A 271,624-nucleotide genomic window follows, 5' to 3' on the forward strand; every position below is an offset into this window, starting at 1 on the left:
GCTCCAACCATCAAGTCGCTCAGAAAGAATGGGGTGGGATAAGGAAGTGGGCCTTACCTCCTACTTGCTTCAGCTCATGGTTAAGTAACTCCAATGGAATTTCCATTCCAGTGCTTTGCCTTACACGTGATTGGCCATTCCTCTGCAAGGGAGCCTAAGAAATGGAATTTTTTGGCTGGGAGTATTACTGTTATCAAGGAGGAAGGAGGAATACGTACCGTAAGAAGCCAGCGGCCATCTCTGCCAGACCACAGTAGCAGCTATCACTCTTGAAGAGAAGCTTAGAGGTTTCTCATGTGGTTGCAAAATCCCAATAGAAAAAGCAGTGTGACAATTTAGTTACTGTCAGTTGATTGTGTTTGGGCCCATGAAGCCCTTTCATACTCCACCCTGCTCTATCTAATGAGCCACTTAGCTTCTGTCTGTTCTCTATCTCTTCTCCTCAACATTTGACCTGCCCTTCCTGCCTCTCCAATCTGACACCTCTTTCCATCTCTTCTTTCTTGGTCCTTTTTATCTTTTGCTTCTGGTCTTCTGCTTTTGTCTCTTTTCCACACGTGGAGACTCAAAAAGCATAGCACAGGAAACTGTCATCCTACTCATGCCACACCTTCTTTGTCCATTTGCCCTTCCTCATCCTTCATCTCTGCTACTTTGTGGAAAATCTTTTGTCCTTCTGAAAACTATCCTTCTTGACATGCAGTCCCACTTAGATGATTGTAGCTGCAATTGAAGACTTACTTTAAGGTTGTTGGTAGGCAGTCTCCACACTGTTCCATGAATCTGCCTCCTCTGTTCTCACTCATTTATTCATTCTTTATTTCCACGTTTATTGAACATCTACTATATGCCAGGCCCGTTGTTAGGCCCAGCAGGTTCTCCATGGGATAAAACAGACATGGTTCCTTCCTTGTAGTGCTATCTGGGAGAGGAGCCACATTCAAATCATAGAACCATCACTCATCCATAGCTGCAGATTTTGGTAGGAGCTGTGAGGGAAGGGGTATTATGGAACATAAAACAGGAGCAATCTTGGAGGAGCCAGTGAAGGCCTCCCAAGGTAGTGACATTTAAGATGAAAGCAGAGGGATGAATGGGAGTTAGCCATGCAAAGATGAAGAGTGTTTGAGCAGAGGGAAGAGCATATACAAACAATCTCATCTGAAAAATCTGCCAGTGGAGAGCGATTTTCTACTCTGTGCTGATCACTATTCTTGAGTATGAGTAGAGACGAAGATTCTGCCTTGAAGGGACTTATATTTGAGCAAAATGTTTAGAGAATAAATACAAAAAAAAAAGATACTTTCTGGTACTGATCAATTTTATGGAGGAAAAAAATATCTAGTTGGAGGAGAGGGTGTGTTTGAATGATGGGGAGTGGTCATGGTTGCTGGACTGTAGTGAACAAGGGGCAGAATGGAGGAAGATGCATTTGGAAAGGTAGCTAGTGGCCAGGTCACCTGAGTTTCATGAGTGATAGTAAGGTTTTGTGGAGGCACAAGGAAGCCTTTGGGATGTTTCAAGTATGAAGATGATATAACATGATTCGTACTTAGAAAGATCACTGAGATCCTGAGAGTAAACTATGTATAAATGGAATGCAAATCCTTGGACCAGATGGAATCCCTAGGGAGTGAAGGCCAGGTGCCCAGCCAGGAGCTCAGAGAGTACGCCAGCTTTACTTTGTGACCTGGGCAAGTTACTTCCTCTAAGTCTCACCATCAAATGGAGGTTATGATAATGGCTCACAGGATCATGATAACAATCTGATGAGATAATATTTTACAGCAACCTCGTCCAATATCTTGCACGTGGTTTACACATCCAACCCCATCTCCCCTTCAATGTGCTTGTCACTCCCCTCTGACAGATCACACACAGTCTCAGGGGGGAATGTTTTGATCATGAGACACGAAATTTAAATGGGAACCTAATAGATTATATGACACTTCAGAGCTCAGCAATTTTACAAAGTCTTGAATCATTCTTAAAAGAGAGGAACATGCTGGCTCTCAGTTTGCATTTTGATGTTTCAGAATGTTTTGCAAACAATTCAAAGCACTTCAGAAGCCTCAGAAGCCAGCCCCCCACCCTGCCCCCCGGCCCCCATCTCCACAGGTATTTGAAAGGAAGGGTTGATTGAACTGGAGTCACTGACTGTGGTGGATGACAGTGAGATAAAGAATTTCTTCAGAAAGAAGTTCATAAAGTAAGTTTCCTTCTTATTCCTCTAATATCTCAGCTAAATCTGGTCCGTCAACGTGGGCTTGACCATTGGCCCAGTTCCCCATCTTTACTCTCTGGCCCCTATTATTTTGTCTTGCTTGGGATTCTTGTTTCTGTCTGCAACAGTCTCCTGCCTTGAACACATATAAAACCCAGTGAGCAACCAGCGTGAGAGAAACAATCCCTGTGCATAAACGCTGTGTATCCTTCACTTGGCTGAAATGCATTTTGTAAACATCTGAAAGAAATAAAAAAGAATCACTCCCTATCTGAGAAAATCAATTGATTCTAAGGGATCAAAATATGTTATAAAAACTGCTGGGATCATGTTCCCATGAATGGAGTGATAATGAGACATTCTTCAATAAAGGAGGGATGATTAGAAGATTATGGTGACATAAAAACTCATGGTCAAGGCAACTTTTTTCTCAATTGGAGCACAACTATCCTCGAGTTTTGTTTTTGTTTTTTCTTTTTCCTGCTAAACCCCAAAGAACATTCTATAACCCAATGTTTTTACATGAAATTACATTCTTTCCATGGGGCAGAAACAAAGTAAAACATTGCAAGCAGGAAAGAAAGGTGTTTTACTTCACAAAAGAAAAGTTGCTCAACCTGAAACTAGCACAACATTGTAAATCAACTGTACTCCAATAAAAATTAATTTAAAAAAAGAACCAGGATATGATTTAACATGTAACCTTTTCCAAGTAATCATGAAAGAATCTGTCCAAATGGAACCTCAATCAGAGATCCTGCCGATTATTTGTGGACACACAGCATGAGTGAGAGTTAAACCTTTGTTTTGTTAAGCCACTGAGATTTGGGCATTCTTTGTTACTGAAGCATATTCTAGCCTGATCAGTAATAAATGGATTGGTTACACACACACACACACACACACACACACACACACACAAGGGGGCTCATCTGCATTGCTAGAAAGATTTCTTGTCTTGGATGTGTTGTGCAAGGTCAACTTGAGAAACAGTGAATCTCATGGAAGAGAGGAACTTCTACGATATAAAACATTGCTCAAGGGACTAGGCTAGGCTGGCATGGATAGATTGGTCTGCCCTCTGCCTAGGGAAGTAGAAGTTGTTTAGCACACAAAGACTGGATCCTATGAAGAATGAACGAGATAATGCAAGAATCAAAGCTAGATTAAGCTATGATTGATGATAATTGAAGTTTAGTATATGGAAAAACTATCAGCCTGTACCTAAGTGTTCATATTTCTATAAATCTTGCTCTAAATTGTGATGTATCATCTATATATTCTAGTAATGAACAGACAAATAATTTATATCGCTCCTTTAATACAAATATGTATTTTGTAGGAGCACAATCAGAGATTTACTTGTGTGCTCATCTCGGTAACTTTGTCCTGCTCGGTCTCACCTTTGAGCTTAGGAAGTTTGACTGAAAACACAATTCATCTGCTGGAAGTTTTACAGCTTGTGTCTTGGGAAAATATGTGTGTTTTTTTTTCCAGATAGGTCATGTAAACCTGAAACCTATTAACCGTTATAGCCAGCTTGAATTGTAGAAAGAAGTATATTAGAGCAGGGCTCTATAGTCTGTGGACCGATGCTGATGAGAAAAGTACAGAAATTGAAAGTAAGCACTTAGAGACTTTCCTAGCAATTTGATGTCGCCATAATATCTAAACTAGTCACACGAAATGGGACCATGTATCATCTGGGATGGTTTGAAAATTTAAAAACAAAACAAATAAACAAGCAAACAAATAAAACAACTGGTTCTTCATCACAAGAATACATGAAACACCAAACCGGTTTGCAAGGCAGAACTAGAGACACAGATGTAGAGAACAAACGTGCCTGAGTTAGAGTCATTTGACCTCCACTTGAGGACCTGCTCTAGACTCAAAACAGTCCTCTTCCCAAGAATGTGGAAAGGGATGGAAATTTAAGAAACCAGGTTTAACGCTTATCTTTTTAATAGCTATTTATTGATTAGCTATATGCCAGCTACTGTGGTTTCTAGGGCTATAAATACAAATAAGAAACTCCTTGAATCAGAAGGCTTAAAGGCCATTTGGAAAGACGTAAACAAATGATTATAACATAATTTAAGTCAATAAACCTTTGTCTCTCTTTCCTTCCCTCCTTTCCTGTCTTCCAGAAATACTTATTGCTCCCCATTTTACTCTATTTTAACTTTTTTGTTTGTTTAAGATTGAATGTAATTTGAAAAAATTTTTTATTGAAGTATAGTTGATTTACAATGCTGTGTTAGTTTTAGATATACAGCAAAGTATTTCATATATATATATATTCTTTTTGAGATTATTTTCCATTATACGTTATTACAAGATATTGAATATAGTTCCCTGTGCTATACTGTAGGTCCTTGTTTATCTATTTTATATATAGTAGTGTGTATCTGTTAATTCCAAACTCCTAATTTATCCCTCCTCCCCTTTCCCCTTTGGTAACCATAAGTTTGTTTTCTATGTCTGAGTCTCTTTCTGTTTTGTAAATAAGTTCATTTGTATTGCTCCCTATTTTAAACACCATGCGTTACTTTGACGATATGGTGCTGAATAAGGATGCTGCTCTCTTTCTCACATGAGGATTTCAGCTTTGTCCAAAAGACAGCCATAAGCTAGATAACCACAGTTTAATTAATTGATTAATTAATCCAATGAGCAGTCATTACTGTAAATTAAAATAAAAAGAGCCGTGAAAACGTAGAGAGACCTAAACTTGATTCAACGTATGGTGAAGGAGGGTGAGTCAAGTGGAGAAGGTGTCCCTGAGGGTGGAATATTTGAGCTGAGCTCTAAAAGATAAGTGAGAGATATCCCAGTGAAGAGGCGGACAAAGAATGTCTGAGGCAGAGAGAGCAGCATGTATAAAGGTCCTGTGGCAGGAAGGAAGCCAATGTGGCTAAGGGGCTATGGGAGAGGTGGTTGTCTTGCAAACCTAAGACTTTTGTTGTCTACATCCTACTTAAACCTGTTAGTCTGGCTATCACTTAATTTTTTTCCTTCTCCATAAACCAAGAACAAATAATTGTATTCATGCCTTTTCCCTTATATGGAGGACGCTGTATTGTAATCCCTTGCTTTCACAAGTGGTGGCCCTTACTTTTTCTGGGAACTCTCCTTTTCCCAATTGATGGTTATGATCATAGCGATGAATTTTATTACCTCATTCTTGATCATTGGACTAAGTTCACCCATTCAGAAAGGCACCACATCCTCTGCTCTATCCTTCCTTTGCTTTGGCTACACAACGTTCTTGGTCAGTTGTCTCAAATACTAACTAACGCTGACTACTCACCTAGGCTTTCATCTCTTATATTACCAAATGCTATAAATAGAACACTGGACTGCTGAAAGAAGACTTCCTCTTATTGCTGGAAATGCAGTCCACCTCCTCAGCTTTTTCCTCAACTCATAAGTTTATTTAAAGCAAAAGGACCTTTTCTGGCCTTCTCTTTCACCTTTCAGTCATCACTTCTCTGTTCAAATCTTGCCCCTATTTGTGGCATGCCCTCATAAAATATGGTGCAGTGAAAAGAGAGTAGACTTTGGGGCCAAACCAACCGGGGTTCAAATCCAACTCTGATAATTGCCACCTGTGTGACTCTGGGAAATTAAATCACCCTCTCTGAGCTTCAGTGTCTTGGTTAGCACAGAGAGTTGTTGTGACCGTTAATTGAGTCATTGTGTTTAAAACATCTAATTCTCACAGAATGATTCTTTTTTAGCTATCTGGCTAGTGTTTTAAAGCCTATTTGATCATGACAAAAACAACTCAGATAGAAAGGACACTGCAGCCTCACCTCAGACAAATGAGTAGAAACTCACATTGTCAATTACGATCTCAGTCCTCCTCACTGAGGCATCTGACACAGACACACGTTGTGTTTTTATTAATATTTTATTTAGCCAACATACTATTACAGAAGCCAATCTATTCTCCATGAACTTCTCTTTAACTTTTTTTTTTTTTTTTTTTTGCGGTACGCGGGCCTCTCACTGTTGTGGCCTCTCCCGTTGCGGAGCACAGGCTCCGGACGCACAGGCTCAGCGGCCATGGCTCACGGAGGCCCAGCCGCTCCGCGGCATGTGGGATCTACCCGGACCGGAGCACGAACCCGCGTCCCCTGCATCGGCAGGCGGACTCTCAACCACTGTGCCACCAGGGAAGCTCTCTTTAACTTTTTTAATTAGCTTATTAATGGGATTGGGGAGATGGATATCATTTAATGGGACATTTCTCCCTCCCTCTGAAGAGCATGACATTCATAAATCAAAGAGGTCTTACATTTGCATCCAGCCAAGGGACTGGCTCTGGTAAGATGATTTGTACTCCTAAATTCTGGACTTCTGTGAAGTCTGAGAAGTAAAGGAGAGAGGAAGATTGAACAGAGGTGGGACAAGGAGACAGACAGGTGAGGGTCTGTGGATGAGAAAGCAGAAGCAAAGCTGACCCTAAAATAGATTAATTAAACATAACTTGATAATGTGAGCCTGGGTCATGGGGGAGGAGGGCTGGGAGATGGGACAGACAGAGTTACAGCCAGGTCTCTGGATCAGGGCCCTTCCAGTCTGACAGGCAGGGCGGAGAGTTTCCTGTGAGCTGGAGGAAATAGAGTGCCTGCCTCCTGAATGTTTGTCACTGTGTGAGGGTACAGAGCTTCAAAAGGCACAGTCCTTCACCTAGAAGAACCAATGATCTATCGAAGGAGAAGGACTTTCGGTACAATATTATCAGAACAGTGTTAAATGCTATGCTAAATGCCATAATGGAAATATGTTCTATCAGCATTGATGCTGAAAATATAAAGTCTTTCTGGGGAGGTAAGGAACGGCATCGCAGAGGAAGAGCCTGGCTTAAGTCCGTTCACTAGAAGCACAGCCTGAGATGGGGATTAATTTAGGGTGTGCTCTTAGAGGAGCCAAGTAGTAAGGGAAGTAGGATAGGACAGGGCAAGGACCTATGCAAAGATGCACTTTCAAATTGCACCACAGAGGTTGTCCTATCTAACGCAAGGGGCCTGAGTTTTTATTTCTCTTCATCAGTCAGTCATTTGCCCTGAGTGGGTGTGTGTCTGTGTGGTCACATCCTGGACATCTCTAGGAAAGACAAGGGCAATCTTTCTAGGGAAGGGAGCTATGAGTGGTCAGCTTTAGCATCCAGTGCCTGCAGCCCCTGACAGATGAGTGTACCCAGTGCTGTACATGGACACTGGGCCAGAGGCTCACAGCATCTGCTAGAGTGACATTTGAGGTGGCTCCCTTGCTGTGATGGGTTGGAGGATGTTCCAGAATTCCATGGAGAAGCAAAAGTATGTGCAATGGCCTGAAAAATTTGCGGGATCAGTTTTCCTTAGAGGGGCCAGTAGTCAGGTGTGCATGAGATGGGAGTGTGGGAGAGGTGATCAGAGACGAGGCTGAGAGAATGATGGTTAACAGCCTGGGTTTGGGAGTGAAACAAATCAGGGTTTGAATTCTGGCTGTTGCTTATTGCCTGTGCGACCTTAAGCAAGATACATTACTTTTCCTAGCCTCAGTGTCCTCATCTGATAAATGGGTATGATAAGACTACCTTTCAGGATTGTTGTAAGAATGAAATGAGATAATGAAAGTAAACCATTGAGCACAGGGCCTGTGACGTATTAACTTTCAATAAACGGTAGTTATCTTAATTATTATAAAGCTGGAAACAGTGGCTGATTTTGAAGATCTTGAATTGTATTTAAAGGAGTTTGGATTTTATCCGGAAATGATAATCATCATGATGATGATGATGATGGTGATTCTAATGGCAATAATAGTAACAACAGTAGCAGCGGCAATAAAAGCTAAGAGGTGAAGCGGGGAGCCAGTGAGCATCTTTTAAAAAGTAGGGAATTTGCAGGTCTGTGCTTGAGAAAGATATTTTGGTCAGCCCTGTGGAGAACGGATTGGTGATAGGAAGAGAAAACAGGTAGGAGAACCAGCTATGGGGCTCTCTCAATAGTCTAGGCAAGAGGGTTTGAATTTGGTCAAAAGTGGGGGCCAGGAAGGGACTGAGCCAAGACCAGAGTGAAGCCAATGAAATCCTGTAGCAACTGAGCTCAAATTGCATGCTTGGGACTCTGCCACCACTCAGATGAACCACTTCTACTACACATAGTACAAATGCAGTAGAGCGTAGTATCCTGCTCTGGGTATGGTCTTTTATTAATGGAAAATTGGCTTTGTGATATGCAGGTTGCCCCTGGTAAGGATGATTTCAATGATGCTCATGAGCCTTCTCTGTCACTTTTATTGAGTTTCTGTGGACTCAAATTCATTAATAAAGGAACAAAAGGGGAACCTGGGCGTATTTTACTCTCATCATTATCTGGAAGAGTCTTTCGATGAAACTCATTGAGCATGATGACATCACTGTTTCTGCTGAAAGCCCATCTCTATATAGATTGACCTTGTTTATAATCCTTGATGAAAATGGGGAAACATGCTGTATTAAGTTGGTCTCATAAAAGCCCTCTATGGAGGAAATCAATAGATAAATGCAAATAAAAAAACTCGCAGTCAACTTGGTTGAGTTTCCGCCTTGTCTTCAGAAGCAAGATGGTTAGAAGAGAACGTCATACCTCTAGATTATACTGAGCTAGGTTTGATGGCATGTCATATTTTTTCCAGCTCTAACGTTCTGACTCTATGACTTCCCAAATTATACCTATAATAAGAGAAGTTAATAGCGCTACCATTTATTGAATCATCATTCTGTGGCAGGCACTGTGTTAACCGCTTTACTTAGATTTCATGGTAACCATATGCAGTAGCTACTATTGCAATTTCCATTTTACAGATGGGGATACTGAGGATCGATGAAGTCAAACAAAGTGGGGCAGGGGCTGGGATTGAGAGGAAGAGTCCAATGTAGCTGGTTCCAATCTCTGTGAGCTCTGATTTCTGCCCCTTGCCTCTTCTTTTTGCTCATTTTTAAGGACACTAATCTTTTGACATTCAGAACTAATTCCCCATCAGGTCATTTAACAGGTAACCATTAAAAGCCCTGTATGTTTTCTAACCTCTCTGGTTGTCAATGGACTATCACAATGCATGCTCTTCCCATGGACCATAGGGACATGATCTCACATTGTCCTGTGCAGGTATCTGTTTATTGAATGGGTGGGATTCATTGCCTCCCAATCACACTTTGGGGGAAATGCCATCCCCTGTTATGCCCATCATGATTTTTTAGCTCATGCTGATCACTTCTTGTCTGAACTGAACCCCTAAATATCTGTCTCTATTCCATGTTACAGCATTTGTTAATATAGACCATTGTCCTGCTTCATACTTGAAACTATATTTACCCAGCCAGATTGTAGGCTTCCTGAGGGCCAGAACCAATATTATTTTTTTCCTAGAACCTTCTTCTTCCTTCCCTATACACCTTCTCCATAATATAAGGCATGGAGAAGCATAGTAATTACAGATTTATTAGAGATTCTTTCCTTTTGTAGAAATAAGATAGTGAAGAGAGAGTGAGAGAAACTATTTCCTGGAAAAGAAGATATCCTATTTCCTGTGCCAAGTAGTTTTCTTGTTAATAGTATTCCACTCTCAAATCTCCCTGTTCAAGGATGGAGAACCTATTACAACCATCTGCATAAATAATATATGCTAAAAGCCTTCTCTGTGCCACAAATATTGACCTTGTTTAATAATTGATGATGAACTCCATACTACCCTGGAACCATGCTGACACAGTTTTGTGTCCTTGCTACAAACTCATATTTATAGCTTTTGTTTCCTTAAGCCTGAAATTTACCTAAATTTCTTTATGGAAGGGTATTTTCCCCCTGGGGCTCTAATATGATACTAGAAACTGAATTCAGTAAGGCAAGTATAGTGGAAATGAAAGGGAGGAATCTCACTCCATCATTGTGAAGAAAGTCAAGCTTTCTCCTTTAAATCATGTTCCTGATAGGTGGCTCTTTTTGTCATAATATTTCACAACTTGACTTTTGCCAAATAATAATACAAAACAGCTAAGATTTAGTGAACATTTACTAAGTACCAGGTTCCCTTGAAAGCACTTAACTTGTATTGTCTGATTTAATCCTTAAAAGACCTCCAGGAGAGAAGAACTGTGATTATTTCTATCCTACAGATGAGAAAACTGGGTTATGGGAGGTTAGGTAATGTTTTAAACACACAGAGGAAGTGGCAGGGTTATGATTCCAATATCAACAGTCTGAATCAAAACCTTATGCTCTAAAACACTATGACAAACTGACTTCCTGCTTGTATATCCCATGTAGTGGAAAACGGCTGAGTTTGCTTTCTAATCATCACTTCTTATGGGAACAGCCCTTCACTTTTCCCTTAGAAACCATTACTGCTAAGCTTTCGGTTCACACCTGGTTCATAGAAACTAATTTAATGATAGGACTCTGACCTAAGTCCAGTATGAGATTGATTGTAAAAATGATCTCAATTTTTCACCTTCCCTGTATCCATGCCCTTGCAATGTGACTTTAAACCTCTTCCCAGTTCCTCCCAGTCCTTTCAATATGGACTGGCTTTGTGACTTAACAGGACAAATACATTGCAGCAGAAGTAATGTACTAATTCTAAGTATTGACTTCAATTTGACTTGTGTATTTCCACCCTCTCTCTTAGAACCATGCAACTGCCATGAGAAAAGTCTGGGCTAAGTTTTTGGAGGGTGAGAGACACAGGAGGAGAGCCTGGTTGTTCTAGCTAACGTTACTCTAGAACAACCAGTCTGCCGTTGCCCAAACAAGTTGAGAGCCCAGACGAGATCAGCAGCCAGCTGTCCCACAGCTGACTTCAGATGCACCAATGAGCCCCACTGAGACTATCAGAACCACTAGTCCCACCTGCAGACTCATGAGCAATAATGAAATATCATTGTCCTAAATGATGAGTTTTAGGGTGATTGGTTAGGAAGCAATAGGTTAACTAGTACATCTGACTAGCAGAAACCTTTTGAAATTTTTCTGTAGCTATTAGGAAAGAATTGATATCAATTTATTTATATTGTTAAGCTATTAGGATTTAAGATGAAATTATTGGTGGTCATTTTTGCCTGAAGAAAAGATTACTTGAAAAAATGCCAACACAAAAGAAACAGTATGAAAGATTAAAGAAAAATATTTCTGATAACATTCTTTGATCACCTGGATGCACCAATGCCTGAAGCCAAAGCTTGAATTTTCTTGTAAGATGAGGTAATAAATTTCCTTTTTGGCTTAAAACACTGTCCCTTATTAACACAAGAGTTCTGATTAATGTGATGACTATAGACTTTACAATAGCTTTTAATGAACATCATCAAATTCCTTACCTTTCTCCACCCCTTTTCTCATACATGTCCTCATCCTGGAATGTCCTCTTCTCATATCTTTACCCATACTGTTATCATTTGAAGTCCAAGCCTTGCTTCAAAATCTTATGAAAGTAAAAGGTGGAAGATTTATATGATTTGAAGAGAAGCCAGAGAAATTATTTGCAAATCATATATTTGATAAGGGATTAATATTCAACATACACAAAGAATTCATACAACTCAGTAGCACCCCCCACCCCACCAATCCATCTGATTAAAAATGGGCAAAGGAACTGAATAGACATTTTTCCAAAGAAGACACACAAATGGCCGATAGATACACAAAAAGGTGCTCATTACCACTAATCATCATGGAAATGCAAGTCAAAACTGCAATGAGCTATCACCTCACAGGTGTTATAATGGCTGTCATCAAAAAGACAAAAGATAGCAAGTGTTGGCAAGGATTCAGAGAACAAAGAACTTTTGTGCATTCTTGGTGGGAATGTAAATTGGTGCAGCTATGATGGAAAACAGTATGAAGCGTCCTCAAAAACTTAAAAATAGAATCACCACGTGATCAAGCAATTCCACTTCTGGGTATATATCCAAAAGTATTGAAAGCTAGATATTGAAGAGGTATCTGCACTACCATGTTCATTGCATCATTATTCATGGTAGCCAAGATATGGAAACAACCTAAGTACCCATGAATGAGTAAATGAATAAAGATGTTTTATATATACATATATGAATACTATTCAGCCTTCAGAGAAAGAAGGAAATCTTGCCATTTGCAACAACATGGATGGACCTTGAGGGCATTATGCATAAGTGAAATAAGCTAGACAGAGAAAAGACAGATACTGCATGGTATCACTTATATGTGGAATTAAAAAAATACAAAGTGAAACTCAAAGAAACAGAGAATAGAAGAATGGTTGCCAGGGGCTGGAGGATCAGAGAAATAGGGAGAGTTTGGTAAAAGGTACAAACTTTCAGTTACAAGATGAATAAGGTCTGAGGATCTAATGTATTGAATATAATATGGTGACTATTGTTGATAATACTGTACTGTGTGATTGAAATTGCTAACAGAGTAGAACTTAAACGTTCTCACCCAAAATGTAAAAAAGATAAATATGTAAGGTGATGGATATGATAATTAACTAGATGGGAGAAATCCTTTCACATGTGTATGTATATTAAATCATCATGATGTATACTTTAAATATATTATAATTTTATTTGTCAATTATACCTCAATAAGACTGAAAAACTCTTATGAAAGTAAGGTCAAAGATCCAAAATGAGGTTAATTAGCAGGAATGGGAATGGAAGATACTAAGGATGGAGTAGGAGAAATACTACACCTTGGAGCAGTTATGAGCAAAAGTCAGAATCATTGATTCATTCACTGAACAAATAGTTGTTGAGTAAGTCTATATATCCATGCTAGGTTTTGGAATATAGAGAAGGCAGATAATTTTCCTGCCCCTAGGAAACTTAATTTTTAGAGGAAGAGACAGATACACACAATAAGTGCACAATTTCAGACAAAGATAAATGTTTAACTTCAATGACTGAGGCAGTAGGAAGGCAGTGACTCACATGGAACTGGCATGGATGGGTGGTCCTGGAAACCTCTCTGAGAAGTGATATTGATTAGAGGCTTAGAGAATGAGAAGCAGCCAGCTTGAAATAATCTGAAGGAAAAGCACTTCAGGCAGGGGGAAATCAGTACAAAGGTGTGAGAGAAACCTAAGATCTTGTGTTTTGAGGACAAGGGAAAAAGTACAATAAAGTGAGGTGAAAGTGGGAGGGCAAGAGATGAAGTTGGGGGATTTGTCCAGAGTCTTTAGGCGATAGTTTATAAGGAGTTTGGATTTTATTCTGAGTGTGAAGGTAAGCTGTTGAGGGTTTTTTGTTTGTTTGTTTTCTGTTTGTTTTTATTATTTTTTGTGGTACACGGGCCTCTCACTGCTGTGGCCTCTCCCGTTGCGGAGCACAGGCTCCGGACGCGCAGGCTCAGCGGCCATGGCTCACAGGCCCAGCCGCTCCACGGCATGTGGGATCCTCCCGGTCCGGGGCAAGAACCCGTGTCCCCTGCATCGGCAGGCGGACCCTCAACCACTGTGCCACCAGGGAAGCCCCAAAATGAGTGTCTTTTATACCTTTTTTTTACTTTTGCATTTCAAGACAAAATAAACTTATGATAAATAGCCAAGACATATTCGAACTCACATATACATATATGTTAACTTTATAAAATTAGAGTCATCATGCTCTGTATCTAAGTTTATCTGCATTTTCACTTGACACTAAATTATTCATTCAGCAAATAGCTATTGAATAGGAACTCTCTTCCAAGTAATTTTCTAGGAAATGGGGGTTAAAACAAGGGGCGAAAGAGACAAAAATATTACGGCCCTCATGAAGCATACATCCCAGGTTGGAGAGACAAAAATAAACACGATTAGCAGAATGTATAGATTTCAGGTGGTAATAGGAGCTAAAGGGAAATGCAAGAGAGTATTGGGAGGGGCTGACATTTTTAGAGATGAAACTTATGGCATACTTCTATTATCTTAAATAATTAACCAAACATTTTAATGACTCCTCAATATTCATTATGTTAACTAAACCTTAAAACCCCTATTTTTAATGACAGCATATATTCCTTGTATTTAATATTCCTATTGAACTTGGACATTTTGATTTCTTTTAATTTTCTCTATTATATGTAATTATATATAATTCTCTGCAGACACCAAGGTTTCTTGTATTTCCTTCAGCATGTGCTTACTTAAGGCTCTCGAAACCTGTACCAAACTACCTTCTACAAAGGAGTTATAATTTGTATTCCAGACATCAGTGTTTGAGAATGCCTTACAGCTGAACACTTACTTGGGGCTCTTCCTTCATGAGATACAGAGGCAAGAAAACATTGTCAACTCTAAAAAGACTTACAACACATTTATTTTTGAACTAGGAAAGTTTACAAGATCCACTGAGCCCGTTAGCAGCATGTAAAAGAGGGAAAATTGAGAAACAGAAGAAAGAAGTGACTTGGCTAGATCATTGGAGAATTAGTGACAACATCTGGACTATATCCCAGATTATTTAATTCTCAGTCCAAGGTTCTTTTCACTCCTTCATTCAATCATTCCCATCAAGTGGACAAACAAGGTGTTCAGTGGAAATTTCTGTATGAGCAACAATATTAATTTTAATGTATCACCTCAAGGTCTATGTACCATGTTGCTCCTTACCCTTTTCTGTGGGAATCTTATTTATATTGGAGAGATCCAGGCAGCTATACAGGGTTCAGCACCAAGGAGAGCTCCAGCAAGCCTGTGGCCCTTGATGTTCTACAAACTTTGAAGCTTATATCATGAATAATTTAGTATTGTCTGTCTTTGGGGAAGAACTTTCTAAGCTTTAGGAGATCTGGCATATTAACATGGGTCCTGATCTCTTAGCATAGAGTCATAGATTTCTCCACAGAGCCTACTAGCTGTTCACCCACATCAGGTCAGCCACGGAACTGGCTTCTAGCTAATGGAATATGAGCAGAAATGATGTGTTCCACCTCCAGGTCTGGACATAAAACCTCCTATGCAAATTCTTCTAAGATCTTTTCTACTGAGATGGTGACACAGAGCAAACTTGGAAGTCACATGTTGAACATGACAAAGCCATTGCAAACCTAGGTTTTTAAGTGGCTGAGTAGGGAAGAGCCACAGATAACCTGGATACCCCACCCTAGGCATAAGAAAGAAATAGACATCTTGTTCTGTAAGCCAATGAATTCTCTGGGTTCTTTTTGTTACAGTAATTTACAATAATTACCTCATCCTGCCCTAATATGGTTCATTATTCTATGAACACAAAAGCTTTCTGCATTTGATTGAAATCTGTGCCCCCACAAGAGTTGCTATTCACAATTGATTGTGTATCCCACAAATCACCTCTCCTTACTTACACCTCCTTTTCTTCTTGCACATTTATCTCACCTGTTAATGTATATAAAATTGTAAAGTCACATATTTTGGATTTTTTCATCTCTTTTCCACAACGCTCATCATCATACCTATCTTAAAATTTTTTATCGTTTCTTTCCTTCTTCTGCTGGAAAAGATACTCTTATACTTTCAATTCTATCTCCTCTCATCACCCCCTTGAGAACTTGATATAACAGTTATCAGCTATTTTCCTTAGAGCACCAATCTCTCTATGTTGCAGCCAACCCTTCTGCCTACCACGATGGTTTGCTTTTCATTAGCAGATCAATCCCCTTACCTCTCTTTTTCTTCTTCCTCTTTGCACTTCTATCTTTACTTCCATCCTATCTCCATTCACCACCAAACTATAAGAAAGGTCAATTCACACCTACTACATTGACTTTCAATACAGTTTCTTCCTTTCCCTTGAGATCTGATGTTCTCCATGTTTTTTGAGGCTGGAATTGCTCTTGCTATCACATTATCGGTGGTTTCTCAGTTCTACTATCTTGACCACTGTGTACATTTTGACCTTGTTCAGCACTTTTTCCTCTCCTTCTTTTGTCTTTAAGCTAATGGAAATCTCCAACTTTTCTACATGTTTCTGTTTCTTCTTTGTTGATTCTTCTCCCTCTGGCTTTACACCACATGCATATTTTTTCTTAGGCTTTTACTTCAGCATCCATGAGCTGTTCTCTCTTTCCAATACTATTTCCCTGTGGCTCTGGTTGTATCGAAGTAATTCCTGGGCTTCAAATTTACACAGTTCCTGTCACATTGCTCTTGCTATTTCCTCTTGCATTCATTTTCCAAATATTCGTTACAGTTATATCCCTTCTTCTAGTTACCAATCAAACATTATACCCTCTATGAAGCTTTCTCTGAATCTCCCAGATGAAAATTCTATTGCTGTCTAAAATCATTTTACACTTTATTTATACCTCTACCATGAAATATTTTGTAATGTGATTATTTGAATAGAGCCAGACACATAGTTGGCCGTCACCAGTAACTCCTTCCTAAGAGGAAGAAGAATGAAGAGATTGAAAGGTACTTTTTGCCTGGATTATTTTGTGCATCTGCACCCAAATAGCACATGCACTGTCTGTGACCGTCAGGATCTTGAATCTAAATTGCAGTTAACCTCCACGAAACCTCATGCATCAAGCTCTGGGTGTGTTCTGTGCCATTTTCCCCTTTCTTTTTGGAGGATGATGAATCAGACTCATCATGGTATTCAATTAATTCCACAGAGCTGACTCCTGAGGGAGTTTGTACCCAGTGTCCTCTAACTGATGATCAATCATGCTCTTGTTGTTGGTACCCAAGGCAGCAGGCAGCAGGCCTGTGACATGCTCCAGGTTGTCGAACAGAATGTGTCCCCATCCAAGCAGGAAAGGTTCTGGTGACCTTTGATGGCATTTGAGAGAAGTCATTTGCTCTGGCTTTTCTGAGGCCATATTGATCTCTGCCCAGGATTCAATTTTAGACAAACAGGCAACATAATTTATGTAAACTGGGCAGGTAATTAAACTCTCCTCCGAGGCAAAAAGGTCAGAGCAGAATATTTAAAGTTTTATTTCTAAGTAGAAGCGGTTAGCTAAAAAAAGAGAGAGAAATCTCACTGGGGTTGTCATGTTGCCAACTGTTACCCTATAAATTATATGACCCAGATTATCTTCCTAAGAATGGATCTGAGTTCTTTTTGCTGAAGGAGCTAAAAAAGGCAAAAATACTCATTAAAGACAAAGTTTGCATATTCAAAATGACTGAGGGGTAGTAGACTTAGTGCTAGATTGTGATGAAATCTTCCAATAACTTTTTCAGAGTGATTTCCAGACAATAACAAGTTTAAATAAAACTTGGAAGTACAGCATAAAGAATTTCCCTTCCCCCCCACCCCGAAACCATTTGAGAGTAATTTGCCAACATGATGTCCCATCACCCTCAAATCATTCAATATTTATTTTCTGTACATAAGAACATTCTTCTCTATGATCACAAAATAGCTGTCAAAATCAGAAGGTAATATTGATACATTACTGCTATCTAATCCTCAAGCCCCAACTAAGTTTCTCCAAGTGTTCTACAATAGTTGTTTTTAGATAGCATGTCTCTAGTTTATTTCAGCTTGGAACAGTTTCTCAGTCTTCCTTGCACTTTAATGACCTTGATATTTTTGAATGTTACCAGCCAGTTATTTTGTAGTACGTCCCTTATATGGGTTGGTCTGCCGTTTCTTTGTCAGTAGATTCATGATATGCACCTTTGGTAGGAAGACCATCGAACTGGTGCTGTGTCCTTCTTCTTGCTTCCTGTCAGGTCACACATCATTTCCACTTGTCCTGTTACTAGGGATATTAACATTGACCACTTGATTAAGTGGACTCTATCGGTCTTCTCCACTGTAAAATTATTCCTCTTTCCTTTGTGGTTAATGAGTGTTTTGAAGGGAGGTATTATGTATGAAACTATGTAAATATCCCATTATTCATCAACCTTTCAATTTATTCATTGATATACTTACATCAGTGTAGACACTTGGATTCTTCTTTTATTCAATAGGTCATAGTCCATTACTCTTATTATTTCTTGATGCTCTAATTATCTGTGATTTGACAAATGGGAGCCCTTCTAGGTTGGCACATGTGTCCTCTTGATATGTTCCCATCCATCTTTGCATACTTCTTTATACTGGCCAAAAAAAGGTGCTCCAGGCTCATTCTGTACTGTCCCTGTCTCAGCCCTAGATTCAGCCATTTCTCCAAGTAACTCTGACTCCTTTTACTGGCAAACAGTACTATTTAGAAACCAAGATGCAACTGCTATGTTTGATCATTGCTACTGGGATGACTCAGCTCTTAGGTCCTTTCTGTGGACAGAGATAGGGAATATATGCACATACTCTAGATATACACACATACACGTTTACATCATCCTCATTGCTGTGTTCATCTATTTATATATTAAAAACCATGAGATTATATCAGCACCTCCAATTCCAATTTGACACTCCAGGGTTCATTCTGGTTTCCTCTCTTTTTATATTTAGAACTCTCTTTCTATTATTAATAGTGAGAATCTCGAATCCATTACCCTTAATGCATTTACTTATTTGATCATTCTCTCTGCATGTAAACCATCCCTTGCCACAAGGGCCGCCCTTCACTTTTGCAAAGATCATCTGTTCACCCTGCTTGGGCTCTCATACCCTCCAGTGGACCCCTGTCACAGCCAAGCCCCAATCCCTCCTGGGGACCCTCCTCACCTGCCCAGGTTATGACACACCTCTCTGCCTACATTTCTATTCCTCTCTCTGCTGCATAGATGCCTTCCTCTCCTCGCTTGAGCTCAAATCTCCCAGGCTGGGCTGCTGCTGCCATTCCCCTGTATGGATACCTTCTTCCCCCTGCCCAGGCTCTGGTGCCTTGCATTGGGCCAACCTCTTCCTCCACGTAGAAACCCTCCCCTGCCTTCTCAGGCTCTGACACTGTGCTGGGATGCCCTCAACATCAATGTTTCCTCACTCTTCCTGGACTGTGACATCCTGTACCTGATTGCCCATACCACCATCCCCCTACGTGTAGGTTCCTCTTACCCTGTTCAGGCTCCAGTAACCCCACAGGGTAACACTCCCACACAAATGCCTTCCAGAGGCCAGTCAGACTCTGACATCCTTGGCAGGCTGCCCCTCCCCTGGGGTGCCCTCCAACACCTGATTGGGCTCCCATCCTCTGTGCTGGGCAGCCCTGCCAGGCAGATACTCTGCTTACTCTGCTCAGACTCTAACTCCTGTGCTGGGCTACCTTAATCTGCCTCTTCCACCCACAGACACCTGCCTTACTCAGCCCCACCGAATCATTTTGCATTAAATTATTTGGGAAGGAAACAGGAAAAGAAACCTATTTTAAAAGAAATTATTATTTTTTTAACTTTGAATTTGAAAATGAATATGACTTTTATTTTTTTTAGTTAAAAAGTTCTGTCATATTTGTCAGAATTCGGTCTGACAAAGAAACTAGGATATTTCAGTACGCATTTCTATTTTCCAAAACAATTCTAACCTCTTTGCTATCTCGTGGTCTAAGAAAAGCCTTTGGTTTCTATCATCTTCCTAGGTAGGTGTGATCTTCTGACATTATGATATTAACATCTGTAAAAGCAGCATTCCCAGCAGAAAACAGATGGTATGTGGAAATTAGGATAATGTATGTAGAGTCTAGTAAAGTTACTACTTATAAAGTTGTGGGTAAACTATATATCCACAAGGGATCATGCTGGACCTTGGAGGTAGTAACTATAGAGAGACAACACCATCTCTGGGCCTTGTGTCTTTGGATCTCTACTTACAATCCTGAGGTTCAGTCACTGCACCCAGTCCTGGCGTGGGTGGATTGTCCTAACTCCCTTCTTAGAGAGCCAGGGAGCATCTGGTCTCATTCATTCTCAATTTTTCCAAGTTACTTTGTGTAATCAGGAGAACATTTCTTCTCCTTTTAAAGTGTGGCTTCCCCCACGTCTTGTCCTTTATTCTCCCCTCTCTGTGATTTCCATACAGTGACTCCTCCAAGTTCCAGGTCCTTACATATTAAAGACATAAATAAGAGAGAGAAAAAAGCAAGAAAAAAAAAAAACTGTGGGAGTTCTGAGACACCGTTTTCTTTTTCTTGAATCAGTCTGGGTTTCAAGGTTATTATCTCCCTGTAGACTTAAGCAAACAGCACTTTATTTCGGAACTCAGAGCTTGACAGTGATGTCTTCCTTCCAAGCATCGTTAGGTAGAAAATGGCTGCAGAACAGTCAGGAACAACCAGGGGTCCTTAGGAATCAACACATCATAGAGATTCTTCCACTATACGCACAGGCCGTGAGATGTGTATTATTAACTCTATTTTACAGGTGAGGAAAACTAGGGTTCAAACAAACTATGTAATTTTTCCTGAGGACATATAGCCTTTCATGGCAGGTTTGGGATTCAAACCTAGCTTTGACTGTAAATACGTTCCTTCTCCACTATTGCCTGTTGTGGCCCTGTCTCTCTCCACTATGTGATATGATAAGCTGTAATTTATTCACACAATAAACATTCTCATGATTGCTTATGCAGGTCTCAAAATAACAGCTTGTTGTGAAAACTAAGATCATTTTGTGTCTGTGCATATGAACAAATGACATTTGGTGGTCATAGTTCTTTTTTTTTTTTGACGCCTTAACTAATTTCAGCTGTTTAAAATGTGGAGTAGTTGAGGTTGCTTAACCTGTCTTGTGGGTTATTGATAGATTTAGAGTCAAATTTCCAGTCATTGTGAAGCATAACCATCCTTATGCTAACTCAGTGATCACTAGAGAGAAGGTGGCGCTATAGCAAGTCTTTGAGAATCGGTGGCCACCACTGAGGTGCAGGGCTGAGACAGCTCTTCAGTCAAGAACTTGCTGTTTATTTGTGGGGAGTGACGTCAGATGACACACTCTAGCTATAGAACCCTTGGATTGGCCAGGGCATTTGAGCAAGGTTGTACTCCTGGGGCATTAGGACCTAACTATTTTTGCCCAGTGGTGGCTTGTGGAGGGATGTCCGTGCTCTAACAGGTAGTGTTTGCTCTGGTGCTCTCTGAGGGGTTGGCTGAGACTTTGTCAGATCTGCATTGCAGTCCGAGGCTCTCCCTGCCCTGTCCTACTTCCTCCCCTTGTTACCATTCACAGGCTTCTTCCCACCACCCACTCCATAAGCCTCTTGCACTTGTAACTCTGTCTCAACATCCACTCCTGGAAGGCTCATTTGATGCAGAACTACTAAAGAGAGGTTTTTTTTAAAGCGATTTTTATTTATTTATTTATTTATGGCTGCTTTGGGCCTTCGTTTCTGTGCACGGACTTTCTCATCCTGGACCAGGGCTTGAACCTGTGTGCCCTGCACTGGCAAGCGGATTCTTAACCACTGTGCCACCGGGGAAGTCCGAGAACTACTAAAGAGAGGTTTACTCTTTTGGCTCGAGGGTCTATCGGTAGTGACATGAACAAAAGTCAAGCCCAAGGCTATCAGGCTCAATTCATCACATCGCCTCATTGTATCTGAGGAAGTGAGAAGAGTCGGTAGATAGTAGTGTGTCAGGAATTTAGAGAGCTCAGCAAAACTGGGTTGGAAGCAGTGGGGTGTACTGAAAATTAGAATAAGTGAGACGTTTAGTCCAAGTAGTCTATTTAGGCGGCAAACTATGACTCATCCTGAAAGAAAGTCAAGGCCGGCCAAGCCTGTTTATTTCCTGTGCCGCCAAACTGTTCCCTTCTCCATGTTCCCATCTTTCTCTGTTCCTATGTCGGTCAACGCACTTATCAGATATTGATTTAAAAAACACGTCTTTCTTTAACATAATCGCATGCATGCTAGAGCAGCCATATCCACACCTCAGGGCTTTCCAGAACTCACCACAGCGCAGCACGGTGTCAGTGCTTCCTAGCTGCTCAAACAATGTTTACTGAGTAAACGTATGAATAATTACATATAAAAGTCCCTGCTATATCAGTTTCTAATTATGTGTTCTAATCACATCAGATTATTTCTTTAGATTTCACTGGACTGACATTAAGGCCCTACAAGAGAGAACAGTCAACCTTCTCTGTTTTAGCTGGAGACAGAGTTTGCCTGCAAATCCGCTATGGCACAGTGAAGTCTCCATAGAAGAGAGACCTCGACTGGCTTGGCTGACAGGAAGTTAGTCAGAATGGATTTGCCACTGGGAGAGTCAGCAACAGCTATATCATCTTGGTATTAGTCAAATTAGTAACAATATAGCTACTGCTTTCAATAACCATCCTCTCTTCACTAAACACCTCACTGACCACTTTTTCTGTTCATCTAACCTTTTCATCAGAAATGTGCTTCAGATATTTGGTTATAGCATACCTTTGAATGTTCAGTCCTAAATCTACCTAAATTCATACTATTCTGTTCTGTAAAGTTCTTATTTGCATTGGTATAATTATTGGACATTATTCCATTCCCAACACTAGTATTATTAAATGACCTGACTTCATTTAATTTGTTTTTGCTTACTTTATCTTAAACATATGTGTTTATAGCATCATTTTGGGGGGTCTAAAGTTGTAATCTTAGAAACAGGAATGATAATCACATTCATGTGTAGAAGACTCTATATTTTACAAAGAACTATCACATATATCAGCTCCTGGGTGTAAGGACAGTTGTAGTACAAATCCATGTGCATTAAGAGATTTGCATGAGTTCATTACCAAGGTTCCTTGGTCTGTTTAAGGATGGGTAATTACGATATACTTTGATGATAGTGATTATGAGGCCTTTTTGAACATTCTCAATATGCTAAGGGATGTGAAAAATGTATTCCTGATGAAACACATTCCTGAAAATAACTTTTTTCTATAGCAGTATAGTGTATACACCACCTTCCCAGTCATCCCTGGAAGGTGGAGGTTACAGGAATTTGGACAGAGCATTTGATGCCAATTTCCTCCCACTCCACTGAATGCAAGTTCTTTGATTCTCCTTCTGAACTAGCTTCATGGTTGGCGTACAGTGTAGATGAACAGCACTACAGATGACACTGCTTTCTAGCTCTCTCTGTCCCAAAGAGAGTGGACACCTGGGACCTGACTTTCTCAGGCTTAGTAAGATATGCTGCTTCCCATATAGGCTATCACTTCACTGTGTCTCAGAAGACAACAGTGAACATTAACTTTAAGACACAGGGGCTTTGTTTCAAATTCTGGCCCTGTCATTCATTAGAGGTATGATATCATGTAAGTCACTTAGCTTCTCTGAGCCTCTGTTTCCTCTGGGTAAAACGAAGACAGTGTCCATCTGTAATGGATATTTATTGATATTCCTGCATTGCATCCATTCTTTCCCTCCATTCCACTGTTACGGCAACAATATCACAATTTTGTTTTGATGGTACGATTCCACCCCACTCTTGGTTCTTGGGCTTTGAATGAATTTGTCTCTGTCTTTCCCCTCCAGGGTACAAACAGGTGACCTAGGTTAAGGCTAAGCCAATCAGTACAATCTAGAGCATCATCCCTCAGGCTTTGATGATTGGCTTAGAGCTGGTCACATGATCTAAGTCTGGCCAATCGAAACCAGGAAAATTGAATTCTGGTAGATATTTTCTGAGCTGATGGAACGAATAGATTCTCTTGTCTGCTGGATTGAGTGCTATATTTGTGAGTTTGAGCTAAGTGCTATCATTCACCACAAGGACTCTGAGAACAGAGTCTATCTAGAAGATGAAGATGGAGAAAAAGATCCCAGGGATATCATTTGAGACTTGGTTGAGCCATGTCTATGGCTCTTGAATTCTGCCCTGAATTTGCAGGCAAGTTAATAAATTTTCTTTCTTGTTTGAGCCAGTCTGAGCTGGGTTTTCTGTCACTTGGAAGTATGAGTTTAAATTGATAAAATTATCTAAAGGGTTGTTGCAAGGATAAAATGAATAATTATGAAAAGCACTAATCCAGAGGAGACTCTCAATAAATAGAAGCAATTATTGTGGTTTCATCTTCAGGTTTTTTCTAAATGCTACACTCTTTCCATAATAACGATTGGAGTAGTCTCAAAACCTGAAAGCTCTCCAGGGATCTGGGCAGAACCAGGTGATGCAGGTTTGTGTGTATTTTCAAAAGTTCAAAGCATCAAGCCAAAATACCAGTTACTCTGATGCAGGCTGAGTATTCATCCTCAGAAGTACATATGCAGCAAACACACACACACACACACACACGTACAGAACTCTATAAACATTCATTCCCATATCCAATGACTATGTAAGTCTCCCTAGGGTAACAAGGAAAGAACAAAACTTGGCATAACCTATCAGATTAATTCAATGGAGTGTCCAAAGTAGATTATGTTAATTCCAAGAGTAATTTTTAGTATTTGTAATGTAATGTATTACTTGATAAGATTGTGAAACCTTCTGACAGCTTATTAGCCAGTGCCATTAAAACCAAACGTCAACTTTATCAACTGCTGTCAGCGAAATTAGCAATGAAACAGTCTCCAGGGGATGGACGTTCAATTTGTGTTGGATAATGGTATGAATAATCACTTGGATTTATATAGCAACTTTTCTCTGAAGGGTTTAAAGAGTTTACAAACATTTATTCTCACAGTATCCCTGAATAGAAAGAAGGGGCCAACTTTATTGCCCCTATGTGGTTTGTGGTCACTTTACAGCTTTGAGATTGTGGAGCCAGTGCTCACAATAGGGTTTACATCACCCCTAGCTACTTTTCTTGCAGTTAGGATATAATGCCACTGGGTGTGGAAAAATGCCTATATAGAAGAGACTAATAACAGAAAAAAGAGAATGAAATGGTTTTCCATTTTATTATACTGAAACATTAAACTGTAGCTATTATTAAGTACAGTTAATCACAAAGAGTGACTAATTATCATGTTTGTAAAAATTAACGTACAATTTTGAAGAAATGAAAAGCAGAGACATAAAAAAAGTTAGAAGAGACCTTATAGAAAACAAAGTTCAGTGCCCTTATTTAAGCATTATGCATTTTGGTGACCATTTTTGCATTTTCTCCCAAGCGTCCATTCATCTTCTTGGTTATGACATTCCAATTTTCCTCTGGGAGTCATGTTTTCCCATACTCTGTCCATGCAGTTTGGGTGGGGATGAAACTAATCCTGAGTCTTGGAGTAGTGACCTGATCCAAACTTGGCTAATGAGAGGACTGTATCCTTCTGGCTACCCCTGCTTTAGAGATAAGCATGTGATCCCAACAGGGCAGTGAGAGAAATACCTGCAACTTTTCCTATAACTATCAGGAAAGAGATTTTCCTTTTTCACTGAAGTTGCTAATCTGGTAAAGTATGAGCCTAAAGCCATCTTGCCCTCCAAATTAGAAGAGCCTTCCTGGGAATAAAAGCACTATAGGAGGCAGAAGAGCTATAAAGGGAAAAAGAAAGAATATGATTCTCAGTGACCCCACTCTAGCTCCTGGGTCCAGCTGTGTGTGAACCCTATCCTCTTATATGAGCCAAATTGAATGGGCTTTGAGCATTTGCTAATCAAAGAGATCTTATGCATGTGATGCTTACTAAACCATACATGTCATGGATTGCTAATTAGCCTAAAGTTGCTTTCCTTTTGGGTAGATGTGCAGTCAGGATGGGCTAAGGTTTGCTGTGGTAACAAACACTGCTGAAATCTTAGTAGTTTACAACTACAATTTGTTTTTGTTTTTGTTTTTCCAGCTGAAATACAAGTCTATAGAGGGTGGGCTAGAGGCCCTTTGCCTTCTTGGTAAAGGTTACACCTGTCAGAATGGCTGTAGTCAAAAAGACCACACATAACAAATGTTAACAAGTATATGGAGAAAAAGGAACCCTGTAGCCATAGTGGAAAACAGTATGGATGTTCCTCAAAAAACTCAAAATAGAACTACCATATGGGTATATATCTATGTGACTACTTTTTGAATGATGGCATGTGAACAGAAGTGGTGAACACCATTTGGGAAGGAACCATAAAACTTTCTGACTAATCACCCATTCTATGGTAACGGTGGAAGTCATATACTGAAAACAGTGACATCATAAGTTATGAAGAGCTAGGCTCACTGAATCATTGTTTAAAGGAGAGCTACCCAGGAGAGCCAGAGATCTCCATAGGCCCATGCAGTAAGTAAGGAATAAGCTATGTGCTAATCCACTAAGTGTTTATTTATCCTTTCTTTAAATTTTATAGCTAATGTGGATTTTCCCTCTAATATATCAGAACATATAGAAATGATCTCAACCATTTCTTAGCAATTGCTACCTTGGATTGCAATGACATAGGAGTACCAAAAGGAGCATTTAAATCTAAGTAGTCAGAAAAGTCTTTCTAGAGAGTTGAGTAAAATACAAATTTGATGTACCTCCACTGAATAAACGTGATTTTCATCCTGTGCATCTCAGTACACAAACTAGCACATGGAAAGAAAAAAATGTCAGGGGTATGAAATCCTTCCACAAAGTGGTCTTCTTTCACCTCAGAAACACTGAGTAGAGTCTCTGTCTTTGTCTCTAATTCTTGAGACAAATTCTTTCCTGTCTAGCAGTATTCCTCCTTCCTACACTCTTTCCAAGTCGAGCCTTTTTTTTTCATATAGCAACAGTGAGTTCATGTCTTTCAACAGGTTAGAGTCTAAAGTCAGTGTTTAAAATGAGATTGTGTATATAATTAAAATTACGCTGGGAAGTGCTACAGGAACAAGAGAGATTCTGTCTGTCTTCCAATCCCTGATATTGACTCAGGTTGCTCACTCTATTCATAGTTAGCCATCCATGTAGACTTTACCCATCTCCCAGAAAATGACATTTCCCTCCTGAGCACCCAAATGCTTTGTGTCATAGCCCCAGGGACTAACTCAGGGACTAGTCTTGCTTATTGCACCCTAGCCAGCATCAGTTCACTTAGTTTTCCCTATTTTCTAAAAATATCCTCCACATGTCTTCATTCTTGTCCTCGTGATTCATGTTCAACAAAAAAAAAATGCCTTCTTCTCATAAACACTAGATATCAGAAGACTAATTCACAGGAAGAAGTTGCGATTGCCTCCAGAAAGTTTTATTTATGTTAAATTCAATCTTTGAAGGTGTCCGTGTTTAAATGTGCCACTGTTTCAAAACACAGTAATCCTTGTAGGCGTAAGCAGAGTGCATTTGGCTATCTTGGGCCATCAGGAAGGAATGGAGAATAAAAGTGAGATAGCAAGTGTCTTGCTGCAGAGCACAAATAGAAAATATAGTGGGAATAAGACAGGTTTAAATTTGGGGCATTTTTAATTAGACTTAATCTTGTTCAATGGTAATTTTTGTGTATGGGACTCTTCTAAGCTGGAGACTTTATTCCAAGAAAAACACACATATGCACATAATTTAATATGTTGCCTATGATCCTAGGAGAACTATAATTTTTGAGGTCCATGCATGGATTCGTTAAGAACTTTTGATCTAATCTACCTTAACACCTAGGATGGGATTTGTTTGAGAATTCCAAGTTGCAATCTATAAAAATACTTTTCTAAGACTCCAAGATTTATGAGTATTAAATTCTGAGAATATAGGACTGTTACATGACAATTCAACCAAAAATACAATCCAAATACCTTTTCACTTGAATAATGCTTTGGAAAAAATTCTGGTAAAGTGTCTTCTGATGTCCCCATGGATGACGTTTTGACAAGTTTTGCCCAGGATGACATTATTGGCAGATGACTTGTGGAATAAGTTTGAGTGGCTATACTTGAAGAATATTAATAGTGGCTCAGTGTCACAGGGGAGAAGCGTCTCAAGCAGAGAATGAGGACTAAAAACTATTTAATAGTTTTGTCTGTTATTTAGGAGATGCCATAGAAGGGAGAAATATGAAATATAAAGATTATACAGGGCTTCCCTGGTGGCGCAGTGGTTGAGAGTCCGCCTGCCGATGCAGGGGACACGGGTTCGTGCCCCGGTCCGGGAAGATCCCACATGCCGCGGAGCGGCTGGGCCCGTGAGCCATGGCCGCTGAGCCTGTGCGTCCGGAGCCTGTGCTCCGCAACGGGAGAGGCCACAACAGTGAGAGGCCCACGTACCGCAAAAAAAAAAAAAAAAAAAAAAAGATTATACAATTCAAAATTTCCTTAAAAATTAAAATTTTGGAAGAAACCAAAGAGGTGAATTAGAAAATTAAAGTCCAACATTTAGGATGATGCCATGAATTCCATTAATGGAAATATATTGAATAGATGGCCATCTTACACATCTTCCCACCACAACTGAGGATACTGTTGGCAATTCTGCCTAAGAGACATCAATGAATTTGAGCAAGCGCAAGTGTGAGCATCCAGTATGGTAGGTGGTGTGGGGTAAGAGTAGACCTGGTCTAGAAATCATAAAGATTGGCTTTAAGAAATGAGGGACCTTTTTCAAGAGTAAAGAAGACCACAGAGAAAGAGAAATCTGCTCTCAAATATTGGGTTGTCCAAAACATTCATTCGGGTCTTTCTGTAAGATGTTGTAGAGAATCTGTGTTCTGAGTGGCTCCTGGTGGCGAGTCTCCAGTTTGTATATGGAAGTCATAGGAGGTACTTTTCATCTGTTCTGAGGGAATAAAAGTCTACCTTCAGTTCCTTATCATGTAATAATTGGTCTGGGTGTCTGTTGGGCTCTCAGTATGGTTTTGCATGTAATTACAGGATTATCATTGACCAAGTTTACTAAAGAAATAGTGCTAACATTCTGTGGGTGGTTAGATTGAGGATCCCTAAGATTCTTAGGTCTTCACAACTCTAATACTTTATATCTGTGATTTATTGTAAGCCTTAAAGCCATAGTCAAGTGAGAAGGACTGCAATTTAATGGTGAGCATTGGCAATAAAATGATAAGGAAATAAGGATTCATACATTTCAGTAATTACTGTTCTGTGGTCTCGATATAGAACATATTAGATTTATTTAGAACCAGGTGTTTGATAAGTATTTCTAATTAAATAACTATTATTTGTTGAATGCCTATATGCTAGATGTGTATATAACACCTATGAGGTAGATGTGGCATTATTTCCTATGTGTAGAATTTAAATAAAAGGGTCAATGATGTCCAACGAGTACGTGGCAGGGCTAAGATTCAAAGTCCAGGTGCTTAACCCGTCTGCCATTTTGACACCTCAGTTTTGGGGGAACTCAAATTTTCTGGGGCTATAACATGTTGGGCTTAGCATACATAGTCTTTAGGAGTCTCTATCTTGGTCCATTTATTGTGGGTCATTTTCTCTGCTTGAATCCTTTAAACACTAATAGGACCAATACAAATGTCTGAACTTGACAAACATTTGAAAAGCGAACATCAAGGAGAAACATATAAAACGCTTTAGTGGGCTCTCAGGAGTTTTCTTAAATGAATCAGAGGAAGCTGAGAGGGGAACATCTAGCTGACCATTAGCACACGCTTGAAGAGTCACAGATGTGATGCTTTTTAAAGTAGATTTGCATTTGTTAAAGGTCACTCTCCACTGAGTATTTGCACTTAAGTCTAAGACATAAGAAGGCCACTTTACCTCCTTCCTCCAATTTGTCTGTTCCATGATCAATATCAGAGTCTAGACTAGGAGGACTACAGAATCTTACTGCTGGTTAATTTCCCAGAAGATTAACTGGATTTCCTGAAATATCTGGGGTGGGAAGCACAGAGAAGTGCACCGGAGTGACAAATGTCCTTATGCCACACTAAGATGCACCATTAACAGAGCTGGATGCTTCCTGTCATCTTTATACACAACCTTACTGAGATCTTCCAGCAAAATGTTTATGTATGAAATAAAGAAAATACAAGACTGAGTCACAGAGCCCTGCATCTGAAGAAAAGTCAAAGATGTACATGGCATTTCACACTCTGTCTAGCAATGGTCTGAAGGTGTGCTCCTCCCACCAGGCTTCTTCTCTCTGGTGGAGCTTCTTGTCGTCAATCAGAAGGCTCTGCTCAGTCTCAGGCTCAAGCACCAAAGTTATCTTTTTTATATATATAAAGTTATTTATTTTATTTATGGCTGTGTTGGGTCTTCATTGCTGCGTGCAGGCTTTCTCTGGTTGTGCCGAGCGGGGGCTAATCTTCGTTGTGGTGCGTGGGCTTCTCATTGCGGTGGCTTTTCTTGTTGCGGAGCTCGGGCTCTAGGTATGCGGGCTTCAGTAGTTGTGGCATTCGGGCTCAGTAGTTGTGGTGCACGGGCTTAGTTGCTCCGCAGCATGTGGGATCTTCCCAGACCAGGGATCAAACCCATGTCCCCTGCATTGGCAGGCGGATTCATAACCACTGTGCCACCAGGGAAGTCCCCAAAGTTATCTTTATTCATGGGGCTTAAAATAGGTTCACAGGAGTCCCTCTCAGGATACAGCCCTGAGTTCTTCTTCCGCTTAGTCCTGTCCTACCTAAGGTCTTCAGTTCCAGTGACTGGACCTCTGCCTTGCCTGAGATAATGTTCTAATTTATATATATATAGGTTTTAGGTATTTACTTCTCTTTTTTTTCCCCTGTGTCTGCATCCCTGTGTCTTTGAAGACTAGATCCTTGGGGCCCCAGCTCTAACTACATGTGGATACTTCTTCCATTTAACAAAAATGTATTGAATACCTACTATGTGCTGGAAAACACAGGGATGAACAAGATAGAGACATTTTCTGCTCTCATGGAGCTTATAGTCCAGGAGAAGGAGATGACAATAAACATATCAATTAAATAAACAAGATAGACAAGATGGCTAAGAGGAGGCCACGGCTGAGCAGATACTCAGTGAGCTAAGGGAGTAAAAGTACAAACACGTGGGAGAAGCTATTCAAGGTGGAAGGCAGTGAAAACAAAGTGAATCGGGAAGCCTATGCTTGGTGTGTTTGAGAAAAGTTATAAGGCCAGCAGAACATAAAAAGGGGCAGAGTGGGCGTGAATGAGGCTGGAGGTGTAGCCCAGGGTTCTGACCTGATTCAGTAAGTCTTGGGTTGATTTCAGGTTTTGCGTTTTTTAAAACACAGGCTGGAGGACAACTGATGGAGAACCCTGGAGGCCACAGTACAGATGTTTTCTTAACTCCGTCAGTGATAGAAGCCTCTTGAGAATTTTGAGCAGTAAAAGAATGGCCTGAGCTGAATTGCATGTTAAATGCATCACTCAGCGGTAGGAAGAATGAGGTGTGGAGAGACAGAAAGTGGAAGCAGGAAGACAAGTTATAAAGTTCTTGCTACCACCTAGGAAACGGAGGGCAGTCACTTGACTGGGTCCCCAGCAGTGCAATTGGTGAGAAATTGTTGGATTAAGGATACATTTTCTAGCAAAGCCAGCGGGACTCCCTGATGAAATAGATGTGGGATGCGAGAGGAAGAAAGAGATCAAGAATGATTCCAAGAATTTTGGCCTGAACAAATGGATAGAGATTAGGGCTATTCCTGAGATGGGAGGAAACACTGGGAGAGAAGAAAATTTCAGTAAGACGTAGAAGTCAAGAGCTCTGGTTTAGACAGATTAAGTTTGAGCTGCCCATTAGCGTGCATGTGGAGATGTCAGGTAGGTATCTGGATCTATATACCTGGAACTCAGAGAAAATATCAGGGGAGAGACTTAAATTTGAGAGTCATCAATGTATAGAAAAGTACTTCCTAATCTTTTTCACAACATGGCACATTAAAAATTAAATATTATTTTGCTCATATTGAAGTAAATGAAGAAACTGTTTATGATTAGAGGTGGTAAGCTTGGAGACTCCAGATGTCCTAGAAATAATCAATATTTCATTATATGTCTTACCCACATGAGAGCTACCTAGGTATTTAATAGGAGCTAACATTTTTTTAAAAAATGAAATTGGTTTCTTATTTTCTGGCCACGCCGCGAGGCTCATGGGATCTTAATTCCCCGGCCAGGGATTGAACCCAGGCCACAGTAGTGAAAGCGCCGGGTCCTAACTGCAGAGTCCCTAGACACCAAGGAACTCCCAGGAGCTAACATTTTTTAAAGCTTTCACTATGTGCCAGGTACCATGCTGTCTGCTCCCAGATCTATTCTTCACCCAGATCCATCCTTCTCTGTACTACTGAGAAGTAAGTTTGGCTAATAGTAGGTGCTAGTGGGAAAAGTCAGTGTATTTTGACCACCCTTTAGGGATTGGCAACAGCGGACAGCCCCTTCCTTTAAGCTCCCATTTCTCACTGTACAATCCCCATCATTCTGGCTGCCATCTGTAGCCCTGGCTTCTGTGCTTTGGTAAGTTTCACAGTGTCCCTTCACTCTTAGCAGTGGTACTGGCTTCCTACTGCTGTGCATCTCTGAGGTGTCTCATTGTCCCATATTTCACTTCTCTGACTTCTCATCACTGATGTAGCTAATACCAAGTGTTAAATTCTCTTTATTGAAATATCTAAAGTGATGCCTGTGTCCTGGCTAGGCACTGCCAGACTCATATGTTACGTTCTTTACATAAATTATCTTGTTCAATTCTTGACCTGATCAGTGGGTGAATTGGGTGGGTAGGAACTATCATAATTATTACCATTTTTCAGCTGAGAACATTCCATTGAAAGGATGTGTGTTACTCATCGAACAACTAGTAAATGGTGAAGTCAAAGTTTGAATCCCAGAAATTCAACTCCAGAAACCATACCACCTGACTTTTATGCTGTATTGTCTCCTTTGAACAAGTACCTGGATTCCGCCTTTCTCCTATGCATTTGACCTATAGTTTGCTTTCCTGAAGCTTGCATCCCTTACTTTTATTCTAGCTTCTAACAGTAACTTTGATTATAAGATTAGCCTCTTCTGGGTCTGGCATCTAATGGATATCTTCCCTCCTCCCAACCCTGATAGCCTGTTCCCAGCATGTCATCCATTTTTTAAAGGCTGAGTTGATAAAACTCAAGGTTATACAACTAGGAAACAGGAAAAGCCACTTTCAAATCCAGGTTAATTTGAGTTTCAATCCAGTTCCATCATTTCAAATAGTGTTGCCTAGAGTAACTTCTTTGCCTTTGTTAGTATGAAATAGAAATATATCATTGGCTACTGAGAAGAGTAAGTGAGTTCACATATGCTAACTGTAACAGTTCTTTGCACATAGATGGTACTCGACTGTTAGCTGTAATTAATCAAAATATACCAGGTTTACCTGCTTGTTCAATGGCTTATTTGACATCTTTATTTGGTCTTGTATCTTAAACTCAACTTACTATCTTCTCTCTCCTCTCGTATCTGTTTTTTATCCATTATTTTCTATCTCAATAAGTGGCACAACCGTCCATTCAATGATCCAAGGTGACCCAATCCTCCTCCTAAATTTCTCTACCTAGTCAGTCATGAAGCTCTTATGTGTCTGTCTAGGGTGACAAATTCATCTATATTTGCCCAGAATTGTCTCAGTTTCAACACTGAAAGTCTGTTCTAGGAAAACTGGGAAGTTTGACCATTCTATGTCTATTTCTTAAACATTTCCCAAATAATTTTACTTCTCCCTACTCCTAATCTAATCTGTCATTTTGTTCTCAGTTGGATTACCTTAATGGTTTTCCAACTGTTCTCCAAACTTCCCATTTTACGATGGCCAGATTGATCCTTTAAAAGACCAAAATCTGACCATACCATTCACTTCACTTAAAATGCTTCAGTGGCTTCCTATTGCCCTTGTGATAAAGCCCCAGGCCTTTAACTGGTCTGTATTTCTCTGCATGATTTGTTTCCTGTTTTCCCATCAAAACTTATACCTCATGATTATCAGGTCTTCTTGTCTTCGCCCTATCTACTGGACTCCAGACACTCTGGAGTAAATTCGTAAATTCGCGGTCAGGGCTGTTGCTTATGGTTTGCCAGTTGTGTATTATTCAACCCCAGGAGCAACCCTACATCCTGTAGCCATTGTTGAATTGTATGATTTTTATGTCAATTCTTTCAGCGGATAAGAAGTAAACTACCTTGAGGAAGGAGTCCTCTATCTGTAAGGATAGGCTAGGATAGGCTGCAGTAACAAACAACACCTAAATCTCAGTGGCTTCACCAAAAGTTTATTTCCTGCTCACATGTAATATACTGCAAGTCCAGGGTGACTGTCTTTAGTAGCAGTCCTTCAGTCTTTGTGATCCCAGGATGCTTTGATTTTTGCTGCTGCCATTTCAGTATGAACCTACCTCCACAACTGCTGAGTCAGAGGAATAATATGCTGGAGAGTCTTGTATTAAACTTTAACTAGGGTGATCTGGAAGGCACACATAGCACTTCTCTTCAGAACCATGGACCAGAGTCATCACATAGCCCTGCTGACTATAAAAAGGGGTTGGTGGGAAAGTGTAATCTTTCCATGCTCATAGAAAGAGGGGAAAACTGGGTATGACTGAGCATTAAATATTTCTACCATGAATGTTTTAACCTAATGTGTACAAATTTTCCCTTAGGCCTAGTGGGATAGATTGCTGAATATTTAAGCCATTGCTTTGTCTATGTGATAATTTTCTTGGGTTTGGGGAAGGCATCTGGTACTTTAAACCTAGAACAGGCATGTGGGGATGTATCTTCCTAGAAAATGGGTACCCAGGGTGATACCAGGTTGGAGAAAACCCTAAAGGGAATAAATAACATTTCACCAGACAGTGGTTGGCTAGAGGGTGTTTTGCAGGAGGCTGGTCTAGGGCTTTTCTATGTTAAGTTAAGGTGTGGCATACTTGGTCAAAAGTTCTCTGGACTTGATATTGCTTGGACTATAACAAAAGTTCAAGTCCACTGACTGATTGTGGGGTTTCAGTTGTTTAATATTCCTGAATTTGTTTCTACATCTGTCAAAAAACAATTATAACTGCCCTGTCTTCCTTCACCGGCTCATTTGGAGAATCGCAGGAGATGAAGTATTTTTTGTAAAGAGTGGACTCTTGGTTGTATTAAGTTGAATTAGGTGTGAAAGCACTATGGAAACTCTAAAGCACTCTATAAAATATATCATGGCATTATTATTGCAATAATTATCAGGGAAAATTAAAGTGAAACCAGAGTAGGAGGATCATAGCGATTCCTTTCTGAGTATTCACCTGAGTGTATCTCCCTTGATTTGTATTTCTAGAAGGACGAATGTGAAGACCTATGTGTTTAATCCATGTTGACTCCATTTCACATTTACATGTTATGGATTGCCATTAGCATGCATTGAGTGAAAATCTTTAGGAAAAAAATGGTGCTGTTGCAGCAGGCTGTACTATGGCAGCTTTAGTCATTCTTCTCTGAGGATTTCAGCCTTTTAGCCATGAGATAAGAAAAGTAAATAGTTCAAGTAAATAGCTTAAGATTACCATATTAAAACAACAACAAAAAGTGCAATGCATGGATCTTGTTTATTCCTGATGCACCTAAGTCAATTGTAAAAAGACATCTTCTACATAATTAGAGAAATCTGAATATGAAATTAAGTGATTTCATATTTAATTTGAATATGAAATTAAGATGCAATTAAGTGACTGTTGTTAGTTTTATTAGATGCATTACTGTCATGGTGTTAGGGAAACCATACAAACAAAACATGACCTTATCATTCAGGAATTCATACTGAAGCATTTACACATGAAATGACACGGCATCTGGGATTTGCTTTAAACCAATCCAGCGAGCGAAGAAATAAACAAAATTAGAGGAGGCACTCATAGGTGATAGGTGACACTGGCAAAATCATGATTATTGTTGAAACTGAGTGCCTTGATAGGAAGGGGTCCATTCAAGTTTTTTTTTTTTTTATGTTAGAAAATTTCTATAATAAAAGAACTTCAAAAATTTCCATGTAAAAGAATGAAGTCATCCTGGGGGTGTGGAGGAGCTTCTAGAAAAGCCTTTATGAACAATGAGTACTTTTGGAAACATCACAAGCGCCTCATGCCAAGAAGAGGATTGTTGTGCTTCATTCTGGAACCCATTCCTTTTCTAAGTGTGACTGAGAGATAAAATCCAAACGTGTGATCACAGCAGAATAACATAGTTCTATTTCATAGAAGGGGGAGTGGGGAAAAGTGACGAGAAACAGACAGCTGGTCTTCAGTCACCAAAAATAATTTGAAAGTCAAGCTTTTCTCTGGTCTGTCCTGTTTCTCTGTTACACGGGCCCCCACCAATGACTCTTGAATGTTCTGACATCTATTTATCTAAATATGTGTAAGTATTGATATATTTACATGCATGCTGAATTCCTTTGTCAGGAGGATGCAGACAAATCGTTCATCCAAAGCTGTGGAAACAGCTAAGGTTTCCAGAAATGGCAAACAGAGCTGAAAAGGATACTAATGATAATTGACTCTTTCATTTATTGGGTCATTCATCCATTTAACCAAGTTTGAGCGCTTATATGTGCCAGGCACTGTGCTAGGCACTGGGACTCAAATGGTGAACCACTCATGGAGGTTACAGTGTAATGACCCAGGGATTCCACATCTTGTTATTAACGAGGCATAGAAGACCAAAGAAGGTAAATCATGACTGTGCGTGTGTATGAAATCACACACTAGGAAAAACAGATATTCATACACTATCAGTAAAAATACAAGTATTTTTAGCTTCATCTCTTATATCTGACTTCCCCTGTTCTCTCTCTCACCAATCATGGTCCTCATACTGCATCCTACTTTACAACTAGACCAAGCCATTTTTCTGTTCCCTAAACTTGTCACCTTACTGAATGTCTCCACATCTATTTTCCTGCCTGATTTGGTTTCCCTCCTCCATCCTCAAGAGGATCATTCTTCAAAACCTAGAGCGCATGTCACCACCTCTCAGCCTGTCAGTGATACTCCCTTTCTTGCTCCCCAGAGGAATTACATACTCCCTCATCTCTTTTCTCATAGCACTCTGTTCAGACATGTGCTGTAGCACTTAAGACCCATATTGTCATTTTGTTGTTTGTTTATACATCCAGCTTTCATGCTGAACTCTGAAACTCTCAAGGCAGAGTCTATACAAGCATCCCTGTAACATCAATGCCTAGGACCATGCCTGATTCATAGTAGATGGTCAATAGGTGTATATTAAATAAATGAATCATATAAATGAGCCTTTTTAAAATAAAGGTTTAGTTCCCTAAGAGCAGTATACAACAGTTCTTTCAGCCAAAGTCATAGGATTTCAAAGTTGGAAAAGATCTTAGAGATTATCTATTCCAAACACATAATTTAGCTTTCGAGTACATATGATGATGGACTGGACTTTCCTGGTTGGCACAGAATGAATTGCCTTGTTATGCTTTGATTATTCCAATGATTCTGTGTTAACAGATTCAGAAAGAAAATAGAAAAGCCAGGACATATGAGAGGGAGGGGCAGGGAGAAGCCAACGCAGAGTTAAACATTTACAAAGGGGCTTATCTGCCTCTGGAAAATGGTCACATACTGTCCTAAAGATCTCCCTGTTTAATACTGTGGGCCCCTCCCCCAACTCCTGAGTCCCTTACCCTGCTCTACTCTTTAAGTTTTCCTGTGACTAACTTTTAACATGCAATTATCACTTATTTATTGATCACACCCATTGTTTAATATCTACTGGTTCCTAATGTGGCACTCCTTTCACTGTATACATTCATACCTCACAGGTTTATTACTTTCACAGCAAGCAGTGAGGTTTTGGGGGCCATAGAACGTAATGCTTTAGAACAGTGGGTATCAAACCATCTCTGGTGAAGGACTTGTTTCTAAATTTCCAGTCGCTCATGGATCTATGTGTGGTTCTACTGTGCGTAACCAGCATGCAGCCTACATCACAGTTACATTACCATGTGAATTCAACAACACCAGAACTGCTTGATACCTTGTTCACTCATATGAATTTGCTGATCACACCTTGGAGGTCTGGTGAGTGGCAGGTGGCTATAAAATTTCCCAATGCTCACTCTCAATTTTTCTACTCATCTCATCACACGTTGGAAACATGTCAGGGACTGGGAGCAGTCCCCAGACCATATTTTGGCTTCAGAGTCCATTGACCTGGGTTGAATTCTAGCTCTACTCTCTCCCAGTGAGCCTTTCCTTGTCTCAATTTCCTCCTCTGCAAAGTGTGGATAATTATAGTGGCCCCCATAAAGGGCTGCTATATAAGTGACACGAGTTTATGCATGTGAATGGCTGAGAACAGTGCCTGGCGTGTTCTCAGTATTCAATAAAGGTCAGCTCTTGTTACCACTTGACTTTTTCTCAATCAGGAACACTCCCTTTGTCTCGTGGTTACTGAATTTCACAGCCAAGAGTGTCCTGGGGGTGCAAGAGAAGGTGGCTATGGGGGTTTTGGGGAATGGCAGCGGGACAGCTAGCCAGAGACTGAGAGAGTCTCCCTTTCCTTCCCCTTTCCCACTAAACAGCAGAGGTGGTCATTCTGTGCCTCCAGTAGGGGAAGTAAGGAGGACTCATTGTCCTAGATTTGAATGGCTAAATATAAAAAGAGGTGTTTTTCTTGGCATAGAGATTCCTGGTGATCCTCTCCATTCTGCAGTGAAGTGTTCACTTCTGGGTAAAATTAGCTTGTCCCAGAAGAGGTGAGAATGTGAGTAAGGTGAGCACTTGTATTGCTTTCCAAAGAGTTCAGAATCCCAGCTTTCATTCTAATTTCATGGGCATTGCCTGGTTTGAGTTAGCACCTCTTTGGGGAGACATTTTTTTGAGTGATTAGTAATGTCCTGAGAGCAGTGATGCAAATGTCCTGGAGGATGGCTTCTCCATCCCAGATAAACATCTATTTGTTGAACAGATTTGTATATATAAACCTAGCCCATTTTCTAAAGAATACTGAATAAACATACCACTATGACATATTGAATATTTAAAACAGATAAAACAGAACAATCAAGTAATAAATGAGGAAGAAATAAATTCTGTTTACTAAGATGGTTCACTTAATTTAACCAATATTTCAGGGATGACTCAACTAAAATTATACACATATACATACTTATACTATAAACTCTTGCATAGCACTTAGTATATTCTAAAGCACTGTTCTAAGATTTTTGTATTTTAAGTAATTTAATCCCCTGATACCAAGATTATCTCTATTTAGAGATGAAGAAACTGAGACGCAAATAGTTTAAGTGTTTTCCCTAAGGTTAAGCGTAGTAAGTGGCAAAGCTGGGAATTGAACTCACAGTCTGGAGCTAACACCCTGGTTCTTAACCACCATGCCATACAGGATGGTTAGAGCTCCATTTAAGGCAAGGTACATAAAAAGAAATATAACGATTTAAGCATCAGGTAAAAAGGTGGACCGTTTTGTATGTGCAATGCGTGGCTCTGGATGAGTTACTGCCTTTGAACCTTAGTTTGCCAATCTTGTAAACGGAATGATTTGATAAGACACTTCTTGGGGGCTCTTCTAGTCACCACACTCCAGGCTTTTCTGCCTCTAATCACCACCACTGTTTCCTTCTCAGTGGCTCTGCTTTGTTTCCCATTTCTCCTTTACCTAGCATCTCCTACCTTTCCTGATTACCCTCATTTATTTCCCTACTTCTGCTGCAACAGGCTGGAAGGAATGTTCCACGCTGTTTCTGCATAAAGGACAATAAATCCACCAGGCACAATCTTGGAAGAGGTCAAAATGTGTAAGGATTCACAAATGGTGCAAAATTAAGGGCCACCTACCTCTTCATTATGTCAACCCTTCCTTCCCCCATCCCCAGTACAGATGTCATAGAAAAGTCCAGGATCAGAGAACAATGGAAAAATGCCTTTAAAAAAACCCTAAATTATAGGATCCTCCAAAAAACTGAGACTCTGTTTATTTGATTCACTGATACATCCTCAATACTCAGCATAGTACCAGCTACACCCTAAACACTCAATACATATTTGTAGCATAAAGGTCACCTAGCTTCACTCTTGTCCTGTGCATAATTCCACCTTTATAATAACTGTCAATATCTGTAGAGCTATGTAGAGTTTAAAACCCCCTGCATATCCATTATCTCATATATTTGCAATTATCTCACTTAATTCTTCCTTGGCTCCAATGCACCAAGATAAACTCAGCTCACTTCCTATTTTTTAAGAGGACTTCCCCCTGCAACAGTGAAAACCTCTTTTCCCTGAAGCACGTCAGGATTCAATTCAAGAAACTCTCTTCTGAGAGCCTAGTGGATATTAGGCACTCAACCTGGGCACTAAAACGCACAGGAAAATAGAACAGCCAACAACCACAGTAGGTAACGGCCACTTGAACGGCACGGAAAAGAAGATCCCACAAGAATGTCCTTCTTTTTCTTAGTCAGTGAAGCACTCAGAGCATTTGCAGAAATAGACATGACTCACGTGTGGACTGACCACACCGTTGAATGAAATCCACAAGATGGTCTGCCTTGGTATTGACGGTAGGGGAGAAGGAACTTTGGATAATTCCTGTTTCACAAATTGGAAATAAATAATTTGATTTATTCAGGAAAATACTAGCCGTGTCCTCCTTTCCACTAACAATGACTGACAGTGGACATTGATGGATGCTGATGGTTTGAGGCTTCTATTTAATCATTTTCTGTAATTAGTTTTGAGGACTGACTCATTAAAAGCTTTGCTTTGGAATGACTTGCCTGCCCTGAAGTATGTGAAGCTCTGGTTTTTTAGAAATATGAGTTAAATAATCTCTAAGAATTGTAAACTCGTCTTTTTATTTATGTTTTATTTTTTTAATTTTATTTTTTACATCTTTATTGGAGTATAATTGCTTTACAATGGTGTGTTAGTTTCTGCTCTATAACAAAATGAATCAGTTATACATATACATATGTTCCCATATCTCTTCCCTCTTGCATCTCCCTCCCTCCCACCCTCCCTATCCCACCCCTCCAGGCGGTCACAAATAAACTCGTCTTTTTAAACCAGAGATTGGGATTGGAGATTTTAGTAGACAGCCACAGGCTTAATTCAGTCTGAGCCTTTTTGGGAAGTGGAGAGTGGATATAGTGCTATTCAGCGGTGCATCATACTGAATCAAGACCCTGAAAAGATGGAAGGTCGGGGTTGGAATTATTTTTTCAAAGGATCATCCCAGTTCTGCCTGGTTAATCAAGTGGATGGAAGATAGGTCTTCGTTACTCCAAGTGGATTGTCCCGCCGTGATGAAATTCAACTACAAACAAGTCATCTCCTAGGTTTGGGTTGCTCGGGGTCCAGTTTTACAAGGGATATCCCCTCATGACGTGTTGATAAAGAAAAGAGGAACATTCATTTTTCTGATGCCTACTATGAACTAGGGGTTGTATGGATATAAGCTTACTTAATGTTTACAATTCTTTTGTAAATGATGAAACAGGTGTTCAAAGTGATTCTGTAACTTTGAATCAGGGCCAAGCAGCTAACAACATGTGATGGAGTTAGCATTTGAACCCTAGGCCTTTTCATAATACCACGCTGCATCCCCAGTACCTCCATCTGTATGTTTCTTTATCTTGTAGATGTGCTCAGCTAAATAAAGACATTGGATACTCAGTGAGAGTAGGGATGAAAAGAAGAGAAGCAGAAGATATTCCGTTCTTCTGCCTTCCCACCCAGCGAAGTATCAGCCTTGGAACCAAGTAACGATCTGTCTTCTCAGCTACGAAACCTGGGGAAATGAGTCCCACCAACCCAAATCCGGCTGAGCCTCCATGCTCTATATCAGTCTTTTGGGCAGCTCTTTCCCATTTCCCTCAATGACTCCTTCAAAATTTTAACACCCTCTCCAAGCACTTTATCAACCTCTTCTCAGCAAATAACCTTATTACTGAGACCATGAGACATGAAAACTTTCAATGCTCTGGATGTTCTTTGGTCATTCAAATACAGTGCATCCACTATTGACCTAGAATCCTAAGCTATTATCCTCATAGACAATGAAGTAGTTCTTGTCTTCTTCCCTCAATTACCTGCCCAAATCCAATCATCAAATCAAATTTTTACTTTCTAAGTATTTCTTGAATCTCTCCCTTCCTCTGTATCTCTACTATTCTTGCCCCAAATCTGAACTTCTTACTCTTTGGCTTCAATATACTAGCTGCCTCTCTATTGGTGTCTCAGTTTTCAGTTTCTCCCTCTTTTCATTCTTACCATATATAACACTGTGATTTAGGTAAAATTAAAAGCCAGCCCTTCCACTTAATTTTTCAGTGGCTTCTCATCTTTCTTACAAGTCAAACTTGAAGCTGTTTTGTAGGGCGTATAACATCCTACACAATCTGTTCTAGATGACTTGTAACTTGGAAAGTGTTTAGAACGGTGTGTGGCACAGAGTAAGCTTTCAATTTTGTTAGTAACTTGGAAAGTGTTTAGAACGCTGTGTGGCACAGAGTAAGCTTTCAATTTTGTTGGTTTCTTTGATGATGATAATGTTGATGACAGGGAGGATGAGGATGTTGATGATGATAACGATGGTGTAATACTTCTACCTACCGCCTCAGCTTCATTTCTGCCATTCATTCTCAAGTAACTCCAAATGGCTTATACTTTTCTCAAAACAATACGCTAATATTTTGCTTCTGTTCTTTTTATCTTCATAATCTCTAGTACCTGATATGCCCTTCTCCCTGAACTCCTTCTCCTCTGGCTAAATCACGCTCTTTTATTTCTCTTGCAGGTGTAAAGTTCACCTTGAAGTCTTCTCCCAAACACTCCAGGATGGGAGAGGCACCCTTCTCAATGCCTTCCTCGCCCCTTGTGAATACTGCATATTGCGATGGGCTCTTTAGTTAAGTCGGTCTGCCCACTAGATGGTGGGCTTGAAGGATGAGATGCTCTTGTTCTGTGATTGACCCCAGGCTCTGGCATAGCGCCTGGCACAGAGTAGGTGCCTCATGTGTCAGTTAAACAAATGAATGAACAGCAGGATATAAAATCCAGGGATGAGGATAGAGACTGGAAAAGTGACAGGACGCTGGAAACAAGAGGCAAGATCTGCCTTGGACCCCCCTACAGGTGTACGAAGACCTGGCTTTCTGATTTGAATCTACCGCACTATCTTCCAGTTTAGTGTCCTTGGTGTCCGCTTCAAGGACATACTTTATTGAAACCTACTTTATTCAAGCTTCATTTTTTAGTTTGGGTTTTCCATGTAGTAGGAATCAAATACCTCTAGGGGCATACATTCTAAATTATCTTGAGTCACAAACATCTGAAGAGAAATAGAACGAAAGGAATTGAAGGCTAGTTTTGATGGAGGTAGGAGCAGATACTATGAGACCTGTAGTCATCTGGGAAGGGGTGTGGCTGGAGGGGATATCTCCAAGGGGGTCAGCTGCTTCCTTCCACTCCGGAGCCAGTGCAAAAGCACCTTCCTCATAATTTTGCCGAGGATTGGCCTTGACACCGCCTATGTCTTAAATTACCCTCAAATTGAGGGGAGATAGCAAATCTCTGGGCGTGATTAAGAACCTTTTAAAGGGGCAAAGTTCAGAGGGAACGAAAACGGTCTGCACAAAACCATAAACAGTTATGGTCCTTCGGCCTTTTTCTTCATGATTGTTAATCAGCTCCTTGCCCGAGGATGGAAGGTGTGATATTTGTGCACATGCTAATCAAACTGTGCCAAACGTCAGGCTCACATGAGACTTATCCTTCCACAAAGTAAACACGGGGCCGTTACTGGTTATCATCTCAACTGCAAAGAGTTCTAAGCCGGGTACTATTGATCCAAGCAAAACAGATAAAACCTGAAGGACTTAGCACGCATGTACTTTTGCTTGGGGCAACTTCCTTCGGTCTCTCCAGTTTCACATTTCACAGCATCGCAAGGAGAACTGTGCAATGGCCCACATGAACATAGCTGCCGCTGACATTGCCAATAATAACAGCTCCTGCGAGGCTGAGGGTGAGAAGTAGGTACACTATTGGCATTGTAAGAGGAACATGTACCGTAGGGCCAGACAGGTCTAGTTCTGCAAATATTCTTACAGTGTTATTGCCTCTTTTCCACTCTGGTTCCTGTCCACTGCCACGATCTTTGTATATTTTGCAGCTCTTCTGTTAGGTGTACACAAAGTTAGGATTGTTATGTCTTCTTGTTGAACTGAATCTTTGATCATTATAAAATCTCTCTTTTAAAAAGAAATCTCTAATGATACTTCTTGCCTTAAAGTCAACTTGTTTCTGTCTGAAATGAATGCGGCCCCATCAGCTTGCTTTCGGTGTTCTTGTGGTATAGCTTTTCCTGTCTTTTTCCTTCCAACTTCTAACTTCCTTTTAACTTTAAGTGTGTTTCATAAACAACATATCACTGGATTTTTTTTCCTTAAGTCTAGGCTGACGCTTTTGTTCTTGAATTGGAAGGAAGCACCAATTTACATTGAATATTAGTTACTAATAAAATCGGGCTTTACCTTTACATCTTACTAGTTGTTTCCTACTTGTCCTGTTTCTTTGCCCTTTACTCTTCTTCCCCTGCCTTCTTCTGGATTAACCAAGTATTTAAAAAAAATGATTCCATTTGTTTTTTTTTAGAAGATGTTGGGGGTAGGAGTTTATTAATTAATTTATTTATTTTGGCTGTGTTGGGTCCTCATTTCTGTGCGAGGGCTTTCTCTAGTTGTGACGAGCGGGGGCCACTCTTCATCGCGGTGCGTGGGGCCCTCACTATCGCAGCCTCTCCCGTTGCGGAGCACAGGCTCCAGACGCTCAGGCTCAGCAGTTGTGGCTCACGGGCCTAGTTGCTCCGCGGCATGTGGGATCTTCCCAGACCAGGGCCCGAACCCATGTCCCCTGCATCGGCAGGCAGATTCCCAACCACTGCGCCACCAAGGAAGCCCGGTGATTCCATTTTATCTCCCCTTTTTCGGGGGAAGTTACCGCTGTACCCCAGAAGTTTATCCCTTTAGCCTCTTGCTCCAGAGACAGCATTAAAATACGGCAAATGTCTGGAGGGGACAACCTGTAGGATTCTTTTGCTTGTTGCAGCCTTGTTTTTTTTTTTTTTTTTTTAATCGGGACTTTGTGCCTGACAGTCTCCTTGTGAAACCACAAGGACATTTCACTCTGCCTTTTCAGGCCAGTCTCAGCCTCCACGCCTCCCCAACACTCAGCTTAGGTTTCAGCATGCTTTACCTGCCCCTGTGGCTGTCAAACCCCACAGGTTTCTCTTTCCCCTGCTGAGGGCTGTTGGGTTAGGCCAAGTCCAATCCTCTGCCTGTGTCCAGAATTGGCAAACACCCTCAAGGGGAGAAAATGTTAGGCCATCTCAGTTCACCTGAGAAAGACTCCTTTCTAAGCGCTAGCTCGTCCAACCCTCTTTGCACCCCCAGCTTGCCAATGTAATTAAAATTATGATTTTGAGGGAGGGGAGTGACTTATCGTTTTAATTTTTTCTAGCCTTTTTAGTAGAAGCAAGGCCTATGATTACTTCCTTAGAAATGGAAGTCACCATCATCACTGAAATTACACATGTGAGATGCAGAGGTACGTATCAGAGGCAAAGTGGGCAAGGCTGGAGTCAGATTGCTTGGTTTGAATTCCTGTTCTGCATGCAGCCTTTGTTGGGCCCTGGACATGGGATTTCACCACTGGGCTTCTATTTCTTCTCTTGTAAATTGAGAATAATGATGGAACTCATCTCACAGGATCACTGTGACAGTCTGATAACATAATGAATGTCAACTATTTCACATGATGACTTGTCCAAAATAATCAAACCATTAGCTATTATTAGCTATTATTGATTATATTAATTAGGAACCCAGAAATCACTGGTTTTGAATCAGATACCACTTAGGAACAGTGCTACTTTGAATGACTTAATCTCTTTATGGCTTCACTGGCTCATTGTGAAATATTGGATTAGTAATAATTTCTCATAAGGGCTTAATTTCTTTTTTTTAACATCTTTATTGGAGTATAATTGCTTTACAATGATGTGTTAGCTTCTGCTTTATAACAAAGTGAATCAGCTATACGTATACATACATCCCCATATCTCCTCCCTCTTGCGTCTCCCTCCCTCCCACCCTCCCTCTCCCACCCCTCTAGGCGGTCACAAAGCATGGAGCCGATCTCCCTGTGCTATGCGGCTGCTTCCCACTAGCTATCTATTTTATATTTGGTAGTATATATATGTCCATGCCACTCTCTCACTTCATCCCAGTTTACCCTTCCCCCTCCCCGTGTCCTCAAGCCCATTCTCTACATCTGCATCTTTATTCCTGTCCTTCCCCTAGCTTCTTCAGAACCATTTTTTACTTTCTTTTAGATTCCATATATAAGGGGCTTAATTTCTAATTTTATTGAGCTGGGAACATCACGGTCTGTAAATCAGAGTTGTTCATGACCAAGACCCATGTCATGGGTCTGAAGCTGAGTTAAGGTCTCAGATAAAATTCTAACTTAACTGAAGGAATAGCATTCAGGGCATTGTTCTCATTCTCATGACATGAAAATAGACTTCTAACAATGGTGTTCCAGATCAAGTTGCATATTCTCGTTCTACTTTATGCGAGCATGTTGAATACAGATGTCCAAATTTTAAACAAGCATCAAAAATTGCATATTCTTTTCAATACTATCATCTATCGATGTATATTGGGATTTTTCTGTATTTTCATATATTTGTGTTGGTTAACCAACTGTACTGCCTTGGGAAAGACTTTCTTTTATTCTGAGATTCTGGCTTTCAAATTTTTTTATTAAAGTGATTCTTGTTTTAAAAATGATGCCAAATAGTAGAGTAGGTGTATTTTATTTTAAGTGATTTTATTTTGTTAAAATAAAATCCTGGAAAACTTAGTCTCCTACTTAAAAAAACAAGCAAACAAAACTTCTTGCTCATCCATGAAAGCTGAAAGTCTGAGAACAACTCACTTGGGTACCACATGGTACCAATGGTACTTGGAACCATTCACTCACTGAATCATAATTCAGGTTCCTCCCAAGCTTTGTTTTTCTCTTCTCAACTTCATATATATTGTAACACTTGCCAAGTATCTACAAGTCGTAGATTTCAATTTTTCATTTATACTTCATTGCATTTTATGGAAGAAATTATATGAGTGGTACTCAAAATTTCAGGAATTCTCAAAAATCATAGAAGTACTAAACTTGAGTTCCAAGGATTTTTTCACACATGTATATCAGGTATCACATTGTTGACGTTTTAATTCCCTTTGTTGCAAAAGGAAAAAACTGAGTCACAGAGAGTTTGGATGAGGTGCTTGAAATCTCATGATCAAGGTTGGAATCTGGAAAAAAAAAATCCACCCGATTCTATGAATTCTTAATCTTTTCCAGGCAAGTGGAAAACATGTCTGCTTTCTTTTCTGGTCTCCAGTCAGGGGAAATGTAAAAGAAGGTAATAATCTCTTCCCCTTCCCTGCATATTTCTCCCTTTTGCCCCAGAAGCTGTATCACAAAATTGCCCTGTTCCTTATTGACTCCTGAATCCAAACCACCTCCTGCTCCATTGCTCGGCCTGGAGGAGACTGGCCACTATTCTGCCTCTCTGGAGCCACCAATCAAAGATGTGGATTCTAGCACCTAGTTCTTACCCATGTTTCCAAGAGGTACACAAAAGACATTTTGTCAGGCTTGCCCTGCACCTCAATGCCCTTCTATTTTTTTCTGTCATCAGCACAGACTGTTCATCTGGTTTGTGCATACTTTGTGGTTTTTTTCTCCTGTAGAACTTGGAGCCATGGTAATAAAGTCAGTTTTCAAGGAAGCGGTGGATTGAATGTGACTCTTTCAATGAAGCTCAGAATCACAGCCCTTACTTGTCTCTCAATGTTGACAGTCGCATTTTTCTGAAAGGACTCTGGCTTGCCCGTGTTGTAGTTATGTGGGCCTCACACGATGACATAGTTCTGATCATTGAGAAGTCAACTACCACATACTAGGTCCTAGAAGTTTCCCTTCTCAGCACTGTAGAATTGTTGATTTTTTAACAGGAGTGTCAACATGCACTTGGTTCAATTCCTTGTCATTGAGCTATTATTAACCCTGTTTGGTGGATGAGCCAACTGAGGTTAACCAAGATAAAATTTCCCCAAAAGATTCAAATAGGTATAGGTGAGAGGGAAAAAGGAAGTGAAGCTCCCTTGTTTTTAAATTCTTTAAGCAATGAATCCTTTTCTCGAAGTGTTATGGAGAAACCCAGTTTTTAAACCCATTAAAGCCATTGGCATGCCATTGTTTCAGAAGTTCTATTTTTTTTTTTTGCGGTACGCAGGCCTCTCACTGTTGTGGCCTCTCCCGTTGCGGAGCACAGGCTTCGGATGCGCAGGCTCAGCGGCCATGGCTCACGGGCCCAGCCGCTCCGCGGCATATGGGATCTTCCCGGACCGGGGCACGAACCCGTGTCCCCTGCATCGGCAGGCGGACTCTCAACCACTGCGCCACCAGGGAAGCCCCCAGAAGTTCTATTTTTTTTACGTTTATTTTACTATCAATAAATGAAAAAATCTTCAGGCAGTTTTGACGAAATAAATAAGTGGATTTCAGATCTGAGATGATAATTATTTCACTCCATTGACTTTAGTTTTTTGTTTCTTGTTTGGGTTTTGCAGTCTTATGTAAGCCTCCACTCACATGGGAACAGAGATGTAAAAGTTATAGTAAGAGAAGGACTTGTGTGTACATTCTCTTGTTAAATTGACTAAGGAGCTTCGAAGAGCATTGAGTCTTTTCTACTCTAAGTTGAATCACTAACAACATCTAACTACTGCCCATGTTCCTTATAAACACAAGTGTTAGAGGATCCAAAACCTACAAGTGCTAAAATCAAAAAGGCGATGCTCTGGTGTTTCATGTAACTTTTTATTGGACCACCTACACCACACTGTGTGTTGAAAGTATGCTCTGAGCACCTAGAGTCCTGCCTAGCATTTAACTGAGTGCAGTGTATGTGTGCTCATTTGTGCTTCTTTATGCAAGAAGATGTGTACAGGGCTGAATTCCAAGAAGAAGAAATTCCAAGTAAAAAGCTTTCTAAATAATGATATAATTCCATGAAGTTTAGCCGTATGCGCAGAAATGGGAAAAGAAGCTCTAAGTTCTGCACAAAACCTAGTTAACTTAGCCCAAGATATCATATTAGCGGGTCTCTGAGATTTTAAAATTTAACATGTTTGAGTGTGCTTACTGTGATAGTTTTTTAAAAATAGTATATATGTTATGGATATTTGAGTTGAATATTGTAAAACTTCTAAAACACCCCAGAGAGAGAATTCTTTCCTATGGTCTACACCTCTCTACATGTTCTGGTTCTTGTCTGCTACCCCACCTACACCTTCTACAATCATCCCCTCTCTGTATCTTCAGCAGAGCAATCCTTTCCCGTTGGAAGTTCTTTGTATTAGCTATTGTTTTCTCTACACTCCTTGACATCTATGACTACTTCCATCTTAATCTTTAAGAGCTCCACTCAAATACCACTTCTTCAGTGGGAGAAGACTTCCACTAAGGGATTATCCCTTCCAAAGTAGCTCTCCTTCCTTCAGCTACTTCCCATCACATCACCCTGTTATAGCCTAAGACATATCACATACCTTTACTTTTTACTTTTTTATTCCCTGCCTTCCTCAACTAGAAAGAACACACTGTAAGGACAGAGGCTCTGCCTGGTTGACTACATAACCTTAATTTATTTGGATAATCCTGGTGTATGCCTGTTGTTCTGACTCTTATAATTGCCCCTTCCATTCTCTAAAGTATGTCATTTTGGACAATAAATTATACATTCACTTGAGTCAGGTCTGTCTTATTTAAAGTCCTCTAATCCTGGGCTTCCCTGGTGGCACAGTGGTTGAGAGTTCGCCTGCCGATGCAGGGGACACGGGTTCGTGCCCCGGTCTGGGAAGATCCCACGTGCCGTGGAGCGGCTGGGCCCGTGAGCCATGGCCGCTGAGCCTGCGCGTCCGGAGCCTGTGCTCCACAACAGGAGAGGCCACAGCAGTGAGAGGCCCGGGTACCGCAAAAAAAAAAAAAAAAAAAAAAGTCCTCTAATCCTAATCTAGTACAAGGTACAGGATAAATGCTTAGTGAGCTTTTGTCGATATTCACATGTCCTGGATTGGAAATTGTGAGTCCTGGGTTCCAGTTCCAGGTCCAATCAAGTAGCATGCCTAATACCCCTAAAAGATTAGTAAATCAGGTACAAGTTTTAGCAGGCAACATCCTCAAGTAATTTCCATTATCTTGCTTTCTATCCTATCAGGAAGATAACAGAGTACTTTCAGGCAAAGTGGTTCTATTTCTAGAGATTTACGTAGAAGTTCCAAGTTAATTCATGGTCCAAAGCATACACTGACACAGGGGCAGTTGAACTTATAATAAGGAAGAATTATCAGAGCCAAGGAGACCTCGTGAGGCAGTGAGAACCCGCTGCTGGAAATGCTCAGTGAACTCCCCAGGGAAGTGTATTCCTGTGGAAAGAATGCTGGGCTGCATATTCTAATCCTGGCCTGTCAATTAATAGCTGTGACACTCAATCTCCCTGAGACCAAGACTTCTCATGTGTAAAATGTAGAATATGATTTTGATTCTTCCTATCAGATCCTCCTTATTTTCTCTGTTAAGTTTGCTGTTAATTAAAAGAGTTGATACATTATTTTATTGTAAAGTGTAGGTGACAAAACTGTTTGTTGGCAGCCCAGTGTAATACAATTCACCCCCGATGGTTGCCTGGATTTCCAGTGCAGGGACTGAGGGGCTGGGTAAGGGAGGGAGCTGAGATGAATGGTTCAAGAACCCCTTAGACAGAGACAATTCTGTTCCTGCCTCGTATGTCTCAACTTTGGACTTTGTAAAATGGGTGTGATGGGAGTTGTTTTGCTTCCACTCCAAGATCAAAAGAGCATTCTACTTGAGACTGCTGCTTGCGGGTGAGGAAGCACTATATAAATATGAAAGTTTTGAGGTGTTGCACAAAATCCAGGTGGGGGCTTTCACATGTCCAGGTGGGAGCCCTGCAAGACACATTCAGGGGTGAATGAATTTCCCTTCCTTCAGTGTGACAAAGTTGAAAGCACAGTTGTTCCTGTAGACACAAGAGCCTTGAAAGGTGAGCGTGTAAGAATGAGCATAGGTATCCTTGATGGGAATAAAGGCAGAGTGGAAAGAAAAGTGATCATCTCAGCACTTACTCGGCTCCACGTTGTCTTGCATAGGTGATCTCATTTATCTTAAGCTTCATACAAAGCCAACGAGGGAGATGTTATTATTTTTATGCTACAAGTGGAGAAACTAAGGCTCAGAGAGCTTGAATAACTTGCCCTAGATATTGTAGGTCATAGGCAGCCTGCTGGAGTCCCAGCAAAGTGAGAATTAGATAGAAAGTGTGTGAATTATGGTACCACAAAGACCAAGCCTTGAATGTTGGTCTGTCCCTCCTCCAACTTAGTGATATAAACAACAGCAAGCCCTCCCTTTTCCTACTCCTCTGACATAATGACCTTCCCATTCCCACCTCCCACGGGACCACTTCAGTCCCACTTGCACGGACAACAAGAGAAGCACAAAGAATTGTGTCCTTTCATCAGTATCCTTGTCTTGTGTTCCATCTACAAAGCTTGTTTACTGGTTTAGTGATGGAAGTAACCTTAAACTTAGTCCCAGTCAACATTCTCAGAAATCTTGGGTCCCAATCCAGCCCTCTGTGGTTTTGCTTAGGCATAAGGGCACACAGGCTGTAACTGGCAAGACCAGAACTCTAAGTCATTTCTTTCTAACTCATGCTCTAGATGTTCCACCGTTCAGCTCCCTCGGTTATGTGCAAAAGGATAAGCTCTACTTTGTAGAAGATTCTTTATTTAGATCATACAAGGATAGTTATGGGGAATTCCAATTCATTAAAATTCATTGAAAGCTACAGAAATTCAGGTCATATTAGTAGATAGAGTATTTTCAGATCAGGTTCCAAAGAATTGAGTCTAAATTAAATACAAATGATGACTGTTCTATAAATATTGTCTTTCTTCGTTGGCAAAGGGAATGGAATTGATGACTACCTGGTTCTTTTATCATCGGGGTCTATTATTTTTTTCATGATGACCTCAGAGTAGCCACGGCATCTATGATCTTATTCATCTGGGCTCCCTGCCCAGAAACACAGGGGAATGAATCTTTCCCTAAAATGAATAATTCAGATGACTTTCAAGCACCTCACTGCCCCCTGAAACAGTTTAAACTTTTTATTGTTATTAATAAAGATACCTTTTATGTACATCTATGTTTCATTTATTCTGTGCCACTGAAGAACCTCACAAAGAGTTTCTTCCCATGGCGTCTCTGAGAGTGAAAAAAAAATGGTTTTCAAAGTGCTTCTGGAATTATCACGGTGGTGTGGTGGGAAGGGCATGCATTTGAGGAGGCAACAGACCCGGGGTTAAAGCTCACACTTGAAGTTCCAACCAACTGTGTGTCCTTGGGCATATATCTTAACCTTTCAGGACTTTGGTGGCCTCATCTATAAAATACATATCTTTATGCCCACCTGTCTGCGTGAAGGAAGCAGTGTGATGCTGCCTGTCTTTTGTGAGGGCTCAGCAAATCTTACCTCCATTCCCTTACACCTTCACAGGCTTCTAAGTGATATGTGGCACATTTTCCTATATTGGGAGGCTTCACTGTGACTATGTCAAATATTTATTTAGCTAAATGAAATTTATTTAAAATTAATTTTTAAATACAATTTTATTTGTATTGTACAATAATATATCTTCATTTTAAAGAATATTCAGGGCTTCCCTGGTGGCGCAGTGGTTGAGAGTCTGCCTGCCGATGCAGGGGACACGGGTTCGTGCCCCGGTCCGGGAAGATCCCACATGCCGCGGAGCGGCTGGGCCCGTGAGCCATGGCCGCTGAGCCTGCACGTCCAGAGCCTGTGCTCCACAACGGAAGAGGCCACAACAGTGAGAGGCCCGCGTACCGCAAAAAAAAAAAAGGAATATTCAGACTGCACAGGGGTGCGTATGGTGAAAAGTAAATCCTTCTTCATCTACCCTGAATACCTATGTGCCACTTCTTAAAAGTAACCACAGGTAACGATTTCATATAGAACTTTCAAGAAAATTGCAATGTATATATGTGTATAAATATGGATATATTATTTTAAAATCATTTACTATGGCATTTCTCCATTTTTTCACTTAATTTACCTGAGTTATTTACTATATTAGCATAAATTTTAATAGGCTCATAATATCCCATCATATAATCAATTCTTTACTGAATAACATTTTTAAACATAAATTAGCAACAATGTTTAATATTTATTTTTGAGGCAAGTGTGCTGGTTTTGGAAATAAATTTGGGTTCAAGTTCTGCATCTGCCTCCAACATAGTAAACTTGGACTTTCTAAGCCTCTATGTTCTCATCGGGACAAGACTAACTGCCTCAAAGAATCATAAGAATTACATTAGGTAATGCCAAAGAGAACCTAGCATATCACCAACTTATACAGATTTCCCATATATGTTAACGGTAATAATGATAACCTCCTAACTTCTGATCGAAGGGCACATATTCCTCATGAGTTGATGACTTTGTGAAAAATAACACGTAGCAGGACATCGCAGGACATTGTGATTGTCACTGTTGATGCTTTTTGGTGACCAGTAGGATGAGGCTGGGAAAATAAACCACAGGTCTTGACCACTCCAAGGAAACCTGCAGGCAACAATATTTTGAGGCCACATCTCACACTGTATTTTTCACTGCATGCAACTAACTTGCTCCCTTGCTAGCTGTGAGCTCCTAAGGATAAAAAGAGAGGTGTTTCTTTTCATATACCTTGCACCTTACAGGGAGTGTGAAATATTGTATTAGAGATACGGGCTTGATTATGGTGGTGGTAGAGGAAGAAGAAATCTTAGTAGAAGAAGGTAATATTTACTGAAAACTTACTCTGTGTTTAGGGTTTTACCTGCATTATCTGATTTAAGATCTACACTTTGAGGTAGACAGTATAATTTTCAGCACACTACCTAACTTTCGGGTGTCTGTTTCCACGTGCGTAAAATAGGGATCATTGCGGTACTATCTCAGAGCTTAGGTGTAAGGTCTTGTTGAGATCATACATGCAAAGTGTTTAGAGCAGGGCTCAGTGCGTGGTGAGCACCCAAAGAGCAACCTGAGGCTTAGCAGTGTTGAGAGGCACATGCAAGGGAACCTGTGGCGTAGACGCAGCCATCGGATTTCAGAGTCACCACTCCTCACCACTGAGCCTTACTGCTTTTCTATGCTTGTCATGAATGTGAGTTAAATGACTCACTGGCAAGCCCCGCCTTTATAGGGAAAGGAAATAAGGTTTAGGAAAGTAGAATGACCCAACTGTACCTGACATTAGGACATTTCAGTATCCTCCCAAGTTCTACGATGGGAATGCTCTCCACTACAATAAGCAATGCAGTTCTTGGATTCTGACTTAGACGCACACTTGTACTTTCCACTTTTCCTCAGAGGATTGGGAGGCCAGAGAGTGTAGGAATCAGGAGCTAAAGTTCCAGTGTTCACCTGGTGTTACTTTGGACCAGTCAATTACCATCTCTGCCTCAGTTTCCTCATCTATAAAATTTAGAATTCATTTTTGTAATCTCTTAATTCCCTGCCAGGTTTACTCAGCTTTGTTTCATGCGTCACCTGTTTCTTACCTCCTATGCAGTGAGAGCTAAAAACCTATAAACACATCTCCCACTGCTCACTTGCCAGTGATCTTCAGTGGTCAATGAGATGATGTGTGTGTTCAGGTTAACCTGAAAAAAGGTATACTGGGGGTTAGCTGGAATTCCTTCTCCCATGGGCCTGCGATTGAAACGTGTCTTGGAATTGTTTCTTGAGTATCCAGTTTCTTGACTCAGGATCTGAGGAAGAGGCCAAGCCCTCTTGTAATGAGTTGTCTCTGAGCAGTCTGTCCCAGTGACATCAACCTCGTTTTTTTTGATACTATGATGCAGCCATCTTTAAATGGCTCACACCTGTTGTTACCATATGTGTGGCTAAGGCTCGGATGCTTTGACATCAAAACAAGAATGGTTGCTGGGAGACAGAACAAAGATGTAGAATTCATGGACACTTGTGTCAGTACTGCAGAATGCTCAGCAGCATGTCAATTCAAATAGTCGATAGACACGTTGGGGAGACAGTCGAAAGAAATACAGACATCAAAATGCATCTAAATAGAGAGTCTTAGACTCCTACAGTCAAAGGAGACTGAAATAATGTTCAGCCACTTCAACTGCCATATGCAATGAGTCGCTTTACCATATTCTAGCCCAGGTTTGTCAAGCTCCTATTGAAACATCCCCTGGGATGGAAACCTCACTTCCCCACGAGATTCTGCTAAAGTCTAGACAATTCTATGAACATGTGCTCTTATACCAAACTGAAGTCTTGATGACCTCATACAACAATGCCAGTTGCATCTCCATTGACACAGAGCCCAAATTCAATCATTGTTCCATATGGCAGCTCTCAATTCTTTCCAACTGCCTTCTTTACCCTAAGACATTTTCCCCCTGATCTAAACGTATCCTTCTATCATTTCTCATAGGACATGATTTCAAATTCTGTTCTAGTTAGGACAGAGACCATAATTGATTAGGAAGGTTAAATCCTATACACTTGTTCATTAATTCAGCTGGTCATTAAACATAAATATCTTATGTGCCTGCTAAAAGCAAGGCATTCTGAAGGATACAGAGACAGATCATATCTTATCCCTTTCTGCAAGATGTCTCAACTTTGTCAACCTTTGCTCGCTGTGTGACTTTGGGTGAGCTGTTTAACCTTTCTGAATCTCAGCTTTCCCCTCTCTAAAATGTGGATCAATTGAGCAACCTCACATGATTGATGTAAGAATCAAATACAAAAATGTATGCAACACTGTGAGCAAACTGTGATGCACCGTAAGAACATAGGGCATCCTGATCAGAGGAGAAAGATCACAAACTAACTGTCTATGGTAGACAGAAAGGAATCCACATCACAAAAGACTTATTAACAATACACTAAGATTGAAAGACTGAATGTTACGGGCACATTAAATACCAAGAAAAGGAGGACTTCCTAAGCCCAAATCCAAGTTAAGAATTGTTATGTCAACTTCCAAGCAGACAGAATTAACCCACAATAGGAGTAGCAATGACTCTCAGGGAGAAAGACAGAAATTTTTGCTGTACAAGAATCCAAGTGGAGAAATGACCACGTTCAGAATTCTTTCCATAAGGCAAATGAAAGAAAAATACTTTGGAAGTTGGCTTAAAAACACACGTGTGAGCATATATCTGTCCACATGCACCTGCATGCACATGTGCCTTTTTGGTGGCATTCATGCTACATGCTCCCCCCTCCCCACAACATGTACAATATAACAGCCAGTGGCATGGCAAGAGCTCCATAGACTATTCTGGGCAATTGGTGATCTCCTCATTGGAATGCCCCTGGCTCCGAGGTAAAATCCTAGCCAGGGGGTCTCTGATTGAATTTGTATCCATGGCAGGAGCCAGAGCTTTCTCCAGGGAGACAGAAGGTTATGGGCAGATGATTAGATCATATGTTTTCTAAAATGGGACACTTTTTTAAAAACTTTTTATTTTATATTGCAGTAGAGTTGATTAACAACGTTGTGTTAGTTTCAGGTATACAGCAAAGTGATTCAGTTATACGTAGACATGTATCTATTCTTTTTAAAATGGGACACTTTTGAGAGTACAAATAAAATGATTTTAATAATTGTTCCAGGACAATAGATGGACACTAAGACTGTCCCAGACAAACTGGGATATGTGGTTTAAAGAATGAGGTTTAGGGTCAGTATAGACCAGGTTTCTCTTTCATCTTTAAACCCAATGAGCTATGTCACTTTGGGCAAATCACAGAACTTCTCTAAGACTCTTTCCCTATTTGCAAAACAGAGTCAGTAATATCCATTTCAAAGTAGTATAAAAAGAACTGAATAACATGCTGTGTATAGAAGTGCCCTGCTCAGTCACGACACCTTGAAAGCTTGTGAAATATGTTGGTGTTCTTCCTTTCTCAAGTCTCTCCCTTCTCTTCCTTCCTTCCTGCCAGCCTGCCCTTCTCAAGTCTTGAGGTAGCAAAGCTAAGGACAAGAGTGGGTAGACCCACCCATTCTGAATCCATCAGAGCCATCATTATGATGATTATGACCTACAGGCTCAGGTGTAGACTGCGGGCAGGAAAGAAGGAAGATTTTGTAGGAAGAAAGTCAGCTATAGGTCAGGACACTTTACTCATTGGCACGTGGACATTTGTATAACATAGATAATGAAAAAGGAGAAGGAATATATAAATATAGAAAGTTGGAACTTATTCAGTCATCCACCCATTCATTCAAAAATATTGAGTGCCTACTGAGTCTTTGACCCTGTGTTACGCATGGCAAACATGGTGGTGGGAACATAAGACAGAGATTCTTCGTTCATGAAATTAGTAATCTAGACATTCAAGAATCTTGAGAAACCCTAAAGTGTTCTATGAATCTCAACAAGGGAGAAAACAGTGATACTTTAATAAGTGTTCTTGAAGTATTTTCTTATTGCTGAATCTTTACATTTACTGACAAAATTATAGATGCATATGTACATCTGAAACTAATATCATATTGTAAGTCAATTGTACTTTAATAAAAAAATCACAGATGCATGTATATCAGCATCTCACTCTGTTCTCTGGAATAGAGATTCCAAAACAAAAACTTGGTATTGTTAAATATCATCAGCTAAAGTCACAATCTCTAATCCAGGAGTTGGCAAATACAGTGTTTTTGTAAATAAAGTTTTATTGGAACACAGCCACAACAGTTTGTGTATGTATGGTCTGTGGCTGCTCTTGTGCAGCAGAATTGAATTGGGACAGAGATCCTCAGACCCATAAGCCTAAAATATTCACTCTCTGGCTGTCTAAGAGAAAGTTTCCTGACCCCTACTCAGATGACCTTTGGGAAAAGTCCACAAACACATTTGTATACTAAAAGCTCTGAGAAGTATTGTACTCAAGAAATATTTTAATGTTGTTTAACCCAGAATTTCTGGGCTCAACAGTTCCTAAAATGGTCTTCAATGATTCCTATTCCCTGGTATTCCCACCCTTGTATAATCTTCTCCCTTTGAGTATAAACTAGACTTTGATTTGCTTTTAATGATGATGTGCTTTTACTGACGAGATGTCATTTCTGAGATTAGGTCATAAAAAGCCCATGTTTTTTGTCTCGGACACTCTCTGGTTCTCTCTTGCTTTAGGATCACAGGTTGCCATGTCATGAATACACTTGGGAAGGCTCTGGTGAAACCCAGGTGGTGGGAATCCAAGACCTACAAAAAACCACGCGAGAACACTTGAGAATACACCTTCTGAGGCTGCCAACAGCCATGCGAGTGAGCTTGGAAATAAATTTGTTTTCCATCTTCATTTGAGCCTTGAGATCATTGTAGGCACAACTGATAGTCCCATGGCCACCTCATGTCGGGGGGGAGACTCTGAGCCAGAGGCATCCTGCTAAGCTGAGACCAGATTCCTGACCCCCCAAAATGATGAGGCAATAAGTGTTTGTGGTCTTAAGTTGATAAGCATTGGAGTAGTTTGTTATACAACAAAAGATAATTGCTACAACTTCCTAAAGTATTTGGCCATTGAAAACATTCTATTTTCTCCCTTTTCAACTCTTTCCCATAGATCATTCATTGCCTCCTATCAGGATGCCAGCCGTCCAGAGAATCCAGTTTGGGAAATGATAGTATAAGATACTAAATAATGGAATCTTACAAATATTCTAAACTAAAGAAGAATAAAGATAAATTTTGTTTCCATCCTAGACTTGGATTAAAACCCCAAAGAGTTTGGTTTTACTGTCTTTTATCTGATATAGTATTAACATGTAATCTTTACACAAAAGGTTATTATTCAGATCAGTGTTCCCACACCACTGTAAAAAAGAAATACAATTATGGAAAATCAACAGAAATAACAACTGCTTCAGAAAATAGTCTATCATCTGCTGCCCTCTGAACTCTGTGTTTTCCACGTTACATGAAAAAATAGAGATGCTGTGCTATAGAGACATATTTTGCTAAGCACTAATATCTTCCCTGCATACTCACCGGAAGACACAGAACCATGCATCATTATTGTTTATGAGCTCTGGGAAATGTCTTGGTTGTCCTGGAACCTGCTTTGCTTTCTGATTTAGCCCACAGCTGACTCACTGTTTCATGACGTCTGTTTTGCTGACTTGTTAATCACATGGGTTAGTGAAGTATTTTTCCCTCATAAATGACCATAAAGCCTTTTCAACTGAGCTGGATCAGCAACAGAAGAGACAAGGGCTCAGAATACATGATACTGGAGAGCTTAAATATTCAATCGATCTTTCAATGACAGTAGAAGTTGAACAAAATGCTCATCAATGTAATGATATCTTTATAATAAACTTGCTTTTAGTATCTATTTTGTGTTCAGGGCTGGGGATGAACGAGAACCTGCATTTCTATCAGTGAAGGATGTTAGCTCCTTCCTAAGTGGGCCCCAAGGCAACTCAAAAGAATGTACACTTTGGAATTAGACAAGAGGGAGTTTGAATTCTAATTTCACCGTTTGCTAGTTGTTTGAGCTTGGGCAAGAGGCTCAGTAACTCAAGGCTCTGTTTCTCGATCTAAAAAGGTGTAAAATCATGGTGTTGAGAATTATGAAATATATAAAATATATATGAAACATAACCAAATATAAAAATTCAGTTAACTTTTCTTTAAAAGACCATATAGTAAATATATTAAACTTTGTGGTCATTTGCTCTCTGTCACAACTACTTAAATTGGCAATTGTAGCATGCAAGCAGCCATGGACAATGCCCCAGTGGCTGGATCATGATAAACACTTAAAAATGATTATTTTTTTCCTTGCTTTACTCCTTTTCTAGACTTACTTTTCATAGCAAAGCACTATGAGGTCCTTTTCTACACTGCACCCTGGATGAGCTGAGCTACTGCTCTGCTTGTGTGTTGGTAGCCACTTATCTTGTCATCTTTTGGATCCTTATGTGTCACTTCTTTTTGCCTCTAATTGACATGTGCTTTCTTTGACATGAAGGTTAGGAAACTTCAGCATTTTCCATAAATGACTACGATGCTCAGCAGTTAATAAACATCCTAACTTTGAGAATTTTAACTAGTTAAGAGATTACTGGAAGCAATATAGATCTAAAGCAGGGTCAGTAAACTACCGCCCTTGGACCAAATCTGGTCCATTGCCAGTTTCTAGAAGTAAAGCTTTATTGGAACCCAGCCATTCATTTGTTTACATATTGTCTACGGCTGCTTTCCCAATACAATGGCAGAGTTGAGTACTTGTGACAGAGACCATATGGCCCACAAAGCCTAAAGTATTTACTACCTGGCTTTTTACAGAAAAATTTGATGACCTCTAATCTAAAGAGCTGATCTCTGGAGACAAATTTAGGGGTTAGACTCCTGAAGGTCTGAACTGATAAATATTATTGTGGAAGTAAATTAGACTTGAGAAAACAATAAACATCAGAACAAGGGAAAAAATAGCCTGGAAGATCTAGAACTAAGATGCATTTCAGTGAAATTAGCTAAGGTGGTGGGGAGCAGATAGGCATGAATTGAGACATTTGGGGTCAAAAGACATAAATTCCTTTCACAGCTCCATCACTTTCAAGCCTGTGACCTTGAACAAATGGCCTTGGTCTTGAAGAATTGGTTCCTTAACCTGTGAAATAAGGATGGCAGTACCACCTTCATCAGAGAATTTTTTTAAGAGCCAATGAGATAGAGTACTCTGCTTTATACCAATGTTATTTTTATATAGTTATGACTCATAATAGGCATTGGAAATATGTTTGCTGAATGAATTAAATTAATTCATTAATTGAATTGAAGTACATCTCTAAGGTTGTTGGCAAATTTCCAGGATTGTACATCACAGTATATGTTATTTTAACAGTCAAGTATGGGTTAAATTCATCCTTGCCCAAAGTTCCAATTATATTTTCTTTTTAACTCAAATGATATTTTAGGCTTTTAAATTTAAGATGAACTTCCAATCTAGCCACTTTCAGATCCCCGTAGATGACGTGCCATGTGTAAATTGATAAAAGTCATGAAATGCCATTGGACTCACTCCATACTGATCAATGGCAGGAGGTTTAAGCATCCTTGACTCTCGTGCAGGGATTATTCCATCACTGGGCCTGGAACGACCAGTCTGTCTCAGAACCATTAGAGCCATATGGGATAAAAAAACCTTCTCTATTCTTCCTTCGGCCTAGGGGCATGATAATATGCTGGCAGCTTGGGTAAAACTCATGTTCCTACCCCCTGAGTCTTCCGGCCTTGAAGCAGATACACAATGTTCATTGATTTGTAGGCATGTACAAATAATATCTTTGGGAAGGTGCAGGAAGGATCTAGTTGCTCCTACAACAGGGAAGAGAGGGGAGGAAGAGTTAGGCAGTTAAGACGATGATGATAGAGAAGGAGGTCTGCCTTGAGGGGGGAAAAATGGGGTGAATTTAAATGAAAACTTCTTATTCTGGGAAGACGCTGGCAGGATTCCCAGATTTCCGTTTGTGTGAATGGCATTTGGTTCAATTAGGTTTCCAGCCTGTGATGTGCTCCAGCTGTGATTTGTGCCTGCCATGTCAGTGATTTACTCTCTGCCACTTTTAATCCACACATTTTCAGGGCTGGTGACAACACGTACTGGCACCTAATTTGCAGTGACTGGTGTCATTCTGACATCAGAATGTCATAAAATAGAAAGTACCTATAGGGAAAATTTCTTGTGATTGTGGGGCATGGAGGAGTTAGGGTGCCCAGAGAAAGAGCCTTCGGAAGACCTGTGCCCAGATTCCAAGGCAAGCTCATTCTCTCCTCTTTGCTTCACCTACATTTATCTCAAATACTGTGTATAAGTAAATATTCTAACCATTTTACAGATGAAGGAACCAAGACTGAGATAAGGGACTTGTGCACAGTCATTCAGGTAGCAAGTATTAACTAAATAGAGAACACAGGTTAGTTTGTCCACATTCTTTTCATTCTAAAGGGCTGTTCTTATAAGCCCTGGCTGGATCTTTTAGTATCAGGAGTGTCTTTTGTGACATTCTCTTCCTATTTCCTTCCTTCCTTCCTTCCATTTCAGAACTTAGAATTGTTGGAGTTCCATCAGACAATCAGCCCATGCCAACAAAGTAATTTTAATTTGGTGGTGTCAGAATTTGGAGTGTTTGTGAATAAAAGCACGGTGGCCCACTCACCACCAAATCCAGTGCCAAGCCAACTCCATCAGAGTTGTTCAACTAATTTATACATATTAGTTAATTTTTAAATGAGAGTGGTTAACTTTTTCTGTAAGGGCCAGATGGTAAACATATTAGACTTAGTGGTCATTTGGTCTCTGTCACAGCTCTGCAGTTCTAGCGTAAAAGCAGCCACAGACAACCTGTAAACAAATGAGCAGGGCTATGTTCCAATAAATCTTATTTACAAATATAAGCGGCAGGCCAGATTTTGTCTGTGGGCCATGACTTGCTGACCTGTGTCCTCGACTGCCTTTAGCTTTAAGTGGCTGAGCTGGGATTTCTCTGCAGTCTATGGCAGATAGACAAGATAAAAACAGAGACTGCCTGGGGAAACATCTGATTGGCTTTAGTGCCTCCCAAGAGTTCCAGCTTCCCTGGTTTTTGTGTGATGAGGTGAAAAGAGCGATCACTGGTGACCATAACAGACAGACACAAGAGCAACTGCTCCTGTGAGGCTAAATATGGAGAGGTCAACTGGTGGACCTCAGTACTCAGGGACAGAACCGGGCTTGAACTTGAATACTTCTAGAGACACTGAAGAGAAGATAAAATAAGAGGCTGTCCGTGGTGGTGCTGCTGGTGGTAGAGGGATTTAGGGACCAGTGTAGGGACAGAAGTCATGCCATTTCAACCATCTGCTCTGACATCAAAGTCAAACTTACTTTGAAAGATGGAGAACAGTATGGAGGTTCCTTAGAAAACTAAAAATACAACTACCATATGAGCCAGCAATCCCACTACTGGCCATACACCCTGAGAAAACCGTAATTCAAAAAGACACATGCACCCCAACGCTCATTGCAGCACTATTTACAATAGCCAGGACAAGGAAGCAACCTAAATGGCATGCATTTCTTTTACCCTGTGTTCTAAGCAGCCAGGACACTTTCGTTCATCTATCCAGCCATCTGCTCCCTCACTGACTCATTCATTTACGCATTCACACTAATCGTGTTAACTATTTACTATGTGTCAAAGACTTGCATTGCAGGTCTCTGCCCTTGAGAAGCTTAGAATCTAACGGCCTGGGCCTGGCAAGTGACTAACAAATGCAGTGACATCTTGTGGGTGCCATGATAGGAGTTTATATAAGGTACACAAAAGAGGCACAGATTCGTGAGTGAGGATCGGTCTCAGGTCAGAATACAGGCATACCTCACTTTATTGAGCTTCGCAGATATTACATTTTTTACACCTGGAAGGTTTGTGGCAACCCTGCGTCCAGCACATCTATTGGTGCCATTTTCCCAACAGCATTTGCTCACTCTGTGTCTCTGTACCACATTTTGGTATTTATCACATTTCAAATTTTTCCTTATCGTTATATTTGTTATCGTGATCTGTGATCACTGATCTTTGATGTTATTATTGCAAAAAGATTATGACCTCCTGAAGTTTCAAACGATGGTTAGCCGATTTTAGCAATAAATGATTTTTTATTTAAGGTATGTACATTGTTCTTTTAGACATAATGCTGTTGCGCACTCAATAGACTACAGTATAGCGTGAACATAACTTTTATATGCACAGGGAAACCAAAGAAATTGTGTGACGGTATTGCAATATTCGCTTTATTCTGGTGTCTGGAACTGAACCCACAGTATCTCTGAATTGTGCTGATACAGGGCTGACCCACACTCAAAAAGTGCGGAGAAGGATGATGACTCAAACTTAGCTTAAGTTGTTTGCTGTTGAAGTTGATGCTTAAACCATTTAATAAACAAGGTAAATGCCTCCTGAGCTCCCATGGAGGTGTGGAAACGCTTAGGGATCAACACCTGCAAAGAATAAGTGCCCCACCAGGTTGGAAAAGCAAAGAAACTGAGGTCTTGCTGCCTTTTGTATCACCAGACTCGGGGAGATGGCCACGCCATTCAGGTTTTCATGGATTCTGTTTCTATGGCATCCTAGGGCTATCATCACACATGGTCACACTCTCCCATATTATTCCATAATTTGTCATGAGGAATGAATATGGAAAATTCATTCTGATGCTTTCGCTAGATACAACTCAGTAAGCATCAGCACATGTTGTTATCAGTGTTAACATTAATTATCCAGACAGCTAGTGTTTATACAGGGCTTTAGCATTTGAAGAAAATGTTCATACTTATCTTCTCTTTTTTTCTGATCCTACAGCAATCTTATAAGACTGGATGAAGAAATGGAGGTTCAGAGACATGAAATGGCTTAGCCAAGTTCTCACAGTTGATTAGTGGCTGGAGCTGAATCTTAAGCCTGGTTCCCTAATTCTAACTTCTGGCTCAGAATTCTTTAAAATCCACCATGCCAATTTCACCTCTGTTGTCTCCCTCTGCTGCAAATATTCAATGAGCATCATGAAATAGTATTTTTTAAGATAACACAGAAGGGCAGGGAGGATAGAGTACTGTGAGCTTAAAGTTGGGAGGGAAATCAATTGCCGGGGATTTGTTCTATCAGCTTCTGCCCTCCAAATGGGCAGGGTGTATTCATGGTCATAAATGTAAGCTAATCCTCTCTTAGACTCTGGGAGGTCATAAAAGGAAGGCTTAACATGGTAGGGAGATTTTGAAATCTCTAAGGAGAGAGAATGAATCCAGTGATTTCACTGTTTTGGGCTGGAGATAAGCATGAGCATTATGAAGAAGGAATGTCAAGTAAGGATTTCTAAGTATACTTAGTCTTGCATTCTGTGTAAGGATCAGAAAAAAAAGGGAGTGGGTATAAAAAAAAGGATTTTCAATCTTTCTTACAGTCTAACAAGTATTTTCTCATTGGTTATCTCATTGAATCCTCCCAAACATTTTGGAAGTATCATTATTATTTTTAAGTAGTGTTATCACCACCCTCATAGAGTAGAGGGGAAAACAGACTTAGTGAGATGAAAAACATGTTCATATTCACTCAGTATGTGACAGAGCTGAGAGCTGCCTCTTTCCTAGTTCTATGTGAGGTCCAGGCTCTTCTTGGCTTATTTTTCTCTCTACTGAAAATCTTATCTGTATTTTATCCAGATGGAAGGAGATCTCTATCCTTTTTGGCCCCTTGCCATTTTCACTGCTAGAGGATAGGGCAGCACACTAGTTCATCGTCACACACAATCTGACACATACACAGAGAAGATGCTGACACATACACAGAGATGTTCAGGACATGTTTGTCATGGGAGAGTGAGGAACTGATTCATGGATTAATGGGTAGAAGCCACCATGGATGTGTCGTTGACCGAGATCACAGTACCTCATGGACTATGGACATATACTCCCAGGGACCATCTTTATACTCCCAGGGACCATCTTTTAAATCCTTAAATGTCAGAGCTGGAAGAGGTCTGAGGTCATCTAGTCCAATCTCCTGATATTGCAGACAAGGAAAATGAAGTCACACTGGAGAACTATCTTGCCTAAGGCTACACAACTTTGCTCAGCTCTGTAGCCATGGATCACCACTTTGTAGCTATGCACAAAGGTACAAATGGTCATGAGGTTGGCCCGTTCAGCAGGGAAAACTATGCATGGTGCTGAAACATGCACTAGGCCTAATAATGCATGGAAAGATGGAACAAATGAATAAATCCATTTTCATTCCTGGAAAATGATGCTAAATGCAGGCCTTACTGAGAGTGAGTCATTCTGTCCTTATTGCCAGGAAAGGCAAGATGTGTCTGGGTGTCCACTCCAAAAAGAGATAGTCTTAGAGCCCATTCACTTCTAACTTTTAAGGACTCATTTACTTCTGGGTCCAGAAAACCCTGACTGACAGGTACAAGTCTCCTCTACCTTTCCAGAGCCACCTCATTTAGCAAGATGTTAAAAATCTCTTGTCTCTTTATTCAGAGAAATCGAAGTTGATTCTACTGTCCTCTTCTGCTTTTTGGTCTCTGCAGAATTCTTGAGGATCCAGCTTCCCCTTTCAAGAAATAATCTGCTATCTCATAGATAAATGCAATCACAATGGCCATTCACGTTTCTGAGGAACTTATCTGGAACAAAGGTATCTCTGTGTAAGGCTAAGGAAATAAGGAAAACCTCCTTTTTTCTTATTTTTTTCCTGGACCTTTTAATGCTACTGGGGTAAAATTGAGTTTCTACAATGCTGAAACTGCAACAAGAGCAATTAACAGAAATATGGATCAAGGTCAAGCCAAAGACTCCCTTCTCTGAAGGCTTTCGAAGAACCTACCTGAACAAGTGAAATGAATTTGTATGTCCTTTTAATTGAGGATGCACCTGCTCTGGAAATCAAACATTGAATTTTTATAAATAATGGGTAATTTGTGTCCAAAAGTATAGCTAAACAAGGAGGACATCAACTCAGAGTTTGGCAGTGCGGGTTCTGCTCTATCACCATCATTTGCAATTTGTGTGACCTCAGGAAGGCAGGTCCCTTACAGTCTCCCTAAGACTCAGTTTCCTTATTTGTAAAATGGAGATAATCAAACTTATCCTAAGAGGTTAACTGTGAAAAGAACTAGCACAGTCTGAGGCATCTAGTTGGTCCATGGTTTGATTTCAACTTGGGTGTGAAATTTTGGAAACTAGGTTTCAATGGAATGAACCCTGGGCAAGTATGACATTGGGCAAGTGACCACTCCACTGGACCTCAGTTCCCACACCTGTTTTCTGAGTGTAGATGGGATGATTTCTGAGAGTTTTTCAAGCAGTAGTAATTATATGCAAATTATATTATATGAAAAGTACTTTATACATGTATGCGTATGTATATACATGTGATATATGTCCGTGTGTGTGTGTATATATACACACACACACAAACACACACACACACAAACACCCTGGAGTTAAATAATATCATCACTTGAAAGAAGAAGGAGGGAAGGTTGGGAGAGAGCAAGTAAATATCCAAGGTCACAACACCAAAAAGTGGAAATACTGGGATGTAAACCAGATCCTGAAGACAGTCAAGACCCCACACGGCTCTGCCATGTGATACTGTCATCTCAGAGATGGTGCCACGTTGGAATATATAGGAATGTTGGGGGCAATCCTAAGACACCTTGATTCCCATGCCAGCCCCTCAATGATTCCAACACTGTCTTCTTAGGTCAAGTCTCCTTGAACTTAGACAAAATTAGACAAAAATTAAATAATCTACAATCTTTTCCTTCTTATTTAGACCAATAACCAGCAAACTGGCTATGAGCCCCCATCTAGGGTGGATGATGTCACTCCCCTTCGAATTCCCTGTACCCTCTGGACACATGGCAGGGGCTCAATGCCTGCTTCCTTGAATTGAGCTTACCGTGTACTTTGTCCATCTCTGTTTCCTGCTCTTGTCTTTGCAGCACTTTTATTGAATTAAAGCCTGTTTTTAAAACAATTATCAGAATCTTAAAGTAGAATAGATGAAGGAGCATTTATTTTAATGCTTTCTTGTTTTAGGAAGGAGACTGAATTCACAAAGTGAGCTGATGGTAGAGGAAGTTCTTTCTTCAGTGCAGGATTCTTCTCACCCCACTCCCACTGCCTCAATCAAACCCCACTGCAGCTCCTATTCCTACAGCTGCGCTAAGTGGCAAAAAGCATCTTGGCCCTACAATGTTAGAATGGATTGTGGTATTTCTGCATTATATCAGGTGGGCTAGGAAGATTCTGGGCCAGGGACTCCGGACTGCTATTTACAAGTATACATGACTGACTTTATTCTGAAAGCTTACTGTGATGTTGTGATTTATAGTAAGAAATAAATATTTGGTCTTGGACCTCGTTCCTGGCCCAGAGCTCCTAAAACTCTTGGAATTTCCTAAGTCATGAGCGAAATCAAGGTGTTTTATTTAGGTTAATGAGGTGACTTTTGGAAGCCCCTAGGTAACCTAAGGATGGGGGTTGGTTGCCAGGAGAACCAACCATAAAATTAGAGGGTTGGAACCTTCAGTCCTGGTGGAAATCCCCAGTCAGTCTCCCCTACCCACCCACCTCCAGGGAGGGGAGAGGGGCTGGGGGTTGAGTCAATCGCCAATGGCCTATGATTTAATCAATCATGCCTGTGTAATGAAACCTCCATAGAAACACAAAAGGATGCGGTTCAGAGAGCTTCTGGGTTGTTGAACAGCTGGGGATTTGGGGAGAATGGGACACCTAGAGAGGGCATGGAAGCTTTGCCCTTTCCTGTACCTCGCGCTATTCATCTCTTCTATCTGGCTGTTTCCCAGTTATATCCCTTGATAGTAAACTGGTGAAATAGTAAGTAAAATGTTTCTCTGAGTCCTGTGAGCTGCTCTAGCAACTTAGTGGAACTCAGGGAGGGAGTTGTAGAAACCTCTGATTTATAGCCTGTTGGTCAGAAGCACAGTTGACAACCTGGGCTTGGGATTAGAATCTGTAGTTGGGCTGGGGGCAGCCTTGTAGAACTGAACCCTTAGCCTATGGAATTTGCCTCTAACCCTAGGTACATAGTGTCAGAATTGAGTGGAATTGTAAGACACCCATTTAGTATTGGAGTATTGCTTAGATGTTTGGGGAACCCTCCCCACTGAAACTGGGTGCAGAACTCTTACCTCCCAGCTAAATGCAGCAATAACAAAAATCAATCAAGTGAGATGCTACCCAAAGAATAGGAGGGCCTTGGGGGAAAAGGAAGAAGAAGAATCAGCAGGAGGAAAAATGTGTGGGCTAATATTTTATTCATTTATCCCCTGTGAAAACCCTCAGTGGGCTATGCCATTTTACAGCAAGACAGATTTGTCTCTGAGATATCTGTCACTAGAAAAAAAAAAAAAGGTGTCTTCAGTCTTGTCAAAATTGGGCTTGGGCCAATGAAGTCTGTGCATCTGGGGTCTCTGAGAGGGATGTGCGGACAAAATCTAATTGTAGCTTACTGAGGAGTTAGTCAAAGACACTAGAAATGAAACCAGATTGGGAGGAAGAAAGGAAGAGAATGTTTATTGATTACCTACCATGCTCCCAGTCAAGACAGTGCAGAGGCTTTAACTCACAAACCTACAAACCCAGATTCCCAACTCTCCAGTTATATAACCTAGCAATTTATTTAATCTTCCAGTACATTATAAAGTTTTTATGAGCAATAAATTAGATCAGTCAAATAAAGTTCTTAGAACGCTCCCTAGCTTGTGGTACAACTTGATAAGTTTCATCTCTTATTATGATGGAGTTTTTGCAATGTGTGTTGGGGTGGGAGAAGGGGCAGGGAGCAGGGGGTGCTTTCAGTTGCCTCAGTGACCATGGGTATTACTAATATTCAGAGCTCAGCTTCCAGAAATGTTTACTGTCTTACAATGTATGCAACAGACTTGCACAAAAGGGGGTTTTCCCCACCCCAAATGTCAATAGTCCTTTTGTTGGGAAACACAGAGCTAGGACCTATAATGTGGGTTGCATAATTTTTAATCATTACCAAATACTATAAGGTCAGTTATTATTACCCCTAATTCACAGATGAGGTAACTAAGATTTTCAGGAACTTGCTCAAGGTCTAAAAGCTATTAATTAGCATTGCTTGGTTTTGAATTCACACACTTCTCTCTCTAAAATGAATGTGCTTTTTGCTACACTCTGCTTTCTTGATTACAGGGATCCAGATATTGGTGTTTGAGTCCTTCAGAAAAATGGAAAATTGGGGGTGAATCCATGTATTCCTATCGTAATTTGAATAGGAATATCCTAATTGGGTGGGAAAAAATAGCTAATTTACAGGGCGACTGTTGAAGTTCAGCAGCTTCAGCTGTGTGAGAAGCTGCTCATTAGCCAGGAGGGAGCTTGTCTTACTAATAACCGATCTCTCCTCCATCAGGAGCCTCTACTGTCACAGATGGTGTGATCACACCACGGAGATGCCCTGGGCATCCACAGTGGCTGCCAGAACACCCCATAAGCTTCCCACACAGGTGTTCTGAGCTAATGTGTGGAGGTATCTGGTAATTAAAGGAAGGGTCAAACACATCAACATTATACAGTTGAGGGCACTAGAGGAAAGCACCTCTGCGAAATATATATTTTTCTCCGATTTAAAAAATGAATCAGGAAAGCAGCCTCCAAAGGATTCCTGCATCTACTTCCCAGTGTCCATAAAATCCCTTGGATGGGGTGGAATGCACCGTTACTCAGCATCTGATTTAGTCTGTGTCTACATTCACTTATTCATTTAACAACTATTTCTTGACTCCTTTCAAGGACAAGCCATTGTGCTAAGAAAACTGTGGATACAGAGATGAATGTAAGAGGACCTTCAAGACGGCGGAGGAATAAGACGTGGAGATCACCTTCTTCCCGACAAATACATCAAAAAAACATCTACATGTGGAACAACTCCTACAGCACACCTACTGAACGCTGGCAGAAGACCTCTGACTTCCCCAAAAGCAAGAAACTCCCTACGTATCTGGGTAGGGCAAAAGAAAAAAGAATAAACAGAGACAGAAGAATAGGGATGGGACCTGCACCAGTGGGAGGGAGCCGTGAAGGAGGAAAGGTTTCCACACACGAGGAGCCCATTCGCGGGCGGAGACTGCGGGTGGCAGAGGCGGGGAGCTTCGGAGGCACGGAGGAGAGCACAGCAACAGGGGTGCAGAGGGCAAAGCGGAGAGATTCCTGCACAGAGAGGATCGGTGCCGACCGGTGCTCACCAGCCCAAGGGGCTTGTCTGCTCACCGCCGGGGCGGGCGGGGCTGGGAGCTGAGGCTCGGGCTTCGGTCGGAGCGCAGGGAGAAGACTGGGGTTGGCGGCGTGAACACAGCCTGAAGGGGCTAGTGCACCACGGCTGGCCGGGAGGGAGTCCGGGGAAAAGTCTGCAGCTGCCAAAGAGGCAAGAGACAATTGTTTCGGGGTGTGCCAGGAGAGGGGATTCAGAGCTCTGCCTAAATGAGCTCCAGAGACGGGTGCAAGCTGCGTCTATCAGCGTGGACACCAGAAACGGGCATGAAATGCTAAGGCTGCTGCTGCACCCACCAAAAAGCCTGTGTGCGAGCACAGGTCGCTCTCCACACCTCCCTTCCAGGGAGCCTGTGCAGCCCGCCACTGCCAGGGTCCCGGGATCCAGGGACAACTTCCCAGGGAGAACACACGGCACGCCTCAGGCTGGTGCAACGTCACGTTGGCCTCAGCCGCCGCAGCCTCGCCCCACACTCTGTACCTCTCCCTCCCCATGGCCTGAGTGACCCAGAGCCCCCTAACCAGCCGCTCCTTTAACCCTATCCTGTCTGGGTGAAGAAGAGATGCCAGAGGGCAACCTACACGCAGAGGCGGGGCCAAATCCAAAGCTGAACCCCAGGAGCTGTGCGAACAAAGACGAGAAAGGGAAATCTCCCAGCAGCCTCAGGAGTGGTGGATTAAATCCCCACAGTCAATGTGAGGTACCCTGCATCTGTGGAATACCTGAATAGACAATGAATCATCCCAAATTGAGGAGGTGGACGTTGGGAGCAACTGTAGACTTAGGGTTTGCTTTCTGTGTCTAATTTGTATCTACTTTTATGTTTATCTTAGTTTAGTATTTAAAGCTTATTATCATTGGTAGATTTGTTTATTGATTTGGTTGCTCGCTTCCTTTTTTTTAATATATATATTTATTTTTTTCTTTTTCTGGTTGTGTATGTGTATGCTTCTGTGTGTGATTTTGTCCGTATAGCTTTGCTTTTGCCATTTGTCCTAAGGCTTCTGTGTGTCCGTTTTTCTTTTACTATAGTTCCTAGTGCTTGTTGTCACTGGTGGATTTGTTTATTGGTTTGGTTGCTCTCTTCTTTTTCTTTTAAATTACTTTTTAATTTTTTTATTTTAATAATTTATTTTTATTATTTATTTGTTTATTTTTCCATAAATTTATTTATTTATTTTTGGCTACACTGGGTCTTCGTTGCTGCTCGCAGGCTTATTCTAGTTGCAGCAAGAGGAGGCCACTCTTCATAGTGGTGCATGGGCTTCTCATTGTGGTGGCTTCCCTTGCTGCAGAACATGAGCTCTAGGAGTGTGGACTTCAGTAGTTGTAGCACACAGGCTCAGTAGTTGCAGCTCACAGGATCCAGAGCACAGGCTCAGCAGCTGTGGCGTATGGGCCCAGCTGCTCCACAGCAACTTCCTGGACCAGGGCTCGAACCCGCATCCCCTGCACTGGCAGGTGGGCTCTCAACCACTGCACCACCAGGGAAGCCCTATTTTTTATTTTAATAACTTTATTTATTTTTTCCTTCTTTCTTTTTTCTTTTCTCCCTTTTCCTCTGGGCTGTGTGGCTGACAGGGTCTTGGTGCTTCAGCCAGGTGTCAGGCCTGAGCCTCTGAGTTGGGAGAGCCAAATTCAGGACATTGGTCCACCAGAGACCTCCTTGCCCCTCGTAATATCAATTGACGAGAGCTCTCCCAGAGATCTCCATCTCAATGCTAAGACCCAACTCCACTCAGCGACTAGCAAGCTCCAGTGCTGGATACCTCATACCAAACAACTAGCAAGACAGGAACGCAACCCCACCCATTAGCAGACAGGCTGCCTAAAATCACAATAAGTTCACAGACACACCAAAACACACCACCAGGTGTGGTCCTGCCCACCAGAAAGACAAGATCCAACCTCATCCACCAGAACACAGGTACCAGTCCTCTCCACCAGGAAGCCTACAACCCACTGAACCAACCTTACCCACTGGCGGCAGACACCAAAAACAAAGGGACCGACAAACTTGCAGCCTGTTGAAAGGAAACCCCAAACACAGTAAGTTAAGCAAAATGAGAAGACAGAGAAACACACAGCAGGTGAAGGAGCAAGGTAAAAACCCAACAGATCAAACAAATGAAGAGGAAATAGGCAGTCTACCTGAAAAAGAATTCAGAGTAATGATAGTAAAGATGATCCAAAATCTTGGAAATAGAATGGAGAAAATACAAGAAATGTTTAGCAAGGAACTAGAAGAACTAAAGAGCAAACAAACAATGATGAACAATGCAATAAATGAAATTAAAAATTCTCTAGAAGGGATCAATAGCAGAATAACTGAGGCAGAAGAACGGATAAGTGACCTGGAAGATAAAATAGTGGAAATAACTACTGCAGAGCAGAATAAATAAAAAAGAATGAAAAGAATTGAGGACAGTCTCAGAGACCTCTGGGACAACATTAAACACACCAACATTCGACTTATAGAGGTCCCAGAAGAAGAGTAAAAGAAAGGGACTGAGGAAATAGTTGAAGAGATTATAGTTGAAAACTTCCTTAATATGGGAAAGGAAATAGTCATTCAAGTCCAGGAAGCACAGAGAGTCCCATACAGGATAAATCCAAGGAGAAACACGCCAAGACACATATTAATCGAACTAACAAAAATTAAATACAAAGAAAAATATTAAACGCAGCAAAGGAAAAGCAACAATTAACACACAAGGGAATCCCCATAATATTAACAGCTGATCTTTCAGCAGAAACTGTGCAAGCTAGAAGGGTGTGGCTGGACATTTAAAGTGATGAAAGGGAAAAGCCTACAACCAAGATTATTCTACCCAGCAAGGATCTCAGTCAGATTTGATGGAGAAATTAAAAACTTTACAGACAAGCAAAAGCTAAGAGAATTCAGCACCACAAAACCAGCTTTACAACAAATGCTAAAGGAGCTTCTCTAGGCAGGAAACACAAGAGAGGGAAAAGACCTACAATAACAAACCCAAGAAAATTAAGAAAATGAACATACCTATCAATAATTACCTTAAATGTAAATGGATTAAATGCTCCAACCAAAAGACACAGACTGGCTGAGTGGATATAAAAACAAGACCTGTATATATGCTGTCTACAAGAGACCCACCTCAGACCTAGGGACACATACAGACTGAAAGTGAGGGGATGGAAAAAGATATTCCATGCAAATGGAAATCAAAAGAAAGCTGGAGTAGCAATTCTCATATCAGACAAAATAGACTTTAAAATAAAGACTATTAAAAGAGACAAAGAAGGGTACTACATAATGATCAAGGGATCGATCCAAGAATAAGATATAACAATTGTAAATATTTATGCACGCAACATAGGAGCGCACCTCAATACATAAGGCAAATGCTAACAGCCATAAAAGGGGAAATTGACAGTAACACAATCAAAGTAGGGGACTTTAACACCCCACTTTCACCAATGGACAGATCATCCAAAATGAAAATAAATAAGGAAACACAAGTTTTAAATGATGCATTAAAATAGATGGACTTAATTGATATTTATAGGACATTCCATCCAAACACAATAGAATGCATTTTCTTCTCAAGTGCTCATGGAATATTCTCCAGTGTAGATCATACCTTGGGTTACAAATCAAGCCTTGGTAAATTTAAGAAAATTGAAATCCTATCAAGTATCTTTTCTGACCACAAAGCTGTAAGACTAGATATCAATTACAGGGGAAAAAATTACAAACACATGGAGGCTAAACAATACATTACTAAATAACCAAGAGATCACTGAAGAAATCAAAGAGGAAATCAAAAAATACCTAGAAACATATGACAATGAAACACGACCCAAAACCTATGGGATGCAGCAAAAGCAGTTCTAAGAGGGAAGTTTATAGCAATACAATCCTACCTCAAGAAACAAGAAAAATCTCAAATAAACAATCTAACCTTACACCTAAAGCAATTAGAGAAAGAATAACAAAATAACCCAAAGTTAGCAGAAGGAAAGAAATCATAAAGATCAGATCAGACATAAATGAAAAAGAAATGAAGGAAATGATAGCAAAGATCAATAAAACTAAAAGATGGTTCTTTGAGAAGATAAACAAAATTGATAAACCATTAGCCAGACTCATCAAGAAAAAAAACAGAAAAGACTCAAATCAGTGGAATTAGAAATGAAAAAGGAGAAGTAACAACTGACTCTACAGAAATACGAAGGATCATGAGAGATTACTACAAACAACTATACACCAAAAAAATGGACAGCCTGGAGGAAATGGACAAATTCTTAGAAAAACACAACCTTCTGAGACTGAACCAGGAAAAAATAGAAAATATAAACAGACCAATCACAGGCACTGAAATTGAAACTGTGATTAAAAATCTTCCAACAAACAAAAGCCCAGGACCAGATGGCTTCACAGGCAAATTCTGTCAAACATTTAGAAAAGGGCTAACACCTATCCTTCTCAAACTCTTCCAATATATAGCGGAGGGAGGAACACTCCCAAACTCATTCTACGAGGCCACCATCACCCTGAAACCAAAATCAGACAAAGATGTCACAAAAAAAGAAAACTACAGGACAATATCACTGATGAATATAGATGCAAAAATCCTCAACACAATACTAGCAAACAGAATCTGACACCACATTAAGAGGATCATACACCACAATCAAGTGGGGTTTATCCCAGGAATGCAAGGATTCTTCAATGTATGCAAATCAACGTGATACACTATATTAACAAATTGAGGATAAAAACCATATGCTCATCTCAATAGATGCAGAAAAAGCTTTTGACAAAATTCAACACCCATTTATGTTAAAAACCCTCCAGAAAGTAGGCATAGAGGAAACTTACCTCAACTAATAAAGGCCATATATGACAAACCCACAGCCAACATTGTTCTCAATGGTGAAAAACTGAAACCTTTTCCTCTAAGATCAGGAACAAGACAAGGTTTTCCACTCTCACCACTATTATTCAACATAGTTTTGGAACTTTTAGCCACAGCAATCAGAGACAGAAAAGAAATAAAAGGAATCCAAATTGGAAAAGAAGAAGTAAAGCTGTCACTGTTTGCAGATGACATGACATTATACACAGAGAATCCTAAAGATACTACAAGAAAACTACTAGAGCTAATCAATGAATCTGGTAAAGTAGCAGGATACAAAATTAATGCACAGAAATCTCTGGCATTCCTATACACTAGTGATCCAAAATCTGAAAGTGAAATCAAGAAAACACTCCCATTTACCATTGCAACTAAAACAATAAAATACCTAGGAATAAACCTAACTAAGGAGACAAAAGACCTGTATGCAGAAAACTATAAGACACTGATGAAAGAAATTATAGATGATACAAACAAATGGAGAGATATACCATTTTCTTGGATTGGAAGAATCAACATTGTGAAAATGACTATATTACCCAAAGCAATCTACAGATTCAATGTAATCGTTATCAAACTACCACTGGCATTTTTCACAGAACTAGAACAAAAAATTTCACAATTTGTATGGAAACACAAAGGACCCCAAATAGCCAAAGCAATCTTGAGAACGAAAAATGGAGCTGGAAGAATCAGGCTCTCTGACTTCAGACTATACTACAAAGCTGCAGTAATCAAGACAGTATGGTACTGGCACAAAAAGAGAAATATCCATCAATGGAACAGAGATAAACCCATGCACATATGGTCGCAAGAATATACAATGGAGAAAAGACAGCCTCTTCAATAAGTGGTGCTGGGAAAACTGGACAGCTACATGTAAAAGAATGAAATTAGAACACTCCCTAACACTATACACAAAAATAAACTCAAAATGGATTAAAGACCTAAATGTAAGGCCAGACACTATAAAACTCTTAGAGGAAAACATAGGCAGAGCACTCTATGACATAAATCACATCAAGATCCATTTTGACCCACCTCCTAGAGAAATGGAAATAAAAACAAAAATAAACAAATGGGACTTAATGAAACTTAAAAGCTTTTGCACAGCACAGGAAACCATAAACAAGATGAAAAGACAACCTTCAGAATGCAAGAAAATATTTGCAAACAAAGCAACTGACAAAGGTTTAATCTCCAAAGTTTAAGCTTTAACAAAGTAAAGAGTTAAAGGTCCCAGACAACAGTACCAGGAGGTAAGAATTTGAATGTGGGTATGGAAGTGGGTTTCTTAATAAAGTTTTTGAAATGGAAGAATACTGTTATAGGTTGAATGGTATCTTGTTAAAATTCATACATTGAAGTCCTATTCCCTAGTACCTCAGAATGTGGTCTTGTTTGAAACTAGGGTCACGGTACATATTAGATATAATTAGTTAAGAGAAGGTCATATTGGAATAGGGTGGGCCTCTAATACAATATGACTGGTGTCCATATAAAAAGGGGAAATTTGGACAAAGAGACATGCATAGAGGAGAGACAGAGGAGACACAGGGAGAAGCCAGCCATCTACAAGCCAAGGAAAGAACCCTGGAACAGATCCTTCCTTCACAGCCCTCAGAAGAAACCAATCCTGCCAACTCTTGGATTTTGAACTTCCGGCCTCCAGAATTGTGAGGCAATACATTTCTGTTGTTTAAGCTGCTCAGTTTGTGGTACTTTGTTATGGCAGCCCTAGAAAACCAATATGATGTCAAGGAATTATGAGGTTAGGTTTTGGATGGTTGATCCATGAGACTGCCTCTAGTGGATACCATTGGTACTTCACTCTTATTCCCTTGGATGCCTTCTACTGTTTCACCAAGCTCTGCCCCACTTCCTCCCCACTTTATTGGGCTTTATCTTCCTTCTGGAGGATAGCCCTCAGGCTACAGGAGCAGCTTTGCCCTCACCTGCAGACTGTGGGAGTTTAGAATCTCCATCCCTATACCCAGTGGTCCTAGACCGATGGCTGAAGGGTGAGGGTAGAGGAACAGCCAGCTTTCTGGGCTCTGAGGTGGAATCTCCACTACAGAGGTCTCCAGCAGGATAAGGATGAAGCTCCCTTCCACAGGACTTCATCTGACATCTCCCTCTTGGACTGCTTCCCCATTTTTTTTTTTCCACCAGATTCTCCTGGAAGTACTTCTTTCATAAATCACTTGCATCTGAATCCTCATCTCAGGATCCGCTTCAGAGGACCCCAGCCTAGGATAATGTTGACTCTTCACCCAGCACCTAAAATGACTAAAGTTGGGGTAGGTAGTAAGGCTGTGATTTCTCCACGAATACAGGAAATGAGATTAGTAAATGCCAGCTAGGGTGACAGTTGAAAGGCAGTATGGACAGATAGCATGTTCCTTAGAAGACAGTATTGGCACAGGGATGAAATAAATAACATGAGGAGGTCACAAAAGGGACCTAGGAAAATGTCAACACAACATCTATATCCTTGGCACACAGGCAGTCACATGTTATTAAGAATAACACGAGCATACTTATAATTATGATGCAACATAAGTCACAGCAGATAGACTGAATAGTTCACACACCTTGATTCTTAGCATGTTGTTTTACATCTTCTCGTTGTGCTCCAAGAGTTAAGGCAACATGTGTAACTTGTATCAAGGAAGTGACTTTTTCACCTGCAGAATTTGGCTCTGTGTTAGTGAAATGTTTTGGAATTTAAAGTGAAATTTTCCCTTTCTTTAAAATGTCTAAATGCTGTGTTGATAAATGTCACAGACAATAACGAATGTGCTGGAATGTGCTGAGGATAATGGGAGTTACTTTCTCGTTCACCTGAACCATGACTTCTGCATTTAGCAAGAATAATGAATGTAATTTAATACAGCACCTTTGTACGGAAGTGACTCAAAACACTTTTCAAAGAGAATATTAAAATGCTGAATTATGCAATAAAGACATAGATTTAAGCAGATAATAATAGATCACCTAGTTACAAAAGCACACAATGTAGCAGAGGGTACATTTATTTAAATATGCATTATATTGTTATTAGGTAGAAGAATGATCATAGAAAGAGAAGTCGATATGGAATAAGGAAAAAAAACGTCATATAGAGATTAAACAGCAATTTTAATGAATAGAGCCAGCACTACATACTGCAAAGGGCATGAAATCTAGACTCAGATGGAACATAATTTGATCTACCATGGGTGATCTTGGTGGCTTCAAACAGTCAGTTAACCTATTTGAGATTTAATCTCCCTACATATGTAAAATGAACTAATATTACCTGCTTTTTAGGGTTTTTAATGGGGAATTAATGAGATAATACATATTTTAGCAGGTGCTCAATAAAAGATAGCTTTTTAACATATTATCCTTATTATCAATGAGATGTAATAACTATAGCCACCTTTTACTTATTCATAAGGTCCTGCTACACACTTTAACATATATCAGTGACATGCCACTATACGTTAGGTTTTGAACGGTTGATCCATGAGACTGCCTCTAGTGGATATTACTGGTACTTCACTCTTATTCCCTTAGGCGCCTTCTACTGTTTCATCAAGCTCTGCCCCACTTCCTCCCCACTTTATTGGGCTTTGTCTTCCTTCTGGAGGATAGCCCTCAGGCTACAGGAGCAGCTTTGCCCTCACCTGCAGACTGTGGGAGTTTAGAATCTCCATCCCTATACCCAGTGGCAATCCTTAACTATCCCATCGCTCTCTATTTCAAGGAATATAGTCATAAATCATATATAGCACTTGAAGAAAAAAATTGAAATTCATCTACTTTAACCACTTTATTTAATACATAAAGGAATTGAGGCTCAATGAGGTGAAATGATTTGTTTGTAATCATACCTAATTGTAGCTACTACTTTGTTCCAGGGACTCTGCCCTGCACTTTATATGCATTACTATATCAGATTCTTATGACAAGTTTATGAAGGAGGTGTTCTTATTTATCCCTGAAGAAAGTGAGACACAGAAAGAGGAAGTCATTTGCCTAAAATTACACAGCTGTCCAGATGGCATAGCTGGTTTTCAACCTAGGTCCAGCTGACTCCTCAGCAGGTGTTTTCTGAGTCCCTACTTTCCTTCCACCTCCCCACCTGTGTATTCCTACTGAGCTTGCATGGAGCCAGGAAGCAGCTCAGGCCTTACTTTACTGGTAGTTATGCAAACAGGTTGCTGCTAACTACTGTCATTTCTCCTTTGCTAGAGATTTTCTGTGTCCCTGTGGGAAAACAAAAAAACTACTATATATTGTTGATTTTGTTTTTAACATCAAACAAAAGGTGAGACTTAAAATGCATTTTCAGATAATCCATATTTTATGAGAAGTGTTTGCTGGTCCACTGGCCATAGGACACAAATTCACACAAAAAAAGATTACTCTGTTGAATTTTTATAAGTCCTTGTGGCTACATAGTTTTTGGTTTTGTTTTGTTTTGTTTGGCTATGCAGTTTTTTGAATACAGGACAAAGGTAAACTATCAGCTACTTTGTTTTTATTCATCTTATTGAAGTAGAGTTGATTTACAATATTGTATTAATTTCAATTGTACTACAAAGTGATTTGGTTTTATATATATATATATATATATATATATATATATATATATATATATATATATATATATAATCTTTTTTTGGATTCTTTTCCACTCTGGGTTATTACAAGATATTGAATCTAGTTCCTTGTGCTATATACGACATCCTTGTTTTTCAAATATCAGTTACTTTGAAATGACGACTAAGGAAATGATGGTTGAGAACACAGAACTTTCACATCAGGACGCCAGCATGACTTTCTAAGCCTGCAAGATCCTTGGCAGTAGCCTTGTCTAGTAAATCAGCGTGTCAAAAGCAACAGTAACCCTTCCCACGGAACAGGAATAAAACCACTGAACTCTCCAAGGTGGACTTGGAACAGAAGTCTCCAAGACAACCTTGATACCCCTCATTCCTTTCTCACTCATTGAGGGCAAGTACAAGGGGTGATGGAATTCCTTTAACCTAATCAAGAGGCTCACTAATCCAGAACGACCCTAGAGGACCCAGATAAGAGAGTGAATTAATTGCCCATTGTAAATATCAGTATCCTTTGGCCAAGCCACCAACCGTTATTCTCTGATGTAACATGAAAAATTTTTACTTGGACTGGAACCCAGGAAGCAAATTAAAAAAATGTAATAGTTCATTTTAGCTTCCTGACAACAATCAGGGTAGGAGGATTTGCCACCAGAAATCCAAGGGAAACCAGATCAACGGTGGGATGTTTTCGATTTCATAGATTTCAGAGATGAAAGGCAACTTATACATCAGCCTGTCCAACTACCTTGTTTTACCCAGGAGAAAACATGGACCCAAGAGGCAAGACAACTTGTTCAAGGGCACACAGCTAGTTATATTGCAGAATTGGGTCTAGTGGCTGGTCTCCTTGTTCTTTTTCATTCCTTTTTCCATAATATAACATGGCCTCTCTAATCATGAACTGTGGTCTGGCAGTCCATCATCCATCATGTGTGTATTGAGCACTTACTATGTGCTTATCTATGTTTCCAGGACCAACTGTAGGGAAAAAACTGAATTAAGTAAATGATAAAGAGCATTATTAGTGTATGCTGTCTCATTTAATCCTCACAGTGGCACTGAGACCCTACTATCAGTGAGGAAACCAAAACTTGTTTACATTCACACAGCTAAGAGCAAAGATGTGATTCAAATTGAAGCTGTTTGACCGTATATTCTAGGCTTATGACCCTCTATCATTTTGCCTTTCACATTCCAGATGTTTTCCTCTTCAACTCGTGTACCCCCTGACTTATTTCCACGGGGCCTTTTTCTAATCCAGTTGTCAGGGATGAACCATGATCTGGGAGCTTACAAAACCCCTGACCTCAAGAAGCTGACATTCTTGGGGGCCATAGACCAAAGACCATAAATAAATACATGTGCAATATTTATCAATTTGGGATAAGGGCTAAGAAAGAAAATGAAGAAGTGAAAAGAAGAATCAGACTGACAAGAGGGGTGCTATTTGAGATATGGTAGTCAGGGAAGGCCCCTCTGAGGAGGGAGCTTCTGAGCAGTAGCTGAAAACGGCAAAGTGCAGGGGTGGATATGGTCACACAGGGAGATTTTGAGGAGACAACATAGTGTGTCAGTTAAGGGCACACACTCTTACACTGACGATCTACTGAACTGTTTATTGGCTACATGACTCAACTAAGTTCACTCAAATTCTCTGAACATCCTCTCTAAAATAGTACTAATAATAGTACTCACTTCTAGGGCCATGTGAAAATTAATTGAAAACAATGTCTGATACACAATAAATATCAACTTTCTTTCTCTCTCTCGAGTCTCTCTCTCTCTCTCTCTCTGGCTGTAAATGATATGCCCATCATAACTTCATATCATTGCCCTAGATGCTGTTTCCACGCTTTAAAAAAAAAGCAGACTTTTTTTTAACCTTTTATCACTTCAATAAAATATTATGGGGAAGGCCAATAAAATAAAATAGATAAGAGGGAAGCTGTTCTGGTTGACCCGGGGAGCAGAAGGCGGGCAAAACCTACTCAGCTCCACCCTTACATAACCCACCCCACGTGGTCCCGAGAAGGCCCTGGGCTTCAGAGAACACAGTTAATAACATTCCCATTTGACAGAGCTCCTAACACAATGACTGGCACGAAATAGGGGCTGAACGTGTAATTGTTAAAATAGTGGTGAAAACTGCAAGGCCTAGCCTCTCGGCTCTTTGACTTGTCTGAGTCAGGAGATTACTAGGCCATACTGCACATAGCCATCCTCCTGGAGGAGGGTTCTGGGGTTGTTTATTTAGCTCAGGTTCAGTCACAAGTGTAGAACATTCTGTGGGTGTTACCGGAACTCGGTATCATGGTTCATCCCGACTCAGATCACTCCAGCTAAGGCTGCCAGTGACCTCCCCTGGGGGGATGGCTGGGATTCCCAGGCTCTAAGAGAGCAAATGGGCCTCCTGCTTCTCCTTCAGCCTAAGGGACAGCCCCTGTGGCGTCCTCATCCCCAAGAGCTGGAAGGGGCCCCGGCAGGTGCGTCTAGTGCCCCGTGAGGGAGACCACTCTGTGTTGTGGAGCCTGCTACTTTAGATTTCTAGAAATCTCTCCATCACCTGGAGGCCAAGTTATGTTTTTATCACTTTTGTGTGTCTTGCTTGTAGGCTGCTGTGAATTTGGGTGTGGTTAGCCCAAATATGGGTCTGTTGTTGAGGGTTTAGTGGTCTCTTGCCTGTTCACTTCACTTCACCGCAGCACTTTACTGAGCCCTCTTTTCTTCAGTTCCTGAACCTCACTTTCTTCAAGGAAAGAGACTCCTGTTTGTTGAAGACCCTCCTAGGTGGCAGCCAGAGGATAGGCATGTCCAACTTCAGAAACTTGTTTAACCCTCTCAACAGTCCTATGAGGAAGAACTTATCCTCTCTCTTTAGAAGAGAGTTCAGGGAGTGAGTGAATAAGAGAGAGTCATTTCAAACCCAAATCGGGCAGACTCAAAAGGGTCTTTTTTCCACTGTGCTGTGCTCTAATGATAAAATCCATCTAATTAAAAAACAAAAGTCTGGTGTACAGTTTCATCCTCTATGAAACAGTCACATTTTTAAGACCTGAGGTTTACTTATCCAAATGTATTTTTAGATGGAATAATTTCAGGGACAGTGTATAGGTATATGTGTATCTGTGTGTGGCAGAGAAGGTAAACAGAATATGTGGGAAATTAAGGATGGTGTTTTCCTAATCCTTTGAAGGACAGTGGTTTTCCTAATCCTTTGAAGGACAGTGGTTAAGAACATGGGTTGCAGACTAAGACAGACAGGTTTGGGGTGCCAACCAGGACTCTTTGTTGTATGGCTTTGGGCAGAAAACTATCTTGATAAGTCTCAGTTTCTTTCAAAGAAATTGAAATTCTTTGTACTTTAGAGGGGGTGTTGTGAGGACTAAATAAGATGTTTATAAATTATTTAGCATATGCCTGGCACAAGTGTTCAATAAATGTTAACCTCTAATAGTCTCTAAGTACATATACCTCATTTTAATCCTGTGAGGCTTCTATAAAGTAGCTATTATTGCCCATTGTATGTGTGAACAGATTGAGTCTAAGGGAATTTGAAATCAATTGATCATGGTAACAGAGCTAATAAGTGGCAGAGTTGGGAAATGAACCCAGGCTTACCTAGCTACAAAACCTGCTTATTTCAATTAAATCACAGTGCCTTCTATGTTGAGTGAAATTCTGCTTTCCAGCAACTGGGAAGCAACATACTATAGTTTTCAAGGACATGACATAATGCTGCAAAAATTACTTGCAGTACTGAAAAACTTAGGTGAGATAATAAAAATAAAACACCTTGCATATAGTATTCACTTGTACTAAATTTCCACTGGTATTTCCATCGCCAGGACAGACCCTGGTACAGAGCAGGTGTTCAGTAAGTGATGGCTTAGTAACTGATGGCATACACTTTGAGCTTTGGAGGCATCACAGGTAAACTCTACCTCTACTCAAGCACTGTACAGATAGAAAAGGGTATTTATAACATCTTTTTCCAGTCTCTTCTCAAGGCTACCTATTGCCAGTTCCCTCCCCTTCCTTCTGGCCATTTCTCACGTCTTTGAATGTAGGCCCCATAGAATGGCTGCCTGGGTCACTGTGGGAAAGCCCAAAGGAGAAAGTCACAGGTTTGACTCCCTCCTCCGCCCCCGGCCCGGGTCACCTAGCCTCATTTCCGTTTCCCAAACAAGACACACTTTATGAGACACTACTCTGATTTTCCCTTCTACTCTTAAGAAGAGAAAACTTTAAAGCACGGTTGAGGGAATTTAACCTGGGTGAATTGAAGCCCACTGGGTGGAAATATTTGATGAGCTTGTAACACTTAGATTAGAACCTGAGCACCACACATTTGCAATGGGAAGTGGTTTTTTAGATCTCCCCAGAAGAGCTGCCTCATTGAAATCTTTGTTCTTAAAATGGTATTAACCTGCTTTTACTCTTCACCTCTAGTTCTCTTCTCTACCTGTTAACCCACAGTGTTCTTTCTCTTCTAATGTTAGAAAATATGACATTGTGAATACGTGCAAGTGGCAAATCACATGAGGGTAACAAATTTCCCGAAGGAGGTGGGGCACTTTTACCCACACAATTTTAGCTCACCTGACAAGTGGTGGGGTGGCAGAGAGCTGGTACTCTACAAAGGTGTGGAGGGAAGCCCGGAAATGTTACCTGATTCCCTAGGACAGACAATTTGACTTGGATGTTCTCTAGGGCCTGGATCCCAGAGGAATCCAACATGCCCTTGATTATAGACTAAAATTCGTGGTTTCCATATCGAGAAAACTCTACTTTCTGGAATCTGGGATGAACAGCCCTCAGTGAGTAAATTGCTAAGGTCCTTTCATTTATTCACATACTCATTTAGCAAATTTCCTGGTGATACCAATTAGCATTTATGGAGGATATCTTCCCTCTGCTTTTGTTTGCTGTTTGTTTTTCTTACACATCCAATGTTGTGCTGGTGTATTTTATTTTTTAATGAATTATTTTAATTCATCTACATGACCCTTCTAAGAGGTGAGATTGGTATCATCATTTTTAGATGAGGAAACTGGAGCACAGAATATTTATTACTTACTAGTACTCTTAATTGTGGGATTGTTGGAACTTACCAATATTCGTGTTCATTACCAAATTAATAAAAGAGCTAAAATCCAAGCCCATAAGGAACTCACAGCCTCCTGGATGACATAGCTAGCTAGCTAAATTAAAATAAGAGAGATGTACTTTGAGACTTAACTTTTAATAACATGAAAATCAAAGTAAAACAGTATAACCTCACACCAAGTATATATAAATAAGCTTTTTAAAAGGTACATAGGCAAAAGCTCAAAAGAAAGATAAATTTTTAATACTATAAATTGAGAAGAAACTCAGATTATCACAGTGGGAAATATCTGAGCTGACATTATGGCAACGTGAGAATGGATAATGGATACAGAATAGACTTGTATGGTTGATGGTTAAGGTTTGAAGGTCCCCTATGTGATTAGGAAGATCAAAGCTTGAGCCTGAGTCCAGTACAGAGGTGAAACTTATATCTTGCAGATATAGGATCCTATAAGGGTTTTCACTTGTATTAACAGGGCCCTGAGTGTACAACAAATGTCTCTCGTAAGAAATCAAAACTTAAGGCTATACCACTTGAGGTTATAAGATCTGAGTTTACAGTTCCCATGTGGCATAGTAATCTCAGAGTTACCGATATAAAAATTAGTTCTAGATCCACAAACACACTGGATGTCACTCTTGAAGACAGTATAAAGCATCCACAACTTGGCCTGTGAGATCCCAACTGAGAAAGAATCCACCACCACTGAAGATGAACTCACAAACACCAATCATAAACCATTTGAGAAAAGATATATCACAAGGGCAAGACAGCAAACACAACCACTGGGGAGACAGCATACCAAGAATTCAATATAATAGAATAACCTGAGGACTATAAAATTTTTTAAAATTGAATATAATAAAGATAAGTTAAAAAGGAATTATGACCAAAGTGAAAGAAAGGTGTACTATGAACAAAAGGGCAGGTGCATTTTATAAAACACACACACACAACCATGCATATACACACAAAGAGAACTTCTCAATATGAACAATTATGGCTGTAGGGAAAAATTCAGTGGAAGGGTTAAACAGCAAATTAGATACAAAAGATGAAAGAATTAGTGAATATAGATCTGAAGAAATTACATTAAATGAGCTTCCACAAAAATAAAGAAATAGAAAATATGAAACAAGAGCTATTCTATGGAGTATAGAATAAGTTTGTCCAACATGCATCTAGAAAGTTATCCCAAAAAAAGAGAGTAAAGAGGAGAGGGGAAAGTAATATTTTATAGAAGTATCCCAACTAAAGAAAACTTTGAATCTTCAGAAAAAAGAAACACATTAAATTTTGAGGATATTAAAAAACTACAAACTTCAGTTAGACACATAGTGGAGAAATACAGAATACCAAACATAGAGGAATGATTTTAAAAGCAAGTAGGGAGTAAAGACAGTTACCTATGAATATCCAACAATTAGACTGGCACTAGCAATGGATGTTGGAAACCAGTGAAATCATATTTGCAAAGTGTTACAAGGATGAATAAGAGGAATGCAAAGAGCAATAATGAGCAAATGAATTGAGAATTATGTAGATGAATGTAAATGAGGCTTGACTGTAGAAAACAGAAAGATGATTACTAATTGAGGTGTTGCAAAAAGGATAGGATTAAAATATTAGTTATCAATACCATGAAAGATAAAAAGTGGTGCTAAAGAAATGCTTGTCGTTTGGGAGGGATAGGCAAATGTAAACTCTGACATTGCTAAATCAAAGTTAAGTGCGACGATGTTAAGGATAATCTCTAAAGAACTGCACAGATGTGAGAACTTTTAAGTCGGTGGAGCATGAATAGAAGTAGGAGTCAAGACAATCCCGCCTAGTTGAAAGAAGACAGGGAAGAAGGAAAAAGAAGAAAAAAGAAGGGAAGTTAGAAAGCACAAAGTAGTATGAATGGATGAAATACAGAGGCCAGGATTAGACTCATTCATAAATGGAGACTAGTCCATGAAAAATCAGCAGTAACGAATGGACCAGCCAATATATAGTATTAGAAAAATTGATCCTCCAAATTGCAATAAATAAGTACGTAAGTAAGTTAGGTTCTTACCTCACACCAACCACAAAAACAAATGCCAGGTGAACTAAGGGCCTAAAGGTGAGCAACAACGCTTTAAAACTTGTAAAAGAAAATATGAGGTTACTTTTTACTGTACTGGGTAGAAAAGGAGTTTTGTATTTTAAAAATAAGGCACAAAAAGACCAAACCACAAAGGAAAAGATTGATTAACTTTGAACACCTTGAAATTCAAAGCCTCTGCATAACAAATGGACCAACATTGAAATGGAATGACACAGACAGGTAAAAATTATTAGCAAAACATGTTGTTGGTATAAAAAACAAATACAGAGAGGAAAAACAACCTATTTATAGAATAGGCATTTTTTTTTAAACTGGCAACTTATGAAAAAGGGGACAAGAATGGCCCATCAACAATTATATTCCCTTCTTCATTTTTTTAACATTAATATAAACAAGTTTTAGGAAATATCAAGTGTCTGTGAGGATGTGGAGAAATGGCAGCTGTTGTTTGCTGCTGGCTGGAGTTAGATCAGAAGCCATTTGTAAAGCAGTTTGGCAATAACCATAGATCTGAAGAGTGCACGCAATGCTTATCAGGTTTCTCCTCCCTTAGGCAGATTGTATATTTTAGGAGAACCACCCCTGGGTCTAGGGGTAGGGCATGTGGCTCAGTACTAAATTCTATGTATAGAAATGCATAGGTAGAAATTCTTCTATCTGCCCATAGAGCAGCTATAGGACTTAAGGGGATCCCATTATACCAAAGTCAGCACTTTTATTCAATGTATTCCTCCTTGCTTTCTGTAAACTAGGAAGCAGGAATCCTGGGCAGACAATGGCAATCATTTTGGGACCACTAGGGGAAGAGCTTGCCAATGAGAGAGGCAATGCTGAGCAGCTGGTGCTGAGAAATGGAGAGAAAGCGATTCTTGGTCTTATCTTGTCACTATACGTAGCTTCCCCCAAAATTAGTTGTCTCTAGACTTCCATCATATGAACCAAAAACACTGTCCTTTGCTATTTAAGTCATTTTGAGTTTTTATTTGTCCTTGTAACTACAACCAACAGCACCCTAAAACAAGCAGGATTTAACTAGACACAAGGAAAAAAGGTCATTAACCCAGACCAGTGGGTTAAGAGGAATATTGTGTTATGCATGTATTTGCTCTGCTTTGAGTATGTTCTTCCATACCACCCTGTACTTTCCAAGTTTATCCATTTTCACACTTAATTGTTACTGCTCCTTTCCTACGTAAAATGTAGGTGCCATGTCTATCTTGGCCACCATTGTATACAGAGAGCCCAGTCCAGTGCCAGGCACATGGTAGGGACTTTATAAAAACTTGCTGAATCAGAGTTGAACGAAAAGCACAAAGCAGAGCTGGTAGGCAGGATCCAAACCAATAGCTGGCATAATCCACATAGAGCAGAATTTACTGGGCATCATGTTTAGTTCACAGGCCAAGAGGCAGGTTGTGAGGAAAGTACCAAGTGCAAAGTACCAAGAGGAAAACCACAGCTTAAGAATGCCATAGGAGAAAAGAGCTTGCAAGTTCATTCACGCATTCATTTATTCCAAAAGAAATGGAGATCAGGACTTACGTACGATGGCTCACGTACTAGGTGCCAGGATCTATCCTAAAGACTTTTTTGCTTCTTTTCATCCTCATGACGTGATGTGATGGAAACCATCACCTAGTAAGTGCTTAATTTATTGAGTAATAGTAGCTGGATACCTTAGTAAATCCAAATCCTGTATTCTTTTTACCTATCAAGTTACTTCCCATGAAGACTGATTGGATGCCTCCCATGAGACAGCAAAGCCAAGAGCAATTGCCGAAGCAACGAGAATAATCCTGGCAGATGGTGCTCCATGGATTCGGAACACCTTTTTTCAACCCTGGATGTGCAGGATGCTTTAAAAGTCCCAGTGAACAAAGTTTACTCCTAACAAAGTTTAAATTAGGGAGAGAATGGTAAATCCAACGTATGTGGACAAAAGGAGACTTCTGCCTTGATTAATACAAAGAGTAAAGTTTTGCAAGATGGTAACAACAGACAAGGTCAGGACAGATGATGGACTCAATTAGAATATAAACTATTTATCTAATAGGAGCTAATAAATTTAATTTAAAAGGGGACTAGATATACCCAAAGAAGGAGGCTGTTCCACAGTCAGCTGCTTGAGAGTCTGTTCTGTGGCAGGAATGAGCAAGGAACCAATACAGCCTTAGGAGACTATGGAAGGAATGTACTAGAGTTAGCGACATTGCCACAGGCAAGAGAACTTAATGGATAAGTGCGTGGATGGTAGAGTTAGACTTCTAGGTTATGATCCCGTCTCCTCTACTCAGAGCAGCAGTGTAAATTTTGCAGAAGACAACACAGAGGTCGGAACCGTAGCCATTGCTGTGAACAGTCTTTTCTACGACAAGAGAAGCACAGGCATGTGGACTGGAATTTGGGAGGAAGAGAGAAAGGGGCCAGTATTGAGAGCAAATAGGCCAAGGGATAGAACAATGGAGAAGAACAAAGGAAAGGACAATGTCTGAGAACAGAGGGAAGACGGCGTTTCTACAACAGGGAGCCAACAGAATCTAGCGTTACTGCGAGGTCCAAGGAATTGAGGCTTGAGGCAGGATCTGGGGTAACACAGAGGCGGTTCAGGTACCGTGATGGGGGCAGAGATCCAACTATAGATGGTTAGAGCTGGCCAATTTAAGCCAGGTGTGGTATTTTCCCCTTTGCCTGTGAATGACCCAATAATGGTCATAGATCAGTGAGACACAGAGAAAAGCCTTCTGGGAAATTTTTCTCATTCTTAAATAAGAACTCAAAAAGCGACATTTATTCCCCTTTTCTAATTTTGCACATTGTTCCATGAGGATGTGATGTCTGGAATTACAATAATCACCTGTGCTCATTAAGAGAAAAATACAAAAGCAAAAACTGAGACGCTGGAGATGGCAGGATCTCAAGGCTGGGGGGGTGGTCAATCCTGGAAGCATCCTACTGCCAGAAGTGCTTTAGGTAAGACAATGACATTTTCTTTTATTTATTTCATTGTTGATTGGTTCTTGGGCTACCTATGTCAAACATATACTAACCAGTATTTTGGTTAGGACTAAATCAGTGAAGACGTAAGGATTGCAGGCCACGTAGTAGGTGATCAAGAATGTTATCATCGTCATAACCACTATCATCATCATCGTGGAATCATGGATCTACTGACCCCAGACCAGTACTTTCTACTTCATTGCCTCCCTGATCTCAACAGAAAATTAAAATCTCCTTTCAGACTATGACACGATGTGTTCCGAGGAGTGGGATGATAGCCTGAGAAGGACAACAAGAGTCTTGTCTCTTTTAGAAATTGAGGCTGTGACAGAGATTTGATTATTGATGGCACTGGGTTGTGTCTTTTAGATAATGAGATATTTGCAGGGTAAAGTGAAACCTTTGGATAACAGGTGCCCTATACAAATACGGGTGTTACTAAGTGGATAATATTTAACAAACACTCCCTCCTTATCACAAGTAATTCAAAGCAATAGCATAGGATATTACAGTCCCTGGCAAGCAGTGGGGAGAGTGTGGAATCCTTACATTATTTCTAGTAATCGATAAATAGGGAGAGGTGCAGAGCCTCTCACCATCCTGCTTCCTGCTTTCATTCAGGTTGTTCAGAAAGATGAATGTTGCTTTAAGAAAGATAATGCCAATGTAAAGACTGTCTTCATCCTCCTAGAACCCAATAAAGAGAATCAAATCAGGTACGTGTGATGAAGACCTAGATGAAATGAGAGGCTATTTACTTGCCGTTGAATGACAACTAGAATGATAATAATAATAGCATCATGAAGAAGACGGAGTAGAAGAACAGGAACTTTTATTCCTCTGGTTTCCTCTTTATCTGTACGTTTCATATGTAATCTCTCTCTCTTTTTTAAATATATACTTTATTTATTTATTTATTTTGGCTGTGCTGCACAGCTTGTGGGATCTTCGTTCCCCGACCAGGGATCGAACCTGTGCCCCCTGCAGTGGAAGTGTGGAGCCCTAACCACTGGACCACCAGGGAATTCCCTATAATCTCTCTTTAAGTTTGATGTTCCAACAAGCCAGTGAAGTAGCCTCATTATCCACATTTAACAGATGAGGAAACTGCTGCTCAGAGAAGTTGACTTATATATCTGGGATCACAACCAAAAAGTACAGATGAAGGACTTAAAATCATGTCCCTGAGTCCAAACACCATGTTGCTTTTGCTTAACCACATTGCCTTTCATTTCTTTCTCTCAAGGATGAGACTCTTGGGTGGTCAGAACTTAAGACTCGCAAATGACCTTCCTCCTACCCTTGGACATGTAAGCAGGTGCCTCTGTGAAGAGCTATGTTGTGTAGGATCCCAGAAGACCTGGCTCAGAGTTCTGACTAAATACTGTAAGTGCTTTGTGATCTAGGGAAAGCGTCTCTCTCTTAGCTTCTCTTTCTTTAGTTTTAAAAGCAAAGAGCCCTTACTAGATTGTCTCAGATTTATATTATAGTGTAATGATTTTCTTCTCTTCTGTTTTGTTTTATACCAATTGACCTCTATTTAAAAAAAAAAAGAAAGAAAGAAACTAACATGGAAAAACACTCCTGCTCACCTGTGCTATTTATACTCACCCTACATAGGTGTTTTCTTAATGTGCATAAATAAACAAAGGTACTTGTGAATGTCACTTTTGATACATACGTTGCCAGTTCTAATAGTACAGAATTGAACATTTTAGTCATAGGGACTTCTCTGAGTCACAAAGTGAGCATCACGTAAAAGCTGGCCAACAAACGCTCACACAAATCAAACTCATTCCAGAACCAAGTTGTTGGCTGACTGGATGCTATCCCACTCACTCTGTTCCAGACTCTCCTGGCTGTACAGCTCTTCTGGACAATGAAAGTGTGAGGATCATTCCTCTTGCCTCAGACTAGAAATCCAACTAGACTTCTGACATCATTCCTTAAGACGAACTGGATTTCCTCCTGGCTTTGTGGCCCCAGAGTTCCTTCTTCCAAAAACATTTAACCCCAGACACTCAAGATCAATGTAGAACTTCTTCCTCCTCCTTAAATGGCCCTTTTTTTTTTTTTGGAATCTGGACAGCATCCATTCGTGTTACAAACCACACCTACTACTTTGTAGGCGCATGGGTTTCTCATTTATTCTTCAGAACAATCATGTCATGCCAGGAAGGACAGTCCCATTTCATAGAAAGGGAAATCGAGTGATTTGATCGCTTGTCAAAGCTGATGGTACTCCTGAGAGGTTAACCTAATGTCCCAGCCTACACGTCTCTGCTCTAACCCATCTCTACAAATTGTCTCAATGCACTCTTACCTTTGATGGCAACGTGATTTCTATGAAGGTTTGGATAAACTCACTTCTTTTCATGATCCATTAATGTTCTCTGCCTCAGTTTTCCCATCTATTAAAAAGACAAAAAGTAATAAGGTTGAGTTACCTTTGTTTGGTCTGTGGAAGTACTTTGAATTCTTCTGAATCAGCATGAATGCAAATTGCCTTGTTATTTCACTGTTTAATGGTATCTGCTTGGAAATGCAACTATTAGTACACAATACACGATAAGGCTTATAATTATGGATGACAGAAATTGCTTTTGTTTTGTTTTGTTTTGCCCTTACCACCTTCATCCCAGTTTACCTTCCTGAGTTATAGCTGCCTCTGTAGGGGTTAGCAAAACATATTTTAAAAATCTAAACAATAGGCTCCTTTCCCAAGGGTTTGGAAATTGATGAATCATCTTACTCTGCTTGCAGCATTCAAGCTGTGTGTTTGACACATGGGAGGAAAAGTGGGCTCTTTGAAATGCGAGCTGAGTAGAGATCATGTCACCTGCCTGGCGCGTGACCTGTTCCACTCACCACCTGACCCCCTGTGCCCGACGTCACCTGGAGCCTGAAATCTGGAAGCGGAAAGTCCTTGACTGGAGTCAGCGCAGAGAAAATCATCACCTGCTTGGGCACAAACATGCCTGGTGACTGCGTCACTGTTTGTTGAGTGGGATCAGCTAATAGTTGCACAGCGGGCCTTCAAAGCCCTATGGTGGGGCTGATGAAGTTTCTATAAATGCACTCCCTGTGTGAAGGCCTTGGACTTTGAATCTCAAGTACACTGGGAGCATTTTGAGCTTGCCGACAGGCTCTCTGGCGCACTCTATTTGGTTAAACTGCAGTGGAAAAGAACTGACTTCATTGCCACCACCCATTACCTGGATCCAGCCACACTCCTGCCTGAGGGCTTTTGCATGTGCTGTTCTCTCTGCCTGGGCAGGCTTCCCTCCTGGGTGCCAGCATGACTTGCTCCTGTGTTTCACTTAGTTATCTCCTTACAAATCACCTCCACAGCGACTTTTCCAATTGCTCTCTTTCTCCTTACCCTGCTTTGTACTTCTTCATAACGCCTGATTCTATTTTACATATTGATTGGATTAGTCGTCTGTGGTGTGGTTTGTTTCGCTGCAGAAGCCACGTTTTTGTCCACTGCTCTGTCCCCAGTGTCTGTAGTATACCTGATCCAGAGTAGGCCCTCAAGAAATATTTCTTGAATAAATGAATGAGTGAAGGAACTATTTTCCCTCATTTTGCAAGTAGAAAAACTGAAAAATAGAGGGAGGGAATAAACAAGTCGAGTTCGACAGCCACTTAGTGGCAGAGTTAGTATTAACACTTTGATAGCCTAACACACAATCCCGTTTTTTCTCTTCCATTTAACACTGTTCTCCAAATATTTGGCAACTAAGACATCCTTGAGTCACCATTTGTTTACCAGTCTTGAACCATTTTATGTCTATGGAGATAACTAGAACTTTATGAGGGATAAGTGCTTATTAACTCGGTTCTTACTGAATTTATCTGTCTTATAACTTTTCAAAGGCAAAGTTGACTGAAAGTTTCTTAAGCTACCTGCTAAATTTTAAAAACATTTTTTAATATAAATGATTATGAGCATTTATCATGTAAATGTGGATACACATAAGTAAAATAAGTATTGTGATCCCATATGGAAGGCATCTTTTAGGTATCATGTGTATTTAATACCCGAAATCATGCTGTATGCAAAGTTTTCTAACCTGTGTTTTGACATGTTATATCTCAGACATGTTCTGATGTCACAAAATCTAACACCGGCTGAGGGGCTGCATATATTCTGATATCTGGGTGCGCCATCATTTTACTTAACCTTTTTCCTATTATGTATCATTAAAGTTACTTCCATTTCTTATGTATTGGATTTGTAGGTTTTAGTCCTTTTTTTTAGCTATTGTATTAACATTTCCATACTTGTCAAAACCATGCAGAGAATAAGCTGCCCAAGTTCTTACTAAAAATGCCACAAATGATCTAAAAAATCCTGGGCTGAAAGCTCAAAACTCCTCTTCGAATCAATAAACACTGAAGATTTCACTCACATGCGCTTCCGGGCTCTGAGGCTTGATGTGGACCGTGGGAGCATGGGGGCAGTGGGGCTGGACACACTGGCCAGTCTGAGAGCAAATAGAGGCTCGGGGAGTGTATTTATGTTTCCGCCCTATGTGTGCAACTCTGGCCTTTGTAGCAAAGGAGACAAAAAGCCAGACTCTGCACCTTGATGACCTGGAACAAGTTGTACTGGGTCCGAGTCAGCATGACTCAGCCCAGAGTGAGACTCAGTAGTTCTGCAAAGTCTTGGCTTTGTCCTACCTCCCGTGACAGTGGGGAAGGGAAGGGCCCCTAAGGGTCTGTCTATCTGAGAAAGCACCCTGTGCTCAAACAGATTGTGGCCAAACCTGGTGGGTTATTTCAGCCATAATTCTGGTTGATGATGGCCTAGCTGCGTACCTCCCATGCTTGGAAAGCTCCAGTCAATGCCACCTCTCCCTGTAGCCTTGCCTCAGTAGTAACTGCCACCGTTGACTGACTGTCTCCTCTGTGCCAGCGTGTTATGCCAGGTGCTTTCAATACGCTGTCCTTTTTCATCCTCAAAGAAGTCCTGAAGGCAAGTATTATTGACTGCACTTTCCAGATAAAGACACAAGTTCAGAGAGGTGAAGGGAGCTGCCCAGAGTCACACAGAGCTGGGATTTACAGCTGGACTGTTGGACTTGAAGGCTCTTGCCTTATGCACACCTCTGGTTCTGCAGAGTAGAAATCATTCTTTATACTCAGTTCCCATGACTCTTAGGACAGATGTCATGAGATACACTGCATTAGATGTATCCATTCAACAATAATCCCATTTAATGGCCACTTAGTGTGCATTTACTTTGTACCAGGATCTCTGATAGTTTCCACTGAGAGAGTTGAATAAAAGACTTTCTCTGTCCTAAAATGGAGGAAGGTAAACACAAAGGACAAGATTTTGGACTATTTAAGCCTCCATCCTTAGGACCTAGAATACTATATTCACCACAGGAACTAGCTCATCATGGAAACTCAATAAATATTTGTGGAAGTAAAGGAGGAATGCAGGATGGGTGATACATCATAAAGCACTTAACACCTGGTCCGAAGATTTTACTTGGTATTTGTTGTGCAACCTTCGGGAGCTATGAGCCTGCCTCCTTATTTGTAAAAGCGGGGATAATTATCCTTGCCTGATTCCACTCAGTACTACTGTGGATCCAAGGGACCAGAGGCTCAGCTATGGGTGCTGGAGATACTAAAAAATGTATCTCATCATCTTCAAAAGTATCAGGAACTATGATCCTGCAATCCCACTCCTGGGTATATATCCAGAGAAAACCATAATTTGAAAGGATACATGCACCGCAATGTTCACTGCAGCCTTATTTACAATAGCCAAGACATGGGAGCAACCTACATGTCCATCAACAGATGAATGGTTACAGATGTGGTACATATATGCAATGGAATATTACTCAGCCATAAAAAAGAATGAAATAATGCTATTTGCAGCAACATGGATGGACCTAGAGATTATCATACTAAGTGAAGTACGTCAGACAGAGAAAGACAAATACCATATGATATCACTTATATGTGGAATCAAAAAAATGATACAACTGAACTTATATACAAAACAGAAATAGACCCACAGCCATGGAAAACAAACTTATGGTTACCAAAGGGGAAAGGGGGGAAGAGAAAATTAGGAGCTTGAGATTAACATATACACACTATTATATATAAAATGGATAACCAGGGCTTCCCTGGTGGTGCAGTGGTTGAGAGTCCACCTGCCGATGCAGGGGACACGGGTTCGTGCCCCGGACCGGGAAGATCCCACATGCCGCGGAGCGGCTGGGCCCGTGAGCCATGGCTGCTGAGCCTGCGCGTCCGGAGCCTGTGCTCCACAACGGGAGAGGCCACAACAGTGAGAGGCCCGTGTACCGCAAAAAAAAAAAAAAAAAAAAAAGGATAACCAACAAGAATCTGCTGTATAGTACAAGGAACTCTACTCAATATTTTGTAATAACCTATAAGGGAAAAGAATCTGAAAAAAATAGATATATATGTATGTATAACTGAATCACTTTGCTGTACACCTGAAACTAGCACAGCACAGTAAATCAACTGTACTTCAATAAAAATAAATTTAAATAAACAACAAAGTATCAGGAACTATAATAATTGTTGGTCAATTAACCTACCAACATTTATTGTGTGCCATATGTCAGGTGTTGGACTAAGGGCTTTACAATCGCTGTACATGTGTCCTTTCAATAACAACACTGGATTGATGTAAACAGTTCAGGTGGTATGCCTGAGACGGTACAGCGAGCCATGGCAGAAGTAGGGTCAGACCCCCAGCTGCCCAATGCTAATGTCCTGGCTCTCACGCCTGCTCAGTCATTGGTCACAGTGGCTTCACGAGAAAGTCGTCCCACCAGAAACATTTCTCTAAGAAGAGAAATAAGCACTGGTTCTGACAACTACCCACTGAGTTAGAATCAGCCACAGGAAGTCAATTCACTCACCAGAAGTCAACCCCAGAATGCAGAGCTTTGCAAACCCAGGAGTCTTTGTTACCCTCAGATCTTCATCTTCCAAGTCCTCTCAGTTCAGGATCCAAAGCCATCTTGCTTCAGCTCTGTCTGCTCTGTCTATGCCTCTTCATATTTGCTGGGGAGTAGGCGAGGAGGGAAGGATGTATGCATAATGTGTATGAAATTCAACTGAGGTGCCCAGGGCATTTGGGGAGAGTGGTGGAATCCTGAGGTTTTTGTATAGAAGCGACTTCCTGCCTCAGCTCTTTTCAGGCGCCCGTCCTTTCTTCTTAAACCTTTGCAGTTCCCTCTTGTGTCTCTGCTCCTGTGTCTCTCTGCTTTGGCTCACACTTCACATCGCTGCTCGAGTGGCCTTTGTTGGACCAGTTGAGCCTCTTTACCTTCCTTTATATTGTGGCCTTTATAATACAAGGGGGAGTCTCTGAGCTCCCAGATTTCATCTCATGCTCTTAAACTCACCCTCCCCCCAGCTCATTCCTGCATGCCGAAGCCTCATGATGGTCCTTGAAATTTCCACCGCCGTTTGCAGGTCCCTCTGTGCATCCTGTTATCCGGGTCTGGACTCCACTTTTTTCCCCTATTTTTCTTGGCGATCTGCTATTTCTTCAGGGCCAAGCTCAGGCAACAGGCTTTTGTGTAGGGCATTCTAAGTGGTATTACCTTGCTTCCTCTTCTGTGCTCTTGTGGTACAAGGTACCTAAGTCAATTCTGACACGTCTCCCATTTTGCTATTGCTATTTCTGTATGTCCCTGTTCTTCCTGCTGGGCCATGAACTCTGTAAGGACAGGGATGATGTCACATTCATTTTTATATACTTGTTACCTAGCACATAGCTTGGCACATAGCAGTTGCTCAACACACACCTACCAAGTTTAATTGAATGGAGAGCCTCAGGCATGAAGAGTAACTGGCAAAAATTGTATAAAACTTGGGAAAGAATTTGAAGAGTCTCCAGTGCTTATTAAAGAGTAAAGAATAATATTTTAAAAAATTATAGTCTTCATGTTGGCTTTTAAAAGATAAAGTTTGGGGTACTGAAATACTCAAAACAAAACAAACAACCAAAAAAATGCACATGAAAATTTTTATTTTTAGGCTCCCTCTAGGACTTTCCGAGAAGTCAGGTTCTATTTATGTATTTAATTAACCTCTGTCCCCAGTGGTTTCTTATGATGACTTTCTGTTTGAAGAGTTTATAACAGTGAATAGTCCTGAAACTGACTGATGTTGGCTTAGTTAGATTGATTTCCCAGTTCTCCAGGTTTACCATTAAGGTTGTATTTCTTCATTAGGTTTCCTGCCATCACCTCCTCAGTTCCTCTGCTTCCAGGTCCAGCCACCTTCTTGGCTCCTTGTCACACCACCAAAAAGATAAGGAAAGGAAAGGGAAGAGGTAGTGGAAAAGAAGAAAAAAGAGAAGGAAGAAGGGTTGTGATACTTCTGAATCGCCTTTACAATTCACAACAACCTGTTTTTTATTGTCGATATCCGTTGCTTGCTTGACCTGGCACTAGGTGACATAAATGAGGTAGGGGTACCTAGGTCATGCAAACCTTCATGCATGTGGAGATTTTGGAGGGATGAGATGAATAATGTATGCAACATTCTTTGGTTATGAAAGAACCATACTTAAGAACGCACCCATTTTTTCCCTGTAAGGTCCATTTACCTGGTTATGGTAATGGACCTACACTGTTGGCAAACTTGGAGCATAATTTCCATCTTGGGCCACACAGCCCCTATAGAATTTTTAGGTTTTATTGGCTCTTTTATATTATTCCCTGCAGACCCACAGACTTAGAGAACGAACTTATGGTTACCGGGGGCACGGGTGGGGGGAAGGGATAGTTAGGGAGTTTGGGACCGACGTGTACACACTGCTATATTTAAAAAGGATAACCAACAAGGACCTACTGTACAGCACAGGGAACTCTGCACAATGTTATGTGGCAGCCTGGATGGGAGGGGAGTCTGGGAGCAGAATGGATACATGGATATGTATGGCTGAGTCGCTCTGCTGTGCACCTGAAACTATCACAACATTGTGAATTGGCTATACTCCAACATAAAATAAAGAGTTTAAAAAAATTTTTTCATTTTCAAGCTTTACTCAAGAGCTTAAAAAAAATCTTCATTAGCAATCTATTAAACTTTTCATCTGTAATCATTTTTCCTGTTTTGCTTTTCCTCCTGCACTCCCCACATACATATTAAGTCTGATATGATGACCTGACCATTACTCCTTCTGGGAGCTGATGCATGATCACGAAGACTCTTCAGCCTGATGTCTTATCTCCTCAACTGCCTTCCTTTTCTCACAGGTTTGCTGTTCGTATCCCCAAAGAAACAGAGGGACATTTTCTACACTTTGCTGTCATTTTTCTTCTTGCATCTTATCACGAGCTTATCATGGCCAACATGCATCTTGGAAAAGTGGTCCTCTGTAGAAAGGGTGACACTTCATGATTGAATGGAATCTACCCTGAGAGATGGTGCTAATCAGACTAATCCTTTTGCAGTCTTTTTTTTTTTTAATTTCATGCCATTCTTTTTCCATGTCCCTACTCACTCCACCTCTGGCCTCTTCTTGGTCATTTCAAAACAATCTTCTAAAAATCAACTCTGAGCCTTATTAAGAGAAGGGTCCCCTCTTATTCATCTCTGAACCTACAGATCAGAGATTGCTTCCCATTAACTGAATTTGCTTTGGTTTAGTCTATCTTCTCCTTTGTCACCTGGACCATAAATGTGCCACAGTTGGGTTGCCAGGGATCAGGTTTTGGAATCAGAGTAGGGCATAAACAATAGGTTCCTCCTTCCGAGGCAAGTTATTTGTACATAGTGAAGTCAGAAAAATCAGTGCTTGAAGGATATGTAGAGATGCTTTTATCCAAGATCTATTGATATAAAATTATATACAATTAGGTGTAGACAAGTATGGTAAATGTGATCAGGTAGGCATGAGACCCCAGAATCCGGCAGGATCAGATCTAAGGTGAGTACAAGCATAAGAAAAGTGGGACAGGAGGAAAAACAGACAGAAATCTCCTTATTCCATAATAACTGAGACAATTTCACAAGTGGCCCCAAAGCGTATACATCTCATCATCCATCCATTCCACTCATCCTTCCTTACATCTACCCATTCAATTAGTATTGATTGGGAGCCCATTACAAGCCATCAATGAAGCCATGTGCTGTAGCTATCAAAATGTAGAATATAGATGTTGTTCCTGACCTCGGTGAGTTTATAATTTGCTCAGAAGTGAAAGGATATAGACAAGTTCAGCAATACTCAATTCCAAAAAAGTCCATTAATTCTGCCCCGCCCCCACCAAAAGACAAGTAGGTACATTTGGATATTCAATGAAGTCAGATATTTGGTAAAAACAACAAAAGAAACAAAAGAGGGGGGTAGTGAACAATGAAAATTTCTGGCTGATTCATTGGGATGGATTAAGGTATGGTGAAGTTCCTCGGATTTCTTTCTTTGTAAATCTGCCCCCTTGCTCTGATTTTTAGCAAAGGAAAACAAAAGTTCCAGGATGAAGTTTAACAGCCGAATGGGTGGAATCAAGCACTACTGGGAGTCTGACTTTTCCCAAAACCTAGAATTTTAAGTAGCTGAACAAGAAACCCCACCGCGTTACAGTATTTTCCCTTTCTCCGAAGGACATTTCATGACTGTTGCTTGGTTCTGAATTCTTTGGATTAAACATTTCTGGATCTCACCATGGTTGTTGAAAATAGGCAAACACGTAGCTTACGATTTTAAATTCCATTTCAAAGATTCCCCTGGCAGGCTTTTGACAACCCATAAAATGCAGTGTTGCAAATGTGTTACCTCTCTTTTAGACCAAAAACACTTATATGGTACATTTCATCTAATGAGGCATATTAAGGAGAAATATATGCCTTCTATAGGAGGGTGAAGGGAAAAAATGAAAGAAAAAAGAGGGAGTGTTAGAAGGAAGTTAGAAAACATTAATCATTTTACAGCTGAAAGCTTGTACCATGTTGCCAACCTCTCCCTATCGCCCTATAATAGAGTGTTTTTATATATATATATATATATATATGTATATATATAATCCATTTATTTTATCCATTCATCCATTGGCACTTAGGTTGTTTTCATATCTTGGCTATTGTGAATAATGCTGCAATGAGCTTGGGAATGCAGATATCTCTGTGCGATCCTATTTTTGTTTCTTTAATAAACCTTCAAGGTGATTCTGACGGTTCAGACTAGCATCGTCAATAGAAATATGTGAGACGTAAATGTTTAATAGCTATATTTTAAAAAATAAAAACAGGTGAAATTAATTTTAATAGTCTACTTTAACCCATATATCCAAAACGTTATCATTTCAACACAGAATTAATACAAACAATTACTAATGAATATTTTACATTTTGTACTCAATCTTTGAAATCTGGCATGCATTTAATGCTTACAGCACAGCTAAAGTGAAATACAGTCCTACCAAAACAATAAAGTTCTGTATAGTGGCAAAAATATTTTACACTGCCTTAGTTTTTAAATTTAAATGAGTTAAAAATAAACACATTTTAGTTTATCACTTACACTAACTGCATTGCAAGTGCTCAGTGGTCACAGGTGGCACGTGGCGACCATACTGCACGGCAGGTGCAGACACTCGTTGCCCACAAGTTCCAAACTCATTAGTTTTGGGGAATTCCCTGGCAGTCCAATGGTTAGGACTCGGCCTTTTCACTGCTGTGGGCCTGGGTTCGACCCCTGGTGGGGGAACTAAGATCCCGCAAGTCTCAAGGTGTGGCCCAAAACAAAACAAACTCATTAGTTTTTTACTTTTGATTGTTTCTCAGGCAACTAAGTCGGAAATTATCACAAGGGGCTGCCCTTTCAACCCCAGGCATTTACCTGGCAAGCTATCCTAATTCTGCACAACCCAGATCAGTGATGTTTTATTTCCTTGACCACCATCCCAGAATCTGCGCCCTCCTCTCCGTAACAGGTATGAATACTTTGCTTGGGGCTACCTTTACACCTGACTTACACTGACGTGATTATAACAGATGCTAATATATGTCAACTAGTTATGAGCCCCTTTGAAGCTGCCAGGGCTGAACCTCATTCGTCTTTGCACCTTAGTGCTCAATAATTTTGTATCAAATTGAATGAAATCAGTCATTTTTCAGTGTTCTGAAAGATATCTTTGAATAATGGTTTTAGATAGAATGGCCTTGTGTTGCCTTCACACTTGTATCCTGACCCCATTAGAGATTTCATTCATTCATTTCTTTTATCCAAAAATTATATGCTGGGTGTGTGTCAAGCGCTAAGCTCACATGCCATGGCAGTAAGGGCAGGCTAGGTTATAACACATGTAACCTAAAAACAAAGTGGATTAAAATGATGGGACTTATTTATTGCATACTGTATAGATCCACTGGGGCTTAGCTGGGACCCTGATCTATGTTATGTGCCCACCTGGACCCAGGCTAATGAAGCCACCATTGGGAGCACTGCCAATCATTGGCAAAAGGAAAGGAAACAGTAAGATGTGCATTGTCCGTGTGACATGAAATGGTGCCTGTCAGTTCCATTTTCCTGTCATTAACTAAAGCAAGTTACATAGCCTCGTCTAACTCATAGAGGGCAGGAAGTGCAACCCTATCTTGTGCCTGGAAGGTGGAGAGTCCTAATATCAGTGAGTAGCTTTAATACCTACCATGATGAGCAGACACAGAGAATTCCCACCTTCATAGATTACATTGTCTAATGGGAGAGCCATTAATCAAAGCACTGTGCTTAAGTATTGAGTGATGATCATGAGAAGTATTGCAAAGCAGAGGTATGTGTTGCCTGTGAGAACATAGAAGAAACAGATTTGGGAACTGAGAGATTATAGGAATTGACTAGGTGAGGATGGAAAGAGAGTAGGCAACAGAACAGCATGTGCAACAGAACAAGCAACTGAACAGCAACAGAAACAGCATGTGCAAAGGCCCTGAGGTTGGAGGGAATCTGGTATATTTCAGTGTGGGAAAGCCCACTGTGACCGAAGGGCTAAAAGAAGAGACAGATAATGCTGGAAGTGTAAGCTATGACTTTCTTATAAATTCAGTGGGAAACCCTTCAAGTGTTTTAGGCTTGAAATGGCAGCCTTGTTTTTCGAAGTTGAAGAGAGTTATTTCAGTAGAGTGGAGGGGCTGGAAGATATTGGTTGAGCACTTAATCAAGGGGATAGTTGTTAGCTGGAGAGAAAAGGTAAGGCTAGGAAGAGAATAGCAGTGGCCTTTTGTGGAAAGACTTTCTTTAGATGTGATCTGTGACTAGAAGAAAATGTAAATTTTAGAAGGCAAAGAGACGAGAGGGTGTTTCTATAGGGGTCTTAGTTTATTCACCCATTGTGATCAAGGAATTAACACAACCAAGATGTTTATGTATATCTTTTATATCCCACATAATCCTTACATGACCAGGAGGCTCAGGGAAATTATTTATACAAGCTCCACGGCAGCCCATGGTAGAGCTGAGATTCCAGTGTGAGACCCTTTAGTGCATCTTGAATCTTGGGTAAATAAAGGATGTGGGGTTGTTGGAGTAGATGGTCTTTAAGGTGCATTTCAGCCTTTTTAAAAGATACATACTCCCCAGAGATAGGTCTGGTGGCAAAAATTGCATCAGTTCTTTTCTTTATTTCTGTAATTCACTAAATCTCTGTCAAGCTTCTTTCATTATGCTGACTTTTTACCAAGGAAATTTCAAGACTTTTTTTTTCCTCAATGGACCTATTAAAGTCCACAGGGTGTGTGCGTTATCAAAGTCAAGAACCTGACCTACTTTTTGCGTTTTTATGCTTCTATTCATCTTCTCTTGTCTTTGACCTCTTACTTTAATTAATTTCCAAAGAGCATTACCAGAAATTGCCTACCCACTGTATCATTTGCTTACTACCATTCAGATGTTAGAAGCTGATTCATTAGCTGGTCCCACCCAATCAGCAAAAGGCTAGAATACAGCTGCTGCTCCAGTAAATGAACGGGTGTAGGAAGATTTGCAGTTAGCTTTGTCTGTCTCCTTTGCTAATCAATGTCAGAGCAGATTCACGTGTCTAAGCAAAAAGATGACAGAATGATATTTTGGAGAAATTTTCTTCTTTTCTTGGAGCTTGCTAATGGAGTTTAATTCACTGGTTATTTTTTAGAGAATGATTAAGAGCAATGATTAATTTCCTAGAGAAGATGTTAAATTTTAATTATAGCTTTTAAAATAACTTGTTCTGTAAGAGATATGGGCTAAAAGATCTTTCCAGTAGTTTTCTTAGTAACATTAATAGACATTTGCAGCTTTCTTTAGTAGCCATTCCCTGTGATAAAACTAGTATATATACTTGTTTGTACAGCGTAATAGTTAAATCACAGGCTTCAGAGTTGCACTGCCTTGGTTTAATTCCTCACTGCAGTACTTAATGATTATTTTAAAATTAAGCAAATTACTTAAGCCTTCTGAGCCTCAGTTTTCTCATCTGTAAAATGCAGATTATGATAATTCGTATCTTATTGAGTTCTGTAATATTTAAATAAGTACATAAAGTTTCCCTAATAATGCTAGCTATTGTTGCTACTTATATCATATGAACACACACATGCACGCACACACACACAGATAGGTAAGGACAAAGGAATATGTATCTGGAGACTACTTTCCAAGTCATTGTACTATCCAGGACATACGTAGGAAAATGAAAGTCAGCCTAGAAAAAGCTTCTTGTTTCAGTAATTGATGATTTAATGAAGACCTACTGTGTGACAGTCTATGATCTTACTATTGAATAAATCATAACTGGTACCCTCAAGGAGTTTAAATTCTAGCAGAAAAGACAAGCCACGACACTCTGCAATAAGAAGTAGGCGGAGGAGAAATAAAAGAAGAGCGGGGTGGGAGGGGGGGCTTCCCTGGTGGCGCAGTGGTTGGGGGTCCACCTGCCGATGCAGAGGACGCGGGTTCGTGCCCCGGTCCGGGAGGATCCCACATGCAGCGGAGCGGCTGGGCCCGTGAGCCGTGGCTGCTGAGCGTGCGCGTCCGGAGCCTGTGCTCTGCAGCGGGAGGGGCCCCAACAATGAGAGGCCCGCGTACCCCCCCCCAAAAAAAGAAGAGCAGGCGGATGGGAAAAAATAAGGGGGAGGGAGAAAAGGGATAAAAAGATGGGGAGGGTGGTTGAGGAAAGGAAGGAGAAGGAAAAGAATCAACCTCTGGAGTTTGCTTTGCATTAGGAGAAAACACATTTTCTGCTTATATGAAAAGTCGTGATTCTAGACTAAAATTTTGACCTGAGTTGAACTGAATAAACTATGATTTTAAAACTTCTGCCTGTTCATTATGTCAATAATAACAAAAACACAAACGACAACCTACATTTATTGAGTTTTGCTAAGTTCCAGGCACTGTGCTAAGGTCTTTATATGTAGTAACTCATTTAGATTTCATGACACCAAGAGAAAGGTCCCATTTTGCTCCTTTTACAGATGAGAATACTGAGACTTTAATATATTAAGCATCTCTGTGAAGGAAAGCAGTTTGGTGAGGACAGCAAATATGTAAGGTTGTATGATGTTTGGGAATTGAGAATCCAAGGAAAAGATGTTCAGGGTGAGCTGAGACAAGTAGATGTAATACCCTCCCCCGACCTTCTCAGTATCGTTGAAAATATTGGGAAGGCCTGGAATTTCTCTAGAAATTGGAACAGTTATTCATGGCATTTTAGTTCTATGTTAATGGAGTCATTCAGGTTGTGCAAACCATTATAACACAGAGCAACATATGTAATGACGGTGGCAGACCCAGGGACCTGGACAGACACAAATGAGGGGGGCTCAGCCCAGCCTGGACAGTTCGAGAAGACATCCTTGGAGAAAATGGCCTTGGATGAGATTTAAAGGATGTGTGGGAAAGAGAATTAGTGATGGCAGTGAGGAGATTACAGGTGGAGCAAACAGCATAAGCAAAGGCATGATGAGAAGTAGCTTGGTGTGCTAGAAACCATAATTAGGCAGGTTAAAATGAATACTATTAAATTAATTTTTTAAAGCTGTACTATACATCCATGGGAGAACCCAGAAAGCCTCATTTACATTCTAATTACTTGTTCTTTTCTAGAAAATTCAGGCAACTGAATTATCTGCTTTCCTATGTCTCAGCAAATGGTAGGTGAGGAAGAGAAATTGATGTTAGAGACACGTACTCTCAAAAGCAGTGGGAAGAAGGCAACAATTATAAAGTCAGACATAAACATTTTAAATAAGAGCTCACTGTAACCATGTATTGATACTACATGGACAGACTCACAAAGTTTGACAGAACCACAGTTTCAGCTAACTATATCATCATAGTATGCTCTAGCCCAGGGTTAGGGACTGAATGTTTAGGCAGAGATTAGATCAGGAAGGTAAGGCCCCCCATTAAGGGATGAATGTCCTTCAGGAAGAGAAAGAGAGATGACTCGCCCTGTGAAGATTCAGCAGGAAAGCAGCCATCTGCAAACCAGGAAGAGGGCTCTCCCCAACCCTAATCTTGGACTTCCCAGCTGCCAGAACCATGAGAAATTGGTGTCTGTTGTTTGAGCAACTCATGTAGTGATATTTTGTTATAGCAGCCACAGCTGACTAAGACACTTAATCCCCCATCCAGTGCATGAATGGTTTCTGGACTGTTCCTGGAGAACAGTGGAACATTCACATCTTGATGTGTGTCCGTGATGGGTAACATCACTTCAGCATGTTTGGAAACTGAGGAAGAAGAGGCTAAGATACCTCTTAGGTTTCTGATTTGGGGGTGGCTGGAGGGCGCTGCTATAAATGGAACATTGTATCACATTAGGGAGAGCTTCTGGTTTAAGTTTGGATACCTACAATATAACCAGAGTGAGATATCCAGCAGACGTTGGAACACCTGAAGCTCAGGGAGAGGTCTGGGAGAGCAATTTAGGCTTGGGAAATCAGTGGTTGAGTGTAAGTCACTGGGACAATGAGAGTGGAGAATTTTGCATATGAGGCTATGATTATCCAATGACAAGGGGCAAGACTCCCAAAGAATGCCAACATCAGAAGGTTGAGAAAACTCACCAGGACAATAAAATGGCCTCTCAGCGGTTAGCCCTTTCCTCTGATACCCTGCAGCTTTTGTAGGTGCCTCTTCCATGCTGGTGTCCTGAAATAGATAGAAATTTTAGGTCTAGAACAGAGCTGAACTTTCACTGGTCTTATTTAACATCTGTAGTTCTACAAAGGTAGTGTCTGTATTAACATTTTGTCAGCCATATTCCACTGTTGGCTGTTTTTGAATTTTTAGTCAAACTAAAGCCTCTGTGTTATGTTCTCATTAACAGTTACAAAGCCAAGTTTCTATAACTTGGGCAGTTGATTTTTGACCTTAAATATGTCTCGTCTACATTAATTTTTTTAATCCTTTGTTTGTTGGTTACCTAAGTAATCAAGAGAGCAATGAGATTATGTTTCATTACTTCAATGAAAGAAGCCAGGTAAATGATTAATAAAAATTATTATCAAAAATATTTCAATTAAAAACTGTGGTTGACTGGGTCAGGCTTCAATACCCTGGGTGGTCATAAAATATTTATCATTCTTTTTTAAATTAATTCTATAAATACATTCTAAAAGTCTGCTATTTACCAGGCACTGAACTAGGGGCTGGGTGTTCAGGAATGTAAACAGTCCAGTTTCTTCCCTCATGGGTTTGATTCTCAAGTGAGGGAAAGAAACATTAAGCAAATAAATAGAAATATAAAATCATTATATACCATGAAGGTAAAATACAGGTTCCCATGAGAAAGGATAACAGAGGGATCTATGTTAAGTGTTGAGTTAGAGCAGTCTCTTCTGAAGAAGTGGCCTCAAGCTAAATTTGGAAGCGTGAGCCCCAGCTAAGTGAAGATGAAGTGGATGGGGCGACGCTTCAAGACAGATCGGGGCAAATAAAAGATCCTGAGGACCCAAAAGGAGGTTGACGTGATTGGATGGCAGCACAGAGGTGACCTCTCATGGGACTAGTAAGCGAGGAAGAAGCCAAGTCATCCGAGCCTGGTGCACTATGTTAAAGATTTGAGTGTGTATGCCTGCGTGTGTGTGTTTGCCAAATACAACGGGAAGCTATTGAAAGATTTTCAGCAAGATAGCACATTTTTGTTTGAGAAAGATGATTCTGGGAAGTTAGTTAGAAGGTCAGTGCTAAAGTTCAGGCAAGTGATGTTGGCGGCTTGCGCTAGGAGGGGGGCAGTCAGGATGGGGAGATTCAGGATAGGCTTTGGAATGATGTGTGGAGGAAAGTAAAGCTAATGATGGCCAGGTCTTTGGCCAGTTCAGCTGGATGAATGGAGGCTAACATTTACCAACATAAGAAGTACAAGGGTAGTAACAGATTTACAAGGGCAGGTCGAGATTTCCAACATGGACATGTTTCGTCTGAAAGCCTGTTGGTTGTTATAACAATTGTGAATATAAGAAATCACACTTCAGGCTAGAGATATAAATCTTAGAGGCCTTGACATAGAGATGAAATTTAAAGCCAAGCGATAAAGTTGTGTAGGAGAGATTATAGATCAAGCACTGGCTTGAGATCAATTCCTTAAAAACTCTAACATTTAGAAATTGTGTAAAAGGACTTAGTTGGCCAAAGCAATTGAGAAGGAAGAGGTGAAAAAGAGAAGGAATTCCTATACTGTAGTTTCTTAGAACATAAGAGAAATGAGTTTCAATAAGGAGGGTGTGATTAAATGTTACTAAAAGGTCAAGTAAATATTGTTGCATTAAGCACTTCTATCATAGATAGGAAATCCTTGTGGATAGACATGACTTTATTTACTCTTGGGCCCCTAGACCTTGCCTAGTGTTCTCTCATAGTAGAGTCATAATATATTTTTGTAAAATCAGTGAATGAATAAGATAGTAAAATTTTATTGTTTGCCACTATTTGCATAATATTTTTAATGCATAATTAAAACTATTACAATCACATAGTAAGGTAGTTTTTATCAGCCCCACTGTCCAAATGAAGAATTGGCCTCCTGGAGAAGTTTAAGTGTCTTGCCAAAGCTCAAATGTCTAGCTGTAAAATAGGGCCAGGACAATTCTATTGTTCTATACCAACATCCCAGTTCACTCAGGATGATGGATAAATGGCATCATAAAGCTAGGTATCAACACAGATGAACATGTGTCATGTTAACACATGTTAAGACATACATCTTGGAATGTATTTGCATATGGCTCTCTGTGTGTGTATGTGTATCTATATTTCCCAAAACTTGAAATACGATCAAAGACAAAAACCTTGGGTTTGGCAGTCAGCTCATAGCAGTGGTGGCCACATTCCCTAGTGTAAAGGGGGGATGTGATCCTAAATAGAGCACGCTGGGTGTTGAGGGGATTGACAGAAGGAAAGAGGCTGAGAGTGTGAGATACCAAGAATTCTAGCCACATTCACACACAGCAAACAAGTGCAGCTGCAGTGACATCTTCAGAGAGTACAATAACCTAGAGGGAGGGAATTAGTCATTCTTCCCCTGCTTTGTCTCACATTGTCATTAGCTGTTAACAACGGTTAACGGATGAAAGGATTACCCCTCCCCCATCACTTCCAGTTCCCATCATCCCTGCAAATACACATTAACCAGCCCAAAATGTGGGATGTGGGATGTAGTATGTGCAGGACATCTAGGATTCAGGGAGTTCAATGGATTTTATCCTGATTTCAACTTTGGAAACTGCATCTTCCGCAATCTCCCTTCTTTTGATTCCTTCTTAGCTGATTTGGGAGCAAATGAGCTCATAAAGAATTTCTTCTTCAGACACACATTTTAAAAGAGAAGATCCTTGTGATCTTTTGTCCTCATGAGGACAGGAGCTTATTATTTCCCAGAATTTTGATTCCTATAAAGTTCTAGCAGAGAATCACAAAATGGAGCATAAAAAGTCCCTTTGTGGCTCTTGGAACCAATGGTCTTAGAAGATATAAACTGTAGCTCACTACATTAGGTATTTTCCAAATTCATGATTTTAGGTAAAGGATTCTAATAATGCTTTTGGATAAGCAGCAGTGCTTGAAGTAAACGCAGCAGGATCTATACTCTGGGGGCTCTTAATGGCTTCATGTTATGGGTCACGTTTTTCCCAGCTATATCTTTAATGACTTGAACAGCAGGTCAGGCGATGAACCAAAAGGAGTCTGCCGTTCTTGCAGATATTATTAAAAGCTCAGAAATTAGCACACAATGCTAGGCTCATAAAGCTGTCATACAACATTTTCCAGCAAGTGTTGAGTCCTATGAGTGGCTCTTTCTAGAAAGGGTTAGACTGGTAAAATGTTCAGGTCATAATTCAACCATAGGCTCTTCTTGGGTAATACAAAAATCTCGTTCTTGGTACTAAGAAAATTTTATATCTAAGAAACCAGTTAACTTTGCTTTATCCTATGCTCTTCAAATTTCCTTAATTATAGAACTTTTGGGTTGTTTTTGGTTTCTTTCTACAATAGGAGTGTGTTTTATTGAACAGAGATGTGGCAAAGTATAACTAATGCCAAACTTGGGAAGACTTGGGTTCAAATTCTGGCTCTGTCATTTTCTAGGTTACTGCTCTAGCCACTTAGAGCGGAGTGAGCTTGGACAAGTCCTTTTAACTTCTGAAACTCATGGGAATAGTAACACTTGCCCCAACAATCGTTGCAAGGATTAAATGAGGTAACAGGTAAAGTACCAATCACAGTGTTTTGCACGCAGTAAAAGCCTACAAACATTAGCTAAATCTGAATCTGAATCACTGCACAGAGGGAATCAAAATAAAAAAGGAACAAACAAAAGGCACTTCCCATCACAGTGAAGACGCCTGTGGCAGGCTTTGCAATGCATGCAATAGCACACACACTGAGATCACAGACCACCCTTTACCGTCTAATTCTTTGCAGCAGGCTTATGCAGGAGAAATGCTTAAGTAACTCAGTACATGTCCTTGGATGCTTTCAGTCCTATTGTAAAGCTAGATTAGTAAGGTAGACTGAAAGCCAGACTTTTGCATTGAACTTCCTTGAGGAAAATCATCCCGGAACTGGAGTGCTAGAAAAGCTATTCAAATACTTTCCTGGGAGATGCAAATTACTTTCTGAATACTGAATAGAAACATTATGACACTCCATTACAACATTAATGTTGGGTCTGGTCAGGATGCCGAGCATTTATTTTACGCTGTGCAATTGAAAAAAAAAAAAACATTTTGTTAAGGAAGCTCTTGTGGCCTCACAGGTTCAAGTTTAAAAGGAAGTTTGACTTCCGGCTCTCTTTCACTTTTTAAAATAAGTGAATGCGCTATTTTTTCAGCCAGCAAGGAATTGGTTGCATCCATTGACTTCTTTCTATACAGAATCTCCTTATACTAGGGAAGTCCAAGTCAACTCTGTATTTGAAAATTAGCATACGTTTACCAGACTTCCGACCAGAATGGAAATCCCTAACTGATCTTTCAACTGCACAGTACAATTCTGTCTTTGCAAAAAAGTGAACCAGCTTTCTGGGAAGGTTTATCTTGTCCTAGCCTGAAACTGGAACACATTAGTCACCACCATAACTTATTAAAATCTAGCAAAACAGTGGGTAAAATAAAGTCTCTGATTGGTATGCTGAATTTGACTAGAAATTGTCAGTTAGCTTCCTGAGAACAGTCTGAATCAGGAGGAGAAGATGGATCCAATGGGTGAGAAACTTAATAACAACTTACACCTTCAGGCATTTCCAATAAAAAGGGGGCGATATTTTTCCAGACAGGTCTGGAGTCCGGAGGAGATGAGTCAGATTCACAAACTATCTCAGACTCTTGATTTTCAGGCCATGAAGGTGAAATGTGAGATTCGGTGTCATTCCAATCAACAAAGAGCCATGTTAGATATATGAAATGCACCTGACCATGAAGCTGAACCAAGTTTGAAAGACAGTCTCCTCCACTGATGCAGGGTGAAGCTACTTTGTGATGAAAATCTGTCCAATCTATGCAAAAGTCTAAGCATGTAAAATAGGGACTCATGAATTGATTTTAGGGACAAATGGTCTTCACCTAAAACATAACTGAGAAATGTCATTGCTCAAGTCTCCAATTTAGACAAATTATGAAGTATGACATCAAAGTCTGAGGAAGAGAAAAGAAGGTGGGGAGAACGTTGATATTTATTTAGCACCTTCTTTTTTCCTTAGAGGCACCGTGTGAGTTAATGTGCATACGTGTTTTCATTAGTCTCTATTACAACAGTCTGAGGTGGGCATCCTCGCCGTTTTAGAGAGGCAGAGAGAGAATAGACAACCTGCTCAAGATCGCACAGGGAAAAATTCCAATTCAGGTCTTCTGATTATAAAACGAGGGCTTTTTCCTTCTCCTCTCAATTCTCTCCAGCATGTGTCTTATACATCAGCACTTTGGGTGTTATTCAGTAGGATAGCATTCTTGCCAATTTTCTCGAGTCACTTTAACATGTAGATCTTCATTCCTCTAAGTTAAACTAGCTAATATTCTTGAATGACAGAAACCGAGCCAGGAACTTTACAGGTAGAATCTTCTTTAATCACTGTAAAAAGCCTATGACAAGTTCTGGCTCTCATTTTACAGATGGGAAAACAAAATCTTTCAGCACACTTTGCCCAGTATCACTCAGTTCAGAAGTGGCAAGACCAGTTTTGCGCCCAGGTAGTCTGATTCTAGACTTGTTCCTTCAGATACTACGCTAGGTTAAATATACATGCGTACACCGTGCATTTGCTTTACAAAACTGTGATGACCTGGTTTATTCCTTCAGAAATACAATAGTACCATCAATGGAACGAATACGGAAACCCATTCTGTGTCCACACACATGCTATGGCTATCTACTTCCCAAATGATGTGGTTTGATCCTGGGAATGTTGTTGCTTTGCAGCTGAGTATCTCATTTTAGTTGATGGACTGTCATTAAGATGATAAACCTACCAGTCAAAGCTAGTGGCCTGCAACTGATGTATCTATATTGGCAGATCAATTATCAAAAATTTTTGAGAATTGCTTGCCATAAAAGTAAGAAGCCAGTGGACTGCAATGGGTGGCTTGGACGCACATTCTGATATACTAGACCCTAACCACAGGTGTGATTACCTATAGTAAGGGTGCCTTTTTTAGGACTTTCTTTACAACAAAAAACTTTATCAACATAACATGAAGTATATAAGCTTCAAATTCAATTTAAAAGAAAACAATCTCTCATTATCCATTTGGATTTATCATCTCTCTTAAATATTGTCAAAAACAGTTAAAGTGTTACTATAATCTTATTAAAATATGTCAACTCAATTCATTTGGAGACATCATGTAGACTTTGTCCCTAGAGCTTGTGTAAGATCAAGGGAGGCCTACCCTTTCTTCAAGAGATGTTACCACTAATCCTCCACCAAGGGACAAAGAGAACATACAGTTGCTCAAGTCACACTGATTTGTGTCCTCACACTGATAGTAAAACCTATGCCTTAGTCATATGTGGAGTGATTTTTCAATGCTTTAGTTGAACAGAGAGGAAATATTCTTTCCAAAATGACTCTAGTTAATAGAAGTTCTGTTATATGTTTCTTACAGTTTAATTTAAAGTGTTTCATCTTTTAATATCTGGGTTTGCCTCCAGAAGAAGCCTGTAGCTCTTCTAACTCATTTTCTTTTTTCAAAGATTCTCAGACTTTCTCCAAATGACCACAGTGTTTTCATCCAAATTTCCCTTCGTGGCCAGTGAAGATCCCACAGTCATGGCCTGGGTCGGGCACTCAGAAGGCAGGGCTAAGCATGCCAGGGCAGGGCTGGCCTCTGTTTATGAGGTGCAGAGCTAAGGAGAACATGATATCTGGGTTTGGAGGGAAGGTAGGCCCAGGAAGCTTGGGGTTGTGGGGGGCGGTTCTAAATATCTGTTCCATAGGGACAATGTTGAAGAAAGAAGTAAATGCACATCGAGGGATCTACGGCAAGGACTAGTTAAGACTTGGGTCTCAGAGCCTGATCAGATGCCCTGAGCAATGGTAAGTGGCAAAATTAAGGCTGTTCCAATTGGGCCAACATATTTACTAAGACTTGCAGTTTGGCTACAACTTGTTTAGACGCACCCGAACGTGAACCCTTCCAAACATAACTGAACAGAAATTAGACAAGATTTTTTGCTGACGTAAGCAACCTCTGTCACAAGTTGAATCTTCACTCAGCGATTCTCCATTTAACCAGTGCCCTCTCCACATTTTCAGTGTTAAGATGCACAGCCCTTCCTTCAGAAGCTCAACTTCATGTTTCTGGTCCTCCGCAGAACACCAACACAAAGGGCTCAATAGTGAACAGGGTGACTCAGTCAATCATTATGTGGCATTATAAACGTCCTAGAGATTGTGAGGGAGTTTTTTTTCTTAAATATAACAGTTTATTTTGGTGAAATTATTATAATTTTAAATCTCTTTTACTGCAATCCAAAATCTGAGCAATTCTTTTAATTAACATAATTATTTTTGTTTTTCAGTTACATGTATGTGTTTCATAAGTAACATGGCCATTTTCTCTGCATAGATCCAAGCCCCAAGTAGACATGAATGAGTGTGCAGCTAATTCTAATCCACTTCCCCTGCATGTAGCATTAGTCACTGTGTGAGAACAACTCAGTGGCTCAACCTAATAGAACACAAAGATTCTCAGAAAAATGAAAGCCACAGATTATAGCAGAACTCTTTTGCAGCTCACATTTTAGCTCCTTTTCCAAGACCTCATACTTTTAACTCTTGTCCAGGGGCTTTAGGGATTCAGAAAAAAAAAAAAAAAAAGATCAGCCTTAAGTTTCTCTACTGAAATAATATGGGGAAATAGTTGTAACTGGCATCAGAAATTCTAGGCTCAGAATTCATTTTTCCTAGTTACTGACTGCGTAAACATGGAGAGGTCACATTATCTCTCTGGATCTTCACTTCCTAACTAATCAAATCCTTTCTTTGTCTTCACTGTCTCACAATATTACCCCTTAGATCAACTAAAATATTATAAAATAGCTCAGTACATTGGAAAGCATAAAGAAAATATAAGTAATGCTTATTGTATTTTCTCCTCTTGCTACTTTGTCAGAAAAGATAAACTCAACCATGTCCTCAAATAGCCAAAAAGTAGTTGGTGGTTTGGTATAAGGGCTGCCACATACAGTTGTGCAGTCTGTACACTGCAAAACTAGGGCTGTCAGGATCTGGCGGAGAGGGCTTGCAGTATAACTTGAGGTCTACTGACAGAGCCATGTACCCTGGCATAGGTCTGCTTTATTATTTATTTTTGCCAATTAGCACAAAAAGACTATTTGTGTTAACAGAAGCCTGAATAGTACAAGAGAAATCAGGACTCTGTGGAATCAGTCTTGAATATTAAATTAAATATATTTATAGTATCATTCAATTATGTACATCTCAAAAGAAGGGATTTACAATTAGGAAACCTAGATTCTAGCCCTGGCTTTGCTGGAAATCAGCAACTTTAAACAATTTCCCTATAGCTACCTGGGGTTTCTCATTGCTCACTTGTAAAGTGGTTATATCTTCCATCTAATCTTGGTTACATTCAATGCAAGTGTATTTCTATAGTACTCTGAAAATGTAGATACGTTCCTCATTCAGTGGACTGACCGCATCTTATCCAATTATCTGCCTTATTTAAAAATTCCTGACAATCTATTAATTGGTTCCTAAGAACAATAAGCTCCATATTTAAAATGTAGAAAACTCACATCGTCAGCCACCGCCTGGTGCAAATGAGGCCCGATGTTCTTCACCCATGGCAGAAGACCCACACCCTCTCTCTATCTCCTTTCTCCATCACGTCTGGTCTCCAAATTCCCTTACTCATCTCACTCAAAAATCGCTTGGTGGCTATTATGTAAAAGATAATTGATTTAATTACTTTAGCTTAAACAAACAAGTCCAAACATCGCATGATGGGACTTGCCACCGGCATCTCCAAGGCCTTAAGTTCTAAGGCACCCAGTTTAAACAGTAGGGCCACAGAGTCATGAAGAGTGTGGGGGAAAGGACCTTATGGAGCATCAAGTTCAGCTTCCTTGTTTTGTAGAGAAGATGTTGAGGCTCTGTGTAGAGCAGGCACTGGCCCCGAATCACGCCATCATGAGTGGCACACCTGACTCAGAAACCAGGACGTCTGACTTTAGGTGCATTACTTTTCTGATGACATCATGGTTTGGCTATGCCAGCTACATCTCCTGTCATTCTCCCACTTGCTCATTAAACTCAAGGCCCTCCCACGGCTGCATCTGGTGCCTTTGGGTAGCTTGGGAACAGGTAACCCTTCCTCTGGGAGACCATGTACCAGGGCACATAGCTTTGTGACGAGACCATGAGCTGGTTTGCCAGAATTTCCTCATTTAGACCAGATTGGTTTCCACCTCAGGGCCTTTTGAATGGCTGTTTCCTCTTCTTGGACGATGCTTCTCCCTGTAGATTCCCCTAGAAGGCTCCCTCTTTTCCTTCAAATTGTTCCTCAAATGACACCTCTTAAGAGAAGCACTGTCTCCTACTCTATCTGAAATCCTTGACCTTGTCATTATTCTCTATACCATGACTGTGCTTTAATATTTTTCATAACCCTTATCAGTCTTCAGTATTATATTTGTATCATTTATTTATTCTTATACTTGATAATTATCTTTTGTCTCCACTTGAATATGAGTTAAAAAGAAAACTTTTTTCTTGTATGTACCACCTTATCCTCTGTCCGGCACCTAGTAGGTGCTCAATGCATATCGTTGAATGGACGAATGAATGATTGAGCTTATGAGTGAACTATTCTTCTTAGTTTACAGAGTGTTTTGTCTTTTTACTCTCTTTTAGTAATGAAGCTTGTTGATTTGGGTGCTTCTAAGAAATTAGATTAGTATAATTCAACCTCAGTTTGATACTCTTTAAATGTCATCTCCATGTTTTCTATCACTGAGTCATTCTTACTCTTTTTTTTCTCATCCTACAGAGAAGTACAGTGTAAGTAGCAGTAGACTCCCACAGTTTTCCTCTTGAAACACGATGGATTCAGAGGTCAACATGCTGTTTGTGCTTTATATCTGCTTCAAATTGATTGACTTTAAAAAGGAACCTCAGAGAAACCTCACACCTTGTCTTTATTAAGATACTAGTTGTTGACACTTGTTTCATATTGCTCTCCTGACCAGGATGCTCTGAAGCCAGAACTGTGCTTTTTCATGTGCATAGAGGTCTCAGCAAATGGTGTCACATGCTAATTACATTGTCTACTTTAAGCCCAAAATAATGATGGATTGTGGGCTAAGGGTCCCAGTGTTAAAATACTGGCAGTACTTCTTACCTATTATGACATTTTTATTTAGCTCAGTCTTTATTTTCCAATCTACTTGTTTTAGAATCACTTCATTTAAGGGGTTATTATTGATAGTAAGAATATTTTTTTTTCCTGTGGCAGAGAAAAGAGTGTAGAGATTACAGTTGATGCAAGGGCAAATTCAGAAGCAATCCAAGCCAGACTTTGGCCTCTGTGCAGAGCCAAATCCTTCAAACAGAAGAGATGAGACAGACTAGTACAGCCTTTAATTAGCTCTTACCCACAAAGTGGTTTTCAACAGGGAAGGGAATACTTGGGTCCTCATACTAGTGTCTTCTTGTCTCTGAGGGACTTCCTGTAGGCTTGAGGGAAAAGTTCTTTACAGATTAGGTATTTCCTTGTTTTAATTTAAGTCTATATATATAATTTACTTAGCCATTCACAAGGTTGGACTGTAAAGTTCTCAAAGGGCACAAAGTACATTTAATCAATATTCAGAGTTTATACACACACAACCTAGAGTCATTTCAGGTACATAATAGAGTTTGTGAATGAATGAATGAATCAATCAATGCATGAATGAGCAAATAAAGTAGATCAGTGAATTCATTCTTCCTACCTGATTACGTATAATGAGGAATAAACAAAAGAATTCTATTCGTGTAGTTATCTGGATATATCCCAGCCTCCTGCCTCAATCTGGGACAATTTCAGAGCTCCTTGTAGAATCAATTGAGGCCTCTATTGTGACTGCATCAATCTCTTCTGTCGAGTCCCACTCCATTCAATCTCTTCCTTATATGCGTGGTTCCCATATGTACTTCCCAATAAACCTCTTGCTTGCAAACCTCTGCTGCTGAGTCTGTCTCCAGGAAAGCCAACCTAAAATCCTAACCTAAGGAATAGAAAAGAAATGTTATAGTTGGCTGTCAGTGAATGTTAATTTCTTTTCCTCTTTTCCTTACAACCTGGGCCATGTTTTAAGTGTTTTGCTGCCACAAAATTAGTGATAGGCACATACCTGCAGCATGAATGAAAAGTGCAAATGTCCCCACATGTCCTTTTTTTAGTCTGTAGAGTGATAACACAGGTAAAGGCCAAGATGCTGAAATACCAGCCCATCTCATGTGGACTCTATAAATGAAATTTCAAAGTTCAACTTTGGTAAAGTTTGCTTCTAATAACTTTGAGTTCCTCCCTTTATTAAAAGTAAAGAAAAGCCCAACGATTTACACTAGGCTATTTTTATCTCTTAGAGAGAATTGTTTTCCTCCCTTTTCTGGGCACAGAACAGCTTCCATTAACAAAGAAACTAAGTCAGTTACCTGCCTCAGAAGTAGTCATGAAGGTTCTCCTAAGAATTATTTGGTTCTCTTTTTACCTACATTCTCAAGCCTGGCATTTAGACCTGCCTCAAAGGAAAGATCACTTGGGTCTAAGCAGGAGCCCAGCCATCCCTTTCCATCTTCTCACTTCTGATTCTCCTTTGAGGTAAAACTGCAATGTTTATTGAGCTTCCACTGCATGTTAGGCAGGTTTTGACAGATGGCATTTGACCCTGTATGTCTTATATATTTAAGTGGATTTTAGGCCCCATGGTGAATCTGTTTGCCTAGGTTTCCTCTCCTGTAATGTGGAGGAAGACACCCTCTGGTAATGGAATAGTTTGTTTAGTATGGTGTAGACACAGACTCACTTAAATGTACATTCCATTTTTAATGGTACATTTTTTTTTTGTTTTTTTTTTTTTTGGCGGTACGCGGGCCTCTCACTGTTGCGGCCTCTCCCGTTGCAGAGCACAGGCTCCGGACGTGCAGGCTCAGGGGTCATGGCTCACGGGCCCAGCCGCTCCGCGGCATGTGGGGATCTTCCCGGACCGGGGCACGAACCCGTGTCCCCTGCACCGGCAGGTGGACTCTCAACCACTGCGCCACCAGGGAAGCCCCTTAATGGATTCTTGATGTTAGGAGACGAGTAAGAACAGTTCTATCTACATTTATTGAGCATCTTTCATGTGCTGGGACCACATATTTGTTGACTATTGTTGCAATGATGTTACACAAAAGAAAACCAACACAAACAAAAGGCTTCTGAACAACAAGCATTTGTTTTCACAGTCAGTCATGGGATTTGGCTACTACCATTTGGCTGATGGAGGCTGGGCTTGGTAGAGTGGGTCTGCTTTAGTCTAATGGATCTACTGGGCTTGGCTCCAAGAGGTGAATTCAGTTCATATCTGCTTTCTGTGTATTTGTTCTGGAGCCTGGGATAAAGGGGTCATGCTTCCTGAAGAAACCCACCCCCAAGAGTGAAATACAACCCCCGTACTGTTATTGTGTATTGTTATCTGCTATTCTCCATCATAATCTATAATTATATAACAGTTGCCTATTTACCTGAGCTTTTGAGGGGCAATAGGTCTTAGTCATTTCTAGATCTTGGAAACTGGCACACAAAAGGCACTCAGTAAGTGTTTTTGAGCTAACAGATGCATAAGTGAATAAAATCTGCATAAATCTATACCAATTCATTCTAAAAGGATTGTGCTAAAATGACGAATGGTTGAGTTACAATCCGTAATTGGGACAAACTTGACCTGCTTGGGTACTTGCTGAGTCCTTTGAAGTCGACATTATGGAACACAAACGACAAATGATTCTCTCCTGTCAGCATTAGTGCCATATACTGGGTGGAATGGACCACTGACTTGACCTACTATGCTTTGTATTCATTCATGAGAACATGATTAAGCAACTGAGAGATTTCAGCAAACGTCCACACATAGCTCTGAGTTCTTCAAAACATTGCCTTTGGAATTATTAGGAGAAAATTATTTATTATCTACAGAGTATTAAACAAGAACTAGTCCAGTAACACACTTGACTACCTCCTGGAGAGCAGTTCAAAAACAATTCCATCAAGGCAAACAGAAAGCATTCATGGAGAGTCTTCAACATCAGAGATCCAACAGCCCGTTTTCAGAAGCTCAGCTTCACTGGGAGGTGTTTAGAAGTGGCCACAGGAGCTATGAGGACTTAGGTTTGCCCTCCTCCTTCAACTTTTAGAAATGCATGATGCTGGGGAAGTCATTTAACTTCTCTGAGTTTCAATTTTCTCATTTGCAAAGGGGACATCATAATACCTACAGGTAGGTTAATTGTGAAGATTAACTGGGACAAGGTATGCTCAGTACTCGGTGATTGCTTCTTCAATGTTTTTGATGCAAAGCCCTTTTCTCTTTATATTTTGCAAGTAGTTTTTTTTGTGGAATATTGATGGAACTGTCATTCTTTTCATTTAACTTTTCTTTTGCTTTTATCTTGCTTTGCTCTAGAAGTATAAAATTATTTTAGCATTTATCTATCTAAAATCTATTATCAGTATTACATGGGTAAGTACCATGAACTTGTCTATTAGGTGATTGGAATTCTGATGCATTTGTGAACATTTTCTGTGGCTCAGTTATTTAGCCTTTCTGAGCCTCTGTATAAATTCTTCATCTCCCTATCTATCTACTCATCACTATTTTCTTATTTATGTGTGCATCCATCCATAAGTCCATCAAAAACACTCTTCATGAAAGAATATGAAAAAGAATATATATATTTGTATAACTGAGTCACTTTGCTGTACAGCAGAAATGAACACATTGTAAATCAACTATACTTCAATAAAATTAAACAAAACATTTTTCATGCCATTCACAAAATGACATTTTTATAGTAAATGAATCTTCATATTAACTTGAGGTTATAGGTAAACAACTAAAATTAACCAAAACATTGCTGAAACTGATGCAATGAGGATAAGTACTATTATTGTGGGTGAGAAATGTCTATACATTATTATATACTAAAGTATATCATTTGACCAAATAAAATTGAATTGGTGGGTGGCAAAAGGGTACAAAACATGCTTTGAGCTAACCCCAAATATGGAAATTCAAGTTAAGTAAGCACATATGTTAGAGGGTTATTATCTATAATCAGTCAGGATAGGAGTATTTTAAATAACAAGCTCTTCTGACATATTCAAATGTGATTTACTTTATGAGAATCTAATTTCCATAGAGTATTGTTTTCAAGAACACATACATCCCATGTATTAAGCTAAGGTGGTCTTTTTTTTTTTTTTTTTTTTTTTTTTTTTTTTTTTTTACCATTTCCACTAAATATGAGCCTCTATTTGGTTTTAAACTTTAGTCTTAGGTCTTAGTTAATCCTACTCTGAATTCAGCCTCTACGAAAGATTTTTCTCCAGCTCCCTCTTCCATTTCCACTGTTCCTGCCATTGCCTTAGTCCGAACCCTTAGGAATTCTCTCCTGGTGGTTACAACAGCTTCCTAGCTGATCTCCCTGCTTTCAGAGTCATCCTTTTCCAATTCAATTCATCAGCCAATCTGGCGATCTTTAAAGATATAAAGTTGATTCTAAAAATCCACTCAACTATTTTGCATTTCTCTTAGGCTCAAGAGCAAACCCCTCTGCAGAACACACATCACTGTTCTGGCCCCATTTATCCTCATTTCTCACAACCCTATACCACCTACCCCAAGATGGTGGTGAATTGATCTTCATACTGTTCCCTGAGCTTTCTTATGCTTCTGTGCCCTTTCCATACATCTTTGCCCTGGAGAAAACAGCTTTTCCCTATTAACACATCTGAATCCTATTTAATCCTCTGATCAAATGCCTCCTCCTCCAGGAAGCCACCTCTGACCTCATCGTGCATCTACCCTTCCCCCAACAAGTCTATTATAATGCTTCCCTTTCTTGTTTCAAAGGTACTCTTGCTTACTTTTCTTGATGACTAACCCACTGTAATTATCTGAAAAAAATGTTTCCATCGCCCCCAGTACACGGTGACCAGTTGAGTGCAAAGGTCCATGAATCTAACATAGTGCTTGGCATGTGTTAGGCATTTGGTAAACATTTGTAAAATGAACAAAGTGAACGAACTTTTTAAAGCAGCGGCAATTTGGTCGTCACATCCAAAATTTCAAATGAGAAAGAAAATTACCATACAAGATGATTTGTCTGAGTGCTTTGTTTCCTTGTCATATTATGTCAGGGATCAAAGGATAGCATTTTTTCCTCTTCAAATTGAAAATAGCTTTGTTTTTACTGCCTTTTCGTCCCTTATATTAAAGGGAGCTTTCATCATAGACTTTAATATGACTTGATTGTCTCTGTATTCATATCCCTTGATATCCTGCTTTTTACTGTAAGTCAGCAAGATCAAAATCTTCTAATTATCTTCACTACCTGCTGAAATATCTGCTGCTGGGAATGCGTCAGTTGCTCCAACAATTATGCTGGTGGTAACGGCACACGTTCCCGTGAGGCAGGGTGGTGATGCCTGGACTTCAAAAGGCCTGTGTCAAGGGGTGATGTACACGGTACTTCAATTAAAGCATAATTAAGGTGGCATGCTATATTCTGACTTCTGCTCGTGTCAAAGAGAATCCATTCCAATAGTGCACACCGCCACTTTCATGGAGGCTCCAGCGTTACACAAGGGATGGCAGAGCATTGCTCTCTCACTCCTCCAGGGCCCTTGCACAGGAAGATGGCACTGGATGGTCAGTGGGATCAGTTTATTCCAGCATCCGTGTAATGAGCTGAAGCTTTGTGCCAGGCCCAAAGGTAGTGTGATGTACAATATTTCACCAACTCCTGGTGTCAAATGTTATTATTCTCATTTTTCCCGAGGGGTTAGCTAAAGCTCAGAAAGGTTCTATGCCATGCCCAAAGCCATGAGATCTGTCATTCACTAAATCCATAACCTTAAGCAAGTTCCCTAACCTCTGAGATCCAGCATTCTCATCTGAACAGGAATCAATGCCTTCATTACTGGTCTGTATGTAATTTGCCATAAAACATGCATACACACAGCTGTGTTTGTATATCTGCATCTATCCATCCTCTATCTATCTATCTGTATCTATCACCTATCATCCATCTATGTCAAGTTGTGACCAACAAAATAGGTACTCTGTAAGTTTTAAAAAATGTTTGCCTTTTTGTTTGTTTTCAAAGACCTCCAGAGCAGGTGACTCATCCAGCCTCCCAGTTTTCTTACGCCTAATGGCACTCTGACTGTCATGAACTCTCTACCCATTCTATCAAGGAGCAAGTGGAAACAATGCTAATATTTGGTAGGTCTCTAAGTTGACTGAAGAAGACTACATAGATACTCAGTTCCTCATATTTGTCTTATTCTCGAAGTAACAGCTCAGAGGACCATAGATTTTGGTGAGGGTGGTACTTACGAGGAGGTCGCTGATGCTACTTTGGGCAGCTGATTTTCTGATGTCCCACTGGTGGTTTGGTAAAAGACACTGAGCTGGTCTATTGCGGTTAAGAACATAGAATCAGGAGCTAGAAAAGTATGAGTTTATTTTCAGGCTCTGTGAGTTAATAGATGTGTAAATATAAGCAAGCTACATAACTTATCTAAGCCTCAGTTTTATCATCTATAAAATGGGAATGACAATAGCACTTGCCTCATAGGGCTGTTGGAAGGATTAAATAAGATAATGCATATAGAGCCCTTGGCATTATGTCTGTCAGATTCTCAGCATCCAATAAATAAACATTAGTAGTAGTAGTAGTAGTATTACTACTGCTACTGCTCTTCCTCTGTCTCCTTGTAATTTCATCTCTTGTCACACATGCACACGCTCTTCCAACCTCAAGCTCACCTCAGATTTTCAAATATTCTTGAAGGTACTATCATGAAGTGAAACAAGTGAGTGAAAGTACAGGCTTATACAAATTACCTCTGGAATTCATTCCAACCTCCATCTTTGCATTTCAAACAGATCCGCATCTCAAAGGCCTGAGCCTTGTCTGACAATTCTCCTGGCAATAGCCACAATGAAAACTAGAACATAGTCACTGAGCTATCTTAAAAGCTAATTCTCATAATTAACTGGACTTCAGGGTAGACAATATCAGTGAGCTGTATCAAACGTTCAGAATCATCCAATCATGGGTTGGATGGGACAGTGCTCTGCATATGACTCTATCATTTCCTGTCTCAGAGCTAATCAGTGATACCAGAGTGGTTCCTGTCTCAGTGTTCCAGTGTAACAGTATGACAACAGACTCACAGTGTAGAATTGTACTAATGTTTCAACTTGCAAGACAAGATTTAGTGGAGAGTAAACCTGCTTAAATCTTGACATGCAAATGTAAACACAGTTAGGGGGCAAAAGACCAAGTAATGGAGGATAAAAGGGAAATAAGGAGGAAGTGAGGGAGGAGAAACAGACTGAGATGGATGTTGTCATGTAAATACCTGGTATTGCAAGACTATTTCCTAAGTATTTGCTATCTGCTAAGAACTTGCATTTTCCCCTGATATCCACTATACCCTTTCAGCAAAGGATTTTTTTTTTAAATTCCAAACACTCAATGAATTCTCATAAGTATTAAAGTTGAGAAACAAAGATTCTTAGTTTTTAAAGAATTATAGTAGGCAGTTAGAAATCTGAATAGTTGGCAAGTTTTCAAATATCCAAATTTACAGTAAAACCCCCAGTTTTCTAGAAATAAGTGATTCTATGGGGCGAAAACTAGTTAATGGTTTTGATTCATTTTTTTCAAGTGCTAAAGTTATATTTTATTATTAGATGTGCGTTCCCCCCTAATATATCTTGCATAGTTCCTGGCCTGATGAAGCCATGATGTACAACTCCATCAAGTAAACTGATTCTTGTCTTCACATATGAACATGCTTGTTAACACCATCAATTACACCATAGACTGACTTCAGGGTCAACATAGGTAGTTAATTTGCCCTACACTGACCGGCCTCAGACTGCTGTATGTTAGGAATTCTTATGCTTGTTTTTTATGGATTACTGTCCCATTTGTGTTTGCAGTTACACATTGTTTTGGACAATGCATCTGCCTGGAAAAGAACATTCTACTGAATCCCATCTGCAATAGCAAAAAACAAACAAACAAAAACAACAAAAAAACAAACAGCAACAATAAGATCATCAAATCTTAATTGATTTTCTTTTGAAAAAAGAAGTAAATATCTACTCCAGGCCAAGTATGTGCTAAGAGTTGGGGCTACAGACATGCTAAACCCAAATAGCTCATAGGTTAGTGAAGAGGACAGGCATTTGTAAAATTATCCATATGGCAAGAAAAGTGAAGTACTCTGACAGGGACCCTAAACTGCTAACAGAAACTGACTAGATAAGATGAATTAGGCACATTGGCTGCTGAAACACTAGAGGGAACAGTCCAATGGGAGAGTCTATGGCCATTTAAGCTGGTACTTATTTCTAATCCATTTTTGTCACACCAAATGGGAAGCAAGAGGTGGAGAAAGGGGGAATCGCATTCTATAGACTTAGCGCGATCTGATGTACAATAAATCTTATTCATTCATATGTCTGTTTCTTTTCTCCTTCCTCCAGGGTGAGGACTTGAGACACTCACTACGTAAGTATTGACTACATTTGAAAAATCTCAGAGAAAGATAATAGCATTTCATATGTAATACAGATGTAAAAATGTATCATAGGTTTGACCTTGCTTCCTTCCTCCCTTTTCTCTAAGTATTGAGAATAATTTGAATACTTATTCAAAGTATTATTTGAACACTAATTTCAATACTTATTGAAATAAGTATTGAGAGTCTATTTTGTGCCAGACACTGATCTAGGTGCAGGGAATACAGCAGTGAAGCAAGTAGGCAAAATCCCTGTTCTCATGACACTTACAATGTAGTTGGGAAGATGTGGACAATAAACAAAAAAGTATATTTATTATGAGTATATACTTATACAATGAGTATATAATTGTTCAATATATACTTATGTATATACTTTATTGTCTGCATCATCCCAACTAGAATGTAAGCATTCTATACATATGTAACTGTGTTTACATATATATGTATATATGTATACATATACAGATGCTTACATATACAGATGTATATTCATATACATATGCTTTGTAAGGGTATACACATTACCCTTTATTATTATATTTAAATATATATACATAGATATATAATAATTGCTATGGCTAAAAGTAGAGAAAGGATAGCTTGTGCTAGGACAGCTGTGGGAGATACTATTCTTTTTTTAATCATTTTTTGTTTTTCTTAATTAATGGAATATAGTTGATTTACAATGTTGTGTTAGTTTCTGCTGTACAGCAAAGTGAATCTGTTATATATATACATATATCCACTCTTTTTTAGATTCTTTTCCCATATAGGTCATTACAGAGTATTGAGTAGAGTTCCCTGTGCTATACAGTAGGTCCTTATTAGTTACCTATTTTATATATAGTAGTGTGTATATGTCAATCCCAATCTTCCATTTTATCCATCCCTCCCCCGCTTCCCCCTTGGTAACCATAAATTTGTTTTCTACATCTGTGACTCTATTTCTGTTTTGTAAATAAGTTCATTTGTACCATATTTTTAGATTCCACATATAAGCGATATCATATGGAAGACACTATTCTTAAAGATGTGAGGTCAGGGAGAGTCTCAGTGAGGATCCGCAATATGAAGGGCATATGTATTTCTAAGTACGTCTGATAATAAAACATATCTTTAGCACTTGAAAAGCTAAATACAAAGTTATTAGCTAGATTTGGCCCCATGGAATCACTTTTGAAGTGAGATGCACTAATATAGTGTGTATTTTTCACAAGCCATTTCAGCAGCCCAGAGTACAGATATAGAATTGACAGTCTGATTTAATGAAACTTTGGGGTTTTGCCAGGTGAGTACAAGAAGAGAGGCGTAAAGGATTTGAGATGTACATGAGAGTATGATCTCGATGATATACCTTGGAATCTAAGCTTTCCTCTTTTCTTACACAGGTGATGCTTTGTGCTGAATTTGGGGGAATGGGGAGATGAAAAGACGTGGCCTTTGCTCTAAGAGAAGGAACTTATAGTGTAGTGAAATTTCCCAAATTTCAGTCATTCAAATGGCCCATTGTGTTTTTGTCGTATCTTTGTGCTCCCCACATTACTTAATGTTTTCTTTAATTACATATACTTCTAGACCTTAAAAGATTTTATTTGAAAAAAAAAGTTTGTGTCTCAGCTTAATGGAAAATCCGTTTCATTTGTCCTAAATAGAAGGTAATTGTTAAACCAAATGCAATGAAAACAGTCCTATGCTTGAATTTTCAAACCAGAAACTTTGTGTGCTGAGGTCTCCAAGCCTGGGTTTGCTTGCCTCTTTGATAAATAAAGGAGATTATCAAGTATAAAAGTTGTTAAGAGCATGCTAGCACAAAACTTAGTTTCTTCTTAAAGCCATTAGGAGGACTGAAGAGAAAGAAAAGAAGACCTGTCTCCACTTACCCTTCACTGTTATATAGTGTATTGTAAACTACAGTGTAAAAGCAACTGTTATCCTCTAATAATGCACACCCCATATTTAAAGAAATACATATCCAGGAAGAAGACAGTCATACTAACAAGCAAGTACAATATGTGTGTCAAGGGATGAGTGACAGACCTAGCTAGGGCCACTAAATGAGTTTGTCATTCTTTAAAAGAACAAAGTTTTGGAATCAATAGATGGCTTTAGTATGAGTGCTCCTAGAATGATGTCATAATTGAGTTAGTAGCTAAATTTGCAAGAGGTAGGCTCTCTAGGAAGCGAACCACATGGTGATGGACTTATCCATTCTGTTTGGCCACAGATGGTCATAGAAGGCTCCACCACCAGGCTGGGTTTAATATCTTTCTCTTACACTAAGCCTTGCTTTGGGCATCTACTTTGTCTCTTCTATTTATTTTGATTTCCAGTCCTGTGTTAGAGAAAAGGAAAGTGGAGATAGTGAGACCAGTTAAGAATGAGTAACCGAAGTGGGAGCCATAATGTCTAAACTAGGTCAGCGGAATCGGGGATGGAGAGGAACAGTTGGAATTAAAAGATATTTGACTATAGAATCTATAGAGATTAGTGATAGATAAACTGAGACAAGTACTTTAAAGAGGGACACTCCTGAGATGACAGGTGGCTCTGTGATATTTAAAAGTAGATGGAATGTGCAGCATGATTTAAGAAACTTTTATGTTGTCAAACTCTGTAACCTCTTTTAACTGGAAAGAGGCTTTCCTGGCGTACTTTCTGCCTTTTACCTGCATTCCAGACAGGTGAAGTTGCCAGATATTTAAGTTTCTTACTTATGAGTTAAATATTAAAACATAAATGAAACTGCTTTTTATTTAAATGTTGGATTTGCAGCAAAGAGCTAGTTTGAGATTTGGTATGAGAAGAGCCCACTTGGTAGTAAGCCCCACTGAAGGCAGAAATAATGTCTATTGCTTAGTAAGTAGTTACTGAATACACAAAGAAGGGTTCCAAGTCTTTGCTATGTCACATTTCCACTCTTTGAATTCTATCATACAGCTGTGTCTCTTTATTCCTTTAGAAAATACTTGTTGAGAACTACTTTCTGCCAGGCATCATTCTAAGCACTGGGATATAATTCATGATCACACTAAAATGTTCTTTTTTCATAGATCTAGAAAGTGATATAGAGCTTAATCAGATCACCACATAAATAAATGTAAAATTGCAGCTGTCATCGCATGTTACTAAGAGAGCTCTGAGCTGTCATGAGAATGTGAATGCATTCATTCATTCATTTAACAATTATTGGTTGAGTCCTATTTTCAGTCCTGTGTTAAGGAAAATAAATGTGGAGCCAGAAAGATCTGTGAAGAGGAAGTAACCCAAGTTGGAACCCATAATGTCTAAACTCAGTGAGTGAAAGTTGAGAAGGAGAGAAAGAGTTGGGATTAAAAGTAAATATAACATTGCAACTGTAATTGCCTGCTACTAAGAGAACTCTGAGCTGTCAGGGGAACATGAATACATTCATTAAATAATTTTTGGTTGACTCCTATTATGTACTGGCTCTCTTCTAGGCACTAGGGATGCAGCAGTGAGCAAATTAGGCAAAGCTTCCTGCCATCATGGAGATGACATTCTAAAGGAAGGAGAGAAATAATAAACAAGATAATTAACTGGTAATTAATTAATTGGTAAGCAGGGAAAGGGACAAGAGTGGAAAGGAGGCCATGGTTTTGGATAAGGTGGCCTGGAAGAGAAGGACTCAGCGGGAAGAGGACTTTTAAATAAGGACGTAAAAGGGCTTCCCTGGTGGCGCAGTGGTTGAGAGTCCGCCTGCCGATGCAAGGGACATGGGTTCGTGCCCCAGTCCGGGAAGATCCCACATGCTGTGGAGCGGCTGGGCCCATGAGCCATGGCCACTGAGCCTGCGCGTCCGGAGCCTGTGCTCCGCAACGGGAGAGGCCACAACAGTGAGAGGCCCGCGTACCGCAAAAGAAATAAATAAATAAAATAAGTAAATAAATAAATAAGGACGTAAAAGAAGTGTGTTCTATTCAGCTTTTCTGACTTCTCCATCTCAAAAATAAGCTTAATGGTTTTTTTTTTTTTCTTTTTTGGTTTCTTTGGCCGCACCGCACAAATTGCAGGATCTTAGTTCCCTAATCAGGGATCAAACCTGTGCCCCCTACAGGGAGATCGCAGAATCCTGACCACTGGACCGCCAGGGAATTCCTAAACTCGTGCCTAGAGCTCAGTAAATGTCAGTTCCTAAGTGGATGAACCTAACTGTTCCCTGTATTCAGATGAGGTTCTGAAATCTTGTTCACATGTGTGTACATTTTTCCTACACTACTCCACCTAACTTTTAAAACAAATAGGTCAGCCTCTCCCACCCACTTTTAATGTGATAAGTATTATTTGCTTGCAACAAATATATTTTACACTTAGGCTTACTCCTTTTGGTTTGCCTCTTAGCTCCATGGTCCTGAAGAAGCCAGGATGCAATACATTCTTGTTTTGTTTGTTCGAGGCACAGCTTGAGAGGTATAGAAAAGTAACACAAATGGCATTTGGTGGCAGTTCCAGGGCAGGAGGAAAAACATCCTGCACACATTTCCCTGTGTGGGTTCCGGGAGTATCTTCAGCAGGCAGCAGGGGATTAGATAGCTTATTGGCTTGCCGGGTGACCTTGGTAGGATGCATAACCTTCTTAGATCTCAGTTTTTTCACCTATGAAACAAAGGGAGTGCTAACCTTCTCTGATCCCTTAGAAGCGTTAGGAGGGAGAAATAAGTTAATGTTTGGAAAGGGCTGTGTGACCCTGTGAGCCAAGACATTATCAAAGTACAAAGTAAATTACAGGCACTGTTTGCTATCCCATTAGTAACTCAAATAGTACAAGGGGCTCCTCCTGTGAGATCCTTGTAAGTCAAGCTTGTAATACACACTTGTTTTTACACCAGGACAAAAATGGAAACAAAAGAGTTGGATACTCTTTCTCGTTGGATTCATTTTTAAAAGGTTTTGCAGTAGAAATTCTTATGGGCACAGAAATGTTCCTTTGCATAAGATCACCCTGCCCCAATTCCTTCATTTAGCCCTAGGAGCCAGGAAACAAGATAGAGTTTGGAGCTTGGAACCTGAACCCAAGGTTTCAAGACTTATGTGACTTTAGCCAACTTGCTTAGCATTCCTGACGCTGTTTCTGGACACGCAAAATGAGAACCATCATCATCATCCCTTCTTGGTTATGATGTCTCTTCAAAATAATTAAATAGCTGATACATTAGACTGTTGCCTCTTACTATGTTAAGCACTCTGTTAAAACTATCTCCCTAAATCCTCCCCAAAACTCTGTGAAGTATTGTCTATTATTATCCGTGATCTTCATATTAAATAAATGAGGCTGTGAAAGGCTAACTTACCTACAGTTACAAAGCTCAAAGGCAGGAAGGTTAGAATTCGCTGCAGATCTACCTGATTTCAGGCTGGAAAGTGGAACCTTAGCTTACTATGTTCTTTTCATCTTTGTATTCACTCAACCTGGCACAGCGTAGGTTGACGCTCCCCAGTGTTATGCACCTGAAAAGTAGAAATGCTTTGCAATTTTCAAAGCATTATTCAAATGATGGTATTTGGATCAATACTCACATTTTCACAGACCAAATATGTCCATCAGCCCTTTGTGCAAGACAGCAAACTGAGACATCTGACACGTCTGCCTATTAATCACTGGGAATTTGTAATAATAAATCCTTTCTAGGCTAAGACGAGCCAGTGCTTGGATCTTCCAAACGTTTATTCAGGCTCTTTTTAACCTATTAGCCTATGGTGTTAAACCAAATTACAGCTCTCATAATCTTTAATTTATCCCCAGTATAACTGCACACGAATAATCAATAGAGGGGTGGGTGTTGCACAGTGAGAAGGGAAGTAGCAGTAAAAAGCCAGTGAAAGCAGAAAACACTTCACTCCCTAGAGGCCATTTACAGAAGCTTTCAAAAGTCTTTTACTATTTACAACAGCCAGGACACGGAAGCAACCAGAGTGTCCATCGACAGATGCATGGATAAAGAAGATGTGGCACATATATACAATGGAATATTACTCGGCCATAAAAAGGAACGAAATTGAGTTATTTGTAGTGAGGTGGATAGACCTAGAGTCTGTCATATAGAGTGAAGTAAGTCAGAAAGAGGAAAACAAATACCATATGCTAACACATATATATGGAATCTAAAAAGAAAAAAATGGTTCTGATGACCTAGGGGCAGGACGGGAATAAAAACACAGATGTAGAGAATGGACTTGAGGACACAGGGAGGGGGAAGGGTAAGCTGGGACAAAGTGAGAGAGTGGCATGGACGTATATACACTGCCAAATGTAAAATAGATAGCTAGTGGGAAGCAGCCGCATAGCACAGGGAGACCAGCTTGGTGCTTTGTGACCACCTAGAGGGGTGGGATAGGGAGGGTGGGAGGGAGACTCAAGAGGGAGGAGATATGGGGATATATGTATATGTATAGCTGATTCACTTTGTTATAAAGCAGAAACTAACACACAATTGTAAAGCAATTATACTCCAATAAAGATGTTTAAAAAAATATTTTAGACATTAACCTTCATTTAGCATAGAAATGTATCTCACACCCCAGGCTATTCAACAATGTTTGGAAAATTCGTTGGAATGGAGATCTAAAATGGTCCCTTTCGCAGTTGCTTAAAAAGGAAAGACCAAAGTTGACTATGTGTTTATGAGAGAGATCAAGAGACTGGTATTTGACACTAGTATTTCAATGGATTACTTAATTTTTTCTCAACTTTAATAAGACAAATTGTTGAATCCTCACTAACCCTTGTTCATGTTGCCTCTAAAAATTGTCTTCTTCATTGGGGTTGGAAGGGACAAGACAAGAGGAGTTATGAAGTGAAAGCTCAAAACACCCAGATCATTATAAGTAGTAAGTCCACTGGAGATCATGTTGGTCTTTTAATTTCAAGGCACCTTCTACAACGATATTTAAGCTGTGCCTGGGATAAAGAAAGTGGGTTCAAACCCAATGAAAATAGGTTTCAGTTTGCTGCAGAAGGATCTCAAGTGCATAAAGTTAGGTATCATAGGATTGAAAGAGACAGAGAGGTTTTTTCATTTCAAGGGAGAACAAAATTCCATTTTAAAATGGGCTCTCAGCCTCCAAACTTAGACCTTGCACGTCCACCTTCCATGAAGTGGTGTTTTATATGAACATTAAGCTCATATAAATTCAGCAATATTCATTTTTCACAAGAGAAGAAATAAATAAGGAGTTCAGGTTATTTCTCCTACCACTCCTCTAAACGTAGCAATGTACTGGAATAATCCTCTAGATGGCTGAATAGGGTGCCAAGGACAGAAAGAGGGACATGTCCTTTCTGGAAAGAAAAAAAAAAAACCCTAGAGATACTGGATCCATTATCCTTGAGTGATGAATATCAGTCTTCAAAAAGGCCTTGAACCTTTCTAATCCATTGTCAAGGTAATTTTGATTATATGTTTTTTTAAATCTCACATACTCACGTTAGAACTTTATCTTTCAGAAAGATGCAGTCCTACCATACTGCACACAACATGATATCCTAAAGGGCAAGTTGGACCATACCTGTCCCTAATCAATGATTCCTCACTTATTCATTTCACAAATATTATACGGGCACCTACTATTCTGGTACAGGTGTTGGAAATACAGCAGTAAATAAAAGAAAAGAAATTCAATCTCTTGTTGAGCTTTTATCTCAGTGGAGGAAGGCAGAAGATAAATAAACATGTACGTAGCCAAGACGATTCCATGTAGTAGAAAGCACCAAGGAAGAACATAAAACAGAGTGATCAGAAAGTAGAGGCGAATCAATTTCTGATGGAGCCCGGAGAGGTGTTGGTTCTGAGAAGGTGATTTTTTTTTTTTTTTTTTTGGCGGTACGCGGGCCTCTCACTGCTGTGGCCTCTCCCGTGGTGGAGCACAGGCTCACTCAGCGGCCATGGCTCACGGGCCCAGCCGCTCCGCGGCATGTGGGATCTTCCCGGACCGGGGCACGAACCCATGTCCCCTGCATCGGCAGGTGGACTCTCAACCACTGCGCCACCAGGGAAGCCCCGAGAAGGTGATATTTGAGCTGAGATTTAATCGATGGCTGGTGGGAAGGAGTCAGCTGTGTGAATGCCCAGGAAAGAGGGTACTAGAGATATAAATTATTGCAAAAGCCTCGGGGCACAGAGAATTTTGTCACGTTTGAGGAACAGACAGAAGATCAGCAGCGTTGGGGGTTCAGAAGCATTAGCTACTGGTAAACACCACTCGATGTAAAACACTACTTGATCTGATGCTACCTGACTTTCCAATCCCCCCTTTCAACGTTGCTCTTCTACTCTGTTCCCTGGTTTTGCTGGACTGCTTGGAGACTTTGGCACTCATGTACCAGGCTGTTCACGTCTCCACTTACTAGTACCTGCTGTTCTCCCTGCCTGAAATGTGCTTCTCTACTTTGTCATCTGGAGGATCTTATTCATCTTCCAAGATAAATCTTCCCTTCCATCCCTGTGGAATCAAAGAGAAGGAATGACTAACGGCCTGAAATATCCAGACCTCTATCAATATCAAAATGCTCTGTCACTTCTTTCAGAGCCTGTATTCTAATGGAGTATTTCTCTCTTCTGCCCTACTTTGACTCGTCATCAAATTCAGCATAACATTTTAGGTTGCAGACTCCAGAAAAACATGCACCTTTCTCGTGTCTAGTGCAGAAACATAGGTCAGCACTCAGATGAATCAATCATTTCTCTTCCTTCTTTCTCCTTTCTTCCTTCCTTCCTTTCAGTTCATTTTAACTAAATTTAAGCATAAGCCTTGATACCTCCCTTTTCCTCTTCCTTTACAGCCATGTTATTAGAAAATCACACTGACTCGGCCTGACAACACATGCATCATCTATCCACCTCTACAAGCACACCTTGTACCATCCTCCCCCTTCAACAGAGATGACCCTGGCAGTCTGCTCTCCCGGCTCCCTCTTGTGCAACAAGAAATTTTTCACCAGGGCCTTTACATTGTTCCCGCTTCGGATCTCACACAGAGACTGTCCTAGACCACCCTATCTCACGCACATACTTTCCCATACTCTTTATCACATCACCATTTCTTTCTTTCATAAGATGTATCAAAATATTTGATTCTCTGCTTATTTACTAGTTTATCATCTACCCATTCTCATTTTAATATAAGCTCACTGACCTTGCATGTTTTATTCACAATTGTGTCCCGGAACCCAGCATATGTGGCACATGTACAGTTTTAACAAGTGAATAAAGGAATGAGTATTGGTAATGTGCCAGGCTCTGTGTTAGACAACAGGAATACAAAAAAGTTCATCAACTTGGGCACGGATGCCCTCTTTCCTTCTTTGTAAGTCGAGCTTTTCTTTCTTTTTCCTGTTCTTATGCCTTTTGGAGAGAATATTTGTTTAGTGCCGTGAGTTAGAACCTTGTAATAATGCCCTAGAGCAGAGGTCATGGATCTCATCTGGAAGGGAACCAGTTATCAGTGTCCTTAAAAGCATCCCTAACTTTGAGGGCTTATTTTGCCATCATCTGGGTTTGATAATAAGGTGGTGTGAATGGGTTAGATCAAATATATCCCTTAATTAGCACTCACCACAGATTCTGTGGTGAACGGTTTAAATATCCACCTTCCTTACCAGGTTCCAAGACACTCAGTGGCAAAGCCCTTGCATCTTGTTTATTTTTCCTATTCTTCATCTAGCACCACCATAGGTGTGCTAATTTTTTTCCCCTAAAACAGCAACCACCACCATTAAGGCACCTATTGAACTGGTTTTCAGAGCACATAGGAAACTTTAGAGATTATGTTGGCTACCTTCGACTATTTCAGATGAGAAAAATGATGGGGTGGATTACGTTCCAAAGTAAATGGCAGAGACAAAACTGTGATTTGGGTCCATGACTCTGAGGCTTGACCCCTTTTCTGGTTCAAAGTCACACATTTATCGGAGAGAAAAAGCACCATTCTTGGGAATCGTGCTGGGCTGATGAAACCTTTGCTCTCACATGGCAAAAGGCAGCAAACAAATGATTTGGAAATGAGTGCTGAGCTGGCATAGAGAGCTGATGTTTCGTCTACAGAAGACTCAAGGCATATGCCAATCTGACAGCAAGGAAATCCTGCATACTCTGAGACTGTCACTGGCAAGAAGGAACTGAGAGCTGTCCCTGAATTAATCTATCAGGTGACGCTGGAGAAAAACACTCCCTTCTGGAGGCTGGTCTACTTGCAGCGACCATAAAGAATTAGACCTAGAGAGACATGGAGACAGCCACCTGCCATCCTTTCCCATACTTAGGTCCACAGGGTTAATCATTTTCAAAGAATTAGCATATAGTATGTGATGGTTAATTTTATGTGTCAACATAACTGGGCCAAAGGGTGCCTATGCCTATATATGGCTAAACATTATTTCTAGGTGTGTGTGTGATGGTGTTCCCAGAAGAGATTAGCATTTGAATTGGTAGCCTGGATAAATCAGACGGCCCTCCCCAATGTGGTTGGACGTCATTCAATCTGCTGAGAGCCTAAATAGAGCAAAAAGGAATACGAGTAAGGGAGAATTCTCTCTCTGACTGCTGAGCTGAAACACTGGTCTTCTCTTTCCCTTCAGCTGGAATTTATGCTATAGATTCTACCGGTTCTCAGGCTTTTGGATTCAGACTGCAACTTACGGCATCAGTTCTCCTAATTCTCAGGCCTTCAGACGTGGACTGGAGCTACCCCACAGGCTTTCCTGGGTCTCCAGTTTGCGGATGGCAGATTGTGGGACTTCTGAGACTCCATCACTGTGTGAGCCAATTCCTTATAGTAAATCTCTTTATTGGTTCTGTTTCTCTGGAGAACCCTGACTAATACAGAGCATCTTTAATTCCTGGATAACCAATAAGCCTTACAGGTGATATACGTTCACTGGAACACTCAATTAACCGAAACATTCCTATTTTGCAGATTCTTGAGAAAATCCTTGTTTACTTGCCTTGACTTCCTCAAGCTATTTGGGAAGCAAAGGTAAAAAGAGAGGCCATAAATAGTCAGGACCCTAACATTTATTGAATACCTCTGTTGGGGAGGACTGATTTCCAACAGCAGCTGATTGCCAAGGTGGTCTTAACTGTTTATATAGCATCTTGGGTAATCAATTCCTCACCCAAATTTTAATGTCAGTTCCCTATAGGTCTTATTGTATTACAGTAGGGTTTTGTCAGATTTCATTGGTATCTCAACAGTCCAAACTCTAGACTTTTTATTGTCTGTGCTGCCAATGTATTCCTGGGTCCTTCATGAAGCTTTTTTGACTGTTCAACTGTGGTTTTCACACAAAGGTTAGAGAGCAGGGCTGTAGAGACCTCCCATCTGGTCTGGGCAATCCTTCCTTCTCAAAAACTGTTGTGTACAGTGCAGCCAACATTCAACCTTACACAAAATGTAAAAATAAATTAAAAATCCACTTTATTCTCTAAAACACGTTCTGTCTTATTCTGGGTCCCCATTTCTGTGGATGACAGAAGGAAACCTACCATTCCCTTCTCATTTAAAACAGTCTTTCCTGTTCTGTTGCTTTACTCTTATTTGTACAAATACTCTGTAGATTCAAAGCTCAACTCTGCTATTAAGATTATTTTTCTCTCAAGAGGTCTCTTCTTGGCCATATGCTGAGTTCTTTCTACCCATAGTTTATGGTAATACTTCATGGACAAACCTCCTAGATTTATTTTGCTGTATAAAGGGAGATACTTGAATTTGGAAATCTTTTTCTCATACGAGAAAAACTGTTTGCAAGATTTTTGTAGTCCTTTGGGCTTTAAAGTTGACTATTGACTACTTTTCTTTCTCCCCTCTTCTTTCTGGGGACAATGAAAGATTGTTTCCTTCCTCTCTTGTGCCGAGAGGAAGGAAACACCAGGAAGAGAAAACTTCCAATAATAAAAAATTCTCTTAAAATGGTAAAAATCATCTTTAAAACTCCCTAAAGTAAAAGTTAACTATATACCTTTTGTAATTCACCCATTTCAATTGGCTATATCAATTATACTATAAACCTTTCAAAGTGAGATGAATTTCCTTTATGCATCTGAAGTCAATTCAATTCAAATCAGTTCAGTGCAGCTGTAATCAACAAATATTGCCTGTTATGTGCCAGGCTCTGTGCTAGGTTGTGAGAAGGCTGATTAAACAGACACTTTCATTTTTTCGAGCAGCTCTCGTCTTATGAGCAAGCAAGAGTTGTAAATACATTATTTAAAGGTAAAAAATTCAGTATGATCCTTTCAAAGAATATAGACAAGGCCCTAGAAGAAACCTTTGACTTCTGTAAGAAAGTATACTTTTGTGGTGCAGAGAAAGGAAAGTATGAGGGGCTCAAGGACAGCACTTCAGAGGAAGCCATGTCTGAGCTGCATTGTAAAGCATGACTCCTTAAGTGCACAGGAAGGGGGAGTCATTCCAGGCAGAGGCAGCAATACGTAAAAAAGGACCAAATCATAGCTTGAGTGAAGAGGCATGTGACTTGACTCACCATATGTACTGAAAGAAGGCAAACACTTTTTAATGCACTGGTTAAATACTGAGTACTGACAATTTAAAGATCTCCAAACCCGGTCCTTTCTGTCAGAACACCCAGTCTGGGCACAGAAGAGTGGGGACAGATTAAGTTAATAATTAAAATTAGGATAGCCACAGGGTCTATGGGAAAATAAAGGAAGCGAAGTTGGAGAATGCATTGCATTTTCTAGATAGACTGCAAGACCGTTCATGCCTTTCCTATACCACCAGGTCATATTACTTGGAAGGCAGGTTGGAGTGAAATAACCTCTTTAGAGGGAGCTTAATGGAGAAGAGTCCAGTCAGAGACACTAAGAAAGGCTTAAGTAGCAAAATCAGAGGGTGGGTTAACACAGTCCTCCTCTAGCCAGCTTTTCTAATATCCTGATCGTTGTCACCATTTAGTGACATGCTGTATGGATTTTTTAAGAGTAAAAACAACTCAGAAAAATGAATGCGTGCAGCTGAGCTAAAGAATTAATCAACTTTAAGGATCAGAATCATTCATGGGCATCTCATTCATTAGAAAACCACTGATTTGGCTTCTGTGATCACTTAGACTTTTATATCGTCACTCTCTGTAAAGATGGCATTCAAAAATATATAGTAGCCATGGATCTAAGAAAATGTTTAACCTCCATAAGAAAATTCACTGTATTCAATAAGAATTTAGTGGCAGAGTAAGAACTAGATTCTAGACCTCCTATTTCCCAATCTAGTATTTTTTCTCCTAGTTGATAATTTAAGATGTTCTAGAAAACAAACAAATAAAAAAACTCCTGCATTTCTGGTATAAATGTTGCATGTGGGCTACTTGTATACAGAGGAAATAAAACAGTGGTTATTATTTTTATACAATTTCTATGTTACAAGTACTTAAGTACTTAATATACATAAAGTCATTTAATCTTCTGAACAGCTTTATAAGATATGAACTACTATTATGCCTGTTTTTTTTTGGCGGTACGCGGGCCTCTCACTGTTGTGGTCTCTCCCATTGCGGAGCACAGGCTCCGGACGCGCAGGCTCAGCGGCCATGGCTCATGGGCCCAGCTGCTCCGTGGCATGTGGGATCCTCCCGGACCAGGGCACGAACCCGTGTCCCCTGCATCGGCAGGCAGACTCTCAACCGCTGCGCCACCTGGGAAGCCCCTATGACTGTTTTAAAGATGAACAAACTGAAGCCCAGAGAAGTTAAGACTCTTAGCTAAGGTCATACAGTTCCTAAATAGTCTGGCCTGGGCTACAAATCCTGGACATTCACCTCCAGAGCACTGCACTACACTGTCATTTTCATGTTCTTGTGGCTACTGAGCACAGAACTTTCAAATGTAGGAAATAATCCCTGACTAGAGATGTGCTCTAAGGAAGCACCTTGGCTTATTAAAGGTGCTGAGATCTCAAGGTCTCTAGAATTTGGATGCAAGAGGCAGATTGGAGTCCTGAAGTTCCTGAAGGGATTATATAGATGGAAGGTCATCATAGTTAGAAAATGGAATCCATTCCAGAGTATCCCTGCAAAGTTCTAAAGGTATAAACTGGGCCCTGGGTGGATACTGAACTGGGGGACAGAGGATGAGGTTGGTGCTCTGTGACTTTAGGAAGATAGGCTGTTTGAGTGGGTAGACTTGAAACCCAATGCGAGCTACAATAGAATGGAGATTGTGGGTTCACTGTGATGGAGAAAGAACTGAGGGAAGTAAGAAAGCTTGTCAGTCTGTAAAGGAGGTAGAATGATAAGGGACAAGAGGGCGAGATCACTACATGCTCTGAGGTCACGGGCGAATATTCCAGGAGAAGTGCGTTTCCACCAAAGGACACATCAATATTGTACAAATATCAACTGAGGAGGCCTGGGTGTGGGAGCCAGGTGGTGACTTGAGGGGTGGGTGGACATTCAGAGAACATGGGCCGGCTAATACTCTGGCACTCCTTCAAAAATACATTTGTTACATATTTGTTCAAAGTTGAATTTGAGGGACTCAGCCTCAACCATATGTAGCCACTCAACAACCCAAATGTCTTGTGTTTCACCAAATCCATACGTACAGGGAGGTTTAGACACCAACTTTTGTGATTTGAACATCTTATAAAGTGAGTTCACAACTCCTCTTATACCCCATGAAGCTTACCAAAGTTTTTGTTTGTTTGTTTTGTTTCCCCAACCTTGTATAGTATTCTCAGAAAATAGTTATAATAAATACGATTATATTTGGTGACATTTCCAATGAGGTTGAAAGCCCCCTTGATACTGGGGCTCCCAGCAAGTGCTTAACTGTTATGCTGCTAAACAGAGGCCTCATAACATTCTAGTTCTGGATATATCCAGAAAATCCACGTGATTTGGGCAATTTGTTTCCCCAGCACAGGCCCAGCTACCTCCTCCAAAAAGTGAGGCTACTGAAGGAAGCCAGGCACAAAAAGACACATAATGTGTGACATCATTTCTATGAAATATCCAGAAAGGCCAATTCATATAGACAGGAAATAGATTCTTGCAATGGTCTGGAGGGAGGAGAGAATGAGAAGTGACTATAATGAGTACGGACTTGCTTTTTAGGGAGATAAAAATGTTCTGAATATACTAAAAAGAACTGGATTGCATACATTAAAAGTGTGAATGTTACAGTATGTGAATTATATTTACATTAAAAAAGGAGATAAGACTCTAGCGCTGACATTTTACAAATTTTCACAACTGAGGTTTCTTTTTTTTTTTAAACTGATTCAACCTGGAATATATTAGAAAGAAGAAAAAAGTTGATGGCACTGTCTTCTCTTTGCTTCTGGACCTCAGACCCCAATTTTGGATGCTTCATCCAATTGCTGGCTTTCCTAGCAGTGAGAATTTGATAATTCTTGGCAAATTTGCCAGTTGGGCAAGTTCAGGAGGAAGGGAGGACGTTCACCTGGATTGGGGCCTTAAGAAATGGAAGATGGGGCTTCCCTGGTGGCGCAGTGGTTGAGAGTCCGCCTGCCAATGCAGGGGATGCGGGTTCGTGCACCGGCCTGGTAAGATCCCGCATGCCGCGGAGCGGCTGGGCCCGTGAGCCATGGCCGCTGAGCCTGCGCGTCCGGAGCCTGTGCTCCGCAACGGGAGAGGCCACAACAGTGAGAGGCCCGCGTACCGCAAAAAAAAAAAAAAAAAAAGAAATGGAAGATGAGTACATTTATCTTAGCGGGCTTCAGTCCCATTTCAGTGAGCAGTTTGAACTTGAATTTGGCTAAGATACAAATAGCACACATTATATGCAAATTTCCCAAGCACATGAACACAATCATATTCACAGCGGGAAGAGAGCGAAACAAAATCTATGTATAACTGTACGATCACTTATTATGCTAACAATACCCTCTATCAAGACACATCTTTCTTCCAGTGGTTGGAAAATAGCTTTGTGCTATACCCTCGGCGACACTAACAATCAATTGTAAAATTATAGCATAAAATTTTAATCTGCTATTTTTCCCCCTCTGAGCAATTGATTCTTGAAAGCCAGTCTCCTGTTTCCAGGACTTTGAGCAAAAGTGATCATTTCGAGCACCTGTGTTGGTTTTAAAGGCTGTAACATTTGAGAATATGTATGGTGACGCATGACACCTAGCTGTGCCATTCTTACTCCACTTGTGGCTTGGGGGTATCGCCACTTAGATGGAGGCTGGGAAGCTTTTATTTATTGTTTTGGATCATCATCCCTAACTGTAATTGCTGCAGTTCAGCGAAGAGGCAGTGTTTTCCCCTTAGAGCATGCCTCAAAGCCCCCACTGATAATAAGGTGTGGTACTGAGAGAAGAAGAGGCAGAATGAATGTCAGGCTTTTTATCTTCATAACACTCCTCATACCTATTCAGCTTTATCTTCCTTCTCTGGTAATGGTGGCAATCAACACAACTTTACGGCCTATAAAGATGCTTTCCATGCTGTTTTCCAAGGAATGCTGGTATATATGAGATTTTGGAAATGTATATATACTTGGAAAAGGATATTTTCCTTGTCCAAAACAAAAGTCTAACTTCACTTAGTATGATAATCTCTAGTTGCATCCATGTCGCTGCAAATGGCATTATTTCATTCCTTTTTTATGGCTGAGTAGTATTCCATCATACTAAGTGAAGTAAGTCTGAAAGAGAAAGACAAATACCATATGATATCACTTATGTGTGGAATCTAAAATATGGCAAAAATGAACCTATCTACAAAACAGACTCACAGACATAGAGAACTGACTTGTGGTTGCCAAGGGGGAGGGGGGAGGGAGAGGGATGGACTGGGAGTTTGGGGTTGGTAGATGCAAACTATTACATTTAGAATGGGTAAACAACAAGGTCCTACTGAAGAGCACAGGGAACTATACTCAATACCCTGTGATAAACCATAATGGAAAAGAGTACAAAGAAAAGAACATCTACATATGTATAACTGAGTCACTCTGTTGTACAGCAGAGATGGGCACAACATGGTAAATCAACTAGACTTCGATTAAAAAAAAAAAAAAAGCCTTATATAACTTTCTGTGAACCTAGAAGCCTGTGAGGGTGTAGGGTAGTGGCGGGTAGTTGGGTGTTGGTGATGGGCTGGGGGTTAATGATGTACATTAGTGTATTAAAGACCCTGAGAAGCCTACACTCGGCTGCATTCACATGGAACTATGTTTCACTGGTCGTCCAAGAAATCCTGTTTGGGAAAGTGACTTATAGGTGAAAAACCTTAACTCTTATCCTGGCATTTAATGCCTATGAAGATGCTAAAACTCATGTTTCTTACCTTAACACACACTTATATACAAGAATCATTTTCAGATGCTATATTGCCTTCCTCATTTTCTACTGAATACTTCCACTGAAATGGAAAAACGTCTGTTTTGTGTGTCTCTTCTGGGTCTTCTTATCACCCTCCTAACTTCAGGATCACATATAAAGCCATGTTTCCTGCATAACTCAGGTTAATTATTCCTACTTACAGCTAACACACAATCCCCAACCTCAGTGATTTAACACAACAGAAGTTTATTTCTTCACCACATCACAATCCAGTGTGGGCTGGGTTCCTCTCGTCAAAAGAGTAATTTAGGGATTCAAGCTCCTTCTATCATGTGGCTGCACCAACGTGAGGCTCCTTCACTTCCAACATTATAGATTATGGGAGATTTTCAGGACAGATATTGTGAAGCCTTCTTAGCCTACGTAGGTGAAGAAAGTTCCATTTTAGGCTCTGATTTTACTCTTTGGTGAAGGAACTCCTTTGTCCTTTGTAGTCCATTGTTTGTGGCTTCACCCTTGGAGGTATGATGTTGGATGTTTGTGCAGCAGTCTCTCCAGGGACCTCTGAAGTGGGTGTTGGAGAACAGACCATTCCTAGGGGCTTTGAGACTTGTCTCCTGCCTGTGACTGGTTAGGGTCCCAAAGGTTGCTTCAAGTCTTAAAGTCAGAAGACTTTTTGAATGAGTTTGTGATTTCTTTGGCAACATGATTCTTTCAACAGTTTCATAGCTTCTAATTTCTATGCTTCCCAGTCATTTCCATGTCCTGTAACTACAACCTAAATCTTTTCCTAGACATAGTTCTCAGGTCTGTTTTACTGCTTTGTTTTTTAACCTTCTCACTTCTTTCTCTTAAGAGGTAACTTAAAACTATCAGGTTTGAATTGCGTTGATTGAATCAGGATTGATCATTGCCCCGAGTCATTTCATCTAACTGAAGAGTTTTTCTGAGACTTTGCATTTCAAAGCATTTAAAAATTTCCTATATTAATTTTGGGCATCTAGAATCTGTACATTTTTCAACTCTGAAAAGACTTCAAATTTCTGGACTTTCTCTATTCTCTCTCATTTCTGCCTGCAAAGTATTTAATTCTCCTGTGAGCTCCTAGCTTGTACTATCTTGCCAAAGGCAGCCGAAGGTAGCCCATATACACTACTAATGTTCCGCTTTCCAAGCTTCTCTCTTAGAGCTGCTGGTTGACTAGGCATGTGATCTGTCCCTCAAATAACTACAGGCAAGAATTAAACCAAATTCTTTGCAACGGCATAATCTGGAGTGCTATTCCTCCAGCCTTCTGTGTTAGCTTCCTTGATGCCTATGTCTTAGTGCTTAACCGATGCCAATTATTTTTCAACTTTTTATTGAGGCAGCACCCTGCTTGAAACTACTGAGTTCTGTATGAAGTCACGTAACGAACGATCCTGAAATCTCAGTGATTTTGCTCACAAAAGCGTTGAATTCTTGCTCATGCCAGGGCTTATTACAGATTGGATGGCTTTCCTAGCTTTTCCTCAAAGAGAAGGATCCAAGATTCTTCCATGTGACTGCCACCTCTGGGTCCTTTGGCTTTTGCCGTGTGGACAGGTAGAATGCATGAGTTGAATACCTTGAGAACATTTTAAGAACTAGGTTTGGAAGCTGTGCCTATTACTTCTGTCATATCCCTTTGGCCGGAAGTAGTCACAGGACCAAAAAGATTTCTAGTAAATGTAATTATCCTCTATTCTTGGGAAAAGGAAGAGAGATCAGGTAACATCTTATTGCTTTCCTTCATGCTCCCAAATCTATGTATCTTTAACCTAGATTTTTCTCTGAATTAAAAATAGATACTAAAAAAAAACACAAAAAAACAAACAAACAAAAAATAGATACTAAGTAACAGCTAAGATTTACATGAAATTTCAGTTTACTAGGAGCTCTCACATGCATTATATTATTTTATCCTCAAAGCCTCCTTGCACGATATGCTTTTCTTTAATCCCTCCTTACAGATGATAATGCTGAAGTTCATGAATCTAATTTTTTGAAATTTGTTATCAAATTTCTACTATGTGCTAAATACTCTGCTAGGTGTTAGTGACACAAAGCTGACCCAGAAACAATCTGTGTTCTGCTGCTTATGCTCTAATGTACAGATGCTAATTGAACAATAACATTAATAAATAAGTATTTACAAATGAGATCAGTGCTCTGTAAGAAACATACATGATTATGCAAGAAAATATACTTAAAAAATATATAGCCCACAAGGGTTCTTTTTGGAGTGGTGAAAACATTACATATTAGATTACGGTGATGGTTACACAACTCGTAAATATGCTAAAAACCATTAAATTGTACACTTTAAATGAGTGAATCTTATAGTATGTAAATTACATCTCAGTAAAGTTGTCAAAAAAAGAAATATAGGGCTTCCCTGGTGGCGCAGTGGTTGGGAGTCCGCCTGCCGATGCAGGGGACACGGGTTCGTGCCCCAGTCCAGGAGGATCCCACATGCCGCAGAGCGGCTGGGCCCATGAGCCATGGCCACTGAGCCTGCGCGTCTGGAGCCTGTGCTCCGCAACGGGAGAGGCTGCAACAGTGAGAGGCCCGCGTACCGCAAAAAAAAAAAAAAAAAAGGAATATATACAGGAAAAAATACCTGACCAATTTACCAATGCCAAATGACTCATATAGACTGTAAATACTTCAGACAACCAAAAGAGTGAAAAAGTACTAGACTTTACAATCAGGTCTTCAGGTAGTTTCTCTAGACCTTTTTTCCTTTGATAAATCAGGAAATGTAAAGAGATGATATTTAAAAGGAAAATCCATGCTAACTCATTGACTTTTTAATCTTTAAATTTTGTCCTATTCTTGGGGAAAATTATGTTAATGATACATTAGAAGCCACATTTTCCCTTGATGACTTCTTGTGAAACAGAAGTATAGTATAATGTCTATTATGTTTTTCAGTGATACAACAGACATTGAAAGTAAAAGCAAAAGAAAACATGTAAAAGCATAGTCTAAACTGAGGGGTACCAGGAAAGCTTCCTAGGAGAACTCTAATCCTAATATCTGAAAATGAATTGGAGTTAATAAGGAAAGAAGGAAGGAAAAGGAGCATTCTGCATAGAGGTGACATGTGTATGCAAAGGAGTATTTTTTATTTATTTTTATTTTTGTTGCGATACGCGGGCTTCTCACTGCTGTGGCCTCTCCCGTTGCGGAGCACAGGCTCCGGACGCTCAGGCCCGGCGGCCATGGCTCACGGGCCCAGCCGCTCCACGGTATATGGGATCTTCCCGGATCAGGGCACGAACGCGCGTCCCCTGCGTTGGCAGGCGGACTCTCAACCACTGCGCCACCAGGGAAGCCCGCAAAGGAGTATTTAAGATACCAAGAGGTGGCTTGTTGGGCAGGAGAACAGAGCAAAGCAGAAATCAGGCTAGAGGGGCCAGGAAGGCCTAGATTGTGTCAAGTTAAGATTTTTTATTCTCCCATCCCCTAAAACAGTGGGAAACTCTTGAGGACTTCTGAAGGGGAGAGACAAGGTTAATTTTAGGAAGAACATTCTTTTTTCTATAGAGGTCACCTCTATAAATTAAATTACTTGTCTAATTTCAGCTGCAAGTAGTTGAGTTGGGATCTTGAACTCAAATAGTCTGACTGTGGAAGCCACCTGATAAAACAAAGTGCAGTTGGGACAAACCAAGTCAGCCACGCTGGTACTTACGGAAGGTCTTGGTCAGGCCTGGCCTACCAGGAAGTTGAGTATTCCTAGAGATGCAAGAAATATATTCAAAAGTATATAACCTTAAAGCAGGTCAAATTTCTTTTCCTTAAGTTTAATTTTACTTTTTTTAATTGGAGTATAGTTGATTTACAACGTTGTGTTAGTTTCAGGTGTACATCATAGTGATTCAGTTATACATATACATATATTCATTCTTTTTTAGATTCTTTTCTCATATAAATAATCACAGAATATTGAGTAGAGTTCCCTGTGCTATACAGTAGGTCATTTTTGGTTATCTATTTTATATATGTATGTTTTGGTGTGTGTATATATGTATGTATGTATATATATGTATATATATGTATGTATGTATGTATGTATATATGTATGTTTTGGTATGTGTATATATGTATGTATGTATTATATATGTATGTATGTGTGTGTATGTTCATCCCAAGCTCTTGATTTATTCCTCCCCTCTACGTTTCCCCTTTGGTAAGAGTAAGTTTGTTTTCAATATCTGTAAGTCTGTTTCTTTTTTGTGAATACACTCATTTGTATCATCTTTTTTAAAAATTAGATGCCACATATGAGTGATATCATATGATATTTGTCTTTCTCTCTCTGACTTACTTCACTTAGTACGATAATCTCTAGCTCCATCGTGTTGCTGCAAGTGGCATTATTTCATTCTTTTTTATGGCAGAGTAATACTCTATTGTATATATATACCACATCTGTCAATGGACATTTAGGTTGCTTCCATGTTCAAATTTCTTTATTGTGCCAACAACTTGGATCTTTGAGATTTGAGCCTACTTTCCACCAAAAGGTGAGGAGTGGAAGGTTCTGAGGTTTACTGATGATTGACCCATCACCCAGTGTGGACTGCTCAATCATGAACTCAGAGCACATCTCTGAGGAACCAGGGTGGCATTGAAAGCTGTGTGTCTACCTTCTGGTGTCTTCATTTCCTGTATATCCTTTTCACTGCTTGTCTTCCAGCTCAGTATTAAACCAAAGCAAAGGCAAAGTTCCCAAATCTATGTCTCTATTCTAGCCATGACTGATAGGTAACCTGTTCAAAGTGGCAGGACCATATTTGTCATCTTCAGCTGCCACCAATTCTGATTAATCAGCGCCCATGCTGTGTCACTGGACTCTCACCCCTGATCTTGACGGGTCTTCAACCTGGGAATAGCCTTTGTGAATTAGCCTAGCTCAGCCTGGCTGTGAAGGTGGAGCAAAGATTTGTTATTTGATAAAAGATTCTGCTTCCTTTCCCTCCAAAAACCCAAGTGTGGACTGGCAGAGGCCTCTGACATAGTTGGTAGGCTGGGTAGAGCAATTTAAGATGGGTGCGGGGGAAACAATGTAAATAATGTATTAGTCAAAAGCCCTGAAGGGGCTTCCCTGGTGGCGCAGTGGTTGGGAGTCCGCCTGCCGATGCAGGGGGCGCGGGTTCGTGCCCCGGTCCGGGGGGATCCCACGTGCCGCAGAGTGGCTGGCCCCGTGAGCCGTGGTTGTTGGGCCTGCGAGTCCGGAGCCTGTGCTCCGCAGCGGGAGAGGCCGCGGCGGTGAGAGGCCCATGTACTGCAAAAAAAAAAAAAAATTAAAAAAAAAAGCCCTGAAGAACTTCTCTGAATTAAGGTCTTGTAGTTAACTATGCAGTAGAGGGGGTTTCCCACTTCTACCCCAACAATCCTGGGAAATTCTCCAAAGATGCCCAGCCTTTATATCTGCTTCATGAATGAGGTCTGTAAACGTGGGAACCATTTTTCCTTCATAGGCGGTTCAATGAAGAAGAAAAGTCAAGCTGCCTTCTACCTATAAAGATCCCATGGTGGATACCGAGGTTGGAACAATCCACATGTGGTCGTACTTAATTTTAATAACAAAGTCGTGTGAATATATGCTTGTCCTCATTTTATAAATGAGGAACTTGAGTGTGAGGTAGTTACTTACTATAGTAAAGATTATGCAAGTGGAAAGTGGCAGAGTGAGGTTTCAAACCCAGATCTTTCTAATATCGCAGCACATACTCCTTACTTAAATATTCAACACTGACTGTCCTTAAATATATTTTGATAAATGAAAAACAAACTGTATGTGCCTTGCCAAGATCATAGGTCTAATTAGAAACAGAGCTGGGCTTCAGTAAATATCCTTTGAGTTGTCTCTTCTTGCATAAGCCCTTTCAAGTACTTTAGGAACAGGAGAAAGAAATTCAAAGTGAAGGTGACTATCTCATTCAAACTGCTGAAATTTAAGCACAATAAAACAGGGTTAAGTTTTAAGCAAACGTATCAGAAGTTACCAAGATTAATAGGAGCCAAGTCCTCACCAAAGTAGTTTTCTTGGAAATATGCCCACTTACCCCAGTGGTGTTGAGTGGCAACAGAGAATAGGCATGGACTTTGAAATCAAAGGACCCATGTGGAACCTCAACTCCACCACTTTCCAACTGTTCAACCTTGGGCAAACATTTTCCTCTGAATCTGGGTCCAGAGACACATGATTGCCATACTCACAGATGTACTTTGTAATACTGCTTCTGATGATTTTTTTCCCTTCCTCTCACACTCCACTCTTTCTCTCCCTTCCCTTCCTGTCCTCCTTTTATTTTTCTTTCAATCATGAGTATTAAAAGCCCTTTCCCGTCACATCTCCCCTGGTATGTTTTATCATGACAATACTGATTGCTTCCTAGAATGATGGTGGTTCTCACTTCTGTGCCTCCTTGAATTCCTCTGGCTGGAATGGCTTTCATTTCTCACTGTCTTCATGAGATTTTACTTATCCTTCAAGATCTAACAGAAGTATCACTTTTTCATTGCCATCTTTTCTACTTCTCCCTTTCCTCTTCCCCAAATAGAGGTGGTATCTTCTCGCTGGTCAAAGATTCCATCTTCAAACATTTACTATTTCACATCTCATCATGTCTGGCTCATCGAGGGAGCAGAACTGTTGTGAGACATCTTATAGGAAAGATTGAGATACCTCAGGGAAGATAATACAGCCTAGTAAAAAGGCCAGAGAAAGAAGTCTGTTTTAGCCTTTGGAAACAAGGAAAACAGTGTGTTGCCTACCAGTAGCATTGATCCCGCCCTCTTCCCATACCCCTGTACCACTCACTCATTCTTTGGATTGGGTTTAATCAAAGACAGATTTCATCTTATTTGCAAGATCATACTGACTGGTTGTACCTGCCTGGTATAATAGGTTAAGGGGAGTTTTGCATCTGTAGGCAGGTTCAGTGAACAGTAGTCTCATGATTGATTAATGATGTCTGCCAGGATCTTAGAAAATGAGAGTGGTCACACACATATGCACATTTACTCTCCCTGAACTAGACAATTTCTAAGTCCCCATCTAGTGCTGAAAGTTTATGAATAAGATTTAATCAAATCTGACCTCTATTTAATGCTTCACAAATTATTCTGAGGTCCACATTATGAAGATCAGTATCAATGAAGTATTGATTAATAGAGATTTCAGTGTGATGGACTGTTGTATAAACTAGTTTTGTCTGTTCTTGTTCTTAGGCTGCATCCACATTTAGCACTTCACAGACAGGTTTGTTAACTAAGTTACCTAATGTCAGTATTTTCTACTATGCATGATGAAATCCTATCTGCTTCATTTTGGTTTAATTTGAGAGACACTAGGTTCTGTTCAGTATGCAGACTCCCAGGGACACACTGAGGAATAACACTGGTGCCTTTACTAATGTGTTCCCCAGCAATTACAGTAACACAGATGTGGAAACAAATGAAATAAATAAAAATAAAAATAAAAAAAATATAGGGTGAGGTGTACAAGCTCAGAAGTTTCCACCACTGCTTCTCAAGCTTTTCCACCAAAATTGAAGAGATGGATTGCCTACATCAAAGAGTCTGAAGCCAGAATACACAATAGGCAGTCACAAGAGTAAATCTTTTCTAAGGACTCTCTTTTGGTATATATATATTTTGTAATTTAAAATTCTACACAACAGTATATCTGTTTGTTCCAATTTATAGTATTTCTTTTTCCTCTTAAAATCTTTATGTATAATTGGTAAACAAAAAAGTGTGCCAGGTGTCCTACATGGATTCCTGGGACCTTCACATACCTATAGGGGTACATAGGCCCCCGTTCCAGAAGCAAGGATTATTCCAGTAGTGAAGGATTATAAAGTACACGAAGAAGAAGTTATTCTTTTTGCAAAGGATGATAAGGAAATCTTCATCACTGAGGTCAGACAAGCGTGGAGGGAAGGAAAGGTAATTCATTCAGGAAAAAAGGTTTGTGTAAAGGCATGGAGGTATTGAATGGCATGGCTTACCCAGGAAACCGCAAATAATTTTATATTGTTGGATATGAAGTTTCCCAACTGAGCTAAGTATAAATAAGGCTAGAGAGTGAAAGGGAGGAGCCAGTATGTACAATAAGCAATTCTGTTAGAAACATTACATTCTTTCTAAATATGTATTTTTCATTAAATTTATAATTGCTCTTTTCCTTCTTGCTCAACTTCCCACTCACAGACCGAAAAGCTTCCAGATCAGGTGGAAGCATTTTTTTTTTTTACTTCATTCATAAACTGTACTTCAAAACCAAATCATCCGTGGCAAACCTCTGCTTGGCCTTGGCCACCTATCAAAGGCCTCCTCTCATGGGGGATCAATGGTTCTTTTGGCGCTGGAACTGAGCCAAAAGGAAACAGCCGCTGATGAAAGAGTGAGCTAGCAATGCAGTGAGACCAAAATGTTCTGACCAGAGAGCAGGCTGAGTGTTTCTTCTTAATAAAAAGCATTCTGCTGGTATAGCATTCACGGAATGACCCGCAAAGGGGTGGCAACGTCCTCAGGTCATTAATAACCCACCTTCTGTGTTTAACTTCCTGATCCTTTTGAAGAAATATTTACAATAGAAAGCTAGATGGTGCTACAGAACACCAGCTCTATTTTGAGAATCTGCAGAACCAAAACCTTTGAAGATGACCTTCCAGCATCCTTTGGCAATTTGCCATAATGGTACCCTTCTTACGCACTGGCACTGGTTCTCACCGGAGCGAACTTTAAGAGATCTTCACATCACATGCCCAGGATTAGAAGCAACAATATTTATTTTCCTGAGAAACAAAAGGACTTTTTTTTTTTTTTTGGCTGCACCACACAGCACGTGGGATCTTAGTTCCCCCACCAGGGATTGAACCTGCGCCCCCTGCAGTGGAAGCATAGAGTTTTAACCACTGGACCGCCAGGGAAGTCCAAGGACTTTAAATAATATTCATAATGTCCATTACCTTTGAAGTCTCCATTAAACCTCAGTCGGAATAATGGACTATATTTCCAAATTCTTTTGGATTATGCTCGTATCTTATGCAATCTTGAGATTGTTCCAGGAAAGATGGTGTTAGGAGTAAGAGAAATTGTTAGTAAGAGTATTTCCACAGTACTGGTATATCAAAATACATCAGGGCTTTCCTGGTGGTGCAGTGGTTGAGAGTCTGCCTGCCGATGCAGGGGACACGGGTTCGTGCCCCGGTCTGGGAAGATCCCACATGCCATGGAGCAGCTGGGCCCGTGAGCCGTGGCCATTGAGACTGTGCGTCCGGAGCCTGTGCTCCGCAACGGGAGAGGCCACAACAGTGAGAGGCTCACATACCGCCAAAAAAAAAAAAAAAAAAAAACATCATACCAGCAAGAGCTGCTAGTCACCTCACCTTGATCGCCAACTTCCAGCCTCCAGAACTGTAAGGAAATAAATGTATGTTCTTTAAGCCACCCAGTCTGTGCTATTTTGTTATGGTAACCCTAACAAACTAATACACTTCTCCTTTACTAATCTTCAAATACATAATTAATTATGTCATTTATACCCCTTAAAACCCTCAGGAATTCACCCACTTCTTTTGGTGTGTAAGGCCACTATCATTTCCAAGACTGTTACATTTTTTTCTTACTTGGACAAGAGAGACAGTATCTTAATTAGGTCACCAAACTTCCCATCTCATGTCCCTACAATCTCCTCTTTTTAGTAATAATAATATTATTCAAAATCCATTGACTAAAACCCTACAGGGTTTAAAAAGTTTCCTTAGGATGTGATCTTGACTGATTGACATAACTTATGGTTCTTGCCTCCGTGCTGTATCTTCAGGGCTCTTATTTCAGGCCCTCCAAGGAGCCATGTTCTTTCACTCTTACCATCAACATTTTGTCCATTTTCTCTACCATTTTCCCACCCTCTGAAGCCCACAAGAAGGTTAGTCTATTGTATTACACACATCCATGGCACCTTTTATCTCCCCTGCAACAACGTTCATGATACATTGCTGTAAGCTTAGCCTGGCTGGCATCCCAGAAGACCAGGAAATTATCTGTCTTACTCACAGTTGCATTTCCATTATTTAGAGTATAGTGCCTAAGCCATAGACAGTATTTAATAAATATGACTGCATGCTGTTGGTTGAATCATTTAACTTGGATTTTAAACCCCACTAACTAGACCCCTCCACTATACATAGTTCTTTTCTTTGTTTCACTTGCACGAAAAAGAGGCCAGATCTTAAAAAAGTCAGTAGAAATAGACACAGAGATATAGATATAACAGATATATAGACACAGATCTATATAAACACATACACACAAATTTCACTTGAGAATCAATATAAATTAAGCTAAATCCACTTTACCTACCATTTGAGTGCTGCAGAATCATCACCAACAATTCAAATGATGAATCTGAGACAGATACAGAGAGATTCCCTGTAGCTCATTCAAGTCCCAGGTGGAGGTTTGGTCAGATGCAAGGTGACCAAAGGTTGAAGCCTGGGAAAAGTGAAGAATACTCTAGCTGAGGATTTCCTGGGAAAGTGACATAAACCGTAAGAGTCAAAAGGAGTCTGTGTTCTCTTTATGGAGAAGTGGGCTGGAGAACACTTCCCCTGGCCAAAGGAGTAATAATCCACGCTTTTTGTTTTCAGCAATACATCATACTATGATTGTTTAGAATTCTGCCTTCCTGGGTCTAGAACTTTTCTCCCTGTGCCTTTAGATTAAAATGGCAATAGGCCATTCACTTATTCAATAAACAAAAATTCTGATGATCTGTTTGTATGTCAGGAACTCTACAGGGGATAGAGCAATAAATGAAAGAGATACTATCCTTGAACTCTGGGGATTTTACTGTTTATAAAACATTTTATAAAGGTATTTTTTTAATGTATTCTCCAAACTACCCCAGTAAGCAGATGTTAAAACTGAAGCTAAGACAATTCAAATGAATTGCTCAGGCTCATAAAATATGTAATTAAAGGAGATAGCATCTACATCAAGTTCTCTGACCCAAGGCCCATGTTCTTTCCACTGCCCTCTGCCACTACATAAGTGAATCTCATCTTTCCCAAGGATACAGTGATTTCTACCTGTGCTGACAATAAGAGGGGAGGAATAATCTGTTGAAAGATGATTGAGGATGGATTTAAGTGGAGCATTCTGAAGAATCAGAGCCAGGTCTGGCTCTAACTTTCTTGTCATTCAAAAAAAGAGCTCTAATTTATAAAATGTGATGAGGTAGAGATAACTAGAGCTGAGTGTGTAAATTTTCTCATAATTCCTGGAAACTTGAGAAAGATTTCCAGCAGTTAGGTTGGGACCAGGAGACTAGCTTTGTCTAATGGGCTGTAAGGGAGAGTGACAAAAGATGCATCCTGCTGTAGTAGGTCCTTAAGAAGAACCTTTCACTAAGAAAGAATTAATTAGAAAATAGAATAACCATAGCATCACCTATTCTGACAACAGAATTGACAGGGGTCACTAAATCTGTGAAGAACTTTAAAAAATATACATATAACTGAGTACAGGATCCAAGTGCTTAAAATGGTCTATTCAAATAGTCATGCTGGGCTGGACTTAGCAAAGTGAGGTTGTGACTATAGTGGAAATATTTCCAATTTTCTGAAACTTGCTTATTTAAAATCTATGTTTAACTTAAAATTCCATCAAGTGTAGAGTCAAAACATTTAATATTTGTAAGTAGTCGTGTTACACAGAATATGGAAACACAGGCTTTTACAAACGAAGTAGCAAGTAAGTACTTTTACCAATAGGATACTCATGTTGTGAGTACACAATTAAATTTTGTTAATTAAGCTTTAATTTTGAGATATTTGTAGACTTATATGCAGTTGGAAGAAACAGACTCACAAATATAGAAAAAAAACTGGTTATGAAAGGGGAGAGAGATGGGACGAGGGGCAAATCAGGGGTATGGGATTAAGAAATACAAACTACTATGTATAAAAGAGATAAGCAACAAGGATGCGTTGTATAGCAAGGGAATTATAGCCATTATCTTGTAATAACTTTTAATTGAGTATAATCTGTAAAAATACTGAATCACTGTGCTGTAAATCTGACACTAATATATCAACTCTACTTCAATAAAAATAAAAAGAAATCAAAGGGATCTCATTAACAGTCACCCAGTTACCTCAATTGTAATCACTTGCAAAGCTATAGAACAATACCAAAAATAAGATATTGACATTGATACAGTCAAATAGAAAACATTTCCATCATCACAAGGATTCTTCATGATTCCTTTTTATAGCCACACCTACTTCCTGCCAACTTTCACCCCATCCTTAACTTGTGGCAACCACTAATCTGTTTCCCATTTCTATAATTTTGGGACAACAAGACTCAGGTGAATTTTCTTGCTTGAAAATACTTCACACATGTTGTCACACAACATTACTGGGAGAATTAAGTACATCCCCCTGCAATGTCTCTAGCAGGAGATACTTGCAAACTTGTGTCTGATTTCCCCTGGAATTTGTCCAAGTGCATTTTTTCTTTGCTGATTTTCATCTACATCCTTTTGCTGTAATACACTGTAATGGTGAGTACAACAGCTTTTCTGGGTTCTGTGAGTCCAGTGATCATCAAGCATGAGGGTGGTGTTGGGAACCCTAACACAGTAGTATTTTTATTTCATTAAAGTCAATGTAGTAGTATTTTTATTTCATTAAAGTCAATGTATTTTAAAAATTTCCCCAGAGACTTCCTATTTGATTCATGGATTATTTAAAAGTATGTAGTTTAGTTTACAAGTATCTGGAGACTCTTCTGATATGACTCTGTTATGGATTTTTGGTTTCATCTCACTGTGGTCTGAGAACAATTATTTTCAGTTTGTTAAGTTTGTTGAGATTTGTGTTTTGTTTTTTTTTAATGTCCCAGAATATGATCTATCAAGGTGTATTTTCCATGGACATTTGAAAATAATGTATATTTTACACTTGTTGGGTGGAGTGTTCTCTAAATGTAAACCAAATCCTGGTGGTTGGTGGTGCTTTGAGCTCATCTATAATCTTGTTGATTATTGGCCCAGTTGTTTTATCAATTGTTGAAGGTGAGAGTGTTGAAGTTCCCAAATATAACCATGGATTTGTCTATTTCTCTTTTGAGTTCTACCAGGTTTTGCTTCATATATTTTGTTTTTTGATTATGCACATTTAGGAATGCTCTGTCTTCTTGGTGGAGTAAACCTTTTATCATGATGTAATGTCTCTATCTCTGATAATTTTCTTTGTTCTGATTATTCTTTATCTAATATTAATTTAGTCACTCCTGTTTTCCTTTAATTAAATTTTGCATGATATGTCTATTTTCATTTATTTACTTTCAACCTCCCAAAAGTATTATGTTGGGAACAATTTTATTATAGACAGTATACAGTTGGATCATATAGGCAGTATACAGTTAGATCATGTTTTTAATCACCTTATCATCTCTATTTTTTAATTGGTGCATTTTGACCATTTACATTTAATGTAGTTATTGATTTGTTAGAGGTCAAGTCTTTCATTTAATTTTTTCTTTTCTTTTTGTTCTTTTTCATTTATCTATTTTCTTTTTCTTGCCTTTCTGTGGGTTGCTTTAGTATATTTTAGAATTTCGTTATGATTTGTTTATAGTGGTTTGAGTGTATCTCTTTGGATAGCTACTTTGAGTGGTTGCTGTAGTTATTACATAACTTAACACATACACGTACATTACTTAACAAAGTTCCTGGTGTTATCAGTTAAAGTGAAGTGAAGATATCTTACCTCCTTTTATAACCCTTATCTTCCCCTGTTTATAATGTAATTGTCTTAATATTTCCTCTACATACATTTAGAACCACATCAACAGTACTACAATTTTTGCTTCCACCATCAAAGATAATTTAGGTCCCTAGCTCTTCTGTCTTCTCTTCATCTTTCCAAGTATGTTTATGTTTATTCTGTATATAATATGCAAGGTTTTGTTGTTGTTGTACTTAGCAGGAGGAATAGGAAAGAAGTACACGTACTCCATCTTCCCAGAAGTGGCTTCACACTATCTATTTTTATTACAAAGAAGGATATCAATGTTTTTTCTTGCTTGCTTAATTTCCTTCTCTTTCCTTTACTTTCCTTCCATTCTTTTCTCCTCCCTTTTCCCTTCTCTTCTTGCCTTCTTTCCTGTTCTGTTTCCCTTGTTTTGGTTATTCTTTATTGTGCATTTTATATTTGTTCTCTGTATTGATCTTTCATTTTATTTTAATACTCATTTTGTAACAAGCTAATCAAATATCTAAGCAGAAACCCTGGTGGTCTTCTAGCTCTTTCTTCTTCTTTGCCTCAATATGTACAAAACAGTTGTTGCTTGTGAAGCCACAACCAAAATAATTTTTTTACAAGCCTCTGTTCATGTGCATTCACTTCTTTAGATGTAGTCACAACATCTTATGTTTGTTCTCCAAAATATTCTGCAGAAGTCTTCAGCAAAATAATTTTTTCTGACACAGTAGAAGGAAAATAGGTTTTGGATTTATATTGTGCTGCGTTTGAATTCTGGTTCTATAAATTTTATTTTTGTGATTGTGGGCAAGTTATCTAACTTCTGTGGTTAAATTTCTTCTCAGTAAATTGGCAATTTAGTGCGATAATGATTGCAAATTATAAAATATAATTCCTGTTACATAGTGAGTGTTCAATAAATATTAGTTAATCTGAAGTTATTAATTCTCAGTGCTTTTCAGCCTCTAAAGACCACTTTATCCGCTTTGGCTATCAACTCTATTTCTGAAAGGTTAGTACGTATCTATCACTATCTTTGTTGTTGTTATTTTATTTTTAAGTAGGGTTGTCTGTGTGTAGGATGAAGAGTTTTCTTAAATAATTAGAATTTATTGACCATCAGTGTAATCATTATGATTATCTTCATCCAACTCAAGCTCCTATTTTATGACAAACAAGTTTCTAAACAAATATTTGCTGGATTAATAAAGGAGTACTTCTTAAGCACATACTCTTAACCTCTCATTTATGATACTATGACCATCATCAGATCCAGTGTTGAGTATAGCATTTTGTTACCATGGTGACTTTGCTCTTCATTTGCTTATGACAGAAAGACTGCTCAAAGAAAATCTAGATAATGGTTTATTTGAGACAAAATCACTGTGGCTTTTGTCACTTCATGAGAAAAACAACTTAATTAGGGATTATTTCAGAAAATTAGCTCCTGTGGGTGTTTACCTATAATATCAGTTCATTCTGTATTTGATGAGTTAAGTGCAAGAATAAATACAAAAGTCATTCTAAAATTGAAAATACATGGAGGAAAGGTTTCATTATGTTTGAAATCTAGTCACAGTTGGTTAAAGCTAAGTTCATTTCAGTTAGAAAAGGAGTTTCCATTTATCTTCTCAATATTTTTCATAAATTACTTTTTATATTGATATTTTAAATTATAGCCTTACACCATGATTTTATTTTATTAAAAGTGCAAGATATTTTAGATAAATACAAATGTGTTTTAAAAATATTTTTTCTGTTATCTGTATTGTCTCTTTTTCCTCCAAGCTTCTTTATTTCCTATTTCTTTTGGTCTTTGTATTCCAAGTTGAACACTTTTCTTAATTTAATGGTAATCCTTGGTTGTCCATTGATATTTGAGAATAAGTGCTGTAAAGCTTATGAGAAACTCTGTGTGCATGAGTTGGATTTGTCAACTGGTGAGCTTTTGAATGAAATGGCATATTGGGGACCAAATTATTTCATTGATGTCTACCGAAATAGCTATGGTTGCAAGTCTATTTTCAGGGGCTATTTAGCTTCTCCAGAGAACATTCTACTAATCTCCCATTTGAGAAAGACATGGCTGAGAGTGTGGATAATGGGGGGCTGTTGTGGTACCTAATTCCACCCATGTTCCTAAAATCTAGCAAAGAAGGGGTGCTGAAAGTTTCTTCATTCAGTCTTTCTTTTGTACTTGATCTTCCTGATTTCCTCTACTGAGCCTGGTATTCTTGAGTCTGAGACCTCTCTGGCTCAATTTATCAACAGAATTAGTCTCCTCCCAGACTGGGGTAGGAATTTTTCCTGAAGTTGGAAGTAAGGATACTGTTATATCGGTGTCTAATAGCCCTGGCTCAGATAGTCAGTGAACCCTATTTGGGCCTCTTATTTACTCTCACATTTACTGGCACATGGTACTGCTAATTTTTGAGATGCTCTGCGTTCTGTACCACAATTTACCTTGATACACCTCAATGCCTTTTCTCTTTATAGTTACTTGCTCTTCAATTTCTCTGCTTTGTTATTCTCTCCATCCATTTTCAATCTATCTCAAATTCATTGACAGTTCTTTTGTTTTCTGTAGTTCTCTTCTCTTCCATTTTCTTTGCCTTTAGGTTTCATACCTTTGTTTCAAAAAAGAGCAGATAATGACATGCATTTATTCAGCTATGTGTAGCTATAAGTCTTTCTAAGTTGTTAAAAGAGAACCAGGTTTTAGGCGATTTCCCTGGTGGTGCATTGGTTAAGAATCCACCTGCCAATGCAGGGGACATGGATTCGAGCCCTGGTCCAGGAAGATCCCACATACCGCAGAGCAACTAAGCCCGTGTGCGACAACTACTGAGGCTGTGCTCTAGAGCCCACGAGCCACAACTACTGAGCCCACGTGCTGCAACTACTGAAGCCCACGCGCCTAGAGCCTGTGCTCTGCAATGAGAGAAGCCACCGCAATGAGAAACCCGCGCCCTGCAACGGAGAGTAGCCCCTGCTAGCTGCAACCAGAGAAAGCCCGCATGCAGCAGTGAAGACCCAACACAGCCAATAAGTAAATAAATAAATAAATAAATAAGCAAATAAATTTATTTTTAAAAAAGAACCTTTTTTGGTCATTTTTTTTAAATTCTAAGATTTCCAAGGTAGATGTTGCATTAAAAGGAATAAGCATGCATGCCACCTGCAGAAACTTGGCAAATGTCATTGATATTTTAAGAAATTCTTCAGTCTAGGATGACTATTGAAAATTTCTGGATTAGAAAATCTTTTAGTGTGATATCTTTCTTTAATTGACCTAGAAACTTAAAAATAGAATTTAAATCAAAAGAACGTCATAAATTCTTCCATTTATCCAGACATTTATGTCAAAATTCTGATGTCATGATTGATATAATCCTCTCTTTTACCTCATCCAATCACGAAGCCAGGTTGATTTTTCTTATATCTTGAATCTACCTGTTTCTTACTTTCTCCACAGCCAATAGTGAAGTCCAAATCACCACCATTTTTTATTTAGATTTCTGTCATAGCCATTTAACTGAATGGCTTTCCCTCTTTATACCCATTTTCCACTTGGTAGTCAGAGCTATCTTCTTAAATCACTGATATACTCATTTTATAATCTTAGAAAAAAACATTCATGGCTGCCATTCCTCTGAGTATAAAGACTAAAACCCTTACCATGGTCCATAGTGTCCTGTGTGGTCTGAACTTCATCTGTCCCCTCTGGCTTTGCTGACCTTCTTTTGGTTCCTGTTATGTTGTAAGCATCTCCTCAGCTCAGAACCTTTACTCAGTTATTTTGCCAGGAACCACTGAATTCTCAGAAACTCTATCCCTTTCATACTGAGCATTTAGGGTCATTACTTTGTAGAGTAAGAGGTCAGGTCCAGGGGAAATCCTGAAACATTTGCAGAAACTGCTCAAACCACATCTCTATCTTTTTCAAGCTATATGACCCTGAGTCATGTATGAGCTCTTAGAGGGTCATACATTTGCTTATAATGGGTAGTTTAATCAAATAATGGATGTAAAATATTTATCACAGTGCCTTGTAAATAATACATATTCTATACATATTAGTTCATTTCTCCTTTTTTTCTTCTGTTGAAGTGTCAATAACCATTTGGTCAGGGCATAAAAGTTTGGAGAAAGTTTTATGTACAGTAAGAAACATCATGTTAATACAAATAGACTGGCAACACTTTCTTCTCTTGAAGTTTAACTAAAATATTAAAAAATTTCCATAAAAGCAATGAACTCTGAAATAAATTACAGGAAGAGCTATTTCTGACATTCTTTCAAGGATTTTCCTTATTTTCTCCCCTCTGTGTAGATTCCGAATGCAATATGTACCATTTGCCAAGCAACAAACTCCTAAGGTTTTTGAAGGAAAGTTATCCATAAATGTAAGGTATTCCATTTAGAAGGCAATGCTAGTGTTGACTTTTACCTTTATAGAGTACCTTTGTTTTCAAAGTACTACTCAAGCTTTCTGTAAAGGCAAGGAAAGTTTAAGGTGAAAATTTCTCAGGTATGGTTGACTGCAAATTCATATCATGGAGAATAGTGCCTAATGGTGGATCCCTCATGGGTGGGGACCCCGTTATCTCAGAGAAGTTTTGTTTCACTCATTTACCCTGAGCCTGGCTCGGGGAGAAGCTCACGTGGACATTTCCTCAGGCAATCCCAATGCTTAAGGTAACTCATCAAATAGCACTCTCTGTAATTCCTGGCCAAAAACTATTTCACATCTCTGAATTGTATAATATCATATTCCGAACTGCAAGCTTCACTAAGATTTCTGTCTTTTCCTTCACTTTCCTTTCAAGCGTGTCATGGTACCACTTGTTCCTCCAAACACTGCTGACTACAGCAGTTGATCAATAGCACAAAAAATGGACCTGGATCAATTACTTTAGATTTCCTTCACCCGTTTCTAAGCTTTACAACAATTTTTACTTAACTTTACAATCCAAGTTTAAAAACTCTGATCCCAGAATTTTATTCCAGCTCTATTCCAAAATACCTACGATGTGTAATACACACAGCTTATTACCATTGTTTTTCCAAATCCCCAAGTGCTCTGTTATCCGTTCTCAGAGCATCAGTTTGCAGTTCTTTTGCAAACTGTAAAATGACCGAGGTGTATCATTCAATTTGAACTGATTTTACCAGAAACCATGTATGAACTATATTCTTTGTTAATAAGGTTTTTGTTCGCTTTTTAATTTTCTATTTTAAATAAATCATACTATTTTTAGTAGTATTTAATTATAGTACATAAACTTTTATTTAAGTTTGAAATTAAGATTTTCAACACTACTCATCCCCAGGAAGAGGATGGAATTTCCCAGAAAAAGGTTAAGAATTTTGTTCCATTAGTATCTTGGGTAATTTCCCATTGCTGGCCATTCAGCATACAGAAAACAGAAAGCAATTTTCATTGTGTCTTTAAATTCAGTGCAATGAAGGCATCTGCAGTAAAAGAATACATATATGGTGTCTTCCAAATTCAAATTATGTTTCACTGTTGATTTTTTTTATTATTTAGTGTTTTTCTTTCTTCTCCATTAATACTTTAAATATTCAAAAGCCCTAATTACATGAAAGTGGTAGGAGGGGGTAAAGACTGTGCGCAGAGATAAAACATATATAATGTCCTCAGGACCCAATGGGAGGGCCTCATAGCCAACCTCCTCCTTCAACAGGTAAAGATCTGGAGACTCAGAGAGGGGGCAATTGGCTATTTAAGGTCTACAACTCTCTTCACTTAGGGGACCTTTACATTTTTTCTCCTGAATATTGATTTTCTCTTTGAGACCTTACTAGTCATACAACCGTTACTGTGTTCAGGTTTAAAAAAAAAAAAAAAACTATGTTACAGGCAACAGAGATGAGAAGAATCTTGATCACTGCATTCTCATCTCTCATTCTCTTTCTGAACAGACCCGAAGATGCAATTCAGCAAAACAGAGAGACTGGGGGAAAACCCACTCTGAATTTAGAGCAGTATGAAGATGTGGACTAAATTAAACTGAAATGAAAAAAGAGGGAGTGACAGAAAATACCACACACATTGTGAAATTTACCCACCAAGTTAATGGGTGTTATATTCAATTAAGCAACATAATTATATTCCATGATCTTTATAGGGGAGCAGACCCAAACAGGAATATATATTATTAAGGTGTGGGTCTATAGTGAGGAGTTATTAACAGATATGTCCTCTCTGAGTACCAGGAACCTGCCTGAATCCCCAGAGGGTTTAAATGGCTCAGATCTCACATCTGAAAGTTAGCAAAAGTGATTTCTTAACTCAGGTCTTAAGAGAACAAAAATAAATAATTTGTTGATAATGGCAACCCACCTCATTTATTAAACACTTCTATGTGGCAAACATTGCTCTAGGCACTTTGTGTATATAATCTCTTTTTATCCTCACCACAGTTCAAGAAATCTAGAGGTAGGTGTATTAACTTCCATCTTATAGTTGGAGAAATTGAGTCTTGGAGAAGTTAAGTCACTTGTCTTAACTGATTCAAAAGCCAAATTTCCAAAGTTTTTCCTAGGTCTATACACTCTCCATTAACACACACACCCCTAGTGCACAGGTATATTTGTAGGAGAAGGCCTGGGATTAATTCATAATTTCTTATCACTAGGGAATATCAGGGAAGTGCAGTTTTACTTTAATTCACCTAAAATTTATTGCACACCTACCCCTTAGTAAGTTCTAAGCTTTGCACAGGGGCAAAGAGATGGATTACAGAGATCTTGCCTTTGAGGAGTTCACAGTATCATCTTAAAGATGGATGTGGAAAATCTGTTATTTCATTCTAATTTGGAAACTGCAATGAGAGTTGTCTGGGTTTTACCTACGACTGGCTCTGACCTGTATTATGATCCCTGGGGCATCAGTCTTGGCCATCTCAGTGTTGCAGCTTTCTATTCCTCAAGTTGTTAACTGAGTACCTTTGCTGACTGAGTTACTGTGCAAGACATTAAGAAGTAAAGAAATGGCCCAACCATAGATTGCTCTGGCACTTAACATTCAGAGACATGAAGAGCTCACCAGATCCATGGGACCCACTCAGACTGGCCATTTCCTTTTATATCAGTGGTGAATATTCAGAGATTTTTATGCCTCTGTATGTTCGATTTGCTCAATTTATTCCAGTCTTTAAAGTTGTCTCCATTAATTATTGTCATAGTTGATTTGATTCCTATTTTGCCATTTCACAAATCCACAAAAATGCTGAAGGTAGGTACTTTCCTTGACTCTCCACTCTGAGAAACACCTGCTACGACATCTATCTTTCCTCTGCAATGGTATTTTGTAACTCTCCTTTGCTTTCTGCCCAGAGAGGACAATTTTTACCTGAAATAGGCTTCCTCAATTCCCTTAGAAGCACCAAGCCTGCTATCAAATGTTTCCCAGGACAGTAGTTCAAGTTAAGAATTGTCTTCAGGCAGCCTCCTTCAGATCTTGCTAATTTACTGTTTCAGTCCCATTTATCTCTGAAATTTAAGAGTAAGATTCTGTGTTTCTTACTCCTTAGTTTTTACTAAATATGAATCATTTGGTTAATAAAAAAAGGCAAGAGTGCTTCATATTTACTAAGTAAATAAAATGTGAGAGAAGAGATTATTCATTTCAGCTTTCTTTTTTTAATTTTTATTTATTTATTTTTTTTAACATCTTTATTGGAGTATAAGTGCTTTACAATGGTGTGTTAGTTTCTGCTGTATAACAAAGTGAATCAGCTATACATATACATATATCCTCATATCTCCTCCCTCTTGCATCTCCCTCCCATATATACTACCAAATGCAGCTTTCTTTTTAAAAAGGGGTTTTCCTTGAAGTGTTCCTTAGAGATGTATATATGTATCTTATCTCTCATTCGAGATTTTGAGCCCTGACTCAGTGACATTTTGCTATGTGATCTTGGGAAGGTCATTTTAACTCTCTCAGCCTGCCCATTTTTACAATGAGGTTTAGAGATGAGGTATTTTTATTTCAGCTGTAACACTTGATTATTGTATTGTTTGAAATTAGTGATCATTTCTTAGGAAGTTTTCTGAAAGCCCGACCTTGCACCAGTTCACAGACAAGATAGTTTAGATACAAATAAGTATGAATTTGTAGGGTTACAACGTCTCAGAGTTCAAAGGGACTGTCAAGATCATGGAGCCCAACCCCCTATTCAGAAGGTACCTGAATACCTTCTACAACATCTCCACCATGTGGCCAACCTGCCTACAGGTGAGCACCTCTACCCTCCTGACCACCCAAGTCAACCAGTTTGGTTTTTTTTTTTCCTGTAGGCTATTATGAAATTCTGGCTCCAGTTGTTTCAAAATATGTTGCCCTGCAATTTCCACTTTCTACCACTTATGACTTCACTAAAAAGTGTAATTCCCTTTTCACATAAAAATCTTCTAGATATTTAAAAATGATGACACAAATATCTTTGTCTTCAGGATAAACAAACCCAGTTCTTTAAAGAATTCCTGCTATGGTATGGTGCTGAGTGTGTTCCTAATTTTGATCAATTTCCTCTTAATTTGACCCAGATTGTCAGTGCCATTCTTACTGACCTGCAGGACTGATCAAATGTCTGCAGTAATCTTTGATGATAGAATTTGAAAATGGACTTTTAAAGAGAAAGAAAGATAATCTGATAAGAGATTATCATTGTAATCTGAGCCAAAAATGACCTTGGAAAAGAGGGAAGGAGGATACTAATATCTATTAAATATTTTGTGCTTTATTTTAAATACATCATCACAAGTAATATGGTCACTGAGGCCTTCCCATTTTAGAGTTTAAGTTACTTGTACAAGACTAGTATGTGATATGTCTGGAAATCCAATCTATTTTCTACGGTTCAAATATCCAGCAGAACTGCTTAAATGAAAGGAAGATTTCAAACATTGTATGCGAATTGCACCTCGACAAATAAAGGATGGAAAAACTTGCTCCTGAATTGATTTTTAAGAGGAATTATTTTGGAAAATTCTGTAGGTAAAGGCTGCCTAGATTAGGGCCACCATATAGAAATGACAAGAAAAAGTAGCAAAGGGTTTTTATGCCCCCTTGTAGAAATAAGAATGAGTTCTGTGTGTCTGTACATGGTCATTTTTCTCTTAGGATAGAGAAGCCATCACTTGAACACCTTTTCCATACCAAGTACAGCAAAACCTGCACTCTCTAGGAATGTATCCTACCCTCCAATCAATCTTCAAAGGAACAGGCAGATTATCAGGAGACATCCTTGGATTAAGAAACAAAAAGAACATGGTGTTTAAGATGACATAAAGAACAGGGTGGAAATGGGCTCCTGAACTTACGAGACGTGTGATCTGTGACACAGGATTGAACCATACCTGTGAGTAGTCTCAGAGGATCAAGGGGAGTATTAAGAGAGCTGATAGATATAAGTACTTAGAATGTTAATTGGTACAGAGTAAATGTTCAACAAATGGTAATGATGAATTATTATTGGTTCAGAAATTTCATTTGTGGAAAAATTAAAATTATCTTGGTTATATGCTGGAGGGGTATAGATTCACTGCCATCTCTTACAGTTTCTAAATGCTATCCTTTCTTTTTTTTTAATTTTTATTTTATACTGGAGTACAGTTGATTAACAATGTTGTGTTAGTTTCAGGTGTACAGCAAAGTGATTCAGTTATACGTATACATATATCTATTCTTTTTCAAATTCTTTTCCCATTTAGGTTATTACAGAATATTGAGCAGAGTTCCCTGTGCTATACAGTAGGTCCTTGTTGGTTATCTGTTTAAATATAGTAGTGTGTATATGTCAATCCCAGACTCCCAATTTATCCCTGTCCCCCACCTTTCCCCTTGGGTAACCATAAGTTTGTTTTCTATCCTTTCTAGAACTTTGAGAACTGACACTCAGACTGATAAACGCCGAGACTCACACAATCCTTTGCAGTGGAGAACAAGTAAAAGAATCGCGATCGTTCCCTTATTTCAGACATTCATTGGCTCCCTCTGTTGTACAGAATAGTCTAAACTCCCAGTGAGGGTGCATATACACAGCATAATATGTCCCCGCCTATCCCTACACCCTCAGCCTTCCCTGCCCCTCTCACGTCTCACTTTTTTTTTTTTTTTTTTGCGGTACGCGGGCCTCTCACTGCTGTGGCCTCTCCCATTGCGGAGCACAGGCTCCGGACGCGCAGGCTCAGCGGCCATGGCTCACGGGCCCAGCCGCTCCACGGCATGTGGGATCTTCCCGGACCGGGACACGAACCCGTGTCCCCTGCATCGGCAGGCAGACTCTCAACCACTGCGCCACCAGGGAAGCCCTCACGTCTCACTTTTTGCACTTGGACACGGAGCTATTTTACCGCTTTGTGTTTTGTCCATCTTGTCCATCCTCCTGAAAAGAACGTTACACGCCAGAGGAAGAGCTGAGTTGTATTGTTTAATTCTCACATGACCTGGAGCCATCTGCTCATGGCTTGCGAAGTATTCAACCATTTTGTTGGCCTGATAGAGGATCAAATTATTTATTTCACAACCATTTATAAATTGCCTTCTATGTGCCAGTCAAAGTGCTGAGATGGAGAGGTAAGGCAGAATCCCTGTCTTCAGGATCTTGTGTACAAGGACTAAATAAGTGCAGTGTTCAACAGCACAGTCAAGATAGAAGGAAAGCTGGGGAGCTCTGGGTTAAACCTGAGTGTGTCAGGAAGATGGGAGTGACTGGGCTTTGCAGAAAGGACAATTCACCTCGCAAAGAAATGAGTGGGTGAGCATCTCAACAGAAAGAGAAGTGTGCTTGGACTTGGTCTATTTCAGGTCTATGGTTTTAAAAGAACCAAGCTTGCCAGAGAGAAGCATTTTGCTCAAAACATCCAATGGTCAGGCTTTATTATGATAGCTCCCAAATACTCAGAGAAGGAAAGTGAGAGTTGTTAAGTCCTCTCAGGCCATCTTCAGAGCAAAGCTGTGGAGATCTTTAAGAGATCAGAATGAGAGGATAGTTGGACTGGGAAAGGACTTGTCAACTGTGAGCTCCTGAATGTGGGAACAAGCCAGCACAGGGGGCTTCTGCCCTGGTTTTCTTAGCATCCCTCGGGGGCTGTTGCTAAGAAAAAAATGACAATCTCCCGAGAATGCAGTCATCCAAAACTTCAGTCTGTCTGAGTTCTAGTCCAGAATTTAAATCCTCAAATGCCTCTAGTTACTGAAAGTTGGCAAAAACCTGTGAGCCAGGAAAGGTATAACACAAAGGGAGGAAGTTGCTTGAATTGGCAACCACTGACCCTGCTTAGTTATATGCTCTTTCAAATGCCTTGGGTCCCAAAGGAAACAAACAAACAAACAAATGACCCCTCGGCTTCCTATCAGTGATCCCTTTCCAGGTATTCTTCTCCATCTCTGTGCTCCCATCACTCAACCCTACCCTCCTGTATCTCTGCCAAACAGACCCATGTGATCATGGCCGCCACAGAGGGAAAATCAAGGAGTGGGCTTTGGAGTCAGGCATCCCTGGATTGAAAGCCACTTCTGAGCCGTGTAACATTCTCTGAGTCCGGTTTTGTGTATAATAGCTCCTACCTTGAAGTGTGGATGAGGTTTACATCGTATTACCTGCACACAGTGAAAAATCATTAGACAAGTGCTAGCTCTGATAACAATTATTTCCATTACTATTATTTCTACTTACATGGAAGGAAGGGGCAACGTGATCAAGACTTCGGGCACTAGTGTGAAATATTCCAGATTCTCTGGGTCAGGTAATATATGTTTCACTCACCAATTATCCGACCTAGCAACACGTCCAATGGCACAGGATGCATGAGGTACATCATGTCCAGCTCTCTCCCCATCCCTCCACAGCCCCATAATCTGGAAGTGTCACCTAACCATGTGTACCCTCCTAAGCCCAGGACCTGCAATCTCTCCTTTAATGAGAGACACTGACCTCTAAAGGCCTTTCTAAAAAGCTATAGAGATGTGACCATTTTAGCACCCACCCTTGCATTAGTACAAAGGAATTTGACTGATGCCCAGGATGAGCCAGTTTTGCAAGAAAGTGGAGGTGGGGGAGGAGGAAGGGGAAGACCCTAGCAAGGCGTAAATGACAAGAGAGGATGTGGTCACTGGATGTCAGGGGCAGTTTTCGATCAAGAAGGGCATGAGGAAAGGAGTGCAGGTGATCCTTCCTGTGGAAACAAGGTAGTTCTCTGTGGTGAGTCACCTGTCTGGGGTTCCCCCAAATGCTGAGCACTCAACAGAGCCTACGAGCCCTAGAATACAGAGGCTGTGTGGGAATGAGGCCCAGAAACTCTGACTTGCCCATCCTCATCTCACCTGTTGTGAGATCCCGGACACGGGGTATTCCCTCTGGAGCCCATTTCCTCATTTGTCCACGGGAGTGGGTGTGTGTTTGGGGACGGTTAGGGTTACTTACATCTATGATTCTGTCCTGATGTGATTCTTCACTGACAGAAGAGGAACAGAAAGTGAGACTGAGAAAAGTGATGAGAAAGAGGGAACCCTGCTTGAACTCCTTCCTTCTGTACTGTGCTTGGGCTGATGAACACGGAGATGAATTAAACACACTCCCATTCTAGAGGCACTTGTAATCTAGTCAGGGAGGCAGCTAAGAAAACCAACCACAGCTCTGGAGCGTACAGTGGACATAGTGTGGTAAGTGCCAAGGCCAGGGAAGCCCAAGTGCTGGGTCTTCTGCATTTGACCCAGGACAAAGGGGAACAAAGAGACTGCCGAAACACTCTGGGTGGCCACGCCCCTGCTCTGCTTCCTTCAGATCCTCACCTGGGACCGGCTGTGCCAGGTGTTGTGGGTGGAGGTAGGCAAAGACCTTTTCCTTCTCCTTACCATGTAAATTTACATCCTCTCTTGAGAAAAAGACATCCCTAGTAAGAGAAAACGCCACACGTAAAAGGATCAAGACATATTCCTAAAGAAAAACCACAGAATTTAGTGAGATTCTGAAATTGCTAAAAATTTTCAAACCCATGATTTTTATTTCTCATCTATTTCTTTGTAACAATTAAAGAAGAAAGGGATGATGATGGGGCTGATGGCAACAGTGACTATAATGATGATGATGACGACACCAATACTAATAACTAAGATTTATTAAGTCCTTACTATATGCCAAGACCTTTGCATGCACTGTGTGAAACATGAGATTTATTATTGTGTCAGTTTTGCAGGTGAAGAAATTGATACCTAGGCTTGGCTAAGATCACACAATTTCGTAACAGGAGGGACCCTGTTCAAATCCAGGTGTGTCTGACTTCAGAATCTGAACTCTTGACTGCTCTGCCTGTCCCCTGTGTTGCTTTATGGTCTTACACCCTTGGTCTTGTGTGCTGGTCTTCAAGTGAAACAGGAAAGGGGGTAACTGGAGAGGATGGACTTAGTCTAACAAATGGCTGCCCGAATGCAGAAACTGGGGGTGACAGCTGTGAAGATGAGAGCAAAACAGTCTAAATTACTGGGGTCAGCAAGGAGAAAGTAATGCATCCCTGGAGAGTAGAGCTGTGACCAAGTGAGAGGCAAGGAGAATTATCTACCTGCTGCTGGACAGAGAATGAAACAGCTGCTAATAAAAAGAAAGTGATCTGGATAGTTTATCCCCAAGGCACTCACTGGTCCACCCATCCTCCTGAAAGGGCAAAGTGGGAGAAGAACGTGTACACTTTGGAAAGATTCCTCCTAGTGGTTGCAACCTACTGTTTAAGGACTCGGTTACCTCTCCAGTGTTTGTGGTTCCACTTCCCCTTTGGAGGTATCTTGTAGCCCACCCACCCTTTGTAGAATTCAAGTGACTCTTTCCAAAAGTCAGTAGCTACAAATGTCCAACATTGCAAAGCATCTTCCGTCTCTCACTCACTGGCTTCACAGGTACAGGTGAGTTTACACTGTAGACTCAAAGTGGAAGAAAGGGACTCCCTTTTGCTCAGCTCAAGAGTGAAGGCAGGCCGCTTTGCCACTCCCTGTCCTCAGTCAGGTCCTGTTCCACATCTTCCTTCTGGAAATTGCATGGGCAACATCATCACGACCTCCCTTTCATGACATCTCTTCCAAATATTTGCTTAATGAGAGTCTCACCCATACATGAGGTTTATCTGTAGCTGGAAGAATTTGGAACTCTTTGGAAGCTTTGGGGTTTTCTTATGGACAGGAGTGCTATATATAGCTGTTGCTTTTAAGTTCTTATCTACAGTTAAATACAGCTTCCTGCTTTCTCCGTAAAGGGTACTTGAGCTCACCCAGAAATACCTGTATCCAGATAAGCATGGTTTGCCTTTTGGAAGGCTGCAGGCAGGACTGGTCTCCTGTGGGGGAAATTGGAATCTTTTTCCCTTCCACCACCTGCCCTGCTTAACCCTCACACTGCTCCCACATCCACAGTCTTCTTCCACATTCTTTCTCTGAATGATTCTTTTAATGAGGGAGTTAGAGTGCTATCTAATAGTATGAAAATAAGTAGTACCTGGTCTTCCCCATAGCTCCAGTTGAGCGCTTTTCTAATGTCGAGGACCCATATTTTCACTGGTTTTGAATAAATAAGTGCAGAGTGAAGAACACTGGGCTTGCAGGGAGATGAAAGAGCACTTACATTCCAGCATTATGCTTGAGATTTGCAACCTTGGCCAAGGTACTTTTGTTTCCTCATTTGTATACAAGGTCATGGGAAGATTAAAAAATATATGTACAAGTGTTACCAGTAACTAACTTGTTATGAAGGACTTGGGGTTAGTTGAACATTATCAAAATCATTCTAGATTTTATGCACTGGGTGCTGAGTAAATATTGCTGTAAACACCAGAGTCAGGTTTTTTCACGCCTTTTTTTTCCCCCAGAACATGTAATTTGCATGGGTGACATGTAAGTTCTTAAAATAGCTGAATCTTTTATTGAAGTAGATTTTTAACTTCTTAAAAAATCAGCTACTGGTAATGTTAACTTTGATCATTTGATTAAGATGTGTTTGCCAGGTTTCTCTGTTGTACAGTCACTATCATTACGTTTGTAATTATTAAGTAGTTTGTAGAGAAAATATCACCAAAAATGGGCTAACTGACACTATGTGACTCCTAATGAGATGTGCTGACATCACTTGTGGTGTTTCTGCCCGAAGTGCATAATGTGAATCAAATCATCAGGAAATATCAGCCAAACCCAAGCTGAGGAGTTGTCTGCACAGTTAGTGGCTGGTATTATTCAAAAGTGTGTGTCTTATGCAAGACTGTAAGGCTGAGGAAACATCCCCAAAAAAGGAGACCAAGAGACACGGCATCTAGATGCAATACGTGATCCTAAATTAGATACTGGACCAGGAAAAATTGATATAGATGATATTTTGGGGACAGTTAGTGGAATTTGACTATGATCCATAGACTAATTAGTAATATTATGCCAATGTTAAATTTCCTGATTTTCATAATTGTATTGTGGTTATGGAGGTGAATACCCTTACTCTTAGGAACTACAGATTGAAGTATTTATCAGTAAAGGGACAAGATATCTGCAGCTTACTATCACTAATTTAACGGAAAAAGTATATATATATATATATATATACATGTATATATAAATATACATGTACGCATACACATATATTAGAGGGAGAATGATAACACAAATGTGGCAAATTTTAACAATTGGTTGAATCTGGATGAAGGGTATATAAGGTTTGTTTTTGTTTAATTCTTACACATTTTTTGTAAGTTTGGAGTTATTTCAAATTTTTTTTAAAAATGAGACAGTCAAACTAGAAACCAATATTTCAGGAGAGAAAAGGAAGTAAACTGTAAAATCAAAGTCTTACATTCCTCAGGAGCTCAAAGGAGTGGAGCATGGTTTCCACGAACTCTGTGGCTGAGGCTGTGATTTTATTGTTGTGATCATCCTCACAAGGAATATAGAGTCATAGCTTCTCTATCACAGATGGTGACTGGGGTGGGGTAAGAATCCAGAGAAAATTCAAGCATCGCATTTGAGCTCCCCTCGTACAGTTTTGAACAAAGTTGTTTAACGAGACACCATTCAAGCGTTTGGTCATGTATCTAATCAAGATTTATTGAACATCTGTATTTCAGCACTGTGCTAGGTCCTTGAACAAAGATTTGAGTAACGTCTTTCCCTTCACTCAAGGAGCTTACAGTTCAGATGGGCAGAGAGTAACATCAAAAGTAGTGATGATCCGGGCTTCCCTGGTGGCGCAGTGGTTGAGAGTCCGCCTGCCGATGCAGGGGACACGGGTTCGTGCCCCGGTCCGGGAAGATCCCACGTGCCGCGGAGCGGCTGGGCCCGTGAGCCACAACTACTGAGCCTGCGCGTCTGGAGCCTGTGCTCCGCAACGGGAGAGGCCATGACAGTGAGAGGCCCGCGCACCGCGATGAAGAGTGGCCCCCACTTGCCACAACTAGAGAAAGCCGTTGTGCAGAAACGAAGACCCAACACAGACAAAAATTAAATAAATTAAAAAAAATTTTAAAAAGAACAACAACAAAAAAAGTCGTGATAATCCAGAGTTGCCAACATTTTAGCAGAAATAGACCTAAGATGCTATTAAGGAGGAAAGAACCAAGAGAGTAAAAAAAAGTCTTAATCAGGAGATGATATTGATGTCTAAGTAGAATTGTAGCAGATGGAGAAGGGTCTTCAGAGGGAGAAAAAGATGGTGGTCTGAATAATCACAGTGTATCTGCAGAAGGCACATCACTTGATGTTGATGGACTCTAGGGTGCGTGATGGAGTGAAAGTAAAAATGTGGCAAGAGATTTGCGCAAAGAGCTTTGTTTCTCTCGTGCTAGACAGTTTGGGTGATTTCAGTATCCTTTTTATGACCCAAGTACCAGATATCTGAGTGTCTCGTAAATCCTACAGTTGATGGTTGTTGGTCACCATTTTCCTTTAATACTGAAATAAATAGGCTCAAGCTTCCATCTACATCTACTGAAAAACCCAGCCATAATACATCCTCCTATTAAATCTGCTTGGATTTCTGTTGGGGAAGGTCACAAATTTCCCCTAGTCTTCCAAGTTTCTTTTCTGGGTTCTTGGTCTCACTTGTGTCTTGCCACTCGTGGCTCTTATCTTCCTAGCTTGAGTCAACCCAAATGCAGAATCTGGGCTTCTTTCCCTGTTTTGATTAAAGATTCAGAGAAAGAAAAAGGAAGGGTATTTTTGGTGGCACTATGCAGAAAACCAAGAGAAATTATTAATAAGGTCTCAACTTCCCAGAGTTCTCTAGATTCACTCCTCACAGAGGTTTCTCACTGGCTGGCGTCTTCCTTATGGATGTCCTGGCTGCCGTATTAGCCAGGCACTCACTTCCTTTACATACTTCACTCTTTCCCTCCCAGCTCCTGGGCTCCCCTCTACCTCTAGTTTGGACTACCTGAAAAAAACTTCTTAGAGTTTTTCCACTTTAATGCACAGTATAATTTATTTTTCACCCCAAATCTCAGCTCTGTCAGTCTTTAAAAACGATGAGTTATTATGGTTTTCTCCTCAACAAAAGGCCATCTATCTGAGGTTTTCAACTTTTGACAGCCAAAGCATTGGTGGAACCTTTGGCACTACAACCTTTCCTTTGATATGATTCAACATCCAGATGTGGCTTCACTTGCATTTGTAAAGAAGGGAGCAGTATAAAGAGGTATCCTCCCACCAATGTGTATTATTCTACCCCAAAGAGGGCAAATGTGGTTATAGTTAATTATTTATTAAAAGGAGTAATTCTCTTTATTTTCACTGCATTTCACTTCTGGAAAGAAGGGATTTTGTAAGAGAAAGTACATGGACACTGGAGGCAGACACATTTGAGTTCTTACCCTGACCCGCTCTAATGACTTATTTGACCTCACATAAAATATTCATCCACTCAGGGACCCAGTTTTGTCATATGTAAAGTAGGATCAGAAATATCTAGGGGAGTGATATCAGCAAAATTGCTGTATGGGAATTTCTAGTGCCTGTACCCTCCCAGAAACATTAAATTGAAAAATTATCTGTACACAAAAATACCTCCCTAGAGCTAAGAATTCCAGGTGAGGGAAGATAGCACCTAGATGAAGCACAGACATAAGAAAAGACACATTGAGGAGGGTAGGAAAGATAGTTCACACTACCCCCATCACCTCTCTTCGAAATCCAGGCCACTCAGCATGGAAAGAGACACCCTCCCTGTGAGAAAAGGAGAGTGAAGTGAGTGCCAGACTTTATAGTGGATCCCAGCACTGTCTGTACCAGCATCAGGACTACTCCCAAGGTCTAGGTGGCTCCTGGTGGGCTGCCCTGAAACCAGGCCCCCAGCCTATCCAAGTGTCAGCCGGCTTGTGAGGACCCAGGTAGTTCAGGCTCACAATCAGCCCCCATGAACCCAGGCTCCAGGTGGGAACTTGCACCAGGCTCTCAGGTGGGCTCAGGGCCAATCACTGCAGACCAAATCTTTCTACCCACTCCAGCACCAGGCCAGCTCCTGTGGCCCCAGCCTCAAGACCAGCTCCTAGGGATTCAGCCTCCAACCCCACCCCAGCATCATACTGGCCACCACAGATCCAAACTCCAGACCAGCCCCCCAAAACCCCAGGTTCCAGGGTGACTCCCAAAGCCTCAGGTTTTGGACTCACCCTAGTGCCAAGCTAGTCCCATGGTAGAAAGGGGCAGAAATCTTAGTTAAGAAATAATGGCTAAGAATCTCCCAAATCTTGGGAGAGATTTGGACATCCAAGTTCATGAAGCTAATAAGTCACCCAGATTTTCAATTCAAAGTGATCTTCTCTAAGACACATTATAATAAAACTGTCTAAAAATTAAAGACAAAGTTTTAAAAGCAGCAAGAGAAAAAAAAATCCTCATATATAAGAGAACCCCCATAAGGCTATCAGAGGATCTTTAAGCAGAAATATTGCAGGCCAGGAGAGATTAGGATGATGCATTCATAGTGTTGAAAGAAAAAAAAATTGTCAACCAAGAATACTTTACTTGTCATCAAAGCTTTCTTTCAAAAATGAGGGAGAGAGAAAGACTTTCCCAAACAAACAAAAAGTAAAGAAGTTCATCACCACTCAATCTGCCTTACAAGAAATGCTGAAAGGAGTTCTTCAAGCAGAAACAAAATAATATAATTATTAACATGAAAACATAGGAAAGATAAACCATACTAGTAAAGGTAAGTATATAGTCAAATTCAGAATACTCATACTGTAATATAGTATTTTGTTAATCACTTAACTCTAGTATAAAGATTAAACAACAAAAGTATTAAAAATAACTATAGACATAATAATTTGTTAATAGGTACACAATATAAAAAAGGTAGATTGTGACATCCTAAAAAAATTATGTGGGGGGCGTAAAAAGGTAGAGTTTTTGTATGTGATCAAAGTTAAGTTGTTATCAGCTTAAAATAGACCATATATACAATAAGGTGTTTTATGTAAGCCTCATGATAAAAAAAAAAAAAACTAAGCTAAAACCTCCAGTAAATATACAAAAGATAAAGAGAAGGGACTCAAAGCATACCACCACAGTAAACTCACAAAGACAGCAAAAGAGAAAAAAGAAACTACAAAATAGCCAGAAAACAATTAATAAGTTAGCATTAGTAAGTCCTTACCTGTCAATAATTACATTAAGTTTAAATGGACTAAATTCTCCAATCAAAAGGCTTAGAGAGGCTGAATGGATTAAAAAAGAAGACACACATATATGTTGCCTACAAGAGATTCATTTCTGCTTTAAGGACACACATAGGTTCTAAGTGAAGGGATGGAAAAGGGTATTACATTCAAATGGGAACTAAAAGCGAGCAAGGTGGCTGCACTTATATCAGACAAAATAGACTTAAGTCAAAACTGTATCAAGAGACCAAGAAGTTCATTATATAACGAAAAAGGGGTCAATTCATTAAGAGGATATATCAATTGTAAATATATATGCACCCAATATCAAAGCATCTACATATATTAAGCAAACACTAACAGATTTGAAGAGAGAAATAGACAACAATACAAAAATACAACAATAAATAATAGTAGGAGACTTCAATAACCCAGTTGCCATCCTGACAGAGAATAAGAAAACATTAAACTTGAACTGTACCTTAGATCAAATAAACAAACATATATATACACATACAGAAAATTCCACACTAACAGACATATATAGAATATTCTGCACAAGGCAGTAGAATATGCTTTCTTTTCAAGCATATGCAAAACACCCTCCAGGATAGATCAAAATCCTAACTAGAGTAATTAGGCAAGAAAAAAGAAATAAAAGACATCCAAATCAAAAAGAAAGAAATAAAATTTTTGCAGATGATATGGTCTTTTTTGAAAATTATTATTGGAGTATAGTTGATTTACAATGTTGCATTAGTTTCAGGTGTACAGCAAAGTGAATCAGTTATGCATATTCATATATCCATCTTTTTTAGATTCTTTTCCCATATAGGTCATTACAGAGTATTGAGTAGAGCTCCCTGTGCTATACAGTAGGTTCTTATTAGTTATCTATTTTATGATATGATCTTATATATAGAAAACCCTGAAGACTCCACCAAAAAGCTGTTAGAACTAATAAACAAGTTCAGTAAAGTTGCAGGATACAAAATCATACACTAACAATGAACTATCGGAAAAAGAAATAAATAAAACAATTCCATTTAAAATATAATGAAAAGAATAAACTACTAAGAAATCAATTTAACCAAGAAGATCTGTACACTGAAAATTATAAGACATTGATGAAAAGAATTGAAGAAAACACAAATAAATGGAACTAGGTGTTTGACAAATGGTACTTACTATTAAGTCCAATTATATTCAGGAGAAATGATAAATAGAGCTACTTGTAGTAAGACCTAATGATGTGCTATATACATTATTTCATTTATTTTATGTAATAATATGAGATATTATGTTCTTTGGTAGTTGAAGAACCCGAGGCTTAGAGTGGTTAAGGTGACAGAAAAAAATGAAAAAAAAAAAAAACAGATCAATTTAACAATAATTGATCATTACTGAATGTCTCCTCCTTGGTAAAATATATACTCTACCTAGTTCTTTATGCTAAAATGCTAAGACTTCTCTCAGATTCCTCTAATTCCCTCATACTTCAAAACTGATGCATCAGAAACTCTACCTCCCAAATATATCTGAAACCATTCAGCTCTCTTGACCTGCATGGCTACTCCCACAGTCAAGGCATCCTTGGATTTCTGCATCAGTCCCCTAACAGGGCTACCTGCTTTTTCTCTTATCCTCTACAGCTTCATTTCTACATAGGAGCCATATTATATTTCTATATGATATATATTAAAGTAAATCTTATCTTGTCACTCTTGTGTTCCAAACTCTCCAATGTCTTCTCAGTACTGGTAGAATAATGCCAAAGCCCTTAACCATGGTCTACAAGACCCCGGATGCTCTGACTTCTGTCTACTTTACTTGCTACATCTTGTGCCTTTCCCTCTGCTACTTTGCCCTGGCCATGGCAACATTCCATCCCTATGTCTAACATTTCCATTTCTTTTCCACCTCCTGGCTGTCCCTTCTGTCTGGAATTACACTTCCCAAGGTTTTTTGTTTTTTTTTTCATGATTGACTCCTTAATATCATCTAGGTTCTAACTCAAATGTTACCTAGCCACCATCACTCTGCCACTCTGTCAATGTATGCTTTTACTTTCTTCATGCCAATTACTATTATATGCAATGCACTAGTCAGCAGTTTGCTTGTTTTTAACAGTGTATGTACAGAATATAGAATGCAAGCTTCTTGGCAGCAAGAATGTAATCTTATTCACTGCTGTACCATCCCACACTTTGAACTGTGCCCAGCACCCAGTAGGAGCTCAATAGATTTTTTTTTTTTTTGAGTAATTTTGACTGAAAGGCATTAATCTAGCCTATGAGAAAATTTAGCTTACAATTTTTAAATAGAAATATACCTAAAGTATTCTGAATCTTTAAACTTATATCTGGGTTTTGTGAAGACAAGGACCATGTAAGTATATGAAAGATATGTCACAAATTTGAATTTATGGTCTTTAGTTATCATACTGAATGTGTGAAGTATAATATTAAATCTCCAAGTTTGGGAATATTTATTCTAAATATTGTCATTTCTCAATTGAGTTTGAAAAACTTCCTGAAAGTCCACAGACAAATAATTGAGCTCTACTTGAACAACTCCATTGTAGGGTATTTAATACTTCCCAAGACAGTCCCTTCCGTTTCTGGACAAAAAAGAAAACTGCACTACCCTTAGAGAATATCTACAACATAATTATTGATAAGAATATATTAGATGCTGCATGCAGTGGTCAGCACACTGTGGCCCATAGGTCAAATCCAGCCCTGCCTGTCTTACATAATCCTTGCTCTAAGAATGCTTTCTATATTTTTAAACTGTACCAAAAAAAATCAAAAGAAGGACACTTTCATGATATATAAAGGTTTTATGAAATGCAATGCCAGTCTTCATAAGTGAATGCAGCCACGCCCATTCGTTTACCTATCATCTGTGGCAGCTTTCCCTACAGTGGAAGAGTTGAGCAGTTGCAGTAGGAAACATACAGGCCAAAGAATGTAATATATTTCCTATCTGGTCCTTTACAGAGAAAAGTTTGTAGTTCACTGCTGGGGATTACGCAAAATTGAGAAGTTACCACTTTCGAGTCCAGCTTTCAAGATCAATTGTTAATTTAATGGTATTATTAAATCTACAAAACTCTCATCTTTTTATAATTTTTGTCTTATACTTCTTGAATCTGCAAGTCTATTCAACTCTAAAATTAATTTATGCATATTTGTAAGTGTGTGTTAATAGAAAGTGTACTTTATGTGTGTGTGTATGTGTATATGCCAAAGTCAGAGCTACATATGTGTAGATTTGTACCAAGGAATGAATATAAATGTAGAATATGGCCATTTTTAATCTCCCTGGAAAATTGTGTACATTGATGATCAAGGTTGAATAAAATTACTCAGCATAAAATGAAAGATTAAATTATCAAAATCATTTTGTTTTTAAATAATCAGATGCTCATTTATATTTTGTGGTACCTGCTGCTGCATGTTCATTTTCTTAGATAATTTCTTAAGTACATAAACATGTGTTAGGGTCTGTTTTCCTTATGAGTGTGATCTCATATGTGATTCTTATTTTCATTTTATTCTCATGATGCAGGCTTTGTTGCACTCAGAGAAGTGCAACAAAACAATTTCATTTTGGTGCCACTTTTAAGATGTTATTTGGATCATGGACGTATACTTGTGTGGTCCTCTTCATTAAGATAACAGCTTTGTCAAATGTCACAGGATTCTTTCAAGGATAGATCAAGTTTCCTATTTCAGTAAGCTTTCAGTGCAAAGTCAGTCTAGCTCTGTGAAATGACTCACAGGCCCAGTCTATTTGGCAAAAATTATAGATCCTTGACTTCCAAGTTCAGGGATAAGAGCCAATGGTTGGCACTTCCCATCACAGGGGTAGCAGGTTCTCATGAGTAAGGAAGGAAGGAGCAGGGGAGAGTGGTGGAAGGAGTACCAGGCTGGAAATGGGATGCTAGCCTCATTCCGGTTTGGCTACTAACCAACGTTGGGAATTTAGCAAAATTACTTAATTTCTTGGTCTTCAATTTCCCCATTTTGAAAATCAAGGACTTACTTGAAATCAATAGTTGTCATACTATTTAAAGCAGTGAACACTTTGGTGAAATGAAATCCCTGGTGCAAGACTAAACATTGAAGTAATGGGTGTGTAACTGACCTGGTGGAAGAGAGGAGCTGCTGGACTTTCACTTGACCCTTGGCAGTAGCTCTAGAAGCCCCTCTTCAGAGCTGAGGACACTGCAGAACAGCCTGACAGCTATAGGACTGTTTACCAAGTTGCCATTTTCTGCTCTAACTAATCTGTAGATAGCAGTCACCATGTGCATTGTTTGTATATGCATTAATGCATTGCATTTGCTGAAAAATAATGTGTTCTCTTAAATGATCAAGGATACCTATTGCAGGAATATTTTCATTATTAATGTGCTAGGCAAATCATGCAGAAAGAGAGGAGACTCAGTCATCTCAACCCCATGCACTGTCAGTGAGAGTCACCTAGACTCAGTAATTGCAAAGGAGATTCAGGGTGTTTAGGTTGTGTGACGTCCTCTGAACTTTCACATCTGTCTCTCCTGTTATACTCAAATTCTATAAGGGAAGGGTCTATATACTCACCTTCTTCTTTTACCAGTGCCTAGTCCAGTACTTAGCAATAGAAAATTCTCTGAAATTTTTCAATAAATGAATAAACAAATGAGAGCTTCTAAGTTCACCATACAGATTGTCCAACTGATACACTAAGAATGAATCATTATCAAAAAAAAAAAAAAAAGGAGTAAAACCTATCCGTTGGAGGATTAAAGTCATTGAGCCGTAAGAACCCTGGACCAGAAGTCCCTTTCCTGCATTAACTCCACTTGTCATCTCGGGTACCTGTCTATAAATCTCAGTCTGGGGAACACTCTTGCACTGTTGGTGGGAATGTAAATTGATACAGCCACTGTGGAGAACAGTACGGAGGTTCCTTAAAAAACTAAAAATAGAACTACCATACAACCCAGCAATTCCAATACTGGGCATATACCCTGAGAAAACCATAATTCAAAAAGAGTCATGTACCACAATGTTCATTGCAGCACTATTTACAATAGCCAGAACGTGGAAGCAACCTAAGTGTCCATCGACAGACGCATGGATAAAGAAGATGTGGCACATATATACAATGGAATATTACTCAGCCGTAAATAGAAATGAAATTAAGTTATTTGTAGTGAGGTCGATGAACCTAGAGTCTGTCATATCGAGTGAAGTAAGTCAGAAAGAGAAAAACAAATACTGTATGCTAATATATATATACGGAATCTTTAAAAAAAAATTGTTCTGAAGAACCTAGGGGCAGGACAGGAATAAAGCAGCAGATGTAGAGAATGGACTTGAGGACACAGGGAGGGGGAAGGGTAAGCTGGGACGAAGTGAGAGAGTGGCATGGACATATATACACTACCGAGTGTAAAACAGATAGCTAGTGGGAAGCAGCCGCATAGCACAGGGAGATCAGCTCGGTGCTTTGTGTCCACCTAGAGGGGTGGGATAGGGAAGGTGGGAAGGAGATGCAAGAGGGAGGAGCTATGGGGATATATGTATATGTATAGCTGATTCACTTTATCATACAGCAGAAACTAACACACCATTGTAAAGCAATTATACTCCGTTAAAATAATATCTCAGTCTGAGAGAGATGAACCACACAATCTCTAAATTTCCTCCCAACACTGATATGCCATGAAGCTATGATTCAGTTGACTCAGAAAATAATCCTTTTTAAGTTTTTGTCATAAATTATTCAGGTAATTACTATAAATCTTTACATCTAAATCCTGCTATCTGCAAACTCCATGGATTCTCCCTAGTGCAGCCTTTCAAGGACCATGGAGAAACATCAAACGACCTCGGACCACACTTAAGACATTGATCCCTTCTTCTGCACTGTCCAACAAGCCCCTCCCCCTGCTATTACCTTGAAATGTGTACCTGGATTTCCTGTTCTGAAAGGTTCAGGGACAGGGGACCACACAAAAAGGTTGACATGAGATGACCACTGTGACCTTAAGCTGTTAGAGAAGCTCTCCCTTGTATCTGGCATCAATGTGGGAGAGAACTGCAAAGGTGAAGAAGTGTAAATATTTCCAGTATTTTATCAAAGAAATTGTACTGGATATATAATGTCAGTAGCTGTATCAGTCAGGGTTGTTTGGGGACAAACAAAGCCTGTTGCCTGTAACATAGCAGCATCACCGATTTCACAGGTATCCAAAAAAATGGAATGTTTCCTGTTTTTGTATAACTCATCAAGGATTGGTTCTGAACCCCAAATCTTCTGGATAGGAAGGAAAAGAAAACCCTTGCCAGCTAATGACACTTCAGTTTTTTACAATACAAATGGGATTCCTAACAGTTTAAAAGAATCCTCTGGGAGTAAATTATCAATATTTCTACCCATTTCTCTTTCTTCTCCCCAAGACGATACCTACATGAATCAGAAAACTCTCTCTACCTTTCTGAGGGAGGATGGAGGCTTTGAAACCATGGGTGGGTCCTTGTTCCACTCTCTAGCCCCTGCTGGCTTTGAAGGAGGTGATGCCTCTTTCCCAGCTGGTCCTTATTTGCCTGGATGTATTCACGGCAGAATGAATGTTCTGGTATGTTTCATAATTCTTGGTCAGCATCCAGCTGAATTTAAATACCAGATGAAACACTTCATAACTATGCAAACTTCTTAATCAAGCTATTTGTCCTGTCCTTAGCTTTTCCCTCTGTAAAATGAAAAGTGTTTTGAAGGTTCCATGCGATAATACATGCTCAGTGTCTGGCATGCAGTAAGCACTAAATAAATGTTAACTCTTACTGTTATGGAAATTAGATACTAGGCACTGCAAACAGCAAATTTAGGGGCACAGTGGGATGCAACTGCATGTTAGGTATTGTTGTTAATTCTAGTTTTAGAGTCTAGGTCTTCTAGTCTCAAGGTTGGTATCACACTAGGCTGAATGACGTGTTGCGGACTATAGATAACCCCAAATATTAAGCATCAGCCTAGGTACATTTCTCAAGCTTTTCTCACATCAGGCATTAAAACCAGTAACCAGACAGTTATTGATAAGCGATCAAGCCAATATTTTTTTTGAGAAACTCAAGAAAGAAGGCACTTTCATCTTTACTCTCTCTGGCTTTCAATCATTTCCTTATAGATCTTGCAACCTGACAATCATTCCAATACTGACTGTTAAAAAAAAAAATACAGGGCTTCTGGCTGCTGAGCCAATTGTACTTTCTAAATTAATCATTTCCAATGTGTATATATCTGCATCGGTGGTTTCACTGACCAATAAGTGTATATTCCCTTACCAAGAGCTCTGCCTCTATTTTTGCTCACTTAGTCATTCTGTTCACAAGGATATCACATTTTCAGTTTTGAAAGATCTTGGCCTTTATTCTTATTAGACCTCTAGTCAAACAGTTCTTTCATTTCCTGTACGTATTTCATGAACGCTAGCAGGTAGTCCACTAATAACAACTTTAATCTTTCAAAAAACTTAGTAGCATCTGCAAGTTGATAGGATTTGTGTCATGAGTTGAGAATGAACACAGTAAAAAACACAGCTATTAACTCTTGCCTTGACTACTGGGGGATACCACGGTGGAGTTTATGAGTTGAAAGGGTTCTTGGAGGTCGTTTAGTTTAACTGATGGTGGAAAAAATTGTCTTCTATACCATTTGGATCATTTCCATCCAGCTGCTGTCCCAATTTTCTTCTTTTCTCACCACATTTAAAGAGCTTTCTGTGTATGTTTCTCTATTTTCTTACCTCCCACTGCATTTTGCCTTCTGCTTCCATCACTTTTTGGCAATGACTGTCCAAAAGGTCCAGCAATATCCAAATCTCCAGTTTCAGGCAATCTCTGCACTCACCACATTTTCTTGACTTTTAGATAACGTTGACCACTATGTTCTGCAGACAGTCCTCCTTTGACCTGGCTGGTGCAATAGTCTTCTGTTTCCACCTGCCCTTTTGGTCACTCCTCAGAGCCTTTCACGGTTATTGTTCCTCCACTAAATAGATATAAAAAAAAACTCAGGGGCTTCCCTGGTGGCGCAGTGGTTGAGAGTCCGCCTGCCGATGCAGGGGACATGGGTTCGTGCCCCGGTCCGGGAAGATCCCACATGCCGCAGAGCGGCTGGGCTCGTGAGCCATGGCCGCTGAGCCTGCGCGTCCGGAGCCTGTGCTGCGCAACGGGAGAGGCCACAACAGTGAGAGGCCCGCGTACCGCAAAAAAAAAAAAAAAAAAAAAAAACCTCAGGGCTCCTCATGGCTATTTTGCTGTCCCGGTCTAGAACTTCTCCCTAAGTCGCATTTTCTGTGCCCACGGTTTCATTAGCACCTCAAAGGCTATGACTTTCACACTGATATTTCCAACTTAAATCTTTTTTTCCAGGCTCTAGACCTCAACCTGAATATCTAATCACTGATTTGACATTTCGGCCTGGATGTTTCACAGGTAAATGCAACACTGACCTCACAATATTTTTCCCCAGGAAATATTCTCCATCTATAGTGTTTCCTACCTCAATAAGTGGCATCTCCAGCCTTCCACTTGCCTAGTCATCTTGGACATATCTTTAATAATATTCCAGTCTAGACAAAACCCGTTCTAAATATTTTTTTTAATTCAAACATGTATTTACAGCTTCACTGCCCGAGTTCTAATCCAACCTACCACATCTTTCTCATGGAAGCTTTTCAGAATCTTCTAACAGGACCTCACCCTTCTCCTTCTTGTCCCTCTTTTTCCTCATGTCCTGACAAAAGTGATCTTTGAAATGTCCTCCTGACCTTGTAACTGCACTCATTAAAACCTTTCGATGACTTCCTATTAGTCTTAGGATACAGACCAGCTTTACTATGACTCGTTTCTTGTCCCTCCCTAATTCCACAGCCTCATCTTATGCCACTTTCCTCCTCCGTCACGTCCTCTCAATCATCTGGCTTCTCATTCACCCACAGTGCCCAAAATTCATCCCCAATTTACTATTCCATCTGCCATTCCTCCTTTCCAGCTAACTCTTACTTATCTGTCATATCTTGGCCTAAATGTTATTACCACAGTGATGCTTATCTGAATACTCAGACCAGATTACACCTCTTTTATATTCTCTCATTTCACAATATATTTATTGCAACTATAAATATATGATAATTTGTATGATACTATGTTTTATTCTGTTTCTCTGGTAGACTGTAAGAACTATGAAAGCGGGGGGGGGCTATCTATCTATATCTATATTACAATTTTTCTTTCTTCATCACTAGCCCAATCTAAAGTTATCTGTTGAATGAATGAATGAATGAGTTGGACACACATCTTCCGCTTAATGTTTTAAGATGCTCACAGGAAATGTAGCATTTTTCCCAGTTACTTTATTCTGTGTCCCTCACTAATTTGTGGTGAATAATGCCTAACTGGTGGTATCGTTGAAATGAGTGAATATATTTTACGTCTGTTACTATGTTAAATTCTCCAGGAGCAAGTATTCAGAGCATATCAGCCAAATGAATTGGAAGTATGCAAGTGGGCAGGGGGCTAACTTCGTTCTGGAATCCTCTACTTATTTTCTGAAAGGCGAACCATGGTTACAAAGTTGACGACCTCAGCATCAAGACTAGAAAAATAATGGAGGGTATTTATGGATTAATTTCAATACGTTCCTACTTGAAGAGTATCACATTTATAGTGATGTACTCTGGGGAGAAGCACAGCTGGATTTCTGAGCCCTCTCACCCTCACTGACTGAGTCAGGCTCACAGAACTATCTTCTGTGGTCCAGAAATAGAATGGACCCTTGCGTCTGTGAGGGAACCATTCAAGGTACTCAGCACTTTGGTTCACTGTCACAGCATTGATCTAGAGAGCCAAAGATACATCTTCAACACCACCCTCATTTAATTAACTCACTTAAAATCATTTCCTTTTTCAGGGACTGTGGTGAGGACCCAAAGAAGAATGTTAGATCAGGCAAACCTCAGCACATCTGGTGTTCTTCCTTTCACCACCACAGAGTGGGAGGGCCAGGTGCCTTTCTAGGAAATAGAATTTTCTGAATTGGTCTACTGTCATGTATTAGTTAATAGTGGAAATAGCCAAAAATAATTTGAAGAAAGCAGGCTATAAATAGCCACCCATCTACCTACCTACCTAAAACATAAACTGGTAAGAATTCTCCCTTCTACCAATTCTCTCTCCCTTTCCCTCCCTCCCTCTTTAAAATGTATTGGTTTTATACACGGATGCACAAATATCATCCTCACCACCCTCCACCCTCACTCTGAGCCAGTAAGCAGTTTTTTCAGTTTGAATTTAATTTTGAAGAAAGGTAAGAGACAAGAAAAGGCAGTATAGAACAGGACTTATGAAAGGGAGGCTTTTGAGTCAGGTGGACCCGTTTTGAATCTTGAGGCATCTTGCACGCAGTGTAACCTTGGACAAGTTGCTTGACCTCTTCAGGACTCCTCTCTTCAATTGTGTAAGTGATAATACCCCTATGGTTGTGAGTTGTTTTCCATCTAATCACATCAACCACTTAGTCCAGTGTCTGACACATATTAAGTGCTCAGAAAATAATAACGATTTCCTTTCTAATTATTTTGCTTTTGATAGTTCAACTCTAGTCATTAGTTAATACTATGCTAGCAAGCAAAGGAATTCAAATGCTTTAAGCGGTCACATTATTTTAGGACTCTCTTTCCTTAGCTTTCTTTCCTCACCCACTCACAGTCATAGAACCTTGGAGAAATAAATAGCTGAAAAAAATTCTACCTTTCATAGACACCCTGGGAAGACTCCAAAGAAAGCCAGAATCACAGAAAGGATGGAGGCCTAGGAGAAGTAGAGCTTGTTTCATCAATTTATTTCTAACTCTGTGGTTTGATTATACTCTTGTTTTCAGCTGAAGTCCTGAAGAAAATAGTATGGAATGTTTACCACACCTAAGGCCCTAATTGGGGTTGAATTGTGTCCCTTCAAGATTCATATGTCGAAGTCCTATCCCTGTAGCTCAGACGATGATCTTATTTGAAAATAAGGTCACTGCATATGTAATTAGTTAAGATGAGGTCATTAGGGTAGGCCCTAACCAAATATCACTAGTATACTTATAAAATGGGAACATTTAGACCTAGAGACACATATACTGGAACAATGTCATGAACATGAAGGCAGAGATCAGGGTGATGCTCCCACAAGCCAAGGAAAGCCCAAGTTACCAGAAAACCACCAGAAGCTACTGAAGAAGGAACAGATTCTCCCTCAGAGTCCTCAGAGGGAACCAACCCTGCTGACACCTTGATCTTGAATGTCCAGCCTATGGACATGTATTGAGACAATAAATTTCTGCTGTGTAAGCCACTCAGTTTGTGATACTTGGTTACGGCAGCCCTAGCAAACATGCCAACTGTGTTGCATGTACGATAAATGTGACCAAGTTATTGCTCCCACTTTGAGCGGGTTAAGCTTTGTGAGGGATGCTCACGTATGTTTCCCCAGCGACTCTGCATTTATTTATTTCTGGATGCAGGGATTTTCATTCCCTCTCATGCTCACTAACTTCCACAGCACACTTTGTGAATCTTTTATAATGCACTGACTTGTAAGGTGCATATTGCTCCTTAAGGATACAGGCGTGTATTAATCACTTTTATCCCTACCCAATACTCTTGAAATAGGTAATAGCCAGAGAGATAAAGGAAGGGAAAAAAGGCAAACTAAGAGAGTAGAGGAGAAAGGGGCTCCCTCCTATAACATCCTCAAAGGTGGTGACTAAACCTCTTCTCAGGAGTGTTCGATGGGGCGTGTCCCTCCCAATTTTCCCATCTCTTAAGTGCTCTGAATTCTAGAAAGTTGCTTCTAATTTTGAACTAAAATTTATTTTCCTGAAACGTCTGAACCTTGGGTCTTTTAGTTTTTCTTTCTAGAGAAATATACCAAAAAAATTCTAATCCTCCTTCGTCCTTCCAGTCCTTCAGATAACTAAAGATTGATAACAAGCGACCCCAGAGTCTTCTCTTCTAGAGATTATATCAAGCTGCAGATGGAGGTGGTTTCTGGATCAGTTCATACTGATTAAGGGTCTACTGTAGGCAAGGTTCTTTCACATATACTCATTTCAACTTCAGGGCACGTTTGCAAGGTAGGCTCAAGTTCCATTGCAGAGTAAGGAATCTTAAGCTGGGTGAGGCACAGTGATTTGTCTGAGGTGACACAGTTGAGAAGTGGCAACTATGGAATTCATACACTGGTCTGTGACACTAACTCAGGTTCTGGTTCCACAAAAGCAGACGTAAACCTTTCTCAATGGTGAGTCTGATTTACCTTCTCTCTCTGACCTTAGCTTTTCGCATTAAGAAGGGGACTGAGGTCCACAACTGCATTAATAACAACTGGAGCCTTACACTTCTCAAACAAGCTCTATTCAACAAGAGTGGGCACCAGCTGGCATATGGCATTGGGTGCCAATAGATCTGATAGTGCCAGGCAAAACAGCCTTGATTGGCAGCTGTTCCTTTGTCCAGCTGTCCAACAGATGGAAAGATGAGCAGCAAAATGGCCTAGCTGGCACCAAATAAACCTAATCCTTTTCATGCTATTTGAATGTCAGAGCCATGAAACAGATGAGTGATGCTGTCTCTAAAAGAGGGGTAGGCCTACACAGCTCTTCAAAATTCCCCCCTGTATTATGTAGTAGGAAAAAAATGGTTTCAAGGTGAGATGTCTGGGTTTCACCCTAGATCTGTCATTGACATGCTCTGTAAACTAGGGCTTTTCACTTGGATTCTCTGGGCTCAGTTGTCTTATTTATAAAAACCTTCACGGTTTTGTCTGATGATCAAATGTGAGGGCGTGTTTGAAAGTTATTTAAAATGTAAAAAGTACAATGAAGTATCAACACATAAAAATCTTAGTTACTTGACAGATAAGTACACTTTTCTGGGTGATGGAGGAAAAATAGAGCATTTGTTTAACATTACAAACGAAAAACTCCACAGAATTTTACAGAGCAGGTCAGAGGACTCATTTTCCTATGTGGAGGTCTATAAATCACACATGTGCATTACATAGCAGAGCAATGAGCTTCTATGAAATTGATCTGTCACTTTTTCTGCTAGTATTTTCAGAAAATACAGAATTCTTTTTCATTTTGACTCAGTTTGTTTTTTGTCTTGTGCACCCGGACTTCAACTGTAAGTTTAAAGCTCTTCTTTCTAAACTTCACAAGGATGGGAGTGGTGTCATTTCTAAGGAATAAATAAGATGTATTATAATTCAGCAACGATTTTGATAGCACAGTGGATTATTTCTGAAAGAGTGTGAGGAATACTTTGGACTCACTAGTGTTGGAAATTTTGATGCCACATTCGGTGCCTATGCTGTAAGCATAAAATACTGGAATTCAGTGGGACCCACCAAATTATATAATCCAAAATTCTTATTATAAGGAAAAGAAACTCACATTCAGAGAAATAGGATGGAAAAAGGTAACAGACATTTATGTAGCATCTCAGAATTTTCTTGCTTCCTACGACTGAAAGTAATTTGTTCACCTTTTAATTTCCCATTGGAATTTGTCCATTTCCCTCTTACGGTACGTGTGTGTGTGTGTGTGTGTGTGTGTGTGTGTGTGTGTGTGTGTGTGTGTGTGTGTGTGTGTGTGTGTGTGTGTGTGTGTGTGTGTGTGTGTGTGTGTGTGTGTGTGTGTGTGTGTGTGTGTGTGTGTGTGTGTGTGTGTGTGTGTGTGTGTGTGTGTGTGTGTGTGTGTGTGTGTGTGTATGAATAAGCCTCTATTGGGGCACAGTAGAAAATCTTTACATTTGAAGACTGAATTTGGTGCTATCCTGGCTGGAACTAAGAGCTTTCTCATCAAGACATTAGAATTAGCACTGACTAGTCTGTAATGGAGCTTACGATACACAGAGCAGTTGGGTAAGTTGGGTATTTCTCTTGTGATACTTGTCACCATATGTGTGCCAGTCTCTCTCTTTACATTGAAAGTTCTTGGAGGTAGCTCTGCGGTTTTGGCTCTAGCTTGCCATTTTTAATTCTCACATCAGTTCTATGGATTCAGTAATATTGACTAAGGTCATAATGCAATGTTTAACCAGAAGTTTCACTTTCTCTTACAGAAAGTCACGAGTATGAAAACAAACTCTCCCACTTTGGAGGCACAGGCTTTTGGCAATTATTAATTTGGGAGATAATTCAGAATTTACCCTCTTCATTGGAAGACAGTCATACATTGCACAGATGTGGGAAATAATGGACAAAGAAATAGTCAAAGTAGAGAACAAGTAACAGATGAAACTTTATGTTGTCAAAGTGGAAAATCTGTACACTTTAAAGACTGAATTTTTTGCAATGCAAACCGAGACTTAAGAATTTTTTACATTCAGCATTGACTGGTCTTAAATGGACCATTGTGAGACATAGTGTCAAGTTTGTCGAAGGACAACGAACGAAGAACAAAAAAATGTAAAAGAAAGGGAGAGAAAGAGGGAGAGGGAAAAAGAGAGGAAGAGGGGGAAGGGGGGTGGAGGGAGTAGGAGAGGGAGATGGAGAGAGAGAGGAAGAGAAACTGTCAAAGTTTGGTATATAGTTTGCGATGGCCTCAACAATTTCTCACATCCTGGTACACACGCCCATTGCAATGTGACTGCTATTTCTTCCATCAATTTGTAGTATCTGTTTCTCATCCCCTGGAATATGGACTGGGCCTGTAATTGCTTTGGCCTACTGAATGTGGCATAGTGACATTGTGCAACTTGCAAACTTCAGTTTCAAGAGGTTTGCAGTTTTTGTTCTTGTCCTTTGGGAATACTTCCACCATCACTGGAAGAAGTATTCCTAGTGAAGAAGCCTGGTCTTGCAGTTTGGAAGAGAAGAGGCTATGTGTAGCAGAGACAAGTTATTCCAGCTCCTGGACCAATTAGTCAACAGTCAGCATCATCTGCCATCTTGGACCACCCAGATTTTGTTGAGTCATCAAGAACATGAGTGACCTCAGACAAGACCAGCAGAAGAGCCACCCAGCTGAGATCAGTCCAATTTGCTGGACATCAGAATCATTAGCAAATGAATGTTGTTCTAAGTGATACAATTTTGAGGTGGTTTTTACAGTAAGGTATAGCTGATATAGCATGATCCTTCAGAATAAATTCTTCAACCTAATACAGCAAGCACTTGTTAGTTCTATGGACACATTTATACCTTAGTCAGGAGATATTGATCATTCTCACTAGAAATAAGTTTTAGTTTTGCCTGAATATTATATATCCTGTTACGGGATTAAATTAACTGTTATTAGTCCACAATTACAAAAGTGCATATGCAGGAGGATATGGACAGTGGATAATTTTTCCCCTTCACTGATTAATTTCTGTCCATTTCTCCATCCCCAATCCTTTTTAATAACTAGGTAATACTTCTATACTTCTAGTAAAAGAGAGGCTTCTATTTAACTTAATATTATAATTACATATATAAAGTTGATATTAGAAACTATTCTAAAGAGGTTTAGTTTTTGCTTTTTTCAGCCTTCCTGACCACTATTCAGCAGCACTCTTATGCAGGCATGTCTGAACAGGCCACATTCTTTTGGGGGTGGGCCAGTCTTTGCCTATGTATGACTTAGTTTCTAACAGATGCAATTTGAGTGCAGCGGAAAAGCCATTCTGTCTTATATAATTTCTATCATAGATATCTATCTTGGGGGGGGGGTCCACAAGCCCACCCCAGGTTCAGTAATTGATTCACAATGACTCAAGGGACTCAATGTATAGTCATGTCCATGAATAAGATTTACTACTTGAAAGGACACAGAGCAAAACTGGCAAAGGGAAAAGGTGCATGGGTGAGTCCTGAGGAACCGAGGCATGTACCAAATCACACAGGGGATGTTTAACCTCAAGCAATGAGTTGTGACAATACTTGTGAAACGTTGTCTACCAAGGAAGCTCATTAGAGCCTCAGTGTCCAGGGTTTTTATTAGGGTCTAGTCACAGAGGCAACCTCTGCCTAGAACATACTGAAATTCTAGGCCCCTTTAAAAAGAGCAGGTGTTCAAAATAAGCCATCTGGCTTGCACAGTTTAGGCACAGTGAACTCCTTATTAGGGAATGGTGGAAACCTTCCCCAAATCCAAGTCCCCAAATATACCAGTCAAGGGTCAAATATGCAAGCAGGTTTTTCTAAGGATAGCAGTCCCAGTTCTGCTATGCTAACTCCTTTCTGCACATTATCCTTTTATCACTGATATTCATTTAGTGTTTACCTATCGGTATTGACTAGAGAGCATGACTTGCCCTATGGACCACAGGGAAGAGTTAGATTATTAAAAAGGAAGAGAATAAAACAGTTCTGTCTCCCAAGAACTTTAGTGAAGCAGCATTAGAATACAGAAATAACACGTAAAAGAGAGCCAGGAAATCTGTCTATCATCTATGTAATTTTATCATCTGTAAGACTTCCAGCAATTATTAAATACCATCCATGACTCTTAATGCTAAAACAGGTTGTCTTTCTAACTAGTTCTTGAATGGATAAGTATTTACTGTGCCCAGGAAGATTCATATTGCTATGAAACGAAACACACCAAAACTTAGTAGCCTAAAACAACCACCATTTATTTAGCTTGTGATTCTGTAGGTTAGTGGTGTGGTTCTTTCTCTCTGCATTGGCTTTGATAATATCTGCTGGGCTTTATCAACTGTTTACTGTCAGCTGATGGGTCACCTTGTGTCTCCATGATCTAGGATGACCTCACTTCTAAGTCTGGCAGTTGGCAACCTGTCACCTGGAGCAAATAATAGGGATGACTGAGTCTGTGTTCCTCATCACTCAGCAGACTACCTTGGTCTCATGCTCATGGTATAGATTCTAAGAGCATAAGAGGGCAAGCTGCATATGGTGCTTCTAGAGGATCCAGGGTAATAAAAGAGTGCTCCCAGTATATCACATTCAAATACTCTTTTCTGAACTACTTCCCATTGCGTGTTGTATAAAACCCATATTTCTCACCTTGACATTCAGTGCCTAAATAACACGGGTTCTACTTAACTTTCATTGTCTTCCATCACTGCTCTCCCCCACTTTCTAATTTAGACCTTATTATGCAGCTGAAGAGCACTGTTTGGGTACTTCCAAATAGGGCTTTCCGTTCCCTTTGGGCTTTCCCATGCCATTCCCTCTATCTAAAAATTATTTCCTCTGACCTCCTCTTGCTGAAATGCTGCTGTCTTTTTAAGACCCAGCAAAAATGCAAATCCCATGCATATTTTTAAACTTGTTTTGTAGTGCTTGTGTGATATTCTTACTTTGGAATCTTACAGCATGGTTTGCATGAATCATATAGCCCTTAGCATACATTTCCTGCACAATAGTTAGACCATAAGTTCTCTTGAATTCAATAGTATGTTTCCTTTTATTTTTCACCTCCTGTAGTACCTAGAATAGTATCCAAAACACACCTGGCAAAGGGAAAAAAAATGTTTGTTCTCTGCTGACTTGATTTGAACTGAAAATTCAAGTTCTTAAGAGGGTATTCTTTTTCATATTTTTGAAACTAAGCTTGTTATCATAATATCTCTCTCCATAAGGGTCTTTGATTGTATTTTTAATACAGCAAAAACTATGATTGTGAAGCTAGCATTTTCAATTCCTCCCTCAAAAACGGGGCTTTGGGGCTTCCCTGGTGGTGCAGTGGTTGGGAGTCTGCCTGCTAATGCAGGGGACACAGGTTCGGGCCCTGGTCTGGGAAGATCCCACGTGCCACGGAGCAACTAGGCCCGTGAGCCACAACTGCTGAGCCTGCGCGTCTGGAGCCTGTGCGCCACAGCAAGAGAAGCTGCGATAGTGAGAGGCCCGCGCACCGCGATGAAGAGTGGCCCCCCTCGCCGCAACTAGAGAAAGCCCTCGCACAGAAACGAAGACCCAACACAGCCAAAAATTTAAAAAAAAAAAAAGTAACAATGGAAATTAAAAAAAAAAAAAACGGGGCTTCAAGGCCATTTGTGAAAGAAGGTAGGAGGTGAGGCACAATCATTTGCCTGCAGTTGTAAAGGCGATGTCCCATTTCCCTGAAACCACAAGACTGACTCACTCCTGTCCAGATCTTTGGGCCATCGTACCCGCCCACGCCAGCCTCCCAATCATTAGCCTCCCTTGAAAAGTCTCCTCTTCCTCCTCAATTAATAACGGTACTTGATCTTCATTGATTTCCTTATTTGAAAACTACAAGGAGCCTTATTGCTATTTGAAAGATTTGGCAGTTAGTAGTATGCATCCCTAACCCCTGACACTGCTCTTGGGCCCAAGTCCAAGTTATTGGGCTATCAGCCATTTACTGCTTTTTGGAGTTGACAGAGAGTGAGCCTCAATATATTCAGGAATCCTCCTTAACAGTTGGAGACTTTGGACCTTGCCCATGCACATGGGCACACACACACACACACCAAAATCAAACACATATTTCATTTAAAAATATTTTCTACAAGCACTTAAACTATTAAAAATTAAAATCTGTATTCCCACACTGAAAATCACAAAAGCCAGTATACTGTCGTGTTTGCTTTAAATTTTACCTATCATAAAGAGAATAGTCAAGATAAATTTGAAGTCTTCTTTATTTTCCTCTCCAATCTCATGTCCCTTCCTCCCTCCCATGATATAACAGCCATAAGGAATCTGGTGACTTCCCTTCCAGTCTTTATTGTGGACATTTGCTTCGTCTATATGTGTCCATAAACAATATTATTTCTTAAATGTTCATAAATGGCATCAGGTTGTACTTACCATTCTTCAACTTATTGTTTTTAACTCACGGTATTTGGGGTTAACTCTTGCTATTACACTTAGATTTAACTGATTCATTTTAGTGCACAATATTCTAGTAATTATTTTACTAGACTATACTAGACTAATTTTTCATATATTTATTCCTACTGATATATATTTGGATTGTGTCTAATACTTTTTGCTATTATAAACAATATTGCAATAAATGAACAAATGCTGTACTGCGTAGGATTATTTTAGGTTCTTGGTTATTTTAACTTTACCATATATCCCTGAGCTTTCTCTGCCTCTTACCTCTAATATTTTCCTCTATTGCTACCCAAGTAATAATTCTAAAATGTAAATTCGATCACGTCCCTAAAATAGTTAAACTCCATTTGCGACTTCCCATAGTCAGGAGATGTGGTATAAGCTCGTTAGCTTACTATCCAAGACCCTTTATGATGTAGTTCTGTCTACCTCTCCAGGCTTATCTCAGTCACATTTTATCCCCTAGCAATATTGAAATATTTCGTATTCCATAATGGTATAATGAAGTGTTGTGCCTCTATCCTTTGCACAAATTCATTCCCCTGTTGGGAATTCCCTCCTTCTCCCTTCTTGGCCTCATTTCACCCTTCAAAACTTATCATAGGTCAACCTCCAACAACAACAATAATAATAATAATAATAATAATAATAATAATAATAATAGATAACATTTATTGGGTATTTGCTATGTGCCTGAAATTACCCTTTGCCAACTTCTCTTCTTGTCCACTACTATGTCCTCTCTTATTTAAAGATAATCCCAAGTAGAGTTAAATACTCCGTCCCCTGTCCCCCTCTTGTTATTTTCCCCCCTCTCCATACACACACACACACACACACACACACACACACACACATGCACACACGTTATTGGATCTATAAGAAGAATGATGTTAATAATCATCTTGATGATTTTCATTTATTAATTGCCTGCTCTTACCTGTATCACTCACTTTACTTATAGTTTTCTTAATTTAAAACCACTTGAGGCAAGAATTATTACCACTAGTCATCATTCTAACTTACAAGGAATTGAAGTTCTGGTAACTTCATGAATTGTCCTTTTTAATTCTATTTTTCAGTTACTGGTTTACATATCCATATCCCCACTAGTTTAGAAATAGCTTGAGGAATGAACTCCACTGCAATATTCGTATTTGTAGCCCTAGTACTTAGCATAAGTAAGGGGTTGTCAAATATTTGTTAGATAAGTTAAATTAAGTATCCTAGGTAATGAAGTATCTTTTCTTTTCCTAGAATCATCATATAGGGAAGAATGTGCAATGGGTTCTGAGCTCTTCTTCTGTCACTAGCAATTGTGGTAAAGGCATTTTGCCAAATATGAGTTAAAAGTCATCTTTTGATGTTAAAACCACTCCTTACTAACCAAATCATGAAGCCACAAAGGCTTCACATGTTCCATCCCACAAGTTTCACTGACAGATCACATCTTTCCTTTCCCAGGGTTTAATGCTCCCTTAAATTCATATTGAGTTGGTCAGTTTCCAATTTTTTTTTTTTTTCTGTACACGGGCCTCTCACTGTTGTGGCCTCTCCCGTTGTGGAGCACAGGCTCCGGACGCACAGGCTCAGCGGCCATGGCTCATGGGCCCAGCCACTCCGCGGCATGTGGGATCTTCCCGGACCGGGGCACGAACCCGTGTCCCCTGCATCGGCAGGCGGACTGTCAACAACTGCGCCACCAGGGAAGCCCCAGTTTCCAATTTTTAGAATTCATTGGTGACCCAAAGAGAGAGGGATGATTAGCTGTGTTAGCTTCTCCCAAACCTAAATATTACTTGAACTTAAAGAAAATGAAATACTGTCTCTGTCATCTACCCTGCTTCTCACACAAAGAGGCACCATCAAGCTCCTGTAGGAGAGGCTCATTCATCTTAGCAAAGCAGAACTGCATTCCCAGCTGTGGGTAAGCCGAAAAGTGAAGATATTTTATCAGATGTGAGTAGGTCATTTAGAGCAGACATACATGGAAAAATCCAGTGGGTTGGGGTATCACTATGAAATATCAGAAGTCTAAATACACTAATCATTCTCCAGCCAGAGCCCTTGGCAGAAGGTCTGTGAACTCAGGGAGTTCAGGGAGACCTGGCAACAAGCAGTAGGGACAATCCCTGGAGAAATAAAATTGTATAATCTTTGATCTTGTGATTTCGTCTTACACATGAATCCCTTTCAGGGAAGAAATCAAAATGTAGCGTCTTCAGCCAATTGGAACACAGAAGCAGAGACACCTGTGTTTGTACTTTGAGATAAGCCTTGTGAGTTAACCGATTTGTTGTTTTATGAATCCTCGGCAGTGTCTTTCTAAAAGCTGATACTCAAAGAAAATATTTGTCAAATGGAAACATTTTATGATTAAAATTTTCTTGAGTTGGTGGAAAATCAACGCCCAGCATATCAGTGGCTCAAGTGCAGGTAGAATGCTTTAAACACCACATTTTAAATCTGCTGCGCTCTCAGCCTTGAAAGTCAGCAATGTTGATTCTGCTGATAAAAATATCTACCATTTCTTGAATATCTACTTGAAACTAGGCACTTAACTGAGACACATTCCTAGTATATACCAGGCACTCACAGTCATCCTGGATCCTTACAGGATAGCTGTGAAACATGCAGCACCCATCCTCCCTACCTCCATTTTAAAGATGAGGAAATGGAGGGTTAATAACTCATGAAAATCACTCAGCTCGTGGGTACAATGCAATGCCAGAACCAGAACTTCGAACTGGGGAAAACTCAAACTCACACTACTTTAATGGGAATCTTCAACATCAGAGTTAGACTCTGTGCCAGTTACCAATGGATGACATTTTGAAGGAGTCAGCAGGAAGAGTTGGCTTGACACAGCATAGCCTGTTCTTCAGCCCAGGTCTGTGATGGCTCTTTCTCTTTCTCTTTAGAGACAGGCCAACCCAGTCTCCATTCCAGATACACAAAGCATCCTAAGCTGCTTCTGGAAGTGGGACTTACAAATCTAACTAAAGTGAGAGGTTAATCTTTACGCAGGATTGTAGAATGACATGACTACAAGTTGTAGAAAGCAATATTATTTGTCAGCATCTTCTATTATATAAAAAAGAGAAAGTCAGAGGTAGAGAAGGAAAGGAGGGAGAGAGAGAAACACACAACTAAATAAAGTGTGCTAAGTAAAATCATCGTGTTAAAATGTAGGGCTTAAACAGACCTTGTTTCCATCATAGCTGTGCAAAACAATACTTGAACCTTTTGCTTAGCCTCTCTGGGCTTCAGTTTCCTCAAGGGGAAACTACTGGTGCTACTCTGATAAATACGGCTGACGGCTGAATGGCTGACCAACTGTGGACCAAGAGGTCTAGGGATCAAAATCTTGACTCCACTACTTTGTTTCTTCACATACAAAATGAGGGCAGTAACAGTACACACTTTATATTAAAAAAAAATTAACTTGAAACCAGCCCAGACTTTGCATTTCTCATTATGAGAAAAAAAATTTCCTGCAGATGATGAACTATATGACATTTAATGACACATGGTAAAAATTTTAGCCCATATTCCTCTGAGTGACTCATAATGTGTTTTCTAGAAGAAAAAAACTGTCCTGTAAACCAAGAAAGGCCTTCTGGGAAAATGAGAGAACAGAGGTCTGGTACTGCTTCTGGAGATTTGGAAAGCCCGTCAGGAGGACTGCTTTCCAAATTGTGGTCTCCATCTTGAGCCTGTGTACATTCGTTTTACTTTAATATTGTGGTTTAATTGGGAAAAAATGGATACTGACTGTATAAAGAGGATTTCAGGAAGTTTATGGCAGCCACTCAAGTATACAGGCATACAAACAAAACTATTTAGCACATTAAAATATTTACTTCTGATCTTCATTGGTTTTAGAGCCAGAATTTTATAGATACAGTTGAAATCTCACTGGTATTCACCTTATTTTCATCATCTTGCCACTCACTCCAGGGGCACTTATCATCTTGAAATCAGTGTCTCTCCTTCCACAATGGAGTAATTTTACTCCATCAGTGAAAATTTAAAAAGAGTAAGGTTCCGGGCTTCCCTGGTGGCGCAGTGGTTGAGAGTCCGCCTGCCAATGCAGGGGACGCGGGTTCGTGCCCTGGTCTGGGAAGATCCCACATGCCACGGAGCGGCTGGGCCCGTGAGCCATGGCCGCTGAGCCTGTGCGTCCGGAGCCTGTGCTCCGCAACGGGAGAGGCCACAACGGTGAGAGGCCCGCGTACCGCAAAAAAACAAAACAAAACAAAACAAAAAAGAGTAAGGTTCCATTTTAAACATCTGCATACTTTGTTTTTTAGGGAACAAATCAAAGTTTAAAATTAAATTTATGTTTTGGATATCTATTTATATTGATGCATATTAGGTTAAACTGCATACAGTTGCCAATAATCAACTAATTTTGACCTATAAAAACAGTGGTCTTATACAAGTAAACACAGTACATCAACTTCGCTCAGTTTAAATGCTGTACTACACAACTTTCCATACATTCCCCCATTGTTACACATAGAACTTGATTTCTACTTTTTATGATTATAAACTAATTTGCACAAGTCTAGGTCAAGAATTTTTAAAAGTCTGGAGTTTTACCTTATTCATAAGCTAACAATTTTGTCTGCCACAGTTTCATGAATTCTGGCAAAAGACATGAGGTGCTTGTGGCAGAGGCAAAGGACTTTATTACACCTGGCTCATGAAAGTTAACGTATCTGCACCCTTTCCCCTTATCTCTCAATTTCCATAGGTGTAACCTGTGGGGGAACAAGTAGATACTATGCATGCAGTGGACTTGTGTAGTAGCTGAGGAACCCTGAGCTTAGGGAACCTGGTTTTTTTAATAATGCACTGTGGGTTGATTAATACACAACACTGGTCCCTGGAGAATTCCCAGTAAAGTAGTTATTGGTATTGGTAGACTGACCTTATGAGACCAGAAGGAATATCTCAATGGACTGTTGGTCATATGACCTTCACAAGATAGCCACACCTTTTTTTCAATAAAGGAATCATCGTTAGTCCTAATGGGTTAAGAATACAAAAAACTGGGCTTCCCTGGTGGCACAAGTGGTTGAGAGTCTGCCTGCCGATGCAGGGGACACGGGTTCATGCCCCAGTCTGGGAAGAGCCCACATGCTGCAGAGCGGCTGGGCGCGTGAGCCATGTCTGCTGAGCCTGCGCGTTCGGAGCCTGTGCTCCGCAATGGGAGAGGCCACAACAGTGAGAGGCCCGCATACCGCAAAAAAAAAAAAAAAAAGAATACAAAAAACTGAGGAAAGGAAGAGGGGATTCTCCAGGTTTTTCAAGAGTCATTTTCCTTACACATGCTCTTGACTTTTCTCAATCTATCCTTTTCTTCCTCCTCTCCTAATGTGGAATGATGTAATGAATGGAAAATTTAGAAAGAATAAGCAGACATTGTGGGCTCAGGAATGAGAGGTCATTCGCTTCCTTTTTCTGTCCATAGAAAGTATATTCCAGTCCTCTCTCCTGCCCAGCAGGTTCCCATTCAGGCAAGACTGCTCCAGTCTATGCTGGTAGGACTTGGTAAGTGAGTTTGCCTGATTATACCATTTATATTAGCAAATCTACTTGCCTTTTGTTCTCAAGACAGGATTCTCCAATTTGGCCTTGATCAGTAATAAACTTGTTTTTTAAAAACCCCATCTGCCACTCATTTGTTATATATCTCAATTTATGCAAAACTCCAATAATAGAGAGAGATGCTGTTTGTTGGGAGTTATTTAGGCCCCCAGTATGTAAAATAAGCTTAACATGCTGTGTTGGGCTGCCATAGCAAAATACCACAGATTGAGTGGCTTAAGCAACAGAAATTAATTTCTCACAGTTCTGGAGGCTAGAAAGCTCAGATCGAGATATTTGATTTCTCCTGAGATGTCTCTCCTTGGCTTGTAGAGGGCTGCCTTCTCTCTGTGTCCTCGTGTGACCTTCTCTCTGTGTGCATGCCTCCCCAGCATCCCTTCCATTTTTTATGAGGACACCAGTCATATTAGAGCCCCATCCTCATGACCTAACTTAACCTTAATTATTGTGTTAAAGGTCTTACCTCCAAATATAGTGGCTTTGGGAGTTAAGGCTTCAACGTGAATTTGGGGAGAACACAATTCAGCCCATAACAAACACCTATAAAAAAAAGTTTAAAACAGATATTTAAAGTTTCCAGGTTTTTATTATTATAGATACAACCGATATAAACAATTGTGTATAGATTGTTCTATGGACATAAGTGTTCATTTGTCTGAGGTAAGTGCGCAGGAATACAGTTTCTAGGTCATATAGGATTTGAACGTTTAATTTTCTTAAGAAAGTGTCAAACTGTTTTCCCATTGTCTGTACCATTTTACATTCCCACTAGCAATGTATGAGTAATTCAGTTTCTCTGCATCTTTGCGAGCATTTAGTGTGGTTATTACTCATTTTTCAGCCATTTCTATGTGCATATAGAGATATCTCATTGTGATTTTACTCTGCATTTTTCTAATGACAAATTATGTTGAACATCTTTTTATTTGCCATCCGTATGTCCATACCAGTGAAGAGTCTCACCATGTATTTTGTTCATTTTCTAATTGGATTTTTATTGTTGAGTTTATATCAGATTCTAGTCCTTTGTTAAAAGGTCTGCAAATATTTCCTTCCACTCTATAGCTTTTCTTTCCATTCTCTTAACAGGGTCTTTTGCAAAAGAGATGTTTTAAATATTGCTAAAGTTCAATTTATCCATTTTTAAAAATAGATATTGCTTTGATGTCAAATCTAAGAACTCCTTGCCTAACATTATAATCTGGACATTTTCTTTCATGTTTTCTTCTAAAAGATATATAGTCATATGCTTTATGTTTAAGCCTGTGATCATTTTGGGTTACGTTTTCTATGAAATGTGGCAGAGGTTCATTTTCTGATTATGGCTGTCCATTTACTCCTGCACAGCTTATTGAGATGGCTATCTTTCCTCCATTGAATTGTTTTAGTGTTTTGTTTGTTTGTTTTGTTTTTTTCAGTACACGGGTCTCTCACTGTTGTGGCCTCTCCCATTGCGGAGCACAGGCTCCGGACGCGCAGGCTCAGCAGCCGTGGCTCACGGGCCCAGCCGCTCCGCGTCATGTGGGATCTTCCCGGACCGGGGCACGAACCCGTGTCCCCTGCATCAGCAGGTGGACTGTCAACCACTGCGCCACCAGGGAAGCCCTGTTTTCGTGTTTTTGTCAGAACTTTGTTGACCATGTTTTTGTTGGTCTATTTCTGAGTTCTCTGTCCTATTCCATTGGTCTATGTGTCTCTTCTGTCAATAACACACATTCTTAATTATTGTGACTATATAAGAAATCGTAAGATGAGGTTGACTGATTTTTTTCTACTTTATTATTGTTTTTTCAAGATTATTTTAGCTATTCTGTTTCCTTTGCCTTTCCATACAAATTACAGAATAATCTTGTCTGCATCTGTAAAAACTCTTGCTGGAATTTTATGAAACATGCATATCAATTTGGGAAGGATTGGCATCTTTTCTATACTGAGTCTTCTGATTCAGAAACATAGTATATCTCTGTTTATTTAGATCTTATGGCACTGCTGTGGCACACGAAGGAGGGATGCTGCTTCATTACTGCCAGGTAGAAGCAGGAGTCCAGGTTTCCCACTTGGCCTCTGTTGGTACCCCCAGGGTAGCTTCTCATTACTGTTGGGATGTGGTAGGAATCTGGGTTCCCCTCAGGGTTTCCACTGACACTGGAGTGTGGATGGCCTTACTACTGATGGGTGATGGTCAAAGTCCTGAGCCTTCACTAGGCCTCTTCTGTCACCAATCTAGTGAGGAATGGAAGGGCCATCTTGTTATTGCTAGGCCGGGGTAGAAGTCCAGAATCTCTACGTGTCTCTACTGACAGTGCAGGTGAAGAAGGACCTTCTCATTGGCCAACATGGATAAGAGTCCAGCCTCCTTAATTAGCCTTCTCTGATACTACGCCAGCAGCGGTGTTAGGGGTATCTTGCTGCAGCCTCATGAGGGTGGGTGTCTAGCCTTCCCTCGCATGAGTGGCTATTGTTTAAAAGTTTTCTGTCCTGTTAAGCTGCCTGTTTCTTCATCCTCTGACTAGAGAGAGCAGGCTTCTGTTGGGGCTTATTTTTCATCTGTATCCATTGGGGTTTCTAATTCAGTGGCTTATTTGGCTTCAAGGCTGAGATATATGATGAATAACAAACCAAAACGAACAAAAACACCTAAAGGCACTCACAACCTTTTCATTCCTTGGGTCCTGTGGTCCCCAGCCTTTTTTCTCTCCAACATTCAGAGTCTTCTTTATGTTTGTTTTACGTATAATATCCAGGGTTTAATTGCATTTATCAGGAGTAAAACAGAAAAGTACATGTATTCCATCTCCAGGAAATGAAAGTCCCCGCTTGACTTTTAAGGAGACTAAAGAGGTGAAAGTTCACACAAGATTATCATTCATAAAAATATTGTAGAAAACCTTTTGTGTCAGCACATACAGATGTTCCCTGGCCCACACACGGCAAATTTGGAAAACAAAATAATCTCTAGCCCCCTAAAGCAATTATCACTGGGAAAATTATGTTCCTGGAACACAATATTTACCATTGCCAAAAAGCATAGCAGAAGCTTAGTGATATGTGAATGAAAGGGAAAATCTTCTTGGTATGGTCTCGCCACAATGCCAATCAACTGATGACAGGTTGCTGGAATTCATGACTTGTAAACTCACTTGGGAGAAATCTCCTACCTACATTTTGTCACTAGGCATCCCCCTATTTCAGAAGGAAATCTGCCAGTACATAACTTCTTTCTAGAGGATACTCTGGTGTTCATCTTGAATTCCTTCTGTAGTGCCAACACACCCACATCTTCATGGCCAGCAGCTGAATCCTTCACTAACACTAGTCCTTGGCCACAGAGTTTACTTTACTCAAGGCCACGACCTTCTCAAGGAGCCCTGACTGACTCAGGTAGGGATACAAAGTCTCCTGCTGCAATTTGGGACAGCTCTGATAGGTCATCCTAGCTCCAGAGCTCTCTGTAGGACCTGCTGAGGTCTCAAACGCAGCCACATCATGGATCAATTCCTGCCTTTGTTCAATTCTGCCTTCCACACTCTGCTACAAGTGTGTCTGCAGGTAAACTTTCTGCATGTATTCTCTGTAGTAAACTATTTTTTCAGAGAAAGCAGTTTTAGACACTCAATTTTCATTTCTCCCTTGAGCCTTACACTTCTCACTTTACTGTTCTGAAGTGAGTGTAAAATAGCATCTACATTCATTTGGAAACAGAGAGCTTTGGTCTTGTGCCTCTGTAACTCTTTCACAACTATTTGATATGGAGTTATTTTGGCTTAAGATGTCTGCTTCCCCAGATGTTTTCTCCCTCATATGCTCTTAACCAATTAAAGACAACTAGAGGCTTCATGTTGGAGAGGGACCGTTTGTTGAGTGTATAGCCAATACTTAGGGATCCAAGGCTTTGCATCTTCACAGTGTTCTCCTCCGCCATGAATCCAGCATGGCCTTGGGGGCAGTGGATACAATGTTCTTATCTTAAGCGTTTTGTGATGGGATTATTTCAGTTGCTAGAGTCAAAGTCTTGACTTTTCTCTCTCAATAAACTTTGATCAAACAGTAAATTCGATGGGCTCTACCTTCAAAATATATCCAGAATCTTTTTACTTCTCATTGTCATTAATTTGTGCCCTTAAGTTCCCAATCTATTTCAGCCAAAGACATGCTCCAAATCTTGTGGATCTAAAGGTAATGGGATACCTCAGAATGGAAGTCTTTAAGTTACAAATTGCTCACTTGAGTCTAAGGATTCCTACCTCTTCTATTTGATTTTATATTCATGGCTGATAAGGAAGTTTTCTTGGAGGAAAATGTGGCAAGAGTTTTTGTTTTTAATTAATTTTTATTGGAGTATAGTTGCTTTACAATGTTGTGTTAGTTTCTGCTGTACAGCAAAGTGCATCAGCTATACATATACATATATTCTCTCTTTTTTGGATTTCCTTCCCATTTAGGTCACCACAGAGCACTGAGTAGAGCTCCCTGTGTTATACAGTAGGTTCTCATTGTGGCAAGAATTTTTGATAAATACGTCATTAAGAGGAAGACAATGATGATATTATGGTATGGAAAGTCTGTCCATAAGTTCTCCCCAAAACACAGGAATATAAACCTACTGGAACTCCCACTCATTACCTTAAAGATACTAAGGATGATAGACCAGGAATCATGGCCTTAAGAACTTTACAATGTTATCATTTCCCAATATTTTTAATTTGTAAAAGGTTGTCTTCTTCAACTGGTTTTCTATAAGTGACCAGAGATAAAACACAAAACATAATGATTTTACACTAAATGATTAGATAAAAGCCTTTTCTAGGTACTGTCACTACTCTCCTTCCAAGCCGATGGTGGAAACTCCAAATCAATCACAACAGTTTTCACTGAACCTGGCCTCACAGTGCTTCTCAGAATTCCATGATGTCTCTGATGATCTGAGCCAGTGAAGGGGAAGATACTTGCTGGCTGTTCCTCACCTAAAGGCTTGTCTTTGAGAGCAGCAATAAGGAGCTGGGGTAAGTGGTGAGCTTGCGGGGGAGCGCAATCTGAAGAGACAAGGCCCCATTACTCTGCAAGGCATAGACATGCAGAGAACATTCCTAAAAGGTAGAGTATATGGTAGCAGTTGCTGAAAAGAGAGAAAAGCAGGCCAAGTGTCTGGAGTCCGTGATAAAGAAAAGAAGGAAGATTAACATAAGACACCCTGTGTCTGAGTCTGAGAAAGAGTACAGAACCTGAGCAGGAAAGAGGCCATTTAGGACTATATATTGGACTCAGTTTATACACCATCCTAAATGATGCCTCCCATGTACCCTGACTCTAGCTGAAGACACTTGTCTTGCTTTCAGACTGGAGAGAACCTAGCAAGGGCGTACGTCCCTTTCAATACTCATGGATCCAAGTTACTGTTGCTGCTGCTACAGACTGAGTTGCCCCACGCACAGCTCTGACTTATAAAGAGATCACCCTGTCTGTACACTGGCCGAAAGTATCCTGGGGGGCTCTGGTTTCCACGGAGAAGTGCAATTAATGCTCCACAAGGTACACTTTGACCAATAGGAGATAAAGGACAGGAAGGAAGGAACCAGAAGGAACCAGAATATACTTATTCTTCTTTCTTCCCCACTGTATGGAAAGACTGTTTTGAAACACTGTATTTTGTTTAGCCTATTTGAAAACATCTTGTAAGATCAAGGAATCAACTGCTTGTTGGCAAAGCATTGACTAGCTTGGTGGCACACACCTTGAATTTGTTCTCCTTCTTTTCCTACCCATTTTTGCTTCCCTCCTGTTTCCTTGAGATTGCATCCCCCCAAGTAAGCTTTTGCTTCAAGTTCTGGGGTGTTTTTTTTTTTATCTAACTAAGTCAAGCTAGAATACATCTCATTCATTTATCCAACAAACACGTGTTAAGCAGTCACTAGGTATAAATACCAGGTACAGCGTTTATAAACTACCACATAGGGTATTTGGTGAATGAAATGTGTCAACCTATGCATATGTCAGATAGTGTCTGATACTAAGCAAATGTTCGAGACATGTGAAGCCATTTACTTTATTTTTTCCCCATCTTGTCTGTGATCACGGGAAAAATAAACAAGCAAACTCTGTCATTATTATTTGGTGATTGTGGTCCTTGGCCACCTTTGGAAAAGGAAGGATAAAGGGTGGCTATTAAAGGAAGCACCATGGATGGTTTGGCCTCTGGGTCAGACTGTCCTGGCCAGGTCAACCATTGCCACAGATGAGCAATTCTATTGTAAAAAGACCAGAGTGACCATTCTTCGTGATCTGTCCAGAAACGCATTTTAAATACCTCTTCTGCAGGAAATGAGGAAATGCTGTGATGACACAGACAGTCATCAGAGGTTTGGGAGCTGCAGTAAGTGTTGGATACTCTGGCTCCTGGTGCATTTATAATTCCTTCAAGCAGTTCCCAAACCTTAGAACTAGCTGAGGAACTTTGACACAAGCTCAGCCCTCCATTTCAGGATTCACCCGTTAAGACTTTCTCATCAGAATAGGGATTCAATAAAATTTCCTGAGTTCCTACTTTGTGCCAGTCCCTGGAAATGGACAATGGCAAGATAAGCTGCAGCGCATCTTCTGGTTTGACACATAGAGATATAGGCAGTAGCAATGCAATGTGTAAGCCTATGGGAGCAAAAAGCACACAGAATTATGGTACCACTGAGTAACCAGAAGAAGCAGTAATGAATCTCGTCACTCTGTTCTGGTAGGGACCCCAGAAGGCCACATTGATTGGAAGGTAAGCTTGCTCTTCATAGGTGAATCTCAAAGGGATACTGGGCTATTGCAGTTTAGTAGAATGGACACAAACTTTGATTTAGGCACACTTGAGCTTTAATCCCAAGCCTACTTCTTAGCTGTGTGAATTTCATTATCACCTTGACCTCTTTTCTTTCCTTGTCTGTCAAATGGGCATAATAGTGCCCCGCTAAATTTATCTATTGTGAGAATTAATTATATAATGTAGAGTTGGGACTATACTAAGCATGCAATAAGTGATACTAGTTACCAGTCTCTCAACATGGTGTCATCTCAGAGTTTTGAGGTTGTGTGGACACGTGCTAGAATCTTAGATTTTCTATTCAGCATCATCTGACCTGCGAGAATGATATAACGTTTCTGAGGCTCAATTTCTGCACCTAAAAGTGGAGATAATACATTTTAGAGCATCTGAAATGTAAGAGCTCTTTGACAATATTGCTCTCCTACTGTGAGTCTTCCATGAAATGATTTATCCAGATTTATTTTGAAACTATGTATCCTTAACCCGTAATAAGTTTCCTATTTATTTTTTCCTCAAGGTCTCTCTCCTGCTTCTCTCTGAGTAGAGAGTGTCAGAGGGCCCCATCTTCTCCCAGTGGGACTCTCGTCTAGGTGTTGAAAACCTTTGTTCACTGGGAATCCACAATGAGGGAACCAACAATCGTCTTGGAGGAGGGCATACACATTTTTTGTTATGGATACCACTCTTCTTCTCCCCTTTCTCAAAAAACAGTGTACCCATAAACTTGGAAATGGTTTCAATAATTCTTTTCTAAAGAACTTAAACAGTTGCTTTAAAGTTGTAGAAAATATACATGATTCGTGTATGTGTGTGTGTGTGTTTGTGCGTATGTATATGTGAGAAGTTTGTATGTGATGATGGAGATTAGGAGAAATACGGGGACAGAGCATAGTTTCCTTGGTCTACCTTCTTGACTCTCTTTCAGAAGAGTGTTATGTAGGCATCTGTTGATCCCTAGAGAGTCCCTACAGTTTTTGAGCTGCCCAGGTGAAAAATCCTCTTTTCTCTAAACCTGCCATTCTCCCGTACCTCTGCTGCATTTTCCACTTAATTCCTCTCCCCATCTTATAGGATATCAGTGGTCTTCCCCTTCAAATAATCAAGTATCAATCTCCAGATATTTTCTTCTACCTTGCAGATTGGACAACTTCCATGATCAGTTTCTGTTGAGGAGAAGGGAACACTCCCTGCAGCGGCAGAGCCTGCCAGCCCTACCAGGGAAGGAGTTAGGATGCGTACTAGTCACACATTTAAAATAAAATGAAAAATATTCCTGTTAAGATCAATCACCTTCTTCAAAACCACTGTCTAATAATTACTAAAATATTTATAATATTCTCGTTTTGATGCTATTTCAAATGAGTGAACAACTCTGGACTGATTATACAAAGGAGAGGTTGGTCCCTCCCTGTCCTACTGTTTCTCTCACATAACTACATGGTTGTATAGTTGCTAGCCTGTTTGTGTTTATTCGCTTGTGGGTAAAGATGAATAAAGAAAAGGGTCCTTGGACTTCCCTGGTGGCACAGTAGTTAAGAATCCACCTGCCAATGCAGGGCACACAGGTTCGATCCGTGGTCTGGGGAGATCCCACATGCCATGGATCAACTAAGCCCGTGTGCCACAACTACTGAGCCTGTGCTCTAGAGCCTGCGAGCCACAACTACTGAGCCCTTGTGCCACAACTACTGAAGCCCACGCACCTAGAGCCTGTGCTCTGCAACAAGAGAAGCCACCGCAATGAGAAGCCTGTGTACCGCAACTAGAGAAAGCCCACTAGCAGAAACAAAGACCCAACGCAGCCAAAAATAAAATAAATAAATTTATATATAAAAAAGAAAAGGGTCCTTACTGTATAGCACAGGGAACTCTACCCAATACTCTGTAATGACCTGTATGGGAAAAGAATCTAAAAAAGAATGGATATATGTATAACTGATTCACTTTGCTGTACCCCTGAAACTAACACAACACTGTAAATCAACTATATTCCAATAAAAATTTTAAAAAATAAAAATAAAAATGTCCTTACTTGATAAAATAAAAGTACTGATGAGCCAAAGCCAACTCAAAAAAGAAGAAAAGAAAAGGGTGATTTCAACCATCCCATGCATTTTCCCCAAGTTCGACCTCTTAAGGTAGGACATCTATAATGTTTTAATAATAATGTGAGCTAACATGTCTAAGGCATCTTCCATTACTCAAAGTTCTTTTCACACATACATTACCTAGTTCACCCGCACAATGCCATCATGAGGTTAGAAGACTTTCATTCACATTGTTTAAAGATAGCGAAAGAGCTTCAGAGAGGTTACGTGACTAACCCAAGATCACACAACTTATAAATGACAGAACTAGGTCTTCTGAATTCACCTAACAAGTCCCTGACACATAACAGAGGGCAATTTATAGTTAATGTGCTTAAACAAATTTAATTAAGTTGGTAAACACAGTTGGATAATCTCTAAGATTCCTCTAAACTTTGTTAGCTTAATATTTGGAATTTATTTTGAGCAAACATTATTGTCTTCATGCCTCACTCAGTATTTTTAAAGACATGCAACATAGATAAACCAGAAGAATCGTTCATTGTCTTACTGGAAAAGAAAGATGATGCAGCAACCCTATCTTTGATAAGCAGTTTGCACAAGAATTTGGAAATGACTGTTGATGCACCGTGAGTTAATTACACAAGTGAGTTTAATCTAATTTCGGACACCATAGTAAGTCTCCTTGACCTCATCATATCTCTATATGGAGTGGTAGCTAATGGCTCTGCATGTCCTCCTGTCTGCTGCCATGAAATTCTACGGATTATTTTCTTACATCTAACTAATAGGCGTCTCTTTCATGTATGACCTGGAAAAGTGTACAGTGGTTGATATTAAATGAGTCCTTTCCACCACCACCACCACCCCCCCACACACATGTTCATGACCATAGTGAGAAGTTACTATGTAATCATTGGTCAGTAGCTGACCTTGTCAGAAAAATGAAACAAATTCAATAGACTCTTCAACTGATGGTTAGGCTATTCTGACCACCTTAGAAATGTTTTGACCTTAAACATGCCATTTCAATAAATGGCTTTGCTTCAACTCATCAGTGGTCAGATTGCTTTCAAAATGTCCAACTTTTCTCCAAATCTAGCTCCAACATATTTTTCCAAATTAAACTTTTCTCCACTGCCCTTTTTGACTGAATTATCCTGTAAAACTGTAAGCTTCAGACCTCTAAGCACAAAGTCTCTGTTATTTGGAACAACTGGCCCATTTTCTACTTGCTGAATTCTTTAAGGATCAAAATCAATGCTACCTCTATCCTAACCACTTAATACCTTAGTTTTAAAGATGAATATTCACACTTTAATTTGAATTATGACTAAACAACGATTTTGTCTCTTCTACTAGATTGCAAGTTTTTGAAGATAGGAGCCTTGCTTGATGCAGTACTTTATTGGTGATACGGCATGAAAAATAATTAAAATATAAACTAAAATATATTGAATAAAGTAATAGTTCTATACGTGCAGGAGAAAGAAACAGTTATCTTGGGATAAAATTAGAGATAGTACAGTATTAAAAATAAATCTCGGAGGGGCTTCCCTGGTGGCGCAGTGGTTGGGAGTCTGCCTGCCGATGCAGCGGACACGGGTTCGAGCCCTAGTCCGGGAGGATCCCACGTGCCGCGCAGCGACTGGGCCCGTGAGCCACAACTGCTGAGCCTGCGCGTCTGGAGCCTGTGCTCTGCAGCAAGAGAGGCCACGGCGGTGAGAGGCCCACGCACCGTGATGAGGAGTGGCCCCCACTTGCCGCAGCTAGAGAAAGCCCTCGCACAGGGGTGAAGACCCAACACAGCCAAAAATAAATAAATTAATTAAAAAAATAAATAAATAAATCTCGGGCTTCCCTGGTGGCGCAGTGGTTGAGAGTCCGCCAGCCAATGCAGGGGACGCGGGTTCGTGCCCCGGTCCGGGAGGATCCCATGTGCCGCGGAGCGGCTGGGCCCATGAGCCATGGCCGCTGAGCCTGCGCGTCCGGAGCCTGTGCTTGCAACGGGAGAGGCCGCAGCAGTGAGAGGCCCACATACCGCAAAAAAAAAAAAAAAAAAAAAAAAAAAGACTCACAATCAACTTTGATCCATAAATGTACCACTCTTATGTTATAATTATTGGTCTGTATATCTCTAACTACCACTGGAACGACAACTCTTTTACTTGGGATGGTGTGTGGGAAAGTGTCTTCTATCTTGTATCCCCAGAGACTACACACAGAATGTTGAGAGTCATTATTTGCTGAATGAGTAAATGAATTGCCAAAGCTTTATTCCTCTTAGCTCTTAGCTACCACCTAGCGAGAGAGTAATAGTACTCCTAATCCCAGATAAACAACGTCTTATTTTCAGACTTTACTGGGATACTAAACCCTTTACTCTTCTTTTCCAGAAGTGGTGACCTTTAGTTTCCTTCCACTGTATTTTCTAATCTTCTATTCCTCCAAAATAACAAGGGCAGAATGGCTAGTCAGAATTAAGATTCCAGTCTTAAGTCCCAAGACCTATGTCTGATTAAGTCAGTGTGATACAATAAAACGCATTTGGGGATAAAAATATCTAACCTTGACTCTCTTCCTGACTTGCTAAGTGACCTTGAACAAGTCACTTCCCTTCTCTGGTCCTCTACGTCTCATTTGTAAACTGAAGTTTTCAGGCAGAGATAATAAGTTCCTTTCTGGACAGTGAAACAAAACAGTTTTCAGGGTAATTAGAGAAAAATTAAGCTCTCTGGAATAAAATTATCAATAGAAAGAATGATAATTCTTGGAAACAATTAACTTCAGTGAAACAGTGAGTTCAGCACACCCCTTATGAGTTCAGCAAAATGGCTTGTACATTTATATACACACTGACACTGATTTATGATGCTATAGAAAGAGAGCATCTGTTGAAGTTTTGGGGAAACTCAAAATTGGTACTAATTTTCAATGGCAGGAAAATATGATCATGGTAATTATGGCATAATTATGATGCCCTAAATCTAATTTTAGCATCTGGGTATAAGAAAGAATGGAAAACCAATATAAAAGAAGAACAAAACATACCGACTTTCCAAAGATAATGGAGCCATAAGAAATAACAGGATTGGGTTATAAAAAGAACAAATCTTATCCACAAACCTGATTATAATCCCTCCCCAAATTTTCTTTTGTGAGAAATATCCAATTTTCAGGCCAAAATAATTGATGATGAGTAATCCTTAAAAAACACAATTAGACAGACGCGCTGCTGTTGGGGAGAGACATTTCTGAGCCAAGTTGGACCCACAAGACATTTTTCTCGATACTTCTACTGAGCGGGGCTTGATTTGCATGCTGATGCCCAGACATTGTTCAATCTAAAAATGGATTCATGAGCTAAATAATAGCACACTGCACTTTTGTACCCAAAGAAGAATAATGTTCTGATCCTCAGAATTGCTAGACATGTGAGCAAAAGAAAGAAGTTTTGGTGCAGGGAAAGAAATAGCTAGAAGAACATGGACTTGAGTCCTTAATCCTCCACTTATTAGTTTTTAGACCACTTATTAGGCCACAGTCTTGGCCTCTATTTATTATCTGTAAAATGGGATAATAATACTTATTCATAAGGTTGTTTTGAGGAATGATGACAGTATGTATAAAGCATCCATCAGTGTTTGGCAAGTAGTAAATGTTCATTAATGAAATATTTGCTCTCTTCCTGGTTAAGGGAATGTTTCTCAAAGTATCATCTCCTAATCAACCACCTGCATCAGAATCACGTGGTCTCCTTCTTAAAAAGAGAGATGTCGGGCTTCCCTGGTGGCACAGTGGTTGGGAGTCCGCCTGCCGATGCAGGGGACACGGGTTTGTGCCCCGGTCCGGGAAGATCCCACATGCCGCGGAGCGGCTGGGCCCGTGAGCCATGGCCGCTGAGCTTGCGCGTCCGGAGCCTGTGCTCCGCAACGGGAGAGGCCACAACAGTGAGAGGCCCGCGTTCCGCACAAAAAAAAAAAGAAAAGAGAGAGAGAGATGTCTTTAAAAATAGGAGAGCACTTCACCTGATTTTTCTTGGCCTCTAAAATTTCCCAGGTAGCCAACATACTAGATGACATCTTTTGATATTTTCCAGTATTAAGACTAAATGCTACTATATATAAAATAGATAACTAATAAAACCTACTGGTAGTACAGGGAACTCTGCTCAGTACTCCGTAATGGCCTGTATGGGAAAAGAATCTAAAAAAACAAATGAGTGGATATATGTATACATATAACTGATTCACTTTGCTGTACACTTGAAACTAGTACAACATTGTAAATCAACTATACTCAATAAATTTTTTTTTAAAATAAGACTAAATACTTTTATCACTAGTATTGAAATGCTGCTATCAGCTTCTAGTCATTCTATGATTACATTCCATGTTCTCACAAATGTGGATGACCGGAGGTGTAGACATCTTCCCAGCCCACAGCAAGCATGGGAAGACATTTTCATACTCACTCATTACCCAGAATAAAGGGCTCAAATGAGTTATGAGAATTCACAGTTCTTCAGGCAAAATGATAAAACCAAGTTTAAAGGTCAAATGAGGAGAAACTGTGGAGAGTTTTTCATTTTTTCTTCTCTATTTCCAACCCAACGGGCTTAATGTTTGGGATCCTTAGTGCCTTTATTGTATGTGATAGCTCATTCTTGTGATTAGAAAACTTTTTTTTTTCAACAAAACCAATAAAAACACACATATAAATCCAAATACTTGTAGGTGCATACAAAAAGTGATTGCATTTATGCAAACTAATTCATAAAAGTCCTTAACAATACTTGTAATTTAGGTTTTTTTTTTGTCTTAAGCAAGTGATTCCATTTTAAACAAAAAGATGTTTTTGTTTTTGTGTTTTTTTAATTCTTCCTTTCTTCTCCTCCACCCATCCAATAGGTTGGTTTTGTGGGTTTTCTTTCCTTTCACTCATCAGGAGACCACCCTGTACAACAGAGCCAGAAATGTAAAACAGGGCACTCTTTTAAATCTTACACATTTTTTCCACATCTGCTTTTTCCTTCTTCAGCCTGATGTCTTTATCCTTAAGCATAAGTGACAGTAACATCAGAAGTTATGAAAGAAAAAGCAAAGAAATGTTACTTTGGGACAAAAGTGATTCTTGATTTTTAAGAAATGTTAATATACACAAGTTTCCCATAAGGGGCAGGAAATGTCATGAGGTTTAAATGCTCCTAATATTAGCTGATATTCTTTCTTCTGTGAAGTAACATCCTCAACTTCAGTGGTAAAAATTCACTTTTGGAAATGCATACCTGATCTGCATACAGATGCCTGGAGTCTGAACTAGGGTAACTCTTTGGCTGTGGGGTCCATCCACAATAGACTTAATTAACAAGGGTATTGGATCCCCTCCTCTCATATGTTGGAAGGTCATTCAAGGCCATTGAAGAAGATGGCTCTCATCAGTGCCAAAGTACTTACAGTTTCATTTTAGAAGACGAAGGTTTTTTCCAATCCTACCCATGACCTTTACTTGCGGTCCATTCAAGCCAAATTTACATTTTACCATCAGAAAACTACACACAAAGCAGGACTTCAAAATTAAGCACTGGTAACCCATCTTTTGTCTTGAACTACTTATGAAAAATGAGATTGCAAGGCTGTGTAAAATCTAGGTTCCTGCTTTTTTTCTCGTCCATCCTGTCTCATTCATTTACTCATCCATTTGTTTCATCATTCCTTCATTCAGCAAATATTAATGCCTCATTTTGTGAGACAAAGTGTTGGGTCTAATGATGATTATAATGAAGTGATGGTGATGACGATGATGATGAAGATGTCAATCATGAACATCTGGATATCCCTTCAGTTGATAGTGTAACATAGAGTTTTGTTTAACTCTCAGCACAGCCGTGTGATTTTGTTCAGGCTCATCCTCTCCATTTCACGGATGAGAAAAATTTTCCAGTCACGTAAGAATTGAGTGGAGCAAAGATTTCAACTCACATCTCTTACTTCAATTTCTATATACTTTCACTCATGTAAAGGGGTTAAAAAATGAAAAACAACTTTTGTCCCTGTCCTTAAAAAGCTTATAGTCAAATAAAATATCAAAAACATGCACAGAAATCATTGTAATACCTAGAAGAAAGACAGTGATGAAAATCATGTATAACTCAAGTGTAAACAGACGTCCATTATATTTTATTATACTTATATGGTATTTTAATGTATACTTTTTCATCTCACACAGGTACTTCTTCTCGGTATTTCAGGAAATATTATTCTTATTCTTGCTCTGCAATCTTCGTGTTTTTTCTCTCCCTCGTGTTTTAATTTATAACTAAAGTCAATGTACTATATAAATTCATATAGTAGGAGGCAGTGATTGATAACTTAGATTTTAAGACCCAACAATCTGAGGACTTATATGAATTCCGTGAACACAGGCACGTTGTTGGCTCTCAGCAAGTTCATATGCTATGAGGGGATAACATCATCAACCTCACGACATAGTCCTAAAGATTAAATGAGGCAGACATCAGATATTTAACAAAGTGCTTGGTGCATGCCAATAAATGTTATCTATCATTATTATCATTATCTCATGTATAGAGAGCCCTCAACCTGGGACCTGGCAAATGGGGCTATTTACTATGTTCATAGCATTGTGTTAGAGGCACACAAAATGGTAGTTATAATAATGGATATATAAATACAATCTTTATTTTTAGGACCCTGTAGTTTTGGTAAGAAACTTACTAAAAGAGTGGTAATTTTGGTTTGACATAGAGTTTCTACTTCCATCCTGAGAAGCTTATCTATCTATATTGGTCTTATTCTTTCTTTCTATAAGATAGGAATAATGATGGTTATTTCACTGGAGTGTTGTAAGACCTTTCATCGGAGAAATGTATCAGCAAGGGATGGAGGAAATGATACGATGAAGCTTTAAGAGAGAAGGGAAGACCCACTGGAGGAGGCAAAGTCTCTATGGTACAGGGTAGCCTATTAATTCTATTAGCATCAATTAATGCTTGAAGAGGAAAATGATACTCCACCCCAGCACTGAATTTTCTACATATTCTTTTAAAAAGCACAAATATATTGTGCTATATATGTATATGTCATGACATACATGAATATAAAATAAATATATAGATATAAATTTTATATATATATGTATACATGCCACTTTTCACTACTAACTTCTCAAAGCCTTTGAACTCAGGAGTTCTGTTCCATTTGTATTCTTTGGGCTGCTCAGTAAACACGAGTTGATGAATGAATGAAGGAATACATAGAAATTAGAATTACACTTATACGTTGGCATTGCATTCCTCAAAGAACATTAGAATCAGGGTTGAACACAGTGCTCAGGCCTTGGACTAGGATTTACTTGCTGTGTAATAAACTTTACACAAGCAGTTACCTCTCTGATTCTCAATTTTCTCCTCTATAAAACTGAGTTATTACTAAAATCTTTGTTACATAGTTTGGGGTTCAATTAGGATAAGTTAAATATTGGAAATCTGAAGCATTCTGCTTCAGAAATGTGAGACATTATTATCATGATTATTATAACAGTATTGCTCTTACTTGTAATTGCTGCATTTGAACATTCTATTGCTCTGCAGACATCACTTGCTCTATCTTCCCCAGGGTGCTGGTATACCAGGATGCTTCTGTAGAAGAGAAACGATATGTTTGATCTAAGGAAACAGAACTTTCCATCTTGGCATTTTCATAAAGGCCACACATGCACAGCCTTATAATGACTTCACCTGCAGCTTTCACACTGTGTTAGAGTTTGCTATGTGCCCTCTAATACTCTGTTGTCATTTATTAATGCAAGTTTTAAATTTAAGATAGGGACAGGTCTACTCAGAATAAAGACTGCCTTTCTCAGTCTCTTTGCAATGAGTTATAACTACATATCTAAGCTTTGTTGCATATTTGGTAAAAGGAAATGAGTATGCAACTTTTAGGAAATGTCCTGAAAGGGAGATCCTCTTCTCCCTTCCTGCTGACTGGAACACAAACATGGTAATTGTATTTGAGCAGCCATCTTGAACCAGGAGTTGGAAACCATGTGCTAAGGATGTTGAAGCTACAGGATAAATAGATCCTGGGTCCCTGACACTGAAGAGCCCATACCAACCTGAATTGCTGTGAGACTGCTAAAGAAAGTGAGCAGCATATAGATTCTTCCCATGCACTATTTTTTTTTACCCATTATGACTGTTGTTGCTGAACAGGGAATCTCTTGTCCTAATCTATTGCTCATGACTAGAATATGCTGGAAGCCTTATTCTGGTTTGACACCATTGATCCCAGGTAACTGTGCAGTAAGTCTTATAATCCAATTCTAAATGTAGCCTTTTACATACACAAAGCATTTTGGTTAGAGAGCACAAAAAGTTTCTGCACAGCTACCTCAGCCATAGAAATTTGCCTTCTTAAAATTGCTTAATCAGTGCACATCTCTGGTGTCAGGAGGGAATGGACACAGGGAAAAGGCTAAAGGATAATGGAAAGGGTCTGAGCCTTTGGATTCCAGTGGGTACCCAAGCCAGCTGAGCTGATAATAGTTCACAGCAACCAGAGTGCCCTGCGAAAGGCTTTCTAGGAAGCTGAGGTACTAGCACTGGCCCGTGAGGCACAGCTCACTCTACTTGTCCCTGCCAAGTAGAGAGGAGATTGTGTGCTATGGGAGAGGAAGTCCACGTGTAGAGATGGCGGCATGGAGATTATCCTCTCTCTTTCTATCTCTGTCTCCCAGGACAAGTCACTCATAGAATGGCTGCTCAGTAAAGCTTGCTTTTCATGGAATACATTAATTTTAGCTCCTGTTCTGCTGCTAACTGGGGCAAGCCATTTTACCTTGCTAGGTGTCAGTCTTCCAATCCTTAAAATAGGGGTGATAATAACATTTACTTCCAGGGGAGTATTAGGATGCAATTAGATACTGCATTCAAATATACTTTAGAAACTCTAAAATCCTATAGATGGCTTGAAAGAGAAAAAGAAAATTGTCTCTTTATTTGTTGCCTTTAAAATATGCAAAAGTATTAAGATTTTTGTGTCTGTAAAGCAGTATTCATTTCCTCACTGTGTAACAGTTATGATTCATTTCATTTCAAGGGACAGAAAACCTACCAATTTAAGTTAAAGAGACAATGTATTAAAAGGATACAGAGGGATTATGGAATTCAAGCTCAGAGATGCGTCTGGAATGAGGAATGTGAATGTTATAAAGATTCCCTCTTTTTCCTCATTGCTTGTCTTTGCTCTTCTGCCTCGCTTTTCTTTTTTTCTGCAAACTCCCCTCCTCTGATTCTCTGGTCCACATGGTGGGAAACACAGCTGACCCAATGGTTTCCAACCTCATATTTTATGTATTACAATTCAAGATACATACGTTTTAATTTCAAAATTGGATCCTCAAATTCCTATTCGATCAAATCAGGAGGGGTCCAAAATAGCCAAAATAATTTTGAACAAGAAGAACAAAATTGTAGAACGCATACTTCTTGATTCCAAAGTTACTACAAAGCTACAGTGTTGGTTTCCTTTCGCTCATTGAGCATATTTATGACATTTGATTTAATTTCTTGTCCAGTAAATCCAACTGCTAGGCTTTCTCAGGGACAGTCTCTGTTACTTTTTGCTTACGAGTAGGCCATGTTTTCCTGATTCTTGCATGCTCCAATATTTTGTTAAAAACTGGGCATTTTGAATATAATAATACAGTGAATCTTGGAATCAGATTCTTCTTCCTTAGGGTTTGCTGTTATTGATTGTTATGGGCTATAGTTATCTGTTTATTTAGTGACTTATCCAAACTATTTTGCAAAGACTGTATTCTGTTGTATGTGATCACTGAAGTCTCTGTTCATTTATCTTAGTGGTCACCCAGTGACTTGACATGGATTTGCTTAAACCCTGGAATCAAAAATGAAGGAAAAAAAATACTACTGTCCAGTTTTTGTAACTTGACTCTGAACTGAAGCACTCCCTCAGTGATAAGTTAGTCTGCCTATAACCGTGCCTTAGCCTTCACCTCCTTCTTGTGCAGCACCCACAGATTTGCCAGAGATATAAACCTAGAGTACCCTCAAGTCTTTCCTGGGCATGTGTCTTTTCCTGGGCATGCACACTGTTCTCCATCTTCTTTGGTATATACAGAGGCCCTTCTATCACTGAGGGAATCCCTTCTATCACTGAGGGATAGAAGGGAATCCCTTCTATCACTGAGGGAATTTCTTATTCCACCAAGAAATTTCCTCCTCAGCCCTCTCCTTCCCAGGCGTCTGGATCTGTCTGACGATTGCCTCATCTTCCATCTCTTGCCACTGGCAGGCACAGATGGTGTATGTCTTTAAATCTTTTGACAGACCCCTCAGCTGCCATCAAGAAAGCTTTTCCAGCTGAGGGAAGGGGGCAAAACAAAAGTCAACCTCTGCACTAGCCCCTAACCCCTGTGGGAACTGCAGTAACAGACACAAATTTACAATCACAGTATTTTAAGAATAAGTTTCATTCCACTAGCTCCAGCGAGCCCCACCAGGAATGTGAGCCACCATCACCTGACCACCTGACCACTACTGCTATGTTGTGGAATGATAGGCAACAAACAAAAGTGCCACACTATTAACAAACTTTGGTAACTTTTTTCTTCATCAAACACTCCCTCAGTTACCGCAAGTCTTCAGTTAGAATCCAGGGTTCAAAGAAAGTTGATTCTGTCCATTTTCCCAAGTTTATGGTTGATGTAGTGGAGGGACTGATTCTTTGAGCACCTTACTCAATTGATTTTCATAATGTCATTTAGATATACTATTTTAATATTGAAGCATTTTTAAAATGTGGCTTATAAATCTTTTATATTTTTGAATTTGCTTTTAGTTTTAAAAAGAAGTTATTCTGGAATGGTCCAGCCACATTCAGCAGGGAAACTCTTCTTCCAGACTTCCAGGTGGATGGACTTCTGTTCTACATTAATTATATCCAGTCAGCTCGGTGTTTTGTGCCCACCTAGAGGGGTGGGATAGAGAGGGTGGTAGCGAGATGCAAGAGGGAGGAGATATGGGGATATATGTATAGCTGATTCACTTGTTATAAAGCAGAACCTAACACACCATTGTAAAGAAATTATACTCCAATAAAGATGTTTAAAAAAAAATGACATGACCCCTCTTCTTAGAGAGCCAGTTCTTCTTTTTTTTTTTTTATGGACTTTTGGCAATGTATTTTGTTCTCAAAGTCTGATCTAGAACATGTTCACAAGGAACCAGGTTAGCTATAGTATTTATGTATGTGTTTGTGTGTGTGTGTGTGTGTATATATATATATATATATATATATATATTGCAGGTTAACTATAGTACTGAGGAATATTAGATACATTGACTATAGTAAGAGTCATAAGTGATCCTTCAACAATTCCTCTATAGGATTATGCAAAGGAGTTTAAGGAGAAAATGTTCTTCTGGCTATTTCTGCCTCAGATCTAATGGTGAAGGAATCTAAACCTCATTACAGTGAAGTATATTAAGAACTAACATTTGAGTGAGGACTAGATTTTATTTCCACATCTGTCCATCACTGAGTCACAACTTCTCAGAGCCTCAATTTCCTCTTTTGTAAACTGGGATAATAAATTCTACCTACTTAAAATAATTAATGTGGTGTTTCAGATGAGATAATGCATAGGAAAGCGCTTTACAAGCTGTAAATTACTTTACAAACATATGTTATGGTTTAAACTGGTATATTCTTATGCTGAAAGCACATTGTTCTCTTTGGAAGATGATTCAAAGAGTTGATTCTTGATTTACAGCTCTTTTAACCAGAAAACTCATGCTCATGATAAATCAAAATGGGTCAGTAATGTTGGGGTATTGGTTTTATTGACATCACACAAATCAATCTTCGTTCCTAGAGATTTCTTCCAATGTCTGAACTCAGTTATGATGGTACCAGCTAAGCCACAGCTTTTTCAGGACACGGTTGAAAGCAGTTCTTGAATCGGAGTTAGAAGGGACACGACAAAGTCTTTGTTGTTAATGACCAAAATATTCAACCTAAATCAGTGAATTCAATCATATATAAGATAAACAGTGTTTCCTAACGGCACTTCCCTAGTAATTAAACAAGAAATGAGCAAGGTATATATCCTGACCTTGAAAAATCCCCAGCCTTCTGCAGGAGGCAGACAGGTGACAGAAAAACAAGTCCATGTGATGGCTGCTGTAATCGACTCAATATTTAACGCATTGCCGTGCGGATAAAACAGTAATTCTTCCAAGGGAAAGATAGGTAATTAGTGAAAGATTCAGAGAAGAGGTCGTAGTCAAGGTACGTGATCTCCAGGTAGAAAAGGGAGAAAAGGGAATCCAGGCAAAGAAATTAGCCTAAGAAAATGTATGGAAGTGAGAATGTGCTTGGCATTTTGCAAGCATGCGAGGTAAAATAAAGACCATCCTCCAAAGATGGCCATGGCCTCCTGTCCGATGTCTGTGAATATGTCACCTTACGTGGCACAAGGAACTTTACAGATGTGTTTATGATAAAATTCTTAAAATGGGGAGATTATCATATACCATCTAGATGGGCCCAATGTAATTGTAAGGGTCCTTATTAATGAAGGAAGGAAGCAAAAGAAGGTCAGAGTCAGAGAGAGACGTGAAAATCCTATGTTTTTGGCTTTCAAGAAAGAAACATTGAGTCATAAGCCAAGGAACGGCAGGCAGTCTCTAGAGGCTGGAAAAATCAAGTGTATACATTTTCCTCTAGAGCCTCAAGAGGGGACACAGTCCTGTACTTATTGATTGTAGTACAAGAAGACTGGTGTGGGACTTCTGACCTCCATCACTATAAGATAACCAATTTGTGCTTTATTAAGCCGCTAGGCTTGTGGTGATTAGTTACAGCAGCAACAGCAAACTAATAGAGTGGGAACAAGAGAATGGCTGAAATGTACGGTAGTGTGTGTGTGTGTGTGTGTGTGTGTGTGCGTGTGTGTGTGTGTGTGTGTTTCTGAGGATGGAGGAAAGAGAAGTGCGAGATGGTAAAGGAAAAGAAGATTGGGACCTGTTGCAAAGGATTTTGATAATGTGTTCTGAATCTAAGGTGTCTGAATTTTTAATCCTCAGAGAATGTGATTCTGAAAGTCAGATCTCATGTATAGAAGCTACCATTTCATTAGCTCATTGGTCTGGTTAATTTCCTGAGTATCATAATTGAAACCTGTAAATCTCCTCCTCCTACGTGGATGAAGTTCTGGGCCTCCATTTGAGAATTCTGAGGCATCTTTTCATCTTGGCAAGCATTGTCGTTCTCACACACACACAAACACGTGTGCGACACATAGAAATCCCTCACTGTACTCTGCTGGACACCATTATTTTTAGCTATTATTGGGCATTTCAGGGACCATGAATGGTGACCATAGTTATAAAAATGTATCTGCAAACTTTGATAAGAACTATAAAACAAAAAAGTAGGCTGCTACAAGACACATTAATGGGGAGTTTGTTTGTTAGATATGCAAGACAGGACAGTTTGTTAGATATGCAAGACAGGACAGCTCTCTTTGAAGTCTCTTTGCCCCTCTCCTCCCCTTCTAATTTCCTGTCACTCACATCCTCTGTTCTTATTTCCTCTTTCATCACTTTGGTCAGAGGAAGTGATCAGAACCACTGCAGAAGGGTCTAGAAAGGGTATTAATTTTTTTCTTTATCGCCTCAATTCAAATCCATCTCTTGTACTCTCGATCCCTTTGTAAAACAAAAGGTTTGGTATGTGCATGACTAAATTTTCCAGTCATGATAGTTGTTAAGGAAACTCTCAAAATAGGGAGTAGACCACCAGAATTAAGCTTGAGATAGGAAAGAGAATATGTGATACTAGAAGTTCTTGGAAGCATAAGAAAGAGGTCTTTTGGATGTCAGCAGGATTTTTCTGGAATTGGAGTGGTTCCTCTGCTGTGCATAGCATTGCAAAACACACTGTTTCAAAATCACTGCATGGTTTGCTGTGAAGTCACTGGTGGCCTCTTTATCCCCCAAATCACTTCCCAGTGAACACTTTGATCCTCTATGATATCAGTTTCTTGGGACACTAATTGCTTCCAAGTGAATTTAGGCTTGCCAAGCGTCTGGGTGGCGTCTCCCCTTAGATACAATTCTTTGCACTTATATGTTTGTTTGCTTCCAAAATCCTCTGAATACTTTAACAACAGAAATCCTCTCAATACAGTAGAGTTGAAAGATACAAAATCATCTTGAATCCTGGGTACCTGGGATATTTCCTGGCACTGTAGCTGACTCCCAGAGGGATACACTAAAGGCACAAATCTCTAAAACTCTGGTTTGCATCTTGAAGGAAATTTCTAGCTACCTCTACAGATTTCAAGGTAATGATACAAAGAGAAATGTGAAAAATATTAAAACCATTCAAAGAAGATAGTCATATAAGACCCAGGCTTTTCAACTCTCTAGAGACCAGACTTCCGGGAAGATGGCAGAAGAGTACGAAGTGGAGATCACCTTCCTCCCCACAGATACATCAGAAATACAACTACACGTGGAACAACTCCTACAGAACACCCACTGAACGCTGGCAGAAGACCTCAGACCTCCCAAAAGGCAAGAAACCCCCCACGTACCTGGGTAGGGAAAAAGAAAAAAGAATAAGCAGAGACAAAAGGATAGGGACAGGACCTACACCAGTGGGAGGCAGCTGTGAAGGAGGAAACGTTTCCACACACTAGGAAGCCCCTTCGAGGGCGGAAACTGCGGGTGGCGGAGGGGGAAAGCTTCGGAGCCGCGGAGGAGAGCACAGCAACAAGGGGTGCGGAGGGCAAACCAGAGAGATTCCCGCACAGAGGCTCAGGGCCGACCGGCGCTCACCAGCCCGAGGCTTGTCTGCTCACCCGCCGGGGCGGGCGGGGCTGGGAGCTGAGGCTCGGGCTTTGGTCGGAGCGCAGGGAGAGGGCTGGGGTTGGCGGCGTGAACACAGCCTGCAGGGGGTTAGTGCGCCACGGCTGCCCGGGAGGGAGTCCGGGGAAATGTCTGGACCTGCCGAAGAGGCAAGAGACTTTTTCTTACCTCTTTGTTTCCTGGTGCGCGAGGAGAGGGGATTAAGAGCGCTGCTTAAAGGAGCTCCAGAGACGGGCCGAGGCGCGGCTAAAAGCGCGGACGCCAGAGACGGGCCTGAGACGCTAAGGCCGCTGCTGCCGCCACCAAGAAGCCTGTGTGCGAGCACAGGTCACTGTCCACACCCCCTTCCGGGGAGCCTGTGCAGCCCGCCATTGCCAGGTTCCCCGGAACCAGGGACAACTTCCCCGGGAGAACGCACGGCGCGCCTCAGGCTCGTGCAACGTCACGGCGGCGCAGCGTCACGCCGGCGCAACGTCACGCCGGCCTCTGCCGCCGCAGGCCCCGCCTCCGTGCCCCTCCCTCTCCCCGGCCTGAGTGAGCCAGAGCCCCCGAATCAGCGGCTCCTTTAACCCCGTCCTGTCTGAGCGAAGAACAGACGCCCTCCTTAGACCTACACGCAGAGGTGGGGCCCAATCCAAAGCTGAGCCCCTGGGAGCTGTGCAAACAAAGAAGAGAAAGGGAAATCTCTCCCAGCAGCCTCAGAAACAGCGGATTAAAGCTCCACAATCAACTTGATGTACCCTGCGTCTGTGGAATACATGAATAGACAACGAATCATCCCAAATTAAGGAGGTGGACTTTAAGAGCAAGATTTATGAATTTTTCCCCTTTTCCTCTTTTTGTTAGTGTGTATGTGTATGCTTCTGTGTGAGATTTTGTCTGTATAGCTTTGCTTTCACCATTTGTCCCAGGGTTCTAACTGTCCGTTTTTTTGTTTTTTTCTCTTAATAATTATTTTTTCATTATGATAACTTTATTATATTTTATCTTACTTTATTTTATTTTACTTTATCTGCTTTTTTTTCTTCCTTCCCTCCTTCCTTCCTTCCTTCCTCCCTCCCTCCCGCCCTCCCTCCCTCCCTTCTTTCTTTCTTTCTTTCTTTCTTTCTACTTCTACTAATTCTTTCTTTCTACTTTTTCTCCCTTTTCTTCTCAGCCATGTGGATGAAAGGCTCTTGGTGCTGCAGCCAGGAATTAGTGCTGTGCCTCTGAGGTGGGAGAGCCAACTTCAGGACACTGGTCCACAAGAGACCTCCCAGCTCCACATAATATCAAATGGTGAAAATCTCCCAGGTATCTCCATGTCAACACCAACACCCAGCTTCACTCAACGACCAGCAAGCTACAGTGCTGGACACTCTATGCCAAACAACTAGCAAGACAGGAACACAACCCCACCCATTAGCAGAGAGGCTGCCCCAAATCATAATAAGTCCACAGCACCCCAAAACACACCACCAGACGTGGACCTGCCCACCAGAAAGACGGGATCCAGCCTCATCCACCAGAACACAGACACTAGTCCCCTCCACCAGGAATCCTACACAACCCACTGAACCAACCTTAGCCACTGGGGACAGACACCAAAAACAATGGGAACTACAAACCTGCAGCCTGCCAAAAGGAGACCCCAAACACAGTAAGATAAGCAAAATGAGAAGACAGAAAAACACACAGCAGGTGAAGGAGCAAGATAAAAATGCACCAGACCACACAAATGAAGAGGAAATAGGCAGTCTACCTAAAAAAAAATTCAGAATAATGATAGTAAAGATGATCCAAAATCTTGGAAATAGAATAGACAAAATGCAAGAAACATTTAACAAGGACCTAGAAGAACTAAAGATGAAACAAACAATGATGAACAACACAATAAATGAAATGAAAGATACTCTAGATGGGATCAATAGCAGAATAACTGAGGCAGAAGAACGGATAAGTGACCTGGAAGATAAAATAGTGGAAATAACTACTGCAGAGCAGAATAAATAAAAATGAATGAAAAGAACTGAAGACAGTCTCAGAGACCTCTGGGACAACATTAAACGTACCAACATTCGCATTATAGGGGTTCCAGAAGAAGAAGAGAAAAAGAAAGGGGCTGAGAAAATATTTGAAGAGATTATAGTTGAAAACTTCCCTAATATGGGAAAAGAAATAGTTCATCAAGTCCAGGAAGCACAGAAAGTCCCATACAGGATAAATCCAAGGAGAAATATGCCAAGACACATATTAATCAAACTGTCAAAACTTAAATACAAAGAAAGCATATTAAAAGCAGCAAGGGAAAAACAACAAATAACACACAAGGAAATCCCCATAAGGTTAACAGCTGATCTTTCAGCAGAAACTCTGCAAGCCAGAAGGGACTGGCAGGACATATTTAAAGTGATGAAGGAGAAAAACCTGCAACCAAGTTTACTCTACCCTGCAAGGATCTCATTCAGATTAGATGGAGAAATTAAAACCTTTACAGACAAGCAAAAGCTGAGAGAGTTCAGCACCACCAAACCAGCCCTACAACAACTGCTAAAGGAACTTCTCTAGGCAAGAAACACAAGAAAAGGAAAAGACCTACAGTAACGAACCCAAAACAATTAAGAAAATGGGAATAGGAACATACATATCGATAATTACTTAAATGTAAATGGACTAAATGCTCCCACCAAAAGACACAGATTGGCTGAATGGATACAAAAACAAGACCCATATATTTGCTGTCTACAAGAGACCCACTTCAGACCTAGAGACACGTACAGACTGAAAGTAAGGGGATGGAAAAAGATATTTCATGCAAATGGAAACCAAAAGAAAGCTGGAGTAGCAATTCTCATATCAGACAAAATAGACTTTAAATAAAGACTATTAGAAGAGACAAAGAAGGACACTACATAATGATCAAGGGATCGATCCAAGAAGAAGATATAACAAATGTAAATATTTATGCACCCAATATAGGAGCACCTCAATACATAAGGCAAATACTAACAGCCATAAAAGGGGAAATTGACAGTAACACATTCATAGTAGAGGACTTTAACACCCCACTTTCACCAATGGACAGATCATCCAAAATGAAAATAAATAAGGAAACACAAGCTTTAAATGATACATTAAACAAGATGGACTTAAACGATATTTATAAGACATTCCATCCAAAACAACAGAATATATATTTTTCTCTAGTGCTCATGGAACATTCTCCACGATAGATCATATCTTGGGTCACAAATCAAGCCTTGGTAAATTTAAGAAAATTGAGATTATATCAAGTATCTTTTCCGACCACAACGCTATGAGACTAGATATCAATTACAGGAAAAGGTCTGTAAAAAATACAAACACATGGAGGCTAAACAATACACTAATAACGAAGTGATCACTGAAGAAATCAAAGAGGAAATCAAAAAATACCTAGAAACAAATGACAATGGAGACAAAACGACCCAAAACCTATGGGATGCAGCAAAAGCAGTTCTAAGGGGGAAGTTTATAGCAATACAAGCCCACCTTAAGAAGCAGGAAACATCTCAAATAAACAACCTAACCTTGCACCTCAAGCAATTAGAGAAAGAAGAACAAAAAACCCCAAAGTTAACAGAAGGAAAGAAATCATAAAAATCAGATCAGAAATAAATGAAAAAGAAATGAAGGAAACAATAACAAAGATCAATAAAACTAAAAGTTGGTTCTTTGAGAAGATAAACAAAATAGATAAACCACTAGCCATACTCATCAAGAAAAAAAGGGAGAAGACTCAAATCAATAGAATTAGAAATGAAAAAGGAGAAGTAACAACTGACACTGCAGAAATAAAAAAGATCATGAGAGATTACTACAAGCAACTCTATGCCAATAAAATGGACAATCTGGAAGAAATGGACAAATTCTTAGAAATGCACAACGTGCCAAGACTGAATCAGGAAGAAATAGAAAATATGAACAGACCAATCACAAGCACTGAAATTGAAACTGTGATTAAAAATCTTCCAACAAACAAAAGCCCAGGACCAGATGGCTTCACAGGCGAATTCTATCAAACATTTAGAGAAGAGCTGACACCAATCCTTCTCAAACTCTTCCAAAATATAGCAGAGGGAGGAACACTCCCAAATTCCTTCTACGAGGCCACCATCACCTTGATACCAAAACCAGACAAGGATGTCACAAAGAAAGAAAACTACAGGCCAATATCACTGATGAACATAGATGCAAAAATCCTCAACAAAATACTAGCAAGCGGAATCCAACAGCACATTAAAAGGATCATACACCATGATCAAGTGGGGTTTATTCCAGGAATGCAAGGATTCTTCAATATACGCAAATCTATCAATGTGATAAACCATATTAACAAATTGAAGGAGAAAAACCATATGATCATCTCAATAGATGCAAAGAAAGCTTTTGACAAAATTCAACACCCATTTATAAAAACCCTGCAGAAAGTAGGCATAGAGGGAACTTTCCTCAACATAATAAAGGCCATATATGACAAGCCCACAGCCAACATCATCCTCAATGGTGAAAAACTGAAAGCATTTCCACTAAGATCAGGAACAAGACATGGTTGCCCACTCTCACCACTCTTATTCAACATAGTTTTGGAAGTTTTAGCCACAGCAATCAGAGAAGAAAAGGAAATAAAAGGAATCCAAATTGGAAAAGAAGAAGTAAACCTGTCACTATTTGCAGATGACATGATACTATACATAGAGAATCATAAAGATGCTACCAGAAAACTACTAGAGCTAATCAATGAATTTGGTAAAGTAGCAGGATACAAAATTAATGCACAGAAATCTCTGGCATTCCTATACACTAATGATGAAAAATCTGAAAGTGAAATCAAGAAAACACTCCCATTTACCATTGCAACAAAAAGAATAAAATATCTAGGAATAAACATACCTAAGGAGACAAAAGACCTGTATGCAGAAAACTATAAGACACTGATGAAAGAAATTAAAGATGATACAAATAGATGGAGAGATATACCATGTTCTTGGATTGGAAGAATCAACATTGTGAAAATGACTCTACTACCCATAGCAATCTACAGATTCAATGCAACCCCTATCAAATTACCACTGGCATTTTTCACAGAACTAGAACAAAAAATTTCACAATTTGTATGGAAACACAAAACACCTCGAATAGCCAAAGCAATCTTCAGAATGAAAAACGGAGCTGGAGGAATCAGGCTCCCTGACTTCAGACTATACTACAAAGCTACAGTAATCAAGACAGTATGGTTTTGGCACAAAAACAGAAATATAGATCAATGGAACAGGATAGAAAGCCCAGAGATAAACCCACGCACATATGGTCACCTTATCTTTGATAAAGGAGGCAGGAATGTACAGTGGAGAAAGGACAGCCTCTTCAATAAGTGGTGCTGGGAAAACTGGACAGGTACATGTAAAAGTATGAGATTAGATCACTCCCTAACACCATACACAAAAATAAGCTCCAAATGGATTAAAGACCTAAATGTAAGGCCAGAAACTATCAAACTCTTAGAGGAAAACATAGGCAGGACACTCTATGACGTAAATCACAGCAAGATCCTTTTGACCCACCTCCTAGAGCAATGGAAATAAAAACAAAAATAAACAAATGGGACCTAATGAAACTTCAAAGCTTTTGCACAGCAAAGGAAACCATAAACAAGACCAAAAGACAACCCTCAGAATGGGAGAGAATATTTGCAAATGAAGCCACTGACAAAGGATTAATCTCCAAAATTTATAAGCAGCTCATGCAGCTTAATAACAAAAAACCAAACAACCCAATCCAAAAATGGGCAGAAGACCTAAATAGACATTTCTCCAAAGAAGATATACAGACAGCCAACAAACACATGAAAGAATGCTCAACATCACTAATCATTAGAGAAATGCAAATCAAAACTACAATGAGATATCATCTCACACCAGTCAGAATGGCGATCATCAAAAAAATCTACAAAAAATAAATGCTGGAGAGGGTGTGGAGAAAAGGGAACCCTCTTGCACTGTTGGTGGGAATGTAAATTGATACAGCCACTGTGGAGAACAGTATGGAGGTTCCTTAAAAAACTACAAATAGAACGACCATATGACCCAGCAATCCCACTACTGGGCACATACCATGAGAAAACCATAATTCAAAAAGAGTCATGTACCAAAATGTTCATTGCAGCTTTATTTACAATAGCCTGGAGATGGAAACAACCTAAGTGTCCATCATCGGATGAATAGATAAAGAAGATGTGGCACATATATACAATGGAATATTACTCAGCCATAAAAAGAAACGAAATTGAGCTATTTGTAATGAGGTGGATAGACCTAGAGTCTGTCATACATAGTGAAGTAAGTGAGAAAGAGAGAGATAAATACCGTATGCTAACACATATATATGGAATTTAAGAAAAAAAAATGTCATGAAGAACCTAGGGGTAAAACATGAATAAAGACACAGACCTACTAGAGAATGGACTTGAGGATATGGGGAGGGGGAAGGGTAAGCCAAAAAAAAAAAAAAAGAAGAAATGAAAAGAAACCATGTAAGCCAAAAGACAATGCAGTAATATCTTTAAAGTACTGAAAGAAAAATAAAAAAAAAAAACCCTGTCAATTCAGAACTCTAAAACCCAGAGAAAAGAGTTTTCAAAGAGGAAGGAGGAAATGATGAACTTCTCATACAAACAAAAGCTCAGCTAATTCATTGCCATTAGATCGTCACTACAAGAAACGGTAAAGGAAGTTCTTCAGGAAGAAGATGTAAAATACCAAACTGAAATCTGAATCTACACAAAGAAATTAAGAACATTGTAAATGGAATAAATGAAGGCAAAGATAAAATTTGCTTCTTAAAAAAAAAAAAAACAAGAAAACAACAAAAAACTCTTTAGAGACTTTGAATTCACCATTGACTATTCCTCTTCCTTATTATTACATTGAGTTAATGACAATTTTATTAATTATGCTTTCTGAACTTCTCCAATATGTTGTATACTTAACCTTTTGCCCTCCCTACCCTACCCTCTCTAACACCATTATTCTGGTATTGACCTACTTTTGGTCTCCCCTAGAATTTTAAGTAGTTTCTTGACTTCTAATTATTCTTTCATTCCCAGTTTCAAATATTAGACCTTTCCTCTGTTAATGAACATACTAATGCTTATTGCTTTTGGTTCATAAGGATTAAATGAAGCAAACCTCAGTATATCTGTGAAAACCCCCAATAAATTTCCTGGCATATAGTCATCACTCAATAAATGTTCCCCTCCTTCCTTGATACTTAGGATCACTCACTTTCCCCATCTTAGTCAGACTTGTCTTTCTAAGACAAAAATTTGATTATCTCACTACTCTCCTTAAAGAAAATCAATGGCTTATTATTGCTCAAGTTATGAAGTTCAATGGCATGACCGGAACTTTATAATCTGATCTTAGTCTATCTTGCTACTCCCTTATCCTATGACTCTCCATAACACACCCCTACTCTGGCCACTTCAAATTGTTTTAAATGTCGGACATTCTCATTTCTCTGTGCCTTTGTATGTGCTGTTCCTTCTGTCTGTAATGAGGTCTATCTCACCACTAGCTTGCATTCTTATCCTTCTGTTGAATTATCTTCCTTTTTCATGTAGCAAACTTATTCTTTGTGTCCTACTTCAAGTTCACCTTTCTTCCTAAGTCTTTTCAGAATTCTTGAGCCCTGCCAACTGCTCATAAAGCTTCTGATGTTTATCATTACCATGATACTTAGCACACTGAATCATCATTATTGGTTTGCATTTGGAGTTTCCAACCAGGCTGAGAGTTCCTGAAGCATCAGGAACTAGTTTTATCTATCTTTATGTCTCCATTGCTTAGATTTGTGTGTGACACATAGTAATAGTTCCCAAATCCTTACTGAGCAAATACACATCATTATTTTATATTACACTTGTTCCTTCATTCATTCATCCAATATAATTGAGTATCTGCCATATGCCAGACACTATGCTAGGCTCTGCAGAAGATAAACTAAAAATAGATCTTGCTCTCAAGAAATTTATGTTCCAGTTGAGAACATAACAAATATTTCACATACCAAGAACAGAGAACCAAAAATGTCAAACTACTTCCAGAAGAGAAAGATAAAGCTCTCCAACTGATGAAATAGACACACTGAGTAATGCTTATAGATCAATCAGCAAGTCACCCTGAATCCCAACACAATTTGCATTCAACCCATTATTGTACTTAAAACTGATGATATAAAACTGGTTCCTATTCAATGCTAGGTTATGGACCATACTTAGGATATCTTGGCAACAATTCATAGAAGGGTGAGGGGAAATTTTTGTTTGTGTACTAGAAAAAGGACAATACCTTATTCATTTTGTTTTTCTTTTGTACTCAGTGTACTATCTGGTCAGTGTGGTTACTTAAGGGGTTTTTGTTGAAATTGCTTAAATTGCTGAGTTAATGAGATTAATGTGGAGTTCCAATGCAAATAATTTAAAGGTGATTTAAATTGCTTTGAATTAGTTACTTTGTCAAAATTGTAAAGTACAAGACTTATTTATTCATTCATTTAACCAATTTTGTTCATTCATTCAATCATTGTCTTAGTCAGTTTGAGTTGCTATAACAAATGCCATAGGCTGGGTGGCTTGAACAACAGAAATTTATTTCTCACAGTTCTGGAGGCTAAAAGGTCCAAGATCAGAATACCAGCATGGTCATGTTCCAGTGTGGACCTTCTTCCTGATTTGCCTCCTTCTTGCCATGTCTTCACATGGTGAGGAGAGAGGGGGAGAGAGAAAAAGAGAAGGGGAGAAGGAGAGAGAGGAAGCAAGCTTTCTCCTGTCTCTTCTTATAAGGACATTAATTCCATCATGATGGCTCTACTCATGATCTAATAACTTCCCAAAGGCCCTACTTCCACATACCATCACATTGGGGATTAGGCTTTCAGCATATGAATTTGTAGGGCAGGAGGTCACAAACAATCATGTATTTATTTATTCATGCCATAAGTCAATAAATGGTAATTAAACTACTTCTTCCTACTCTTATCCACTAATTACCCTCTCTATCCTCTGGATTACTTTTCATTTCCCAAATAAATTTTCATTCACCAACTAAATTTTAAGCCACCTTAGGGCAAGGGTCTAGTCTCTCTCTTATACTAAACTGAGCAGATATTCAGTGCTAGAAATTTACCTGATAACTTCCCACCCTCTTCTTAACTATGACAAGAAGCTCAAGCCTCAAATATAGACTTAAAATGGATTCCTATTTATAAAAATCAGAATTGATCAGACAGACTCATTTCTGTTTCATCTCCATGGAAACTTTGGCTGTGGATGAGGAAGCGCCATTGCAGGAGATGACATAACCTTGGAACAGCTCTCCTTTCAGGTTGGAGCACTTAGTCAGAAAGCTCTGGCTTGTGTGTTGAAGTCCCCAGCACTTGGGAACATTAGGAAACTCGTAAAGACGGGTCTTGAGAAGCCAGAAAATTAAACAAATGCCAGCTCTACAAGGCCATTCTCTTTCAACAGAAGAGGGACACCACGTAAACAAAGAACGTGAAGATGAAAATGAAATTTTACAACAGAAAGAGCACACAAAAGAAGGATTCATACCAGGCCAGGCTGGGAGAAGAGAAAATCGAGGAGCATGCGTGGTACCAAAAAAACAGAAAGGCTTCAGAGAAAGAAGTTAATAGATCATTTAAACACTGTGAGTCATTTGCTTCCTGATTCGAGGGGGCTAGTGACAGGATTCAATCCAATTTAATGTTTATTAGTGGTGGGGTAGAACGAGGAAGCATGGGTGGGAGAGGAGGTTGGAATGAAGTCTGGATTCTGGGTTGTGGGAATGGGAGGTCTGGGGAAGAAAGATTAATTGTTTTACCCTACATTGTGCCAATCTTTCTATTTATTTAATATTAGTGAGTTCTTACAGCAAACTTTGATGCAGGCAATGCTCTTCTCATATGATAGATGAGGGAAGCAAGATTTGGGGCCTCGGTAACTTTCCCAATCACACAGTTAGTAAATGGCAGGACCTATTTCCAAATTTAAGTGTGTCTATTTCCAAAATCTATGTCCTGTCCTCAACCTCATTTTATCACCATGCCTCACTCAGTGCATTATGATAGAATCTGAGAGTAGGAATACAGCGAAGAATAGAAAGCAGGCTTTAACATCTTTAAAACTGTTCTGGACGAGTAAGGAAAGAAAGGCATGTCAACAATGAGCCAAATCATGTGATAGAATGAAATATGCATTTGGGTAGTTATAAACAAAGTAATGAGGATCTCAGATAAAAAGAGCATTTCATTGAGATTCTTGCAAGGAACAGGAAATGCTATCTAAGAATGTGGTGTTAATGGACCGGAATGAAAAGATCTTGGATCAAGATTAATAAGTGAAGAATTAAGGGAAGACTATCATACATGAGGAGAGGGAAGGGATTATCATGCACAGGACATGGAACTATGACTGGAAAAATTGCTTGTAACCAGCCCATGGTGACCCTTGAGTACAAGCCTAGGAAGTTTGGATTCTGAACTGTAAGCAATGGAGGTCAACAGGAGAAATTTGAGGAAGGGAGAGAGGTGGTCTGTTACACAGATGTCTGGGGCGGAGCACTGCCTCAACAATAGTCACAGCTTACTTTGAGTAAGTGGCAGAAGGTTAAAGAAAGGCCTCTGCCTCCAAATTCCTATTCCTTCCTCACCTTTAGCTAGAAGGTGTGGAATTTTCTTTCTTTGCATTTAAAGTTTATAACAACTAACCTAAGGATATAAACTAGAAGTTTCAGGAGTTCCCTGGCAGTCCAGTAAGACTTCACCTTCTAATACAGGGGGCGTGGGTTCGATCCCTGGTGGGGAAACTAAGATCCCACATGCTGCATGGCCAAAAAACCAAAACATAAAACAGAAACTATTGTAACAAATTCAATAAAGACTTTAAAAATGGTCCACGTCAAAAAAATCTTTAAACTAGAAGTTTCATTCTTGTAATTTCCCACCCAGTACAAACCCAGAAGAAATGTCATAAGGCTCCTCATCTTCTCTACTATCTGGGATGAATAGTACTTAGATGTTAACTACAGGCTGAAATAAGAAGAGGACCGGCAATCTGGCAGTGTGGCAGAGGTAGAGAAGAGAACTTAGCTACAATGACTGGGTTCAGAATCATAACTCCAGGCCCTAGGAACCCCAAGTTAGGGACCCCAGTCCTAGAAAACTTGGATGCCAGGAAGGTACTTAGATATGACAATCAATTATAAAATGCAGATCTTGAAGCCAGAGTTTAGAACCCAGGGCACAATTTAGACTAGAATCCAGGGTTTCCCTGTCCTGATAATGGATGATCAGGCCATGGGATTATTTCTCTTCTCAAGGGAACAGACTGGCTATGAAGAATGAAGTAACATTAAATCTGCTGGCAAAACAGAATAGCTCCAGTTGTAAGGGCACATGAGCAGGGTAGCAGAAAATTAGGCTAAGCCATGGAACACGAAGAGGCACTAAGGATTATCATAAAATAATGAGCCAGGGAAATTGAAAGTAGGAATATGAAGAATGGAAAGAAATTCCGAGAAAAGTTTCCTTGCACTCCACAAGGCAAATATAACTCCTGGTCTCAGAGCTGTATCTGGAGAAGTTAAGCATCTACAGAGTACATACATTTGAGAAAGGGCAATGGATGTCAGTCTAAAGGAAATCTCTAGTGAAACAAAAAAGAAAACTAGAACAGGTTGCAGGGTAGAAGATCAAGCAAAATATGGAAACAGAAAGAAGCTTGTTCGCAGAGTTGCTTAATTCCAATGTGTTTTACTCCTTACAGCCTAGTAAGGAAAATGCAACATTTGGTAGCAAATAGACGCAGGCTTGATTACCAGCTTTGCCTCTTACTTGGTATGTTATAGTTACTTAATTTCTTAATGTGTGAAATGGGAATAAAACTGCCTACCTCGTAAACTGGTTATGACAATTCTAATGAAATATGACATCCAAATGTTAACTGAGATAAGCTACCTGTGATAGGCAGACTCTAACGTGATGCCCACCTGCTGGTGTTCATGCCCTTGTGTAATTCTCTCCCTTGGTTGTGGGCTGGTTTAGCAACTTGTTTCCAAAAAGTAGAATGTAGTAAAGTGGTAGAATATCACTTCCTTGATAAGGTTACATAAGATTATAATTTCCATCTTACTAATAGACTCTTCCTTGATGACCTTGATGAAGCAAGCTACCATAATGGAGAGGCCCGTGTGGCAAAAAAGCAAGAGCAACCTCTTGCCAAGAGCCAGCAAGGAACTTAGGCCACCAATCCAATAGCATGCAAAGAACTGAATTATGCCAAGAACTGATGAGTGTGGAAGAAGATCCAGGCTTCCCTGGTCAAGCCTTCAGATAAGATCCAGCCCTATCCAACACCTACAGCCTGTGATAGCTCACGTTGTATGTCCAGTTGGCTAAGCTATAATGGCAGGTTGTTTGGTCACACCAGTCTAGATATTGATGGGAAGGTATTTTTTAAATGTGATTAACATTTAAATCAGAAGAGTTTGAGTAATGATTAATATTTAAATAGAGTGAATAAAGCATTTCTTACATAATGTGGGTGAGCCTTATTCAATCCGTTGAAGTCCTTAACTGAGCAAAGACTGAAGTTCTTCAAAGAAGACAGAATTCTCCTGAAGACTGTGACATAGAAACTTTGCTTGAGTTTGTAGCCTGTCGCCCTGCAGAATTTGGTTCGAGACTGCAACTCTTGCATGAATTGCAGCCTGCCAGATTTTAAACTTGCCAATTGCATGAGACAATTCCTTGAAATAAAACTCCCTCTCTCTCTTACTTTCTTCCCCATCTCTCTCTAAATATGAGAGGCCTTGAAGCAGAGGACCTAGCTAAGTTATGCCTGTTATTTCTAACCCACAAAAATAATGAAATAATAAATATGGGTTGTGTTAAGCCCCTAAATTTGTGGTAATTTGTTATGCAGCAACTGTCCAATGAGAGATTTTAAAAACTTGTTACAAAATACATATCCTATGTCCATTGGGAAATCCTGTGTCCTACCCAAGGTTTCTGTAACTTCTTGGTGGTATATTTACATTCTCCTACTTATCTTTAGTTATGAGTTTTGGTTTCCATAAAACTCTACTTATTTTCATCTCATTTTTCTCTATTTATTATCATCTATTTATTTCAACTTAATATGAAACACACCCCCTTTCCTTGGTATACTCTCAAAGTCATTCATACTAGGCATTAGTGTGCCTCTTTTCTAAAAATTTTTGGGAGGTAAAAGTTTCTAGCACAACAATTTAAACAATATAACTTTAGCAATCAGACATTTAATTTATTTTTAAAACATCTTCATGTTGCTCTGCCATTTTGAATTTCTTTTTGGCCACTCTTCTCTGTGGGCTTCAAATTCTTATAAGATTATTTAGGACTTCTATTTCCATTTCTGCTATCAACACCAATTTCCTGTTCATTTACCTTGCAGAGTTTTGAGGCCTTAACTTGCCCATCCAAAATAGTCTATCAAGATATTTTCCCAGATGAAGAGTTTCATTCCCAGGGGAAACTTTAACTTCAGTAGTTAAAATAGTTTCTTTACTTTGCTACATATGAAAAACTCCCATAAAAGAGACAGAGAGAGAGCAAGTATTTGACAGATATTAGTGTTCCCTTCTTTTCCCTCCTCTCTTACTTTTAATTTGCTATTTCCGAGGCATTTATGACACTTATGGGGCCAGAGCAATTGGTTAAGAACCTGGTTCTTCATGAGTTTTACTATCATGGGGAAAATTATCTAAAGCAGTGTTTTTCAAATTGTCTATGGTGAAGTATCAGATTTTTTTCTTTTTAAAAGTGTTCAATACATTATAGATAGGTACTTTTGTAAAATCTAATAAAAATGAATGTCAGACTAAGGATCTCAAATTATGTCTTCTGAGTTTTGGGGAGTCGTTGAAAAGTTTTCTTTAGAAGGGACACATAATCAAACTTGTGCTCTCTAAAAATAATTCTGGCAGCCAAGTACAGGATTCATGGTGTGTCTTGAGGCCCCTCGGGAGCTAGATGATATTCTAGTCTAGAAAGGAAGAGAGTATACAACAGAGAGATTTTTTGAAGTTACATTTTGCAGGATTAAGTCTTGTTGAAGGAAGGAAAGAAGACAGATTGAGAGAAAGGTAGAGGTCTGAGGTAGAGGTCGAGATGCTAGTCCATGATCCACTGCCTCTGCCCTAGATCAAACTGCCATAACTCTTTTTAAAATTGCTGCCAGAACCTCTGAACCAGTCTCTCTGACTTTATTCTTGACTCTTCTCAACAACTTTTTATATTCTAGACATAAGATTCATTTAAAAATCTAATTCTCATTACATTGGTATCCTACTTAAAATCCCTCATTGCTCTCCCCTGCCTTCAGGAAGAAGGTGAACACGTTTATATGGCCTACAAGGCCCTGTGGTAATGTCTGCTTATTTCTCTAGTCTTAATATGTCTCAGTTTCCTCATCAAATATTTTTAAACAAACAATGCCAGGACTTTCTAAATGATTGGACATTTCTGCTGCATCTCCAAACTACATTTTAAAAGACAGTAAAGGATTTTTAAAAGACATAAATTCACAAAAACTAAAAGAAGAGAAACAAGAAAATTAGCAACAATATTTTGCAATTCTGAAACCCAAGTTAGAAATACAGGGATCTTGAAAGCAAGCTATTTTGCACCATGAAACTCCAGAAAGTTTCAGAAGTTCAAAAGATCAAATACTTCTGAAAGTGGTCTCAGAATGATTGCCTAAAGACTGTATAAGAAGAAGCCATACCTTTAGATACCTCCTCTCTGAAACAATAGGCCTCATCCCCCTCCTACCTCACAGAAGAATGGAGGTTTATTCTCTGGAGAGGTTGAACCAGAAGGACAGAAGACAAAGTTGGTGTTAGAGAACCAAACAGAAAACAGAGATTACACAGAAATCCTGTAATGATATTCTCTTCCTTCATGAAGCAATAAATCAGTGGTAAATAGGCCTTAACCTTCAAGGAAGAGTTGGTGAATTTTTTATGGGGTATCCGACCAGCCAAAGAGAAAAGATATATAAATACTGATATGTGGGAATCCCTAAACACAATGAACAATCTAGACCTCTCTATAAAGAAGTCGATCAGTTGACAAGGCTTACCCATGCATGGTAGGTTTCAGGTAGCTTTTAATATCTGATGCTTCACTCTTATACGTGAACAAACAAAAATGCAAAGTTAATAGGACATTTAAAAATCAGTCAATATAATTCAGCATATTAACAGAATAAATGAGAAAAGCCACATGATTATCTCAAGAAATAAAAAACAAGCATTCATGAACAAATGCTAAGCAAACTACATCTACAAAAAAATGCTATGTCTAACATCATATCTTATGTTTTATGACTGAATGCATTCTCTGGAAGAATAGGAATAAAAGAAGGATGTCCACTTCCATCACATCTATTCTGCAACAAACAGAAGATCCTAGTTATTGTAGTAACGCATGTCAAAGAAACAAAATGCATATAGATTGAAAAGAAAAAAAAAAAAAAACTATTCTTCACAGACAATATTACATGTACATAAAAATTTCCAAGGACTCTACAAAAAGCTTTATGAACTGATAACTGAGTTTAGTAAGTTTATAAGAACAAAAGGTCAATACAAAAAAAAAAATCAATTGTGTACTTATATACTAGTAACAAATAATTGGGAAATTTTAAAAAATATATATTTATAATACCACCAAAAACATGAGAGATTTAGGGATAAGTTTTACAAAATATATGCAATACCTATATACTAAAAACTACGAAACAGTGTTGGGAGAACAAAAAAAAGAAGACATAAATAAATGGAGAGCTATACCATGCTCATGAATTGGAATACTTAATATTGTCAAGATCACATTTCTTTTCAGGTTGACATAGAAAGTCAAGGTAACTCCAATCAAAATCTCGGCAGGGTATTTTTAAATAAGACTTGACAGCTTTATTTTAAAATTAATACTGAAAATCAGAAGACCTAAAATATCTCAAACAATTTTGAAAAGGAGCAATGTCAGAAGACTTACCTGTTTTACTCACTCTAAAGATACAGTAATCAAGAACAGTATGGTATTAGTATAAGGATAGATATATAAATCAATAGAACAAAATAGAGAATACAGAAATAGACCCTTGCATATATGGTCAATTCATTTTACAAAACTGCACCCAGATAATTCAATATGGGAAATACATATCTTTTCAACAAGTTGTAGTAGAAACACTGGATATCTATAGAGAAAAAAATAATATTTGACTTGTACCTCATATTATACATAGAATTTAACTCAAATTGGGTTACAGGCTTACAAGTAAAAACAAAAATTATAAAATTGTATAGAATAAAAGATAGGAGAAAATATTCACAACCTTGGAATAGGCAAAAGTTTCTTAGGCCTGACCCGAAACTAACTAATCACAAATGAAAAATAAGTAATAAATAAGACTTAATTAAAATGACAAAATCTACTATTTGTTTTTGTTTTTTGTTTTTGCAGTACGTGGGCCTCTCACTGTTGTGGCCTCTCCCGTTGCGGAGCACAGGCTCTGGATGTGCAGGCTCAGCGGCCATGGCTCACAGGCCCAGCCGCTCCGCGACATGTAGGATCTTCCCGGACTGGGGCACGAACCCGTGTCCCCTGCATCGGCAGGCGGACTCTCAACCACTGTGCCACCAGGGAAGCCCCAAAATCTACTATTTGAAAGAAACCATTAAGGAATTGAAAAAATAAATCACTGCCTGTGAGAAGATTTACCATTAAGGAATTGAAAAAATAAATCACTGCCTGTGAGAAGATTTCCCCAGTGCCTATATCTGATGAAAGACTTGTATCAAGAATATTTAATAACTCTTACAACTCAATAATAAAAATCTAACAACCCAAGGTATTTCAACAAACAGTTAATATATGAAGATATAGAAAACATCAATAAGAATATCCAAGAATACTCACATTGCTAGTCATCAGGGAAATGCTAGTTCAAATCACAATGAGATACCACTAAACATCCACTTAAAAAGGCTGGAATTAAGAGACTGATAATACTAAGTATTGGTGAAGATGTGAAGCAGCTAGAACTCTGGAAGTGTAAAATGGTACCACTCTTTCAGTTTGACAGCTTTTTATAAAGTAAAACATGCACTTAAATATGACCTAGATACTCCATTTCTAGGTATTTATTCGAAAGAAATGAAAGCATGTACCCTAGTCCCTTGGTATCTGCGGGGTATTGGTTCTAGGACCTGCCACAGTAACCAAAGTCCACTGATGCTCAAGTCCTATCCCTGACATTCCATGTCTGTGGTTCTGCATCCATCGATTCAACCAACTGTGGACCATGCAGTACTGTAGTATTAACTGAAAACAATCCATGTATAAGTGGACCCGTGGAATTTAAACCTGTGTTGTTCAAGGATCAAACATATTCCTACAAAGGCTTGTCCATGAATGTTTATGGCAGCTTTATCCATTATAGCCCAAACTAGAAACGACTCAAGTGTTCATCAACATAGGAATGAATAAACTAACTGTGGTATATCCTTACAATGAATACTGTTTAACAATAAAAGGGGACAAGGAATAATACATGCAAACGACATGGATAAATCTCGAGAGCATTATGCTGAATGAAAGAAACCAGACACACAAGAGAACATGCTGCATGATTCCATTTATATGACATTCTAAAACAGGCAAAACTCATCTATGATGACAGATCAGGACTTGCCTAGGGCCAGGAATAGAAGGGAGTTGATTGCAAAGAGCATGAGGGTCTGTCTAGGGAGGATGTATAGGTTCTATATCTTTACTGGAGTGATTATATTGGTCAAAGCTCACTCAATTGTAGCCCCAAAATGTATATTATATCTTGATAACATTTATTTTATTTTTTTTAAATAGGAAAGATATTATGAAAGAAAAAATTCGGGAAAATTTAACAGAAATGCAGGATGTAAGTTTCCAGATTCTGAGTAGGTATTCAATTAATATTTTTAATTTGATTGATTATATAAGGTATATGTAATACGCTTAGCACAGTGCTTGGTACATGGAATATACTTAATAATTGTGTATGGAACAAATGACTGGATGGGTCCATTAATCTTTAATATCCATTAACTTCCATTTATCTTGAGTTTGTTGATGCTTAAATTAAGAAAAAGAAATGTATAATGAGCTTCTTATAACGATACAATCTACCTTTCTCCCAAGAAGGTACTTCTCTTGTTCTGAAGCAGAGGCTGCGTAGAGAGATCCACTGGAAATACAAATGCAAGTTGCTAAGGCAGCAAATTAAGCTACTGTACAAAGAAGAGCCCCAAGGCTCAAAGAGGAGAAAATGCAGGTAGTTAATAAGGTGAAATCTGACTAGTAGAGTGGGACAAAAGAACAGCAAGAGCCTACTTAATGCAAAGCAACTTCCTGAAAGGAAGCTCAGAGTATGATAAAATGGCCCAAAAGGCTGATGTCAGTGATCTGAATCACAGATAGGAAAGAGGCTTGGGCCTGGGCCGTTTCAGAGCTCCATCCTCTTTTGAACACCAGAAAGGGCCTTCTGTATAGCTTCCTGCTCAACTTCTATTTAATGGGTGAGGAAATGAAAGCTGGAAGAAAGGAAATGACTCTTACCCATTGGTGCATAGGCATGGGGTCAGAACTGTTCCCAGATCACCTGCATTTTCATCATGGTTGTGCTTGTTGTTCAGCGCAAGTAAAAATCAAATCGTTTCAGAACTAGATTCACAGGCTCCGAGAAGAGGCAGTTTCCCTTCTGATTGGCTCAGTTTATGATGGGAAACCTGTCCTTTTGACTCTTCTCTGCTGTGAACTGAATTGTGGCTCTTTTGGAGGCATAAGGGCATGAGTTCCTGGGGATAAATATGAAAAGAAATTTGTTCTGTGCCTCAAGGGATTTCCACCAGCCTTTGGCCTCCCAAGTTGCGGCAGGCAGCGACACCTTGCTCACCAAAGGGTGGCGTCTCCGGGCGCTCATGAGCAAAGACGGAATCAGTCTGAGCTGGTTTCCAGCCAGCACTAGTTGCAGCTGTGGTTTTTAGGGTCTCCATCTACTCCAGTTACTGAAATGCATTCTTTTTTTGTGGTTATATGTGTCATCTGGCTGCTTATGGAATGTTGCTGTAACGAAAACCCAATTCTTGTATTTTGCTACAAACAGCACACACACCTATTTATAACCTTCAAGGAACATGTTCATCTCCTCATGCATCTTACCATAGCTAGTCGGTGCTGTACAAGGCTGAGGGCTTATTCACATGGGGGGCTATAACTACGTCCTTTCTCTAAATTGCACTAAGAGGACTACCCAAGTGATCCTTTGAGGACAAATCATTTCAGCCTTTTGTTTTCAGTTTTAAAACTGGATATTGCTCCAGTAGATGACAGTATAAGGCACCATGGTAAAGTAAAAATAGCTCAGGATTAAGAATCAGGAGATAATCTGAGGGAAGTTGAAATAGAAGATAGGTGATCCCTAGTATCAGAAGGCAAAAGAACAAAGCACCTGTCTTAGTCTGTTCATGTTGCTATAACAAAATACCATAGACTGGGTGGATTATAAACAGAAATTTATTTCTTGCAATTCTGGAGGCTGAAAATCTGAGATCAGGATGCCCAGTATGGTCAAGTGAGGGCCCTCTTTGGGGTTGCAGACTTCTAAGTTGTATCCTTACATTGAAGGAGGGCTAAGGGAATTCTCTTTGGTCTCTTTTATAAGAATACTAATCCCATCATGGGGACTCCACTCTCTTGACCTAAGCACCTCTCAAAGGCCCCACCCCTAATACTATTACACCAAGCATTAGGATTTCAGCATATGAATCTGGGAGGACACAAACACTCAGACCGTAGCAGCACCGATTGCTTGTTAAGTACTTGTTCCGCATTTGACTTACTATGTTCAATTGTAAACTTTAAGCAATGTAAGGACAGCCTTATATCTATTTTATTTAGTTTTTATACCAATGCTCATTACAGTACCTGACACTCTTAGTAATTCAATAGATGTTTTTAGAATGAATGAAGAAAGGTACTATTTTTAATTTTATTTCTCAGATTGAGACATTAGGCTTTAAAATTTAGGTAGTTTGTCTAAATTCACCCAGCTGTTGTGTAGAAAAGCCTAAGATCAAATTAGAAGTGATCTCTGGTTACAAAGCATATCCTCTTCACTACACCTTGGGCTTTTAGTCAACCAATAGATAATTACTTAGATGTGTCCCAGTTTAGGGAAAGTTTGGAAGAATTGGATTGCAATGTAAGGAGGAGCATTAATCTTAGTTATGTTTTAAAAAGATGGTTGAAGCATCTTTGTGGAGAACTATAGTGGGCAAATGTGGAAGGAGAGAGTCCATCTGGGCACTTGCTGATGGACAATATTCAGAGAAGAAGGAAAGAGAAGAACAGGGCATTATTTTAGACCTTGGGTTCAAATACCGAATGGATGATGGTACCATTCTCTGAGTGGTGAAAGTCTGAGGGAAGAATAGTTCTGCAGGGCAGAGAATCGAGAGTTTTGTTTTGACCGTGTTATCATCTATATGTGTATTAAATAAACAGGTAGAGATGTGGAATGGGCTGCTGGATACATGAGGCTAGAATTCTGGAAAGAGGTGAGGGTAGGAGATGGACATTTAGGAGACTTTGATAGTAAGGAACCCAGAGCTGCTGTTTAAACCCTGGGCTCCTTACTGTAAAGGCCCCTTCAAAAAAATGGTACACGGTAGTTAGACAACCACACCATACTTGCCAACAACACTCATTATACCTTAGAGTGGCTCAGTCTGATGATTGCTCCCCAGCTTTGGCAGAAAGGTTGCAAGTAAAAAGTCTTTACTGAGAATTCCTTCAGGCACAATATCAGATTTGAAAAATAAGAGTAGACTTAGCTATAGACATAGGCAGACAGAGAGAAGATGCAACCACTGCAAGGATTAGAGAAATTACATTGAGCTTATGGGTTAGTCAAAACATAATAGTGATATCAGAAGTTCAGCTATGTGCAGTCTGGATATGATGACTTACTTTTTTCTTTCTTTCTTTTTTTTTTTTTTTCTATCCCGGAAAAGAAAACAAATGTCAATGCACCATATCCTGGAGATTTGATGCACTGAATTTTCGAGACTCTAGTATTTGGTTGCCACTAGAGAACTGACTATGACATTGCAATGCTTCATTCAGCATCTGCCTTCTCCCTATATTCTGAGATCCTGAGGGCGGGAATAAACCTTTTCTTAACCATATCTCCAGCCTCTCAAAGCCTCTGGAACATTATACTGAATTAACCATTGTGGGTTGAGGAAGCCAGTGAGTACTTGAGAAGGTTAATCTTCCAAATATCCAACAAGAAATTTACAACACAAAATAAAAATAATAATTCTATGAAATTTTATTTCTATGAACAGCAATGAGTCCTCATACTGGTGACTTATAAAATATATGGACATTTCCTGCCACCAATGTTTGCTTCAGTCCCCTTTCTATAAGAGCAAAGGATTATATATGTACAATACATGCTCACGGTGTTTAGTTTCTTCAAACATATTTCCGTGGAGCCCTGCCCTCAGGCTAGCCACTTAGACAAGTCAACCACTAGCTGTAACTAAAACTAGCCATTCTCTTGACTTCTTTTTTTAGAACCCAAGAGCAGAAGAGGACATTCTCTCTCCCAGATCTAAGGATCGCCTTATTTTATACACTGTGTGATTGATATGTCACTCAGAAGAAATCCCCAATGGATTAAGGTAATTTACTAGATATATAAATAAGGTCAAGGCATTTATACCTCTAAAATATTTTTCAACAAATAATTTCAAAAGCTATAAGAAAAAATTTTCAAAGTGCCCTGTGTCTTAGTTCATATAACATGATATTTTTAATTTAGGCCATTCATAATTATCTGCTATTATTGTATTTGCTGTATGCTTATTTATTTCTGTGCCCATCTCCCAATCAAATGTGAACTTCAGTCCAGAGCCCTATCTGACCTATACAATAGACCTGTCCTCTATTGTATACTCAGAGCCTAGCACAAGCAAGACACTTAAAATGTTCAATAAACATTTGTTGAGTGTATGAATTACCTCCAGTCTTTATAACAATTTACAAGTTGGAGAGTACTACCTTTTCTTTTTAGAACAATTGGGTTTCAGAAAAGTGACATCTCTAAAGTAAATAAACTGAGATATGATTTTAAATCCTGCCTTGTTTTATGCCGATGTAACTGGTTAATCATATTGTACCACTGACACTGTCAAAACTTGGTGAATATTTGATGACTGCAAATTTCTATACCTCTGGCTGTTTTTCTACAGTGATTAGCCATACAGACTTTTTTTTTTAAGGCATACTTATTTTTTTAGGGTGCAAGACTTCAGAGAGTGGAAAGGAAACTCAGGCAACAGGCAGATGGTGGAATATTCAAAAATGAAAAATTAACCCAAGAAATATTTAAAGAAAAAAGAGGACACGGTGAGAATATGTGTTATAAAGGGCTACGGATACCCAACTAGCAGAAAGATATGTGATTTCCTGACATTTATAGCTAGTTTTTGTTGACGTGTAGAGAAGTCTCTAAAAAGAGATTCTAGGCATATATTCTTGTAGCATTTTAGTTATAGACAAGGATGATTTTTGAAAAGAATATTAAATATTAGAATGCATTTCTAATGGAGGTCTCTCAGAAAAACAAAATTAGGAGACATGTCTTCCATTCAGTTTTGTCAAGACTCTTGGCATAGATATGCCGTGATCAGTAGAAGTCTAAACTGAGAGCTTTCTCAAATGTGCACTATGGAATAGATACTATTTACTTTGTGATTTTAGAGACACACTTTTTGGTGCCTCAGTTCTTACATCAGGGAAAGCAAGCCAATATATAAAGAAATTTACTGAATATGAACAAACCATACTATAGAAATTAGGTCCATGCCTATTAAGAGCCTAAAACTTCAACAAATTGAAAGCAGACTGTATATGAACCAAGTAATATGATGATGCAAAAGAGGGGAATTTTTCTGAAAAGAACAGACCAACTCTGTCTGTCTTGTAACTGTATAATTTAAAGCCAAGATGCAGATGGCACATTTTGTTTTTATTTACTCTTAGCAAATAGGTTGGCACAGTTGTTCAAAATGATTAAGAAATGGTATCTCTGGCTAGAACGTGATTATGTCACCATTTAGACATTCTTCTGAAACACATTTAAGTCTTATGGTCTTTGGGGTCTAAAATTCTTTGATCTTGTGATTTGGATTCTTGTAGTTGGTGGAAAAGCATTCACGGAGTTAAAAAATGAAATCAAATCCGGTGGACGGGTTAAAACAAAAGGCAACAAAATGACTAATGACACTTCCATTCTCATTTTCTCTGCACTAGCCAAGACCATCAAGGCCTTATTTCATCACGGATGGTGTGGGCAGGACGTATTGGGTCTGAATGTTTGTACTTAAGGAAGTAAAATTGAAAAAGATGAATATCCCTCAATACATGGCAGATAAAAACACATTATAGGAACACATTCACACACACAGACAATATCCCTGATGAGATGGGTCCCCCAAAACTATATTGGATCAGGAAGAAATTTGGTCACGAACAGTGAAAGAAATTATTCCGAGGGCCCCGACACTTAAAATTCATCTTTGGGGATGCCGATGTTTAGCTACTTTTCTATGAATCCAAGTAGCAGAGGGTCCTTGACTGGTTAGAATTCACTGCCAGGGCTGCAAGGCAAACATTTTCTTAATAATAAAGAAGTGATGTAAAGCCTTTGCATTACGTATAGACATAACTAATAAATGATTACAAGTCCTTATCAAAGAAGGATTGAAAAGGACACAAGTAAGGAGACTGATTGGTTACTTCTGTGATAAACCAGGAGGTAGATGATGACAGCCTGCATGGAGGAAGTGGCATTCTGGATAAAAATGAATAGCTGGATTCAAGATACAGTGAGGAGCTGGAATGAAGAGGGGGGCACCCATCTGTGAAGGATGAAGAAAAGAGAGGAGTCAAGACTGGAAATGGGACGTTTGGTTTGGGCACAAGATGGATGGGATAGATGAGATGAATGGAAAGCTATTCTCTGAGACAGGAAAGAAAAGGAATAGGGGGAGTTTGTTTTGGAATTGCAAATGGTGGAGAGTTGAATTAACCAGATTTTATGAACATGTTTTTATTTAGTGGCACCTCTTTTAAAAATAGAGAAATAGCCTGCATGGGATGTATACTTCAATCATTCTTAGAAACCTACCTTTCCCTATCTAATAGTGAGCGTTAAGTTTGGATTTGAAAAGGGGGGAATGTAAGAAACACTTTTAAGCCTTCAAATTGTAAAGAATTATACTGTATCCTGCAATCTCCATTATCTCATGATATTACCATCCTAAACCTCTAAGGTGAGTATTTATATCCTTATATTCGAGATGCTGTCCAGTAACTTTACTCTCTTTGTTCTGGTCATAGAGCTTGCTGGCATTTGAAGTACTGCCATATGAAACAGGAATGAGGCTTGTGGTGTTTTGTTCCTGACAAAACTCCCAAAATAAGTGAATTCAAATTTGGGGTAGGTTGCTTAGACACAATATAGAAGAGCAATATCTAACAATTAAAACTGTCTAACAATGGTGTTTGGCTTTCATGGGAATCAGAGAACAAAGGGAATAACTATATGTCAGGATTGCTGTAGGTGAAGAAACTTTCTTCATGGGGTGGAGGATGGGATTAGATTATCTCTAAATCCAGATTTAAAATTCTAGTGGCCATACCCCAACTTTTTTACATATTTACTATGTGTGAGACAACATGGCAAAAGCTTTTCACAAATTATTTTATTAATCCTGCTGAAAATTCCATGAGGTAAATATTATTATTATCTTCATTTTGCACTTGAGGAAACTGAAGCACAGGAAGGCAGGGGAAAAAGTCCAAATTGTCACATGGCTCTTACATGTTGGAGCCAGACTTTCACCTGAGTTTGCTTTATCAGAGGAGTGTCTCAGCCTCAACACCATTGACATTTTGATTCAAAATATTCTTTGCCGTTAGGGCTGCCCACAGGATATCTAACAGCATCCCTGACTTCTACCCACTGGCTGCCAGTAGCACCTCCTTCCCTAAATTGTGACACCAAAAATGCTCTAGAGTCTGTCAAATGTCCCTTAGCAGCAAACTTGCCCCCAGTTGAGAACCACTACCTTACAATTCTGCCTGATTCCAATGCTGTCTGTCACCTCTGCTCTTTGCACTCTGCCAATCCCATGTTCTTCATGTAGAATTCTCATCCTTCTGCCTAAACATCTTTTTCAGTAGTATAAAAAGCCTGCCCTGGTTCTACAATTCTTTCCATTCGTTCTTCAAGAAAGCAGAAAGCTCTCCATAGCATAGAAAAATAGTTCAAAAAGGAAGCTACTCCGTAGACTACTGTTCTTACCAGCATTGTTGATATTATTATTGACCAATGTGATGGTGGAAGTAAGGGTGGAACTCTGAGGGGCCCAGAGGAGAAGGTCTTTTAAAAGCTGTGAGCAGAACACTGGGAAGTTTGGAGGAGTCTGAGCAGAGTCAAAGGATGAATGGGAGTCAGCTAACGAAGGGAAGACAGATGATCCCAAAGGAAGTGACAAGTAAAGGTTCAGAGTATAATGAGAACATGGTGCAGTGAAAGTACCACAAGCAACACTGGATACAAGAATGGTGGTCAGGGCTTCCCTGGCGGTCCAGTGGTTAAGAATCCATGCTTCTACTCAGGGGGCACAGGTTCAATCCCTAGTCAGGGAACTAAGATCCTGCATGCCTTGCAGCATGGCCAAAAATAAAAAATAAAAATAAAGGATGATGGTCGTAGGGGAGGTGACTGCCTGAGAGGAAACCAGTCATGAATGTGCTGAGAACCAAGGGTGACTCAGGATGGAAAGGTGCCCTATGTACAGGAATGCAGGTGGACTCTAGAAGCTGGAAAAAGTAAGAAACCAATTCTCCCATAGAACCTCCAAAAAGAAACACAGCCCTGATGACACCTTGGTTTTAGCCTGTGAGACCCATTTTCGTTTTATGTCCAATGGACAGAATTGGAAGATAAGGAATTTGTATTCTTTTAAGGCAGTAAATTTGTGGTAATTTGTTATGGTAGTGATAAGAAAATAATCTAAGTACCTGGAAAGAGAGAGAGGCAAGCATGTGATTATAATAATAGAGCATGAAATATAAATGGTATATGGAGGGACATGAGACCAGGAGGGGATTGATGACAGAAAAAGAAGCGTAGGTAGATCCTTCCTAACGTAGAATCATTCTGCATTAGAGTTCTCAGTGAGGTGAAAGCATTTTGAGAAAGGGGGCACCAGAAAGAGATGAAGAGCTGAAAAGATAGGAGGTGTTGGTCAGAAAAGGAGAGGTTTGAAGCTGATATTTTGGGGTGGAGGGAGAAGGCAATTATTAGTAATGGTCAGGTCTAAGCTATGACCATGTAGTTGGATAAGTTGAGGTGTGAGGAGAATGAGATCTTGAAAAGAAGTTGGGCTATTGGATAGATCCACTTACATGAATACAAAAATCACCAAACAAGGATGACAACAGTAGTCATGGAAAGAAAATTCATGAGGCATTTGCTAAAATATTTCGTGAGTAAAAGGGAAGTACCCAGGAGTTCTGTATTCAACATACAAAGTAACAGATGATGTAGCCCAATTGTGTCTTTTTCAAACGATGAGATGCTTTAGACAGAAAACAGGACAAATAGTCGGGAAGTGCCAATACAGAGCAAGGAGGACATCCATCCCCCCTACAGACCCACAAATTACGTGGGAGGCAAGACTGACTCTGATTGTTAAAGCTTCATGGGAAGCAATATCCTCAGGTTTAGGTTATAGAGGAATTGCTAATGACAGACTGTGGGTTCTTGAGTATGTTATGGAAAGGTTTGGGGAATCAGGGACAGTGTGAGATGGGTCAGATTAGGGAAAGTACACTTTTATTGGGTTGAGGACCAGGTAACGATGTGTGGGTTTGTCTTAAATAAGTCTACATATTCAATGACATTCCAATCAATTTTTCAGTAGAGTTTTTTTTTTTTTTCACAGATCTTGACAAAATGTTACTTAAAATTCATAAGGAAGAATAGTTGTTCAAGTAGAGCTAAGAAAATTCTGCCAAAGAGCAAAGATGTTATAGTTACCCTAGCAGACATGAGGACTTATTTTTAAGCCACACTAATTAACACAGTGTAGGATTGATCAACAGAACTAAGCAGGCAGAGACAGACCCTGGCATATAAGGAAATTGTTGAACATTTGAAAATGTTCAAATTTGTTGAACATTACAAACTAATGGGAAAAATGGGCTTTTCAAAAATAGAGTGTGAACAGTGAGCATTCCCTATCTGAAAAAATAAATCTCAAACTCATGCCATATTAACAATATATTCCAGGCGATTTGGACATTGAAGACCCAAACGATAGAGAAAAAACTTCAAAGCAACTTGAAAAAAATATGTATATAAAACATGTGTGTTTGTGTGTGTGTGTGTGTATTTTATTTTTGGGAAATAATTCTTAAATAAGACACAATATCTTGCCTTTTTGATAAGATGATCCTGTTCATCAGAGAAATAATGACATGATTTTCTGGTCAACCAGAACCCAGGGTCCTTGCCAAAGAAATAGCTATATGTATAAGAGGGTGGCAGCTAAGATTTTCCTATCTTCTTTTAACTAGTGGATCTATTCCACTTCATGTAGCAATTACTGTGACAGCCACAAGTTGGGATTCTTAGCTGCTGAAGTATTATAGCAAGTGAAATTTATTTTCAAATTCTTGCAAGAGTTTGAGAGTCATGGTTTTCAGTGTTGGAAGCCTTTGAGTTTTTGTCTCATTATGTATCAGAATGATTTCAGGAGAAGACAGAGGAAAATATGTCAAGACCTCATATGCTATTTTAGAACAGAAGTTCCTTGAATAGAATGTCAGGATGATCTGGAAATACCCAGGTGAAGAGGAGGACTTTAGGTGAATAAATGCATTCAAGACTTGTCAACCTGGAACGGAGGAGACAGTGGTGGGGTGCAGCTGGCCCTCAGACAAAGCCTGTTACCCCTTTTGGCCCCAGCTAATTAAGTGACAATATTTCTTGCCTTACCTAACACACGACGTTTTGGGGAGAGTCAAAATCACTGGAAAAAACTTCTTAAAACATAGTTATTGTTTGCAAAATAAGCAGCAGACACAGGGTGAGAAATCAACATGTACAAGACCTACCCCGACCCTCAGCGGGCATCCAGTTGGGAAGCCAGACCTGAAAAATGCTACCAGGCAGCATTAGGTGAAGTAAGAAACAGAAACAAACAAATAAACAAACAAAACACACAGTCATTAGGAAAACAAATCTGGAAGTTCTTTTTAGACCACAACTGTTTTCCAAAGTAAAGGACAGCTTTGGTAATCCTGATAATGTTACTAATGTTAGATTATGCTACTTATTTAATATTACATAGTGTTGCTTATGTCAAGTAGCCAGGACATGAACAAAATCTGCTGCTCTTTTCTGTATTCTAAAATATCAAAAGTCAGTTTCCTTGACAGATTACAAGATATATGTCTGTTACCTTTGGATGAGTCACACCCCTTGCCCAAGAAAGCAACTTACTAAGTCTCCATGGAGAGAAGGATGCTAAGATGCCCACATCGACTGTACCAAGTTTTTCTTTTGAAATATCGCACTGCCAGAGACAATGATCCCACTTGATTGAAAACAGATTTGCCAATTTACAAGGCCAAAACAATAATTCTATAAAAAGCCTCAGTCATCCTAGTCAGACCACTGAAGTCGAAATGAAAATATCATGTCTGTGTACTTCAGACATGTTTCTTACCCAGCAGTCAGCGTCTCACCCCCCCTTCTACTTGGGCCAAAGGGACAATCTGTTCCCAACAGCCTGAGAAATCTTTTTGTTATTTTGCAAACTTGCAAAAAAAAAAGGACACCAAGTGCTTGGCTTTGTGTGAAAAGAGAGTTTGCTGAAAATTTTCACATGTTTGTCTCTCCTTGCGTAAATTTTCAGTGTTGCACTCTTTCAGGGGGTGTGGGAATTAGTCCAAGCGTCTAATTGGGTGATGCTCCCTATTGCTTTGAACAACATGGTACAAACCTATCAGCCAACTGACTTTGTTAAACACTGGCCGTGGATCCATAGACACTTTGCAGACAGAATAAGAAGAACCAAGATAAGCATCAGCCATAGAATCTTCCCTAAAAATGGTTAACAGTTATGTTGGGAAGGTGTGATTTGTAGTCAAGGAACTATTTCAGCCGTAGTACCCGAAACAGTGTTGTATAGATACATTGTGCATATCATAAACTAAAACCAAATGAAGATAGGTAATCTGGCTTGAATTACTAAACTAATAAAGAATCAGATCATTTCAACTCAAATTCCCATCCCCATATGGCAGATGGGAAAACTGAGGCTCTGGGATGTCTAGGGCCTTGTCCATGACCAATTGTCTAGTTTGAGGAAGAGAATCTAGTTTCCTTCCTGGTCCTTTGTTTTTCTTTACCTGTCTAAATCTTACATTCATCAGGACAAACAAACTTTTAAAACCCATAAACCTGATTCACTTCCCTTCTTTTTCTTTCAGTTTCTTTGATCTTCTTCAGCCCACATTTTCCGTACAAATCGCATGGCAACTAATCATGTTCTGCTTTTGATACCTTTTCTATTGCCTTGATGTTGCATAGTAATTCTTTAAGTGTTTAATTCTTATCTACCCTGTGAAGATAGAAATTATGTCCTTTTCATTTATTCTATAGGATCTTGCAAGTTGCCTGGCACGCAATAAATATTCGAAAGTATTTATTGTTGAATAGTCTACTTCTTTTTCTACTAATTCATGCTGAAATGTTCACACTCAGAGTTCAGGATAGACCTTAGAGATGGAGTTACAGAGAAGAAAACTGAGGCCTAGAGGAAGTGAATGGCTTTCCACACTCCCTCCCCAATGCGTAACAGATGAGGACTGAAATCTCTACCGTCTCATTTTCAACCCAATGCTCTTTCTATTATTTTCAATTGTGCCAGCTATGAAATAACCCACTAAACTTGCGGGATACTTGCAATTCCCCAAATTAGTTCTCTATACCCTCTGTCTTAATAAATAAATACACAGGAGATTTTTGACCAATGGACTTGTCATCAGGAATCTAGCTCTGACAACACCTATCATGAAGCTAAAGGAAGTTGTCTCTGTCCCAAAATACATCCTGGTGTCAGGGGGCTGATCCCCAAGGCCGTCCGAATGCTGAGAGGCCATTGATGAGCTCAGCCAGGGGCTCATCAGAGACTCATAACTCTGGCTGGCAAAGACTTCATTCTCTTTTTCAGTAACTCTGGCCATCATCACTGCCACAACCAAGAGAGGCCAGAAGAGGCGGAACAGTCAGAGCTGGGGAATCGGCAGCCAGTGGGCCATATGGAAATGTTTGAGGATTAGGAACAGTGCCACATGTGCTCAGCTCATTCTGGGTGGGGCTTTTATCCCCCTGCAGTGAGGAGGAAATCGCCTGCAGTGACTCACTTGGGAGGAAGCAAGCAGGGCCTGAGTCAAACCGACCCCAACTCCATCACTTTCTGGAAGTGGGTAGCTGGGACCACATATGACCAATTGACCATGGAGCACATATCAAGTACCATTGCTCTAATGAAGCTGCTGTGGATGGACATGAGAGAAGTAAAGTTACCTGAAGTCAAGAAAGAACAAAGCATTTCTTCCCCATCATAACTGACCACCTACTATAAGCTAGTGCTATCCATATTTATTTCTCTTAATTCTCGCAATAACCCTATGAGGTAAGCATTATCCTCAGGTACCAGATAAGAAACCTGAGGCTCATCAAAATAAGAATCTACATGGAAGGTTAAAAACAAGTAGCGAGAGTGGGATTTGAACTCAGGTCTATCTCTCTGGTTCAAAGCTCATGCTCTTTCCACTCTGCTGCCAATGTGTGTACTAGTCAGTGTTCAAACAGAGAAGCAGAACCACTATGTATTGTAAATACGTATATAATAAGGAATTTGTTACAGGGATTTGACCTTGCCCAATCATGCCACTGGTGAAATAATTTCTGTAAGGCTATTGATTGTCTTTGCATTTAATGCCAGGCCTCGAAGGCCACAAGGCAGGCATTGGTGAGGAAAAATTAAGGGCAAGGGCAAGCCAGAACCCCAAACACAAGTTGGAACCCAAGAAAGATGTGCTGAAATCCATGTCAATTCTCACTGCCTCTGACCTTGATGGTGTGGGTGTCTCGCAGAAAGTGGCTCGCACCTTGCCTCACAGAGCAAAATACACACACCTGGCCCAGAAGGTGGATAAGCTTAGGAAGGAATCGGGGGAGGCTGGAGCAGTTGTTAGCCCAACTATTGCTTCATGACGACAAAGTGAGCCAGCAGATAAGGGCTATCCTGTGCAACCTACCGTATGGTGCTGTCACCCTTCAAATCTTGCATGAGAATCTCTGTTGGGTCCACACTAACTCGAAACTCTCTGGAAAAAATTCTGGGAAACTTAGTTTAGCCTCTTAACACATTATAAAGCCACCATAATGTTTTTTTGTAGTGACAGGGCTCCGGTGTGGTCCTAAATAGCTTAACCGGACCACGTTGGAATCCAATAAACTCGACCTTCTGGTAGCCTTTTTTGCACCCTAAAATAGGTCCTGAGTCCTTTTACTTTGTGTTACAACCTATTGCTTTGTTTTCCAATCCTGTTTCCAATGTCCCTGGCTCCTGTCTACTGCCTAGAACATGGCATTTAAAAGGTCCAATTGCTCCTCTGGTACTAACCTGGTTTCCTCTCCTGAGTCTCTATTTGCTCTCCCCTCTTGGAGCACAGCTGCTTTAGGCTGTTATTATTACTGTTGTTATTGTTATTTTTATTGTTAGAGGGCTTTAGTTCCCAGGAGACTTTTTTTTTTTGCAGTACGCGGGCCTCTCACTGTTGTGGCCTCTCCCGTTGCGGAGCACAGGCTCCGGACGCGCAGGCTCAGCGGCCATGGCTCACGGGCCTAGCCGCTCCGCGGCATGTGGGATCTTCCCGGACCGGGGCACAAACCCGTGTCCCCTGCGTCGGCAGACGGACTCTCAACCACTGCGCCACCAGGGAAGACCCCCAGGACACATTTATGACCAACTTTGTATTAAGCTGTTCGCTTTCGCTTCTCAGTTCCCCAAACAGAGAAGCCCTACGAGGAGCAGAATGTAATGTCACTCCAGGGGACCAATCTGTACAGAGGAGTACAAACCCCACCTGTACCTCACAGAGGAAAGAGCTTCAGATACAGCTTTTATAAACAGACCCTTGGATCTTAGTGAGGGGATTTGAAAAGTCAAACATGCTGGGGCCATGACTATAAAAGTAAAATTACAAGGCTCAGGAACCTTTCCAGAGACAGGCTTATTTCAAACACTGCTATCTCGTAGGTGTTATTCTTAGCAGAACACGGGCTCATGTTGCCTTTTATTTCGACATCCAGCTGAGGCGAGAGTCACGCAGTAGCTTCATTAGGCTTCTGAGGAGTTCATTACAACACAATCTGGGATTTTCCTGGAGTCTTATCATGGCCCGTGAACCCATCTCCTTCCTCTCCCTAACGGGCTCTCATTCATTTCTTAGTGGATTTGTTTATCCGATCAGTAAAAATGGTGCTTTTACTGTGCCAGGGACTGTGCTGGGTCCAGAAAATACAAAGACAGATAAGACAGAGACCCCACTATTAAGGACTTAGAAATAAGATAGGGAGAAGGGAATCCAACACACTTAACAATGTGCTGTGGACGCTGCAGCAGATGTCTGGACAAGGGAGTGATGGGGACCAAAACAGGGAGAGAGCAATTCACTGGGCATGAAGACGGGTGTAGTTAAACCTTCACAGAGGAGATAGATATTAAACAATCACTGAATGATGTTTTATTTCTTATTTTTGCTTTTACTTCTTTTTTAGTTTTTTTTAAATTTTTATTGGAGTATAGTTGATTTACAAAGCTGTGTTAGTTTCAGGTGTACAGCAAAGTGACTCAGTTATACATATATATAACAAATGCTGGATGATTTGACAACCTTACTGAATCAAAAACATGTCATCCTCCAAGGCCTTTTGATTAGGAATTTGGGGTGCTGTCCTCATTCACATTACCTGTTCCTCACTGTCCTCTACTGTTCCTCTGTCTGAACTTAATAAGGTTATTCGAAAGGCAGTGCAGCAAAATACTTACATTCAAATCCCCACTCTGCCATTGACTACCATGTCACCCTAATTTAACCCCTTTGTGCCTTATTTCCTCAGATGAAAATGGGGATCATAATGCGTACTTACCTTACAGGGCTGTTGAGAGGATGAATGGAATGTCAATGGAAAACACGTAGAATATTGTTGCTGTCTGGTCAGCATTACAGAAATGTGTATCGTTAATAAGACATTTCCTTTTTTAATTTGATGTGGAGACAAGGGCAAGATTTTAGAATTAAACTTTCTACCATCCTCTCACTTCCAGGACTGGAAGATCTCCCAGAAGCACTGTGACTTCGGACAAGTCACTTAATTTTTTGGGCCTCAGTTTACCCATCTATATAAATTTAAAACTTAAAGAATACCTACTATGTGTCCAGCAGCCTTGAAACTCTTCATCAACATCATCTCATTTTATCCTCACAATAGCTCAACGAGGTGCACTTTGTCATTTACATTTGCAAATGAAGGAAATGAGATAGAAGTGCCTGTCTCCAGAGGCCATGAGCTCAATACCTCAACTATACTCCAGGAGAGGGCTAGACTTGGCCTTCACTCTTATCACACATAGGGAGCTCTGAGCACAATGATTTATATTTACCAGCTCATTCAGTTCTCAGAATAACGGCCCGCCATACGGTGGTATTATTTTTGTCCCATTTTATAGATAGGCAAACTAAGAGACGGTTAGCAGCATGTTGTGTGTAACAGAGCTAATAACTGGAGGAACCCTATTTGCTCCCAGGTCTATCTGAGTCCAACACTGGTGTCTTTCCCTACTGAGTTTGTTACGCTATTTCTCTCCAGGTGGGGCTGAGATGAGGGAGCCATCACGTACACATGCACTTACAAATGATTCTGCAAATAATCCCAGGAGATTTACAGTTTTTCTGAAGGTCATTCATATATCTGTGGAAGTTTGTCACCAAGTGTTTTCATCCCAACTTTTACATAACTCTGACCAAGAACACTTATTAAGCTTTAACTCTGTTAACTTTGCTGGGAAAGCAGACCTTTTCGAAGTTCACACGCTTTCTCTGAGAGATGTCGACATTAGCCTTGCAGTCCCATCACCCTCAGTCCTTCCTGAATATTGCTGGTCCTCAGGTCATCTCTCCAAGACCTGAGTCCTTGAACTCAGGGAATTCTAAGGTTCTTCCTGGTCTAAATTTCTGTCTCGTAAGCTAGAGGTTCCCTCCAAATCAAATTCAGTAATTTATCACCTTAGCTCTCCCATTTTTATACCCAAAGGAGACATTCCTGTACTTTTTTACCTTCGATCAGGGGTTGGCAGACTATAGCTCATAGGCCAAATCTGGCCTTCTATTTTTTTGTAAATAAAGTTTTATTGGAACACAGCTACCCTCATTGGTTGACGCATTGCCATGGCTGAGTCTCTGTGACACAGACTGCATGGCCCACAGAGCTTAAAATATTTACCATCTGGCCCTTTACAGAAAGAGTTTGCTCACCAACCCCCTGTCTAAGATTATAAGCATTCGGTGGCCCAGAAATGTATCTCGCCTCCCTTTGAATGGAATTTGGGAGGCAGTGTGGTAAAATGGTTAGGACCCAAAGACTGGAATCAGACTGCTTTGAATTAAAACTACAAAACAATGCTTTGCCAATTCCGCCAGCTGTGCAAACACAGAAACATCCCAGAGTTGAGTCTTTTTCGTCCGTAAAGTGGGACTTGACGGTGGAGATGCTGTGATGGTGGCTGAGGCAGATGCATGTACTACACAAGGATATGCATGGAGCGGTTACGGCAGAAACTGGCCCCTGTGAGGCCCTTCCTCTTTATTAGCTGTTATGATGGTAATATCGAATCATTGCTGATACAGGTCTTGAATTTACCCCATTGGTCTCTTTCTCCACGCCAATCCATTCTGCAGGGCAATGAGTTTCATTCCTAAAGCATAACTAGGTGTTTTACTCTGGCTTAAGAACATTTAATAGATCTCTACCACTTACAACAGCTTGAACATTCCTCAGTGCCCATTTCTCTAATACATAGAAAACCCCAGCTTGCTTCCCCTGACGTTTTGCTTCTGCTCTCCTTTCTCCCATGTACAGCTCCCACTCAAGCTATACAAAGTAGTCACCACCTCAGTCCTGACACTGTCCTTGAGTAAACCCTCCTTCTCCACCTGGAGTGCCCTGCTCACCTCCCTCTGTCTGCCTTTTGAAATCTTACCCATTCTGAATGGTCGCAGTATTAGTTATATATGGAAGTAGTAGGAGATCAATGCTTGAAATTCAGTAAAAACTTTAAGTTTTTTTTAAACTTTTTATTTTATATTGGAGTATGGTCGATTGACAATGTTGTGATAGTTTCAGGAGTACAGCAAAGTGATTCAGTTATGCATATACATGTATCTATTCTTTTTCAAGTTCTTTTCCCATTTAGTCTGTTACAGAATACTGAGCAGAGTTCCAGGTGCTATACAGTAGGTCCTTGTTGGTTATCCATTTTAAGTATAGCAGTGTGTACATGTCAATACCAAACTCCCTACCTAAAAAAACCAAAAACTAATAATTCAAAAAGAGTCATGTACCACAACGTTCATTGCAGCTCTATTTACAATAGCCAGGACATGGAAGCAACCAAAGTGTCCATCGACAGATGAATGGATAAAGAAGATGTGGCACATATATACAATGGAATATTACTCAGCTATAAAAAGAAACGAAATTGAGTTGTTTGTAGTGATGTGGATGGACCTAGAGTCTGACATACAGAGTGAAGTAAGTCAAAAAGAGAAAAACAAATACCATATGCTAACACATACATATGGAATCTAAAAAAAAAAAAAAAAATGGTCAAGAAGAACCTAGGGGCAGGACAGGAATAAAGACGCAGACCTACTAGAGAATGGACTTGAGGACACAGGGAGGGGGAAGGGTAAGCTGGGACAAAGTGAGAGAGTGGCATGGACATACATACACCACCAAATGTAAAACCGATAGCTAGTGGGAAGCAGCTGCATAGCACAGGGAGATCAGCTCGGTGCTTTGTGACCACCTAGAGGGGTGGGATAGGGAGGGTGGGAAGGAGGGAGACACAAGACGGAGGAGATATAGGGATATATGTATATGTATAGCTGATTCACTTTGTTATACAGCAGAAACTAACACACCACTGTAAAGCAATTATACTCCAATAAAGATGTTAAAAATTACATAAATAAATAAAATAAAATAGGACAATTGAAAATTTTTAAAAAGTTTACATACAGTTGGTGTTTAATAAATGCTTTCTAAATGAAATTTAAGAAAGTAAAAAAATTTATCCTAAAATTCAGGGATCCAGAATTCCCTAGGAATCTCCTCCTAGGTGAAAACCATAATCATCGTAGGTTTTTCCACTAAGTTTTCATGATTCTCTCAAAGTGAGCACACTGCCTTTTTTCCTTTCCGGAAATTCTTCCCACTGCCGGAACTCCTTCCCTCCCCAAAGCCCTGCACTGTGGTGTGGAAAGCACTGCTCCTGCTGCAGAATGGTGGGGGCGGGTAGCATGTTTCTTGCAGCAAAGACAAAGACTAAATTGTTTATTGCCTCTCCTCAGAATAAGATGATGCAAGAAAAAGATGAGACAAGATGGGCCTATGTGCTTAGCGGATGGGCATCTGGGCAAATGAAGGAGAATAATCATCTTTTGTTGGACAATTAAAATAGGGGGAACAGGTCAAAAGATACAGAGATCCCTCTCTCCTTGTCTGAGTCTCGAACTTTCCTCTTCTTTTACCTATCAGAGAAAGGTCTGTACTTTGGAGCTAGTAAATCTGCTTGGCAGGTAATCGCTACCCATCCACCAGCTGCTGCCTTGGCAAAAGGCGCATCGCCATCGTCATGGTAACACAGAGGCAGCAAAAGGCGAGCAGGCCTGGCCCCGGGCCAAGGTAACCCTATGGCACCGGGCTTTGTTAATAGAAAGAGAAAAGCAGGCCAGAGCCACTTGCCTCTGCCTTTGCCAATAAAGGCTGGACAGGAGCAGAGTGCAGGGCTAATTAACCGGCCTGACCAGCTGTTGGCTGCCGCTTGCCAAATCCGACAAGTGGCCCGGGTTTTCTCTGTCCCTAACCCTTGTCATCTTCCAGGGAGGCTGGGCCCTGGGGAAACAAGGGCCTTTTCTTGGTGATGTCATCTGAGTATTTGTAGAATTTCCTCTTTGTGGGAAAGTTCTCTGACAAAGTATAAAGGGATTTAACTTCCCTCGGAAGACTCCTTGGCCTTTTGAATTTTGAAGGAAGATTTTTCTGGATGAGAAGGGAGTGTGGAGTTATGGAGGAAGTGGGGTGGTAAGGAGGATGGGTCACCCGTATTTTAAGCCATGCCTAATCTGAAGCAGCTTTCAGGGAGGGACATTTAACATTGCAAAATCCCTCACCAGGTGAAATAAAGCAAGGACTGTCTTCGATTAGGAAAAATGGATTACCTTGGGAAGACCAGTTGTGAAGGAAAGGGAGCTAACACACTGAGTGCCTAGTAAATGACAGATGGCTCATGTGTACAAAATGCCTGCAAGATAGGTTCTGTTATCACAGCTGTACAGATGAGGAAACTAAGTGTGCAAGAAGCTTGCCAAGGTCACACAGCTGACCTTGTAGCAAGATACTATTCCATGGATGAGCTGAGATTAAAGCCCAGATCGGTCCCAAGTGCATATCCTTTCTTTCAGTCCACACTACATTGACAACAATTATTCTCACAGTATTATTGATATCCCAAAGAATATCTGGTTTCATAGGAATAAATAATATGACAAAAGATTTCTTTTAATTCATCAATATGTGCATATTAAAAGCTTTACAAAGATAAACAATTTGGTTTTCCATGACCTTTATTTAAGGTAATAATAATCCCTACATTAAGGGCCCATGTACTAGGCATTTTATGTACGTTATCATTATGCTGCAAAATAGGGATTCTAACCTCATTTTGTGCATGACACAACAAAGGCTTGAACTGCCTAGGGGGAGCAAGTGAAAAAAAATTGTATGATAACAGGGTTGATCAAACTGGAAAATCTGGGACACTTGGTAGGTATATATGTCTGTAGTCTTGAAGTCTTAACAAACAGGTATCGGGAGTGAAGCTAGGAGGGAAGGGCAGCGTTCCTGTGATTGAGGCATGGAGGTGGGACATGAAGAAGGGCAGAGCAAAATCTAAGACAGGTTGTCTTTTTACCCCAGAAGCACCATCTACATCCAGGAAACTGGCAGGTCTGATCTCTCTGAAACTGGCTCATTTCTTTCCCCAAATAGAAATAGCACTTCCAGGGGGAAAGAATCAGAGCAGAATAGAGAAAGAGTTCATGACCATAAGAGAGTGATATTCTGGTGCTTTCATGGCCTCTGCTTGAAGCATTTACAGCCAGAACCATGGAATGTCAGAATCGAGGAAAGGACGGAAAAGATGAGCGTTCATCACACCAGTCACTCTATTTTCCTTTTTTCATTTAATGCTATGCTCTCTGTAAAATAGATATTATCATTTCCATGTCATATATGATAAACTAAGATGCAGAAAATAGTGCGTTAACTTACTTAAAGAAGACATGGAACAAGAGGACACATCTTACCTTCTTTAGTCATTGTTCTTTCTGGGATCCACATATACATCTCATATAGTTCCAAGTCAGGAATGCGGCCCAGTGAAACTGAGCATGAATTAACCTGGGCACAGGAAGCCAGAAGTCTAGGAAAACAGAGGCCCGAGAAAGGATGCTGAGCCATAAAGTAAAGAAGCCAGCACCTTATATGGTTCAAAGTTAAGAGTGGATTTAGGAAATTAGATAACACTGAGTCAGGAAAAAGGCAAATTCAGGGATGTGGTAAGAGACGATACATAAAACCATAAATGAGTTGTGAAGTAGATATTAAAGAGAAGATTCTCAAAATGGATTGGCAAGGTGCAAGAGAGCTGCTGTAGAAGAAGATCTGGAGTGGCAGCCAGACTCAGGGTTGGCTTTCAGCTTTGTGATTTTAACACTTAGGCATTTCCCAAATGTCATGAGGTTATGTATATAACCTCACAGAATCCTCCCAGGAGCCCACTGAAATAGTCATGATTACTTATCTCTATTTAAAGATAAGAAACTGAGGCAAAGGGAGATTACATAACTTGTCCATGCTCCCTGTATCTAGCGTTGTATAACGAATTATCTCCAGATTTAGAGACTGAAAATGATACATGTTTATTATCTCACATTTTCTTGGGTCAGGAATCAGGACATGACGTACCTGGGTTTTCTGCTTCACAGTTTCCCATAAGGCAGCAATCAAGGTGTCCTCTATGAATGGGATCTCATCTGAAGACTTGACTGGGATACTGACTGGGTTATTCACATAACTATTGGCAGAATTCAGTTCCCCACTGTACAACACAAGCTGTTGGCTAGAGGTCAGCCTTATTTCTCCCACATGGCAACTTGCTTCATCAAAGCCAGCAACAGAGAAAGTTTGCTAAGAAGATGGATATCACAATATTTTGTAACCTAATAACCAAAATGATAACTGTACAGTGTTGCCATATTCTACTGCTTAGAAGCAAGTTAAGGGAAGGGGATTACACAAATCTATGACTACCAGGAAGTGGGATCAATTGGGAACATCTTAGAGGATGCCTGCCCCACCTCGCCAGCTAACAAGGAGCAAAGGTAAAACTTGAACTCGGGTATTCTTTCTCTACAGTCCATGATCTTTTTCTTTTTTTCTTTTTTTTTACTTTTATTTATTTTTAAAATTAAAAAATATTTTTTACATGGGAAAGCTTTTTTTTTTTTTTTTTTTTTTGTGGTACGCGGGCCTCTCACTGTTGTGGAGCACAGGCTCCAGACACGCAGGCTCAGTGGCCATGGCTCACAGGCCCAGCCGCTCCGTGGCATGTGAGATCTTCCCAGACCGGGGCACGAACCCATGTCTGCTGCATCGGCAGGCAGACACTCAACCACTGCACCACCAGGGAAGCCCGGAAAGACATTTTATTTTAAATATAGCGGTCCATGCTCTTAACCACCATTCTCTTACAGCTACTCAGCCATGTGACCCAGGGCTAATTACTTTACCTTTTCGAATCTCCATTGTCCTTTTCTACAGAATATCCATTCATAATATTTGCATTTCAAGATTGTGGTTGGGATCAAATATAATGCACGTAGAAAGCCTAATACATTCACATTTCCTAGTGTGTCAAAGGGTGCTCAAATACACTGAAGTGGTGGTTAATACAGATATTGTTATTTAATCAGAATAATTCAGCATAACTTGGAGGATAAGGGGGGACTACCAAAGTCCCATTGTATAGCACAGAAGCTATACTGACCTGTGCTGAGTCATCCTTGGTATTTGGATTTTCCTTCTGCTTAGAAGCCCCATTTAATTTTCAACATTTCCACCCCTCCCATTGCAGTGGGATTGATGTTCCCTTCATCATAGAACTGCCTCTGGGACTGAGATGGACCAAAGCCTTCATGTGTGGTCTATCAGTGGACCATTGGTAGAAAGTCAAGGCAGACCCTGAAATATTCCAGAACACTCTTTCAAACTAATATTCTCACCTGTCCTTTTTCTTTGCCTTTCTTCCTTTCATCCTACTGCCTCCCAAAGTTGTAGGAAGCTAATGTACATCCCTGCCTGTCTTCTGATCTACTTTAAAGCTGTTTCCCCACAGCATGACTGAGGCACATGTCTTATCCTGGACAAAGGTCCTGGATAAAGCTCCGTTCATGTAGAAGCTTCTGTCACTCACCACTGGGCTGCAGAGTTTGTTTCTCTAGAGTGGAAGCAATGTAAGGCACAAGTTGGTGTTCACTATTTCTCTGTTGTGCCAGGTATCCTCACTCTTCTGTTAAAGAGGGAGAACAGAAGAAAATCTCTAGGCTATAGAGAATAGCATCCTACGAGGGTCTTACAAATCTAGACTAATTGATCTTACCTTTTCTAGTCTTAGTTTTATAGAACCTCTAGAACTTCCTCAGTGATGACTCTTCTAGCCCGCAATCTTGACATTGTTATCTGAAACCACCCTCAATACACCCTAGGATCCAGGTGACAAAACCTGAGAAATACTGTTTTTGGTCACTGCATTGGGAATTGGGACAGTGGAGTTAAAAAATGAAAGCATACAATTATAGGGCTTCATCAGGTATGTTTTAGCTTAACTTCTATCTCATGCTTAATAGTGGCAAGAGACCTGGATTCCAGTCCTGGTTCTTAAACCATCATCGTGTGGTTTTGAATAAACTCTTCCCTCACCAGGAATCAATTCCTTCAGCTATCAAATAGAAAGCTTTAATCATACTCTCTAAGCATCCTGGGATTGGACTGTGAGATCACTTCTTTCTTTGCATCTGTCATTGAGTTTTCTGTGTAAAATGCAACTTGAGGAAAATTCTGTGTGAATCTGTCCCCCAAGCTATCCTAAATATGGCAAAGCAAATCCATTTCCTGTTAAGTTTCCTTGGAAGCACAAAAAAGCAGAGATTGTGACTTCTCAGTTAAGTACATTTTTTCCCCCAGACCTACTTGAGGGAGGATGGGATGGGAACACTGTGTCAGACAAAATTAAAACGAACCACACAAGTGGAGCCCTCAGCTAATCTAAACAGACTGACGGGGGTGGATGGACAAAGTCTGAATAATTTTAATGCAGGCATGAAGATAGGCCACACAGTTAGATCCGAATTTAAATAACCTCACTTCACATGTTGCATTTTAAAGCCCCCTCACAAGCACTCAGAAAACTTCCAAATGTTTCATTTTGAGAAGCAGATGCCACTGGATGTAGACCATTCCTCTATTGTCTTCTCCTTTCTGCGTTCCCCAGGGTTAACCGCTTGTTCTCCAGGACTGAGAATTCTGGAAGATGGGGATTCCTCTGAAGAGACAGTAAGTGTCTCACTGTTTTGGCCTGAATCTCATATGATATGGGCTTGGTAAGCGACATGTTCATAGGATCCTCTGAGACAGTGTCCCAAGTACAGGCCAGAAGAGGCAGGTGTTTGTCAGCAGCGACGTGAGGTACCACCCGATTGGCCAAAACTCATTGAGCATCTCCTCGATGCCAAGAACCATTCTAGGTACCAGGAATAAAGTGGTGAGCAAAACAGAGTAGTCCCTGCCTTCCTGGAACTTATTGTCTTTTAAGTGTAGCCAGAGGAAAGATTTAAATTACCAGTGAAGAAAGTAAATTGGTGCCAATTCGCTTGTCCAAAGGGTGAGGTGAGATCATAAGCAGACAGAGTTCAAAGGTTCAAAGTGAGCGGGTTGATGTGAGGTGGAAGGCAATATAGGCAGAGCAAGCTGTTCAGAGGATATGGAAGAAGGTGAGAATAGTGGAGGCCCACTTCTTGTGGAACAAACTGAGTAATAAAAATCAGATTGTTTAGCTTTAAAGAACTCTTTTGGATAGGAGAGTAGACAGCCAGCAAAGACCTCCTTCTTGCTTTGTCTTTTATTCTGCCAAACCAGATATTCTTTAATCTTAAAATTATGCATTTTGAATATTTTCATTTGATATATTCATATGTATCCCCCTTCTTTCTTTTCCTTTGTTACTCTTCTCCATATACATAGCTCAAATGAATGCCAAGATATTTGTTTAGCTCCTAAAATGTGTTCCAAGTGACCTTGTGACTATATTTTCACAGGTAGTGTAGTTCTAGGTATTATTTGTATGAAGGACTTCTGTAAATCAAAATATAACTAGAGGAGAGCGAGTAAGATAAAGGATGACTCAGAAATTATTGTCATCTCAAGAAACTTTCATGGAGCCAAGGATAGTGCACCAGGAAAAGAAAAGGTTTGGATATTTGAAGGCAGCATAGCAACTGCCTTCAAATCACTGATGAGATGAAATGTGAATAAGGAATTAAGCATGTGTGACGATGAATGCTGGGGAATTATAAGGAGAAAGCTATAGACTCAATCTGATGAAGAATGCATATATAGAAAGAGATGTGCAATACTGCTATGAGTTTTCTAAGGAGGTATTATGCATATGCATAAGCATAGGGTGGGGAATAATGTGATACGTGCCTCCTGCAGGACACACGGTGATGGACCACGCACCTCTCCCTTTAATGAGAACTTGCAACCCCAGCTATAAGTCCTTCCAGGGATTGTCTGAGTTCTAGAAAGCTACCTCACCCAAAGTCATACCCCTTCTCAAGACAACCCAGATTCAGTGACTGATCATTGGGAGTATAAAGGACTGATCCAACTTTAAATAAGTCTGGAAGGCCAGCACCTGTCCTTTAATACGGCTTCTACTAAGAATAATAGCAAAATAATAACAAGAAGAAGCATAAGGATTATAATAATAGCTTCCATGTAGGGGGTCCCTATTACATGCCAGGCACTATGCTAAGAATTTGACAACACTTAATTCCCCTGACAACTCCTGTGATGTATTATTATTTTACAAATTATGTATTTTACAAATGTGACAACTCAGACTTCGACCAACTAAGTTACTTGTCCAAAGCTAAGAAGTGAAAACAAAACATTTGTTGAATTGATGTATAAATTCCATAACCCTGTTAGTTCAACCTGTTGTAGAGCCAATTCTTCAGATAAAGACTTGATTTATCTGAATTAATTAAATAAAATTAATTAATTCCGGTAAATCCTTGATTTGGAATAGAATTTTGGAAATTAAAGCAATGATCTGTTTTTTTTTTAGACAGATAATGTTGAAAATTGGTAAAAAAATCAGAAAATCTAAGATACAGCCCCTCTCCTGCCATGAATGGTGGCAAAAAAATGTGTGGAATTTCCTCTTTCTCTGCATTACAGTAAAGTAATCTCTATGGGTTTTTTGGGGGTATTTGAAAAACAATAGTGTCTGAACATCCCTGTCAGACAGGAAATAATGAATAAGCCTCCTAAGTGAAGTAAAAAGGGATAATTCTTCATCCTGGTTTGATCAAAACCAGCATTGTGAAAATGAGTTTAAAAATATGCTTTAGGTACATCTTCTGACCAAGCCAGTTTTCTACTTCAATGAAATTAATTGAAAATTCTTCTCCACACCGTCAGCACCCTCTACCTCCTAAGTCCCTATGCAGACAGAGATGTAAATGGGGATTCCCAGCTTTGTGAATGAGAGGCACTGGACCCAATACCCGGAATCGGGGTTGGCTGTGACCTGGTGGGCAAGTCTTTTCCCCTCTGTGGGCTCCAGTTCCTCCTTTTGAATCAGGCGACAACAACCAACTTGATCCCCAAGGCTTCTTTCAGCCACACGTTCTTTGATTCTGAATCACAATAGACGTTATCACCAAGTCTTCAAAAATACGTTTTTTTGCTCTAGAAAATTCTTACAGTATTGAGAACGCAGCCAGACAAAACCAATATACTCATTCATTCATTCATTTTTTTCGGCAAGTGCTTCTTGAATGACTACTATGCTCAGTGCATTGACATAGGTAGGCTCAGGGGCTGACACAGTGAAAAAAATTAAATAAATCCTGTCCTCATGAAGCCTCAGCTGTGCTAGAAGAAGATGGACAATAGGCAAGGAAACAAGTAAAATAAAAACTGTGTCAGATGATGAAAAGTGAAATAAAACAGGGAAACAGAGTGGACAGCATGGAATGTTGACCTGAAACAAATAGACTGTCGGGTTTATTCGGGATCAACAGAGAATTGCAATTCAGGATCTGCAACTATGGTGAACAACATGCAAGTCCCCTGATGGCAAGGGAAGGAGACCTCTCTTGCAGATAGTAAAAGGAAGTTGGGAGGGCTATCATAAACGCAGACTCCATGGCTGTTGATTGGCTGAGTCCTTGCCAGGAAAGAAGAGGAGTCTTTCTTCTTCCTGTCGGACTCTGCTATCGTCGCTGGGTATGAGAGCTCCCCCTTCTGGTCTCTGATTGTATGTAGTGGAGGTTTCCTCTTATTTTTTTTTAACAGGAGGTAAGAAGGGGTTGATTTAACAGAGTGGTCACGGTCACGGAAGACCAGGCATTATATAAGAGACAGTAGAGGCAAGGGAGAGAGTAAGCTAAAATGACATCTGGGGGATAGAGCTTGCCATGCAGAGGGAATGCAATGCGAGGATCCTGAGGCAGAAGCAACTTGGTGAAGTCAAGGAAAGCAAGACCACTGTGGCTGCAGCAATTTGAGGAAGAGGTGGCATGACCTGACTTAGTTGTTGCTCTCACTGTTCCATTGAAAAGAGATTGAAGTGAGGCCAGGGTAAATGCAAGGTGGTGGGGTTAGCAGTCCTTCTATAAAAGACTGCATTGTGGAGGTGACGATCTCATAGATGGTGTGCCTGGGTTCTCACCCTCCAAGGCGAGTCTGCAGAGCTTATCCTTGGGTATGACACAATCACCTGCTGTACTTCTCCAGAGATTTGATCATGGCTTGTTGTAAAACACATGGGATTTTAAAAACACTAAGAGATAAAGTGTAAGTCATTCATAAATTCCTCCTTAACTTTGGAGCATGGAAAACCTTTCTGCTTATACACCACAAACAGGAAGCTGATATGCTTAGTTTATAAAAGACTAAAACATTGAGGGGCAAAGAACCAAAAACTTGATAGAAAAATGAGGGAAGAAGCATGAATAGACAAATCATAGACAATATATAAAAATATTCCTTCAGTACATGAAAAAATGTTCAATTTGACTCAAAGCAAATACTAAGATACAATTTTCACCTATCAGATTGGCAAAAGTTAAAAAACATAACACCATATTTCATTTTCAAGTCTTCTGGGAAATAGATACTCTCATACATTGCAGGTGC

At 39.8% G+C, this 271,624-nt stretch overlaps 1 long non-coding RNA gene across 1 annotated transcript; it reads right to left on the bottom strand.

Annotated features, from left to right (window-relative positions):
* Positions 1-5,857: 5,857 nt before the first annotated feature.
* On the bottom strand, positions 5,858-116,491 carry LOC109549451 (uncharacterized). Its single transcript, XR_002175734.3, has 4 exons — positions 116,415-116,491; positions 107,726-107,810; positions 92,982-93,069; positions 5,858-11,677 (listed from the first exon to the last, which is right to left on the bottom strand). It is a non-coding gene; the product is annotated as an uncharacterized lncRNA (long non-coding RNA).
* Between the last annotated feature and the right edge of the window lie 155,133 nt (positions 116,492-271,624).

This window comes from Tursiops truncatus, chromosome 17 (assembly GCF_011762595.2).
Source record: "Tursiops truncatus isolate mTurTru1 chromosome 17, mTurTru1.mat.Y, whole genome shotgun sequence".
In the NCBI taxonomy this organism is placed as follows: Eukaryota; Metazoa; Chordata; class Mammalia; order Artiodactyla; family Delphinidae; genus Tursiops; species Tursiops truncatus.